The sequence below is a fragment of the Anser cygnoides genome, chromosome 4 (genome assembly GCF_040182565.1).
Source record: "Anser cygnoides isolate HZ-2024a breed goose chromosome 4, Taihu_goose_T2T_genome, whole genome shotgun sequence".
Classification (NCBI taxonomy): Eukaryota; Metazoa; Chordata; class Aves; order Anseriformes; family Anatidae; genus Anser; species Anser cygnoides.
In genome coordinates this window covers 76,450,185-76,714,943 of record NC_089876.1, presented here as the reverse complement: position 1 = coordinate 76,714,943, position 264,759 = coordinate 76,450,185, and the positions used below count along the sequence as shown (strand labels likewise).

At 40.6% G+C, this 264,759-nt stretch overlaps 9 protein-coding genes and 2 long non-coding RNA genes across 25 annotated transcripts; 3 read left to right on the top strand and 8 right to left on the bottom strand.

Moving 5' to 3' along the window:
• Positions 1–8,226: 8,226 nt before the first annotated feature.
• Positions 8,227–14,482, bottom strand: LOC136790761 (uncharacterized). The gene is made up of 3 exons (XR_010831295.1): positions 14,023–14,482; positions 10,915–10,999; positions 8,227–8,544 (listed from the first exon to the last, which is right to left on the bottom strand). It is a non-coding gene; the product is annotated as an uncharacterized lncRNA (long non-coding RNA).
• A 9,757-nt stretch (positions 14,483–24,239) lies between these two features.
• EGF (epidermal growth factor) lies at positions 24,240–89,661 on the bottom strand. Of its 3 annotated transcripts, none has more exons than XM_013185388.3 (25): positions 89,023–89,661; positions 80,460–80,591; positions 76,807–77,006; positions 75,659–75,840; positions 72,395–72,625; positions 71,214–71,416; positions 66,397–66,522; positions 65,492–65,614; positions 62,629–62,751; positions 61,288–61,413; positions 59,503–59,639; positions 57,487–57,635; positions 55,772–55,876; positions 53,968–54,191; positions 50,839–51,006; positions 49,921–50,070; positions 48,711–48,860; positions 48,010–48,126; positions 46,947–47,072; positions 44,592–44,711; positions 42,471–42,621; positions 40,105–40,269; positions 36,475–36,577; positions 32,642–32,744; positions 24,240–31,082 (listed from the first exon to the last, which is right to left on the bottom strand). In XM_013185388.3, the coding sequence occupies exons 1-25, from the start codon at positions 89,147–89,149 to the stop codon at positions 30,859–30,861; spliced, it is 3,765 nt and encodes a 1,254-aa protein (XP_013040842.3). In that variant the 5' UTR covers positions 89,150–89,661; the 3' UTR covers positions 24,240–30,858. The 3 variants fall into 3 exon arrangements, with proteins under 3 accessions (XP_013040842.3, XP_013040843.3, XP_047922329.2); XM_013185389.3 differs by having other exon boundaries at positions 24,240–31,079; XM_048066372.2 differs by lacking the exon at positions 80,460–80,591.
• A 17,585-nt stretch (positions 89,662–107,246) lies between these two features.
• LRIT3 (leucine rich repeat, Ig-like and transmembrane domains 3) lies at positions 107,247–121,141 on the bottom strand. Of its 3 annotated transcripts, XM_013185304.3 has the most exons (5): positions 119,368–121,141; positions 118,651–118,875; positions 117,658–118,136; positions 109,691–109,996; positions 107,247–108,668 (listed from the first exon to the last, which is right to left on the bottom strand). In XM_013185304.3, exons 3-5 carry the CDS (start codon positions 118,109–118,111, stop codon positions 107,566–107,568), a joined length of 1,863 nt encoding a protein of 620 aa, XP_013040758.3. In that variant the 5' UTR covers positions 118,112–118,136; positions 118,651–118,875; positions 119,368–121,141; the 3' UTR covers positions 107,247–107,565. The 3 variants fall into 3 exon arrangements, with proteins under 3 accessions (XP_013040758.3, XP_013040757.3, XP_066852534.1); XM_013185303.3 differs by lacking the exon at positions 118,651–118,875; XM_066996433.1 differs by lacking the exon at positions 119,368–121,141 and having other exon boundaries at positions 118,651–119,319.
• RRH (retinal pigment epithelium-derived rhodopsin homolog) lies at positions 121,136–137,259 on the bottom strand. Of its 2 annotated transcripts, XM_066996436.1 has the most exons (10): positions 137,123–137,259; positions 133,592–133,684; positions 133,381–133,468; positions 131,687–131,860; positions 126,774–126,964; positions 125,508–125,607; positions 125,239–125,392; positions 124,675–124,843; positions 122,322–122,500; positions 121,136–121,400 (listed from the first exon to the last, which is right to left on the bottom strand). In XM_066996436.1, the coding sequence occupies exons 4-10, from the start codon at positions 131,829–131,831 to the stop codon at positions 121,295–121,297; spliced, it is 1,044 nt and encodes a 347-aa protein (XP_066852537.1). In that variant the 5' UTR covers positions 131,832–131,860; positions 133,381–133,468; positions 133,592–133,684; positions 137,123–137,259; the 3' UTR covers positions 121,136–121,294. The 2 variants fall into 2 exon arrangements, with proteins under 2 accessions (XP_066852537.1, XP_013040761.1); XM_013185307.3 differs by lacking the exon at positions 133,592–133,684 and having other exon boundaries at positions 137,123–137,256.
• GAR1 (GAR1 ribonucleoprotein) lies at positions 135,139–141,395 on the bottom strand. 4 transcript variants are annotated; one of them, XM_066996437.1, is made up of 7 exons: positions 141,286–141,395; positions 140,786–141,002; positions 140,551–140,705; positions 139,555–139,614; positions 139,036–139,171; positions 138,107–138,205; positions 135,139–137,772 (listed from the first exon to the last, which is right to left on the bottom strand). In XM_066996437.1, the coding sequence occupies exons 2-7, from the start codon at positions 140,982–140,984 to the stop codon at positions 137,759–137,761; spliced, it is 663 nt and encodes a 220-aa protein (XP_066852538.1). In that variant the 5' UTR covers positions 140,985–141,002; positions 141,286–141,395; the 3' UTR covers positions 135,139–137,758. The 4 variants fall into 4 exon arrangements, with proteins under 4 accessions (XP_066852538.1, XP_013040765.1, XP_013040764.1 ...); XM_013185311.3 differs by having other exon boundaries at positions 140,786–141,022; positions 141,286–141,368; XM_013185310.3 differs by lacking the exon at positions 141,286–141,395 and adding an exon at positions 141,110–141,248 and having other exon boundaries at positions 140,786–141,022.
• Positions 141,396–155,001, top strand: CFI (complement factor I). Its single transcript, XM_013185305.3, has 12 exons — positions 141,396–141,739; positions 143,347–143,665; positions 144,910–145,048; positions 145,347–145,525; positions 146,500–146,610; positions 147,918–148,034; positions 149,207–149,245; positions 149,741–149,841; positions 150,478–150,593; positions 151,070–151,344; positions 152,618–152,719; positions 154,538–155,001. Exons 1-12 carry the CDS (start codon positions 141,686–141,688, stop codon positions 154,753–154,755), a joined length of 1,770 nt encoding a protein of 589 aa, XP_013040759.2. The 5' UTR covers positions 141,396–141,685; the 3' UTR covers positions 154,756–155,001.
• LOC106038646 (uncharacterized) lies at positions 148,675–164,111 on the bottom strand. The gene is made up of 3 exons (XR_010831293.1): positions 163,981–164,111; positions 156,617–156,736; positions 148,675–148,933 (listed from the first exon to the last, which is right to left on the bottom strand). It is a non-coding gene; the product is annotated as an uncharacterized lncRNA (long non-coding RNA).
• Positions 157,087–162,045, top strand: PLA2G12A (phospholipase A2 group XIIA). The gene is made up of 4 exons (XM_013185235.3): positions 157,087–157,368; positions 158,064–158,140; positions 159,278–159,443; positions 160,492–162,045. Exons 1-4 carry the CDS (start codon positions 157,161–157,163, stop codon positions 160,608–160,610), a joined length of 570 nt encoding a protein of 189 aa, XP_013040689.2. The 5' UTR covers positions 157,087–157,160; the 3' UTR covers positions 160,611–162,045.
• A 54-nt stretch (positions 164,112–164,165) lies between the features above and the next one.
• CASP6 (caspase 6) lies at positions 164,166–173,667 on the top strand. 2 transcript variants are annotated; one of them, XM_048066383.2, is made up of 8 exons: positions 164,166–164,300; positions 166,097–166,138; positions 166,887–166,929; positions 168,331–168,477; positions 168,882–168,958; positions 169,402–169,577; positions 171,329–171,485; positions 172,125–173,667. In XM_048066383.2, exons 1-8 carry the CDS (start codon positions 164,270–164,272, stop codon positions 172,361–172,363), a joined length of 912 nt encoding a protein of 303 aa, XP_047922340.2. In that variant the 5' UTR covers positions 164,166–164,269; the 3' UTR covers positions 172,364–173,667. The 2 variants fall into 2 exon arrangements, with proteins under 2 accessions (XP_047922340.2, XP_047922341.2); XM_048066384.2 differs by lacking the exon at positions 168,331–168,477.
• Positions 173,668–174,059: 392 nt separating this feature from the next.
• On the bottom strand, positions 174,060–213,449 carry MCUB (mitochondrial calcium uniporter dominant negative subunit beta). 4 transcript variants are annotated; one of them, XM_066996435.1, is made up of 8 exons: positions 212,950–213,449; positions 182,423–182,502; positions 181,950–182,120; positions 177,796–177,900; positions 177,426–177,586; positions 176,413–176,616; positions 175,144–175,260; positions 174,060–174,262 (listed from the first exon to the last, which is right to left on the bottom strand). In XM_066996435.1, the coding sequence occupies exons 1-8, from the start codon at positions 213,297–213,299 to the stop codon at positions 174,185–174,187; spliced, it is 1,266 nt and encodes a 421-aa protein (XP_066852536.1). In that variant the 5' UTR covers positions 213,300–213,449; the 3' UTR covers positions 174,060–174,184. The 4 variants fall into 4 exon arrangements, with proteins under 4 accessions (XP_066852536.1, XP_047922338.2, XP_013040813.2 ...); XM_048066381.2 differs by having other exon boundaries at positions 182,423–182,498; positions 212,949–213,442; XM_013185359.3 differs by lacking the exon at positions 212,950–213,449 and adding an exon at positions 198,250–198,273 and having other exon boundaries at positions 182,423–182,498.
• A 6,400-nt stretch (positions 213,450–219,849) lies between these two features.
• On the bottom strand, positions 219,850–264,288 carry SEC24B (SEC24 homolog B, COPII coat complex component). Of its 3 annotated transcripts, none has more exons than XM_066996431.1 (24): positions 264,051–264,288; positions 258,167–258,871; positions 251,036–251,221; positions 245,974–246,078; positions 242,012–242,092; positions 239,816–240,000; positions 238,105–238,289; positions 236,857–236,959; positions 235,851–235,977; positions 235,168–235,277; positions 234,090–234,202; positions 232,827–232,945; positions 232,411–232,466; positions 231,888–232,094; positions 231,154–231,277; positions 230,363–230,521; positions 229,794–229,967; positions 229,022–229,132; positions 228,114–228,289; positions 226,386–226,523; positions 225,332–225,436; positions 224,169–224,261; positions 222,388–222,491; positions 219,850–221,782 (listed from the first exon to the last, which is right to left on the bottom strand). In XM_066996431.1, exons 1-24 carry the CDS (start codon positions 264,163–264,165, stop codon positions 221,668–221,670), a joined length of 3,696 nt encoding a protein of 1,231 aa, XP_066852532.1. In that variant the 5' UTR covers positions 264,166–264,288; the 3' UTR covers positions 219,850–221,667. The 3 variants fall into 3 exon arrangements, with proteins under 3 accessions (XP_066852532.1, XP_047922332.2, XP_066852533.1); XM_048066375.2 differs by lacking the exon at positions 264,051–264,288 and adding an exon at positions 259,440–259,498; XM_066996432.1 differs by lacking the exon at positions 245,974–246,078.
• Positions 264,289–264,759: the final 471 nt, after the last annotated feature.

The following is a 264,759-nucleotide window of genomic DNA, read 5'->3' as shown; positions in this document are numbered from 1 at the left end:
GTATATAATTCACCATTCACAGAGATACTGCATTTCCCTAAAAAAAAAAAAAAAAAAAAAAGATGATGAAACACCAATGCTTTACTGCATGAGCTCCAGTGTCAAATGATACAGAAATTTAGCTGATTTAGCTGCACCTGTTAAAAACAAGCCACGTGGATTCTTCTGTATTTTACATCTAACTCATCTAGCCTTCAAAATGGTAGTGGGTAAAGGAAATAAAGGAAACTAATAGAAAATATTGATTTTGGAGTATGTCATATAGAGTAATTTATTACTGCTAAAAACGCTTCGAAGGTCCCAGATAAAGGATTTGCGGGGTGGGGGGCAGAAATTGGTATTTTTCTCCTCTGGGATTTTACAAAAAGTACCGGGAATCCTAGGTTTGGTTCAGCCCTGTGTTTGGGGTGGCTGGGGAGATGTACAATGCTGTTGTACAATTGCTGTACAATGCAATTTACACCCTGATGGTGGCACAGAAACTGCTGAAGGCATTTAAACCCTTTCTCCCAAGTGCTCCTTAGACAGATAGCTAAATACAGCTTAACAAAGGCTTTGCTGTTCACCTCTTCTGCTGTCTCACTTGAGTTTTTCTTTCAACGTGGCTTTATCTACATAAGATAAACAGCACATGTCGGCTGATGAACATTCAGAGCATCTGTCTGTAAGATGCATAAGGTCACAGATTTTGGGGGGAGCACTGTTTACTTGGGATCACTTTTTCTATTTTGCAATCAAGGCCAGGTCTAGGGAGATAAAAGCACTTCAGGCCTGTTATCTCTTATGGGGATGAACGTAACCCTGTGCTGCGTCTGACTTGATCCCACAGCTCCTCCTGCCCACTGAGACTTAGGCTGGAAGGACTTAACATCGCTGAAGGCCCAGGTAAACATCCCCTCATTTACCCCGCATCTGGCAATGATGCAAGCTGGAGCCAGAGAGCGCAGGTGCAGGAGATGTGCTGGTCCCAGCATCGTGCAGGCATAAGGAAAACCCATCCAGGAGGTGTGTGACACATCTGGTGGGGCAGGGCAGAAATCTGTGCAAGCTAAACGTTTGTAATTATGACTGTACTCACAGAACAAACTTCCAGGATGTCTGCTCCCGTTGCGGTATCTCTCTCTCCAAGTGGACACCTTCGAGCCGATATATTCTCTGCTTGATCTTGGGCTTGTCTGACTTAAATCAGGCAGAACCTGTTCCTTCAAGCAGAAGAAGAATACCTAAAATGAGAGGTGGCAGCGTGCCAGGATCATTGCAGTCAGCATATAATTGTGGTGGGATGTGTGGATTTGCATACAGAGGCTGGGAACACCTGCCCTGCTCCAAGTGCCCAGATCAGAGAGCAATCCCTGGCATACAGAAAGTTACGGGTAACAGAGCTTTGAAGAGAAAATAACAATGACAACAACAAGAAAAAAGAAAAAAAAAATCCGACCCAAAGTCTCTGTCACACCCTGGAAAATCCAACCCATGCAGTGCCTCATGCAAGGTTTGGCACTAGCTAACTTTACTGTTCAGATTCTGTAGAGATCAATAAAACCTATCAAAAGTATGTGTGCATTTATGCACAGAAACACCAAAATATATTAATTACAAAGTTTCCAGGTGAATATTTGGTGTCCAAAAGTTTTTGGAGTTATTTTTCTAAAAGGTAGCACCTGAGTTTGCTCCTAAAATCAGAAGGCTTTTAAGGGAACATATAACGGGCATTTAGAGTTACTGTTCACTGCTTGCAAGTATCTATTGCAGACTTTGAATCTGTGTTGCAAGCAGAGCTGTGAAATTGCAACCAAAGTATAAAGTAAGTTTACAAAACATGACTTTTTTCAGGATGCTACCTTCAAAAGGCCTTGTACAAGCCAGCATGCAGCATGCACTTGCCACTGCTCTGTGAATGTGCTGAAAATAACTCAGCAGTGAAAAACCCACAGCCTGCAGCATGATGGGTGCTCACCAGACATGAACAACTTGCTTTTACGCAGGTGTCACTTACTTTTTGAATGAGTGAAACAATAACATCGGTTGAAAAGAAAAAGTCCAGACCATTGTTTTAAGTAAACTGCCCTTCAGCCCTACTGATAAGCTTAATGCTACAGGATGGCAGACTCTGCAGTTTTAAGAGCTGCACTGCACTTATGTAGACCTTCCTTTGCAAATACATCAATGAAATGAAAGTGCTCAGGATAACTAGCAAAGACTTAGCACGTGCAGAAGCCAACAGAGCCGAGAGTGTAGCATTGCAATGTATCAGACCAGCTCATTTCCCAACCTCTGGACGTGGGATATAAATAGCCCATCTTCGTGGTGAGATGTGTGTTAGTGCTTGCAGCTGGTCAGTTGTGATCCTGCTGTTAGCCACAGTATGTTTGTAGATAGATTTTAGGTTTTTTTTTCCCCCTTCTGGTAACACCGGGCTGAAGTGCAGTTACTGATGAGCTCTCAACACCGATGGCCCCATTTACATCAGAACCAAACCCAGTTATCTCTGTCCTCACCATCTGTCTGAAGTAAACACATTGAAATTTTCAGACTTTCTTGGTTTTACCGAAATTGCCTACATAAGACAGCCACCTTCTAGGCAAGGCAGTGGTGGTAGTTTTATGGGCCTCCAGAGCTTGAAGTATGCATTTAACATTCATCTATTTAACATTTCCTGCAAAGTTCTGCTCAAATATCTGCTAGCTATCCCTTTAATTCATCATCTGTTACTCTTTTTGTTGGCATTCTCCATTTAGATGCAGAACAAGCCTTCACTTGTTCAAAACTGTACAGTGGTATTATTCACTGACTTCCATAACTCTTTACAAGGGCTTCGAGTGTGAAACTTCCAGTCCCGTTGCTGCTTGGCTGAGCTATTGCAAGTCGCACTCGCCTGTACCTATTCATGTCCGTGGCAGTACTCATAAATTGCACAAGAGTGGTACAAATAGTCTTCCTTGAATTCATGCAGACTATTTACACTGTTAAGCAATGTATACCTTACAACGATTACAGCTCTGTAAAGAGAGGAATAATTAAAATGATGAAGTCAAGTTAAATTATAAAACTTTAAGGAGTAGCATTCATTAACGAGTGACTCATCAGTTCTTTCTTTAAGCATCTTCCTCAGTTGCAGCGTGAGTCAGATATTGTTACAGTTATTACCAACAAGGAAAACTTCTAAAGCCAGTACATAGAAAGACCCAAATGAAAATGTTTTGGTATTTTAACTAAAGCTGGTCTCTTCATCGGTCATGTAAATGGTTAAATGAGAGACAAACTGTTCCATATATATACATATATATTTCACCAGCAGGGCCACTTTATGAATCCTAAACTTTGGAGTAACTACTACTTTAGCACTTCTTAAACTTGTTTTCAAAGCCACAAAATGCACATCTTGATGTCCTAATTAGAGGGTAGTACATAATTACTGGGCTTGTGTGATCTCATCCTCCAAGCACGATTCCTCTTCTAGCAAAGCTCCTGCTGCTCATTACCTCGCTCAGGTTTCACTTGAAGGCGGCTGTCCTCGCTCCATGTGGAGGTCACCCAGCAGACACTCACAAGAGATGCCTCGAAGAATCGCTCCTGGATGGTGGGAGACCGTGCTGGCATTGCCAGCCTCTGCTCTGCAGCACAAAATGGCCATGGATGCTCAGCCCACCTTCGGGCTTTTTGCTGACCTGCCTTTCTCGGTTGCTGCCAATCCTCCCAAAAAGGGGACGTGAGAGGTGAAGGCACTTGGGATGCTGCTGTCTGCACGTTTAGAAGGGGGAGAGGGCTCTGCGGTGTCCTGTGAGCCTACGTCTGGATTGCACCTGGCTGACCTGTGGATGCTGCTCCACACAAGCTCCCTCTCTCCAGACATGGAGCTTCACTGCATGAGGGGTTATTTAGCTTCCTTCTGCCTGCTAGACCTGGAAACCACAAAAAAGATTTTTTTTTTCCCTAAAAACTTTCTGGAATCTGACATTTAAGGAAAAGAAAAAAAGATCACAGCTTTCATCCCAAATCGAGACCCCAAGTTACTGTGTTTTCAGCTTTCTGGGCTTGAACTTTAATGGAAGCTTTGCTTTGTTCTTGTGCTAACTCCTTTTCCCACTCCTCAGGCATCAGGATTTAAAGAAATCAAATTTTAAAAAAGGATATTTGTTTATAAAAGAATGGAAAACAACCACCATTCCAAACCTGCCTAGGGTTTTGCTATCACAACTTGGAAGGCAAGAATGTCAGTGCTGCAGCCACGCTCTCCCAAGGTGGTTATTTTGGAGGAGCCAGGAGGGCTGGGGCTGCTACTGCAGGGGAAAAGAATATCTTGCCCAGGCTGTTCTGCAAGAATAGACCAAGAAAAGCAGGGCACAAACCTCTGAAGCAGGTATCAAAGGATTTGTAATTTGCCTGCCCTGCTGTCATTTCATATTCTGTCTCATCACGGTCGCAGAAGAGAGGAAACACCACTTCCTCGGGCTCTGGAAAGGGATTGCGCATGTTTGCATCTGCAGGAGCTTGCAAGTATGCAAAGGAGTGTTCGTGGAAGGTGAGCACTGATGGAAGGAAGCATGCAGATACTCAGTGGGGAGGAAGCAAAGGATTCCTCTTGTGTTCCTTTTCTTCCTTCCTTTCTGTCTGTGAGGAGATGAGGTGCTGAGATGCCTAAACAGTTTCTGCGAGGCCTAGCTTCTAAAACACAAAGACAATTTAAAAAAAAAAACCTCTAAATTAAATGCTAAATATTTTTTTGGAGAAGCCATGGGAAAGAGACCTTTTCCTGCACAAGATTCTCAGTGATAAGTACTGGTTTTCCTTTCTGAGCCCAGAAATCAAAATAAACAACCCTTGCTGATGCAGGACATGTGACCCATGGGCTCACTGGAGACATTTAGCTTGTATTCTGAGATCAAATGGCACGATCAGATAACCCTAACTGAGGTTTTCTAGACAGAATTTGAAGGAGGAAAAAAAAAAAAAAAAAAGAAGCAAGTTTCCAGCAGGAGCACCATGTTGCAATGAACCTGCAGTGTGGAGGGCATGGATGAGGTGTAATTTGGAGCGTGTTTCCACAGGGCAGCGTGGTACGCTGCAGTCCCTGAGTTGAGTGCTCAACAAGGGAATGGGTAAAATGGGAGAGAAAATGCCTGGGAGAAAGAGGACAAAATACCTGGGAGAGTGCCTGGCTGCCAAAAGCTGCAGAGCTGCCAGAGGAAAAATACCTGCTTGACAACCCTTTCAGACACGCTAATAAGGGGAAAACCCTCCCAGACCCCCAGATTCCTGCTCTCTAGACAAGAGCTAAGATCAGGTGGGAGCTAGGCAGTGACTGCAAATGAGGACGTAAGAGAGATACAGGTACAATCACTAGAAGAAAGTGAATGTCTCTGTGGCTTTCTTTAATCACCCAGGTATGTAGCCCTAAAGAGGAGGACAGCAGGCATTTTGAGAGGGAAGGAATGCTGGTTTTATCTTGCTGCGGAAGCTAAAATGGAAAAGCAATGGATGCCATACGGTGCAATGCTGCACTCCTCCCTTACGCTGCCTGCGGAGCAGCGTGGAGCAGGCGGCCGTGGGAAGAGCACTGTGCTTCAAGTACGCGCTATTGTAAGTAAAAACCTACGTGATGCTTCTGGGAAGAGCACTGTGCTTCAAGTACGCGCTATTGTAAGTAAAAACCTATGTGATGCTTCTGGGAAGAGCACCGTGCTTCAAGTACGCGCTATTGTAAGTAAAAACCTACGTGATGCTTCCCAACTACCCCTGGAGGTAAGTGTGAGGCGCATGGTGGTGCTGCAGCGCTGCTGTAGAAATGTGACCCAAACCCGAGCCAAACCACGAGGGGTCTGCCCAGTGAGGCTGTCCTGTGTAACGTGGTGAAATACCAAAGAAATCTCAGCAGCAGTTTGGGTGCTCTGTAGGACACGCACCTGAGAGCGGACAGCCTGCTGAAAGCAATGTGGGCCTTCGAAGTGAGAGCTGCCCCGTTGCCCTCTTGCAGGAGTGAGAGGAAAACTCCTGAGTTTGCTAACTGGCCTTCTAAGAAATTCTGCTGGAAAAAGTGTTAACTAAACCGATTTTCCTTGTCAAATCCTCACTCAGCAGGACAATGTTACAGGCACTAAACATGACAGATTCAGGGACAGGGAGCTGAGCAAACGCTGGCTGAGCACCGCCTGCCCCACGCCTTCCACCAGCACTTTTCTGTTCCGACCTTTTCTTTAATTGCCTGCTTCCTGATGGATAGGTAAAATCATCACTCTGTGGGGCAGAGAGAGTTTGCAACGGAGCAGCTCCCTCAGTGGCTTGCTGGATCAGCTTTTCCTCTGTAGATGACCACAGCTGGAGTTCCTGCTCCCGTAGATGCACTGGGTGTGTAAAAGGGAAGGTCTGTAGCAGGAAAGAAAGCCTCTTCTGCTCACTTCCTCTTCAGCTGCTAGCCTGGAGGTCTGTCGGATCAATCAGTAACTCCTACTTTACCAAGCCTGACATGAATCAAGCGCAGCAGCGCTTCCCACGTCCCTAGGAAAGCCCTGCCTGCCGGCTGTGACACTTCAGCCCAGCTCCTGTCCTGTCTGCTCACACCCAGCGCTGCTTCTGGCAGGCGGAGCGGGCCGGCAGGAGTGCCAGAGAGTGCTCCTGAGCAGCTGGGCCTCACAGCAGGGCCCTGGCCGTGGCAAGCCCTCCTACAGCCTCCTGCCAGCACCTCTCCCTGTTAGAAAGTGCACAGGAGATACACTTGTACCAGCTCAGAGCCAACAAACGGAATGGAAACGTCCTTGGGTGGTATATGGGTACATCAGGTTTAGGTCTCTCTGCAAGCCCTAACTAAGACTGTGCACCTTGAATGCACATCCGTGCTCCCGCCTGCTGTACCTTTACATCCTCGCTCCCTTCTCACTCCTCCCGTCCGTTGTCCCCAGCAAGCCGACCAGGAGGAGATCGGACGTATGGCAGGTGGGTCAACCCAGGGGTTGTTCTTCCACCTGATGCACAAACCAACACGTCAGGTCCCAAACGTCGCCCGTGCTTGTGGGTTAGTCCTCAACACCTACACAGTGCAAACAACAGTGAGCCAGCCTTGGGAGCTTCTCTGCCTTGGTAGCGTGATTTCCTGCCAGTTGTTCCCTGTGTTGTACACACGATTTGGAGGAGTCTGCAGGAGATCAGGAGGTGCTCACGTAAACTTGTAGATGACCAAGTCAGCACAACCTGCTAGCAGCATCAAAGCAACAGACCCAGTCCCTTACAGCTGGGGCCAGCTGCTAAGCCACGGCTGACAAAATTTTTGCTCATACTGCATAAATAACACAGGTCAGCCAGCGAGTCAGTGGGAACCGCACGTCCAATGCAAATTGGGAAAGATGACAGCACCCCCCTGAGAAGACTCAGAAAGGTACATGAGAGCAGAAAGACTCCTAGGCCAGTTTCTTCCCATCCCCTAGGGATTAAATGCCCAGAGACGCTTTTCCTCTGAAAAGTTTTTAACATTCAAGCAAAACTTCTTGATATTTCATAGATTAACATTGCATACTGCTGTTAATAATGCCTTGTGCAACTTTGTCTTTGAAGAAACTACGCAGCAAGCCAGCAGCCCCGATGGGCAGAGCAGCCCTTAGGAAATGGGGCTAATCCTGAGGGATCCTGGTCCCCTGGGATCAAGAAAGATGCGTGCAGACTGGAGTGAATGGGGGAGAGCTGTGCAAGGAGGCACCGGAGGCCTTGCCCAAAACTGGCCCTCGAGCGAGCATGAGTTCTCTTCCCTCCTCCTTCTGAAGCAGTGGGAAATTGCCAGCAGGGTTCCCAGGAGGTGTGTGTGGGGATTCTTTATTTATTTATTTATTTTTGTAATAAAATAAAAACAAAAACAAATGTAAATGTGTTTGAGAAGGAGAAGCTCTTGGGAGAAATTAGTTTGCAGAAGTGCTATGGGACCTTGACTCTGTGAAATTGTGCTGTTTGCCAATCCTTTTGTACATCACTTGTCTATTCCAGGCTAATGAATTTGTAAGTTTTTCAGTTCTGCCAAAGAGAAAAATGAAACAAGCTGCTGCAATACCTGTGCTGTCTGTGAATGATCTATTTTCTTTTAATTTGAGTTACAGCACAGGAAGACAAAACTCCTGTCGCAAGACTTAGTTAAATTGATTCAGGAGTTAAGGTCACTGAGAAAATAAATGACTACGCTAACATAAAATGTGGTAAACAAGAACAAGAATTAATGTGACTGTAAGTGATCAATAAAAATAAAAATTAAAATTAAAAAAAAAAAAAAGAAGAAGAAGAAAGAGAGCAATTGCCGAGAAAAAGAGACTTACCCAGAGCTAATGCTGAGTCCTGGGACTGACCCAGTGGCTTCACTGAAAGTGATTCCTCTCTTTTTGCAGCATGTTTAAAACGATGATGTAAATGATATAAGGAATTTTAGCAAGATTAAGTAATTCTTTTCTTCTGAATGAGGGAGCAATCCTGGATCCTTCCCTCCCAAGCAAGGACCAGTGCAAGTGTCTGCAGAGGGGCATGAATGGCATGCTTTGCTGTTACCCCTTGTTGAATGCTATTTGACAATATCTGAGGAGGCAGAACAAAGAAATATGCAGGTTGCAAACCAGTTCAAATGAAAAAGCATTTATAGCAAGGAAAAACAAGTAACTCAAACAACAATAAGTACAAAAATATTAGCACAATTAGGATGTTAAGCTGAGTCTGCCTAGAATACTTACAGTTGTATATGCAGCAGTATATAAAAATCATAGAAAATGAATGGTTTGCGAGCAGCAGGAGATTAAAACACACATTGCACAGGGGCATGCAAAGCCAGTGGGAGTCCTATCTGGATTTCAATAACTAGTGTCTCCCTGCCGCAGAACCCATCTTAAATTAGCCATCATTTCCCACTCTGCTTCTAAAATGGCCTGTACGTAACCTTCAATCACGCTAGAAATATCTGAAAATAGATATTTTTGGTCATGATTCAGATCTACCTCTGCATGAAATAAAACAGCTTGGCTTTTATTTATTTATTTTATTATTTTTTAAAAAAATTGGCTATTTTCTAAAGCCTGGTCATGACCAGGGGAGAGCTTGCCCACGGCTCTGCCCAGAGGCAGGCTGAGCAGAGGAGGAGCGAGGAATTGTTCTAGAGTGCGCACTTTAACATTTACAAGTCTGACACGTGTTTTTGGGACGTATAAATGAAACCTGAAAAGGCAACCTGCTTACACAGTGGGACTGGCTGCAAGGAGTGGAGTTTGAGCAGTCAAAAGCATGGTCATAAGCTTCTCTTCATCACCAAGGCCCTGTTTGCACAAGTGACCTGATTTCATTTCATAGAGCTTTAATTTTCTATATGCAGACCACTAGTTTAAAAATCAAACCAGACATTTCAAAGTAATAAATAAAGCTTATTTTGTGTTACAGAGGGTCAGTTCCAGGTGTCTTGTAAATTCAATTCTAAAACCTTTTGAGGTTTTAGATTAATAATTCCTCCAAGATCGTATCCCTGGCGCTATCCTTCAGTGTGAGCATATTTTTTAGCACTTACTGAAACATCCTATGATTGGGAAGATGGAGAGGCAAAGGGGGAACGTTTTGTTATCAGACATAACAATTCTGCATCTGCTGCCTTGAGATGCCTCGTCCAGACACAAACGAGAAATGCCAAAAGCCTCCTGCACCACAAATTTGATCTAATAAACCCATCACCGTGCTTACTTCCTAACTGCTGTAAGTGAATTCTGGTCAGACTGCTGTTTTCTGATGCCGGAGCACTCGCACCTGGGTGCCAGGAACCGCAGGCGTGAGGCCGCTGCTCCTCTGTGTCAAAGCACCCTCTGCTGGACCAGCCGGACATGTGAGTGATTCACAAACCTACAGCATCATCCCTCCCTCCCCTGCCCCAAAATGGACAAGTAGGTGGAGGGGTTGCCTTCCTCCAGCTGCATCCTGGCTCCAAGGAAAGGTTCCCAATAGCCCCTTGTCCATGCAGGGGACCCACACCCCGTGCCAAAGCTGCCCCCAGGGGTGGCGCCGATCCAGGTGCTCCGTACCGCATCAGGACACGAGTTTATACAGCTCTTATCAATAAGCGGCTGCCTGCAGCAGGGTAGCTTCTAACGTGCAAGAAATGGAAGACCCGTGAGTGCCGGCTGGACAAAAATTGATGGCATTACCACCAGACTTCACAGTAAACCGAGTTACGCGGTAGTGTCAGTGTGAGCTTTCCTGGCAGGCACTTAACTAGGGTACAAAACCACGCACTGAGCATCCAGCCTGACCATAGCAGTCACTCACACAGCCTGTGTGAGAGCCTTCCTTATGGCCAGGGAGACGAGTCTCTTTTTTCAGGACTAACCAAACGGATTACCTTCACCGTGCAATGTTTTACAACACGTACTCAAAACGACGTTTTACACAAGCACGTAAGTGAGAAGCAGTAAAGCAGCCACTTGCTCTGACTCGATGGAGACCAAACACAACGGCAACTTAAATAAACACAGGGGCTACGGTTAGTTTGCAACAAATCTCTCCTAAATACGGCTTGCTGGAGCAGTGTGACATCTCACAAAGACAGAAAGTACAGCACACCCAGTGAGCAACGCGACGAACTGGAGATGAAGGGATCCAAGCTTTTTGAAAGCGAGAATAAAAAGTAGGTGAAACATACGCTTGAGGAGGAAGGAGCTCTGTCATTTTGTAAGGGTTTAAGTGAAAAGAACGTGAGGCAAAGGTACTCAAGGAAAGGCTTACTCCTATAAATAGCTTTGCATACGGACTCATTAGCAGAGGAAGGAATTTAATTGACGTTTTTAGTGCAGGTAAAAATGGCAGGGAGGCATCAAGTTGTAATAGAGAGTGATCAGTGTAGAAGAGGTGGCACAGTTTCAGCAAAGAACATTATAGGGTTGGAGACTTAGAAAGAGATGAAGGAAGAAATCATACCCTAAAGGAAGGTAAGAGAAGGAGCAGTCTGTACAGCTGTTCAAACTATTTGCAGTGAACCATCACTCAGCAAACTTCCTTTTTCCTGGAAAGCAATGAAGATTAATAATGTCCCTTTCCTATGAAAAAGACATTGTAAATAAGTATAAAAATCTGAGCCCTGAATCGACTTATTTTCTGGGATGTGTGTTCCACATGGGCAAGAGCAGGTACTGTTTCTTGCTTTACTGCTGCAGATATCATCTCTCCCTGCCAGTCTGATTTCAGGATCCAGGTGGAAAACACACAAGTTAGTAAGATCTTCTTCGAAGTGTACTTTTAAAGCTCACTAACTTCGACAAAAACAAAACAACGACAAAAACTCACAAGCTTTGGTTATAGATGTTAGCTAACGTCCCATTTCCTGACTGCTGTCTTTAAATTCCTGGAAATGGAAAACTAATGAAAAATCAGGCAGAAGAGGCCTTGCCCAAAGCTTCCACCACAACTCAGCTCCCTGAACTCCAAAATATTTGCTCAAGTCTGAAACTGTGCTGCTAACTTTATCCTTTTGTCTCCTCCTTCTTCCCGTGCACTCTGAAAATTTGGCTTTTTCATTCCCTCCAAGCAATTACCTGCTCAGACCAAGGCTGTGTCAAAGTGAACTCATTCTGGGCTGTTATCTCAATTCAGCCATGTGGAAATAACTTTTTTTTTCATTTTCTGAGCTTTCACCTACTTGAATTTTAAACCTCACAGTTATGGCTCTGTGTAATTTTCCATCAGTTTAAATTCAGTCTTTCATCCACACCTGGAGCTGGAACAACTCATTCTCAACGAGTAATGCATCCAGTGATGGATGCATCCAGTCTCTTTTAATTTGCAGGATATCTGAGACCAATTGCAATTTCCTCAAACGTATTTCTTGTTCTACCATTCCAGACAGAATTATTTTGCTCTTTAAACTGTAGTTGTAAGCACCATCCTGCAAACATCCACACAAATGTTTAATTTACCAATTATTTCAAGAAGTACATGTATAATTATCTACCAAGTCTGTTTGTAAACAAATACTTATTTTCCAGACTGAGACTTACTCAGCTATGATGGATCATGCTTGTGACTGGTTCCAGCCCTTGGATGGGAGAGCAAAAATAGTTGTGTAGCAAATATATGTTTCTGTTTTGCTGAGTACTTTTGCGTCAGAGTTTGACTTTAACTCTTAACAAATATTTGTCCCTATAGAGTTTGTTACCAGAGAGCAGACAAACTAGCTGCCTGAACTCACTCAATTTTTAATTCATGGCATACGTATTTTTTGCAATACCCACTTTCAAGGACACGGCTGTACACCCTCAGCCAGCCACAAAGCCTCTCATTGATAGTGCTAAAGCCAAAATCTGTACGATTAAATTATGGTGTTTTTACCAAGCTCCTTCAAAGAGAGTAGGAAGGCTTGTTAACAGGTTCATAAATCCAGGTGAAAAGATTAACCCAGCTGTCCTGACATATATGTTATTACTGAATATATATGCTCTTGGAACATGGCAAATAGATCTGTGTTTACTGTTATGTGCTGATTGATGTCACTGTTTCCCAATATACTTGGGGATACGAGATCCTGAACACCTATCAGCATTATATTCCAATATATCTTTTATTCTACTGGCTCAGGTTAAACATCTCCTGGATTCCTGATAATATCAGGCATTAGGCAAAACTAACACATGAAGAAACCAGCTATCCATGCTAGCACTCTGCTAGACTTGCCTTTGCACTTATCTGAGGTGCCACTGCCCCTGGACATATGCTCGTTGCTCTCCTTTATTTAAATGCTACATTTTTTTTCCTTTAAATGTACTTACTTTTGAATAGAAGTCTGAAGAACAACTGGTATATCCTAATTTAACCTATGTAAAATGAAAACCACCTAGCATCTCTCCAACAGAGTTTAGAGTCCAATCTCCTGGTCTCTCTGCAAGAAACACACGCTGAAGTCTTAAGAGACACCGAATGCCTAGGCGAACTAAACAGCGAGCGTTAGACAGCTTTATCAGAGCTGCAGTTTGCTCCAGACTGCCCTTGGGCAGATGATCCAGGCTGAGGCTCAGCAGGGTCCTGCTTTCGCACCAAAGCCTCTGGCCACCACTCAGGGCAGCGCCACACACAGCCCCAACTGCCACACCACCTCTTGTGGTTTATAGATGCCGTCGATACCTTCCAAAATCTCTTGACAAGGTTTTCAAAGGTGAGTGCATATAGCTCGTGGATAGGCCAGTTTATATAGTCTGTATTATCTGTTTTCACGTTACCCAAATTATTTCCTACTAGTTTGTAAGATTAAGAAATGACTGCGGCAAACACTTTTTACTTTTTTTTGAATATGAATAATCAAATTTTATTGTAAGAAAAATAACTTCTTTCTAAACTAAGCCCCCTAAATCCTCATTTCTTTTCTCAAGTCACATATTTCAGTGTGGAAATTAAATAAGCTCTTTCTCTCCTCACCTTTATATCTGTCACATTCAAACAATTGCTCTATTCCCTATTCCTCTTGTGCACATTTCAAGAAATTCTTTCACAATTGATAGTTTGGGGAGAGTATTTACTACTGGAGATGAAGAAGAACTTGTGCAGATCCTTACTTGGTTTTCACACTTTTCCAGTACCTTCTGGCACACTGGGAATTTTGTACGAAAACAAAACTAAAAAAAATTGCTGTAGATACCTCTTTTTCATAAAAAAAAAAAAAAAAAAAAATCAGCACAAATTCCCAAGCATATCAAAGCTGTTGCTACGCGCATTCTCAAAGATGCATCAAATTGCCAAATTCTCATAGTTCTTCCCAAAAAGTTTAATATGAGCTTTAGGAGAAACACTCTTTTTAAGTTACATGAATTAGTTCACAGATCTTTGTTTAATGACACTGTCTGGCAGCACTTCAGGCTGAGGTTTTTAATAGTACCTTATTATGCAGCTTCACAGAAGTCCATCACCTAGTTTTGCAACCTGAATTTGTGCATTTTGACTTGCTAGGTGTCAATAACAGACATGTTTATCACTTGCAAAAAATGTAGAAGAAAACAAGAGAGGAAACAGTTTGTAGCTTAAAGCCATCAGTAAACTCACCTGAGAGGTCTCCACCTTTGTAGTGATCCTTCTGCTGCCTCTGAGCAGTCTTTCTGGCACTCAGGCTAAGCTTCAGATGCAAAAGTTGCAGTGGTAATCCAGAAACCAGAGACAGGACCTAGAAAAGAAATAGATACTTCCTCAGTAACAGTGATATAAAGATGTATTGCCTTCTGATGCACCACCTCACTGAAAGCCCCTGTTGGAAGAGAACCTGTGCCGCTGCCTTGCTGAACAGTCACTCACTGGCTGTGATCCTGACACATCTCCAGCATCAGACACACGCCCCAGCTCCCTCAGATACCCTTCAAGAAGAAGAAGAAAGGAAAAAAAAAAAAAAAAAAAGGCTTGGAGAGCACACTCGTCTTCAGGACGTTGCCGCTGAACAACTGCCTGACTACACACACGCTCTCTGGCTCACAGGGCCCAGAGTGGTTCAGCCCTGTTGATCCACACAGGGCCTGGGCTGGGGCTGCCACAGCTCCTCTCTCTCCTCTGCACTTTTTTCTGGCAACCAAAGGCTGCCAGCAGTGTGGATGTGTGCCGGTCTTGCTGAGAGATGGCAGCAAACTTGGCCAAGTCAAGCAGGAGGCCTCAGGGGGCTCCCAGTTTAGGCACCACTCCTGGTATCAGGAGTGACTTTTTGTCCACCGTGCCTGTTTGTGGAAGCTGCAGCCCAACCAGAAAGCAACGAAAACGCACCAGGAAATCTGCAGAGAAGCTAGATCACTGAAAGAGCTGTATCATCTGTATTTTAGGTGTGAGAGCACTGTGTACTGGGAGAGAGCAGGGTTAAAGCTGATGGCGACCCAAGAGGGTGCTGCTGCCCCTCGCGGAATCAAATGCTGTCCATGCCGCCACAAAGGCCAGCACACTACGCAGGCCGGAGGCCGGCGTGGCAGGAGAACCAAACCTTGCCACGGGGGAGAGGAAAAGCGTGGGCGAGGTGCTGCATGCGGGGCCCGGCTGCAGCTCCTTCCCTTCACCCACACGAGCTGGCCAGGGAGCCCGTGGGGCCCCACCGCCTAGAGGCTGCAGCCTTGTGTGAGGCCCAGGGAGAGGCGTCGGCGGCGCCGGGTGAGGCCTCCTCGCGGCAGCCTGCTGGCTCCTGTTGGGGGATACGCAACAGACCTAATGCATTAACTCCACAAAACAGCTCACTCTCTCTCTGCCTCAGGTGCCCTATTCATAAATACAAATAATGTTTCTCTCCAGCCAGGATTCATTAACATCAGTAAAGCACTTAAGGGTTCGGATGGAAGCGTTTTCTCTATAAATAAAAATATAGGCCAATAATATTGCACACTGAGCTACCATCCCTTTAAGAAATGTAACTGAAATACACTTAGGGAAGTAGAAAGGTTTCTGGGGGATCTATACACTTCTAGAAATTTCGAAAGGGCTCAGAGAGCAAAGGCTGAGAGCTGGCTCTGCTCCATTAATGTAAGCCCTGCTCCATTAATTTGGTCTCACTTTAATAAGGCAAGTTATCAGATATAATTTTTCCAAGACAGTGCTGGACATGTAACCCAAAATTTTCCTTTCTGAATGTTAACAATAACAGTCCCTTTTGCCAGAAGCTCTTTACAAATGCACACGAAAGAAAACAGCAACAGTAAATTAAAAAGGTCTGTTAGGCACCTCATAACATTAATTGGCATTTTATGGCTCTTTATATGTTCAAAGCAACATGCACAAATTACCCAATTAATCCAAGCTGCTAGGGTTTCTCCTGCCCCATCGCACCAGCCAGCTCTTTGCCTGCTGCATGGCCGGGACCCCATGTGAGGAGAAGATGGGTGGCATGACCTTGCATTGGCCAGCTGCCTTCAGCCCTTGTGTGCTGGGCAAACCTGGACAGCAGCTTGCAGGAACTGCTAAATACCCTCACAGGGCCGATCGGGCCCTGGAGCAGGGAGAAGGCCATGGCACGGCATCACAAGCCCACACAACGTGGCCCCAGAGGGAGGACAAGGCCTTGTTTGAGCCTCAGACTCAGCAAGTAGGGAGGGATGGGGTTGTGATTCGTGCAGCATCCCCCCCACATCTTTATTCCCAGTTACAGGTGCGGAAGCTCTTCTCCAAGAGCTGAAAGAGCAGAGTGTCCACACAAGCTCCAAGCACTGTGGTGGACGACTCCCTGGTTGCCTCCGAACAGTTCTGTGCATCACTGAAGACCACCGAATTATCAGCGAAGCACGACTTGAAATCCAGGCCTCTGAGACCACACACAGCCTCCCCAAAGCTTTGCCACTCTTACCTATCCCTAAACATGAAGTTTCTTTTCCTAATGCAAAATACAATTATAAACAGGTTAAACCAAACAAAGCTCAAGTGTCCCCTCTTCTCCTCTGGGGAGAGGAGAAAGAGTGAGGTTTTCTCCCTTCTCTCAACAAACAGACCTGTTTGGGCAGCTAAATGGGTTAATGCAAGTGGCTGAACCACCGGGACTATCCACATGGGAAAAGTGAAGCAAAAGCTTTTAGCCTAAACCTCAGCAAAGGAGATTTGTCCTGTCAATGAAGACTTTGACTAATGTGCCCTATTATCTCTCCTCACACCCCCATTTCACTGCCGGCTGGGCCTCATTCTGAAGCATTATGCAAAATGTCAGTACATGTTATTGATCTCTGGATGACTCTCTGTGTTGAATACATTCAGAGCTACAAACAATTCTCTTTTTAAAGGTAGAAATTATTTAAATAACTGAAATGATAGCCCATTAAGATCAAATGCCCAATTACCTTTGATTTTAACCACCAATCAGGTTTTCATGTGGTATATATCAATCCACAATAAACTCACGTGTTTTAATGATAGCGATTAGCTAAGGTAGGAAGCACTTGTCTCAGATCTCTAAAGGTTCCTTCAATATGAGTCCTCAGATCTGTCTTTTGTGGGTGTCTCACATTAGATCACTGCCCCATTGCACCCACATCTGCTTTAATCTCATGAGAGTCGGTGGTAGTGCAGAACTGTGGGGTATTGGGCGGGGAAGTAGTGTTTAGGATTTCTAATTAAACCTAAATAAACTTTAACTGTAACGTAATCATTTAGGAATGTCTAGCAAAGACATTGAAATATCCTCAATCATAAACAACTCGGACTGCACTAAATTCAGGCCTTCAGATTAAAGCCTGACAGATTTCAGGGACATTTTGAATTACAGCACCAGCTCAACCTGGGCTGCAGAGTAGATCCCAAACCCAGAGGTACTTTACTTGGAAGCAGCACCCCAAATGCCCCTCACACACCATGCCAGAGGCGAGTCCCAACTCTCAAGCAGGTTCAGTGACATGGTGCCCAAGTTGCACAAGGACTGATAATTTCCCTCAGGCCCTCTCCAAAACTGATGACATCAGTTGAGTTGCACAAACTCCTCTGGAACAGGTAGACTGAAGAAGATGAACATGCACATGATCAAATCATTTTAACCTTTTCTTACACTTATTTAAGAATCAGTGCTTATGCAAACCAGTTTAACATCCCTACTGTGTCTTTCTCCCAAACCAGCAGGACAGAATTTAATATAAAATTTAAAAAAAGAAGCCTCATTTTCTCTAGCTTATGGCAGAGCTACATCATTGTACTCTTGTTCTGGTTCACCCTTTGCATTTATATTTTCTGACAGTGACATTTTCTGAAAGCACAAATGTAGTCTGGCTGCTTAAAAAGCAAAATTAAATACATGATTTTTTTCTTTATCTCTCTTTTCCCCCTTCTGTCTTCCCAACAAACCAACCCAAAGCCCTCAACTCAAGCCTGCAGCACCATCCAAGAAACTTCTGGCAGTGCACTAAATTAAATGCGTACATAAACCTTTCCGAGGCTTGTGGTCTTCTATGCTCAGCATTGTATGGACTGCAGAAGCAGGTGAGAGCAAAGAATGGTGGCCGACACCGTTCGATTTCAGCACAGTGCTCAGCCACTACTATGTGGAGGGCAGGACTGCCATTTCTGCCAGCTCGAGGTGAGCTGCCGAAGGCTCCCTGCTGAGGCAGGTGTGGTTGCTAGCAGGGCCTCACATGTAATACTAGAAAGTGCCTCGCTCAAAGCATTTTTTGCCTAGTGCTTTCCTTCAGGAGGTTTCTTGCTCCTCATCACTGTCGGGAGGTGCAATCCCAGCAGCTCAAAAGACTGTTTACCAGACACCATTGGGCAGTCTAGAGGGAAGTCATAAAAAATGTATTTTTGTAGCTCAAAAGCGGTTCTGTCCAACTAAAGCCTGACGGTGGATTTGCCTACTAAACCATGCAAGAGCTCTTAGTTGCAGGCACACACGCAACGTGACTCCGTACTGACCTGGGATTTCCCTCCAACCTCTCCTTTGCAGTAGCCGCAGACCTTGCAGAGCAGCAGGGAGGCAGGGGCCAGGCCAGCCGGTACCATCCTGGTGCAAAGGGTCTAAATCTGCCCAATCCAACAGGGTGTACCCACTGACAGAAGGTCTAAACCGACATGAGGACACTCAGCCTGTCTCCCTCTGCGCTTCAGTGATCTATAGACACATATTATACGTGGCTAATCCCTAATCATGCTTACAAGAGCTTCATACTCATTATTCAGTGAAATATAAAATATTTCTATTAAAACTTTTCTATCTGCAATTATTCCCCTGGGCACAACAGATAACAAGTCAGCAGGCACAGATTTAATTATCAGTTTTTACTGTAAGATGATGATGTTTATTGATATCGCTATCAGACAGACACTGAAATGAAGCAGATGTTAATCTGAGGTTAAGCTCCAGGAGGCGCCTAGCAGTCTGACCAAAGGGACTGATGTTCATCAGATAATAAAAGAGAGAGGCTCCCTCCCTCCCTCCCGAGGCCTGCACAGAGCTCACAGAAGTACCGATGTGCTTTGCAGATTCCTCCTCGCACCATTTCCAACCCATTCGACAAGCAGCATGCCCGCTAATGCAGAGCTTTCAGTCAGTCCTAGTAGACTGTTTAACCTAACATCCTATTTTGCTTACACAGGAACTTTAGGGTTGGTTTCGGTTTACTTTCCCCAGCACATCCTAAGAGACGATGATGAAGAACTAGAAAACACAAGTAAAGTAATGACACAGAGTTGCTCTCGTGCTGCTGTTGTGATCAGAAAGCCCGTCACCAGTGCCCTTTGTGTCTACATCTGCTTTAAATAAACCCACAGCAAGACAAGAGGCAAAATTCTGCTCTCCAATTCGAAAGGTACCATGTAAAGGGATGGGACCTTCACTGTGAAAGGAGAGGATGATGAAATAACAGCAGCTTTCTATCTTTCTCAGTCTGTTGTCACCTTCTAGTGTTGAGAGCAGTGATGTTACAGCGTATATACTATTAAAAATATGTGGACGGCTGATTCTCGCTGAAATATATTAACGCTTAACATTAGAACATTCAGCAGGACTAATGAGCTGGTGCAAATGGTCATTTAGTTTGGTAATTGTCATAGCTATTTCAGTGATACGATTTTTTCCCCACCAAGGACATGCCTGCCATCATCAGCGGAGGTCAAGTAAACAAAAAATGAAACGCTATTTTCTAGCTAGTTGCTAGTGCTGCATCCTGCAACAACACTGTACATTTTATTTTCATTATTACCACGTGTGGATAATTCTCCGTAACAGCTAGGGCATTTACCACATCGTCCAACATCAAAGAGCAGTTACATGGTGAAATTGGGACCAGAAGAGAAAGTTGCTGGACTGCATTGGTGCATGAAGTCCCTTAGGCCATGTCTGTTACAGTAAAAGTCAGAGAGTTTGCGAGCACATGAGGATGCCCTCCTTGAGGTCTGCTCTTACTACCACCTGCGACTTGACACTTCGTAGCAAGACCTTCAACAAGCTGACATCTGTGTATGTTTGAAATGATTTTAAAGGGTTGCTTTAACCCACTTCGAGGAGAGATTTTTTTTTTCCAATTAAAAAGAGAAAAAGAGAGCAAGACCAACCTTTGGAATTTCAACATGCGGATCATTTGCAAGAGAGCCACACTTAATCTCCATGCCTAGCAGAAGGGAATTTGTGGTTTCATTGCGGGCTCTTTTGGACCGTTTTTCATGTCAAAATTATTTATTTGCTATAATTTGTCTCTCTTCCAAGAATTACCGAAACAAAGGAAACATTTGAATGAGATTTGAGACAACTTCTTTCTCACCCGTCAGGAAGGTAATCCCCAACCTTCAGATAAATGCGGGCATGTGGTTTCCAATATTCTCACTCCATATGTCTTCGCAAACACCAAATAGATCTAATGTAGTAGGACTTTTTTTTTTTTTCCCCCATAGATTAAAAGCTTACAGTGATGGACCTTGCCCAGGATGATGCAGACTTTCATCCCCATAATGCCTTCGTTTTCACTCCCTGCAGAAGGGTGGACCTTCTGGCACAGAAACCAGGAGGCAGGTTGTAGGCACTAACCTGTTCCAGCACTCTCCACTTCAGCCATATCAGCTGTGAAGTGAGACAAAAGCATAACGCCCAGTTTAGGAATTGAGCTTTACAGGTGAAAACCTGCAGAACTGTGACTGCTGTAGCTCTGAAATGAAGACACTTCATAGTGGTGGCCTGTTCTGAAGAAAATTGGTGTCGGATGGTTTGTGTCAGCTCTCTCCATCTCTTGCTTTTGTACCTCTGGGTCAGTTTTGAGTAGCTGTGCCAGAGATGGAGAGCTCAAATATACGATGATCTTAATTTTTATTTTTTTTTTTCCTCCTTAAAATAGGCAGCTAGGGAGAGGAGTGAGGGAGCAAAAACAGTGTTGCTTTATGCGGAAGGTTGTAGCCTGTGCTCAGCTCTGCTACAAGACACCAGAGAGTCCACATGAGTAAACACTGTGTGTGTTAAATTTGCTGCCTACATGGCATCCCACTTATGGGCGTGAAACCTGCCTTCTTACACCTGTGTTCTTACCAGCTTTGGGGAAACATCAATGAAAGCAGAGGGAGCAAAAGGAGAGGTGGGCAGAAAAGGGGAAGGGGTAAGGGAGAAGGGGGTAAAAGTGCTTCATGTGGGATTTTCCCCTTGGAGAAGGACATGGAATGTTTCTTGGAAAGAACTGGACAGGATTTTCTTTGAAATCCCATTGACACACAGAGGCAGCATCCAGTCCATATGACACACTGTGGCATTTCTTTCTGCCTTAAATGGACAGAGGTGATACATAATGCAAAGCCATAAATGCGGACAGACTTTTGCAAGAATGTTTACATTCATTTTTCGTAGTCCTAAGAAATTGATCTGTAAAGATATCCCATAGGAGACTGCGTTTGGCCTTGAAATATTGTCCTGAGAGACCGTGTTTCTCTCCTCCATCTGACACATTTTGCAGAGGGTATCAGCATATGGATTTGTGCCTCAGCTGTGTCATGAGCAAAGAATTGCTATTGTTTTAATATGCTATGCTGGGACATTTAAACATTGATATTGTCAGGTACTACTTTACAATTCCCATTAGATTTGTTGTAAAGCACACATTTATGAAATAAAATATTGCTGTATTCACCCATAAAACTCTGTGCTATAACAGTACCAAGCATCTGGTTTCGATCAGAAGTCAGGAAATTCACAGTTCGAGCTGGAACTCCATCCTTCCCTAAACCCATTGCACTTAATTCTGCAACTCACATGTGAGCAGGTTCTGCAGTCCTCATAAAGACAAAAACCTCATTGCCCTCAGCTGAAGGCTGTACACAACAGGCCTACAGGTTTGGAGTTAGGTGATGCTCTGGGGGCAATCCCACATTTTGAGGCTTCCTGCTGAAGCAGCTTGAGCACTGGTAATAATACAGAACAAGAAACAAAACAACACATCATTGCTAATAGTCTACAAAATGGTGTCAGTTTTGTAAAGCACATTTGTTTTGTAAAGCACCTTGATGTTCAAATGCAAGTTCTACCTGAAAATAGGTTAATACTTTTTAAGATTCAATTTAAATTATCTTACATTTCCTTTCTCTAAAACCACAGTAGAGACTTCTCTGGTAGAATGCAGGCAGGATTGAGCACCAAAATCATTTTTCTAGTGTAAATCTATTTTTAATAATTTCATTCATGAGTGAAGCAAAAATCCAGAGGGAGAAAAAAATAAGTGAATGTAATGCATATAAAAATGGGGTTTCAATTCGTGTTGGACAGGCAGTTTTGAATACCACATTTAGTAATTTTCAATTGATCAACTTTGCTAGTAAATAAATGGATTTCCTTTGTGGGTTTTTGTAAGTGTTCTACTGTAAATCTAGCATTCAGTCATTCATTTCGATCTGGTCTTTTTTTGCTCTGCCCCCAGAGCTGAGGCTTGCCCTTAGCTAGACATTTGATTTTAAAAAAATGGAGTTTGAAAGTACAGGAAAGTTTTAAAACTTTCTGAAAGAACAGAAAGTTTTAAATGAATGCAAATGCTTAAAGCCTAAAAACAGTTGGAGAGTTCTACACAACCATGGGCTGCAGTGGCAATTAAGGGAACCTTAGTGAGCTCCTTTCAGCTAAGATGCTGCACAGACACATGACTCTCTGAAGCTTGGCCAAACCCCCAGGATCTGCACCAGGCCTCTCTGTTTTTGCAGTGCTGATACATCTGGCAAGACAGAGATGCTGCTGCAGATTTACCGTCACTTCTCTATCCAGCAGCCAAGAGGACCAATTATAACAATTTTTATTTACAGAATAATTGGCAAAACATTTAGCCACAAAATAATATTTACCTTTTACATTTAAAGAAAAGTGTGCCGCAGCTATGAGTACCAGTAGGGACACGTTCATCCACAGGCTGAGGAAAGAGTGAGACACTGTACCCTTGGAAAGAGCTTAGCTCCTCTGAACTCCGGATTCAACTTTGTGATATTCCTCTGATGTACCCATTGGCCAGTGGTAGTTTCCTATATGGAAATGATAGAAAGAGAGGTCTATAAAGAAGAGCTTACAAGACTTTATGTCATATGAGAGATGATTTAGATTTGTCTTCAGGAAGTCCTGTTATAATGAACCGATGCCTTTAACCATTGTTTCTTCTTTCCCTCTTCTAGAGCATTTGCAGAATAAATAAACTCCCTATTCCGTTCTTATTTTTATGATGAGGAGATTCGAAACCTACCAGCCATTCTCATTTAAGATGTTTCCTGTCCTTCCAGGCATTTGTTTGGCTTTCATGTTTTTGAAGAAGCAGACTGTGGATGCTTGTTATCTATGCGTAGCATGCAGGATAAATGTGAATGCTTAGTAGTGGACTAAATATGACCCTTTGATTTTGCAGATGGGAAGCAGAGGCCTAGGTCACAAAGCCATCAAATGTAAGGCTGAATGACCTGTAATAGAACAATGGATGGTGAGAGAAGTAGCAGAAAACAAACCAAAAGAAAGAAAAAAAAGCACATTAAACTGGAAAAAGGTGAAACATGAAATCTATCCCTTTTCTATAAACACATGTGGAAAGAATAACACCTAGACTTTTTATTCTTAGCTTCTTTTTTTTTTTTTCCCCCTGTACATTCCAAGGGAAGATCTGCCAACTTTTGGCCGTATCCGTTTCTCCTCTGTTGTTTGCCAGTATTAGTGCACTCTAGCACACATTCTTTCCTAAGACTTCCAAATGTGTCATTTGTTAGATCTAACTGTTTAAAGAACCCAGCCACCCTTGCCTCCTTTGCTCATAGCAAGCTGGGTGGCATACAACATATTCGCATAACCCAGCTCACATGCTACAGGTCTGCTTCAAACCTGTAACTGAACAGACTCTTGAACCAGACTTCACACTGCGTGCTTTGTGTTATTGCAGATCAGAAGACCTTGCACTGATACATTTGAATGCTTCTAATGCTCTCCTTATCCTAAAATATACACTGAGGCAAACATACCTGTGTTTTGCTTGTTGAAGCCTCCTGATGTAGAGCTTCAGTACTTCTGTTCTGTAAAGCATTTCTAAAGTCTTAGATCTGGGTCTGCTTAGCATTACACACATAAACAGAAGGTGAATTCACCTCTGCACAAAAGGTTAGCACAGTTTCACTGGTTTAGTGTTTGAGTTGGAAACTACAGTGAATGGGCTCGAGACAAAGGGCTGTTTTTTACCAAGATTAGTTAATATCATTCAAATAAAACATGGAGTGAGTTAGGATGCACAGTAGCCACCCTGTGTGCATAATAATGTGAGAGTGGGGATAGATTCAGATATAAAATGAGGCAACATTAACAATGTTAAAGCAATGCCCACTCGAGCTAGGTCTTAATCTGGTTCTGAAGCAACGAGAAATGTAAATCTCAATCGGCTTGATTCCAAATCCACTAATTCAATGTTAGATTTGTTTATAAGAATAGCCCTTCTATGGGAACCTCTTCCAGAGATGAAAAACCATGCCACAGTAAGAACTAATAGGATACAGGTAAGAATTTTTATGTTCCTTTCTCTGTCTCTCTTTTGGTCTCTTTTTTTTTTTTTTCCTCCCCCAAGTAGCAATGTGCAAGGACCTGTTGAGTGTTTTTTCTGACGCCCCCCCATGAGCAGTGAAGTGAGGAAGAGAGCCACGTGCTCCTGATTACTCTCTACTGCTCTTTAATGCAGCAGCATCCTCAACCACAAAGCTCTGAATTTACATTTTGAGGAAATGTTACATGGGACACAGAAGAGTAGAGAGCCACTGGCTGGACGAAGACCTTAGTTTTGTTTTATTATTACATCCAGCCACAAGGCAGATCAGATCCAGTTCCAACTTCCTCAGCAGTTGGTAGTGTTCAGTTCTGGGGTCATGGTTCATTCACTATTACAAAAATAAGCTCATAGCTTTTTGATGTACTCACTTCCTACAAGTGATGAACATTATTAAGTTTGAGAAAGGAGAAAAGAGCTATTAGGATTAAAGCACAGAATAAGCAGTAGGGGCTGCCTTGTTACATATCTGAGTCCCCTGGAGGTGGCGTTTAGCACATTTCTGGGTTCGGGCAAGCAAAATTCTCTTAGAGGTCAAAAATGATTGTGTAGCAATTAAGGATACTGACAAAGCCGAAGGATGGACAGTTAATACTATGTTTAGGCTCCCATTTAGGAGATTTTGCAGAGAAGAGTGTTACTTAAAACTAACTGATGTTGACCATTGGAGAAATGAGGAAAGATACTATAATCTTATGCAATCCCAGTTTTGGTCTGTTCCCTTGACCTGGATTAACCTTTTTCCTTTTATCTGTATTTTAATTCCAAACACCTCGCTCGAATGCGACTGTATCCAGGTCTCTGCTAAAACCTTTAATGAGCAACACTAAGGTCAGCGGAAATAAGTTTGAACTCTATTATTATTTCATACAAATACTGTAGGGATCCTTGAATCTCCCATAATTATTAGCGTTTTCAGTCTCCAGTGAGATGTTCAGCATCTGGCTGTATTTAGTTTATCGATTGCTTTCTTAAACGGTTACCTTTCAAGAGCCATTTAAAATACGTTTCTTCTTAACTTTTAATATTTAAAGGCACACAGTGCACAAAGGCTGCACAGAAATGGGCCCAAATTCCTTTTGCAAACAAGAAACAAACAGTAAAATTTTTGTAAAATCTTAGTCTAAATAGTTTTAATTGAGTTGCACTGCAACAAGATTATTTTAGGTTACACTTCCTAAGCAGCATCCCTGATTACCACCTGCAAACATCTATAGAGGATCAGAGCAATAATAATTCATTCACTATTTCTTTCCTGAGTGGTGGAAAAAAAAAACAACAACAATAAATTTATTTCTAGCACACTTTCAGTACTCTTACATAATAACTAACTACTGTTAATAGACTAATGAAATATCAACTGTGCATTCTCTCCCTTTGTTACAGCACTCTCAAACATATTATTTTGTGCAATCAATATTAACAAAGATCATGTCCATTAAAATGCGCACAAAGTTATGGAGGATGAACACAGCACATAAAACTTGTTGGCTTTAATCAATAAAAAGCCCAGAGCTGCACAAAAATTGCTAGGTCATGAAACTACGAAGCTATTAACCTGATTTTTTTTTAAATAACTCTCTTCTCTAAATGGGCACGAGTAGCTAATTCTTTTATAAATTATTAAGTATTCTTTTCATTGTTTGCATCATATTAATACCTAGGGGACTAGTCCAGGACTCCAGCTGCTCTGTTTCCAGTAGCTGCTCACATAAAAGTGAGAAATTCCTTTGCATGGTGTCTTTGACTCTCTTTTTAAAACCATTACAAACTGGTTTGGATAAAGGCCACGTGGGTGAGGCCAATATAGCTACACGGACTGAAAACTGGCTGGTAGACAGGATCCTATAGCCCATACCAGGCGTATGGTGAGGGCCAGACTGACAGCCAGATTAGCGGTAACATGGACAAGACCATCTACAAACCAAAGCTCCTGGAAGGCATGTAATTCGAAGCTGGATGCCTGGAAAGGTATCAGTGGCATGTGGCAGTTGGTGCAAGCACAGACAAGGATCTGAGACTCAGGTGTTCTTAAGATTCACCTCAGACTTATTTCAACTTCTTACCTGGTAGAAAAGCTGCTACCGGACTTCAGGGTCCTGATCTATGAAGCACAGAAATTCCTCCTAGTCTTTGGTTTAGCTCCTGCTTGTATCTAGTAGAACGAAAGAGTCAGAACCATCCCCTCCTAAAAGAGAGTAGGCAGAAGACATTTTGGTTGTAACGTCTAGGCTTGAAGAGAAAATTGTGATAGCAGCCAGAGTCCCAGTACAAAAGGGTTTTTGCGTCTTTTAAGATTATTACTGCAACCGTTGCTTCAAAAGTCAAGGTCCAAAGCCTTGAAATTGCAGGATGTTGAGGGCCCCTAAGGCTGGCCAGAAGGGAGTAAGGCTTTTCACCGGGCTGAATCCAGTCCACCTCAGTACTGAGGAGTGCCTGAAAGTTAATCCCATGATGAATGGTATTCACAAAGTTGGCTGTTCCTGGTCCACATCAAAACTAGCATTAAACAGCAGTCTCAATAAAAGATCAGAGGAACGTGAGCCAACTTAGGCTATCATCCTTCCAGATTGTGTTTGGGGTGCATTCCTGGGGCTCTGGGGGAGGCTTCTAATGCCACTAACCTCTTTTCTTTTCACAAGCACAGAGATAAAGATGGCAAGTTATCAGGCAGCAAAGCAATAACACCAAGTGTGTCCTGAAGACTAACTGAACAGTGTAGGCATCATCCCGAAATAACATGAGATAAAATTACTCCCAATAAGACAAAACCACAAAATATATTAGCAAGGCAGAGGTTTTCCTTAATCCCATTCTGAACTCTTGCGCACTTTTTCATAGAATTTTTCTGAAATACTTCCATCCTGAAATAGACTCCCAGGGTGGAAAAATTTTGCCTGAACAGATAAAATTCTGCAAGTTGCAAGTGACTGCAAATAAGGACTTAAAATGGGATGCGTCATACATTCCTGTGACTGGGAACCATCACATTGCCTTTGCCCGTTATGAATGAACATGAATCATTCCTCATTCATTTATGATGAAAATCTGGCTTTGGAGAATTGAAATGTCAAGTTCAATAAAGTCAGGATTTACTAAACTAAACAAACTCATTTTCTCCCCTGCCCTCCAGAATTGCCTAATGGTTTTCTCACTTTGGGCTTGTCAAGGTTTTTCACACTGTTTCTAAATTCCTCTTTTGCAGCTTATTATGACACACATTAATTTCATTTTTAAAAGTCAGAGTACGCCAACAGAATTTGAGGTCAATACTAAGTTTGCTACATACCCAGAAAGTCTAATAATTTAAAAGTTTTTGAGATGACCTTACAAACAAACAAACAAAAAGTATAACCAAACAAGGTACCTCTAGCATTTTACCATTTGATGTCATCTGACTTCCATGTAAAGCCTGAGAATTACACCTTGGAGGCCAGTTTGAAAACATATTGTGAAACCATCAGTAATATTTCTAGACAAACAAGTAGCAACATTCATAAGAGAGACATTTAAATGCACACAAAAATGAATATATGGCTTCTACTGGTCTATGGGAATAGTATAACTAAAGTCATAAGTAAAAACTTACCATATTCAAGCAGGGATCTAATTGTGAGCTGCAGAAGATAACCCTCATTTGTAAAGATCCTTTAGGTGGTGAAGGAAAAAACCATGATACCTGCATGTGCTGTACCAACACATGACACTGTGGCTGGATGAAACCAATGGAGCTATCGACAAGAATGACATGGTTTAACTGAGGAGTTCTGTACACACTTCTTTTAAAACAAGAGGGACACCAAGCATCTTTCTTTATTATTATTTTTATAAATCAACAGTTTTATAAACATACAAATAAACCAAATATATTATATTTATGTTGAAATATCATCTCAAGGTTTTAACATTAAAGATTATTTTGAGTTTAGTGCTGAAACACTAAATAGGAAACATCTCATTCTCTAAAGAACACTATCGAATTTAAAATTTGATCTTTAGAGTGAAAGAAAGCAAAGTAAACAAAACAAGGGGCAGAATATAAAACTAATTTGTAAGGAGTCTGAAACATCTTTGTTTAGACAAGATTCAAAGTTACAAATCTTTATTTTCTGTGATCAGGGAAACATCCAACTAAATGTTGACTGTCATTCAACACGGCACTTTGATTTTAAGCACAGAAACATATTTCACCAGAGATAATGAAAGTGCAGGGATAAAAATCATTTTACTGTCTAGCTCTCATGAAAATAAACTGATTTACTGAATCAGGGCCTTTATAGCTGGACTCTCTTCCCACCAACATGCACAAGATCCCTGATGGACTGTGGAAGACCAGGGAACCCAGCCTAGATGCTTTTAACAATGTTAACGAAATGAAACTATGCTTAACTCAAAATCCAGTCTACTAAATACTAATGGTCCAGCCCAGTGGTTGCCCTCCTCTGAGCACAATCTAGTAGGTTAACTCTCCTCAATCACTTCACTTTTCATGGACGTTCTCCATTCACACAAGAGCATGTGTCTTCCTTACTGCTAACTCCAACCACCCTTTGGAAATGCCTATTTTAGAAGTTCAATCTGAATTCAGAACTGACTTAGTAAACTACCCACAAAAAGATCATTTTAGAAGGATAAACAACTATCCTTAATTGTTATCCTAGCTACAAATCAAGGCCTTACAATTTCTGTAATTCAGACACCTCAGGCTCAGTGTTTTTATTGCTTTCACCAGCATAAATCAGAATTCATCCCTGGAAGCGGTCAAGGCCAGGCTGGATGGGTCTCTGAGCAACATGGTCTGGTGGAAGGTGCCTCTGCCCACGGCAGGGGGGTTGGAATTAGGTGACCTTTAAGGTCCTTTCCTACCCAAACCATTCTATCATTCTATGATTACAAGATTTAACTCCACAAAGTTACTCAAGCATGCAACTATTTTGGACAAGAGGTAAGAGCCTTTTAATACTCTTTTCCATCACTGGCATACAGAGCTGGTAACCAGCCTACAACACATCACACCTTCCTGGTGGAACTCCAAAAACAAACAGCAGGATGTCAAACACACAAATGAATAACATTAACAACTATTATCCAGCTAATGAATTATGAGGAGTGCTAGTAGTGGGCACTGTAGTGGAGCTTAGAGAAGGTGTCCAATAGTTATAGCAGTAGACTTCACAAACAGAGAAGATCCTCTACAATGAAAACATTATCAGTAACATAGCTGATTTCCAGATATCTTCCAAAACACTCTGAAACCAGCCTCAGAAGTTCAAGAGCGGTGGTGAAAATCACTTGAGATGATAAACAACTAAGTTACAACTCTGTATATGACAGAGCTTTATAAGCAAGTTAGTTTTTCTTAACAAATAACTGGAAGGGAACCGTAGCTGTTAGAAAGTCAGTTTCAAGAAAAATGGGTGGTGTTTTCCAATCGATCCCATGGATTTTGAGGCAGCGCAAATCAGTGACATGGATGTCAGTCCAAACTGAGGGGGCATTTTTTTTTGTTTGTCCCACTTCTCATGTTCTTTTGGAACAGGAACTGGCTGGACTTCTTCTGCCACACTAAGTCCTATATGGTGAGACAGATTTTGCTGCCAGCCACAGTTCTGTGAGGCAAAGAAAGCTCCAGCACATGCTCCCTCGCAGGGCTGAAAGCAGACTGAGGCCTGCTGTCCCCGTCCAGCAACAATCACGTGATCCTCCAAAGAAATGGTGTAGAGTGGAAAATTGAATGGAAGAATCACCTAAATTGCTATAGATGGGACCATCGTTAATACCATGAGCTTACAAACAATCCTCCAACCCACCAAATCCGAGAAACACAGTCCCACATCTGGTGCTCAGTTACAGAAGATCTTAGGTTACAAGAACAGCCCCATTGAAGTCCCAGATGTTACAGTGGCCTGACAGCAGTGCTGGGGAGAGACTTATAGTGCCCATGAACAGTATTTTAACAAAAAGATTCATTTGAACTTGTTTTCCTGCATCATCTTCCATTCCAGTTTCTCTGCAGTTGTCCCTTATGACCCACTTTCTGGGCAGTTTTTCGGACTCCATCTATGTGTAAAGACTATCACTTGCAATAAACTCCTTTAGAAAATGTTTACCTCTAACAAACCACCCACTGGTCTGTTTTCCCTCAGTGTCCTTTTAGCTGCCAGTTAATGAAATTCGCAGTGTTGACCCCTAAAGTGATACTTATAGAGTAGTGGTGGTTAATGCGTTGCTCACAGCAATTCTTCCAAGCAGAGATGGTAGGCAAGGAGTGGCAAGAACTTTTCTGCTCTGTTCGGTGTTTTTGTTTTCTTTTCTTTTTCTAGCGCACAGCTTGAAGAAAAAAATGAGGGTTGCTTCGGTGTTTTGCAAGTTCTCATTCTCCACTGGCTTCATCCTTCCTCCTGTTCCTGCTCAGCCCAAGCTTCTTCTAGTCCGGCTGCATCAGCAGGCTGGCTGGGGCAGGCAGGCAGGGCTCCCTTCCCTGCAGGGGCTTGGGGTGGGCTCCCCAAGGAGCCTGGGGGGGACCCTTCTCTGCTCCCGAGGGCTGAAATGATTTCTCACCACCAGGAACCTCTTGTCGGCAGCCTTGTTCTTTCTCCTCTTCTGCCAAAGTCTCTGCTGCTTTGTCATATGTTATAGGCTGTTCTTCTGCTGAACAAAATGGATATACGTTATTGAAAGCCATCTGGGAAGGTTCACAACAACTAGGCTAAAGGAAAGTTAATGATAGCTTTGAAGGAAAGCTATGAAAGGAAGCAAGGCATCAAACACAGAAAATTACAAAAAGAACTTATGTCAAAAAAAAAAAAAAAAAGAGACAGTCAAGAACTTGTTTCAGATTTTAAGAAGTGACTTGTCCAAGGAAAATGTCATGTTTTTCTATTCTAACACCTAAGAACAAGAAAAAGGCATGCCCAAGACAGGAAGACCACCTGCCTGGTGAAATTAAATTCCCTGCTCCAAAGTCAAAGGTCTTAGAATTATTCACTGACATCTTAGAAAAGACATCAGATTATCTACTAGTCTTGTTCTCTAAGGCAGCTGAACCACTTTTGCTAAAATTTTCAATTAGGGAAAAAAAAAAAAAAGATGCCTGTCACGGGAAATTTCTCTTCCAAAAGCTGCATCTGATAAACCTATAAATGAGAACAGAGTCTCCTAATGGGAAACATCAGGCTTCTTTCACTGGGCAATACAGTTCTACACATGTTCACAGTATTAGTTCAACCAAGTAAACGTGAGGCACGTTTTCTACTGATGAATAAACTGATTTCCCAACGTATATCTAAGGACAGGATGGGCAATTATGAAAATCTTGCAAGATGCCTGCCCATTCAATATCTTCAAACATTTGTCTTTGGGTATTTCTAAATGGCCAATGCAAACCAGGCTGTCTGGTAACTTCTCTGAACAGGCAGTAAATACATTAAAGACAAACTGTTAAAGGATATCAGTCTTTCCCCATCACTTCTCACCACGTGAGCCATTAGGAAATTCAGTTGCCTCTATACAAGGCAGGATTTGCTAAAACTCAGAGTGATCCAGCTGGTAACCTGTGGGCCATGGAAGCCTGTTGTGTGTTCCTGTGCTGCCTGCCGCCTTTGCATCAGCGGTGGGAGGAATATCTCCCTCATTCATCTCATCTTTGTTTAAGCACCAAACACTCCCCAGGCAGTCAAACATCTTGTTTAACACACAAAAAATAAAAAACCAGAATTGCTGTTGCTGCTACAGGGCAAAAGGTCTGGACTCTTCACACCCTGACAGTTTTCCTGCCTGAATGCATAAGGACTGTCAAAGTATATCTTCTCAGGGACACACTTTTCCCATTAGTATGATGCACATAACTCATTGCTATGAAAAAAAAAAAAAAAAAGAAGAAGAAAAGAAAAAAAAAAAGAAAGAAAGAAAAAAAAGAAAAAAACTATGAAGTTTTACAAAAACGCAAAAACATGATATTATTACTATCATGAGAAGCATCTGGCTCCTTATGCTTGTGAAAGCACTGTTGTACTGTAATTTCTCACGAATAATCTGCAAAGTGAAGGATTGTATGGTCTCTTCACAGCAATGCAAACATGGTTTCTGCGGTGCACAGCGCTCTAAACAAGCCAGTGGTATCATTTGGTTTCTCTGTCTCCTGGACTAGCCACCACTGCTGCTGGTGCAAAGGTGAGGAGAGATGTAATAGGGAAGGAAATCCTACTCACCATATTCTGAAGGACAGGCAGGATGAGGGTCTGCTGTCTCACACTCAATTAGATCAACCGCTTTAGTCTCCAGAGGACTGTTACACTCCTTGACAACCGCAAACTGCAAATACGTACAATATGCACAAAACACAGAGAGCCCAAATTAATATAAAATGAACCAGTTTTCTGAAACCCAAGAGGCAGACTGGAAGGGCCACACACTCCAACCACAGGAGGGGGAAAAAGGTCATCCTGGCTTCTGGGATGACCCTTCCCCTGCAGATAATTAAACATTGCAGTTGATGACAGCCCTGGTCTTTCTTTGGAAAGAGTGCAGTCCTAGCCTAGTAAAGAAGTACCCACACTCTAGCATTGCAAATCAACCTTTCCAGATGCAAGAAGAAAAGTACATGAAAACCAACCCTCTCCACAGTATCTGGGCCACTTTTAAAGCATTAAAGAGGCCTGTAACCAGACAGCAGGAAACCCTGCCAGACGCAGGGAAGGAAGCAAGCTTCCCTTTCCCAGCTCCAAGCAGCACCTTAGGGGTGCAATTCCATCGTCCCGTGGTGACAGTGGAAAACAAGCTACACCGTGCCTTGAAGCCAGCACCCTCTGAGGGACTGTGCTGAAAAGAGCAGAGAAGAAAAGAGGAAAGCAATGTGCTGAAATAGGATAGAGGTGAACAGAGAAACCCAGCTAAGGAATAGTTAAAAGGGGGCATTTAAAGAGCAGACACAAGGAAGAAGAGAAAATGTCCGTAAGTAAGATGTTCCAACAGAAGATTGTTGGCAGATTCATGGTCTAGGTGGAGAACTGGGGAATGGTATGAACACGCCACACATGTAACAGGCGTGAATATTTAGGTATCAGTTCATCTGCATAAAATCTGTATGCTTACAGCTGCTAACCTACATGTGGCAGACCCCCAGAGGAGATCCAGCTACACACAGTTCTGCAAAATATCTTTGACTGTGCAAAGCTCAACACTTGCTGAGTGACGAGTCTCAGAATAGCCTCAAAATCCACAGAATCACAGAATCATCTAGGTTGGAAGAGACCTCCAAGATCACCTAGTCCAGCCTCTGACCTAACACTAACAAGTCCTCCACTAAACCATATCACTAAGCTCTAAACCTAAACATCTTTTAAAGACCTCCAGGGATGGTGACTCAGCCACTTCCCAGTGGTTGAGGCATGTGCATCCAGGCATGTGCAAAAGTTTACCAAGGCTTCTGTATTCCTGGGACAAGTCTAGCCTTGCTTACAGATCTCTAACACAAATGTGAGAAAAATACCCAGGCATACTCTCACCCAAATGTAGCTTCCCTTGGCAAAATAGAAATAAATGAAAAAGTGAATGACCTTTGGGCAAACTGTAGGTATTCTTTTGGTATCATGATACCTGGCATTTGGTGTGTGCGATAGGGTAAAATTCATTATCCTCTACATTAGCCTAGATGGGCACTATCAAGAAGTCTTTGCACTTCTTCTCCCTAGCTACACAAATGGGCAAGCATACTACAGGTTACAAAAGGAGAGAATTTAATGAGCTCTTTACAGTTACTTCACACATATCACCCAGTCCCATATGAAATCCTGCATTAGAATTACTAATGCTGGGTACATCAATAGCACCCGAAGACCTACACAAGTACCGTAAGAGTTGAGGAGCTATAGTTTTCTGCCCCAGTGTAGTATGATTTTTTCTTCTTCTTTTTTTTTTTTTTTTTCCATCACAAAGCTCCCCAATAATCTCCACTTAAAGTGAACAGTAGTAGACAACTTCCTGCTGCTTTTTGGCAGCTCTACAGTTTCTAACTTGAGTGCATGCATGAATGAAGCCCCAGTGAACTTAACACTCATGGCTGCATCAGCACAGAGAAAATCACATGCACGAAACCACAGGAATCCATTACTGTGTGAGAAGCAATAATTAGCAAAGGGTCAGTGATTTCCTCTTCCAGTCTGCAACAAGCCATTTGCAATGAATTACTTTATTAATGTATTTGATGTCTCCCAGTAGAAGAATGCGTGGTGAAATTCAACCCGAGTGTGTAATAGATGAGTAGGTAAGATTTGTTTTTGTTGACTCAGTCCATTGCTTAGCTGTCTAATTAGTCCTATATTCAGCAAAAATGTCATTAATGACTAGCATTAACTGTGGGGACAACAGCAGGTGGGGACAGAAGTGATGAGCTGCAGGCCTCCTAGAGCACTGCTCCCAGGCAACAAGCTGTTCTCAGTCCCAACAAATGCTTCTGATTTTGCCAGCCACAGATATTTTGCAAACCATGTTTTTTGCCTCTGCTGTGAACAAATGATGGCGTCGCTAAGATTCAGCACATCTGCTGCTTGCTATTTGGAGGAACAAGTGCTGGCCAGGTCAGCAGCTAGTAATAAAAGGTCCACAAGACCATGCGACAGACCATCAGTGGAACTATTTCATGTTATAACTGGGGTCAAGTCAATTCAGTACTCCCTGCACATGTCTAATAGTGTGTTCCAGCAGCTACCCACTCACAAATCCTGCCAGATACTTAATCTAAATCATCTGAGAGGCATTCTTCTGGTTGATTTAAAAATGCTCAATTTGCACTATGGATATTCCATGATATTCAAACCCCTCAAGCAGCCACCCCCAAGCAGAGCAAATTCATCCCTTTCTGGACACAAAGATCTGGAGCAGAGTTGAACTTTAAGCATAGATGAATAAAATCTAGATTTAAAGCTAAAGTATCCATTATCATTAAAGTAAATGTATAAAGCCAAATTCTTTTGCAACTTTGACTATTCTGCACGGATTTTGTACCCTTCCAGCTATGGTTGGTTGTGAAAGGCTTTAAATCCTTGCAGTAATACCCATGCTAGAAAAACATGCGTGCAGTTACCACAGTAAAAAGGTAGGTGCATCACTGGAGTTTAACTCCAATCCTGTGCAAGTATAGACTTTTCCAGCAGTCCTTTCCACTGACATAACTGTGCCTATTTTGGAGAGCATATGCTGCTTATCTAATGTGATGCTACCTAGACATGTACGGTGACACCTGCATTACAGCAGCTTATTCAGTGCTGCATGATGTGAGCGTGCAGATGATCTCAGGATAAGTCGTGCCATTCTGACAGAGCAGCTTCAGTCTGGGCACAGAAATAGCCACAGATGCTGATTACGTCCTTTTTGCTGACTTCAGGTTCCAACTGCAGTCACCCAACAGCATAATGACATTTTAATGCCAGTGAAAATCAAATCCCTTGATCAGATCTCATGGGGCCAAAATCTCTAATGCACATTCAAAACTGACAATAGAAACAGGCCAGAGCAAGCAGATCATGATGGCACTTCTACCTACACCAGTGCACAATTAGTATTTTAAATTCCCTTCCAAACTTCCTGATAACATCCTGATAGGTTCTCTTTGCAAGGCAGCAGCTTCTAATACCAAGACATTTAATTGCATCCACCCCCAAAATAAAGTTCAGCATCTCGGGTACCACACACAGTACTTGACTTCCAAGAAATCTTTTATACAGAGGGCATACTTTCCTGTGAAAATAACTCTGTGATATGCCATGTCATCACATTGCCATTTCCTTAATTTAGAACACAGCTCCCCAACTGTTGTGTTCAAAGCTAACAATAACACCAGCTAATGGCTGCAATACATCCAGGCGGCTGTGAACTTGGAGGGATAACAATGAGGTAAGATGAACTAGGGTTCACAGCAAAGCACTTGATGACTCTAGCACTTGTTTAATGTATTTAAGATGTGAATTATTTGATGGATAATCTCAAGTGGATCCCTAACGCTCTTTGATCCTTCCTACTTCCCTCTCCACATTAATACAGTTACCTGAGACTTGTTGCAAGTAAGTGTCACGTTCTCATTGTCAGCGTGGCTGCTGGCATCTCTTATCGCTTCTGCACAGAGATTCTTCTTATACAAGTTTTGACTTCTGCAACAGAACAAAAGCTGAAACAAATTATTTCACTTCAGGAGGAACAGATGCTGCTTCTTTTCACACTTCATTCTGTAGGTATTTACAGAGGGGACATACATTTTCTTTTCTTTCATTCTTCTGAAAGGCTGTATTAGTGTTAATTACGGCACAGTGGTTAAAACAAACATCTTGTCAGAAATAGAAGTCAGTAAGAAGTGAATACTTGTTTTAACGTGCCATTTGTAAAGGGTCATTCATTAGGAAAAGAAAATAATTAAATTTAATTTTAAATACCCCCTTCTATTTTCTTATATTATTCAATCTATAGTACATTCCTCTTACAAAGATTTAAGTTTTAGCCAATACAATGAATAGTGTGGGTGAAGCTCAGAAATAAAAATGTGACTGTATTTTTGTACATCATTTGGTAGTTACAATTATAAAATCACTTCTGCATTCAGCTGCATCATTTACGAAAGACAACAACTTTAGAAAATACTATGAAATAAATAAATTGAAGTCCTCAAAAAGCTTGGAACTAAGTTATTTCCTGGAAAAAAAAAAAAAAAAAAAAGCATGACTAACACAATTAGCTCAAACGAGGGGGAAATAAAGCCAGAGTACAATCTTGAATTGGAAAAAGGCTGCGAATAGTTAGCTCCAAGTAGCTGGTTCCATAAATTCAAAATCTGTTATTTCTGAAGTTAAACAGTGATCACTTGTAAGGCAGTATTAAAATCCAATCTAGGCCCCTACACAGAAAACACAGTCATAAGAAAAAGAGCTCATTTACACTTCTTGAGATTCAAATCAGTACAGTTTTACTGACATCACACACACAATTATTCTTCTCCTAGACATCAGATAACAAAAGTAATGTTTCACTCTTCGAATTCCAGAAGTGTCAAGTTATAACTTCCTTTTACTTGATATATTTTAAATGAAATTCAATCGACATCTATCTAAGAAAATAGGAGTTTTCCTTTTATTCCTATGCCACAGTCATACACTAACTGGGAATATATATCATTCCATAATTATCATATGTTATTCCCTTAAAGAAAAGCCAACATAGACAAGATTTGGCTTCTGTTAGAAATAGGAAAGACCTACCTGTCTGCACCATGGATTTTCTCCCCAGATTCTCTATAACACACTCCTCCCTATGCCTTCAACCAGAAAGAAAAACTCTCGTGCTTCCCAACAGAGCATAAGACTGGGACTGATGACACAAAATCAGGTAGGTGTCAGATCTGAGGATAAGTCTACAGCACAGAATGCTGAACAACAAGGTAAGTTACTCCGTTTTGGCCTTCCTGGCACTGCAGCATGGCTGCTGTTTGTGTTTTAACCCTCACCTCGATATGGCCCCTCGGCACTGCAGCTCAGAGCGCTGACAGAACCCAACTCGAGCCCGTTACTCAATGGTTAACATCCCCCACGCAGCACGTAGGCACTGTCCTCAGCAGGATGCCCTGCCCGAGAGGATCCCTCTAATTCCAGGGCTTACTTCAGAGCACGCAGAGCAGCAGATGCCAGGTTGACATGGCGGGCATGAGGGTCTCCGTGAGCACAAGCAGGAGGCCGCGGTGAAATCCGGTTGACTGAACCGCGGGCAGCAGGCCAAGAATTTCCCAATCCTAATCCCAGCTCTACTGCTAATTTTTGCATGACCTCAGCCAATTTGTGGGTGTTAAATCTGTGGTTCAGGGTTGTTGTTTTTTTTGTTGGAAGAGAAATTGCTTCCCTCCATCCCAAGTAAGAAAGGAAACCTGGCATATTGTACGCTCAGACTGTGTAAACCTGACGTGAAGATTAACACAATGCCCTTCAGCAGGCCACAGCCACTGAACAAACACAACACTCTGGTACCCTTGGCCTCCAGTTCATGCAGCTTTCGAATAGGTAGGTGTAGCTCACCAACTTCATTTCCTCCAACTAGAAGGAGATATGAGCCTGCATCTTGCAGGGGAAGGAACAGGATTGTTATAGACTTGATTGGTACATTTCAAAATACAGTAGATCATGGGGGGAAAAAGCAGCAGAGTGATTTCAAGCCAAATATTGGTTTCCAGACTCTGGTTAAACAGGGATTTTAGATCAGCGGTTTCATTTTGATCTAGTTAGGTGAGTAATAGCTGCAGTACAAATGCAGTCGAGCATGTAATTGAAAACTTGTTGTTGAGGTAAATAGTTATATTGATCAAAAGCATTTGGCAAGAAAGAAAAGTAAATCAGGGAGAAATTACAAAAGAGAGAGGAAGGGAAGAGAATGAATATCTTCACACCTTAAAACCCGACATACTGTGGCTATTTTCCATGGCAGTTTAAAAGACAAATATGGGAAACACAAGAGTCTCATGATCTGTCTATTCCACATATATCATTCCAGTGATTAGCTTCTGAATCCCAGGTCATGAGAACAAACCAGCTTGCACTTAGCTTTAACTCTCGAGCTCTACCATTAGCTAGTAGAAAACCAGAAAAGTAACAGCTTATCTACTTTTATGGGCTAAATATGCTAGGACCCATTAAATAAGAGTGGAAAGTATTAGCTTTCATAGCTAACTTCTTTTTCAGCTTAACGTTTTATGCCTAGGAGATTCTAATGTTAAAATTAGCCTAAACCACAACCAAAACCTCTGCATATGGAAGGCAGGTAGGCATGCAGCGGGAAACTGTAAATTTGGCTGCTCTCTGGCTTTTTGTTTGTTTACTTTGTTACTTGCTAAATAAAAATGTACATTTAAACAAGAGCCTCTGAGAACAGTTGTCTGCCAAGGTCATGGCCAAAAGACTAACTTATTAAATGCTGAATACTTTCCAGTCCAAGGGACATCAACAACATTTAATTTCACATCAGGCTGGGTTCTTAAATAGTGACTATGGGGATTCTTTTTGCCATGAGAAGAATCTCAAACCTGCACAATTCATTACAGCCATGGAAAATGCCAGGGAGTACTCTTACAACAGATGTGCCTTACACTCACATCCCTGATTTTACTTTCTGCTACCAGGAAAACTGCTTTCACATTCGCTGCTGCAGACATCACTGTAGAAATGTGCTACTGGAAGGGTAACGCTCTGCTTTTCTCCCTTGCAAGGAAACATTCAGGTACAGTTCTACTCTGAAAGGGTTGTAAAACAAAACTGATGATAATAGCTAGCAGAGAAGAACAAAGCCCTACCACAACAGTTTCAGACATTTGTCTCTCTTAAGGGAAGCTAAGGAAGAAGTAAATAGCATGCTCTTTAACTCTCTCATCAATACAAATTATGGCTCCTCTTCAAACCTAATCAGGTCTATTCTTCTCCTCAGGCACATGTCACTCTAACAACCATGTGAGTACTGCAGGGAAGGGACAAGCCAGAACACTTGTGAATTATTCACAGACCCCATTACAGAAAAGCAAGATAGGAGCAAGGATGTGATGGCGATTTCCACCGGCTGAGGAACAGCACATGTTCTTCTCCATGAGCCACCTGCGATAGCACCTCGGTCCCTCCGCCACGCGTTCCCAGCACATGTCTGGGAGCAGTACCTGGAGCAGTAGGCGGCCAGGGTCCCCAGCAGGAGCAGCAGGACCAGCACCGCTACGCACACTGCGATGGTGATGTTCCGCACCTTCACCCTCTCGGCGTGCTGCTGCTCCCACCACTCCAGGTCGCTGAACTGGCACCGCTCCCCTACGTAGCCCGTCACACAGCTGCCGAAAGGAAGCATGGGCACTTTGTAACTGGCAGCAGAGAAAACAACCCAAATCATCAACTCGGTCACCTGGAGTATTGATTTGTCATTGGCAACCCCCACGGAAATATCTCGTTGAATTTGGCTGGGGGTAAAGACAAAATGGCATTAAAGGAATGTCTGTGAAATCCTGTAAAATTCACTATTAAATGCTTTTTAAATGTAAATCTATTGAAGAACTCTCCAGAGTTATACAGTGAGATTATACTTCCCAGATACCAGTAGATAAAACATTAAAAAAAAAAAAAAATCCACAGACTGTTTCCCTTAGATTTTCTATTTAACCCTTTCCAGCAGCAAGGTTCCCATTTCTTTGAACGAGACAAAATACAATTTATCAACTTTTTGAGAGTGATTTGGTTAAGGGAGCCAAATTTTAATCTGAATCCTTACTAAGAGGAACAAAGGTGTTTTTATAACTTGTATGGGTTAGAAATATCTTCAAAATTTAGTTTTATTATAGTTTACTTCTCTCAGTTATTTTTTTTTTTCTTCACTTAACACTGTAAAAATTCCAACATTGAAATATCATTTCAGGGCATGAAACCCATGTATCAAAATGAATATAAAGTGAAAAAAAAAAACCACAAAACTATTAATTAATTAATACACTTGGCAATGTGTGAAAATTCTGACAAAGTTTTGCCATGACTTCCTTCTGCTATTTTAATATATCACGAATGAATGCTGCCATCTAGTGCACACCGTGAGGAATCAGATAGTTCAACACAAATCTCTCTGGCAGATCACAGCTAAGCAAGGTTAGGCTTTAATTTATTTAACAGCTTCCACTTCCAGTACTGAAAAATGCGGAAATTTGGGTTCTTATTATGGACTAACACTTAACAAAATTTAGAAAACATGGACAGACTCTAATTTAAAAGTTCTGCAGTGGTAGATTCTCCAGTTTCAGTATGAGGAACTCAACGAGGAAAAAAATAACTTTTAATGACTCTACAATTTATTCTAAAAAAGCACAACACATACCAGAAATAAACATAAGTCATACCACCTCCTGCAATGGCTGTGTGGATTTTAGCAAGCCCACAGCACAAAGCATCTACTTTGCATGCACATAGAAACACACTCTCCACCTGTTCCTGTGGGTACAGAGGTCTGTGGGCAGGGGAAACCACTCACATTAATAACTAATAACAATAATAACAATTAAATATAAGCCTCGGATTTGATGATGCTTGCAGAAATGGCCTGGAACAACAAGGGGGATCTGGGGGAATTGTGATGAAGGACTTCTCTGTTCCCCACCAAGCTCACTCTCCTCGCACAAGAGCCGCAAAGGAAGGTTTCCCTACCACAGAAAGTCCCCTGCACAGGTCCTCACATACCCGGTCAGACCCCAGGGAAGGGGGCAGCCACTGGATTTGTCCCACTGTAAACACTGTGCTTATGCTGGATTTTGAAGAAATGCGTAACAAATATTGAGATATAATCAGTTAAATTCCAGCAACAATGGCTTTGAAGAAATGATTACCCCATGGCTTTAGGCTGTGACACTGACCAGCCGAAGGCTGATTTTCGGAAACATAAGATTTTCTTTGCTTTTATCAGTAACTACATTCAAGGATCAGGGAATTAGGCTTCACAAAACATCCTCAGGAGGAAGGAAATGTTTTTCAGATCTCATTGCCGTTCTCCCTGCTTTCAAGAGGACCATCAGTATTTTGCACTTTCTGCCACGGAGCAAGACTCTTCAAACTGTAAGGGAAGATGCTGACACCAGATTTCACCTTCCTGCTCCCAGTCAGAAAAGGCAGGACAGAGGTGTCCTCTTCCACCCCAGTGTGTGCTTCAGTAAATGAGCAGCAAGGCCGACAGGGAGGTGCAAGTCGGCATGATGCATACAGGAGAGAGAGAGAGAGAGAGCAGGAACCTCTAATGCCATGAGCACTAAGTAATTTAACAATTTACCTCCCATTTCCAAAGCAAAGAATCAAGTGCTCAGGAAACAAATCCAATCCTACTATCAATTGCATTGGGTGTGAATGGAGTGATCGCTTACAGAAAAGACCAAAGTCTAATGATAATTACCAGCATGGGTGATGAACGGAAAATTTATGGACAAGCACTTCATTGCCTGCACTCAGCTGTGCCCTAAGGACACCATTCATCAGCACAGACAATATAAAATTCTGTACTTACTTGCAGGCATAGTCTTGTAGGTCAGAAACATAATTGCACACTCCGCCGTGGAGGCAGTATGAATCATAGGAAGGCGGGCATCCCATGGAATCGCCTTGCACAGGGTGGGTAGAATATTCATTGTTGACAACAGTAGGGGACAAAGTAGATTCTGAAACACAGGATTTCACAAGGACATCTCAAACTGTTTGCTGCATTGGCAATGTGATCTTATGAAAGAGGTCCAGCACTCCAAGATAGGAAAGTAGGTAAAAATTTCTAATTTCAACCAAATACTTGTTTTTGTTTTTACCCATTTGCTTATTTTGCTTATGAAATTTCAGCACGCAGGTTTTTAGATCAAAATAGTAAATATGCTTGATTCTAGATTCACAGTGAAAAACACACAGAGGTTAGCTGTGTTCAGTCTATTTAGATGTGTGAGTGCACCTCTGGAAAATGAAACTATATTGACTGTCTAGTTGCTTACAATTGAATTATTTCCGCAACATAAGCAATTTTAGGGTACAGTAAATCTCTACCATTCCCAAGGTGTCAGAGTCAGATGCACAGGTGAAGGGTGACTGCACTTCATGCATCTGGGTCCTGGCCTGAAAAGTTTTCACATGCAAACGGACATTTTTGCACAGATGTTTCTATTCTTCTGCCAGCCAGTTAACTGCATCTGTGCATGACTGCAGATCACATTTTTGAGCTAGCTTGTTTAAAGGTGCAGGTAACAGCTTCATTGGCAGTCAGAGCACTCCACTGACCCAATTCCTCAAAAGCTTCTGTGTAGCATGCTCTGAACTGCACACACCGTCACCTACAAAAACATCCAAACTAGCTAGTTTTACAGGTAGCCCTGATATCTCTGCACAACATGACCTGCATTGCAGAGATGCCTCTATAGAGCAGGAGCACTTTTTTGCCTACCTCAGTGCTACACTGAATCTGCAGGCCAGAACCTAGCATCTACATGGCAAAGAATTTCTAGCAGTGTGGCTTAGCAGCAATAAACCTAATCGCTCCCACACATTTATGGGATCAGTGTTATGACTCACACCAGTTTTATTGCAGCGTGACCTTTAATGACATTTGTTTTTTTAAAATTTCATTTGCAGGAGAACTGTCAGGGCAAAGAGCCCAAACTGGAAAGGACTGAGTGATATCAGTGAACCCCGGGTGTTCTGCATTCTGCAAGGAAAATTTCAGGCTGCTAAAAGAGCTTACTAGGCAAAGAACTAAAACAGTGTGCTAGCACACACACAAAGATGTCTGGGATCATATTTACAGCTGAGGGATCTACAAGGCATTACTTCCAAGTCATACATCATTTAAAATCATCATTTCTTGAGTGACACTTGAAACTACTGAAAGCTTAAATGACTGAGAAGGAGGGTGAGGATCCTGATAGATGTTCTACTTTAAAAAGCCATAATTTCCCTCTGTTTTTCTGCAGAAAAATATCTGTGACAATAATACAGTGTCCTTCTGTCATCAAACAGTCACTTGATCTGGAGTAAAATTCACCCTGATGACGAGGGCTGACACGGAGGAAGATGATGTGTCACAGCTCCAAATTTTCAGAGAACACTGCTGTCACAGTGAGGCACTGAAACAAGGGTCAGATATTATGAGTACTGAAGCTTCAGCTGCTCCCTTCATTGAATTAGCAACCAGATTTTCTGAAGCATTTCAGAGACCCTCTGAAAAATTAGCTACTGGATCTGAGAACTAACTTATTCTGAAGAATGAAATGGGACTTAAATTATGGGCAGTCCAAGTTTGAAGAACGACACAGCCCAAAATCAGCCCCAAAACATCATCTCCAAGGAGCATTTACTTCTGCTCTTGATTTCGAAGACCGTTAGATAGATGTGTCATTACATTTAGGCTGTACAAATTAGCACTGAAACTTAACATAGACATTTCCAAACTAAGCTCAGATCCAGTCTCATCAACCCACCTCAAAACAGCTGCTTGGAAAACAACCTCCTAAAGTAGTGTTGAATTCATTCACAAGCTGCCCAGTATGTCACTACACAGTCTTTCTTTAATTTCCCTGTATATCAATTCAGCTGAGAGCACAGATCTTAGCTAAGATCCACTTTATATTAATTGCTCACTCCATTTACTCACCACAACCCATGGTAGTTCCAGAAGCACCATTAGCACAGGAGCAAGTGAAATTTCCTTCTGTATTTGTGCAGGTTCTGTTCTCTCCACAGGTGTGGGACCCCATCTTGCACTCATCAATATCTGTCACCCAAACAGTCTGCAGTTAGAAGAACGAAACACCTCAGAGCATCGCTTAAAAGGGCAGCAGCAGCAGCAGCAGCAGCATTGCAGCCTCCTGGCAGAGGGGAAAAATGCCGTAGACCTTCCCTCTGCAAATTTGGTAGAAATTGTAACAGAAGAGTAACCAGCATGCTTTCTACACCAAGTGATCACAGCCTACCAAGCCTCTCAGAGCATGCTGCACTGCTGCAGAAGCTGTCTGTAGGGAGAGGGCAAGGAGAAGTCACCCCATAAAATGTAATGGGTACAGAAGAGTTGAAGAGAAGATTCACTTCTACTAGGTGCATTCTCCTGACTTTTCTAGTCCGAGCCTGCACCCTGGATGTGTACTAGAGTATGGTCAGTTGGCATTCTTGCATTAAGAGAGCAGGAGGGTTTGGGAGCGGGGAGCTGTACACCCCTGCACCACCCACCTGGTCCAGCCTAGATGAAAGCTTTAGACAGAAGGAAAAGGTCTAGAAACCTACAGGTTTGTGCCGTTTGTGCCAACACTTAAATGAAGTGAGCACCTGAATTACTATGAAGAGGTTTGTCTAATAATGTCATAAGAAGAGTTTCCAGACTTTGCTCAGAGCCCGCGTTAGGCTCATATATGCCTGTCACCTGCATCCTGCTGCACACTCTCATGTCGTCTCCACAACTTCTTGAGCACAGCCCACAGAGGCAGCTCCTGCACAGACCTGCCATCTCAATTTCTGTGAAATTCTCGCCTAAACTACTGGGACTCTTTCTACAGCAAACTGAATAGCACAGGATCCAGCTCAAAACAGCATGGAAAATTCAAAGCACTTTTAAAAGTAAAACCAGAGGAACAAAACTTTTGAAGTATATTCCAAAAAAAAAAAAAGATGAAACACAAGATGAGTTCATCCTGTGCCATCTCTGGATGTACCAATAAATTTCTAGACACTGTTCATGCAAGCAGGCATCTAAAACTGAAGTACAAAACCCCTCACACATCAGTTTTTTGTTTTTTTATAGTACATTTCAACTCACCAAATGCAAAAGTAGTTTCAGTTTTGTTTACATCACAGCCAAATCTCATCATTCCTAAAATGCTGTTAAAACATATCTGACCATATCCTGGAGTTAAAGAAGATAATGGATTGGTTTTCCGTAATAGTGGTAGGTACCACAATCATTCTAGCTGATCATCTATAAACCACAGTGAGAGCCCACAGCTGCCTGAGGACATGCCTTGTAGGTGGCTGGGACAGCAACAGGAGGTTTGTCACTTCTGTCTGCACTCCCAGACATCCCCAAAGACTTGTCTCTGACCTCTGGAGGCAGAACACTTCGTCAACCCCCCTGTCTTTGACACTTCCAACATTGTGCCCATAATAATATCGGACTTAATTTTTCAGTCATTCTTATCTGCATCGAAGAACCAAAGTCCAGTAAAGACTATGTAAGAATTGGGTCAAATTTAACAGGCTTTGAATTGGGCTATAAAGGAGAAAGAAAAAAGAAAAGGACAAAAGAGAAGTCAAGACTCTCATAAAGTTCTGAACATACTGTGCTACTCAAATATTGGAGGAAAAAAAAAAAAAGATTGCTGTTCCTTCACATTTGCTGCTAAAACGGATTAAAAAATAAGAAACATAGGGAATGAACTGAAGACCTGGCATTAGAGCTGGATGGGAGAATCAGCAGGTCTAATTATTAACAAGACTCTAAATGTACTCAATCTGTAAGTGTCAACACCCTGAACCTCATGCCTATTAAACCAACCTGGAATTATTTGATGAGTATTATGACACACTCAATACCTGCTTTCGTTTATATTCATGGCAACGATTTCCAATAAAACTCTACTGGTTCACGTCCATTTCCCTCCTCCTCTTCACTCATCCTCTCTCTCCTGCTATAGCTACTAAAAAGAGGGCAAACATGGAGAGAAAGTATCCACTGACAAACAGAGGCTTGGAATATTGATCAGTTGCTGAGGTTGCCACACTTCAGACAGGAAGGAGAGGATCAAAAAGAAAGAAATGATAAATGTCAGCTGTCTGGGGGAGCCACTGTTAAGATCCCTGCCCTTACCAATATTTCAAAAAGAGACAGAACAGATCATCATGGACATAAGTCAGCTCCACGGCTTGATGCAGATCTAGCCCAAATCATGAGACGTGTTTCTTGTTCATTCCTCCTGCCCCAGCCTCCCAGAGGCAGCACAGCCCTCACACATTCCCATACCGTAGCAATGGAGCCCGTCTCCTGTGTAGCCCTCCAGGCATTTGCAGAAGTAGCCCCCTTCCGTATTGATACAGCCTGACACGTTTCGATTGCAGCCGTCCGTATTCGCAGCACACTCATCAATATCTGTGAGAAGGGACACATGAAACCATCAGACAAATCACTAAAAAGAAACAAAAGTTATTTTGTTTCTAAAAAAAAAACCACCAACAACAAAAAACACTAGAACTAAAACCAAAAACAAACAAAAAACCCTAGAAGTACCCCCTGTTTGAAGGGAACTATCCTATTCAAAATTAGTCTTATATCCTTCTCATCTTAAGCCCTACTCAGAGACAAACTTCGTATTGAGAAAAAACAGGAGTTAAAAAAGAAAAAGTACCACAGCTCACAGAAAATAAAATTTACACCAATTCCACCTTCCTTTTTTAACCCCCTTTCCATGACAACATAGACTCCTGTGAGTGTTCATGCTTAGCCACCGAAGGGTAAATTGTTCTGTTTCTCATGCGTTTCTTTCTTGGTCATTATGAGAGAACAAAACGTTTCCATTTACACCGTATGTAAATGTTATGTTAACAAAAAGTTATTTTAAAGACCACTCCAAGCAAAGGGCTGTCTGATTGTTAAAGTCTCTTCCAAGTGCTAGTGAAAAAAACAAAGGCAGCTCTTTTATATAATTATTACAGCAGAAGTACTAACTTTTAAAAGATTCCCTAGTACATACTTCTAAATTATATATCAACTATCAGGTCTATGGACTGAGCATTTATAATTAGACAATTTTTACAAATAAATACTTTATGCTTTTATTTCTATTATCCCATTATTGCTCATTAATATTAATAAGATTAATGCTTATGACTCAGGGGAAAATAAGCCATGTGATAATCAGGCATTTCATCTCACATGCTCTGCTCATCATCCCTTTCAAAACATGCAATCCTGTTGACCTTTCTGTGATGGCTCATGAAGCAGAGCTGCCAATGTGAAAAAAGATAGATTTTCTTTCTCTTCCCACTTTTACATTTTTCCTGAAGGTTTTATTTGTGTTTTTCATTACCATAGCATGATTTGCCCTTCCTGGTAAATCCTTTCAAACACTGGCACACAGCACCGTCTTCTAGTAAAACACAGTGTGCATTGACATCACATTCTAGTGCAGTGCAGTCATCTTGATCTATAGCACAAAGAAAAAAAATGTATTTGTACAGATCAAAGAAGGTACTATATTAAAAAAAAAAAATCAATAAGAAAAACAGAGCATAGGGTCTTAGTTTGAAGCATAGCTCTCCAGGGTTAATGATGACAAACCACTACAATCATCAGGGCTGTTGTCTTTGTCTGGATAGACAGAGTTGAAGTGTCATTTAGTAATGGGATTTCTGAATATTGTATGCAAAACCTATTGTACAATTTTATGAGTTAGTGTCATAGAACATATGTAGAATTCAAAGGATTTATTTTTTTGTTGTTGTTGTTTTTTCAGAGGAATTTAGTATACTTGTAAAGGAGAGACTTTCACATGTTTTTATAGAATAGAAATGTTTGATCTTTAGACCTGGATAATAATAACAAGTTTTGTTGACAAAGCAAAGCAACACAGGAACAAACAAACAAAAATCACAGTTCTACCTGGCGCAATTGCATAGACCAAAGTTGTTGTAAGAGGGTTAAAATGAATGCCATCAGTCTTGACATTGAGCCTTTCTTCCTTTAAGACCTATGATTTCTTTTCGAAGGAAGGAAATCATCAGACTCTACCTGATATCATGATTTCAGCCATCAACAAAATGTTGATTTGCTTCTTTTCCCCACTGTCAATATCCTTGAAAACTGCATTGCCTTGTGTGTTCTGGAGCAGGGTCTCTGGTGTTGGCACTGGCCCTGCCTCCTTGTGCACAGAGATACTTCCTGAAAAAGACAAGAAAAAGAAGGCACAGACTATTTAAATCTACTGAACAAACATTTTGATTTTCAATGACTCTGTGATCTACTTTCCATTAATCACAGTGGTTTCATTTTAAAATTAAGAAGTTTCCTCCCAGACTAGCCTGTTTCTGGCTTCAAATTATTCCTGAAAACACTCACGGGTGGGTTTTCTCAAATGCAAAGGAAAAGGAAGGCAACTCATGTCAGCCCTGCAGGCATCTCTCTCGCTGATAGTGTCAAGGGAAAAACGAAATAGTCAGACTACAAGGTATTGCCCCAGAACAACACCCCAGTGCTTCTTACAGGAGATTTGTTCTATTTGCTTCTTGTGAACACACTAAAGCATTCATGAAAAAGCATCTTAGATGCATTAGTCCCTCAGGAAGGAGTGGCATGTTCAGACAACAACCATCGGCTGTTGGCAACAGGAAGGAGAAAGAGGTGGACAGCAGAGGCAGAGCTGCCAGTTGTGAGCCCAGGGTTGTGGTTCAAAACACAGAAGTACAAAGACAGAGTTGGAAGGGGTGGTTCATTCCGACACATCTAAATAGGAACAGTGAAGCATTTTCCGCCCTCACACAAGCTTTATCACTTCATCAAATGCTCTACTCTTCTTCCTGTAGTATGTACATCCAAACAAACTCAAGTGACTATACACCTGAGCCATACCATGTCAATTAGCTTTCTGTTTTACTAGTGGAGCTTGTTAAGTTTCTTGTAAAAGCCAGACATTGTTCTAATTACGACATCCTAATCGAAGATATGGAAGCACTATCTATGCATGGGAAAATTATGTCACAGAGCTTGAACAATTCAGCCTCCTTGGGATGGGGAAAAAAATAAAAGGGGGGGGGGATAATGGGGGGGGGGAAAGAAAAAGAAGGTAAGCAGCAGTGTGAAACTAATGCCTATAAATGAAAATACATAATATTTTAATTCTTCAGAGAAGCTCTCATTCATTTTGTAGAACAAGGTGAATACTTTTTAGTGTTATCTGCCAGGGTCCTTAAAGGGATCTTTGTCTGGAAGTGGAGGATTGTACCTGCTGTTGTGTTGGAAGCATCCAGTGCATGGCAGGTTTTTCCATTTTGAGTTTTCACAAATCCTGGATGGCACATGCAATGGGCAACTCCAAAATTGTTTTCACAGATCTGATCACAGCCTCCATTCTGATAAAGGCAAGGATTTGTCCCTAGCACAGAAAAACAGGAAACTTAACAAGTGGATTCTTCAGTCAACAACTCCTCTTAACTGTGCACAGTCGGAGCATTTGGAAAAACAATAAGGACTGACAAAAACTTGAAGTTTTCTAGTTTATTTGTTTTTTGATTAAAAATAGATGTGTATAGTAAGGTATAAATGTTATAACCTACCCTCTATCAGGAAAGCAGATTTGCATACCCTTCATCTAATAAATGTATCACTTTTTTAAATTTCCTTATTGTCTCTCCTTTAATTTTTAGAGTCCTAGCATTCCCTGAAAGAACATTACAAGGACATAGGGAGCCCATGATTACCTTCTCTCTGTCATGGTCTATTGAATTACTTGATTTTTTTTCTGCTTACAGGGAGATTGTTCCCAACAGAAAATCGAATAGTTTGGCCAAAATTAATGTATCTTACAAAAATCTTTCTCTATGTCATTTGTAATTATCCATGCATGAGAGGCGTGCTAGTAAACTAGGATAAGTAGGAATTACAACGCTGTGGTAGGCCTATGGAAATTGGTCAGCGTATATTCTTGAGCGTGATTATAAATACACAAAATCTTTTTGTATTCCTGGACTTATGTCAAGGTGATGCTTTCAATGAATGCTGGCAGAACTACGTGAAGCCTTTAAAGAACCGCTTTCTAGAAAATTATTGTCTTCCCAAGGACAAAAGTACATCTATTCTATTGACATCAGTTAACAACAAGAGGAGGCTGGAAGGGAATGACTGCTTAATTTTTGCAGTATACCTGGTTTCGCCAAAGGATGAACTACAACCATTGATGAGGGTCTCAGCATGCTGCCTCGAAGACGTACCCTGTTTTGGCCGGTCTTCTTGTCCACTCTCATTAGTGATGGCCTAGCCCAGTCAGAAAACCAAAGGTGATCCTCAAACACTGCTACATCAAAGGGGCGGCCTACAAAGAAATAAGATTCTTCATTTCCACATCTGTAGAACACGCATAAGAAACCATGTAAACAAAATAAGTATCTACTTCTATCACAGTGGCTTCTCTACTTTGATGTCTCATGGGGAGGAATAAGCATCCATGAATCAAGGACCATGGGCATTTGTTACTCATGCTCTTAGCAGAGGAGGCCGCAATACCTGCCTGGCTCAGTCCAGTCTCTAGACTGCTAGTGACCTCCAACCAAACCAAGCCCACAGTATGCTTCTATTTCAGACATAATTTCTTGAAGCAGCATTGGGGCTGTTCTTTCAGAAGTGGAGTTCCTCCCTCTTCTGCCAACAAGTGGCCCAGCTCAGAGCTGCTGAGGCACATGTCTCCACGGGCAGCTTTCAGGCAGCCAGTATGCCACTATGTCTTCTCTGCAAGTGCCAAGAGCACACGCAAGGGCAAGACAGAGGTCCACACGTACACATAAACATGCACGTTCACTAGCCAATTCATCACAGAGCAAAATTCAAGAGGGAAATTCATTTTCCTTACTTCAGCCCACTAGCAGCAGTAGGCTGTGACTTGTTAGCCACTGTCAGCTAGCTAACAGCAGCAGCCGATACAAATTGTAGGATGCAATAGGTCATCCAGGAAGCTTCTTCTCTTTTCATTAATTACTAAGGGAATCTAGACACCAGTTTAGACCCCAAGTTCAGAGTACAGCAGCTTTTCCTCGGTAACCCAACGTTATCTGTGCTAGAAATCTACAGATGTCTTTTAGACATGTGATTTTATGCTTAGTGCTTTTATATTTGGATGTAGGTCTCAACTAGATGTTATTTAACCTCAGTAATGAATGTGAGACCCTAAGAGGTATTGGTTTTTAGAAAAAGAAAAAGAAAAAAAAAAGAAAAACAGAGCTAATAAACAAAACAAATTAATTTGATAAATTAGAACCTTGGAGAAATGATATGTGTTGATATATTTTAAATACACCACAAATGAGCTAAAATACCACAATCCTACATAAGAAAAGTTCTAAGACATTATTTAAATGTTCTTAAGTATTAAGTTTAAGAGCATATTTTTATTCTGCTAGCATTTCACCACCTCCACTGAACTGTGCTTGGTTACTGGTCATGGTTCTTAGCTCTTCATTTCATTAAATTTGAGCAACTAGCCCAAGATCTACACTGTCTCCATCCAAACATTCATTCACATTCAGAGGATCTATAGCTTGCACTACCAACAAAGAACACCCTGCTTTGACCAGGAATTCCTTAACCTCTCCACTTATAAATACATTAAGGATTAAAAATAGAAGTGCAATGCCATTAATGGTATAGCAGGAAGAGGAAAGTTAATAGTCACATGTAAGCAGAAGCCTTTCCAAAACAGTGCAAACCTGAGCCATTACATAAAGAAAAAGAATGGTTTTGTTGTTTAATGCCTTGGATGAGTGCTTACAAGCTGTTTTACTTACAGCTAAAAATAGGGTTAGGACAAGAACAGAACTAATCTTACTTATTTTACATGCAGTTATACTGAATGAATTCTCAGTACAGGGGCACTAGAGGGAGCTGGTGTAATAAGATTCGTGCTACAGCAGTGCGTGTATGAACAGATGCTGCCTTCCCTTCTTCCAGGGTAAAGCTGTCCAAGAACAGGAGCTGAATTCTGGTCTCACTAATAACTTTAGCATAACTTCAGGGTATCAAGTCTCACTCCCCTGCTGGTCTTCACTTCTCTTTCACTCCTTTCCATACAGGCATCGATGTCCTTTTCTCCCACCTCCACTCATCCATATATCACTGTCCAAAACCTACACCTTTCCCATACCCTGTGGTTCTCCAGCGCTCCTAGCTCTCCTTCTCTGTTCTCTCCCCATAAGACACTGTCCTATTCCTTGTGGAGAAACAAAGTGAAACATTCAGCAGGCTTCCACGTCCTCCTTCACAGGTCAGCTGCAAGGCAGAGTGTACACCAGAACATGTGCATCAGCGGAAGAGGAGTGCGTCAAGTCACTGCTCAGGGCTCTTGATGTCTTAGGGACTGCAGAACACTGTTCCCTCCAAAATCTCACCCTGCACACCTCCAAACAAGTGAGGGGGCATCTGGCTCGGGAGATGAACACAGTCCTTCGCAGAGCAGAGCCTAGAACAGCATCAGCTTAACAGGAACTGTGAAGTCTCTACCATGCCAGTCATGGTATTGAGCCAAGAGTCCTCATTCTGCCCATGTTTTGTATGTACACCATAAAACAAGTCTGGTCCCCAGAGAGATGTCAAACACAAAAAGGAATTAACCTCTCCAGAAGTTAATTTACCATGTATGAGATCCTTAAACACGTTTTACTTTAGACATGATACAACATCAGTTCCTCATTGCTAATACTTCTGTTCTCTTGCTCCAAAAAAACACAATTACGTGTCAAACAATAGCAATCTCAGCAATAACAACTACCAGCATATTGCATAAATCACTTTTCCATTCAATGCCTATTGTGTATTTAGAATCGTTCCAGTGTTCAGCACTGTGCAGATGCAGGTTCTTTGCTCAAGGACCTTAACGGCCAAGATTAATTCTCTTCCAGCTTACGTCAATATAACTCACTGGCTTAATAAACACAGCAAAACCTGAATTAAACTAGGCAGTCATGCATGGAACAAGCGAAACACATTTTTAATTTTTTCCTTCTTTTTACTTCTCTGGTGAAGGCAGAGGAGATCTCTGTATAATGCAAAGTGGCTGATTTGTAAAAGCAGAGAGTGTTAGACAGGTGTTCTTTTGCTAAAATGAATATGCAAAAGTCATCTGGGTGACAGAATGGAGAATAAAGTGATGCCATTAACCTTAGCACAGGGTTGCAAGGGACCTACAGCACAGCCAGTGATGGGTAATTCACGTGCAGAGTCATATTAGCACATACACAGGCATACTGACAAGAGCAGTAGGTAATTATCAACCTCAAAGCCTCACCTACATCATTCTGTGCAAGAATTCGACGATCAGAACCATCCAGATTTGCACTCTCAACCACCGACAGCTTAGCATCACACCAGTACAACTTGTTGGCTAAGTAGTCAAGAGTTATTCCACTGGGACTCACTAGCCCAGTGCTGGCTATAACTCGACGATCGCTGCCTTCTAATGAAGAGCTGTCAATCCGGGGATGGACCCCCATTTCAGTCCAGAATAATCTCCTTTAGAAAACAAAACACACACAAGAAGTCACTCATCCACTCCGCCGAGTTCTTTCAAAGCAGGAAGATCAGATCAGCACAATACAGGCCTGAGGCTTGGAAGAAAAAGTATGTGCTTCAAGCAAATATATTAGCTGCTGATCTTTTAAAACTTGCCATAAATTATGCAGAATCCCCACTATGTTCATCGGCACAAAGCCTTTGAAAAACAACTCCCACTTACACTTTCTAACAAGTCCTCATATAGGACTTGCATTAGCCAGCTGTTTGGCTAAATGACAGCAACGCACAAACGCAACCCAAGTTACCCACCACCTGTGGAAAGCAAACAACAGTCCTCAGGTTATTTTGTTTTTAAAAAATAAACCAGTAACAAGTCTCACCTCTTCTTTTAGTAAAATCCCAGTTCTCAGGGTCTCCCTCTAGAGTCCTCAGTGTTACACAAGGAATGCTGAATCCCACTGAATGTTTTTCAAGGAACAGTGCAAGACAGTAGCTCAAATCATAGATAGCCAAAACCACAAATTGCTTTTGAATTTTGGACTCCAGCCTTCCAAGGCATTAGATGCCTTTGTCAGGTTTACAGGGACACCCACAGATTTGCTTAGGTTTATTTACATGAGTAATTTTGCTGTAGCCAATGCGGGGATCAGTATTCTTGATAGTCTTGTGTCTGTCTCAGATTCCTCTTTAGTATGAACTTTACTGTTTTGGACATTGTTGCTCCTTTCGCCATTAACGCTCTAATAGAGGAGGTTTTAGTGATGTTTCCTTTCTCTGTTTCCACTTGTAGACTTTCTTTCAAGCTGTGCAAATTTTCTGCCTCTACTGACACTTTAAATAATCTCCCCGAACATACCCATTCTTAAATATTTCATGCAAAACATCTCTACCATGTTCCACCTCTACAGAAAATTTCCTTCAGATCTTTTATGTCCACAGTATAGCTAACAAAACACTCCTCTCAATTTGGTTTCATTCATCAGTACTTAGTAACACCAGAACATGTGCATCAAAAAAAAAAAAAACAAACCTCACCAGAAGAGTTCTGAATCCCTTCAAAACCATCTTACTACAGTTATATAGATGGAAAGCTGTGGGACTTTGCCACTGATTAAGAATTTCATCAACAGTTCTGAACATTCAGGATTTCTGTGATTATCTCAGCACTAGATAAGAAGGTATAAGGTGCATTTAAATCAGCACACCTCCACAACCATAGATTGTGGAGGAAACTGAAGCATGGCCAAAAAAATGTCTGTATCTTCTTCACACCGGTACATATGGAAACTCAAAGTGATTTTCAATCAGGGTGACTTCAGCAGATTTTGCTTTTCTTTAGCTTAAACTGTATACAATATATTTAATGCTTCTGATATTTTTTTAAATCTATATGGGAAATCAACATGTCCCAGACCACAATAAAAAACTAGCAATAAAGCACTGCAGTTCATTTTACTCCACTGTCCGAACCTGAGGCTTAATGCATTTTTTGTCTGCCAAAAGGGCAAGGCTGGTGTGCTCATTTTGAAAAAACCTCCCTAAGTATTACACAATTAACCATGTTTATCACTCCTTACTTCACAAATGGGTGAATGGCAATCCCTCGGGGCTGGGAGATATCCTCCCAGATGATCATTTTTCTTTGCATTCCATTCAAATTGCTCTTTTCAATGCATGCCTTCCTGCAACACACAGAGCACTGTTAGGTCCTCCCTGCTATCTTTTTAATTACCTTCTCAGGAAGAATGTACTAAGTTTTTGCATTGCTTTAATTTAGCACAAAACTATAATAAATAATTTTGCAAAGACAGTAAGTAATCCTGCTGCTGTGGAGTGTCCAGTTGTTTTATCTACAAGTAATTCATGTTACAGCTTCATTATCTGGTCCAGGGCATGATGATAAAATACCTGCTATTCTACCGAGGACCTGAAGTTCTCCTTTTTTGGGCAAATAATGAGTTGGAAGTATGATCACTAATAGATTAATCTAAGCTTTAAAGGGAGTCAAGAAGAAAACCAGCTCCTAACTAAATAGCATTATCAAATGTGTAAAGAATTTTTGTTTTCAATAGCATTTTTCATTCAGAAATCTCCGGACAATTTACATAGCATATCTATTTTACAGGGAGGAATGAAGCAAAGGTCCTTATGATCACTCAATCTAATCTACAGCAGTCAAATATAGAACCTATGTTGCCTGTTCCCCAATCCAATTTTTTTTTCAGAAAACTGTAGATGCTCATTGCTAGAAAAGCCACCTTGCTGAATAAATATCAGCCTCTACCCTGAAAGCTAGCCTATAGCTTTCCATGTCAAGAAAATCCACATGAGGATGGAAGGAGAAATTTACATATATATATACATGCACACACACATTTTCGATATATGTGTAATATAAACAGGCAAACCCAGTGAGTGAAAAGGAAGCGGCAGATATAGATTCGTGGCTCCCTCCTTGGCTCTTGTCTTATGGAGATGAGCAGCACAATTTCCCATTTCACATTTATACGGGAGTATGACCATGCAGGCAAGTTTGTACCTAACAGCAAGGAAGTGGCTTAGCAGCATCTCTAACAGGGAGAGGGAAGGTGCTCGGGACTTTTAAAATCACGTTTTGTTAACTGATAAAATATGGGTTATACTGAAGCATCATGACTGCTCTTCAAGGAGTCATCATTGCATGTCCTTATCTGACTTTGCCTTTTTATCAAAGGTGAATTTTGTTTCTCTCTCTCCACATGTAAGTTTAGGTACCGACTGAAACATGAAGTCATACCGTCTGTCAGTGATCATTCCCCTTCAGTAAGAGAGAATTGACAAAGACTCTCCCTCAGCTTTAAGGGGCATGAGTTTGGCTGTAAACAATGTTGACTTCTGCCCAAGATGTACTCAGTGCCATAATACTGTAGTATATATATAAATGTACCTATATATATATATATACACACTCAGACACACAGTGTGTATGTCTGAGCGTATACATACATTCACATGCATCTGCACATACATATATGTATATATGCAGTACATGCTTTAGATTCCTTGCAGCTGAGTCTAAACTCTTGCTCCTTGGAAAGATGAAGATAAAAATACAATGGCAGACAAAGTGAACTTCCAGCATTTTAGTTTTAGAGAGCCTTCCAACTGTATACACTGGAGATTACAGTTATCCAGTCAGAATGTGAAGCATTACTGAATTTAGAGTGATATCTCAGCTATTCCTGTATCACCAGTCATTTATTCCAAATATTTTATGGCATGCTTTGACATAAATGCACAGTGGAGCTTGTACCCTCTGTCTGTCCAATACAATTTACGGTTAATCCAGTCAACAGCAAGGCCTTCGGGTATATCTACAGCTTCATGAATAACTTTTTCACGATTTGAGCCATCCAGATTAGCTCGTTCTATCCACTTCAAGGCAGTGTGGGCAAAGTAAATCTGTGAAGAAATAACAGATGAGGTATGATTAGTTCCCAAAGCACTTTCTGCTTTATTTTCCTTGTCTCATATTTCCTCTTCTGAAAGAACTTTTTCATCTTGGAAGTTCCCTGAACAGCTTATTCACGGAAAGCTGCATGGGTAACCTGTGATCCCTGAACAAATAAAGGGCATATATCCTTCAGCCAGGATGACTTCTACAGGCTGCTTGTACTTAGCTGTAAATCCTAGCTGCCCTACATACAGTCCCTTAAATATCTTATGGTTTTGTTGCAGTGAGCAGCTACCTCACATGAAGAACCACTGAGAAAGCAAAAGCAGGAGCAGGCAAAAGGAAGCATGTTATCATTTCACTGCCTGCTCATTTGAAAAAGGGGAGTCAGGGGAGGGAGTAGTACTGTATGTGTGTTAGGGAGATGGAAGGGGAAAGGGAGTCATACAGTGTGCTTCTGTTTTGTCTCTTTCAGGCGGCGTATATCTGCATTTCTTACCAGGTGTTGATTCTGTAAGGCTCCAACAATTCCAGAAGAGACTTCTCAGGTTTGGGTTAAAATAAAAGATTTCTACTGGGGGGGAACTAGTTTCACATTTTCCAATGAGGAAAAAGTAAATTTGTCCTGCATTTGACATCCAGAGGGTTCCAAACACTGTACAGCAAAACCATATACAAAACCATGCTGAGGCTTTCTTTGCAAATAGTAACAAGCAAAGAGAAAACATGAGGCCAAAGGAAGTAGTAGAGAAGTCTCTTGCCTTAAATCAGCTAATTCAACTACCATGGGAGCAACAGAGCTTTGCAGAGCAAGCTTACCTTGCACCTCGACCCTGCACTGCCAGGACAGGACTGCCGGATTCCTGCTGGCTCAGTGTGCACCCCCTCACCTCCGCACTGCAGACCTCACAGGGCAACAAATGTGCACTTCCCCTGCCACCGCAGTGTTTTTTTTCACGTTCGGTACAGTGCAGAACAACTGCGAGCTCCTCAGCAGGGCCCTGTTTCAGAGGCAGGTGGCCGTGTTCCAGCAGAGCCTGAAATGATCCTCCTGTAACGCGGATCTGGTAACGCTCCCGTTTGCTTAGCTGTGTCCACCCAGGCCTTGAGACATTTCCAGCAGCTTAACTGAGCTCCTCATTGCCTTTCACTTTACCATCCGGTACCTTTTTTTATCACTTTTACAGTGTAAATGAACCTCACTATTGGAAAAAATGACTATCTGCCCCAGAAAGTTTAGCAAAGTTTAGCTCAGCTGTTCTTCCAAACTCTGCAGGCAGAGTGCAGGGCACTGGGAGGCGACCACACATCCAAAGAGCTCTTTCTGCAGAGAAGACTCCTCTTTCCAACAGGAATATCTTGTAATACGAGGAATACATATCATAAGAACAATAAACCCAGCAAGTGTTCAGCAGTTTTGTTCAGTAGTGTTGGGACATAAGGATCTAATTCTTGTTATGATTACTTCTAGGTTTAGCAGAGATTGTGGCAAGGAGCTGCACAGAACAAAATGCACTGCTGTTTTTACAGCTACCCCGTGGAAAAACAAACAGTATATTTCCAGGAAACGGTACTGAAATCCTAAGGCAGAAAACAATCAATCACACAAAATTTAAGTCATGCAGGAATTTAGAAATCCTAATTTCCTGTGAATTAGCCATGTCAACGTACAAAGCACATTAAATTAGTAAGCAAAGGATGAAACTCTTCAACTAGTGTTTGATATCCTGTACCAGCAGTGCTCCTGCACAGGCGAAAGAGCAACACGCAGCACGTGTAATCTGGATCACTGACAGCAGAAAGGTTAAGGCATATGAAAGCCCAATCCATTTGTCCTTGCAACACTTCAAAATCCTCTCATTTTTAATACCTTACCTTATTTTCCACTGGGTCAGAATCCAGAGCTAAGACTACTCCCATCTGCCAGTCAAGTAAACTTGTGTAATCCGTTCCATCAAAACTGATCCGGCGGATATCTTGGCCGTTTGCAAACAGCAGGAACGGCCTGGGGCCTGTTGGTGAAAATTTGCACATACATTAGTTTCACCAGGTTCAAAGTCATCTCTGTTCTGCATCGCTACACAGGATGCTCTGAGTGGGAGTGACAGCTACTGCATACAGTCTGTTACTCCACGTTCTTTTTGCCGCTTTAATAATATAATCAGCAATGTCTTAATTACTGAAGAAGGAAAATTCTGGGTGCTACTTTTTTGTTTGTTTCTTTCCTATTTCATGTTTTTTTCCGTTCTTTATAACCATGAACATTTTTTCAGAACAAATTAATTTCATCCTCATTTAACTATAGTAAATACCGGAGGCAAACCCCAAGTGAGCAATGGAAGCTTTGACTCTGTGAAACTGTAAATAACCACGCAAACCAAGATGTTATTTATGTAACAAAGAAACAAAAAGATTTAAAAACCTGAAAGTAAAATTCAGACTTTAAGCCATCTTCCCATCTCCAATGCCAGATAAATGTCTTAAGCATATAACAGAGAAGGACAAAATGAATTTGGTAGTATTTTATATTATTGTATTAGATTTATCACCTTTGGATCCTAGATTTAAATCTCACACAGATCTGAGATAACCTCATGCATCACTTTAATTTGTTAATTTGGCAGTCTAAAACTATTTCCCAAGAGAACATTATTTCTGTTCTTATAACTAAGCTAAAGGCAAGCTTGGGATTAATTGTACCCAGTACAAATATAACGTAAGTGTTCTCGACTCAAAAAGCTAGCATTGTAAGCAGGTAACAGTAGAAGACAAAATGGGGAACAGAAGTAAGAAGAAATGCCCTATACCCTTGCCCTGTATCCTGCTTGCCTCTGACAAAGATAAACATGTGTACAGGCTTTCAGGACAAACGTCTTGCCCAAGATCATCCTCAAAATTTGTGATAAAGGCAGTCTCTGTCTCCGCTGCGTGGCACACTCAGGGAATTAGCATCAAGACAGCCATCCCTTTGCATTTCACAACATCACCATAAATGCAAGAACACTCATCTATTGTCTGTGAGAAGCCTTTTTGCATTAAAAGCAAGAAAATTGCTGTCTCCCAACAAATAAAGTTTTTCTCCTATTGCTAAAACAGATCACAAGCTTCTCTTTCATCCTCTCTCTCCTGCAATTGCATATATCTTGGTGCTCACCAGGGTCTGACCTTATCTCAGAAGGAACTGATGGGTCTGGAATTCAGACATGGATGTTAAATACTGGGGTTTTCTGGGGTCAATGGGAGAGAAATATCCTTGTAGGGAAGGTACTTCAACAGCCTATTCCCTGCCCTGTTCTCCAGATGTAGACACTTCAACCCCAGCTTTTTGTCACTGGGCAGAAATTACACCCACACTTATCCGAACGCACAACCACCTGACTACTGCAGATACACCACTGCTGTACAGGGGCCCAAAGCGAAATGCAGAAGCTGGATAACAGACAGAATCTCTTGTGAGGGGGATTGAGTTGTATACTTATGGTGTTTGTTCTAACACATTTCTAAAACAGGTTATTTTTCCAAACAAAAACACTTCCCAAGTTTCACAAAGTAACCTAGAACTCGTACAAAAATGCATCCTGGTTACGCTACCCACTTTGAAAGCCTCTGAAATGTTTTTGCTTTTATGGCAGTAACATATAGGCATATCAAGATACTGACCTATAGCAGTGCAGTGCTTTCTGTCTCCCTGAAGCTTATATCCAGGAAAGCAAGCACACTCCCAGGAGGACGGGCTTAAAGAAGAACATATCTGACTACAGCCACCATTATCTGGAGATGTGCAACCTTAAACAGAGCATTTGAAAATTTTAACTTTGCCATCCTAAGAAAAAAATACAACAAAATCATAAGTATAAGCAAGAAAATGATTCACTCTGGTTAGGATTTCTACAGTGTAAAGCCTCTCAGTGACCAAGAGATTTCCTGAAAGGCCTCATGTTGAAAGCAGAAGTCTAGTGACATGAAAGCAAATTAATTTCAGCTTCTTCCAGAGCCTTTACAGAAAATTCATAACAAAAGCTGGGAATGCAGGGAGAGTGGAATATATGACCAGGGCTTCCATGTGTTGATTATCCCAGATAACTCTTTGTCCCATGGAAATCTCATCCAAAGTAAAACAAAAATTCTATCAGAGACTACACTCCATGCAAAGCAGCAGCTAGTCAATGCTATTCTTCCCCAGAAGTTAATTAGGATAGGATGTTGAACTGATGAAATACAATGGCTTTCTGATACAACAAGCCAAGATTTCATACGAAATGAAATCATTCTTTCTTCCTGGGGCTGTGCAATGCCAACCTGAGCTTACGCAGTGGAGCGTCCCCAGTGAAACAGCAACACTGACTGAATCCACATACACAGTGCAGTCCAAAGCATCTATGGGTTGTAAAAGGGGAAGAGGATTTGTCAAGGCATAAGGCTGGCATTAATGGAGCTGTCGTGATCCACAGACTGAAGAAATACAACTGAAAATCTACAGCTTCCTGAATTTGGAAAGCTTGCTGGAATGTGGAATGACAGTTAAGTAGGTGGAGCAGCTCCAAATACTCTGGCTGCAAAAATTCGATTTGTGGGTAATTACATGAAATTGGTGCAAGTTAGAGTGAGTCAGATCCTGGGTTTCGTGATGTTGATAAAGTCGTCTTCAGCTTATACCCAAGCCCTAATTTTGTACCATCTGTCCTATGATTCCTCTCAAATATAAATTGCAGATTTTTCCTGCAACAAACATCTGGGAGATGCCTTGGTCTGTGCTGACTACAAAAGAATTTGGCTTGTAAATATTGGATGTTGTTGCTAAGAAACATCTATTAAAAATGAAGATGAATATTGCACATCTCAGCACTTAAAGAGCCTGACATTCCATTGCCTCCTATCTTGTACAATCATTTACAGCTGTGCAAAATGAGTATAAAATGCCACCATTTACTTCTGGCTCTCAGTGTCAAGAACAAACAGAGTTTGGCAATCACTACAGCTAGAAAAATGTTAAATACTTACCCGTGCATGTTTTGCCATCCACTTTGAGTACAGATCCTTCAGGACAAAAGCAAACAGGCCCTTTAGATGTCTGAAGGCAACCATGGCTACATTCAGTGTTGTTACTTATACAGGAAATTAGCTCTGAAGCAATGTAAAGAGGGGGAAAAATCATAAATGAGAGGAAACATTTTTACTACTCCTCACCAAAAAAATTTAAAATATTTCTTAACATTTTCATGTATACAAGAAAAGAGAGAGAGAGAGAGAGAGAGAGAGAGAGAGAGAAAGAGAGAGAGAGAGAGAGAGAAAGAGAAAGAAAGAAAGAAAGAAAAAGAAAAAAGGAGGAAAAGGAAAGTGATAGCAGAGAGAACAACAGTTCTGTTTTGTTTTTTTTTTTTCTTCTGGGTTTTTGTTTCTTTGCTGTTTTTTTTTTGTTTGTTTGTTTTTTTGATGGTATTTTTTTCCTCCTTTTTTTTGTCCACCCTCTCTTAATTACAGCAAAGGAAAAATCTGAAATTGTTGCTGGGTCATGAAGTCATTATAATGGTCAGCTTTAAATTTTCCAAATTTTTAGGAAGGAGTGTTATCAAAATAGAAATAATTTACAAAACTTTTATTTTTTACATTTCATCCAAAATGGATCAAGCTTCAAAAATTATGAGGAAGGTAGACTTAAAGAATAAGTGCTAAATGGAAAGACAATAAGGAAAAACTACTTCCCTACTTCTCCCAAGGTGACTGAATTAAAACCAATGAAAATAGGAAATGAACCTTCCAGAAATACAACCATGTTCCTTAGTGGTAATTTTTGAGGCTATAGGAGCAAAACCATCCAAGCACCTAGCAAGAGTTTCCTTTTACTTTCTATTATAATAGTTGTAGTGCCAACAATTTTTTAAGATTTATTATTATTGTTATTTTATTTCTCTTCTATGCAGTTCTACAGGATATCCTCATTTCACCTTCTGCCCTGCAGTGCTGCATCTCGTTGTGCCCCCTCCAGAACCATATGGCAGCACCCCCTGGTAGACTGGAATTAACACAGGTTTCCCACGGCTCCTTTTTTGAATCAGCTGCATACACCAGCTTAAACGGTTTGTAGCTGTTGCCTTCTCCCAGGCAGCTGCACTCTGGACCTGGTTGCTCTAATGCTTTAAACACAGTGAAGGGGGTGAAGAAACTGATCTCATGGACTGTTTGTTTCTTTCTGACCAGAGCTTGTGGCTTTGGATGAAAAGCTTCGTACAGGACTTGGAGGACTAAGCATCAAAACGTCTGGTCAGCACATGGACTTCTCACTTTGCATCTCTCTCTTTCTCAAGGTATGTTGATGGTGACATACCTGCCTTGTGCTGCAGTAGTTATGGAGTTATACTGCCCATGCTGCATCCCTAGCCTGTGTTAGAAAGACATTATTTTCTATCTAATTTGAGGCACCCAAAATGTAAGCATATGGTTCATCTAGTCGCCCAGAGTAGGACTAAGGTGCACAGTGTCTACGTGTTGTTTTGGACACAGAGGGATATCCCACCACCCGACAGCCTCTGGCTGCAGGTCTCCTATAGGTCCTTGTCACATCTGGCTGCCTTGTGCAGCTGTCTCCCACACCCTGGATACCCATGCTTAGGCCACTAAATCCTGCTCCTGGATCCTCCTTAACAGAGCAAGAGAAGTGCCTGCTTGAGGTTTCAAACAAAAATTGATGAAGGAACAAAACTTTTCACCTCTGACTCTTACTATGACTAAAACATGGTCCCTGAAGCTTGCTCAAACATAGATCTTTGTTATTTCCTTCGAACTGTCTGTGTTCTCTGCATTTTGTTTTTCCACATTTGTCCAGGTTTAGACAGCCTCCTAGTTTATAACCACTTATGTTATATGGATAATTCTCTCAAGTATATTTTCGATACACATTTTAATTGATAAAAAAAAAAAAAAAATACTTTCCCAAAGTACAGCAGCCACCCAGAATAAACAATGTGATGTGTCTTGCTCATTGTAAACTTGCTTATGCATTTAATTTTATTGATTTCATGCACATTAGCAAAGTTATCAACCCTGACCTGACAAGAAAAAAGACGGTGCTGTAAGGTGCTCATTCAGAGACTACGCAAATCATTATGCAGGTTAGACAGTGAGCCAAATTCAGAGACTGCATTTAAAATGATGTAATTGCTTATGCACCTGTACTGTGCCACAGAGCTGAATCTGAGCAGAGAGGTCTCTCTAGTCTGGGGTTTAAGGCCCATAAGATACCACTTACAAGTGCATTCATACCATAATCAGATTTTTCATTACTTGTATGTGACTAATCAAATTATCATCCTTTATCAGCATCTCCAAATGGTCTACTGTCCAGTTATCCCTAATGACTCTCGATGATCAAGAAAATGACAGTCTGTGTTCTTTGCCCCACTTATCGTATTTCAATATTATACCAGCATAAGTTGTGCTGCTCGCTTTTGCTGCTGAAGAAAAGCCAGTGCACAAGCCATGCTACTGTACAGACAAACCTTGACAGAGTGCAAGATCCCCAGAGGTGAGGGTGCTAGCTGGCAAACAACTCCCCAAACACCATTAAACCTAGGCCTGTAATTCAACATGAGGACTGCATGCAGGCATCTAGAACCAGACACACAGATGCATTAAACCTGACTCCTTTTTGCTCCCCAAGAGGCTCATACTTGATTACTTATGGGTGACTTACACTTTCTTAAACTTGCCATCTGTCTTTGGTTCACTTGGTTTAAGCTGATCCTACTTACATAATAAGGGATTGGAAGGGAGCAATGCAACACATAAAACTGGCAGAGGTTTTGGTGTTATATGAGAACCATCTCCAATATCACACTGGAGATGGTTTTGCATCACTGCTACTTACCGTGACATGTTTTCCTATCAGGCAGCAGAACAAAACCTCTTGGGCAGGTGCAGTAATAGGAACCGGGGATGTTCACACAGCCCAAAGTACAGCCATGATTCCAGAAGCCACATTCATTGATATCTGAGAAAAGAAACATGCTGTGTCAGAATAAGGTCATCGACCAGCATCAGGGAATTGGATTAATGAAGCAAACTAGCAGTCTTCCAGACTGTTTTGCCCATTCATTTTATAAAATATATTGGTCCTAGTAAATGCCAAAAAAAAATCAAGTTTGCAGACCTCATTCAAATAAGCTTCAAAAACCTTCTAAGTAACCTATTCACTATGTATGAGTCCAGCATAGGTAGCCAGAAGCAAAGTATGCCATCCCATAGAGAATCTGGTGCCAGTTAAATCCTGTGTGCACACCAAAAATTCACATTAGACACTTTATTCAGACAGTAATTTTTTTTTTATTATTATTATTTTTAAAAAAAGGCTCCAACGTGACTTAAGTAAAATTCTCAAAACACAGAAGTGGATTAGAAGCTTCCTTTCGGAAAACAATACTGGCTAATTTCCTGAGAAAAATCCTGAAGTGGATGGGTGGATGGCTGTTTTAAGTGCTATAAACTCGTAATTTTCATGTCTTTGCATCTTTTCAAATCTGGTTCTGTCGTGAAAAAAGATGCTTCTAAAAGTTGTAACTTAACTATAATAATAATATTAAATTTTGATTAAAGCAATCCAGATTAAAACATTTACACCCATTAAACATTTACACCCATTAAAAATTTACACCAACTGGAATTTTTAAGACCTCTCAGTGTTTCATATTGCTCAATATAAGAATAAATAAAGTAAAAGAACAGAAGAAAATTTTTGTCTGATGGAATAAAGCTGACCGCAGATCCATATATTACCTTCACAATACTGCTTATTTCGACTTAAAACAAAGCCACTAGAACATTTACACCGATGGGTCCTTGAGTCTGGCCTGCAAGTTCTTCTTCTGCACTTTTCTTTTGTTATATCACAGATTCCTCTTTCTGGAAGAACAAACTTAATGTAAATGTAAATGTAAATAAAATGGAGTTCTTACCACGTCTGTCTTCTGCTCAAGGAGGAACTACTTTGATCAAAGATGCAGTGACATGTCCTCTCCTTCTCAACAGCTATTTGCTCAACCTGAGGAACTTATTATTATTAGAAAACAATCTCTATTAATCTTGATTGGTAAAATCAGGCCAAAAAGTCACTATAAAATTAAAGTACTTGTAGGAATAAGAGTAGGTTTTTATGAATGGTCATTTCTAGCTCCACATCAGCACAGGCAGATCTGGAAAGAGCCTTGGAGCAGGGGATGGCTTGGTTTGGGTGAGTAACTCGAGTGGCTACGAAACGGAAAAACCAGTGTAGCAGGCTTCATATGCAGCCAGTTATGAACAATATTGTGTGCTATCAGGCTCTGTAAATCACTCAGAAAAAGGAGAGGACACACAAAAAATGAGGGAAGAAAGAAAAAGTCTGGAAATTAGGACAAAGCAGTGCTTAGGTCTTACATTACTTAAAAAAAAAAAAAAAGCAAACAACAACAAAAAAACAACAAGCAAACAAAAAAAAAGCCTGGATAAATGACAATGACCATATTTTTCTTTTTAAAATTATTAGTACAGCCTAGAGAATCTTTGTACTGAAATGGATCCTGGGTTCCTGACTATTAGAAATGCACACATTATAAATCTTGTAGTCAGATTTAAAACTCAAAATGTTTTTGATGCCCTAAAAGGTATGTACAAAGTTTCTTCAGAGGAAGCAGAAAAGAGCACTCAATAGGTTTTCAGAAGCCTTCCTGCTTTTCTTGCTTCATAGAATAAGGCAAACAGGTACACCTTCCATGGGAAGGACTGGGAGAGCCATGTGTCTCTGCTTGGCTGTCTTTCACAGCTGGTGCTTTCATAGATATGCAACACTCACAGTCTTTATTTTTGTATCACAAACTATTATTTTTGTTTTAATCTTCCTAATCTTCTTCTGGGGTTGCTTGCCCCTTTTCCAAGCTAAGAATAGATGAACTGTTGTTACTGGACGTGGGTATGCAGCCACCCACCCACAACTCTGTATTTGCCCTGTGTTGTTTGTGTAGCAGAGGAAATCATAGGCTCATACAGGCAGGGAAGATATTTGTATGCAAACAAATTTCTTGCACTATTTCCACTTTACCCTCTAAATTCCAAGAGATGGAAAGCAGCATAATATGTGAGTTCAGTGTTTAGTCTTCTGCTAGCCGCAGAGGAGAAAATGCTGGCCATTTGTTGGAATGACAGACCACATCTATAGAAGAGTGAAATAATTTCCTAGATGTAATTTTCAGACAATTTCAGCTTGGCAGAAAGCATCAACATTGGACTTATTTAGATGAAGCCGACTGACTTTTCTCTAAAAAATTGAATGAAAAATAATGAATGGATGATTAGATGGATATTATCTACGTCATTAAGCATGTTAGGCTATCAGAGACTTGAATTTTATGTAGTTTTATCTTCACTTCTCTTTTTGTAGAACCAGTTTTGAATCTATGTTACTGGACCCTTAATCTTTGTCCCTGTTGTAGTCAAATCAAGCATATACCATGGTGGGGTGTCTGACTTTCAAATACAGAACTCATTACAGAGGTAGCAGTGCAAGTACATGCAATTTCAAAACAATACAAATGAGCAACAAGATCATCTTATGCTTATCACCAATATGTTTTCTTGTTCCTTACTTGTACCATTATTGGTCTAATGAGACCTAATAAACCTGGATGTTACAATGGAAATACCATAGCAAACAATTTTGCAGTCTAGGAAATCTCAGAAAGATATTCTTTAACACAATAATTTTAGACCTCAATATTGCCAAAGCAATATGTCAGAAAAAGAAGAAAAAAAAAAAAAAAAAAAAAAGGAAAGGGGAAGGGAAAAAGAAGAAAGAAACTATCACATCTCAAAACTAGAAGTGAATAGTGACTAAGTTATTGATCAAAGCTTTAAGATAATCTTTTCTGGAAGAACAGCCACTATGAAACATATTTTCTCCACCACCACCCACTCCATCACCTTTTTTTAAATGGAAATGGGTGTTTTCAAATGATAGTCTGATACCAGTATCTCACACTGGAAAGAAACACAAGGTAATTCCTTATGTTAAAAAAATTAAATAATATAATTATCCTGAGTGTTCTGAATATCATTTCCTCTTAATTTTAACCTGTCAGAGAAGACTTAAGAAAAAATATCTAGAAGCAGCCTTTTAGATTGTAAGGTAATTTAGGTGTCTTATGAGCCATTAATAAAAGTGAGAAGAGTATTCCAGCAGCCATTTATAAATACACGTGCTGACTTCAAATCTAGGGTTAGTTATTGAAGGGGCTTGAGGTAAATTGGAGGCCATCTTCCAGCTACTGCCATACCAAAGTTGTATGGGGTTATAGAAAACCCGTAGGAGAATTAATGCTCTTCTGTCTATTTATTGGTCCTGATCAATTCAGGAAAGCCTTTTGAGAGAGAAAGGGAAGAGGGAACATAAGGAATTTAAGTAGTAAAGTAAATAATCCAAAACTCCTGTCAAAAATCAAGTCCTGTCAGTTGAGCTCTTCTTGTCAGTTCCCTTTTTATCTGAAGGAACTCACTTTTTATCTGTTTTAAAGAAGGTCTGATAATTCACAGCTGACACTACAGTGAAACATACACTTTCTTAGCTTGTACAGAGCATCCAGTTAGTCGAGGTATGCTTTTATCTTCGAGTTTCTCTGTTGTAAGATCAGCTATAAATCTCATTTGTACTCCAGGCTCATTAGTCCTTCTTTTATCCCAGTTCTTGCACTGGATAAGCCAAGCAATGTACATGCAAAGTCCAAAAGGTTCATCTGGATTCAGCCCGTTAAGCTTCTTTCTACTCCATCACTTCCCAGACATTTTTACAAGAAGGTATTTGGAATAAAAAAGAACTATTGCTGAAAACAATTACTGTCATACTTTGTAAGACATGTTAGAAATATAGGGCTAAATAATGCAAGGCATTTAAAAACACTAGTAATTAAATTATTAAAGGAAAGTGGGGAACACCTCTTTCCAGTGGAAAGAGAAGCACTGGAAAGCAGCACGTTCTGGAGGAAGGAGGGGAGTTAATCTTCTGGGAGAGGAATAAAAGCTAAGTGCCCGTAGTCAAAGTGCAACACGATGCATACTCTTATGGAGAGAACATATGAAACATGACCCTGAGGTTCAGGAGACTGCTGTCATGAACTACCTTTCTTGGTCACTATTCCTCCCTCTCCATCTTCCTGTAATTGTAAATATGGTGACAGACAACACCCAAGGGGGTTTCCTGAGACTACGCAGGGCCTTCCAAATCTCTTTGCAACCACCCTAAGCCTTGTGTGGGCATGTCACCATGCGCGCCCTTTCCTAGTTTCTCTGTGTGAGAGCACCAAGTGTGTAAGCTGAAGAAAGTGCTTTAGTTTGAAAAGATGACTGTTTTCCTCCAAGGAAGCACAGAATAGGTATTGTCTCTGAATGAAGGCTCCCTGCGTTTACACACATAAGTATGATTTCCAAGAGCACTTTTTATTCTTTGTGTCAATAGAACTTTGCACTGCAAACAAAGCATTTGAAAGTGAAAGTTCCCTTAAAGATTTGATTTTCCCACTCAGACCAAAGTTAAGGAAGGAGATACAGCATAGTATCATATAAAGCTGTCAGCTGGCATGAAGAAAGATGAAGCCGAATACAGTAGAAAGGTGAAGATGAATACAGTAGGTATTTAAAAATTGTTCAAGCAAGACATACACAGTTTCATTTTTGCTCATACAAACACACACTGCTTTCTTCTAATGTTTTTATACCACCTCTACCTCTGGCAACCCAAGACTCTTCACTTCGGAGTTCTGCAATCATTGCTTGACACTCCCAGATGCCTGCCTTCTGTTTGCTCAATTCTTCATGTCAAAGCAAAACTGGTGACAAAGGCTGTTCGATTAAATCAATAATACTCTACATCTGCTTTCCAGAGAACAGAGAACAAGACATTATTTTCCCTGGGCACCTCCCGCTTCCTACTGTCTCAGCAGGAATATTCAGGCAGGGTAAGCGATTCATAGCCAGCTACTTTCACCTCCTGATCCCACGGTGAAATGCAGTGACATGGACACCTCACAGTGTAGGCTGCAACCGATAGTAATTAAAGACACCTAAAGCTCTCATTTGATAGTTACTATGGAAACTTCAGGTCTGTCTCAAACAGGATGACTCTTAATCCAGTCTTTTCAAAGTGAAGCTGACACTTTCGCACTATCACTTGCAGGGCACACTACATACTTCTTAAAAAACTTCAGTGCCGTAGTAATCAATTGGAGGTATTTAGATGTGCAGTGCATTAAAACTTCCAGAAGAGAATAGACATTTGATGAAGATAATCTACACAAAGAATTTAAAAAAAAAAAAAAGGCAAAAAAAAAAAAGCTGTACTCTCTGCGCATTTACTAGCAAAGTATAAAAAATATATTTGTGAGGAAAAATGAAGAAAAAAGAAAAGACAAGGAGAAAAACACATTCGTCTACACATATATTCAGATTAATGACATGAGTAGTTCATGCTCAGCACACATTTTGCTGAAAATAAAATATTACTGTAAAAGATCAGAGTGTATTACATTATTACTCTCACAAATATAGCTGTATCATTACAGTTTACTTACCAAAATCCTGGAGATCTGTTCTTGCACCTGGCTGTCGAAATGGATGCACCACTTTTATCTCCACTGGTGGAAAAAATGATGGTTTCAGGCTAATTGTGACTACAACTTTTCCAGTATACTTGTTGGCTCTCCATATCATACCAGATTTCAACTCTGAATAGTACAGGTGGTCAGCAAAGAGAGACATACCAAGCAACTGATGTCTACAACAGAGAGAAAACAACATGAGATGGCACATTACCTGATCCCTGTCTATTTACTCACTATACATTTTCTGACCATTGAGTTCAGTCAATTCACTGTAAATACCTTTTATTTGTGTTCCTCTATATATATCTTATGTCATCTTATAGGTATATATGACAGTCAGATGAAGTGCCAGAGACAGCCCCAGAGCCCAAAATCTGCAGATTTGCAAGAAACACCTGCAAACTGGTGGGCACTTCTCACCAGTTACATGAACTGTTGTTCCAGACTGACCCAACTGACACGGAAAGCCTAGGTATCACCCTGCAGCCTGTTGAACCCAGCAACTAAAATGGGCACCTGCTTTGTTGAAGGATTTAGGCCAGGTAAGTCCCCCTGTCTCTCAGTTTTCAGTGCCCTTTTTGATGGGCATCCCTCCCATCAGGAGCGCGCTCAGCTAGGCAATGGGGAGCAGAGGGGTACACAAAAGTTGTATAGGACATTTTCACCACATCTGCTGACGTTTGCTGGAGAGCCTGAGCACAGGGCGTTCTCCAAGCCTCCCTGACCAACAGCTGAGGAGGACAACAGGCTTAGGGAAGGATAGGAAAGACCTGGTGGAGCTCAAGCTCTTGAGCATAGCTCAGACACCTGAGCTGACCTACCGTGACATTGGACAAATCATTTAATCTCTCTGCTTTTGGCTTCTCTATCTGCAGAAAAAGGCCACTAATAAACATTTAGAGAGGATTTCTGAGGATTAAGTGGTTATCGTTTGCTAGCTTAGAAGATGGAGTACTCAGTGGCAGTGTTATCCCTGCAACAGTGTCTTTTTTCCATTTTCAAATCTGTAGTTTTAGATCTACAGTTACACGTCATTTCTGCTACACTTTGTACTCCTCATGGTGTTATAAAATGATAAAATAAAAGTCTTCCTTTTATTTGGATACCCAGGAAATGAGTGTTTTATTTCTGACAAACTCAGAAAAACTCACCGGCCAGAACTCTGAAGCAAATGAACGGCTCCTCCATCATAGTCACACGATCCAATATGGGAAATCTCCTTCCCATGGTCATGCTGGATCCAGTAGAGCCTTATGTCAACCAAGTCTAGTGAGATGGCCTTTATCTTTTCTGTGGTTCTTAAAATATTTCTCACATCATTTCCATTGAGAGATGCTCGGTATATACTGGAAACTGTGCTGTCAGATGACCAAAATAACAACCTGCAGGCAAGAGAGGCATGTTTTGGAAAAAATATATGTATATGTTTACAAGATCATATCACTGCTACACATTCCTTATTTAGTTGCTCCTGTATACAGAATTTTTCAGTCTTACCACAGTGCTTCCAGAACCAAAACTAATCATAAAGCCAAAGGCTTTCTCAATACACATTGACCTATTTCAGGAAAACCCCATATACCTCTCCCTTAACATAACTCTATTAAGAATGGAAACATTTTTGACAACAAAGCATTGTCTGTTTAATGGAAGTACAGTTACCACTACATTTTTGCTACAGTTGTTTTCTTGTTTTAATAAACAAGTTTCTATCAGGGACTCTATGACACCGTTCAGGAAGCAATGAGGTATTTGAAATTTATCTCATGTAGGTCAAGCAGGAATCAGCCCAGCTTAACCATGAAGTGGTGTTGTCTCTCTCTCTGCTTTGTTCAGCCATGCAGTCAGTGAAGGAAACTGGAATAACCACTCAGATCTGCAGGGGGCTCCTGCAAACTTAGGAAAAGGCACGTCTTTGAGGCAGCTGTGCACTGCCCTCTGCCTCTGGGGAGGAATCCATCTCCAGAAATTCTAGTCCAACATGTCACACAGTGGTACTTAACTTAAAAATACCATGTCTATTATTGTTTTCATTTATTTCTACCTTCTTGCTGGTTATAGCAGCCAGACTATGCTGTCATTGAATTAAGACAGTCAAAATGCAGCTCCAATACCCAAATCAGTTATGCACTGAAGCTACTTATAGCTCAGGTTATTCATGGATCAGAACCCAGATTTACTGATGTGACTAAGGCTAGCAACAGTTCTTCCTTCCAACATGGCAAGTTATCCGTCATTATTGTATATTTTATTTTTTAAGGTTTGAGTTCAGATTATTTGCTTTAGTCTCTTATACTTTTGCACAAAAAACTCCAGGAAGCTTTATGATTTTGCCTTGTCTTCACAAAATTAAAAGATTTATATGTATGAAACAGTGTGCCATAAAGTCAGCTTTTCTATATTTATGTAAACTATTGTTATAAGGCCAAAAACAGGATTAGATCTCACCGGTAAGGGACTGTACTAAACAAGTAGGAAGAATCAGTCCTTGCCCATGGCTTTTCCTCACTTTTACATGGTCTACAATTATCATATATTATTAATGTATAGGCAAAAACAGATGGCCACAAGAACAGTCCAATTTTCTACTGCCATTTTTAAGCACTTCATTAATATCTAGTTACATTTCTATAACACCTGCTATTTAAGAAATTTCAGTGATCAGGAAGGTTGGATAAATGCTAGGATTCACTTTTTATTAATAAGGAAACTAAGAAACGAAGGTGGTTATAGTCTCTGTGCACATCTTTTGCAAGGCAGCATGTGGACATAAAATGGTATAAACAAACAGAAAGACAGAAGAAAAAAGATTAGAGAACAGCTTGAGTAATTGCCAGCATTTATCTTCTTTGCCCTCTCTTTCCCTTTATTTTGAATCCTTACTTTTCATCATTCCTAAACACCATTCTCTCTCTCTCTCTCTCTATATACATATATATATAAATCTTATAGCTATAGTTGCATTATTAGTAGCAAAATAATCTTATCACTGCTAATAATCTTATCCAGACCCTTTCTTTGAGAAAAACTGTTATTAGGATATCATATTGACCTTCATTACTTAAGAGTTGCACATATTTTAGGGAAGACACTGTTGTAATCAGATTTAATGCATGTTTATATCTGCTGGATAAACCTACTGTTTTTTATTTTTTAAATTCACTTCACATTAAAAATAGAGCCCTTAGAGTTTGCATACAAGCAAAATGCACTAGGACATAAAAATGATGTTAGACTCCTTGGAGCCTACTTTCTTTACAGTTCATTACTGGCTTACTGGTCTTTCAGTAAGCACATAAGTACAGCTTCAGTGCTTGGTGAATCACACCTAGGTGAATATACGCACTTGAGTCTCCACAAACTTCTGCATGAGTTCAGCAAATACACTCTTATAATGCTATTTGTAACATGTCTTTCTGTGGCATTTGACAGTGGACTTAAGGACCCGTGAATATTTCCAAAACTGGTAAGTACTATATTAAAAGCAAATCAGCAATATGTATATATATATAAAGGCTGATGTTCAGGTCTTTAAAGCCTACCCAAATGACAAGACTCCAAGGAATACTACTAATATTACTATCATCAGAAAACTATTTTATGTATAAATGCAATATGAAAATACACACAAGTCTTAATATTAAAATATTTTTACACAGTGCAGAGCAAGCTTACTGCAAGCTAAAAGTGGCAACAAAAATGTGATTTTGCTGTACCATAGCATCTCAAAGTCTCCTTATCTTTTATTTTCACAGACTTGAAGAGATTTACATGTCAAGAGAAATTAGCATGGAGAGACCACTGTGAAAATTCATATCAATAACTTCTGAGGATGCCAAAACTCTTATTTAGCCATGGTTCTCACTGCAAATGGCTTGAAGCTGAAAGAAGCATTTTTATGAAGATCAAATTACTGATAACAAAAAGCAGCAACTCTAGAATCAGAATCAATATTCAGAGCTACTGAGGAACAAAGGAAATAGGAACTTTTGTTTGTTTGTTTTTCCTGAAAATGCACTAATTAACATTCTAAGTATGCCACGTTTGGAGCACAAGGGACTCCCAGCATTTGCAGGCATCATAGCCCTTGGTGCTCCAGTTCTAGTTTCTGTTACCCTGAAACTTTCATCGAGAAATGACCAGCACTGCTTCTTTTCCCTCAGCTGTCCTCACTAGCAAAGTTCTCCCTGATGACCAATAGGTATAGATTCTGCATTAGACTTTGATGGGCTTTTCTCACACTTTTCTCTGGTTCTCTCATATACTTGTCAATATTTTAGCCTATTTTGTCAACGGTCAAGGAGGTATTGGGATACAGATAACACACTGCACAGAGTATCCTTAGAAACCACAGTCATATTACTTGACATATTTTGAGACCATTTTCATGAAATTACTAACCTAGTTAAAATTACCTTTGCTCTGCATCAATGGTAATCTTTGTGGGACGACCAACATTTCTTAGAATAACTCTGCGTTTCTTCCCATTCATGTCTGTTGCTTCTATGGTTGATTTCTGCTTGTTGGCCCAGAGGATGTCTTGATTTATCCAGTCAATAGCAAAGCCTGAAATGCCTTTGTCTATGTAACACAGTCTCTGTAAACAAGCAAAAAACAAGTTTGCAAGAAGCATATGTAATAATTTAGGCTTGACTTTCAGTATAGGGACTACTGTGCTAGACTGAGGCTTCCCATCTCATTCCACTGCCTGCTTCATTTTCTCTCAGACCTGTAGTTATTTCTCTTTCTTATTCTTTAATCACTTTCATTTGGTCTTTGCACTTATACATACCCCTTCTGAACTGTGTAACTCCCTAAAAAATGGAAAACTGTTCTCCATCAGCGATACACTGGACTGATCTTTTAGCTACAACTTCTTCCTACATTTCACAAACTAGGAAGTACCCAGACCTGCACTGTTACAGATGGGGGAAAACCTAACACACTTTTGCTGGACCCTGATTCTTAAAAATCAGCATAAAATATATCAGTTAAGACTCCACATGGGTACAACAACACTTGCAAATTCTCTCCAACAAAAGAAGGCTCTCAGCACTAAAGTGCAGCAACAACAGCCTGTCTTCCCTTTTAATCAGCCAGAGGCAATGAACTGCACAGTTTTTTTCTGAACAAAAGATGCAGTGCTAAAAGAAGCATTTATGCAACCATAGAAACCATTAAAAGACTGGAGAAAAAAAAGAGTAGGATTTCAAGCACATTCCACTCATACCATTTGTGCCAGTTTGAGTTACAGTAATCTGGAAGACAAATTTCCATAACAATTAATTTAAAATTGATAGAAGTATTATTGTCTTCAAAGCTTCAGTTTGTCTCAATATCCTCCCCTTCATTTGATCCATGGAAAACACTACGTGTATTGTGAATGTGAGTAAAACAGCATAGACTCAGGACTAGAACTATTACAACACCAAAACCTGTTTAATTAGTCTGAAGTGACAACCAATGAACAGGAACTCCAGAACTGTACCTAAAGAGCAGGTGGTTTTTTTACAGGGTTTTATGCCCAGGAACTCAGAAAATTTCAGAGAACTAATAACTTTACCTCTCGCTTTGCGCCAGTCAGGTGAATTCTTTGCAGAAGTCGCCTTTCTGAGTCTACCCAATACACTTTCTCTTCTGTATAATGAAAGTCCATAAGTGTTGACAGACCAGCATCAGCCACCAATCTTTCGTGATTGGTCCCTTCAGTGTCAATTCTAAAGATGGCACTTCCATGGCTAAAAAGTAGGAATGGTAGAGGGTCTGGTGTGGAGAAAAATAAATAAATGAGAAACTTATTAATAGATAGAAGTTGTGCTTTTGCTACATTACATTAAGTTCTCATCAGTATTGTACTAGGAAAAGTTCAGGATCTAACCATTTCTCTCATATTTAATGAAGACTTTCCAAACACATCACAGAGTGTCAATATGATGTAAACATAATGGTCCCTTCACGTTTATTGCTGAGAATTTTTTAGGTTAAAAAATATGAGTAATGAAACTGAGACTGCAGAAAAAGTTGTTACCACTAATTCCAAACCCTACAGCCTAGTCAGAGGTCAGAAGAACCATCACATGCATGCCAGCAGATGTTGGAAAAATTATGCCATGGATGCATCTCCAAGACGAAAACCAATTCCAACTATTGCTCCGTAGCAGGAACTTTTCACAAAGAGATGGGCTGGGGTCTCACTTTAACTGTCCAAACAGGGAAACTGAAGATCCCAAGGTAGGGCAAAGGAAGAAGCTACAAAATGTGGAGGTTTCTTGTGACATAGAGGGATGGAGGAAAGCAAAGGATCCTTACTTGAAACTCCTACAGCTCAACAGCAGCAACTCATTACAAACAAAAATTGTATTCACACTGACTGAAAGGTATAAGCATATCAGTAAGCTAACATGAAATATTTTAAAATGAAAAACTCAATCCATTTATGACCCAAACTCTATTAATCAAATTAAGGTTGAAGTGATGAGCAACTAGGATGGGCCAAACAGCCTTATCATGGCCTTAAAACCAGGTGGTAACTATGGAAGGAGTTAGTGGGTTATAATGGTTGGTGGGGCTGCAGATTACACTAAACCAATTTTATCAAGTCTTATTTGTTATTTTTTAGGGTATCATCACAGGACAGGGTTAAGATCATCCAGGAAAACTTAACTGCATTTCCAAAACAGAATGTTTTTTGTTTAGGTAATTTGAATATCATGGATATCTATATGGTGTGTAGCAGAGGAAAGGAGTTTTTGGGTAGCCAGCCACATTTTAGTCTTTTCTAATATTATATCTCAGAACACATAGCTCAGTCTTCAATTTACCACTAAAACCACATTCAAAGAAGAAAGTCCCATTATGTTGGTAATTGGGGGGACTTATAACCTGGTTGCCTGAAACAACAGATCATGGCACACAAAAAATGCTCTAGTCAGGCAACTTTGAAGTACAATTATTAATATAGATCCAACAGAATGACAGCTTTAAAACCCATCTAATCACTTGTTGAATTGATTTTCCAGGAATGCAGAAGTAACTCTCTGCTTACCAGGGATGGCTGTCATCAAGGATGCACTGAAATCAATTTCCTTGCACATATGCTTTTGATAACTAAACTCATTTTATTAATCAGTTTTGCAACCTTTTAACTAAGTACCTTCATTATTAACATGAAACATAAGGCTTCAAACTCAGCTGACACCATTTCTACAAATTTTAGCCAGGTGCCATACCTTCACCATGGTTGCAAGGTTGTTTGATGCAACCCCCTTCACAGCAGAGGAAAGGGACCAAGTTTGATTTCTGTGGTGAACAACAAGTTCTGACGAGCACTCAGGATGTAATTTACTGCTATTCACAAGGACGGTGGTCAGCTTTCTGACTTCTATACTAATACACTGGTGTTCATTTGGAGTTTTCAAGGTATTACCCAGTTATAACAGCTACTTCTGGGATGTTAGTGTCTCCCTTTTTCTGCTGCTATTTGTTCGGAGAAACCCCATGTGAGAATATTTAAACTATGAAGACTTATTTTACGTAAATGAACGGTGAAGTGTAGCAAGGTTGATTTATCTCAGGAATTTGACAGCTGTACTGCCAGCATTTTTGCCAATTAGTTGACCAAGAACATTTTTATACTGTGTTTTTTTCATTTCCGCTCTCTGAATTTCCCACCTGGAACCTGTGAATGAGGACTGAACAAATCTGACTGCAGAGGGGCGAGCCAGATCTGGGACTTAATTTTATCAGGGGTTTAATGATCAGATAAACAACACCTGCATAAAAGACCTTCCAGTATTTAAAACACGAGGACATATCACTTTGTGTACCCCCAACAGAAGAATTTATACATAGCATAAGGATAGGGTTCCTTATCCATCACGGTAGCTCCTGATCCATCACTTCTGGTGCTATAAAGGTTAGTAATAACTTTAAAAAAAAAAAAAAAAAAGGGTTGAAAACTTCCAATAATGTATAAAATAGGATTATGCTTTGAAAGATAGCTGAGCAGAAATATTGTTGTAAGTTAACAGGTTTGTTTTTGTATCTCTTCAGTTCAAAAGTGAAGAGTTCAGAAAATATTCTTTAAACAAAAAAATCCATTTAAAGGACTAAACCTATTTAGGCAGGACTGAAAAAAAAAAGTCATACTTTGCTATCACTAAGAGTGATTCTAGGAGCTGACTGAGGTAACTGTGTTGGTGAAAATTTGGGAGCTGCAAAGAATATTTCTGATTGTTGTACATGGTCCCATTGACTACACCCAGAGGGACTGGAGTATATCTCCTACTTCATGGATCAAAAACCTGTCCTGCCATATCCCATCTCCACAATAGGGAGAGTTCCAGGTAAACACTAGACAGAAAAAGAAAACCTGAACTCCTGGACCAGAAAGGAGTTTTAGCATATCCCAGACAGGAACCAAAACCAGACATTCAGGAAACCAAAATGGAGAGGTGAACTTCAGAGCACTCCCACCTCGTATTCTAGATGCAATATAAAGTTAAAACAATTAATAAAATCTAACTAGATCTTTTTTTCTATGAGTAGCATCAGTGCAGGACGAATTAAGGTTATTCAGAGACCATAACTATGGATGTTTTCCCCTCAGAAGGGCTAAAAGCTTACAAAATTTGGATGCAGCTTATGTGTTCAAAAATCAATTTAAACTTTTGGGACAATAGGAAAGGCCTCACAGTAGCACTCATGTTTATTGTGATTATTTCCTATGGACCAAACCTAAAGTAAGGGCTTCCTGCCTAACATTTCACAGCACTGTCCCTAACCTAAATACACTAGACAGACATCAATGCCAACAGCCCAAAAGACTCAACAGTAGCAAGACCTTATGCATTGCCCTCTGTTCCTGGAAGTAGTAAGGAGAGGAAAACAGAGAGAGAGTAGCTTTACTGAATAAGAAGTCTTCATTTGGTTTTATTTGTTTTTGTTTGTTCATTCTTCTTTCCACCACTATATTTTCCATTCTTCACCATCACTCTTCTGTGGCATCCACTTCCACTCTTGCCACCTACCTGCACAGCAGGAGAGGCAGTTTTTCCATCAGCAAACCAGAGCACCCCAGTTGCTGTCCAGAAACTAAGTCAGCATTGTGAGTTGAGACCAGACAGGCATGGCTCACTTCAAAATATAATGCCAACTGCTAAATAAATCTAAGACTCTAAAGCTCTGTTATAATCACCAAACAGAAAATGACCTTACCATTCGCATAGCAAGACCGTTTGTCAATATCCAAGGTGTAGCCAGGCAAACAGGAGCAGATATAGGACCCTGGCACATTGATACAGGTTTGGCCACAGGCTCCCAAACCACCTTCAAGGCATTCATCAATATCTGAAATGTGGTTTTGAACAAATCAGGACAACTTGATGAGCAACAACAGTACAAAGCAAACAGAAAGAATACCATTGGCATAGAAAGCTGATAACAAGCTAGTTAGAAAATGTGAGTTCTCATCATTAAAAGAGGAAAGGAGAATATCTGTATTGCTTTATGCATTGGTCTCAGGATCATTTGCCTTGCTTGTTTTCACATGCACAGTTATTATGTGTAATTTTTTGAGAAATTACCATTCTCCCTTGTGTCTGGACACTCTGCACAAATGGTCTCTGATTGCCCAAACACAGGGAACAGACTTATCTCGTACACAATTTATGTCATTTGCATTATCATTTGCTATGCAAATGCTGCCTGCAGCTGCTTCCTTCTATTGTTATCCCTCTTTCCACAATAACATTTTTGCAAATAAATTACCAAATTTTGCAAAACAGCAAAGCTGCAAACAGACTGCCACAGCACTGAGCTCCACCTTGAGCTCATTTCTGAGTTCTTTTAAGTTTCAAAAACACATACAAAACATTAAAAAAAAAAATACCACTACATTCTGAGAGCAGTAAGCCCAAACCAACAAACCAAGGCAGTAAACAAATAGCAAACAAATTAATTAGAAATTTGACTTTTAACTGATAGATTAAGCTAAAACCTTTGGAAATTAGAAGATATTTGATGTATTTATGGTGTTTTATTAGAGTTTGAGACAATAAATATGGTAAGGAAGGACTTCATTTTCCAAAAAATGTCACCATTGAGGAGCACATTTTACACTAAGGGAGAAAGAAGTTGACTCCTTTGGCAGTACTCAGCACCACAGATGGCTGGCCTGGAAGGCTCAAAGAAACTTCACATCCTACTGAAATCAAATGTATCTGATAGCAGCTTGCTGAGGTTCTTGGCATCTGGAGTACCATACCCTTGTGTATTTCTTGGACAACCACTGTGAAGGATGCTCTGAGGAGCAGCTTCTCCCCTGCCCAGGATCTATTCGATGTCAGTGGCTTTACTTCTGGGTTTTGTCATTAGCATAAATCTGCATTTGTACATACACGAAAAAGGAACCAAAATGAATTCTTTTCAAGAAACACATTTGATTAAATCACTAGAGGACACCAGACCGTTATGAGAACTACTGATATGTATTGTTCTATGTATAGCTTAGAACATTTTTTGTCTTTATTCCTGGTGAAGACTTATATCAAAGTTGTTAAAGATTGTGGATGTTTTACAACCATTTAATGTATCTGTACAGTTTAGGGAATGTTTCTGTGGCGTTTTCAGAGTTTTTCCACAATGTATGTTCCATATAGCAGACAACAATAATAATTTAACAATACATAAATAAAAGCACATAACAATGTGGCAACATACAAGATGTAATCAGACCACGTGCAACTGATTTTTGTTGATCAGAGTACGAAGGTAAAACAGAAGCACTTCCAACAACTTAATTCCATAAAGCACTTTAATTCTAAACCCCAATTTTCTTCACAAAATCAGCTTTCAGGAGCATATTTTCCCACACATACTAGGGCTGCACATGCACATGCCCTCCAGAAAGGTTTGAATAGAAGTTTGAGCTACCCGGAGTTCTGCCAGTTCAGCCACTCCTGGCTATTGCCTGGATGTCTCAAAGAGCTCTTTGATAGCCTATACAGGAGGTGACCTCAGCTCATTGACAGTGTTCAGACATGATGTATCTCACCCTGAAGCACTGGTTTTTGAATAGTAATACTAAGCTGGATGAACAACAAGACTCAGCTGATGAAGGCTATAATATAATTCACGTCAGTCGATATAATAACAATAGTGGCCTGTTAAATAAACCTGATGTTACTCCTTTGAGGAAATCACAATTAGGGGTGCTAAAGGCAACTGTGTAGACGTAAGATTATTAAAGACAGACGTCATTTGAAAAAGCAATGTGAAGCACTAATGAAAGAACTATCATTCAGTCACAATAAAGAGTACATTAAATAAGAATAAAAAGATAGGCCTGACCTGCAGATTGTATCTGGAAGACTGCTTACTCTAAAGAGGATTTGCATTCATTCTAGACAAATATCTGACTGCTTAGCAAGTTACAGGACAAGAAAAGTCAAATCAAAATACATATACACACAGGAGAAATGAATGACAGTGGGGAAACAATTTTACTTCTGTATACGGCAGTGGTCAGACAATATTGGAATGCTCCTTGTATTTCTCAGATATAGTTTGTTAAAGAATCTTGAAAAATTAGAAAGTGGATACAATAAGGTTAAAAAGTATGATTTGAGGGTAAGAAAAATAACTTTTCAGTGAGACACAAATATCTCTGTTTAGTTTATCAAAAAGAAATTTGGGAGAGGACTTGATCACAGTGTACAAGGGTCTTCACAAAGCAAAAGCATCAGCTTTTCTAAAGGACAGTTTAATCTTTTGCAGGAAAGACTTAACAAGGACCGATGGCTGAGCCCTGAAGCCAGGGAAATCAATTTAGAAATTCAATTCACATTTAACACAAAATGTGATTCACTAAGGGGACTAGCTACCAAGAAAAACTGTGAAGTTGTGAAAACCATCAGTGGATGGTCTCCAGGCAAAGCCAGAATGGGGAGACATGCTTTAACCAAGCACAAGTTACTGAGCTATGCACCAAGGTAACTGGGCAATGGCCTGTGATTTACAGGGAGGTCTTTTCCAAAAAAAAAAAAAAAAAAAACCTTAGGAGAATTTGACCATAAAACCATCCATCAGGTGAAAGTAGCAATAGTAGCAATGCCTTCACCTGCATGCACTCTTTGTGCCAAAGCGAAGCACACAGTCGCATCCTGCTGTGGCTGTTTTATGTCTCCTGGCAACCACTTCCCCCAGTGGGAACTTTACCCTGTGAAAGAAATCGGCTTAGGAAACACAAAAGCTGTCTGCAGTGCCCTGACAGCCAGTTCTGAAAGGAAGAATGAGGTTCTGCTCAGCTCTCAAAGGCTTCTTTATGCAGAAAATGCCTTGAGAATCAGCAAAAACGATGAATCATGTCATCATGATGTTGGCAGCCCTCAATGACTTTGCATATAAATATGCCACTTTGTTGAGAGTCCTGAGAAATGCTCTGATTGCAGAAGGTGAAGCATTAGTATGCCTGGCAGGGACACAGAGAAACCACAGGGAGCCAGAGGCCACCTTTCCTTATAGCCCCGAACACATAGATTATGTACATAAAATATACACGTGCAGATACACACACTCAACTTCACTCAAACATGGTTCCTGTGGAGTTGAACTGGGAATGAATTCAATCTGCTATACCCAGCCACCACCATAATCTTTTCAACAAAGTTGAACACGAAATTTCAGCTGGGTTACAAATGCTCCAGCTACCAACAGGTCACAATAAGATAGAAGTAGCACAGCTCAGTATCTCTGCTCCCAAGTTCTTAAATGAGGTTCAAAGTACAACCTAATCACTCTCAGTTTTTGCTAGGGTAGAGGCTGTGGAGTGCTTCTATACCGTGGTAAGAAATATAATGTGAATGCAATAAGGTGTTTATTAGCTCCTGGACTCTTCCAGCCCCAGTTCAGGGCCATTCTGCATAAAGCAGAATCAAATTTAGAATTGAATTCAAATTCAGAAACCATTTGTAAACATTTTGAAGAAAAATGGAAAAAAGATCCCAAAGTCCTATGATATCGTTAGTTTTCTACCTTTCTGAACTCAGATCTCAAGAGTTCGGCCACTAGAATGGGAAAAAAAAAATACACTTTTTGGTTGTTGTTGTTTTACCTTATAAATAAATTGTATGCATAAATAAGTAATTTCTAAATCATATCCAAGGCAAAAATTTGAAAAAAAATGTAGTTCTAGTGAGCCTCTACTTCCCAGATCATGTAGTTCAACTTTCAACATAGTGTTATTGGCTTGCCTTTCAAAGACGAATTTCATGATGCAGTTATCTGTCCCTTTTTGAAAGGCATCAGCAAATATTGTCATCCAGCTCCAGCAGGTTTCAAATTAGATACTAGAAAGTAGATGGGTTTTGCTCAAAACAGAACATAAGATTAATATCTGCTATTTTCCACTGAAAAAGACATTTTTTCATTTCCAATGAGAAAAACATTGATGAGTCTTAGTCACTGGCCCTGGAGTCTACTCCTCAGCCCACTTCACAATTAAACTTCATGTGTAGTATGATGCCATTTCTGTCATTTCTTGTGACATATTTACCCCCTTTCTATTTTGATGCAGTTTCTTACAGCTAAGGATAGTATTCGTCCACATTCAGCTGGATCCAATTTCCAGAGAATTCAGTGGGAATCTTCTCATGAATTGGCCTTTGGGCTCAGACCCATGTTGAAGAATTCCCTTCTGTTATTTGGTAACAATATTTTCAGCCCTCTTTTCCCCAAGGCAATGGAATATGAAGTGAGCTAGATGGAAGACAACTACTGAAAAGAAGCAAGCAGACATGCTTCGACTGCATCTCTTCTGAAAAATAGGGTTACAGTGGGGTTTCAAAAGGATTATCCCTAAAGCTATGTCATGACAGGGGTAGACAACACAGCTCCTCATTTCACTGTCTCTTATTGCTCTTTACGCAATACTTGCAGGGAAAGGGTAGCTGTGAATCAGCAAGGTTTTGACATTTCATATTCTTCAGAGTACAACATAAGAGGTCTTAACAGTGTGTCTTCAGAAGGCTGTATGGAGCAAACTAAAACCAGAACTTAGCTAACTAAGGTGAATTTAAAGACGTAATACAAATAGGAATAATTTAATATTCCATAAAACCACTGTTCTATGACAGGAGAGTCGTGAACAGCAAGAAAGAAAGGAGGAAAGTTTGAGACACAGAAAGAAGCATCTGACTAAAAGAGTAGACCTAGATAGCTGCAGTTGTCACCTTCAATTGCAGCCTTTAGCTTTGTAGGAACGTGTAGCATGCTAGCCCTGAAGAAGTGACAAGGGCTGATCAGATAATGTCAGAAGTTAGCAGAGACCTGCAGAATTTAAGGATCTATGGTTAGGTACAACTTTACTAGTGTGAGTTGTGTTTGTTTTTTACAATTTTGTTTTCTGATTTTTAAATAACTATCTTTCTTCACCTTGAAAGCTTACAAAATGAATACTTAAAGTCAGCCCTGAAGCCAAGGTACAGCGTTTTTATATATTGCCTTTCAGTATTCAGAAAATAAATATATTTACCTTGGGTAGCCCAGGGCTAACAGGCACTAGTGTCTAATCTAAAATCAGCAATGCGAGGGGCTGCTCTATGGGTGTCTTCAGATAAACATTGCCATCTGGGGATTTTTATTTTTGTTTCAAGTAAGGAAAGCATCTGTATACCATGAATGTAGTATATTTATATATATATTGGTATTTATACCATTATAAAACACAGTGTTGTTAAAGCAGTACTTCAGGAAGGGACAATCAACTACTTCCAACAGGCGTAAGACCCATCCCCTGGTGTACCGTTTATGCTTAGATGGTCAAACATTTTAGAAACAGAAGCTGTCCCAGTACCAACTATGTATGCATCTTTACCTTGTAGGAAGAACAACTGTGTGGCCAAGATTATTTTTCTTTTAGAGGTAGAAGGTCCTGTTTTCACTAGAGTCTAAGGAAGATGAGTCATTGAATGGTAACTGAGTCCCCAGTCTTTACATCAGCTTAAAATAAATGATTAAATCAAGATGACAATGTCAAGAATTGCAGAAATGCTTCCAATAGTATCATAAATTTTTGATAAATGGATATGCTCATGCACCAGACTAGCCTTATTTTGACCTCATGATTTGTTCTCCCATACTTTGTCTCTTATAAACTGTGCTGTTCTGGGCTACGTGCCCCTCTCCCCCCCTCAAGGCCTTTCCTCTCTTGGCATACCAAGTCAGGATTCAAATAATCTCTCTTAAAATAACTGTATAAAATTATGTGAAACATTTAGGGTTGGATTTCACTATCCTTCCACAGGATGAGAAGGCCTTTGATCTTTGAATACCCCAAGAAATAAAAGGAACTAATTAAGAAGCAAGATATTTAACAACGTAAGAAGAGCAAAGCCTAGACCTTCATCTGTAGTGGTAGTATGGAAAAACGAATCTAGAAAAGTTAGAAAAACACTTCACAGCAAGTGTTGCTTGTAACAGCTCTCTTACAGAGAGCAGGCACCTTCTCAGCTGAGGGTAGCCCTTAGGGCTGGCAGGATGCCACCACGGTCACGGACGACACAGAACACTTTACAATTGGTATACTTATTACAGCTCACTGAGAACGGTCGCCAAGCCACAGTTCAGCTTGCTGTCATTGTTCACAGTTCAGTAGTATGAGTCATGTCTCCCACTCACCACTTTTATCCCCACTATTACCTTCAAAGCCTGCCCCCAGCTTCCTACCACTTGCTTCCACTGCACACCCTCCATCTCACGTAATTAATGAACTAGAATATCATACATCCGATCTTCTGGTCAGAAGGGAACTTGAGCATCAAGCACAGAGAAGAGGGGAAATCCAGCCATCAAAGTATCCTTCAGTCTGATATTTCACTTCAAACCTTTGCCTTTTCTTAATCCCTTGCAAATCTCTAATAAAAAGATACCTTAGCACACCTCATTTTTCATTTATTATATGTTACACAAAATAGCTCATAGCAATGTCAGCTCTTACTCAAAAGACTACTTCTATTACTACTTCTTACACAGTTTGCTGAGTTACTGTCCCTTCAGTTTTGGTGTTTTACCTAGAATCCCCCCCAAGACTAGTAGAGCAACTGAAACATCTAATTTTCAACAAAAGTTTTCTCCATTAATGGAAGAGTGATGCACATTAATTTGCAAGGTAAATCAACTGAACTTAAAAAATAAAAATAATCCTGTAGCTCTTTGAACTTCAATATTTAGAGTTCATTTTGGCCTACAAAAAAAAGCCAACCAATATACTTCATTTCAGGAGGATTGTCCTGAAATGGAGGTGTCAACTGGGCAACCCAATAATGTAGAAGTCATAACTAATATACATCCTAATTAGTTCATGGAAACCAGGTTCATATCAGCAAATAACATGGACCTATAGAAAGGCTCTGTAAAGTGCAACAATTGTTGAGGATCTGGCATACAGACTGCATACATTTCAGCGTGGGGTTATGGAGAACCAGGTCTAGTCTGGGCCTGTGGACCAAATGGCTATCAACAGCCATGAGAATAGATGCTCTCCTAGGGTACACCTTCTGGTTTATGTTGGCCTAAAGGGAACCCAGTCCATGCACTCTGAGACTACTCCATAATATTAACACAAGCATTAGTAAGAGGCAGCAGTACAGAGATTTGTTTCAGGAGGGTGTTCCTCATTTGTATTCAAGCATCAGCATCGAAGTACCCTAGGTGTGTTTGGCTCTCTGACAAACCTTTGGTCAAGTCTGTCATTTGTACACAAAAAATGCCTAGCTCCTCCTCTCTCAATATGAGGGCATTTAACACGCATACTTCTATTTTCTGCTTACAAGCTGGTATTTCTTGGCAGAGCACACAGAGAAGGCACCTGTTATTAAATCACTGGAATCATGTCAAGAACTGAGTCAGGGCCTCTGAAGCCCAAGCAACTAAGGCAAAAGCATTAACTCCAAGTATTAGGTCTGTTTGCTGGGCTTCCAGGGAATTTCCTCATCTCCTGCCCCAAAAGCCCACAACTTCACTGGCCCTGGCTTTCTAAAGAAATAAATAAATACAGAAAATTGGCCTTCAGGGTAGCAGGGTGAAAAGAAGGGTTCTGTCATGCTTTGTCTTACACTTGGTAAAGAATAAGAATCTGCATTTCACATGTTCTGAGTCACTGGAGGATCATTATACTAATAATAGCATCATACATCTCACTCAGACTTTAGCACTGCTGTATCAAACACATCTGTGTTTCACGTATTGTATGAGACACTCATTATACATTATCACACATCTACACCTACCTGTATGAACACAGAACAAGTAGTTTTTAAAATTATCTAGCCCACATCGAAGTATATCCCAATACATATAAAAATATTTAAAAATACTTTCTTTATAAATATAGAAATATAAAAATACACACATGCACAAATGATACACATATAAAAGCACAAATACATGTGTGGATGTGTCAAAAATAAAGAGACACTAAAGCTATGGAAAGGAATTTTAGTGACTAGCATTCCGTTCAGACCTCTTAATGATCATATAAATCTTTATCCTGCTTTCTGATAGTTAAACCGACACACAAGTGACTGATTTCTGAATAACAAACTAAACAAAATGAGTTCTGTTCATTATGAGAAGCAAGGGATACTGAAAAGTTGCTTTATCAATTCTGCCAGTACAACACAGTCTGGTTAAAAAAGAAAAAAAAAAATCATTAACAATTATGAAGTTCAATTAAGAGAATACAAATGCGGCTTTCTTATTCTGTGAATGGTCAGCTACTTACCTATACAGGCAGAGTTTTCAGTCTTTAATCTGTATCCATTAGGACAGTTCCAGTGCTGCAGAGCTGAGAGGCTGACAAAACCAATTTTAAAAACCACTGGCAAAAAAGCAACAAGGAAGAGAAACATAATCTTGAGGTTTTTTTAAACTGTTACTAGAGAAGAACTAGCTTGTACGCAGTCATATCCAGGACAAAATGAACATGTGTAATCCCAAAAGGTTTCTGCAATCTCCCGCTTTACACTCAGACATCTTATCACAATACCAAGTTTTATCTTTGCCTTGCTTTTCTTGTCACTTTAGTCCTTACTGTGTCTGACTACAACCTTGAAGAAATTCCTGGGAGATTTCTTCCCCACACACGTCGTTTTCTCTCTCTCTCTCGTTTCTTTTTTTTTTTTTTTTTCTTTTTTTGGAAGCCAAGTATGAAATGCCTGACACTCTTGCCACAAATTTAACACAGCTTAAAAGCAACACTCGCAAGGATCGCTGTCATTTTCCTCCCAACAAGCAAAGCTGCTGTTTAAATCTTAAAAGCAAAGAATTTAGAAAACTTCACCGCTGCTCTAAGTGAAGTACAGGGAGTGAGATCTCCAGGTACCGTCCTCCAAAATGCAGTTGCTTTTTACGTACAAGCTCGGACGGACTCCTCTTTGCTTTTTAAAGCTCTACTTGCCCCACCTCTTCTCTTTTTAGTACCACTTGAGTGAACCCTGTGTTTGCAAATAGTAATGTGGTCAGTTCCTTACTACAGGGAACCGAGCCAGAATGCTGATACCCAGCCACCCATAATAAATACAGTCTATTTAGAAAGGCAGCCCCTCATGCTTGAGAAGTACCTACAGCGTGACAGCTAAGTTTTATTTCTCATGGACTGTAGCCTGATTTATACCTTGCCTGTTCAATCGTGATTAGTTGCATTGATTTTAATATCATCTTGTGTTTTACCACCAGAAACAAATGTTGTCTTTAAAACATTCTATGCAAAAAGGAAAAAGAAAATCCTTCCAGTTTCTCCAGTAATGGGAAATACAAATTGTCTTAAGGTCAAATTCAGATCTAGGGTATGCGCCTGTGATTCTGACATCTGACTTCTGACAACAAGAAGTTGCAGCCACCTCTCTCAGGTCTGAATTTGGCCTTTCTGCAGTTCCAGGAAAATACCTGCTGCCAGAGACCAAGGTAACTTGTTATGAGCCTGCAACTCCCACCCACATCCCAGTCATTTGTATGTGCACATCAGTGTTGTAGAAGGCTACTGCTGTGGTGCAATGCATTTTTACACCTGTTTTGCTGATGTATATGCACTAGAGAAATTCCAGGAGCATCAGTCTCCCAAATCAGGCACAAATGCAAGTAATTTGCCCAATTTTGAATGTGCTGAGATTTAAGCAGGTGTTTAAGTATTTGACTCCACTGGGCTTTGTTGCACTAACTACTGTAATGCATTTTGGTTCTCTTGCTTTATTAATTATTATTATTATTATTATTATTAATTATTTCCACAGTATTGCACTAGGATAAATGCTAACACGACAGCTGGGAACAGCAGCATCAGACAGTACAGACAGTAACCTGCAGCTGTGCAGACTCTCTCCCTGAGAATTTCCCTCCTCTATATTGGTCTGAATCGATAAGAGTCCAGACTTGCACTGACAGAAAATAAGAAGCACAAAAACTGATTATAAACTGGACCACTCTCCACTAAAAGCAACTGTTTCTTGATGGTTTGGGTCTGTGTGTAGCCACATTCTCTTTGCTCGATCTTCACTGCTGCAGCTAACGCAACTAATTAAACCCGGACTGACAAATGGGAGCCACGTTTTCATATACTCTGCTCAGAACTGAGTCTCTATTCTGCGTGCTATAAAATCCAATAATAGTAATGTAAATTATGCAGGGCCAGACTCATGCCAAACAGTATTTGCTTCTCCAAATAGTTCCCTGGAATACAAAAGGGCAACCAATGGGAAAGTGCAGCAGTGCCATCCCATCTAGGATTACAGGATCCTGCCCAGGAACCACGGACATGCCACTTGAGTCTATTTTGCTAAATTGGTTCCTCCCAACATGATTTTCTTCAGTGTTCAAGCTGGGAGCATGCAACCTGGACAGCTCAGAAGGAATGTCTCACTTCTTTGTGAGTAACCACCAGGAGAGTGTTTGCTAGTCCCGGCACAGCTCTGACCTCTTCCAGGCACACTCCCTGAAAGAGACAAAATCAACAAGATCTCCCTTTCGTATTAAAACCCAGAAGCAATTTCTGTGTTACTCCAGAAGCTCTCATGTTCTCTTAGTTTCTCATTTACATGCATTGTCCTTTCCAAACATCTCCTAGAGTCTTCCCGCCCCCCGCCATCCATTTCCTCTTTTTTCCTTTACTCAAAACATGGTCAAAAGCATGTCCCAGAACTGCACTTTTTTCTCTAAATAACAGTGAAGAGAGAACTGTCTGACACATTAATACCACAGTGATCTTTTCTGGAAGAAGATATCCCTTCTCTGCAGTCAGATGAAGAGTGGTTTATAAAGTCATTGACTTCACCATCCTAGAAATAAAGGAATGGTTTAAAAACAGGCAGAAAAAACTCCTAAGAGGGGAAGCTGGTTTCTCAACCTTCACGAGCCACATGTGCCTCTGACCAAACCTAACCCCCAGACCCACTGTGTGATATGATCCAGGCCTGAGGATGTGCATAATTTACTTGAAAGTAGATAGAACCGACCACCTCCCCTTAGATAAAATCAGAAACTTCTCTCCAAAGTATGAAATCCATCCGGCTGTACCACAGCTAAACTTTTCAAACATACCATTTCTCACCAAGTGGTTTAGCATGGCACACACAATGATTCCTTCACACCTGAAGTCATTCATCAATGAAGAAGTCGTTTTAAATATGTTATAATAAAGCAAACTATTGTGCCCACCTACAGGCATTAAGCGCAGAAGTTTATTTCAGCTTAGCATTCATACAATAAACTAGACTAAAATAGCAGGGTAGTCTCTCTTGTGGTACTCACCACACAATCAGCCCAAATGATCTTATAATCATCTGTCCCAGTACATCAAATGCAAAGAAGTGACTTAGTTTAATTTGGCCTGCTGACTTGGTAACTGATGAACTAACAATAAGCAAATGCTCTTTTCTTCTTTTCTTTTGGACTTTCCACTATTTCATCCAGCTTTGGTGGGTTTGCTTTGCCAAAGCTGGTAAAGACCAGCTAGTGATCCTACCGGAGAGGGTCTTGTCCCCTACCTTGGCAAAAAGCTGCTGTTCCCGAGTTCAAGGACGGTATGTTCTGGCTGTTCCAAAGCTGTGAACGAAACGGAGCCCTCCCTCAGTTTCCCAGGGCTTTCACTATCTATATTGTCTTAATTAGCACATTGTTTGAATCATATATTGGCTTTTATTCTTGCTTACTAGACGTTATGCTAGCTTGTCAGCACTTCAACTTCTTTTCCTGTCAGCCTCTAGAAGTTTGATCCTGGCCTCAGGCATATTCTGATCTGGTTAAAATTATATTTTATAGACATCACAATACCAATTACTGCCAATACAGGTTAACGATCCTATGCGAGAGTTCACTGAAATCGCGTAGGAAATGTGTAGGGGCTATTCCTTACGCCAAGAGGGCAGAACAGAGAGGGACACTCAGATCCCCACAAAACCAGACCCCAGATCCGTCCCAATGGCCCCAGGGAATCCGCCAGCCCTGGTCACAGTGCCTGCGGACACAGACTTCTTCAGCAGGGGTTTCGCCACCACAGCAGGAGCTGATGGACACAGGCTACTTTTAATGACATTGGGGACTTCTGATAGCCTTCAGGAAAGAAAAAACATACAGGCCCAGAAAAAAAAAATAAAAATAAAATCCCACATTTTTGTCAGCCGTGCCTTGCACTTACCTAAGCCTGACCTCAGTGTCAGTTTGGGGATTGCCCGCTCTGACCACCCTCCTTCCTCTGGCATGGCAGTGCCCGATCCCGTACTGCTGACACCATTTCAGCAGGTTGAGCCTACATGGTGCATAATTCTGACAAAAGGGACATTAAGACACATTAAAGTGCCTGTCAAGCAGAGCAGGAGGGAGGCCCAGTGGGAGAGAGCAGCATATTCTAGTGATCTCTAAAAGCCAGGAATTCTTGAAATCTCCTCCCGAGGTATGACGGCCATTCTTTTTTTGGCCTCAGGCACGTCACTCATTGTTCTCTTCAACAATTTGGAGATGATATTTGGCTGGCAGAACATTTTAATTTAATTTATTAGCAAAATTAATAGAAGAGCAGGGTTTTAACCATGAAAGCATTACGAAAACCAAGTGCTATTGTAGGTAATCTCTTTCCAGTTGTCTCAATTTATTTCACAGCAGAAATTACAACAAATACCCACTGGATTTTTTGGCAGTTTGAATTCCACATCTTTTCTGCTAGGGTTACACATTTTCCAGCTACAATCTGATCTTAAGGAAAAGACAAAAAAAAGACTCACTGAAGCTTTGCTGTTTACTATAACCAATACTATCTTTTTAAAGCCCTTTTACATTTAACATTTTGACAGGCACCTTTCACCAGTTGCTGTGCTGTGAATATTCATTTCACCAGATAGACCACACTGGCATCCAAAGAAGGATCCAGAAAGAAAGTTAAATATGCTCTCTCTCGCATCCAGACAGTAAGAACAACAGCGAAACATTCTGGGGAAGCCACACAGCACATTACTGACTTATGACATTTATCAATGTTAGATGACTACATTAGGCCTCTATGTTAGCAGACACAAAGGAGTGGTTAAAATAGCATGTTGAAAGAGTCATTTGGCTCTCTGAAGTGGAGATAAAACTGAAGATAAAGTAAGTCATTAGTTAACGTGAATAAGGTCTATGCAGCTTTTTGTAAGAACACTTAAAAGATCTTAGCTCTTAGTAACAGGTATGGCATTACTTCACTATCAGGGCCAAAAAAAATGTATCCTCCCCATGTTTTCTGCTTCACAGCTACTTTGCATCCCAGAGAGAGTTCACCCACAGCAAAATGATTTTTCATGCATGCATTAGAGCAGGCACTCCAGCAGAACTCTCAAAACAAAGGCACTCACTGAAATCTGGCGCTGATTTTCAGAGCTGCTGAGCACTTAAGGTTTCCAGTGATACCAGTAAGAGACCAGGATTATACATATCAGTCTGTAGGTTCTTATTCCAAAGCCTATCTATCAGAAATATTGCTACTTTTGCCTTCTCTTTTTATCCCATGAGTTCTTGGCTGTCAAGATGAATAATTAAAATGACTATTTCAGTCAACTTTCGTATCCACATTACAGACTTTTTCAGCTGGTTCATTCCTCTTGTGATCTTGCTGGTTTTTGAGCAAATACACCAGGGAACATTTTATGCATTTGTTTTATAGCTGCCCCGCTGGCCATGTGGAATAAAATCACTGCAATTTACCAATCTAATCCACTTTCTTTGTTAGATTAACTCAACTTCACCTTCACTTCAGTTTGGTGTGCCTGAATAAACACACAACTGCATAAGATCGCATCTGCACACCGCTGACACAAAGGCAGGATCCAACAAGATGGATAATAAACAGAGGTAGAAACAGGCAGTGCTATACCCAGCCTTCCACAGCAAAAGCACCTGCGATGAAGTCAAGAGACTGGAATTACCAGAGGTGCACTCATTGCCTGGCACTGAGCTCCTGTGAGCGGACTGCAGGATGCTCCCCGTGGCTGCCAGACTTGGAAGCTCTTGGCCTCAAGCATAGCTGGCCTGAAGGAGGTAACTTCCTGAGCACACTGCAAATGATGTTCCCTTTATATAAATTTAACATTTTCCTGTGCTTGGCCATTCAGGTGGTGCCAGAGGGGATAGTCCTTGAATTGGTGGGTGTCCAAGAGCAGGTGTAATCAAACGCACTGCTAACTGCTGGGAACGTTCATTTCCCTGCTGTTCATGGAACATCTCGGGAGATCTCCAGAAGCAAATATGCCCTAATTAATACATATTTGAGCAGCAGAATCTCCCAAAGAATTTGCCCAGACCCTGCTGAATGTTAGCTCTTGATACGATGGCATTTACCATGTGGAAAAATTTAAAAGGCACACTGAAGATTTAATGCAAAAAGAAAAAAAATATATATTTATGTCAGACCCTACTCACAGTGGCCATAAGAGCCCCTCACGTGGATTTCTTATACCATATGAGGAAGAAGTTGGTAGAGAAAGAGGCAAGCGATCTGCAAGCGGCTGTGCCGTGGAGGAGGCAGCCTGACCCGACACCACCTCAGAGCGAGCCTCGCAGCTGCAGGGAGCACAGCGCCAGAGCCTATCGCTGACCCAAATGCCGCCGAGCGAATGATATCCCAGAACTTGGCATCCAAATCCTGCAGCTACCAAACACACCCTGCTTGAGGCCACAGCTGTCAATTCTCCACCTAGACAGAGACGCAGAGAGAAGAGCAGTGGGGAAAAAAAAGGCAGGGGCACTAAGCGCAAGCAGTAGCCCACATTATATTTAAGTTTCAGATAGTGGTTCTCCATTCCCCAGAGGCAGATCCTGTCTTGCTGGTGGGAGTGTGAACACAGAGGCTCCAGCTCAGACTTGAGCAAAGAGTTATTTCAGAAAAGGGGGAAAAAATATTTTAGCATTGATTGCTTAGCCTCCTGTGTCCTGCAAAACTCTGCTGCTCCTCAGAAATCCCCTGAAATTACCTGTAGGAGTCAGAGAGAGCATTATTCCCATGGTGTTTTTGAAGAAAAATGGCACAGCCTAGGAGAGGGTTGGTCTCAGGGACTGAGACCATTGAACACTGGGTTAAGCATTAAGGACCGGGGAAAATAATTTTGCAACAGACCGGCGTACCAGTGATTGCAGAACCAGCAAACAGGACTGCAAGCAAAGTGTTCACTAACAATCACATACATTCTTACAAAACGTCTACTCAGCAGCACGGCAACGAGCAATGTCTGCCTAGCTGAAGAGTGAGCAAACAGACTGCTGAAAGATACAGCTACCTCCTTCATAGTTGCCGGCATGTATTGGCTGGGGTAGCCTTTGACTTACGCTAGGCTGTCAGCTAACAAGCCACGAAAAGCAATGGTAAAATCAGGCACAGTTAGACTTTGCAAATTAAAATGTCTGTGCATGTACAGACAAACTGTGTGCCTGCTGTAACCATGTGTGCAGGGTATTGCAAGATTCCTTCATCCCATCAACGTCCCTGCCACTGGCTTCCCGAGCGCTCTTGGCATACTGAGTATGATCTCTGCCCTTCACTAATCCCCTTTTGTAGTAAAAAGGATCTATACTTCTCTTTTGATTGAAGGAGGGATATTTGTAATTTAATAGTGGTTATAAAGTACCCTGAGATCCTGGTATGTAAGGTAGTATTTGAAATTGTAAAATAATTGTTTATTACTGCTAAGATCACAAACAGAACAAATTAGGCCATCAAAAAGAAGAAAAAATAATAATAATTTGGGTTGGTATGTTATTTGCATCAGAAATAAAGAAATAATCATCTTCCCAAGTGGTGTTGCAAAGTACTGAAAACTTTTAAATACCACTTATTTGTTACTCTTAGCACAAATAAAAGTCTATTTCTATATAGAAAAGTACGAAAAAATACTCCTCCTCACAGGAGATAGGTAACTGCTTATACTTCATTTCTACTGAAAACCATCACACTGTTGTAGAAACTTCTATTTCTCAAAGTGCAAAGTTGGTTTATTATAATAAAATTCCTGCTAGTGCTAAGAGATAAAACCAGAGAAGCCCTCTGTGATTTTACTAGAGCTAGCACACCACGTCAGTAGCAATACAATGGCTTGCAGAAAGTAATAAGGGAGTGTTTCTGAGGCTCATTGCCTTATATACTACCCCAAAAAACACTTCACTCTCTGAAATCATTTCATGAGTTACCATACTGAAAACACGATTATAATGAATAGAGTAGTTAATGCAAAATCACCATTTTTAAGATCTACCCCAATTTGTTACAGCATCTTTATTAAAAACTAGAGTGCTTTAGGGCCACTCTCCTGATATTAAAATCCTACTGCAGTTAAGGTCAACTGGGCATTAGGACAAAATTATAAAATGAAGTACCCACCCAAATCCTTCTCAGTAATGCCTGTATGAGAGGGTTTGACGTACCTCTTGGGCAGTGTATTGAAAATTAGCCGTAGGTGCCAGAAACAAGACTCTAGTAAGGAGAGAGGGGCATGGGAATTCTATTCTGAGAGTTTGCATGTGTTTACCAACGCTAAAGAAACCTCTCCATTTGTGCCCTTGCGTTTGGCTGCCTTATTTATAACTGGGCTGATGGGCAAGGCAGAATGCATCACATGAAGAAGCTTAAATACCTAAAATACCTGTGCCAAGCAGTAAAATTGTAATACCATCTACATATCTCTAGACAGACTTATAGAAGGACCTACCTTACGGATGTTGGCATAGAAGTCAGAGAGACTGATTCCTGCATAAATTCTCAGTGTTCCTAGCTGCTCAGTGCTGCAAAACATGCGGACCAAGGGCGGGGACTCTCCTCAAATGTTCTTGGATCGCACGCTCATCTTCACGTTCCAGGATTAAATACACAGGGTGAGAGCATTTTGCTTCCAGACACTGAGGAGAAACTGATCCTGAGCTAACTGAAGTCAATATCAAACTCCCCTAGACTGCATTAAAATCCCATTGGACTAAACGTACTTTACAGAAGGGGCAGTTTCTCATCTAAAACATCCACACAGCTCTAAATAAGCACATTTCCTTTTTCCTCCCACAGAAACCAAAAGAGATCAGGGTCTTGGGTAAGAGAATATCTTAACTGTATGGTCTCCATCAGCCACTGAAGTATTTTTTAGACCTGTATAACGTACCGCAACCCTGATACTCAGAAATGACATAAATATTAATACATATTTCACAAAATATTAGCAAGATTAAAGGTAAAATAAAAGAAACTTTTGATTAAGTCTCTGGATATGATTTTCAGGCTATGTAATTTTACACCTGTCCCAAACACATTGCCATTGTGCGAGCGTATGACATGGACATTTCTTTTCTCAAGCTTGTACCCAAGGGAGGTCCCAGCAACACACGTTAACTAGCAATCAATATCAAAGTTCCTTGTCTTCTGCTACCACTAACAGACACTGTACAGCTACACAACAAAGCAATTACACCTTGAGAAATGATCAGTTATTAAAAACTCTTCATGTCATAGTATCGTGTGAATTAGGTATTCCGCTATTACTAATGCTTTTGTCAGAAGATGAAGATCTCTTAAGTGGAGAAAGATTCAAAAGAGGAAAGCATCATAAATGTTTAAGATTAAAAGCCTGTACTGCGGCATGGCTGTTAAGAGCACTTGTTACTGCCGCACCCGAGAGGGATAAATGGTAACATTAATATTTCACATCATAGTGATTTCACCAGGACCCATCAGATTAAGTGTATGGTTAAATTCAGACAAATGCACAAACAGGAGAAGACTACCACATCTCAGCTTTACATGTTAATATAGATTATTTTAAGATGAAAACTTACCTCCAAATTTGTGGTGACTTCTCCTAACTAACAAGCTGGTCTATTCCTCGAAGTAAGGTGGCCAACTTTTACTAGCTTAGAAAACGAAAACAAGTCTTTTTGATGCAGCAAAGTCCTTGGCTGTCAGTGCTCAGGCAAAGTGGTAAGGGCTTGAAGCAATACTCTTCAGATTTGAATGCTGAACCCCAAGCAATTGCTTTTCTGAGATCCCCTTGAACAGCACTGTTACTGAGAAGCAGAATTTCCACAAAACTAGAAAATGCAGTCAGCCAATTGCGGAGGAGGAAGCGGTATGGTACACTGTAAATGGCAGTCGCTTTACCTTTCTGCAGCCTCATTACTTAGGCAATGGACATGTCAAACTCTGTGAGTAGCAGCTTTGTGGCAGCGCCCCGAGTGTTTCTCACAAGCTGCTGACCTCTGAGGATGGTGGAACTGAAGACAAACAAAGAGCTCCATGCTTTTGTACAAACGCCAGGCAGAACACAGGTTCCTGATAAGTACCTAGACCAGCTCATAAAAATGTGAATAGATTTTATTTGTCTGTGAATATCAGCGATTATTTACACACATCAGATTTTTGCAGCAACGTAAAAAGAGAACATTCAGTTGCATTTGCACAGGCTCCCTTATCACGTGAAAAATCTTGGTCATCTACAGCCTCCTTAATGGATGGTCAGTGATACTTGGAGACTTTCCTGGTATTGTCATTTTTTGAGATAGGTTTGAAACCCATTAGTAAGGAGTATTTTGTCTAACTATTACTATTCCATCAATGCAGCAAGCGGCTTGTGATCTACTTGTCCCAATGTTGAAATTTTCGAGACGTGGAAGCATCCTCTGAATCTCCCATGGCCCAACATCTCGGCAGGCACTCTCCTTATTTGTGTGTATTTATTTTTGGTGTCTGAAAGCTGCCTGAAACAATGTGCAAAGGGATTCATCTCACTGTAACTGGAATACTGCTCCACAAACTACTGGCATCAGCTGAAATGGCTGTGGGCTTACAAATATCATCAAATGCCAGTTCCCAGGATGTGGTCAATAAGTTATTTAGAGCATCTTTTCAGAACCCCTTCCTATGTTTTATCCCCAGCCCACGCAAGGTTGGCATCACACAGTTAAAAAAGAGCATGGCCTTTTGTGGAATTTACTCCAAATATTCATCAGAGGAAGAAACCTCATCATTTCAGATATATTTTTAGGTGGTGGTATTTGACTTCAACTTCCTCCAGGCCTGTCCCCCTGCCCTTTTGATGAATCACAAGTTATCCAAACTGTAACAGGGTTCCTAAAGTTAAAGTTTTGTGAATTCACCCTGACCAGAACTTCCTATCACTGTGAAGGATCAGAATATACAAAAGGATATGCTTTGACTATAAGAGGTCCTATAGAAGTACATCACCTTGATAGTTTATTTCTCTACTCTGTTTCAGTAAGAATGCTGAAACAATTTCAGTCTCAGTAAGACTGAAAATCATTCAGGCAGCGCTGTCCACTTTCACTCCAGCTATCTGTCTAGCTGGCAGTTGCTATTGAATACTGTCCTAGCTGTTCTAACTTAACGTGTGGTCCATCTCATTTGTCATAGTTCTGCTAGGCTCCTTTGATGGCACAGATGTCAATCACACAGCTCTTTGGCTATGTAGCTTCATCAGATTCAAGTAGCCAACTTCCTTCTTCTTTCCTTCAGCCCAAGTCTAGGGTTCTCCCTCCCACAAGTCTTGTTACAAAGCAGTCACCTCACCTACTGATTTAATATTAAATGTACTGCACAGATCTTGTATAAGACAACTGTCTTCTGTCCCCTACACTAAATTTTTCTCAGCTCCATGGAGGATCCTTTTATTGGAACTGGCTCATTCTCAGTATTCGTCCTCCTTGCAGTTGTTGCTTGCAATTTTATAAGCCAAAAGATTGACGTATTAAGTATTTCCACACAGAGAACTGAGTGCTCTTCAGCAGGGTGTTTTTATTTTCTACTTGATTTTACTTCTGTGTTTCCTATCGGAATTTTTTCTTTGCTACTCATGCATTCTCCTTCAGCACAGCTGAATCCTTTTTTTTAGGATCTGTTTGATCAGGTTGCCATTTAATGCTCTCTTCCAGGGCAGACTTGCATGTAAGTAACTATATCATAAATTCTTGTTTCATATCCCAGCCACCAAAAAAGTTGTTTGTGTGTTCTGCTTGTGCTGAGCTCCTTTCCAAAGGTTTATGTACTGATTCTGGGCCTTTCCAGTCATTTATAAAAAAAAAAAAAAAAAGCAATCATTTAACCATTACTCTGTTTTTGTTGGTTTGCTTGCTTTTTTGGCACCACAAGGCTGATCAACCCTTGAAAAAATTTTCATGACCATTCTTTTCATTTCCTTATGAAGGCCAGAAAGCTTTAAAAATCAACTTTTCTTCTCTCATATCATTTGATCCATACACTTCACTTCTATGCAAATCTTAACTAATGTGGTACTGAAAACTTTATCCATTTTGTGACAAGCCAAGCTTTTCTTTGAAACATTTCATATTGAGGCAATCTGTAGAAATAAGTCATTGTTGGATATACAAGAAAATGTCACTTTTTTCTATCAAGAGACAAAGAATTTTATTAGCTGTCCTTCCAAACCTCTCCTCATGAATTCCCTCTTATAAAGAAATAGTTCGTGTAGATTTTGGACAATGTCTATTCAGTCATTGTGCCTGACCAAAACAAAGAACGTTATTTTTCTGGCTTGTGAAAAACGTGGCTTGCATTGTTTCTGCTGCTGATTACCCTATCCAAAGGGAATGTCTGCTCCTCCGTCAAAGAGTAAAGAATGCTCAAGCAAGCTAAGGAATAAAAAAGCAACACTTTTGTGCACAAAAATGTGCCTGTACCCCTCTAGGGAAATTATTTCCTAACGTTGAGAAATAATTCGGGATGATCTTCTACTAAAAAAAAAAAAAGCTCATATTTTAGGCTGAACTCAGAATGATTGGCAGAGACCTCTAGGAATTGAGTGTTTTGTGCATATTGATGCAATGCAGACAGGGCAGCAAGCGCTGCAACTGCAAGGTGCAAGTGATTCTCAGCTATGAAGTTTGAGTTCCAGAACAAGCAGAAGTGTTACGATTCCGGCGTTCACCCTCCTGCTTCAGAAGGAAGGAAATCGCTCCACCACATCACTTTAATGTGAAAGAACAGGAAATGCCAAAGTATTTTCCTTTTCTAAATCAATCAGTGAGAAAACAGAACAGGTTTCTCAAGACCTAAGAGCGTGCTCTGCAAAAACACCCACAATGTCATTCATGTGTAATCTGAAACTAGCAGTACACTGCAGGATTAGTCTAACATGGAATACTCTATAAAAGGTCAAATAAGGATAAAATTTGACAGAATTTCAGGAAAGAGTGATATTATTCTGAATTTAATTTGCCATGCCTTTAGCTGGTCATTTACCATACTCTCATATTGACCTCTTTCTCCCTCCATGATTTAAATTTCCAGATAATCTTAAACACAACAGACTGGGCTATGAAAGAAAAAATATAATTGATATGGGTTATTTTTGGAGGCTCAAATGTTTGGCCAAACTTTAGCAGCATAAAATTCAGGACACATGACTCAGAAGTTGATCCGATCAGCCCAAGGCATTAGACTTGAGCGTCAATAATTAAATCAGGTTCTTACAGAAAAATGTACTTAGGAGTATTGGACTTAATTTCCCTTTTCTTCAACAAAGGTATAATTGTTTCAGAGACTGGAAAATATTACAAAGCAGACTGCACATATTGTTTTGATCCTGTTTACCAAAACGAACGGAGAATAAACGTGAGAGAGTTAAGCAAGAACATGATTTTGAGATTTGTTTATGAATTTACCTATGGAAGGATTAGAGAAACAGCTGTTTGAGGACTCTACAGGATTTCTACAACTGCATGTCTAAATGGAATGGAAAAACTATAAATATACCAATGAAGCACTTGTTTAGTTTACTGAATAAGCAAGCCATTGAATTTACAGTCTAGTTGCACTGAATTTACTAGTAACTGTCAGTTTGGATTGATCTTACTTTCCATCTAGTCCACTAGCACGTCCCAGGTACCAACAGCCCGTACCAGAGGCCTCAGAAGAAACTACTTCAGCTCTGCGTTAGGTAACACTAGAATACTCTATTCCTGCCCTCGATCCACACATGCGTAAAGTCCTTCTCTCCTGTATTAAGAGAGAAGAAAACATTCCATTTTAGTCTTCTCTGGACATGAAATATTTTACTAAGTCCTCTCAGTCACCTTTCCATTAAAAGAAAAACAAAAACCCTATGCCACTAGCAAATTCCTTTCACACCTCCTTAAAAAGATGTGCCAAATCTTTTATTACTCATCACTTCCATAATAAAACACTTTCTTGTCAGAGTGTCTCCTACAAAATGTGGTAATTACCACATTGTGGGTAAACTGGTATTCCACTGTTACGAGAGGTTACAGTTGTTTGTTCAGTCAGCTCCTTCCATAACAGTCTTAAGTCAATCAAGTGTATTTCAAAAATACCAGACTTTAAGTTAGACCATATATATATTAAACATACATACCTGACAAGTGCTACTAAACTTCCTGCAATAGTTGGAACAATTTCACATTCTTTTCTAAACACAAGATTGGGATGTTATTTCATTAAAAAATATATATATTTTTTTTGAGGTCTCGGGCAAGACAATATCTTTTTGTTCATAGTTGCTTTCTGCATTACCGATCGAAAAAAATCTCATACTGAACGTTGATAAGAAATGTACACAGCATTCTAGAGAGGCTTCTCTCCTTGCCATTCACTGTTTCAGTCTAATATTTCAGCTTGGATTTGCCACTGTTTAGCAAGGGAGCCTTTGAGGTGTGTAAAAAATAGTCTATAAAAATGAGACATTAATCATGCCTCCATTCTGACACAAATTCTGATCTTCTGAAATTCAAAGTTTTTTTTTTTTTTTTTTTCCAGTGATTTAAAGAGAAAATTGAAAACATTTATTCTATTGAAAACTTTACTTTTCAGCAAAAGAAAGTGACAGTGCTAGCCTGGAGCTTCTGCAGCTGCCTCGAACACCTACAACAGCGCAATGAATTCTGTGAGAGAAGGTATCCACGCCAGCAGTCCACAACCAATTAGATAACTAAAAAGGGTTTGTTTTGACACTTCTTCTGTGCCCATAAAGGAAATTCAAATTGGTCTACCTTCTACCCACAAGTCTAACAAATGGGATGGATTTTAAAAGAAAATCATAGATCACAACGGACTATTGTGGTGCACTACATCCAGGATTCGTACCCCAGCCAGAGTTGCTACTGATGCATACCCCTCTTTGTTGGGGGGGAGGACGGGGGGCAGGAAAGCATAAATTACTCTCCCCTTTTCTGTTGATAGCCAATGCTCTTCAAAAAGCTCTCACAACTTTCACTGGGACACAGGCTTTAATACCAGCTTCAAGTAAATTCTTTAAATTACCCAGTGCCCTTGTTGCATACTCCAATTTTATAGCTGTCCCCACCTTGTCAAAATTGTGCGTGTATATGGAGCTCCACTCATAATATGCAGGCAGAATCCTCACTGTATTTTTATCGTTACCTGTCTGCAGATACCCCCACACCCTTGTTGTGTACGTAGCAGAACTGCAAGCAAAAGAGTTTGTAATACATGGTACCAGCATTCCTTAGTGTATTACACCTCCAGGTTTCCCAGTCTTCTTTTTGTATTTTCTCTCGTTTCTTCTCTGACTTGCTCTTATCCTCAACAGCTACACTCATAGCGTACAGTCTAAAGCTATAAATGAAGAAGGAAGGGTCAGGCAAGTACACTGTCATATATAAAAGCGTTGCTTTATTTTCACATCAAAACAACTACCTTTTTAATTACTGCTGTGAAAAGGTAATGAGTTTAAAATGTCCTCTGTTTAATCTATTATAAACAGCCCAAGTCTGAACTGTTTTGCTATTACATTTTCAGAGTACACATGAAAGAGTTTTCTTTCCTAATCTCCCACCCAAGAAAAGCATTAGAATCTTACAATAGAGCAAGGAATACAAATACAGAGTCGACTGCAAGCAAATGCGAGGACTAAAAGAGATGCACCTAAAGTTTGGCTTAGTAAGTGTACCTTGAAGACAGGATTGTGGTCAACTCTAAGTGCTGAGACCCACTGAAGTTTTCAGTAAAAATGGGGTCTATTCAGAATTCAGCTCAGTTATTTCATTAACCATCCAATTTTGACACACCCGTTGCGGGTAACATATAAAAAAGAGATCTAGCCTTTTTAGTGAAACACAGAATGAACTGAGCTAATAAAGTGCAAAAATATATGAAAGGCGATACATAAACATTGGTCAATGCCTCTCCAATGATTCCTACCAGCCAAGCATAGATTATGATCCTCAACTGTTCATCATGATGAATCATTCAGTATTGCATTTCAGAAGACATTACACAAATTGATTATGGGTAACAAAAATCTATCTCATAATGGTTCTATGAATCTTAAGAATTTATAATATAAACATTTGCATGTTACCAGAAGTATTTCTTCAGCTCTTCAGTTACACCAATTGTGGGTGATGGAGGGTGCATATCTTTATTAAGTACTCAATTTTTATCAAAATTCCCCAGCTGAAGTGCTGTTTTGACATGAGGTACAGAAGCATGTCCAGGTTATATAAATCCATTGTCTCAAGAACTGTGGAAAAAATAATGTATATGGTGTTCTATTGAAAGAACGTGCCTTTTATGATATATTCCATCTTTGATATACTGCTAGCACACGTGGTCACGGAGATCCACTCCTAACTTTAGGACATATTAATTCCACAAGGATTAGTCAAACCAACAGGTTTCACATTTGCAAATGAGCTCTCAGAAATGAGCTTTGCACTGCCTCAGTCTGATATATTGATACACCATCTAAAAACCAGGTGATGGCATTTTTGAACTCCAGAATTAGATTCAAGTTTCTTGCAGAGTTTTGAAACCTGAAATCAAATATTCTCCAGAAATTTAAAAAGTAAATAGAATCGCTCCTATTTATGACAAACACAGTGTTTTTAATTGGGAACACCTTCAGCAGCAACTACTGACTGTACTATCTACATGGAGAATAGAAGGCAAATAGTGTAACACTTCAGGTTAACACATCAGATCTCCTGTTTAAAATTTGTCTGAAAAACTGTTTGTGATAAACTAAACTATGTTTTTGACACAATAAGAATCTATTTTCCCTTAAAAAAAATCCCAAATTTCAAGAAAAGTGCCAATGTCAAAATACTTCACTCAGAAAACTAAAAATGTTTTCACTGCAATCAAAATTATCCAGGAAAAAAAATAGAAAAAAAGAAGATAGATTACTTTTTAAACACACGTACTAATAACACAGAATGAAACATCTAGGTTAATCCTAAAAGCACACACAAATTAATTTTGTACTCTCAAATACCACACCTGCTTCCTTTGCATAGCTCCCATGGTCTCAGATACTCATTCTATTATCCTTGACTACTGAGCACAAACACGTAGATGTTATGGAGATTTTTGAGTGTGTTTATTTTCTGCCATGGGTTTATGGAAAATTGTTTGCCCTCATGAAAGGAGGCCTTACAAGTCATGCTCTCCAATATTCCAACAGGCAAAATTTAATCCTACATCAATGATACCAACAAATGATATTCAATGATACCAACAAATGATATTTTGAAGTTAACTAACTAAGCTTTGGTTTTCAGCTTTGAAGCAATATTTCTCCTTCTGGAAAGAGGGAATGCCCAATTTCCAAGCAAAATAAACAGTTCTTCTAGGTATAAAAAGATCCAAGAAAAGAGTACAGTTTTCATCTTTAGGAAATACTGTCGTTCCCGGTTCACACATACTTCTAACCATAATACTCAAACCTAAAATAACAAAGCCCTGTTATTTACTTCAGGCATTGAAAAAGCAGCCTCAGAATAGGCAGTTCATTATTGTCAGTAACAGGCAATTCTGTATTCATTATCATCATCAATATTAACACTGGATTTTCTACAGATTAGGAAGCATGCTCATAATTAACTTTCATTATGCTTGTTAAACTTTGCTACACATTCAACATGACCTGAGGACAAGACGTCATCCTACTCTATCTCAAAGTACACTATAATACTACAGTGTAGTATATAATACTGTGTAAATCTACATAACATACAGCCATGTAACAGTCTGCCTTGTATTACACAATGTCACAAAATTTTCTCAACAGAAATTTCTGAAATTGCTTTATACAGCCATTTGCATACAATTAAATTCTAAGGCTGGGATTTTGCAACAAGATCATTTACTGTAATTTCACACAATTAATATCTAGTATCTCTCCTAGAGTCACTCACAGTGATAGCTTACCTGAGCTTCAGAATACTAAAGAAGCTCCTTCACCACAGCATCTCCAAAATGATGATATGATGTATGTATCAAAACTCTCAAGAGTTCATAAACTGCGGCTACCTAGTTTCAGTCTTGATTGGCCCCAAATCACTTCCAATTCAATATACTGCACAGACCTGTATGACATTTTTAAACAAAGCTTCAACCTCAATCAAAGTATTTTGAGCTGTTTTCCTATTATTTCAAAATGCATAGTTTTTATGAAAGTCATGATTAACATTTGATTCAAATGAGCACATCATACAGCGAAATGAGAGAAAACAGAACAATATTTTAATGAAACGATGAAATAGAATATCTTTAACCAAGTAAACATTTCATGCTGTATTCATCTTTCAAAGAATGTCATTCCTCCACGTCCAAAGTCACAAACAAAAAAGAAAAATCATTAGGCAACATTTTCCTTCTGTTCCCCCTCCTACCCACCTCTCTACCCAGCCAGTAGAGTTCGTGATATCAGATGATATGTTCTGACCACCACCTGGCACCAACCTGCTTCCAGATGCAGTATCATCACTTTGGACTAATTTTACCCGTTGCATATTTCATCTCCTCCATCCTCACGCACGTTCAACAGAGGTACTCAGATCTAGAGCCTTCACTTTTGAAAGTCATTTGAGAATCCATGCTTGACCTAGAACAGAGGAGAAGTCTTTCTGATTCATCTGTGTACCTTCGTGCCCAGAGCTCTCCTCCTGCATTCACTGCTCGAGGCTTGAGAGAGAGTGTTTCAAACTTTACATAGGTCTCCTTTGCAAGGTCAGCTTCCTTAGCAGTTTTGGGTTTCACACGGAGTTTTAAAACTTTGTATAGTAAGAAAATTATCAAAGGTAAAACAACCACGCATGCTGCACTGCTGGCCAATATCAGAATAGGAAACTGAGATGTGCTTTCATCATTCAACCTATCAGTAGTGAAAATAATGCACTGCTCTTTTGTAGGTGGCACTCCTTTGGGTGAGACACATGCCATATACTGAGTACTAGGTTGCAAACCTTCAATTGTGACTTTGTTTTTACTAGGATCCGTGCTCAGAGGCAACATGTCTTTATCTCCATACTTCGAATACAACACAGTCACTGCGGAGTTGCTTGAGGCATTGGCAGTTTTCCAAGTTAGGGTCACTCTTTCATCTGTTTCACTGATCACCCTCAGGTTCTTCACAGTAACATTTTGCTCAGCCATAGCTGCTGCCTTCAGTGAAGTCTCTTCACCTTTTTCACTTGCCTCCTCGATCTGCTTTGTCTCCTCACCTTTCTTGCTCATCTCCCCAGACTGCTTTTTGCTTCCATTTGTCACTGCCTTTGAAATTTTCTTTCCATCAACCATGGGCCTGGATTGCTTCTTGTCGGTAACCCTGGCACTTGTTGATCTTTCAGTGGTAACCGGTGCTGTGCTGGTTGACATGGTGCGAAGAGGTATGGTGGTTCTCTCAGGTCCCTTCTTGGATTCCCCCGCTGTGGCATTCTGTCTCTCTGCCTCCTGCTTCCTTCCATACTTCTGTGGCGACACAGTTGTGGTAACTACACCAACCACTGTGACAGTAACGGCAGCTTCTGACATTCCTGCCAAGTTCTTCGCCTTACATCTGTATTCCCCTGCATCCTTGTATGAAATCCCTGTCAAGCTTATTATGGACCATCTGACACCCTCTCCAGGTGTTTCTTGAATTACTGTAGGAAAACAGAGTAAAACATTATAAAAAGGGAGATAAAGAAAAAAGTAAACGTTTTTCGACTAGTTTTTTTTTTTTTCCTATGAATTATTTCTACCAGAAGGAATCCTATATATTAAACATTTAAAAAAAAAAAAATCAACAAATTTACACTAACTATGGAACTCCTTGCCATATTATATTCTTGCAGAAAAGTGCTCAGTTTAGGTCAGAATGGAATAGAATGTCAGGAGGAATTACAAGAGAGTTAGCAGTTTTATTAAATAAAAGAAAAACAAGTAAGGAGAAATCAAAATGACAAAGCCAATTAACTACGAAATACAAGTCTCACTGAGTAAATACAAGTAACACTGAGCACACTAGCTGTTTAAAAAATTTTGGGAAGTTACCTCTGTCATAAGATAATTCAATACTTTGGACTACTACCCTCTTCAGAACTAAGAGTTAAGATAACTGCTAACTACTTTGACCTAACAAGAAACTTTTCTGTTTGTTACTGCATATATATCCCTCACAGTACATCACAGCAAGAACAGTATTAGACAATCACAGCCTCATTAGCATTCCAGGTAGGCACTGCAAATAAGCAATAAATATTTTCAAATAACGTAGAAAACATGTTTATGGGAAATCCCACATTTATAGTGCTGTGTTTTAAGTGGCTCAGTTACAGCCTCACTAACTTCTTTGTTATCATGAAAATTTTGAACCAAAAAGATTTCAGTAATGAATGTTCCTTTCTGCTTTCCAGCTTCTGAATTGGTACCCAGCTATCCCAACCTCTATTTCCTCTTATTCTCCCCCCCCCTTCATCCATTTCTTCCCCACACAAATTGTTCTTATTACAGACCACAACCAGAATCAGAACAGTCTGTCGGACCTAGACAAAGAATAGCCAATATGGTGCAATACCTGGTCCACTGTCACTTAGGATAATGATCTCAAAGCACAAGCAACCCAATAATTTCAGGCTCTCCCATTTCCTATAAAATGGCTATTCCTATAAAAGAGCTATTATACCTGTATAGTTCACTGGTATATTGTCTGACCTAGTCCACGTAAGCTGTGGCGTTGGGTACCCGGTTGCATCACAGCGCAGCAGAACATTGCTTCCCAGCGGGGAGGTGATTTTTGTTGCCGATGTCATCACGGATGGCTTAAGACACTGCTCTAACTCTGCTCTCTGGAACAGGATCCCTGCCAGGTTCTCAGGTCCGCTACACGAAACCAGTGGATCAAGAAGGACAACTGAGGTGTCCACAATTTTGGAAAATTCAATTAGCTTTGAAATGCGACAGTCACAAAACCATGGGTTGTCCTGCAAACCTGAAGGAAGAAAGGGAGTGGAAAAAAAATTGTTGTTAGGCAATATCTGAATATTGTGATTACAGTATGACACATGACTATCACCAAGTATAATCAAGCAGAGACATGGGCCTGTTCTGAGTCAATCTTTTTCAATTTTTCTTTTTTTTTTTTTGTTAGTTAGTGGGGTACTTTCTGCAGATGTGAAAAAGATTATAGACATTTATTAAGTTAAACCTTTTCTTCACATAAATTTACAGGAGCATAGTAATAAGATGGCACTACCTTTGCTTAACTTCCCTATTTTTATAGGAAAAAAAAGCACTTTGAAAAGATGTCTTAAGACTGATGATATATTTTCACCTGCCTGCAGCTTCTGAAGAAAGAGCTTCTCAGGCTGTTGCACCTTGTCACTTCCCTCTGCTCTTAATGCCTCTTTGGGCTCTTACAGTTTGATCTTCTCAGGCCCTTTCTTCCATGCTTGCAGAGAACATGACGATTTAAGGGTTTAGAGCTTACGCAAATATATTTGCCCTTTGAAAAAAAGGATATGGGCTAAGGAGAAAAAGCTTTAGGCCAATAACATCCTTTTCTGACTCTGAAACACACCAATATTCTTAGAAATCTGGTTTTAGTTTAGGACAGTCTCTGAAATACATTCAAAAAAATAGGAGAACAGAGGAAAATGGGAAGGACCCTGGAAAAAGTTGGCAGCTAGAACATTTTCATGATGGCATACAAGAACAATCCCTCTCTTCTGTTATAGGCTATAACATTTGCCTCTTGGTTCCAACATCTTTAAACAGGAGGCTTCCCCTCTTGATGAAGTTATCATGGCAAAACAGGGCAGCTATTTCCGAGAAATATGTCCAAAACCGCAGCTGGTGTCCATTACTTGGCTATGTTGATCTCAAGAGAGCAACACCCACTTTACCAGGTAGAACACCACCTAGCGTATCACTCAGGAGTTCAAATATTTTCTCATTTGATTTCTATTTTTGGGCATAACTTTTTCATTTTATTCTAGCATTAACAATAAGCAGAGCTTACAGACTAAAACGAGGGATGGTATGCAAGAGTCTTTTGCTATTGAATTTACTGATTAGTGCAAGAGACAAGTCACAGTAATTAATTTAAAATTGAAAGAAAAAACTGAAACACTTGCCATTATTGTTCAGAGTATTTCTAGGAATTATCAATTCAGCTAATGGGAAAATTCTGCTTTTTATTTTGGAAGAAACCTACTGATGAAAGAGTACATGAATAATTAACTAGCAGTTCCTTCGATCACCTGACCGAGATTAGTTTATTTTGAGCATCATGGAAGTGATTGGTTAAAACAGTGGTAAACCCCAATTAATCCCCGCTCTTTAAAACAAGACCTGACCTGAAGGGATTCCGTGACTTTGACGTCACAATCCGATTTCACCCCTTCCAGACACAAGAGGTTTTACATCTATTCACCACCTACTGCCTTCAGGAAAGAAGAAGGAGAAATCTAGGAAACTGTATCAGCAGCCACTTTTCTTTAAAGAACAAAAGAATAATCTCCAAAATATACAACTGATTTCCTGTGAATGTCAAACATTCACAAGCAAAAGAGGTATCAACTGAATGTCTTCCATATGTCTAAGCACATCAATTATTTCCAATCAAGCATAAGCATGTCACTATTTGTGCTCATCTTTTAAGTTATGGGAGCTTTAGTTTGTGAGCTAGAGAACATTTTTTTCATTCTCACTTGCTTATAAGGGGCCAGTTTTCGTCACCGTGTTAAGAAGGAGAGACCATAAGTGCATTTGAAAATGAAATTCCCCTTAAGGTATAAGAAGGGAGACAAGGTCCCCCAGAAACAAGGACTCAACTGAGAGTCCACTGTAAGAAATACTGGGGAAAAGCACGGGAACTCTCCTGTACGTCCTCGGTACTGCCTGGAAAGGACAGAAGCACGGGGCTGCTGGGCTACAAGTGGATGGAAGGGCAGGAAACTGTGGGTCCACAGCATTAATCAGGACTGATCTGCAGCACTGGTAGGGATCACATCTCACATGCAAGGCAGCAGGCTTTCCCTTACAGTGAACGATACTAAAAATATTTCTGCTACCTTTCTGTCCCCTGCATGCTTTGCTACAGGAAAGGATTTTATTATTATTATTGCTTCTAATAGTAATGCAGTGCTGAAAGATCTTTCAAAGCTATAAATACATGGCTTTCATGTTCTCCCAGTGTTTAAGAGGAGAACCAAAGCTTCTGCAATCTGAACAGAGTAACAGAAACAGGCAAAATAGAAGGAATGGCAAAGCAAAGCCATTAGAATAGGTGGGCATTTAGTCTAGGACACAGGTTTGATCATCTCAGATCATTCTGAAAGCCTGGTTTCAGTGGACGAAGAAAGCTGTCATCCTAGAAGAGACACTACTTTTGTGTTTCAGTGCAAAGGAAAGAGCTGTCTCAGCTAGTTGTCTCATCTCCCCATCCATCGTGTTGCCCAGTGGAACTGGCTGAAGAAGCAGGACATATATAAAGACGTATAATACATACAGCCACAGGAGTTCCTTCCTTGCCTCCATGGCTCATTCCTTCTATTTATTTGAGTCTTGCCAATACCTGGCAGTATGCACATTATCTGCTGTAAAACATACACAGCCATTGTAGGTCATCGAATTGTGTAAATTCCCAAAATAAAAAGATGAAACGACAATTGACTTGGAAGCAAGGATAAAACACTGATTTTGATTACACTTCAGTTAGCTATTGAAAGGAAAACAAATGGGAATGTAAACTTATGCAATTTCACAGCTTGTGTTTACAAGGTGGTAGAAGTGAGAAAGAACACATGAAAGAATAAAGAAAAGGTTACAAAAAGGTAGAAGTTGAAGAAACTGGAAAAAAAATGCGGAGCTCTAATAAAGCAATGAAATAGGAAATTATTTTCCTGAGGGGATACTAAGAAGAGAATATAAAAATAAATATAAGTCCCCAACAGCATATGTATCTGTTAGAACACCAAGTATTTATAAATTCTGGCTTCTTTTGCAGAAATATTAAGGCAGCTTATTGACCTGAGTAAGAAATATTAACCAAGGCAAAGCAAATGTTGATAAATATTTATGCATTGCGATATACCAACACAATGTATGTTAACATCAAATAAGGATTATAAATTGTTCTATTAAAAAAAAAAAAACAAACAACTTCCTTTGATCTAGGTTTAGCATACTTTAAATTTGCTCACAGATTTATATGTATGCTTGCTTGTACAGGGGCAAATACGTATATATGTATGTGTGACTGCATGCATATTTTTGCAGTCTTCTCAGTAAGCAGGATTTCCCCACGCTGTGTCAATATGGACTTTAGCGTTTGAAATAGCTATGAGCAAAATTTCCTTTGTAAATAAGTAACCAGTCTCAGACCATAGCTCGTACTATATACTGTGTTTCAGTTGCTGCAAAATGGGAGTACATGAAATATCCACGTTTTTGGCCAATGGAAATATTCACCACAGCTTGGGCCAACCTACCCAAGGCTATCCTCTAGCTGAAGCTACAGAACTTTTGATCGATGGTTCTAAACAGTAAATCCCACTTCTGTCACTGTGTCCGACACACTGTAATTGCTAGGGAGTAATTTTGGGGAGAGTGGCATCTACCCCATAGCCCAGCATAACCAGTGGGATCCTGATGGACCTGCTGAGTTTCCAATTTTTGGCACCTCTACACGTAACAGAGGCAAGATTTCATCTGTCACTCTGTCAAATCCTGGACCCCTCCATTCCTCTCAGTGACTCACTGGATGTAATTTTCCATATGGAAAATGTTGCTACCATCATTCACGCCAGAAATATCAATCTCTGTACAGCAGCCAATGCTGAAACTTAGCTGTGATTTGGATCAAAGAATTAGGTCATAGCTCCAGTGCTAACCAAGAGAGGGCCAGATGAACTCACACCCGGGTCCCTTGATCGTTTCCACTGTTTATTGTCAGCTCATTCCACAGCTTTGTTTTGAACTGTTCCAAAGGGCGATCTCCAAGACAAAAGCAGGAACCAAGCGTGCTCTGGGGACCGCTGCCTGAAGGGAGCATGGGTGAGACCGCATCAAGAATGGCTCCCTCCATCCTGCTTGTTCTCCCAGAGCAAGCCCAGCAGGCTTTGAACCTTCAAACTATGCTGTGCGCCTGCCAGTCCGCCAGGCATGTAACACAGGTGCTGTGTCGTAGTACAAGGGCACTGTTCTGTGGTTTGCAATGCCATTCTTGCTTTACTTCAGCCAGTCTGAGTTGAGAAAAATACACTACTGCCACCCGCTTACATTTTAGAGACACTGAAACATCCCATCAGGCCCACAGAAAACCAAGGGGCAATTCCTACAAACCACGGAAGAGCCAACTAGCTTTAAAACCAGAGCTGGCCCTAAGGATGAGAGCCAGAGCGAACCACTCAGCCACGGGGCCAGGAATCATCCCCTGAGCCCCTTCCTTATAGCATGGTGTCACATTGAGGGGCACCACGTAGCATGGTACGATCGAACCACCCTGAAGTGCAGAGTTTATGAACTGGCACAAGGAGGTGCTAATTTGCCAGTCACCTGGCAAAAGCAGCCCATGGCTTCTCCAAGAGGCCTCAAAGCGCACGCGGGGGACCATAAACTTTCTCTTACATGCGACTCTTGATGCTCAGTCAAGACATTACAGATAAAATTGCCTCCTGGTGTTAGGAAATACATAAGCACAAATGAGTTTGGGGGCTTTGCAGTTGTTGATGCTGTTAATTAAATACAAGTGACAATCTTGTTTTGCCAGAAGTAGGAGAGGAGCTAGTTCAAGCCATAATTGCTTGCACTAAGCAGAATCTGACTGTTGTTTTCCTGACTAGACAAAAGCAGCATTTATTTGCTCTGGGTTCCAGCTTCTAGCAGTGCTCTGGCTGCAGTTACCATTCCTTGTAGGTGCACGGGCCAGACCGAATGCTCCCACAGAGCACCACTCTTGAGCACCAAAATGAGCACTGTGTGCGATTGTGGGCATCACATTTTTCAGAGAAACTTTTAAAAAAGAGTCTAGAGGGAATCAGTAAATATGGTAGGAAATGGAAAATCTCATAGTCGTCTATAAGAAACAGCTGATAGAAACAGTGCGACTAGCTGAGAAAGGAAAAGGCAAATGGGAAAGGAAAATAACTGAAAGGTTACTGTAAGAGAAGGCAATTAGTTTTTCTGCATGCCCGTCTCATGTAGGACAAGAGGTAATTAGCTTAGTTTGCAGTAAGGGAGATTGGGGTTGGATATTAAGAGAAACTTTCTCACTGTTGTGCTAGATAAGCACTGGATGAGGTTACCAGAGAAGGCTCTGGAGTGGTCTGCCCGCAGGCTTGGAGAACAGCACCGACTTGGCCAAAGGTTAGGAAGAGCTCAGTTCACCTGGATCTGCATCCCAGCAGGACAGAGGCCTTTTTGAAGTCCTTCCTAATTGCATGCTTCTGTGCTCCTTACCTCCGCTTCAGAGGAGAGAAAGAGCATCTGTGGGGTATGACCCTCCTCCCTCAGCCTCCAGCAGTCCTCGCGGAGACACGAGGGGTGTCGGAGAGGAAGCCACGTCACACCTCGCTCCAGTTGTTCTAAGATAACATCTCCTATGGCTCGAGCATTACAGACACCTCGACTCCTAGGGCAACTTTCTTTTTTTTTTTTTTCCAACCATACATTCCAAAAAACTGACTCCTCTATAACTGTCCATCGACAACAACCTAAGGATGAGCCTCTGGCAATGGGTGTGAGCGGCATAACTACAACGTTGCAAACTGTTATCTATTAATATAAATAAAATTTACACCTAGTCGAGACTAAGTAAACTTGTCAAAATAACCAGCAACATTGAAAGCATTACACTTTCTAATCTCCAGAGGAGGGGAACTTTTTTTTTTTATTCACTACAGAGTTTCTTATACAGCAAGCTCTGTACGTCTGCACTGAGAAGCAGGCATATGAAGGCTATACACCATCAACAAGTGAAAATTCAGCAAGTTGTCCACAGCTCGCCTAAGGCAGACTGACTCAGCACATGGACAATGGAAGTACTACCCACCAAACCATAGTCTCAGATCCAAATCTATAATGACTGCACAGAGCCTCCGAGTGTAATATTAAAAAAGGAGAAGCGAGGCTCAGTTTGTACCCAGCGTGCATTCCTCTCTGCAGAGCTGTGCCCAGTTACAGTTCATAAATGAAAATGATCCAAAGGTTGCACCCTAAGTCTCTGGAAAACTCCGTGCTTGTACCAGAGGGGTTGCCAGGACTAAAGGGAGCTGGCAAAACGTGTGCACAAACAGCCTGCAGATGTGTGGGCAGAGGGGGAGGGCAGGCAGGCAAGGGGAGGAGAGTGTGTGGTTTATTGTTTTTGTTTGTTTGTTTGCTTATATATATATAATTTTTTTATTATTATTATTTATATATATACATATTTTTAGTAGTAGCAGCAGCAGCAAGGGCTACGTAAGGAAAGGAAGCCGAATAACCTCTGGGACTCCCACATGAGGAGACAGATCATCAGGAGGATTAGATCTAGCACAGTCAGCTCCGAAGCTATTGCCTCCTCTAGACTTCAGTGTGGGGACAGGGACACCGAGCTGGACTTACAGCCTTACAGCCTTTTTTTTTTTTTAAACCCTGCATAAACCAAGATCCTTTCAATGCTGCAGATCTACAGTTCCATGTATGTGGGGAACTTGTTCAGCCCACGTGCCTCTATTAAGTTAATTACGTACAATCTCATCTGAAAAAGAGTTTCGCGTTACAGTTTCTGCTGTGAAACAAAGCAGCTGAACAGATGAACGCTGAGTAGTGGCTTTATATCAAGCAGGTGGGACTACTGGGCAGCACAGGGCAGGGCAGATCTCCACCCATGGGTACAGCACTCCTGCAGTTAGTTTATGGGGAGCCAGCTATTACGTGGCGCTGGTTTTCCCCCCTTCTGCCTGCTACACTACACTACAAAAATGCCAAAACATGCACTTACGCATGACAGAAAAGAAAGCTACTGATGGACCTGATCCAGCCATGCTCTGAAACTGAAGAGAAAAGGGTTACCTGAAAGGCTATGAAATGAACAGAAAGTGAGGAAATAGAAATCAAAAACAGAAATAGAGCACAAAGTCACAAAGAAAAGAACTGACATGGTGGTCTACTAGAAACTAGAGATGGAATAAAATTATGAACCATGACAGTCTGGCCGAGCTATTCTTAAACCCTCACCTTAAATACTACAAAAAGTACTGTGAAGTTGTATGCATTAGAGTCCTGTTTTTCCTCTTGTATTCACAAAGTAAATTGGCAAAACTTGAGGATAATCAGTCCAGCTTTAGAGCAAGCAATGCAAAGCCAACACGAGTCATGGGAAGAGCAGAGCTGCCCCCTCTCAAACCACCTCTCTCTGCAGCACTGTATTTCAGGACAGACTTTCATGCATTGACTCTAGCTACTCATTTGGCTTGTGAGCCACTGGAAAAAACAGCTGCAAGTGGACACTGTTTTAAAATTTTCTATCACCAGCAGAAAATAAACTAATTGCAGAGCAAACCAGAAGGATGACCTGGATTAAAACCCTCCTGAATCCCAGATGGGTCCCCTTGCTACGTAACATTTAAGTACACGTTAGGTAGGAACAAGACAGGCTCTTTAACATACCCAAAACGACCCTCTGGGTCGGCACAACGTCTGTGCTCTTGGGGGGGACAGCATCTGAGAAGGGGGGCCAAATGTCCATCAGGTCTGATGGCAAGGTGGTTAGCCTGTTGCTGGATATGTCCAGATAGGTGAGGTTCCTCAGGTACCTGCCAGCATCGGCCGGGATGCTGGTCACTTTGTTGTTGTGTAAGTCAAGAGTCCGCAGATTCGGCATCTCTGCCAGAGATTCCCAGGGGAAAGTCGAGAGCAGATTACCATCCAGCCGTAGCTCGTGCAGCTGTTTCAAGTTGTAGAAGCTGCTGATATCGATGTTGGCTACACAGTTGTAAGTTACCCACAGGTACTTGAGATCTACTAGGTAGTAAAAGGCTTCAGTCGGGATCCTTCGTATGACAGTTTTTTCTATTCGAAGTTTTACAGTGTCCACAGGAACATTCACGGGAATCTCAAACATGTCAGGGTCATTGCAGAGCACAGACCTAGCATCGTACAACAAAAATAAAAAAGAGAGTTCTGCATTTCTTTATCACAAAACTTATTTCTGATTTAAATGCAAGTGCTATTAATTTCTGCAACACTACCAGCAGAATAAAAAGTGACTAATCAAGAACAGTCTGCATTTAAAATTTAGGGTGACAAACATGGATTTTCTAAAGAGAAAAATGAATATAAATAGCAATGATACTTCTATATGAAATCAAGATTTGTTTTATTCTAAAGCGCGTAAGCAACATCTTCTATCATTTTACTGGCAACTGAAAAGTAGAAGAAATTGTATAAGGAATAATAGATGTATGTACCTCAAGTGAGAGCTACTTGACATATTTTACTAAAATTAAGATTATTAGATACTAATTTTTCTGCATGGTGAACACTCAAAGTATTTATGTATCTTCCTTTACCTTTCAGAATAGACCAAAAATTGAGAATGTTTGCATATTTCTCTAAATGAGAGATTTCTAGCCATATTTCTGGTGTCTTAATAGAAACAACCTGCTTTTCAGAGGTTCTAAGGATGTTCTGTTCCCATGATTTCAGTGAAATGAGATTTCTCAGCATCTTCAAGAATCAGGATGTTTCCCTTCCTTTCGGGTATGTTGTGTGCACACAATTAGTTTAAAGATTCTCGTCCCGTCAAGAAACCTGTCTTTAATTCTTTTCTCCACCTTTTCCTCTATATTCTTCTTCCATTTTACTTTCTCCTCCTGCAGCTTTATACTAGATATGTTGTGACAATAAATAGGTGAAACAGTATCTCACAAAATTGACATGACAACATCAATATCATCAAATTAACCTAATTCTTCATTACCCAAAATTATATGATTTTCCTACAAATTAAGAAAAGAAGAATCTACTGTAGTTATTTAAACCAGAATCACTTTACAGTAGACAAACAGTTTTGTAGAAATAGAAAGGACATTACAGGAGTAGGAAAATCAAGGAGCAGCAAAAAAAAATTGCCTTGTGCAAAACCTGAAGATTTAGAGTAGCTAGCTGTTAAGAACAAAGCCATTAAAACAAAGCATAATGACCATCTGCTCCTATTCAGGAACACTGCTAGCCATGTAACACTAAAGCAAATTATGCCATTATTTCTAAGTAACCATGCTAAACTGTAATTTGCAGTGTACAAGAGAATGTTATTTCCAGTGTCCTCAGTCCTTTTGCTTATAAATTGCCTTGCATAACAAATAATAAAATGCATACCTTGTTCCAGTGCCATCACTTCTGCCATGGTAAATGCAAGTGCATTGCGAAGGACAAAAACCACACGCTTCTTCAAGAAAGCTCATTATGAGGTGTAAGTAAAAAAACAGATACATCGCTTCCTCCCAGCAGAACTGACACAAAAAAAAAAAAAAATTGAAAACTTTATTCCTATGCACTCATGTGCAGTGTGCTAGAAATGTGAATGTAGACATCCATTTAGTAACAGCAGATTACATCAGATTAGCTGAGATCTGAAGTTGCTTAACCTTCAAATGTATCCTGAAAGGGATCAGTTAAACCTGCTTGTTCGTTACCATGTCAGAAGAAGGCACTCTGTTTCAAATTATATGCGACATGTTTCAAGGCTATTTTAATATGCAGTTGTGGTTGCAGGGTTAGTACATAAAATACTTCTTTGCTCCTTCTGAAGGAGTTACTGTCCATATGGTGTTACAAGGTTCCAGGAAGAAAGCTAGTACAGCAAGAGGATATCGCATGACATTTACTTTAATACTAAAAAGTACAAATTAAAAGGAAGCTTAGATTCTAGAACTTCCAAAAGATCTTGTAGAGATGGGTTTTAACAATAACACGCATGTATTTTAAATAACGGTTACACACTTCAAAGCCACACTTAAGGTGTATGCATACATAATAATATCAAAATAAAGTGATGGAAATGAATCACCTGTTAGTGCAAATTGTACTCAAAAGTCCTGTGAAGTTAAATCTCACATGGTCGGGTTTAAAATACACTTTCTAAAGTTTGATTTTCCCACCATTTTTGGAGACCTCAAAAAAATAATGTAATTGGATTTTGTTTTTCTATATTTGATGCAAATTAATTAATTGAATATTTAGCTTTCCAAAATGACTGTATCAGTTAACGTGGCACTCCATCAGACAGACACTAGAGCTCTTAGAAGAACAAGAACCTGGGAAATTAATTTTAGCTGCGTAAAGTCACGGTGGCTGAGACTTGTCTGAAGGACCACAGACTTCGGATTGGCCATTGAGAAGATATTTATTCTCAAAACCTGAGAATCATCAAGAATGCATGCAATACCCATCCATAACTAATTCTATACACAGTCATCCTGAATAAATTCATTGCTCTCACTGTGCAAGTTATTTTTAGAAAAATATACAACAGACCTATATAATCATGAGATTGACTTAGAAATTTTAAAAATCACTGTACAGATTTACTCAGTTTTATGTGCCATCTGAGTGTCAAGCTTAAGGATGCATTTTGTCTCATTTTCACGATTTGCTATGCAGTCACAAGCACTACAATTTCATTTTCCATTTTCTATTCCCACAAATTCATTTGATTCTCTGAGACAAAATTTCAAAAATACATGAAATGTCATTAAACTCTTTCAAAATCCTGAAAGCTGACATCAGGTCCTATAGAGTTTAGCTAGATATTCTGATAACATGTTCACAGAAACAAAACTTCGCAAGGCTTGTCAATACAGATACTTGGTATAGAAATAAATACAAGTATGGAGAATCCACAGCAATTCAGATCTGGAAACTTTCAAGGGAAGCTGAGAGAAAGTCATTTACAAGAGGAATTAGAGGTGCAAAATCTATGCTACTGAACCTAAGCATTTCCTGCTTCAGTTTCTCTCTGCCCAATGTCACCTTTTCCAACCCTGTAAGAGTCACACTGAACACTTTACTGACCTTTTTTGTTTGGGCCAGAAATATCAGGCCAATAAGCCTCATTGTTGAAAACTAAAGTCTTTCTTTGTTTTTTTTTTTATTATTATTATTTTTAACCTATCTAAAAACCACTTTAAAATTTGATTAACAGAAAACCAATGGATGAAAGAGGCAAACTGATGTTCCAAAAGATTAATTATAACCCAGACTTGACTCCATTCCACATAATCTATGCAGACAAATGAAATGAGTTTTACGACGTCAGTGCACTTTGCGATATGCTCATGGGCAAGGCATTGTTTATAGTTATCTCTTGTCTTGTTTGACACCGCACCATTGCCAGGATTGCCCTCCGAAACCTGCAAAGGACAAGAAAGGGAAATCGGAAAGGTCATTAGCTGGAGAAACAAGCACAAACAAAAAGTGGATAAGATGGCTTTAAGTATTACAACAGTTTTTGATATTAGTAAAACTTGCTTAGTAAAAGGTTGTGTATTTGGAATTCAAAAGGACCTGAGTCTTTTCATGTTCAAGGATAACTCAGTCAAGTGTTTCTTCCACAACAAGGGTCACAGCAGCTTTTGCTTATCCCAGGACTGGGTATAGCTACAACAAAGGAAAACTTACAAAATGAGGAAAAAAGATGATGTAATTTCTTTGGTTCAGCAGGATCAGACCAGATAACCTAGGAAGAGGTCACAAGCTCTGCTTGTAGGCTGGTAGTACAGAAAGGAAGGACGCCTCCTTGCAAAACCCAGTTCCCACTTGGAGGCAATGGCTTGGTTAGAGCATTTGATATACTTGCTCAAAACAGCAGAATAGGCTTAACTTACTCACTTTAATGGAAAGTGTCAATCCATCCTAATCTATCACTATGTGGCACATCCCAAGCCAAGAAAGGAACTCCTAAGAAGTTGTACATCACCGAGATGTTACAATTTTTGACCTTAGTCCTTAAAATAACTAGTCTACTGCTGATGAACCCACCTTCCACAATGAGTCCCTCTGTGAAACCACAAGGGTTTGTGGTCAAAATGACCATACAAAATCTTCAATAATGTGTTCTCAAAAATCTTCATCAATTTAGTATCTTCTGATGCTGATCCAAACAATTTCTTTTTAGACTTTCCCGTACAAAAGGTCATCTTTGGTAAATCAACAGCAGCTTACCCTTTCACCTCTTCACCAATCAATTTGTTGTATTTTACAGATGATCTTTCTATGGCTACATGGTATGCTAAAATCATGAAATAGACCATTATTAAATTAGGATCACTTACTTTTTGTTTGCAATGACATAAATGCATGGATTGTAGAACGTGGAAGATTTTGCAAATAGAGGAGCTATGATGGCCATTGCAGGAGAAATTTTCTTTGGGTCCCCAAAGGAGGACCATAAACACACAATGGAATAGGGAGACCATGCCACCAAGAACATTACAATCATCACAACAGACATCTGTAAAACAAGAGGAATACACAAATAACCTGAATATTAAGACCTTACAACGTAACTCCAAAAGCATATGCACCTGTGTGAAAATGGAGCTACCCAGAACCAAATAATGACATGTAAATAAGCACATCTGACAAATGTTGACATATTATAATAAAATCTCACTTTGGGGATTTAAGTGCACATTATGCTTTATTTTGCCATGCTGTTGTTTTGTTACATACAATTTTCCTTCATTGTTAGCATTAATGATTATGTAAATTCATCCATCAAAAAATTAAAGGGACACAGAAGACTTCACACATGAATTACAGCCGCCACTTCAGAGGTGGAAATGCACTGCATGATACCAGCAAATCCGCTACTCCAAAATGCATGTTACAGTAACTGTACCACCGCTTCCATTCTCATATATATCTGGAAAGAGGTGCACCCCAATATCCACCAGAGGGTAGGTATCTATGAAAATAAAATGCCACATTTAAAAATGATCAGGTAATCAACATTATCTAAGTCATCGAAGATACCAACTTTCCATAAATTATCCTTGTTTAACCACTTTCCAGCTACTTCCTCTGTTTTCTGTTCAGGTGTAGGCAACCTGAAATTTACTTTCTAACCTTGCTAGAGAGAACATCACAAGCTGTTTCCTGAAGATAAAAGGCTCTGCCAGAATGACAGGTTCTCCTTCAAAATAGACCTGAGATACGCATCAAGAAAAAGAAGTCAGAATGCAACATTTTGCTCATTCTGGAGAGCACAAGTGGACAGGAGTGGAATCAACAGGGACAGGCTTCTCTGGCTTTTGTCAGGGACATAAGTCAGTAACAGAAACTGGAATGGAAATCACAAATTAATCAAGATGACAAAACAAATCACCAGGAAACCAAACAAAACAGCAGGGCTCTTTGTATGCACAGGATGCCCTAGCTTTGTTTACCTACACCCATATTCTGTCCATCAGTGAGGAAGAAAATGAGAAACAAGAAATAAACAACTACTTTGCGCAAGCTGTTCTAGAGTATCACCAACAAGCAAGCTGTGACTCTCTCCACAGAAGATTCCTGTTTAAACACAAACACAATATCTACAGATAATTACAATAGAATAGTGATTTTCACATCAAAGAACACTTTCATTTAGAAGAGTTTGGTGCACAGAAAGCTTAAAAGATGCCAAATTGTGAAAAATTAAGCAATCCAGTTGCAAAGAAGGATAATGCTGAACTCCAAAACTTCAGTCTTTTTCCTTTTTTTTTTTTTTTTAAATGTAACTCATGGTCAACGGTAAAGCATGAAAAATGCATCTTCTTCACAAATGTCAGTGTAAACCTATAACTGAATCCTCAGTTTAATGCATTTTGAAACTTCTTCAGAAATGTGAGACGTTCATAATTATTACTTGTCAATTTTTTTTTCCAGAATTTATCAACGAGAACATTTTCCAAGGAATGTTAAGGTTTTAAACTTAAGGACATTCTTTTCAGTCTACTCCTAATTTCTGGCTTTTTTTTTGTTCTCATGTCCAACCATAAACCATATATTTACACAAAATCAAAGGAGCCAGTGCACTTAAAGATTTCTCAAGGACTCTTAAATGTTAAAAGAATGTTAACTTTCCAGGCAGGATGTATCATTCTATGCCATAATTCACATTTGCTACTCTTTACCTAAGAAAGAGAGAAGCTCAACAGACTGAAAAGAACAAGGGATCAGAAGAACTGCACAGCTTGGGAGCTTAGAAATGTGCTTTCATTTGTAGGCCATAAGTGTGAATCAGAGTTGACCAATCCATTTCTGACCAGTTACACCTGTGAACCTGGCAGAGAGCCTAAGGACTGCGCAGTCAAAAAGAGTAAAACTATCTTAGAGAATCCTCCTAGGACATCCCTGAGGTACATTTTTATGCAATGACAGAGGGCAGCAGCAGGGCAAATTCGCATGGCTCCCAGCCTTCAAAGTAGCTATTTATCCGGAAAGAGTATTAGACCAAGAGTAAGGAATCCAGTGTTGTAAGTCAAACCAGGAGTTTTCACCAAGGCTAAATTTCAGTTAATATTTAGTAAGAAAAAAGGAAAAGAGAGAATGAAGGAAACAGAAATGTTGCGCTGTTCCTTTGCCCTCAGAACTCTGGGGCAAAAAAACATGCTTAAAATGAAACGCCCTCATTTACCATACCTTTGTTACATCTACTTGGTCAGACCAATCCGTGTTGATGCTCTCCAGGCAGTTACTGCTGGTGTATTTTTTCATTGTCCGGGAAACATTGTAATAACAGTAAAACATGACTGTTAAGGGTACAACAAAATTAACAGCAATTACACTCATTGTGTAGGAAACAAAGGACCTGATAAGACAGAAAAACAAAACACAGTAACTTGCAAATATCCATCCGTGAAAAGTTACTGAAGAATATGATATTTTGCTTTCATTATGAAGTTCAAAATAAGCTTTTACAGAACTAGGAAAAATTTCTTTAGCCTTAATTTTTTTATTAGCAGCTACAAGTCTTGCAGTTTTCAAGCATGGCTCATTTTCTTATTTTAACTTATTTTCTGGAGTTGCTCTAGATTATTTCCATTGTTTTTAAATGACTTTTATAAATTAGGCTTCATACTTCAGCAAGAAGTTTGTTTTTTTTGTTTGTTTTTGCGTTTGTTTTTTTTAAATACAGTAGTAAATTAAACAGTCTGAACCATCAATACGAAGGAATTTAAAAGAAAGGGTGAGAAGGAATCTTACGCATCATTTTTCCTCCAATTTACTGTACATGTTGCTCCAGTTGGATCTGGAGCATAGCCAGCCCAGCCTACGATAGGCATGGAAGCCCAAAAGATGGCATTTATCCAAGCAGCAAGGATCAGGGTGGCATAGGTACGGGTAGTCATTCTTCTTCCTGCAAAGGAACACACACAATCACAAACTGTTGTCATGCACAATAAAACAATACAGTTTGAGACTTAGTTCACAGAAGCCTGCGAGTGAATGATTTTTGACTAAAAATACAGTACCTATATCAGGCCTGCAGATTGTCAGGTAACGGTCAACTGCAACAACAGTGAGCAAACCAATACTCGCCATCCCAAAAAAGATATTTAAGGCAGCATAGATCTGAAATTAAAAAAAAAATAAATAAGCAACATATCCTTTCTGAGAAATCTTTCAAAGGTACAAACATAAATTTGTGAACTGAATTTAAAGCACTATGATACATTATATTCAGACAGTGTTCTCTTCTGTAAACAAGAGTACAGAATGAACTAATTCAATGCAACGTAGAGGTAGATCATTTAAAACTAAACGTTTCATAAGCAACCTGCCTATTTGCTCATCAGAATTCCTAAACAAGGTTTTATTTGGTTTATGTTGACATGAGTTGTGCTTCATATGACCTCAAGAACTCCGAAAGCTTTGGAAGTGAGATTTCACATCAACTTCAACCCACTGTGAGTCTTGATCTAAGGATAGTAAAAGTAAGGCTTCTTGTTAAAGAATGACACAAATTTTGAGCTTGAAATAATTGGATACCCAGGCAGGTGATGTCAGATTGCTATAAATACCTATTATATACAGGCCAAAAATATATAGTGCTATTAATTTTTTTCAAATCACATTTTCAGCATATACCTTCATATTACTGCTCATTTTTCTGAGCACTTAAGCCCAACAGCCTGTTTAAAAGCAGACTTAAATCACGATACACGGTGAGCAAATGGCACTCCCTCTCTGCTACAGAAGCACAATTTGTCAGTTAGTCTTAACTTTTAAAAAATAGATAACTATTAAAGCTAAGCCAGATCTTTAATGGAGCCCTTTAATAGCCTTTCAGGCCTACACCTGGGAAATCCTTAGTTCCATCCTGAGGAAGATGTGTTTGTTAAGCAAAACCCATTAAGGTCTGTCATGCTCACCACCAAAACAGCAGCCATATCCAAAGTCTTTTACCAACCAAATCAGTCAAGTAAGTCAAATTACAATCTTTTTCATTTCAGGACTTCATGTCCTAAGATTTTTTTAAAGCTATTTGAAAATATCTAAGGTTGATAAATGTAAGGTTACATGTCAAAGTTTTCAGACTTGAAATTACAAGTTTGGAATGGAATTAAAACCGGATCCTACGTGCAGAAATTGTTGACTTCACAAAACATTAGCTGCAGGTCTAGAGTCAAATTTTGCATCTCCAACTCTTAAAAGAACTATTATCAAGTAGAGCTATTACTCATTTCTCAGTTCGCGTTTAAGTGCTCAAAACTTTCTCCCTGACTGAATTACAATACCTGGCATCCAGTATATCCAAATTTCCAGCTTCCATGAAGGTCTGAGGCAGCTGACATGGGGTAGCCAATGCCACTGACGCCGATGTCAGTAAAAGCCAAGTTGATAATAATTGCATTGGTTGCTGTCCGAAGTTCTTTGTACTTAACAAAGATCCCTAGCACAACAATGTTACTGAAAATGCTTATCACTCCTGTAGAAACAGAAAGAGAAACTTTACAAAAGATGAAGACAAGCCAGCAGCGCACTTACAAAAGAAAACGCAGCCTATTGCAATATTTAAGTCCTAAACAAGTTTTATATTCAGTCAGGCACAGTTTTGCAAAGCAGAAAGATACCTGAAAGAGAGAAAAGCTTTTCTTATTAGATAACTTGCAAGCCAGGCATTTTCTAAGCCTCATCAAGCAACGTGGATGATCCTTGCGGCCTGCCGCAGCGGCCTAGCTGGGCCTGCATCGGAGCTGTTTTCTTCACCTGAGCAGCTCCAAGCTCTAGGGCTGCATCACAACCATGGAACAAGGCCAGTTTGTGAACATCCTCCTGCCTCACTAATCCCTGTAATTGCAAACCTTTCTGGGAGGACTTGGTCTTGTTACCTTGTTTCTTTCCTTTCTGACACAGGTTTGGCCTCTGCTTTCTTTGCAGAACTAGGACTCCAGAACCCAAGCTCCATATGCCCCAGAAAGTTAAAAATAAGCATTCCCCAAACCCCAATGTAAGTACTTTTACAATTAAATTCTTCAGACAGATGCAACACAGGTGGCACTGAGCATAGTTGGACTGTGCCCAAACACTACTATTAGGCAACACAAGAAATTGCCAGTAGACAAAGAGTAGTAATAAAGAAATACAGTACTAAAGCTAGCATCTACACCCTCCAGTCTTCACGTCCAACAACTCTGGAATTTGTTTGGGACTTAGTAATGCTACCCACGGTGTGCAGCTGACGCTGTGCAATCAGCAAGCTTTTTCTGATCCTAGTGACCTATATTAAAAACCCCACATTCTTCTTTTCTCTGTCCCTTCCTCCCTATTCTAGCCAAATCCTACTGCTTGGCCCTTGAAATAAGTTTACATGGCAATCCCACAAAATGGGGTGTTTTTTTGTTCTGATTTCATTCTCTTTAGACTCAGAAATATTCAGAGTAAATGACTATCCTGTAGACTTCTACCAGCCCATCATTAATACCAATAATAAGAGCTAATAAGGTTACAAATCCCATTTTGCACCTCACCAGAGAAAGACTCATAAACCTTATTATCAGAAAAGCAGAATTCCAGAATGTTCAAGAAAACATGGCCGTTAAAACAAAACAAAACAAAAAAAGTAAATAGTAACAGGAATTTGTAAGTTGCTCATAGATTTCCTTGTCTCATACAGCAGTCACAATATCATTGAACCAAATACTAAACTTACAAACACTTGTATAACTTGAGCACCTTACATTACAAGTGCAGAATGGAATGTTACGTTGGTAAAAGTCAAACACCACAGTAACCACGGAAATGCCCCTCAGAAATTTTCTTTTTTTTTTTTTTCTGTTAAAACATTTCACCCCTGAAGCAAAACACTGTACTTTTCAGCATTACAGAACTGGGGGGGTAATTCTGAAAGGAGCTTGAGGGAATAGCTGTCTCCCTGGATGTAGTGCAAGAAAATACAAAATAACAGCATCTGGCTCTACACAGGACTTTAACTTTGCATCCTTATTCCCACAGCTGTACAGCCTAGCAGACACAGAGAAGTACATACAATTGGGCTCGGTGAAATCAGAGCAGCAGGCTACCCGGCAGAGTGAAACCCAACCTTTGCCCTCAGAAGCGAAATAAGGTCTGCACTGCTCTCACAGGTCCCATGACAGGCACAGGGTAACACTTTCACACCCTCACGTCCTCTCCAACTCTGGACTCTGAAGAGCACACCCATCTTCTGTCAGTTGTTGCCCACGCTGCTCCTGGCAATACATCACCCTCTCTGATGAGGTTTCTGCTCCTCTACTGGCTCCACCAAGCACCAACACGGTGTTCAGCTTTTGCCGACATACCTCTGTGGAAAGGGCACTGAGGTTTTTAAGTTTTATACAATGTTCTTCCACCCCTGTCACTGCCGATGCTGCAGAACAGTTAAAAGTCTCTAGCAGCAGCTTGTAGTCAGGCTACAAACACGCTGTGTTCAAATACTAACATCAAATCAAGAGGGTTAGCAAGAAAAAAAAAAAAAAGAAAAAAGAAAAAATCAGTTTCAAGCACTTCAGCTCTACGGTTGAATTTTGAAAACTTCTGCTGGTGTCAATGAACATACCCCATGGATTTATAAATACCAGCACACCCCCCAGTGCACGAAACCGAGGAAGACTTTCCTAGAGTCAAATACACTCACAAAAAGGAGTTCCACTGCAACATTTCATTAATCCATACCTATCTCCTACATTAAAAGAAGCTCATTTAAGAGATTCAGTTGATTTGATTTTAAAATTAAAAGTGGAAAAATGATAATTAATTCTCAGCTATTTCTCTTTTCCATTCTCTTTTTTTAAAACCCCAAGCATGTCTTTTCTCAGGTAGAAGTCTCCTGCATATATAAAACTAACGTTACAGATGATGTTGGAGGTGCATAGCCACACAGATGCCATCACCTATTGTATTTCACACATTTCAGGAACACTGTGATGCCATGAGCCCCTAAAATGAACAAAAGCGGGAAGCTAGGGACCAGATGTGAAATAAGCAGCGCCTTCAATGCCAGCTCTGCCAGCTCTCTGTTTCTCCAGGCAGCAGTTAACGAGAGCTCATTTCTTAGAGGGCAGAAAGTGCAGAGTGAGCCCAAGACTTTTAGTAACCTGATATTGTCAGCCAGGACAAACTCACTGGATTCAGAAGAAGCATGTAGATGCTGCCATTTGGCCTGTGAAATATCTTAGGGCTAGACAACTATTCCCATATTTTTCCCATTAAATCTTGTGTTTTTTTCAATATGCAGATAAAAACCTCATATATGACTTGATCAGGGACAGAAGACTTTCTTATTGTTCCTCTTCCCAGTGAAGCGACGAAAACTAAAGGTAGACTGAATGCAAATACAAGCCCCAACAGCACAGCAGGACACGTGGGTAGTAGCATCAAAATAACGAAGTAGGTTAGGTTAGGTCCACGTATAACATGGAATTTACTTTTCCAGTTAGCATTTAAAAATGATACCAGAGCAGTTCACCATTACGAGGTGGAAGATAACCATAAGGCTTCTTCCCTCAGGCTGAGTATGCCTAAAATTAGTATGCTGACCATCGCAGACTAAAATACCTAGCAATGACTTCTTTCTCAGAAAATAAAGAAATTACTTGTCAAAGAAAGAAGTATTCAAGACTTTTAAAAAGTAACATAATGATGAACACTGTACCTGTCCTTCATTCTTTTTTCTTAGACATCTCCTTATTAACACATTTTCCAGATGTGAGATTTGCCATGGTAAGGCATTTGAAAAGCAAACAATCAGACTTTCAAAGATGCTATAGACTTTACTGTCAAAAACACTCCTCACAAAGAAAGCAAAGTTCAAGTCACAGCCAAAAGACTTCTTAGATTCCCCAGTTATAATAAGAAATAAACCCAAGGTGTGTTTTTTTGGTTTGTCTTTGTTTACTTTTTAAAGACATTTAATTTCCATAACTGTTAACCCCACTGCTAACAGTGCAATAGCTTTTATCCTTAACACCAGATGGTCAATCTATCTGAAAAGACCACCTTGTTACATACAGTGTAATCAATCTTAATTAAAATATAACCAAGTATCATACATATCTGCAGCAGCTAACAGATCCAGTTACCTGCAAATAGTATGGTAGCACTGCAGAGTGTATCGAGTCTTCCAATACTTCACAATCGTCCATCTCCACAGCTTCTCAATAGGTCTAGTTATCTGTGTAACTACCAATTTCTGTAAAAATCTGAAAATACCTATTGCCTTTGCATTCAAAAATATTCCCTTTATGAGAACAGGGATTTGATACTTCCCACTTCAAACAGATATGCTAAATAAGACGTGACCATCATCAATACTATTTCATATAAACCCCAAGTACATTAATATTTTAGAGTAATTCAAAAGGCAATTAAAATGTAGAAAATGTACGATACAGTCTATGATTAAAGTATTTATAAATGTAATTTTACGTAATAAAAGTATAGAATGCCTCTTTTCAAACAGTAGGTTTCAGCATTTGGTCAGGATGATATTTCTTTGCTACAGCAGTCAAGGCTTCAGAAAAACATAGCTGCAGCTATAACAATAAGAATGTTTTAAAAAAAAAAATAAATCCATAATCATTCAAGTTTAGCTAAAGGCCATTGCAGTCATAGACAACACAAAATGTCAAGCCTTCCAGTGTGCTTTTCCCAACATGTCATCAATGAAAAATACAGCTGCAGGTGGAGTCTGCTCTTCTCTGATTAATGACTAGCTCCCTCCCTCCCCGTCACATTCCAACCCTTCCCCTTACATCCCCCCAACAGACACCCCTCACATGCTCAGACTACACGTATATGACCACGAACACCCAAAAGAAATCTCAAGATAGCTTCAAGCACATCACAGAAAAATGCAAGATGTGACAGCTATGTCCTATTTTTATCTCTTTTGCAAGCTGGCATAAGTTAATTCTCACTCTCTTCTATAATTACATATCAACAAAATGTATTTTTCAACGCACAACGCTGGCTTCAAACACAGACCAGAAAACTTATGTTTCTGCACACTTCGTTCAGCCCGATTATTGTCAGAAAACTATGGATAAAAGCTATCAGACATGTGTAACACAAAAATGAAATACCATTGCTGTTACTATACAGAATGAGCATTCAAATCTAGTTCTATTTAAAAAAAAAAAAAAGTTATGCAACAATTTGCCAATGCCCATACCTGCTGTTATTAAGTAAGCTGCAACTATGTTGTGCTCAGTCTGCGTAAAGGCTGAATGAGCTTCATTGTCACTTTGTGAGGAACCGGATGAATCATTCCAATGCATTTTGGACAAAAGAGACTGCCGTCTGTCCTCTGCAATCATTCATCAAGACGAAGAAACGCTACAAAGCCCTGTCAGGCAAATTCTTTCATTATCCAACAGACTCACTGAACAATTAAAAAAAGAGGCGGGGGAGAGCTGCCCCACCATTGACAGCCTCCAAGAATGATTTAATTGGACTAAAGTGCAAAGAAGTTTATGCTCCCAATCTATGCAGGAGAAAAGCTCGTTAATTAAAACAAAGAACAGCACAGAACTGCGTACATTTCCAACAGGATACTTAAACTTTATTCTCACTGCTAAAGAGATTAAGTGTCACATGCCCCCAAACTTTTTGCTTCAAACCTCTTGTGCAATGCTTCAGAAACCTCGGTAAAAATTGACTTGGGTCAGTTGGTCATCAGCCTGGCTTGGAAGTACTTCCAGTCACCAGAGAGCACACAACATAAAAGCACAAATATTGATTTCTTTAAAAAGCGTGGTATGTTTATTCTGAAGTCCATCCCTTCAAATACATAAAGACCTACTTTCTCCTCAAGACTCTTAGTTTGATTTAAACACCCAAACTGACAACACCCACAAGAACAGTCCAGTATTTTCTAAAGCAAAGTGTGACTTTCAGAAAATTCAGTTGTTATATTTTTCAAGCAGCCCGGTCTGCAGAAAACGGGTGTTGAACGTGCCTTACAAGCCTGAACACACTTTCCCTCCCAGACACACACAGGTAGGCTTGGGCAAATTTTCCTAAGCAGAAAATAATTAGACATTTTCCAAAGGCTTCAGCAGTGGGAGATCGTTTTCTTCTCTTCGGTGATGAGGTACCAGCACACCGGCGAGATGCTAAAGGCCTTATGTAAAACCCTGTGTAAATATTAGCTGCAACAAACCCTTGCCCAGAGCTTATATGCAGCATCAGTCTCAGCAATCAAAGCTGTTTACCACCAGCTCCCCTCTTTACAGTTTTGTTCTTATAGTGGGGATAAAAGTCACAAGGACAAACAACCAGTGCTACTCATCTCTAACCTGTGAAACACTCCTAAAGCTTTCCCTCCCGCTCCTCAGCTTTCCAAAGCAGACATCCTCTGTCTTTCGGCTATTTCAATCTAAAGGTATAAGCAAATGTTGATCTAAAACTTATGCAGTCATGACAATTAGTCGTCATTGCTACAGAGGATCACAAGTCACAGTTCTACCAGCAAAGTTGTTTATGGCACAGAACTACCTTCATCCACTCTCAGTTCCCAGGGTAATCGTATTAATACACTATTTTTCCTGCCAGGAGAGAATTAGGCAGGATCAGGGTGGGAGTGGATCAAAAGGGAAAATGATCTGTTCAGCAACAAAGCTACTTCCCTAGTGCCCCATTGTCCTGCCATGAAAGATAAAAGCATAATGAAAATTTAATACCTTCACTTTCCTCCCCTGAAACTTTGGCAAGGTTTACAAAAGCATCTCTAATCTCAAAACTTCCACAGAACTTGGAGCTTGCAATGCTGACCGCCTCAAAAAGCAAAGCATCTCTATTCTTATTCAGACAGAATTCCAGACTTGGGTAGCAGAATTAACGAGACCATGCAGATTTTATACATACCTGTTGCTTAAAATCAGAATTTCTAATATGTGCAGTCCATCCTGTTTCCATCTCTGCTTAAATTTGGCTAATATTAAAGTAACAGGAACTGAGAGGAAAAAAGTCAAAATTAAAGACAGATTACCTAAAAGTAACTTTTTTTCTAGAACACAACAGTTTATAAAACAAAGCCAAAATATAGAGAAATTCACTATTAAAATACACTAATAACCTCAAATGACAGAGCTTTTCCGTTCTACTTGGCCCAGATCAGTAGGAACAAAACACAATTCCTATTTGAGTCGATTCTTCAATTTGTAGATACCTGCATAGATATGGGGCAATGCAAGACTCATTACGGGGCTTAGCAAGTTGCAAACATTTCAGTTACATATAAAGTATTCAAAAGCATATTTCAATCCACAGGTAGTAAGAGTAGAGAAACTTACTGTTTGCATTAAAAAGAAATCATCTCACATTTATTAAGTGCATCAACACTAGAGGGCTGTATAAGGCAGTGCTTCCCTTTAATCTTACTTCTGTAAACATTTAAATGGTTCAAAACTGAAGGCAAACAATTTAATAAATTATATTTTTACTTCCCACACAAAGTCCCTAGATTTAAACTGCTGATTAGAAAAGTTTGAGTCTGTAAGCAAAAGACTTTTAGCTGGCTGAACAATACACCCTGAAAAATGTAAGGGACTCCAAAAACCTTTTTACTTGTCATGCTTGATACATTAACCATCCATTTTTCGGTACACCTTTTCTTGCCAAGACAATACTTTGCACTACTGAACGTAGCTCTGCACCACTATAAAAGTGACTGTCAAGTACTGCCTCAGGAAGATGTCCACGACTTCTTGTCAGTGCTAGAGTGCTAGAACGGTGTATTCCGTTCCACAACAGCCGGTGCTGCAGCCCTGGGATAAAACATCCCAATTATCTTCTGCACTTTGTCAAATTTCTGTCAAAGTAACATAACAAATCTGTGAGCTCTATTAAACGATCCTCCCACAGCAACTACAGAAAAGACAAGGACAGAAACATCCCTCCAGATATGACTTTTAGAGACATTCAGTCTTAATAGCTAGGAAGCTTTACTGTACGCTTTGTGTGTTATTCTGTTTAGCAAAAATTTAGAACCCACATTAAAATTATATATATATAAAACCAGAAGTTGAGCGTGGCACAGACAACAGGTTCAAGATACCTTAAGCAATCTGATCCCAGTGATTTACCAGCTGCCAGTCAGCTGAAAGTTAAGCCTTCTGCCTGGGTCAAATACTGCGGTGGCTAACACATTCACTTGCAACCACGTTCTGAAAACAGGGCTCGGTTATCAGATGTGCTGCCTCAGCCAGCAGCGAGCACGTGCAGGCACTGACGAGCAGGCAAGGACACAGGTAGGGGACGCTGCTACTGCAAGGGTCCTGGGCAGGGAATCCAAGCTTTCGGGGCATGCTGAAGCTGCTTCTGAGCTTCAGAGGAATTCTGCAAGTCCTAGCTCACTGCCAGAGCAAGCAGCACTCAGGAGGCTCTTCAGGTGGCCCAAACATTTGCCCCCGAGGCTGCTGCTGGCAAGGAGAAAGCTAAGGAGCACCAAACTGTAATTGAAAGCCTTCAGCACCATTAAGCCACCCCTCCCCGCACGCACTTTCAGACTGCAGTGTGATTTGCACAAATATAAAACCCAAACACTTTGCATACTGGGCTCAGGAGCACAGTGGCAGAACCACAGAAAGCATTTGAACAAAAGGCTCAGGAGAGGGGGAAAGGTGGCATATAAAATCATGGACCCTGTATTTTATTTCATTCAGCATCACATTGCAGACAAGAAGTGACCTTTTTTAAGACAGTAATATTTCTTTTTTTTTTTTCTATTACAATTAGCAAGTGCTCAGGTTAGGTGGGATCAGGTGCCATAGCACAGAGGTGGCAAGGCAGACTTGGGATTGGAGGGGCCCTACCACAACTAAATACATTCTTACCCAGCACCTCGTAAAAAAGACAGGTACCACCACACAGCAGACACAGCAGAAGTCAACATATGAATCCAGACACTGCTTCCTCATACGGCAGCTCATTTCACACCCGATTGCTAAGAATATGATTCTATCAACATTTGAACGTCCTAAAACCTCCTCAAAGATTTAAGATTACGAATTCTCTGTGGATATGTGTGTTTATCCCATCCAACTTTGCCTACAGGTGTAAGGCAGGTAATCCACTTCCCTGTAATCAGAGCCAGATCTTTCCTCTAGGACTACTATGGCTAACATTGGTCTTTACTCTCTGACATGAAAGTCTTCTTTTGCCTTGCAACACGGCTTCAGACTTGAGCACGACTCACTGCTCCACCTGCTGTGAGATTCAAAGCATATGCTTCGTCTCCTACGCTGCAGTACCGGCACTTCACCAGCTGCCACATCAACGCAACTGAAAGGTGACAGCAGCAGTCAGCTGAGAGCAGGCAGTGAGAACGGCACTACAAAGCGCATATTTGGGTACAAGAGCGAGGACTGCGTTACCCCAGTCTTCCAAATCCAGAAAAATAAGGAAAGAGCTATGGCAACTACCCACAACTAGGCACTGAAGCTTCAGTGAAGGAACATGGCACAGCAGAGGATGCAATCACAGCTGTGAGAGTTATGACAATTCCAGCTGCAACGCAGATCAGTATTGTTTAGTTGCAATGTCGTATCCCAGAGAGAGCTTACAATAGCTACAAGATTTTGTCTGGATGAAGGGCAATTCTAATCCCACCATGCCTCAAGTCAAAGCCCTAAGTTGCTTAGGCCTGGCAACACATAGTAACGGAAGTCTAAATGCCTTTAGAAGTCTGTATTTAATTGACCCAATTAAATTTAAGTCTGTAGTAAGGGATACCGACTATTTTGTTGCTGTTACTTCCCAATTGTGCTGTGGTTGAATAGTAGACTTCAATTCTTATGAAAGCAGACCTAGCAGAAGTTTCAATATATTCTTGCTTTTACCGAAAAGCATTTTTATGTTATCCTACATAGCACGTGTTCAGACTGCATAACTGAATCCTTGAAGCTTTCTTCCTAGCTTGTTTCAAGTTTTGTTTCAGAGATGATTCAAAACTAGGAGTCATGTTTGTTGAAATGACCAGTAAGTGTCCAGTTCTGGCACTGACAGATTACCTTGCTTTGTTTCTGTTAAGCAGAAGGCTACTAGAACTCATTTTCCTGCAACTGTGTTCATTATTAGGAAGTATAACGGTATGATCAATTTCAAAATGTACTCCTTTCCACATGCTCAACATATTTCCCATGTAGATTATTCTACAGACGTCTTTTCAAAAATGCTTGGTATAAGGGTCTGCCAACACTCCCCACTCCAGATGAAATCCAGGGAGGAAGATTCTGCTTCCCTATTCATATTCCATTTCCAAAGTTAAGGATGGAGAAACACAGGGTGCTTCTCCATGCTCTAAGAAGAGACAGTTACTAGCTTTTCAACACCCCCCACAATGCGTCTGATTAAAAAGACCGAATCTGTACTGAAGGCTCGTGCTGCCTTTTTCAAAGACTTTTTAAAGCTCTGCTTAACTGAAAGCACTGCATGCAGAGGAGCCCTGCGAAGGGCTATTTAGTATCAGCCCTCTGCGAGCTCAGAGCACCAGAACATCAAAACCTCAAGAGAAACAGGCTAAGAAGGTGAGGACAGTTAAAAACCCTTAGCAAGTTTAGTATTGGTGTAATTTGATACAATTAGGTGACTTAAGAATAGAATTAACCTTGTTTTGTTCATTAGACGGTATCTTCTGAGAACAGGTCTTAATGCCTTTGGCTTTCATTGAGATCCACACATAAAAACCCATAAAATACTCTTTGCCATCTTCCTTCTTTCATATATGTTATTACGCATTAAAAAAATCTGTAAACAAAGTTTTTAAGTTGGTAAAAAATAGTTCACTACGGTTATTTAAAAGGCATGTCCATTTTAGAGCAACCAAGACTCCACGTAAAAAGGGGATGAGAACAAGGGATCAGTCACACATGGTAACAGGTTCATACTGACAAATGTGCATGTAGTGAACCTGCTGTTTCTTTTTCCTAAAACACATTTCAAATGATTGTTTACTCCAGACTCCAACACGAAGTCAAGCATTGGCTAAGTCATTTGTCAGAAGCAAACAGTTTAAGAATAACATTGAATCTTGGCTTAGTTTAAAATGTTGAAGCATATTCGAAGCAAGCTTCAGTTCTTCCCGTGTTGAAAAATAGTCATTAACTTAACAATAATGGTCATTTCATAGCTTCAAGTTCTTTATAAAAAGAAATTTTCGGGATCCTTTAGGATTTTTTTTTCTTGCTCTTCACCTCTGTAGATGATACGGTAAGACAGCAGGAAGATAATCGTTGTTCCGTTCTTAATATCCTCTCCCTATTTTAAGGAAGAAAAATATACTGAATAATTCACAACCTCAATGCTTTTAAAGCAAATAAGTGAGACACAAAACTATATGAATTGGTAAAATAATTCTTCATTGTTAACTCTTCAACTTATAGTCCTTTTTCATGCAGAAACTAGCATGGTCTTTACAAAGCATCAACAAAACACAGAATACCAAGCTTTGGTTTAAGCTAGCTACTGTGATGCACAGCAACCTTTTTGCCTAAAACTACGAATACCGATATGAGATAAAAATGTTTAATATTTAAAAGTTTCGAAATTGGGAGCTATTCTTATTATGGAAATATAAGAACTGCACACTCACCCCGAAAGCCTCCTCCACCACCTCTTCCTCCTCTGAATCCTCCTCCTCTTCCTCCACCTCCTCTGAATCCTCCTCCTCCTCTTCCTCCACCTCTTCCTCCTGAACAAAGGAAAGAAATTACACATAACAAACAATTTACCTGCTCCTAAGAAGTGTAACAACTTACTTCATTTACAGCTTCTGAAAAGAAAACCAAACCCAACCAGAAATGGTTAACTGTGTCATCCTGGTACCTTCTCTTGTAGGGAGCATCTGCAGCATTTTAGGTGTTGCTGAGTATCCAGCGTCTAAAATTCTAAACACGCTAATGAAACTCCAAGATAATTTTTGGCTGTCATGAAAAAAAAGTTAACCACAACTATGATATGTGAAATCAATAGAACAACGAACTTTGAAGTATTTGTGCCTCCCACCTGCACAAAAGGGGGCAGGGTGGGGAGGAAAAAGAAAAAAATCTAGTAAGAAAAATACTTAATTCCAGCTTTAACTAAGTAGTACATTACAGATCATGATCAACAAGCAGGGACGGATGAGATCTACCCTATCTTCACCTCTTCTCTCAAAACACTGCATTTCAAGTATTTTGTCCAAACGAGATTTTTAGAGTGTATTACAAATACAGCTTTTGCTGGTTTGTGTGGGTATAATCCACTGCCTTTTACCGCAAGTTAATTAGTGCTCATGCTTTCTCTCTTCGTTATATATCAGTATACTCTCTTCCCTGCACTTTGAAGCAATTACTTAGCTAGCTACAAAAAACAAGCTCCTGCCTTTGGAAGGATGTCACTATCTCCTCCACTGAGCTATCAAACAGAAAAATGCATAATGTTTCTCTTTAATAAACACAACTGTTTATTCAACTATTTAACTGTAACTTTACCAACAACAAACAAGCAAATGTTCTGCGGCTTTCATTTTTGGGATCTCACCTCTGCCGCCGCCTCTTCCTCCTCCACGTCCACCACCACGTCCTCCTCTACCACCTCCTCGGGGAGCACCTTTTTCTCCAGGAGGCCTTGGCAAAAACCTCTGAAGCGGGAGCAGCTTTGCTGGATCAATGTAAAACTGCAGGAAGAGAATTACTTTAGGCTTTGAGAATAGGCTTTTTAACTGAGGTTAAAGAGCACTTTAACATCTCTCTTTCTTTTCAAACACTCACAGTCTGATCTTAACCCATTGTTATAATAACAAAATGTTAGGAAATCATTAAAATATGGGTGATATTTGTATTTAATGGCTTTCATTCATTACATCTTTCTTCCTTTTTTGTTTTTTAGGAGAGGAAAGAGCATAAAGTTGCAAAATTGAGAAAGATGAGTAAATGAACACATTTTCAAAGTACACGTAGCTTTAAAAGTCAATAAACACTCAATAAAGTATTATAATCTAACTGATGACATATCTAACTGATAACATACACAAGAATTGTGCTACTGAGATTGGCTAACCTTTTGCATTTTTTTAAATGAAGAAGCTTTCATGTTCTCAGACAATTTCACTGAAAAATACTGTGAGTTTCGTTAAGGAACACACCAGGAATAAAACATTAGAATCGCACTTTTGATTATCACACAAAGGAATTCAGACATTTCAGACAATATCTAAATTAGCATTTTTACAAATGAAGGTAAACATCACCACCACAAATTAAAGTTACAACTGAAAGATCCGTAAAAAACATTTCTAATTTTTCCTCATAGTTACAAACGCTGTATTTTGTGGTAAATTGTTTTTCTTCCCATGTATCAAGGCATAAAAAAGAACATACTGGTGAAAAGAGTATATAAAAATGTAATTGTAAAGAAACAAATCTGCTTGGCCAGTAACTATCTCTATAGCTCCAGAGTGACCACAGGGTGTATCTGGAACAGCAGAGATGCTGCAGGGCCTTTGCTAGTGCTGTGCTGGCTCGTACGACTGCCTGACTGGGGGATGAGATGAGGCAGCAGGGGCTGCTCAACCCAAGCACAAGCTCATCCTTATCCTACAGGGATGTGGTGGCCACTCTGCAGCTCCACAGGCAACCCTCTACTTATCCTGTGACTCTTCAGCATGTAAGGGCATTTGTGTGTAGTTCCCAAAGATCGCGAGCTGCTGCTGGCCAACTCTGCTCAATAAAACTCAAGATTTGGAGTTTGGTTCTTTGGTTCTTGGTTTGGTTCTTTGGAGAACCAAGGAGCTGCAAAATACACTCCAGCCCCCTTTTTATTTCTTGGTACACTGTAAGAGGAAAACAAGTTTCTGAAGCTCAAATAATCCTGATGCAGAAAGCAAACCTGTAAGTTAATACATTCAGACTGTGAGAAGGTTTTAAACCTGTGTGTTTACTCCCCATTTAGAGAGGGACAGGAAAATGAACTGTTTTCAAGTTCTACATCAAACCTTTTGAATGGTCAATCAGCCCTTAAAAAGCAAACACCATGTCACACATTTTTGAAGGATACAAAATCTTGTAGCTGTCCAAAGATTTCATCCACTTTGCCAATCTGTTCCTTATTATCCAGGTACACGGGTGCGTTGAAATAAGGCACCCTGTTTTCTTCTGTTTTACACTTACAGATGAGTTCATCTTCACACGGATGCATGAACTCTCCTAATACTGAAATAAACGACAAACAAGCTGAAGATCTTGAATAGTCCTTTTACGTTAAAGAAACAGAATCTCTTCGTGTAACTTACAAACTACCGTTTCTGGAGGCCCCTGGTCGTATCCGCCTCTGTTGAAGCCTCCTCGGCCGCCTCCCCGTCCGAAGCCTCCTCGTCCACCACGATTAAAGCCACCTCTGTCGCCACCGCCTCCTCCACGATTAAAGCCGCCTCCTCTTCCTCCTCCTCCGCCACCTCTTCCTCCTCCACCTCCTCTCCCACGGAAACTCATCCTCTACCTCCTCCTAGACTGCGAAGGCACAAAACCACCTGGTTAAGAAGCAAAAGACATTTACGAGTTGATGAGGTGCGAACGAAGGTCACCGGCGGCCCTGTGCGATGGCTAGCTGCTTCTACCCTGGCTAAAAACACGCGGGACAGACATGGGGGGGGCAGCGGACACCCCCGGCCCCTCCACCGGGCCCGGCCTCCCTCAGGGCCGTCTCCCCTCCCGGCTCGGAGGCGGTTTGGCCGGTCCCCAAGGGCCCTAACGGTTTTAACGGCCGTAACGGCCGGGCCCCACGCGCGCCTACCCCTGCACACGCGGGCGCCGGCGTTGTCAGGGCGGCCCGCCAAGCGCTCCGCCTGCCGCAAAGGAGAGCGAGGGCCGCGCGGCAGTGTCGCAAAAGGGGGGAGGTTTTGCCAGGGGTTGTGCTGGCGTCGTCTCCCACCCGGCCTTTACATCCTCTTATCTCCCGCTTGTTGCGTTTTCTTATCTCGCGTCCACGCTAAAACGAGTTAAACTGAGCCGCGTGGCCAGGGCAGGTCCGTGGGTTAATGGTTAAGGCTTCCCCTGCGCCGTTTTCACGCCCGCTTTTTAAAAAAAAAAAAAAAATCGGGCTGGTGGTTAAAAATTAGACACAGATCTGCCCAGGGGCGACCAGGGGGACCCCGGCCGCAGGGCTCCGCTGCGGACAGGGAGAAAGCTCGGCCATGAGGGCGGTATTCGTGGCGTGCTTGTCCCTCCTTTGGGTTTGTGGAGCGGAGGTAAGGATTTGTTGCGTTGGGGGATCATTAACTTAATTAAATGATACTCGTAAAGCAGTTAGAAGGTCGTTACTATGAAAACAAAGCCAGCTGATTTTTTAAAAAAGTTTCACAGTTTTTGTATTTCATACGTTTTTCTCCAGCCTGGTTTGCCTATCTGAGTCTTGCTACTTCGCATATCGATTCTGCCAGGGGATTACATGAACAGGCTTCTGGAAAAGGTTTTAATCGTGATCCTATCCCGCAGCCAATTTGCAGGCATGGCTGACCCCACAAAGGTGCAGCAATTTCCCCTCTCCCCCTTTTCTGAGAAATGAGACCACAGCCTTAACTTCTAACGTGGCGACGCCGCGTGTTGAAAGGCCTGAGGTTGTGCTGGGGAACCTCTTCCAGCAGAAGTCTGTCATGAAGTCCAGGCAGGCTCGGTGTTCAGCAAACCCCGAGCCTTTCAGAGAAGCCCCCAGGTAAAAAGCAACGCTTTCTGATGGCTGTTCACTCAGGACTTGGGAGAAACGCCTAGTGCGATACGGGAGTTGTGCCAAGCCAGATCTGGCTCACGCTTTGCCATGTGAATCCAAGAAGAATGCGTTGGATTCTACTGACCTGAGGAGAGCAGGAAGAATTTATTAAGATCATACAGTCATTAAAGGGGGGTGGGCGGTGGGGGGAGGATTAATTTCTGCCCCAGCAACATCCCTGCTGACTTTACTCAGGCCAGGATTTCTTCACGAGAACTTTAAACTTAGGCTCTATTGATTCGGTGGACACAGTGAAAGCTGATAAATCCCATTTGACTACTGGCTTTCTCTCCCGCGTTTATGCAAAGTCCATCCATACATTTTTCAAGCTTCAACATTCTTCCTACTCATAGATCTTAGTAAGCAAAAGCACGCAGCCAGCAATGGCTCACCTAGACAGTCAGATGGAGGATCAGGATCCATACTTGCGGTCCAGTAACAGCCAGCAACCCCACCACAAATCCACTGCTCTGCGAGATAGAGGAAGAGAACTGATAAGGAGGAGCATTTATTTTTCACATTTCTTGAAGATACGTACACTTATTGCTTCAGCAGTCTTGCCTTGAAACAAATAATTAATTTTAGACTTCTTTATTCGCTTCTAAGTAGTTCCTAAATATTTATAAGTGGTAGTTAAACTCAAAGCCAACTGGACCAATGAAAAGGTCTCAAAAAAAAATCAAGTTGCTACTTTTTAAAATTTTATTTTTCTGATGTTTAAGTCCCCTTATGTTTTAAGTTGTTTACAATCCCATTGTTGTGGAGTGTTGTAAACCACTGGCTTAAAATATTTATCATCTGTTGGGTGCTTCAGCCAATGTTTGAAGAGTAAAGAAAATAAAGTGTGTGGGAGATCAGTAAAAGTGAAGGTCACACCAGTGGAACAATCTTAAAAGGAAGAAAAACTGAGAAAGATGAGGTCTCCAAGACATGGAGATAAACACCATAAATATTTAGCATTTCTTTGCTCATAAGGTAGGAAAAGGTTTACAAACAAACGCTTTGTTGAGGTCAGTAGGGGATCTGCAGAAATGTTGGTGCAATTCCTAGTCCTGTTCACTGTTTTTTTATTTACTTTGTGCCTTGCAGAACGCAACACATTATTCTGCAGAAGAACCATTTTCACAGGTTGGGCCTGCTGAGCCAGTTGAGCAGGACACTTACCTCATAGAAGAATGCGTAAGCAACAAATACACGCACAAGTCCTGTGCGAAAGTTTTTTGTCACCCATGGGAACGATGTGTGGATGGAAAATGCCTCTGTAAGCTTCCCTACCAGTGCCCAAAGAATGGCACTTCGGTTTGTTCCACCAACGGAAAGCAATTCAGCACATACTGTCACCTAAAGAGCTATGAGTGCCAACGTCCTGAAGCTAAGTTTCTGAACAAGGGAAACTGCATGTTTACAGGTAGTAGTATCTCCTCTTCCAAAATGTATCAGTCATTCGTTTTTGGCCAAGTGGGTGCTTTACTCTTTTTTACAGCTCAGAAAACTTGTTCATTTCCTTGTACTAGTAAAAATATGAAACGGAAAGTGACAAGTCCTGAAAATTGACAGTACCTGATGATTTTCTTAAAAATAAAGAGATTGAGAGGCCCAGGGTACGCTGCTGCTGGTAGCTTGCTCAAATCATCAGGTAGGAAGGGAAGAAATAGACAAAGGAAAAAGAGCTCAAAGGTTTCCAGTGGGGGTGCTGAGCATGGTGGGAGGCATGGAGGGAGAGGGCCTGCTGAGCACATGAGCAGGGAGGGTATATTTTGGGGAGCAAGAGTCCAAGGAACAGAGTCCTGCCGCTGAGGTCGGGCTGGGGTACGTGGGAAGAAGGTAAGGCACGGTCACCTCAGTCTTCACTCTGCAGATTTCATCAGAACAGAAAGGTGTTCCCCTGCAAACCAGCAGATTTGTACGTTGGCAGGCTGCATCGAGCTGCTTTTCAGTCCCTGACTTTGTCAGCTCAGCCTCTGCCTAAGTACACAGAAAAAGGGCTCTGCAAATGTCAGCAGTAGCAGCCACCGTTCCTACCCATCTTCCAGCCCCACCTCTCCTGCTGGCAGGAAGGGCAGCTCCAGCGCCGTCCAACTCTCTTTCCCCACAGAAGCAGCAGCTCAGCCTGTTGTCCTCGGGGAGGCAAAATTTGCCTTTGCATATTCCACTGAAAAGCCTTGGAGAGACTCCGTGCGCTCCTCCTGTGCTCCCCATACAGCTGCAATAAGTCGAGGCAGGGGGAAGCAGTGGGCCTTGGCTCCACGGCAAGCAGCACAAGCTTTACTCCAAAGGTAACAGAAACAGGATCTGGCCATCTCATTTGAAGTGTTGCTGGTTGATTATCAAAAGTTCTCTGATGAAAGTCTTAGGCTAAGACGCAACCTTTCCTCAGCAGAGCTCCAATACTCCTACGTGGCACAAACCATTATCCTCATTTGTCCTGAAACTGGTATATTGTGAAAAAGTGACAGGCTCGAAGTCATAAAGTCAGTCCTCAGAAAAATCAAGAATCAAGCTCCTGAGTCCCAACCTACTGTTCTTCCCATATGAACTTTGGGTGTCTGCTGGATACTTTATGTCTCATTTATTCCTGTGTGGTCTTCCCACTAAATACACCTACATAATATAATTTTATTTGGGATTTTTTGGATTTTTTTTTTTTTGTAGAAACATTTAAAATCTCGGAGTATAAGAATTCAAGTTTGCTTCAAGTAAAGCCTGTGAATATGGAGAACCTTTTTGTATGTGGCAGTAAGTGGACTATGAATGAAGCAAATGTGGCCTGCAGGCACCTTGGCTTTGAATCGTAAGTTTGGGGAATTTATCTCCCAGTAACTGCAATGGATTTGAGAAAGTAGTGATGCTTATATAAGGGTCAGTCACAGCCAGCTGTTAAGGCAAAAATTTGCCTTAAGGCAAAAAATTTGCCTGTTAAGGCAAAAAACTTTTCTTCCAAAGTATCTCGTACTTACTCTTGCACCACTCCAAGGGAAGTCTGCTTTTTTTCCTTAGCCATTGGGAAAATCAAATAAATTCTAAACAATAAAAGCAGTGGCTAATCCATTGTGAAATTACAGAACTTGTTATTATTTCTGTCTTCACAGAGGTGCTGAATATTACCACACTGTCTTCAACATCACAGAATACACCTTAAATTCGTCATACTGTTTCCGAATAACTTGCAAGGGCCTAGAGACAAGTCTTGCCGAATGTTTTATAAAGAGGAAACTGAGGAATAGTAGTGATGGATTTGTTAGACTCCAGTGCCAGAAAATTCTCCGAGGTTAGTAGGTTTTGGGTTAAAAATTTATTTAAGGTTCTTCATGTTATTTTAAGTATATATATTTAGGATCTATTTTGTTGAACTGTCAGCCACGGCAAACCTGCAATGAAACCTTTTTCTTTTTAAATAATCCTTTGCAACATTTAAGATAACTGAGGCAGTCTTGAGTTCATGACCTTGGAAAATAATTCACTGTTGCTCCTAGAATATTTGGCAGATGATGCCCCGAAGTGGACATATTTCACCCGCGGTTCTGGTTGTTCCCTCATCTTTCCAAAGGCACCGAGGTATATTATACCCTGCAAGTCTTGCCTCTCACAGGATAACTCGTCAGGAGACAGGTGATGACCTCCTCCTCTTTGCTTGGTCTACCAGGGAGATCAATTAGGACGCCAGTCGCAATGTAGCCAGACAAGTGCGACTGTATCTGAACTGCTAGTACCTTCCAGGAACATCTGGGGCTCCTCAGTTTCTCACTGATACAAACAGGAATCGAGTCTTTGTTCTGACTTCTAACAGCTTTCCTGTCCCTGTAGTGTGACTTCTTTGGCATTGATAAGCATCAGTCAGCCCGAGAGCTATGGTTTGTCTCAGTTTTTAATTGTGCCACAGAAGCAGCTTAGAGACACTTGATGAGTTCCTTCAAGAGGGGGAACATGCATCACCTTAATCACATAAATCATTTACAGGGGGTTCGAACCTCTTATTTAATCCCTGTCTACAAGAAATGAAGTTCACTTCTGCCACGCTACTGAAAGATGGAGGTAGAAAATAAGTGGTCACACTGAAAGTTTGAACAGGAGGCAATGGAAAGGATAAAAAAAGACTCCTCTTTACATTACTGGGTCCCACAACGCCAACTGTTGATAGGCCAAACTATTAAATGAATAAAATGTGTAAGCTGAGTATTTCCTTGGGCAGTTGTGAACCTACAGGCATTTCCACGCTAACTTTGTTTTCATCCTGCTGCACAGAATGTTCAGCTGACGAGTTTACTTGTGCAAATGCCAAGTGCATTTCTTTGACCAAAACCTGTGACGGAATCAATGACTGTGGAGACCTAAGCGATGAACTGTGCTGTAAAGGTAATAATTTCCTTTCTTAGCTATTTGAAAATCATTTCAGCAGAAAACCACACCCAAAGAGTACTTACAGTGATGTAACAATAAAATATCTTTTGCAAAGTCATTACGTTAAGGCAACCAAACCATAATTTCTGTATAGGAAAAAATAAAAAAAAAAAAGTACATTATTTTCTGAAGCAGGCAGGTGATCTCTGAGGATCTGGATTTCCTCTGAGGATGAGGAAATACAATGAGATTATTTACAGCGCTGTTGATACAAAAAAAAAAAAAAAAATAGAAGAAATAAAAAAAAGAAGAAAAAAAAAAAAAAGAGCTGTGTTAAATAGAATGAAATGTATTTTTCATAAGTCAAAATCAATAGTAATTAATCAAAAACGTTTGTTTGTTTGTTTCCAATGAGCTACCTCTAATCCAAAGTAAGATCTTTCTTAAATTTCTTACTAATACGAGATTATCCATAGAATGTGTGTGAACAGTTCCCGTTGCATAGGTGTTCATTAACACCTTCATGTTCGTGTCATTCTTTCAGCACCTGCAATTCCAGCTGTAACAACTTTTATTAAAAGCAGATCTAGCATAATCTGAATGCAGGAGAATACGTTCAGAAGTTGGGTTTCAGGCGCCAAACTGTAATGTGGGTTACAAATACCATCACTACCCCTAAATAATCTTGATTTTGTATTTTTATAATTGTCAGTACATTTAATCTGGTAATCATGAAAACGTAGCGACAGGAATTTTGGAAATAATAATAAGTACCTGTGGCTTCATTTATTTAGAGGACATTTATTCAAATTCCATTTGACCAAAATAGTTCCGTTTCAGCTGTATGGATTTTAGAAAAAGAAGGAGAATTTTAGAAGAAATAAGTTACTAAAGCCAGTAATTTCAAAATAGGACTCAATTCCTAGTGCTACATGTATAACATTCAGTCAAAAGCCTAACTCGGACTCTGATTTTGGAGGGAAATTTGACCCAAGCATCATAAATTCCTCATCTGAGATGATCCATAATGCTGGTAAAACTGGAGGTCCTTTGGCTGAGGTTGAGTGTAGGCACATGGGGGTGAAACTGGTAAGGAGTGATACCCATGTCTAAAACTACAGTACTGAACTTGTAGAGAGACTTTTTTTTTTTTTAAGTCTTAAAACAAACATCAAGATAGTAAAATGAAGAGAGCCAAGTATTCATTTCATTTTACACTTACAGAGCCTGCTTTCACGATCTATTTATGAACAGCCAAGTCCCCCATAACATGGATATTATATTGTGTTCACATTTTAAGTTGGAATTCTCCTATATTACAGAATGCAGAAACAACAGTTTCCACTGTCGGTCAAATATATGTATTCCAAATAAGAATGTCTGTAACAAAGAAGTTGACTGCCTCACAGGAGAGGATGAAGCTCAAGCTTTCTGCTCAGGTTTCCATTTGAGACATATTTTTATTTCTTTTCCTTTCATTATGCTAAGTTACACCTAGAGACTACACAATGCATATTATTAACTTATTTAACAGGTTAGCAAAATCGAAATGCGTGCGAGAATTAGTCTTTCTGATGTTATGGTATGCTCTACATACTAGGAGACTAAGAGAAGGTTAGGTACTTTTCCTTGCCTTCCTTCTAGAAAAGAATGGCCAGAAAACTAAATGAAATAAAAAACAGGTGACATTTTAGGAGATATAAAGCAGATTATGTCTTTTGCTTATTTGGCCATCTATCAAACTGATATCTCATATTTCTGAAGAAAATGTAGACAGAGTTGGCAGGAATATCTTCCTCACATGTAATGAACAGTTAATATAATAATTCTTCTGTGCTGTTCTCCTCACCATCGAAAAGATTTTGTTTTGAACTTAGATGTTTTTCCTTGCTCTGCTAAGAGACAAAGTCTAAAGCCAAAAAGTAAACATTTTTGGTACATGGTAATCGGTAAACTGAACTCGAAAGGTAAACACTGTTGTCAGTAATATGAGAACAGACCCAATCCTCAGCCCCTACTTAGGAACTGAATTCAATGGGCATTTTGTTTGAATAAAAGCTGACAAACCAGATTCGGGAAGCATTTAATTTATTCTCGTGTTGAGTAACCTCCTTTACTCTATTAAAGGAGGTACACAGAATACAGAAGCAGCATCTAAATCAGAAAGAAAAAAAATAATCCTTTTATCTAACGCTCCTTTGGGCTTCAGAAAGCTCCAAAAAGTTGGTGGGGCAGGAGGAGGAATTTCTGGTGTTTCCTGGTGGAGGAGAATGGGCTATCGCTGTAGAGATCAAAAAAGAAAGGAGGCCATTTCACAGGGTTCCTTTGCAGAAGAGTTCTGTAGGCAAGAAAATAAGAGTAGATGTCATATAGTTACAAACAAGTGTCTATCTGCTGGATGTAGGTCACTTGTAGGCTGTGGCAGCCAAAGAGTGCCTAGTAAAGGAAACGGTAGGCACCATGCTTAAACGATGTTTTTGTCCGTGTGAAATGGTGCACACCTACACATTTTAAAAGTGTACCATGATTTTGGCACACAAACGTACATTTAAGTAACAGAGCAATTTTAAATATTTGCAAAAATTTTTAGTATTTTATTATTCCACCACAGGCAAAGCAAAGCGTGTTGAATATTACAGTATGGATACAGGTAAGTAACTAACCATCCATGAAACACCCCATACCTGCTTATTAGTGGCTTTCTAGCTACCAGCCAGCTGGCCAGATCCAGAACACTCAGATATGTGGACTTGATGATTTAGGAGTACACACTCAGGGGCTTACCATTTGCCTCACTTTCCACTAATTTCAAGAATGCCATAATAATTTATCCTGGCCGAGGATCCACATCTGCATGTTTTGGCAGCTGACAGAGGTAAACTCCAAGCAAATCTATGGGAACTGCTTTTTTTTTTTTTTTTTCTGAACGCTAGCAACAGTGGAAAATAAAAAGAAATAATGTGATGCTAAGACATAAGCAATTTTCAAAACAAAAACAGATGCTGAAATTTTTGGTCTTTGCTTTCTTGCTGCTTCAGCTACTCGCATACTCCCAGCACTTGTGATTTCAAGATAAAGATAAACCTGTCTCCAAACAGAGAATGAATGCCTGAATTCTGAGACACATTTTTCCTTTTTGTTAAAGAAAGAAAACTGACAAAGACATTTCTTCCCCAAATAAACTGTGGTGTTAATCACACGTTAACTCGACGGAAAAGAATCGTAGGTGGAGAAATTGCAAGCAAGGTAAAAACAACAAGCAAACCTTAACAAATATGTGCTCATCTGCATTCATTCAGTATCAAATTAAATGGGTTTTATCATTCTTCTGTTAAAATATGCAGAAATAACAAAATCAGCAACAACACTGGTTTCATGTTTTGCAGCAGTACTGGCGCTGCACTGAATGAATGTGAAGAGGAGCACAATTTATAAACTAAAACACCAGGTTGCAAAAAGGAGCATTACAGGATCCAGCAGAATATTTAAAAATGTAGCTAGAAATGACAATTCTAACAGAACAGAATACAGACAAATGTAATACTTGATCGTACCAGATCAGATTCTACATCTGTTCCTCTGACTAGGAATTTCATGACAGAAAGCTGGGGGGAGGGAGGCATTGCACAAAGTCAGAAGATTGAGCAAAACTGCTGTAATTTAGAATATGCACCCTTTATGTCCTATACTATATCCTATTTAATTATACCCTATATATTGGGTAGAGCCCAATTTATGGGCAATTTCTCAACATCAGATTTTGAATTTACAGTCAGCTTTAGTCAAGGAGATGAGGTGATACAAAGGATTGTTTTTCCCTTTATGCATGAAAAATAGTACAATTATAATTTCACGTTATTTGGGTTTTTGTTGTTTGAATAGGGTGAATTCCCTTGGCAAGTGGCAATTAAAGAAACTGGCACTGAAGGTGCAACAGTGTACTGTGGAGGGGTTTATATTGGTGGCTGTTGGGTTCTGACTGCTGCACACTGTGTCAGGTAAAAACAACAACCTGGGAAATGATTCCTTTGCAAAGTAGAAAGATTAATTTGGACATTATTGCCCTTCTCAGCTACTTGTTTGCTAATTCCTGTTTGCCTATTGAATAAAACAACTGAAGACAGCGACTCACTCACATTACTGACAGGGGAGATTCAGAGAGAGAGTTTTGGCTGTGAGTAGAAAGATGAAAAAGCACTGATGAGTTTAACGAGACAGCACTAAACACAGAGGATGGCCTTTAGGGGTTTTGTCCTGTGTTAGCTGCAGTACTCAGCAGTAAGTGTCATCAGCCTTGCGTTTGCTACACTTTAGAAAAACCTGGACATCAAGTCCAGAAAGAAGCTATATGTACGCAGTATGAATTTTTATTCTACAGAAACTTTGATAAGATGCAAAAGTTTATGGCTAAGTGAAACACACAGTGCCTGTGCTAGGTTACAAAACATATTTTATTTCATCGTTTCTTTTCCAGAGCAACTCGAGTTCACCTGTACCGTGTCTGGATTGGACTGTTGGATACAATACGGTACGACAGAGAGACAGACACCTACAGGCTAAAGCAACTGATAATCCATGAGAATTATAATGCTGCAACGTATGAAAATGACATTGCTCTGATGGAGCTGAAAGGTCATGGGAAAGGAGAATGCTCCATGAAATACAGCACGCCTGCCTGCATTCCCTGGTCAGAGTATATGTTCAACACTGGTGATAAATGCAAGGTTTCTGGATGGGGACTTGAGAAAGGTATTTGATTTAGTGCTTACTACTAGAATGTATTATTTTTATCACCGTGCTTCAAAGTGTGGTCAGCTTTCATTTTGAAAATGCTCACAGGAGGCTGAGCACAGAGAACATCGGTCGTGCTTTGGCACCGGGCTGCCACTTTGTTCTCTTTTCTGCACTGCTTCCTCTGTTGTCTCAACTATTAAGTAAATTGCTGTGGAGAACACCTCTGTTTGAGAACTGCCCTGACCAAAAGAAACGTTCAGTTCCCTGAGCAGGATGACCCCCTGGCAGCACATGCATTGGTGTCGGTAGCGGAGCAGAGAGCGTGGGAGTGGGAGCGGGGTGGCAGGAGTCAGATGGCAGCATTTGGAGGACATGCACGTAGCAAGGAAACTGCTGTGCTGTTCCCCTACACGCTTCTCAAAGGAGATGAGAGCGTTTCAGTACCTCCTAGGCATCCAGAGGTGGCTGAAATTACGGATCTCAGATTTACCTTAGCTGTGGAGAGCTGGTAATGGCATCGAACACATGGCCCACAGCCACTGCCCCGTCCCCGGACCCGAGCCTCAGCCAGCAGTTACAAAACTTGGCACATCCGAGCACATCTTAGCCGTGTACAAGTTCAACCCCAGGAGGGCTGCACGGGGACGGAGCGGTCCAATGCAGTCGCACTTTCAAAGATTTGTCTCATATCACAGAGTGATTGCAGCCCTGTGTCAGAGCTGCCGCGTGCTGTTTGTGGGGCTTTTTCTGTCCAAACTCGGTAGCAGTCCTTAAAGCAAATACAGAGCTGGGAATTATGAGCAAATGGACAGAGAACAAAACAGAGAACGTCCTTAACCTTGTAATGTATTGTTCACCTGTATCTTCAAAGTCTGGGCCCCTCTTCTCAAAAAGAAGAACTGGGAAAAAAGGTGACAAGGAGGATTGGAGGCATTTCTCCATTTCGTAGAAAACAATATACTGGTTTCCCGGTGTATGGAGACCTTGATATGGAAAACATGGAAAAAAATTGAGGAGGACAAGAAAAGGGAAAGGGTAAAAATACAACAAAATGAAACTACTGTATTTAATGCTGCAATTAAACCACGCTGCTTTTATTTTGATACATATGGCCAAGGTACTGCATTACGTATGGGGTGAGTGTTAGTGGCAGTTTAACATACCTCGTCTATAATAGTTAAGGTTATATTCAATAGATAAGCAAATATGTAACTTTCAATTTATGATATTAAATGTGTCATGCATTTATCATTTTTAACTTAGAAAAGATTATGCTTTTCTTTTCTAGGTTATACCAAACAGTATGTGCTCAAGTGGGGCAATGTTAATTTATTTCCGAATTGTTCTGAATTGTATCCAGGACGATTTTTTAAGAAAATGGCATGTGCAGGCAAGCATGAACTTTCTTACTATAATTTCTTTACTATCAAACCCACAGTTTCCAAGGTCTGACGTTACTGGCTGGGAAATCTTTTAGACTTGGAAAATACGATAAACCAAATGCCACTGTGTCACCACTAGCAAAACGCTAGCCATTGCAGCCTATCTGCACCACTGCTCCATAGCTATATATAAACAGTTATGATGACAGTATGCCAAGTTTTGGTCCTTGTGGGCAAATTTCAGCATGCAGTTGGAGTTGTGTTTTCTAAACACACAAGCACTTTGCAGCCCACTGAACTTCCTCCAACCTTTATTTTATCCTGATCCGGGAACATCTTTAAGCAAGTGCCTTTCTTGGAGGACATTCGTAGTTCTGTTGACTAGGATATGACCATTTATCTGCTTGGACATTTGCTACCAGCAAACTGCACCCCAGGAAAAATACTATAAACTTTTCAAACCAAGATTAGTCTGGCCAGGAAACCGGTTGTCACTCCTAGTACTAAAATAAGCATTTTGAGAACACATTTTTGCTTCTCAAGTAACAAAAGGTATTGCCAAATACACTTCTAAAAGAACAATGAGCATTCAACTTACAGGACAGATAGTTTCAACTGTTGTTTAACTCTGAAAGTAAAGGCAATATTTAAACAAACTACTTACCACGAAAAAAAAATCACAAATGATTTGGCTTTTATATCTAGTTTTTATAAGCATGAGGCTGACGCGGATACAAACTTTGGAATTAGGGACGGGTATCCACTGGAGTTAGTTATACAAGTTATACAAGTTATTAATTCAACTGAGTAAGGGCAACAAAATCTAGCTTTATAGGATTAGTCATTCCAATTCTCAAACGTTCAGAATGCTCTTTCTTGGTAATGTAGAGATTTGAGAAAGATGTTACATTTTTAAAAACACAGGGTCATGCTGAGTGTGGGTTCCCTCGTACTACTAGGTCAAACAACCAAGCAGAAAAGAGGAGTAAGGATGTTAAAAATTAATACACTTTAACTGAGTCTCCAGGACAAAGCATAAATTGTATTCTAGCTTGCTGGCAATGTTTTTGTCAGTATCACACCCTTCAATCTTAATTCATTTTTCTTCAGGAGCACTAAATTTGCTGAAGTGCAAAACAAGCAGCTTTGAGACCTCTGAAGCTTGTAAGGAGCACTGAGCCTACACGCTGTGTCTCAGGGCTGCTGTCTGCTGCTCCAGAAGGTCCGCAATAAGTGTCCTAACTGCAAGGACTCAGTTGAAGACAGTTGCGCTCCCTCCCATCCCATCATTCACGTTTCTCCTTGGCCTGCCCACCTCTTTCCATAAGGCCTGTACAGCAATTAATTTTGAGGCTGCTACCTCTCCGTGTAGTTCAGATGAAACTGGCCAATGAACTACTGGGTGGAGAGGACACCAACGGCAGACACCTCAGCATACACACATCATGGTAGCTTCACTTCCATAGGAATCAGCCTACAAATCTTTTTTGCCATTTTGTTCTAACTTTCCTCCACTTTTTATGAGCTTCTTCTAATGATATAATATGCAATATGGCTGAATTCTTCTCTATTGCACAGGGTAAACCAAGAAACATATCACTGATGTCAAAGCAAATGAGCATTTGGGCCAGTCACAATTATAAAGAGGGGCCCTTCGTGAAAAGAAATAGGAAGTGATAGACCAAAGAGGTTAGGAACCTCCAGTACTGGTGACCATTAGGCAAACATCTGTCAGGCAGTGACACAGACCTAAAAAAACTCCTGTGCGTTCCTTTGTGTGCTCGCTTGTATATGAACTTTTGTTTTTGTTTCCTTTTTTGCTCCAGGTACTTATGATGGCTCCATAGACAGTTGCAAAGGGGATTCAGGAGGACCCTTGGTCTGTTTTGATGCAGAAAACGTGGCGTATGTCTGGGGTGTTGTGAGCTGGGGTGAAAACTGCGGGGAGGCTGGTCACCCTGGTGTCTACACAAAAGTCGCCAGCTATTATGATTGGATTAGCCATCACGTGACAAGGAGTCTCATTTCACGGTATAATATCTGAAGCTCAGGAAACGAAATACTTCCTTGTTATCATCCATGCGATAATGAACACTAGTCCTTTTTTACAATCAGCAGCCATGTGCCTTAGCAACTATGAGTACAAATCTTGAAATAATGTATTTTGAAAATGCTTAATTCTCTGTGAATACCACAATTTTGCAGAAGCCTGTAGAAAAAGAATTTTATGGTGACATGACTTCACAGCAAAATTCTCTAATAAATCCATGCTTACTGCAGGGAACTTGAAGTGTCTGTCTTCTTGTCATTATTTTTTTCCTCTCTCCATACCTCACGTTGTATTTCAGCTGCAGTTGTTGCTTATTTATTTATTTTAAATGGACAACCATAGTGAAAGCAGTGCTTGGGAAATGACTGCAGCAGCAATATGCAAGCATCGCAGAAAGGACAGCAAGCACAGAACTTGAAAAGAATTCCATCATCTCAAGGTCTAGGTCATTAGAAACCCTCAGGATGCTGCTTTGCTTGGCAGTCAATTCTGTAGGCTTACTGAGAAATTAGACTTCAGACCCCCTGTTAACTGACGGATTGAATATGATCGTGATGTTTCTTACTCAAAGATTACTCTGGTGGTAATTCTTTCAACTAAAAACTCAGACAATTTTTAATGTAGTTAGTACACTGTGTCTGATCATCTAGCTTAGGGCAATTTTTGTATTAATTTAACCACAGCTAGTCACAAAGAACAGAGGAATTTCAAGACTTAACATAAACTAAATAAAAAGTGTCTTTACTGTCTTAGGTTGCCTGTGTATGTGTATTTCCAGCATCTGACAAACTCTTGACATCATATAGGGTTTTTTTGTGTACACATTTATAAAACAATATAAATACATAAAAAGTCTGTACGTTACGCATATAGATTTAATTCTACACAAACAAGTTACAGACCTTAACTTAAAATGAATACTCTCAGCCAGAAAAAAGTTTCTCAAATTAGCACAAGCTTCCTACAGCAATATACAGAAGCATGAAAAAATAATGTGAAAAAGAAAAAGACAAACAAAAAAAACACCAAACCACATCCTTACAAGGGCCAGATCCTGTACTATGCAGTCAGGGGGAATTGTGCCACTGCATTAACTGACACGGAAGCTGAGACATTCAGCAAGGGTTATCCACAAAAAGAATTATGCAGTCAACCAGAAGAGACACTAGCACTGTGCTCTTAAAAGGGCCAGAATTCGGTTTTTGGATTGGTACTTTCAACACAGAACTGTTAAATGACTTCAGGACCATCTCAGTCCTGTCAAACCGCTCAAGAGTTTTATAACATACTTCACTGGATTCTAATTTACAAGAGTTTTAATATCTATTTTACTTTATCTCTCTCAATGAATTATCCCATTGAATCAATAGCATTTGTTCACACAAGTTGTTGACAGGGGGAGGGAGGTGCTTTTTGTGTGTTTTGTTGCATTTTTTGCTGCTGGTGGCTATGTTTTTTAATAATTCAACACTGTCTGCTTCAGACAGAAGTTTTATGTTTTCCCTGACTTTTCTTTATCTTCCACTGTCTCGCAGAAAAATCAGCACGAATTTATCAAGTAAGGACCCTGTCAGTCACCAATAGCTGAAGTTAAGGGTATGAATTACTACTCTTACCTGCCCCTAACAAAGCTTCCTATTTAGGAAAGCATTTAAGCATATTTCTTCCTTGGAAATACTTTGCTGAATCAGGGTCTTTATGTAGTAATCATAGGGAAAGGCTGCTTTCAGGACAGGTGTAGGAAGAGCTCCCTCTTTTGTTTGACTTAGCATACGTCAACTTTTGCCACCTATTTCTTCAGTTAACTCTGATTAATACTAAATGCAGAGGGTGCAAAGAAAAAAACCGTATTTACCGTGTATCTTCCCACTCTGACTGTCTATCTGGAGTGTTTTCTCTCCATCTCCCGTTTTTCACCACAGTTACTTTTCTCCTGAGATCCTGATGCTAGCACGCTCGGGGCAATCCCATGCACCTTAAAACAAAGATTTCATTACAAAAACTAAGCCAGCTCCCACACGGCTCCACTTCACCCCCCTCTAAGGAGCATGTAGGATTTAAATATATATAGACAGGCATGGGTATGGACTGGGAGGTTTAGCAAGCGGGCTCATTTCGGTCGGTTTTCTGCAGGCACAGACCCCACATCCCCAGCGCTCAGCACTGAGGCACGGCCACCCCCTACCCCGCCACCCCACTCCTCCAGCGGCCCCCTCATGTTTTGGGGCGTCCCCTCAGATTTAGGGGCGTCCCCTCAGGTTTAGGGGCGTCCCCTCAGCCTTGGGGTCGCCGCCTCAGGCTTGGCGGCGCCTCCCCGGAGGCGGGCTCGGGGCGGCGCCCGGCGGGCCGATGGCGGCGGGCAGGCGGCGGGGGCTCGAGGCGAGCGGCCGGCCCCGGGCATGGCCGGCGCCCCGCTGCTGCCGCTGCTGCTGCCGCTGCTGGCCTGCGCCTGGCTGGGTGCGAGCCAGGAGGCGCCGCGGACCCCCGACTGGCGGCTGACGCTGAAGACGATCCGCAACGGGGTGCACAAGATCGACGTGTACCTCAACGCCGCCCTCGACCTGCTGGGCGGCGAGGACGGGCTGTGCCACTACAAGTGCAGCGACGGTGAGGGGGCCGCCGCGGGGAAGGAGGGAAATGGCCGCCCGGGCCAGGCTCCTTGGCGGTGCCTGGAAGCGCCGGGCCGCGGCCGTGCCCTGGCCTTGTTGTCGCGAGGTAGCGAAAGGAGGTGAAGGGTCGCTTCCCAGATCCGGATTCGGATCCGGATTGGGTCGGGGCGCGAGGTCTGCGCCCTGGCGGGGGGACGGGGCTTCAGCGGGCTGCGGAGGTGTAAACGCCCGGGTGGTGAGGGTTGCTGTCGGATCCGTTTCGTTCCGTGTGTTTTTCGTTTAACCCTTAGGATTGTCAGCATACTGGCTGCGTACAAAGCATGGAGCGCTTTAAAGTTCATTAGTACTTCGAAGAGCCATTCCTTTTAAATATAATCCTGTGTATTGCACACAAGTCATGCATCGATTGTAGTGACTCTCATGCATCGATTGTAGTGACTCAAGACTTCTTTTTTTTTTAATATAGAAACTAAAGTGAATACTTGCTCAGGTGTCTTATCCCCCCTTGTTGACAAAGTGCTTAGTGCTCCTAAGCCGTAATTTGGAAAGACTCGGTGATATTCAGGTGCTTGAATACATGCTTATGCCAAAAATACAGCCGTCTCAAGCCCAGCAAATGGCTGCGGTGAGTTTTGACGGTACTAAAATTCTGCGGAAAAATATATCTGAGGTATTATAAATTGCCTTTTACAGGATCAAAGCCCTTTCCTCGCTACGGGTATAAACCTTCACCACCAAATGGCTGTGGATCCCCTCTATTTGGGGTTCAGGTAAGTCCATTTTGGGGTTTCTTTGTGCGTGTGGATTTTCATACGTGGAATTTCCTCGATGCGGGTGTTTCCTTCCTCCCGTATTCTAAGGATGAGACATCTGAAGCTTGTAAGGAGCACTGAGACCATGTACTAAATCCCTGCCTTTATCAGCTCCAGCACGTGCTTTGGTAACAACACGTGGGAAATACTAGTATTATAAATGAACAAAATGTAAATATTTTCATCAGCATCATAAATATTATAGGGATAAAATAGTGATGATGATTAACTTCTAATCTTTTAACCAAAAATGTTTCGTTCTCACAGTCTTAAAAGCACTGAACAACTGAACAGTAGCCCTGTGAGAGTGGAGGTTTTGGCTCCCACCTTACCAACGCTAATCCATTTTCCTTTAAAGAAAATACGGGTTGTCTTATGTACTGGGTCTGACTGGGATGGAGCTAACTTTCTTCATAGCAGCCTGCATCATGCTGTGTTTGGGATTTGGGGCTAAAACAGTGTCGATAGGTAACACACCTCTGGTTCTGTCTATTGCTGAGCAATGCTTGCACAGCGTTACAGCTTTCTCTTTTTTCCCTCACTCTGCCCAGCAAGCCCGCTGGGGCTGGGCAGGAAGCTGGGAGGGGACACAGCCAGGACAGCTGACTCAGAGAAGGGATATTCCGTACCGTGTAGCATCCTGGTTAGCAGTAAAAGTGGCGTAGTGGAAAAAGAAGGGAGCGAGGGGAAGGAGTTACCTTCCAAGGTGGCTGTTGCTCTGGAACATGCTAGGCATCAGTCTGCTTTGGTTTTTTTTTTTTCCCTCTTTTGGTCACCTATTAAACTTTTACCGAGAACTATGTGTTGTCTTGCCTTTGCGTTTCCTATTCTCTCCCCTGTCCTGTGAGGGGGCAGGGGTTAAGCAGGCAGCTGTGTAAGTGTTTGGCTGCTGGCCGGGGTCAAGTCAGCACAGCTTACTAGCGGTGAACAGCAAACTACAGAGATAACTGAATGACAGCTGGAGTGATTGCATTAGTTCTTAATTTCTAACTTTTGTATTCTATCATATTCATAGACTGTATCTTCCTTATGTAATATCTCAAGATTCCAATCTTAATTGTACCACCAATGGTGTGGGGGGGATTTTCTTCACAGTTTGACATCGGGATCCCTTCGATGACAAAGTGCTGCAATCACCACGACAGATGTTACGATACTTGTGGCAATAAAAAAAATGACTGTGATGAGCAGTTTCAGTCCTGCCTCTCCAAAATTTGCAGAGATGTGCAGAAAACACTTGGAATATCGGAGAGCGTACAGGGTAAGCTTGAAAAATGCCTTTGTTTTTCCAGCTTTAACTGAGCTTGTTTGGCAAAGAATCTTTGTGCAGCACAGTAATGCCACATTTTCTTAAGCTGAAGCTATTGCTGAAAGATGCCTTGTTCGGTCCCTCTGTCACGCAGCCCAGACACTCGTACAGCTGAGCAATGACACAGCATAGGAAAATGATCAGGGCTAAAATGGGGAAAAAATAATGATTCCCTTGTAGGAGTACCTAGACAGGAATACAACCTGATCAAAACATACGTATAACTGTAATTGTTGCATTTGCTGTAGTGTAGCTCAATATTCACTGTTTTGCTGGCTGAGTTCTAAATGTCTACTACGTGTCACTGCTAGTAAACAGTAGGACAATACTGAATTGTCTCCTTTTATGAAATAAGATACTAGAATAATATATTGTGATAGTGGAAGCAGTTAATGCTGTCCCTTAGTGCATACATTTTAGGTTTTTCCTGAACAGCCCATAATCCTATGATTGGATTCCTTCTGATTGTTGGCCTGCATCTGATCAATGCATGACATAACCACACTTAACTTGGACAATGGCACTTTTACAGTAAGTAGTCCCACCGAGAACAGTCAGTTTTTAGAACAAGCCTCTGTTTGAACTTCTCAGATCCACACAACTGCAGAGAAGTCATCATGCTAGTGCTTTGTGTCAAAACTGATGAATGTTTGCTCAATTCTGTTGAGTTGCTGTTAAAGGTAGCAACCTTTGCATAAATCGGGATGCAAAAAGCGAGGGATAAAACAGTTCTTTCATCTTGCCAGAACTAAGTGATGTTTCTAACACTGGTAACATACCATATTCAATGAACTTTCTTGTTTGTTTTCATTGGCGTAAGTAATACCTTCATTCACAACGTTAATGATTCTGTATTGGTTCAGTCTTTGGTTTGACAGTCTGTTCGCTATGCCCAGAGCAGATTGCTTTTTAAAATCCTTCTCAGTTTACCAGAGTCATGTCTAGTAGTTTCATAGTCCATCTAAAGAGTACTTCTCACTTAACTTCTCTTTGCTTGCAGCTTGTGAATCAACTGTCCAGCTGTTGTTCGATGCAGTTATACATTTAGGATGTAAGCCATACCTGGACAGCCAGAGAGCTGCCTGTATGTGTCGGTATGAGGATAAGACAGATCTCTGAAAGATACGGACATCTTACGGTTCAGAATGAAGTAAAAGACTCAGCTGGAATGAAGCGAGACTTTAGCTAAAGCTTTACACTTTCCAGGAAGTAATATGTTAAATGCTGATGTGAATAACTGGTTTGAAAGTTACTGTGATATTCTTCCTCATGTTTAAAAAAAAAAAAAGTATCAAGTCTTCGTTATCTTTCCCTTTACACTAGAAGCGTGGAAACTGAAATTAGATTCCTTTGGTGGACATACACTGAGGGTATGCTATTGTAAAACACCAGTGCTATTTTAAATTAAAACAAAAATGCACAGTGAGGAAATCAGAGGCACAGAAGAGTTGAATTCTCAGGTGATTTTTAATGTAGGTCAAATGTTAGGTTTCCGAGCAGTTGATGCTCCTGATAAGATCTATCAGGAAAGAGTGTTTTGTGTGAGTTAATATGGCATCTTGCATAGCCAATACTTTCATGCTTTTGGTACAACTGCCTTCAGTTCTTTCCGACGTATTCTGTCCTGTGGGTTTGTTTTAAAACAAAACAAAAAAAAGCCCTAAGCAAGGGTATATATCTGCACTATGTATTTCTACCTGATTCTGTATCAAACTTACTTTTGCAGCACTTTTCAGATCAAATAAGTTGATCCTTCTAAGGCTTGACTGCTAAAATGAACAGTTTGCGACCTAAGGATATACTTCTGATTTGAGAAACTGCTGGAATGTATTTGTAATGTTACATAATTTTAAAAACGATTCAAGTGTTTATTTTTCAAATAAAACGTGTTGTGTATTATATGCATAGAAAGGATATATTGTTCGAAGAGGTTGATTTATATTTGTTTTGTGGCACCACTTGGTTACTGTGTTCATATTTGCTTTCATTTAGTCAGTTCTGATTGAAAACTAGAAGAAGGTTCCACGGATAGGGTCAGCATGTCCAACAAACCTTTTTATTTAAAATGCCTGCTGTGACACTGGCAGAAATTTGAGCTTGTATTTCTGTCGTGTATTCCCATGACCTCTGTGAGGCTGACAAACATCTGAGCCTTTATTTCTGTCATCGATTTCTTCTGTGACATCTCTAGCTGAAATCATCAGATATCTGTATTATTTGGGATTTGTCCTCCGTCCTGATCTTTTGTTGCTAATCTCCAGTTGTCAGACCTCAGTTAACTTTTGCATTAGATCCTGTCCTGCTGCTCTGTTTTGCCTTAGAAATCCACTGAAGACGACTGAAAATCAAGATACTGCATCGGTGAACGGGGAGCAGAGACTGTGTAGAAAGCCTAAAATTTACCTGACTCGTGGATTGTGATTTCTCTCCGGAAGTGCTTTTATATGTTTTTGCTTTACCGGTTGTTTGTGTCGTTTTTGTTTTTCACTAGAGCTTACTGTACATGATGCAATATAAGTGCCTCAGAATAAAGTTCCTGCTGAAGTTCTTTGGCCATACTTTTGTGTTTGTGACTACTAAGTAACGCTGCAAGAGACATACTACTGCCAAGTTTTATAAAACTGTGTTTGAAGAACTTGTGGTTCCTCTGAATTCGGTGAAATTTATTTTGTCATAGAATTGAAATGACTCTGAATTACCCTCATTGCTTAAAATTAAAACTATGATGCATTATCACAGGGAGTGCAGAATAATATCACAGTTCGACTAGGTAAGTCGGGTAAAAGTGAACTTCAACTATGTGCTTATATGAATGAACATAGAAGAAAATTTTCACTGTTGGGAAGAGCTGGGCTTTGTTCCCTTCTGTATTAACCTGCAAATACATCATGAAAGTGTTTCATAGTTTCCCTCAAACTATTTATAATACTAAAAAGAGCCTTTACATGGCTAGATAACATGACAGATGACGTGTTAATAGTTCTGATAATAAACCAAAGGAAGCATTTATATTTGAGGGAGCCTTTGCCTAAGTTTTGCCTGTAGCTGAAATCCTTGGTTATAGTTTCCTGCAAGTTATATCAAACATATTACAGGCTACAATGCCAAAGGGAAACCTAGATATCACCCTCAGGATTACTAATGTCATTTAACAACTTTTATATATATATATATTATATTGCAGTTTTGGCATTTGGCTCATTACTGTGTGCTTTCATGTAGGCAATAGCACTATTTTTAAATGTCTCACTGATTTTTTTATGTGTTACAGGTTTTAATACGATTATGTCCCTCAGGCTATTTTGCTTGTCTGGATGACTTGAGCAGCAGTAGCATGTCCAAAATCAAACAACCTTCTTCAATCTGCAGTTTTGATACATCCACAATGCTTTCTGAATAAATAAATAAATAAATAATACCCACTTTGGGTGGAGCTACTGCAACAATCCAAGACTTTCTGAACATGTACGTGCAGGTATAACAAAAACACATTAAAATAAGCTGGAAATGCACACCAGAGTCAAACATTACCTCCGTCTTCCTATGTGTGCTCAAATTACTGGTGACTCAGCTGAACGCAATGGCTGACTGAGTATGCTCTTAGCCACTAGCAAAACAAAGTGAAAAAAAAAATGTTTACTTAAAATGGGCTTCTTGAGATCTAAGCTAACTGCGGGGCTAAGGAATATGGCTGACATGAATGCAAACTGCTGAACAGAGCTGTTTCGGAGCCCAAAATTTAGGCTCTCCGTTTGCTCCTTCATACAGAATTACTGCAGCTGGGGGCTTAGGGGCAGCTCTGGTGGGAGCCAAGAGGTCTGGGGGCTGCAGTTTGAAAAAGAAATGAATCTGCTTGCTAAGAGACTAAATGTTTTACAGCGTAAGAAAGATGCTATTATAAAATAGCATCCTGTTTTGACTGAAGTATACACAAAACCATTTTAAACAATTTTATCTTGATCTAGCTGACTACAGCAGCTTGAGGATGACAGGTCCAAACAAGGGGAAAATAAGCAAAGACAGTTACAAATACCTGTAGCTCCACCAAAAAGGAGACACCTTGTCTAAACCATGTTATTCACGGAATAAACCTGTGTAAAACAAGCCCGACAAGGTAAAAATACCCCAAATCCCCCTTTAAAGCCACCTTCTGTAGCAGCATTGATCTCTAGGAGCTTGTTCACACTTACACATACCTCCTTTGGTGCCTGTAGCAGCACTGATCTGCAGAAGGCTAAGCATACCCAAGGGCCACAGAAATTCAGACCCACAGCATTACAAATCTCCTGAGCTCTGCTACAGAAGGGTGGTTTTGTCCCCAAACCATCCCGGCTCTGTCATCGCCCAGTGATCGGTGCCCATAAGGAAGGGGCTGACAAGGCGGGCGTTTGTGAAGGCACCCAGGCACGCTCTGTCGGCCCCTTGGCTCTCTTCTCAGCCAAGACCAAGGGCGATGTGCTGCACAAACAATCCGAGGTTACAAACCCACCTCCAGCCTGACCCCCCGGGGCTCCCCTCACGCCTGGGCGCCCCGAGGAAGACGCATGTCGGGCGCCTGAAGCCTCAAGGCGAAGGAAGCAGCCTGCGCCTTTAGGGGGACCCCTCGCACGGTCCTGAGCGCCTCCCCAGCGCCGAGGGGGACGCCTCAGCAGACGACAGGCTCCATCCCGAGGAAGCCATTCCTCCCGTTCACCTTCGGGGAGCCGGGGGCAGGCCGAAGGCTTCCCCTTCCTCCTCCCGCCCCGCGTCCTTCGGAGGCACCCAGCGGGCCGGCCGCCATGTCGGGCACCGAGCGGCGGCGGGCGGCAGGTAGGAGGCGGAATGGCGACCGCCCGCCCCGGGGCCCAAAAGCGGCTTCTGGGGGGGGCCGGGGTGAGCCCCGGGCAGACCCCCGGAGACGGGGACGTGGGGGACCGGGAGAGGGGCCCGGGCTGAGGGCAAACGGGACGGCAAACGCCGGGCTGGGGTACTGCTGGGAAGGGGCTTGTGAGCCGCTGCAGCTCGCGTCTTCGGGGGGAGGCGGCTCGGGTCCTGTCACCAAAGCACCACTTCGTTCAAAACACGGGCTACTGGAAGGGTAAAAAATTAAAAGACTTACAGAGGGAAGCTTTCGGTTTCGGTGAGATGAGGCTTGTATTGAAAGGCTCCTGCCCGGACTGCTAGGGCTTGGGTGCTGAGCCCTGTGGCTGAAGCCAGGCGAGTTACAGCAGGATACCTGAGGGGCCGGTGCAGGTGAGAAAGGACAGGCAGCAGCTGATGGGGGTTGCACCCCTCAGGACGAAGGGCCCACGGTTCTCCTCTGGGTTTCCCCTTCTTTGAGAATACTCCACGCTTTCTAGGCGTTAAACAAAGGCACTAACGTTTCGCCACACATAGTAAAACCTTGCATTGGATGTTTTAAAGTTCCAACCCTTGGCATTCTCCTTTTCATAGCAGGAGGCAAAGCTGACCTTGGTAAAACATACCGTTTCTTCCTTAGCATTATTTTCAGTATGTTTTGGGTTCCCCAAGATGCCGTTAGGCGTGCTGTAGAGTCTTTGTGCCATGTGGCTGCCGGTACTTCCCAAGTGTATTTTTGAAATATTATGAGATGAAAATGCATCCAGGAAAACATGCTGTCAGATCCCAGGGTAAATTCAGTGCGTACCTGGTTTTGGATTCCTTTGAAACAGTCCACAAGATTTAAGACGAGTAGTCCCACTGAGAGCAGATAGTTTTTAGAAGAAGCCTGTGTGAGACAAGCAGAAAGCTTTCCATAAACCACTTTTTTTTTCCTTTTTTTTTTTTTTAAGTAGTGTTTACTTGAATGAAGCTGCAATGTGACAGCAGCAATAAAAAGCTCAAGGCTAACCGACTAAACAGAACTAAAAGAACAAGTAAAACATCCTTCTCTAATTTCCTTTGGCCCAGGCAATCTGTGGTCTTTTTATGTCTATATGTCAGCATTTCTGCCTAAAAGTTTGACTGTAACATTTTTAAGGTCTGTTAGGGTTTTTAGGGGTTCCCTCCCCCCTCTCTTTAAGTTGAGGCAAAAGCATCAGACAGATCTCAGGTACACAAGCAAAAATACGGTGTCAATTTAAACATACAGCTCTCTGGGTCATATTATAAACAAAGCCACTGGCACAAGTACTGTTGCTACGTTTTATCTATACTTGTTTTCTGTATTTCTGTCATTAATCTGACCTAGGTGTTGTTTCAAGCAAACTGAAATAGCTCTTTATGCACTGGGTCACTGGTGATATTCATAAAACCCACCACTTGCAAGCATGATCGATATTTACAAATAGGAAATTTACATGTAAATAGTAATGCTTAAAGTAAATAGTAATGCTGACTCGCTTTGAGCTGTCCCCCAGTCTCCTTTGCTATGGAGTTCAACACAGGGGCTTCTAAAGTCAGTTCTAGATTTCTGCAAGTTTTTTCTAACGTCTTTATGAACTTTTCTTCTCTATCAGTGCATATATATGTTAGTTCATTTTGCAAAAGACTTTAGTCAGATGCAAAAAAACAGGGAAAAAAACAACAAGTATCGTGTATACAGAATAGTTTGTAATATATGCATGTGTGTGTGTGACCATGTCTTTTTTCTGTTCTAATTGCAGGCCATGTTCAGTTGGATAGCAGATCTACATTAACCACCACAGGTAAAAGATAGTATATAGCCGTCATAATGGGGTAGTTAGTCTCCAGTGGTATTAGGAGGAGCTGTGATTTTATAGCCCACTGAGATGTTTAAGCAAAAGGATTAAATATTTTGGCCTAAACATCTGCAGGTCTTCAGTTTTACAGCCTCCCAACACGTGCATGTTCCCTGTTGTTTCCGCAGTGTTACCTTTATGTGCATTATTCTACTGGAGATACATATATCTGTATAGCTTAGCAGAAGAAAAGGTACAAATCTTGCATCTTTTCAGCTGTTGTTAGCTATATGTATGGTTATAGTGCCTTCTGTGACTGATATGCTGCATCCCAACCTCAAAGAGAACACTCAGTTCTGTATCAGCAGCACCACTGAAACAAAAAAAAACACAAACACGGGGTATTTTTAGATTATGTAAAATCCTAACTATTGGGCTTAGGAGACTCTGTTTAAATACAGCCAGGTAGCTACTTATATACAATCATAACCTCTGAATACATAGCTATATAGATAGCTAGCTAGATATAAAATATTCACATCTTGACCACCTAGAATTCAGACTGTTGGGGTCAGAATTTTAAGAACAGCCTCCAAAATTTTGGGGTACAAATGCTAATGAAGCTGTTAAACTGCATGCCTACTCAGCTGATGTGGGAATGAGCTTTTGGTTTACGCTAACAGCTAAACTTTATGGCTGGATGCACAGATTAAAATTGTTTCTCTTAATGATTTTTTTTAAATCTCTCTAACAGACAGAAATCAGAACATCACTGAAGTAGATGCTCTTAACAAAAGGTAAAGTTCTGATGGCAACGATAGAGAAATGACCCACTGAAGTCAGTTGAAAGTTGCTTACTTTCTATTAAAAGCGTGAATGGATTATTCATTCAACCCCACCCATTTATAGAATATGTTCTTAGTTTTAACTACATGAGATGTAGAACTGTTCTTGAATTCTGCTGCAGATCTTACAAAAAGTTTTATTAACCAGCTGCTCATAATAAAGTGGAGAGGTAGAAATACTTAATGGAACACTTCAGTCACTCTGCAGTGAAACAAAAGCATTTTGGAATAAACTGTGATCTTTAAGTAACTTCTGCAGGCAAGTGTTCTGAACTTCCTCCACAAATTGCACCAAAACTGAACACAGCAGGAAATAAACAGTAACATGCCAAATATTAAAGCTCTGCCTACAGACATTTCTAGGGCAGCATGACCTGGAGTGTCATTCTGTACACCTATAACACTGGCCTTATCTGTTGCCAGGGCTATTGGCAGAAGTCCTTTAGCTTCTGTTCCCTGCGCCACCGCCTCTTGTCAACAGAAGCAGCAAGATTGTATGCTTTGTCCCTCTAAATATATCCATGCCAAAGCTTGGAAAGGACCTTTTGGGTCCAGGCGTACAGTCCATAGCATGCTGTCACAGACCTCTATGTTATGTGTGCTCATAAAACAACAAAATCACTGAACGCTACTCCAAACTCTTTGTTTGTTGCCTTAATATTTAAAATTCTTCTACTCAGAAGCTGGGTTGATCATTTGTGCTTGTGCCAGCACTGTCTCTCAGCTTTAGTGCTTTGTTGCTTAATTGTTAAACACTTAGATGAACAGTTGTACCATCTGAGCTTTCATTTTGGAAGGGTAAATAATACCAACTCATTCTCCTCTTGCAAACAGTGCGTATACCACCTCATCAGCCACTATACACTACATAGCCTATTGCTTATGATGCAGCACTCGGTTTATTTAGAACTTGAAGCAAACCTCACACAGTTAAAATTCCAAATAAATAAATATGCGCCATTCAACTATGCTAAAATAATGTTTAGCTAAAAATATAGTGTGGAGAACTGGAGCCAAATCTGAAGGTCTTTTATATGCCTCACTGTGTTACTAATGAGACAGCCTCCTGAAAACTGTAAATGCAAATACATGGTAGATAAACTATTCAACACTACCTGATAGAGCCTTGAACCTACACAATGCGTGTTTTTACTGAACAGCTTAATGTGCCCAAGCTTCTCAAAAAGACTCAATGATTTAGTTTTTTTCTATAATATTACACATTTTGCATTTCTGAAATTGGATTCTCGAAGTTTCTAGTCAAGTTCAGAAGCCTCAGCCAGCAGGAATATGGGACAGGAATTTAACTAGCCACTAACACTCATCAAGAAAATTCTCCATCCCTGGCAACAGACAAACATATGACCCTGCAGAGCAATACAAAATGAACCATCAAAGAAGAGGAGTTGCACTGATCTTCAATCATGAGCGCTTTTATTGGCAGTTAATGCTGCCAGAAAGACGTGGGACTTCTGCAGACAGAAACAATCTGAAACGCAGGTAAGAAACTTGTTTTTTCCACCAAAGCTTAAAAAAATAAACTTCAGAAATAAGCAGTTACCTAAATCTTATGTTTAAGAACAGAAGAAAATATCTCACAGACATAAGCACCTATGCAACCTTGGCAAAGAAAGACTTAAAAAAGCTTCAAGGGACATTCCTCTTAGTCACAGAAACTGCTGGCACGTCCTGTGACTTGAGAGGGTCTTCAAAGCAACTTTATGTACTACACCTGCACTGGACACCCGTTTGAGACCAACATCTTCACTTTTGTTGTTTTTTTTTCATAAATAATGCATAAACATGAATATTCATTCTCTCACAGTGAAAGCAATTGAGTTGGTAGGAACTGACATATAATTTGAGAAAAGGTTTTTACTAACGCTTATGTGTTTTAACAACAGCTTGACAGACCTAGGATTTGAAGTCAGAGATTTTGATGACCTGAAAGCAGAAGATGTGCTGCAGAAAGTTCATGAAGGTAGGATACTATATATTGGTTATGTCTATTTGTAGCAGAATTTCTAGATATATTTTTCTTCCAATTACTATGTTCATCTAGCTTAAAATACTTCTTGTGCACCAGTGGAATTGCTTAACATTAAAGGGACTTAAGTGTTAGACTGAAGATACTTTTATTATAATGTAAGCAATCTTCTTTGGGAGAACCAACAAAGTTGCTAGGAGCTGAAAGTAGTTAACTTGCAGCTAGAAGTTAATAATGTACTTTTTACTTTTAGTGGCATTACTCTTCAGCCATGTTTAATTATTTTAACTTCACATCTCTGCAGTATTACGCTATCTGAAAATAGGGTTCGTTTGAAAAATGATTGATCTGAGATTAAATAATAGGATACAAATGTGCCATGTTTTTTACACCTGAAGATCACTTTCTAGTCATCTAAACACCACTTGATATTTCAGCCTCTCTGGATGACCACAGCGATGCCGACTGCTTTGTTTGTGTATACTTGAGTCACGGTGAGAATGATCATGTTTATGCACATGATGGCCAAATCAAAATTGAGACAATCACAAACATGTTCAGGGGAGACAAGTGCCCGAGTCTGGTAGGAAAGCCGAAGATATTTATCATTCAGGTAAGGTTTCTGAATTTGTTGGTGTTGACACTGACCTATGTCATCTTCTTGTAATAGAGAAATCGTTTTTTTCTGAAATAGTCTTCCCATAAGAGAAAGTTTCCTTTTTATTTATTTTTTTTTTCATTCCATGACCAATACTCAGTGTCTCTGTAGAATTTAAAGAATGAATTTAAGGCTTTATTGGCTCAGAAATACTGCTGGTGTTAAGCAGTCAAATAAAACCCGTACGTAATCTCCTGTTTCACTCCTTCATTCAAGGGATAGCGCCAGTTGGAAGGGATGTCAGGAGGTCTGTGGTCCAGCTTCCTGTATGCAGCAGTCAGCTATGGGGTCAAACCAAGTTACTTGGGGCTTCAGCCCGTCTTTATCCAGGTTACAACTAGCAAACGAAAATGAGAACCAGATTGTACTTTAGTTGTTTATAGAGTGATTCTAAGAATTACCTTTTTTCAAATGAAAGCTGACATAAGCACAAGGCTGCTATGAAAATCACCACATCGATAATATTTTTTTTCATTAGGACTCATTTAGCTTTTTTAAAAAAAATAATCTGGTGCCAAAGATGGAAAATATTTGTATATTTCATATTACAAGTAGTACTTGGAAACATTTATAAAATATACTCATCAAAAAGCAAATTAACTTAGTCCAGTTCATAAACTGAGTTCTTTTACAGCAAAAAGAACAATCAGTATAATATTTACCTTCGGAAATTACAGAGAAAACAGCAAGGACAGAACTTCATCACTGTAAAGGAAAGAAAATTTTCACGTTCCTCTTACGTGATATCTCTTAACTAATGCCTGTTACCTGCTTTGTACCTTTTAAGTGTGTTCTTACCTTCTTACTCTCCCTGTGTAGCTTTTCTGCAACACTGGTAATGCCGGGTTAATTTACTGACTTCTTACCAAAAAAAATAATCCTGCAACTAACAACTAGAGAGTGTATAATGATGGCTGTGCTTCAGAGCATTTATTCAATGCTTGTGCAGGCAAAAGGTTAAGTGAGGTGATCCTTTCTCTCTACCCAGCACCTGTGAGGCTGCATTCAGAGTCCTGTGTCCAGTTCTGGGCTCCACAGTACGTGAAAGAAAAGGACTTAGAGGAGCAAGTCTAGCACAGGGTTGTGAGGATGATTCGGGAACTGGAGGGTATCTCTCATACGAGGAGAGGCTGAGATTGTTCAGCCTAAAGAAGAGAAGATTCAAGGGGATCTTATCAATGTATGTAAATACCTGATGGGAGGGAAGGAAGAAAAGGAAGCCAGACTCTTTTCAGCAGTGCACAGTGACAAAACAAGAGGCAGTGGGCACAAAAAATGCATGGAGCCCCATCTCAACACAGGAACTTTTTTTTTAAACTATGTGGGGTGGTCAAACAGCGGAAGATGTCACCCAGAGAGGTTGTAGAGTTTCCCTCCATCCTTGGAGATGCTCAGAAGCCAGCTGGGTATAGTCCTGTCCTGGACAACTTGCTTTAGCTGATCCTGCTTGAGCTAAGAGGCTTGGGTGAGATGAACTCAAGAGGTCCCACGTCCAATCTCAGTGATTCCGTGATCATCTCAGAGCTTTTAGTGGACTTCATCACCGAGATTTTAATTGATAGAGATCGAAATGGGTCATTATGGATCCACATTCACGGTTAATGAGGAACATACTGAATAGGAGTCCCCCCTGCTTAAAAGCATCGTAGAAACAAAGGTGAGCTTCACAGAGGTGAGGGCAGACTTAATCCTTCTCTCTCTAACAGGCATGTCGAGGTGATAAACATGACGATCCAGTTATTGTTCAGGATACAGTAGACGGCACAGAAGAAACCATTGTTAACGAGACTGAAGTGGATGCAGCTGGTGTCTACACCCTGCCTGCTGGTGCAGACTTTCTCATGTGCTATTCTGTGGCACAAGGTAAAGTTCTATTATTTTACATGTGTGTGTCTGATACTTCAATAACAAGTTTGGACACTTCCTCATTCTGCAGTCAAAATGAGTACAGTTCCAGGTCATCTGTTTTGCATGTCTGATAAGTGATGTCTTATCTGAGAAGGAGCCCCATATGTTAAGGAAAAAGTAAAAACAAACCATCAAAATTGCAGTTAATTTGCCAAGCAGAGGCGTTCTCATCATAATCTTGTTGCTGAGCTGTCTTCTGACAGCAAGCGTTTCCCTTTTCTCCAGGACTGTAGTACGCTGGTGCCTTGTAAGTTTCCCTGTACTACATGGCTGTCCTCCCCTGTCCACCACATTATCTTTGTCCTCGGTCCCATCTGCTCTCTTGCAACTTGCAGATACAGTCCTGTGTACAATAAGCCACCTGTCCCTGAACCATACTCCACTTGGCCAAGCACTATAAGTGATCTCAAGGACATTTCCTGTCTACAGTTTCTAGAAAAATTGCATAATTGACACGATAAGATTTACACCCGTTATTAATCTCAATGATTATACTTAATGGGTGAGGCTAGCAAGGAGTAATTCGTGAATGTTTATCGGGTGGCAATGGGTACTTAAAACTGAGTATCATTTTATGTTCCTGTTCTACAATAGGTTACTTTTCTCACCGTGAAACCATAAATGGCTCCTGGTACATTCAAGATTTGTGTGAGGCGCTGAAGAAGCATGGCTCTTCCTTGGAGTTCACAGAACTTCTCACTGTCGTTAACAGAAAAGTATCGCATCGCAAAGTGGATGTGTGCAAGGACATAAATGCTATAGGAAAAAAACAGATTCCTTGTTTTGCCTCAATGTTAACTAAAAAATTGTATTTTCATCCAAAATCTAAGTAGGTTATTATTTAGCAATGACAGTTTTTAATACTGGCTGTAGAAGTGAGAAAAACACTATCTTAGATCAGGAGACAAATATTCTATACGATTATTTGCAAAAACACCGAGATCAAATCTTATAGTTGGTATAGGCAATAGTTTCTAAATTCTTAAAGTGATTTTAAAGATAGTATTACAGCTCTGTTCCTCTCAGGGAAATTGGGAAAAGTCTGCTGGTGCAAGACTAGTAAAAGGTGCTCAGATTTCATTGAAATGGGTACTGTAGATAGCTTTTAAAGAAAAAGTAAGATTTTTGCTTGCTTGCTTTCTAATTATGGCACATTTTTACTATTTCCAAACCTTTTTAAATACTGCATTAGGTTAACTTTTCTTGCTCAAAGAGCACTGTTTACAGGGAATATATTTTTAAGACATCTTTTTAAATCTGTGTGCGGTCATATCTGCCTTCCAATTTTTATTGATTTATCAAGGATGATTTTTTAAGACTTTTTTTGTTTTAATTTTCTCTCAACACTAAAAGGGAACTTTATTCCTTGAGTGCAATTTAGTATTAATGCAAATAAAGTGCTTCTTCTGCTTGCAAATCATTTACATCTGTGCTACAGTTAAAGCTTGCTGGTGCTTTGCAAGGAGTAGAGCGAGCAGTAGTGAAGTGAGACCACGAATAGCTTGCTTACGTACTTTGGGTACAAATACACTCCGTAGTGGTGAAAGCTCATCTTGTATAGATCTCAAAGCAAATCATTTATAGGGTCCAGGGTCGCTTATAACTCTGCTGGATATCTCTAGCAGCTCTGTAAATTACAACATGTACACACCTTTATACTTCAGGCCGTGGTGTTGGATCAGCCTCTGCCTCCCCTCGGCTCCAGAGCTCGGCTGTACACTGTCCTTTTGCATACAAAACTGACAGCACGTTTGTCACCATAGGATGTTTCAGGTTGCTGCAACTGCAGCATCAGTAATTTCAATTCCATCTGTAACAGAAGTACTTCCATATGTAATGGAAGCAAATTATCATTATTTTTTTAATTAGTTTTTACGTTATTGGTACACGTGCTTAACTCGGGGGGATGATGGAGAACTCAAGCTGAGCGAAGTGGCTTAATCCACTTTCCTGGGTATAAAATAATTGACTGACTGGCTCTGCTTTACTTAAGTCCTTCCGCATACTGTGTTCTGAGTCACAGATATTTAGGCTTAATAGGGCTATTTAGAAGCTTTGTATAAATCATGTATGTGTGAATGTTTTGATAAGTCCTGTCAATAAAATGCAACAATAAAACAAATAATTTTACAGTAAATGAGTTTGATGTATGTTAGTTTTCCAGCAATATTGACTAAAACAAACAGCTTACTTTGGATGCAAGTCTAACCTCCACCAGTGGTGTTAAACAAACAAAATCAGAGAACAGAGCTAGTGAAAAGGAAACAGAAAGCAAATCAGTAATACTTAATACAAGAGTTACTTATTTACTAAGCTAGCGCTACTGTGCTATAGTCACAGTCCTAAAAAGACAGCCCTCATTCTAAAAAACATCCCTGTCATTTTTACCAGGAAGCAGAATACCTCCATTTTACTGAAGCGATTTGACAAATATCTGAAGAACGTTGCTACAGCAACTTCCTTAAGGGACTGAAAACATAGAGCAAATAAAAACAACGGCAAACAAAACAAAGCCATCAACTGAGCAAATCATTTTTATAGATATTTATTGTAATTTTCAAAACTATAGTGGTCAAAAATATCCAGTTTCTATAGGCTAACTAAATGTTCACATCAGGTTTGAAAGGACAATTCTAATGTATACCAAAACAACGTCAGTCCTTGTTAGTAATTTCCTGGATCGGAAGTCTCAGGTGCAGAGGTTGGCGTAGACGCCTCAGGGATTCTTCTGCCTGCAGCACGAGAGAGAAGACATTGGTCTTGTGCAAGAAACCAGACGAATCAAATGGAGGACGCTGAACATTTACAGACACTCAGGTCATTCAGCCCATCTCCAGAGAGCAGTGTATGCCCTGTTACACCACCTTTCCCCCACCCTCCCCAAAGGATTATTTTCCTGAAATTACAATTACAAAACCCATACTCGCAGTCTGATGAAAAAGTATTAGACTATCTAACCTTATGCCAGCTTTGACTCATGAAACAATACCCTTAACCACAGGTCTTGAACTAAAATTAGGGGTAGTTTCAATATTCTTTAATGACACACTGAGCACTGGGTCAGCGATGGGATGGGAAAATAAGAACTGAGGAGTAGGATCTGCTACTTTTTTTTTTTCCCTCATGAAGACCACATTGTTTCTCCCAAGCACACACCCCACCTTTTCTACAATACAGGAGACCGGATGGAAATCTTTTACCTAAGGAGTAGGATTAAGCTGTCAAATGCTGAACTCTGCAAGAATGTCTCCTTCCAAGGAAGGGAGAAGATTGTGTTACCTCATCAGCGCCGCAAGCCTCAGAAAGCAACACAGCTATTCTATTAGAACTGCTGGGAATGCAACATAGTCAAGTATGGAAAAAGCAGATGTGCAGGGCTCAAAAACTAACCTGTCTGAAATTTAACTCATGCAGTCTCCCTTACCGATGATGTACTAAAGCAGTCTATATGTCAATGGCAAACACTGGATGGTTAAACAGCTCAAACTGGTTGATAAGCAACGCGCTGCTCTGAATGTAACAAACCCTGAGGTCAATTTCTGTTAGCTGAGAGTTTACTGAAGAAGTCTTAACCCAGAGGCTACTACATTATTTAAGGACTGTATTTAAATACCTCTGCTACGTCTTCTTTTAGTTTGTTGTACTGTTCCACATTGAAATGCTTGGCTTTTGATTTCCGGTAGAAGTAGTGGAGGAACTGCCTGTCCTTAACATCAGGGTAAAGGTAATCCTGGTGAAGAAAGAGGGGCACGGATAAGAGGTTAGCAAGAAAAACAAGTAGAGGTCAGAAAAATTCAGCCTGTTTCAGGAAGGTTTATCTAGTTCAACAGATGTGTGCACAGATGCACACACAATACGTGCGCTGTTAAGAAGCTACATATAGAGGTGTGATCCTAAGGGCCTTTCAGACACATGGTAGAAATCATTTTTATCACGTCTACAGGAATTCTCATAATATCATAATAACGACATAGCTTGATCTTCATGACTGAAGCCACATGAGTAAATGGATATGACTTTCCAAGGAGGCAGAGAAAGTTCAACAGTTATTTCTCCACGACTTTCCATCTCAAGAAAAGGTGCCAACAGCTGTTCTAAAAAGCCAAGTAGTAATCTCTGTATTTAGAAATTTATGTCTATCTATATACGTGAAGTAGGAATACCTCAGCCCTTCTTACAAATCAGTGAGAAGGAGTAAAATTCAGAGCCAGCTGTTCATAAGAATAGACACATCCCCCCTTTTCACTAAAGGAAACTGACATCTCATGAGGTCTATGGATCCATTGGTATTATAGAAGGAAGCAGTGGTTACTCTTCCACATAGCTCTTTAGTAAACAAAAGAGTTTTGTATCACAAAGTCGGACATCCAGATGTCCAGATGTAAAGTACAGAGCTAAAATAGGAAAAAGAAGCTAAGTCTTACAGGATTGCCTGTATTGTGCAGCTCAGTTAAGATCTATTGTGGTTTTTTTGTTTGTTTGCTTTTTGTTCATGAACTGGCACAGCACAACTAGCTGCTCTCCCTTTACAGCAATGAGCCAGGTGCCATTTACTATTGAAAATGGTCTACCAAGATCTAAAATAAAAGGTAGATTTCATTCATCACTTCTCATTCCCTAGGTTATGAAGTCCTACAGGCAGTAGGAGTTCTGCTCAGCACCTGGTCTGCAGTGCACACATAACAGTACCTGGCTTGACTTCAGATAACGTAAGGTGTTGTATCAGTCCCATCAGAAACCAAACAAGCCCTCATCTGATGGCAAGGCTTCATACCAAATTATGTGTTCATCAGAGCCCAAAACATTATGATTTTCAGAATCAGTTCTTCTTTACAATACTCTTCTTTACAATACAATAGACATTTCCAGGAGGAGGACTCACCTGTTTAGTAAGAACAAAGTAGGCATAGAAAGCCATGGCACTCCCATAAGTGATGAAGTACGTGACCGGCTCCATGATGTCCCACGAGTAGACCCACCACGTGAGCCATGCCAATGCTCCACCTTGTGTTGACATCAGAGCTAAGCCAACCCACAGAAGCCTGGAGGTCTTTGCATCTGCACTGTCCATGATTTTGGCTTTCATCTAGGGAGAAGAAATACGGGACCCTGTTCAAACAAACAGTAGTTGAGGAGCTGCTTGTCAGTTGCACCATATTTACTCCTGCTGGGCTGGATTCTTCTTCAGTACTCTCCTTTCACTGACTTAACCTGTCAAGTAAGAAAAGGACTGAAATCCAAGGGCAACCAGACCTCTTGACTGCTGTGCACCAACAGATGCTGCTGTCAAATCTCCCCTCCCCTACTAGAGATTTACATCTGCTGGATTTCCACTTATCATTCAAGGCAGCTCTGGTTGATGCTGAGGCTGTCCCCACGCAGCAGGTCTGAAGCCAAGGAAAAGTTTTTGCCCATCCTGTCAGGCTTTTTCTGGCTTCCTCTGCTCAAGTTTGGTTACCTTAACTTGCCTCAGATCAACATTTATACTTTCTCCTCTTGGATTACAGCAACCATTAGTCCACACAGTCTGCCTTGATGCCTTGTTGACACAGAAAACCCTATCCTAAACCACAGATGATTTTTATCTCACTATTGTTTTTTCTGTAATGAACTCAGAACTCAGCCAGCAAAGTGGATGCTCAATCCCAATGCTAGCCATGTGTCCAGGTGTTGTGGTTTCTACCCAGGGAACACACAAAGCAGGAGGGAAAAAGAACTGAACTGAAAATTATTTGAATTGAATTTGAATTGACTTTGTTTGCGTGACAAACACAGCAGACACACCCTAGCCTTTCATGCTGATCTTCTTCTATCACAGGACTTACTCTTGATAAGAGGAAATGCTTTTGTATTTAAAAAAAATAAATAAACAACCCCCCACCCTCTTCTTCCAACCTGTTCAAGAGGCATCAGCTGTTCTTTCAGGTGGTCCAGTTTCTGTAGCAATTCTCTCTCCTTCCTGATCTGGTGATCTTCTAAATGCAGAGCCACGAACAGTCTGTGAATCAAGGATTTGATATCTTCCATTTCAGTAGCATGCTCACTACTCAGCTTATCTGAAGAGAAAGTGTTTGTCATATGAAACATTTCAAGAATCTACCCCTCTCCATTCTCTCCCCCCACCTCAACCCCAAAAGTAGGATCATCCAATGGTACAAAACCACAGAGAAATTGTTTTCTCCTGAGAGGTTCCACTTGTCTGAGATTTCCCACGACTCTCACTAGATGAAGTGAGATAACCAGAGTTATTAAGCATGGCTCTTACCTTTTACAGGAGGTGACACACTGTATGCTGTGCTGTTGATAAGAAGCTTAAAGTCATTCCTCAGTAAGACCTCCATCAAGGTTGCATCAGAAACCTTGCTACCATCTGCGGATGAAAGATTTAAGCCATAAACTATTCCAACTGAAAATAATCTTAAACCTTAGCTGATTTTCATTAATGTTTGCCATTATTACCCAGTAACTGATACTAAACAGTAAGGAGGAACACATTAATACTGAGTGTGTGCCTAATGCCTTCTCTACAAGTAGCATTCGGACTTTACAGTTCTCTCAGTGTCACTAGGTTTTACTACTACTTTTACTACTATTTCACTAGGTGGTCTTCAGTGCTTTACCCCAATGCGACTGTCCCTCTGTATTACACACATTTCTCACATTTAATTTCACCATGCTCTTCAGTATTAGCATCTCTATTTGCATTGTTTGGATAAAGGAGACAGTATCTGGCTGCAGACCTTCAAAACACAAACACACACACAACCAAGGACCTGAAGCATGCAGGAAATTTTGAAAAAAAAAAAAAAGTTATTTCCCCAAGCAACTCCCACTCAACAAATAATAATAATAAATAATAATAAAAACATATATAGCAGTCATTAATGAAGAAAGTGTCTCTCATAAGAGATTTCATAATGCATATCTGAGCAAGCCTTTAGAAAAGGAGGCTCAGGGCTTACTTTTAAAAGCCTCATTGAATGTAAAAATCAGATCTGCGAATATAAAAATGGATAGAAATATAATGATATTGTCCCTAATATGAGCAGGCATATTGTATTCTCTTGTGTTATGATTATGACTAATACTGGCACTCCCAGCGCAGCCGACCTAGCAAAATTCACACACTGGTAGACTTGTGGTGTCTTGAACAACAAGTTGCATCCATGTGAGAAATGGATCCCTTCCTATCTGACATTCAACAAGAAAGGGCAGAGGGGATTCAAAACCTCTGCTGAAATTTGAAGGATCTGTTCTGTCCAGTTTTTTGTTTCCCTGTTTGAAGGGGCCTGAAGTTTGAAGCAACAAAACCCACCACCTTTCTTTAGAGCATTACCGCTATTCTCACCTGCTCATGTCAGTGCCTATCACAGCTCAGCGCAGCTAAGAGGCACGGGAACACGTCGCACCCCACGAGGAGCTGAAGAGACAGCAAAGGCCCTCCTGGAGTCAGCAGCAGCAAAACGTAGCGCTGGCTCCCTGGAGCTCTCACTGGCCTGAGCCCAGCAGGTCCCAGAGCGACCCAGTGATACCAGCACCACCGGGGGGTCGGGTGGCTAAAGAAGCCTTGGACACATCATCGTGGCATGCGGGGCTCAAAAGCCAGAGCCCAGCTGCTCCCCAATACCTGTTTGACCTGGTCTTCATTTCCTACGTGTGGCATCTTCCCCTGCCCCTGCAGAGGGGTGCGCAGTAGCAGGAAACAGAGGCTTTATTCTTGAGATGAATTATGATCAGGCTACAAAATACGATGAAGATTTTTGTATGCAAAAACTTGTCATGGTTGACTTTTTTTGTTTGTATTTTGTTTGTTTTTTCAATTATTTGTTCACTGTAACTCTGCGCCCTGGCCCCAGCTGCTGAGATGGGGGCTGCTGAACTCCACGAGCTACTGCACCATCTGGCTCCCCGACCCACCTGACGTGGGTAAGAAAGCAAACCCGGAAGGCTATTGCTTTCAGTCCAAAATCTGAAATGTTAATGTGCCCATCCACTTATTCTGCCCCCCCCCCCCTTTTCTTTTAAACGGTGTAATAGAACATGAAACCTCATTTGCATGTAAATTAAGGTGACATTTATAAAGTGACATTTAAGCAAAAAAATCCTTTGGAAAAAAATGCCAGACAGGCTCTTTGTTCTGGATCTGATACAACACACATTTATTAACCTGTCCAACCTTTCATTAGCTGAAAAGCAGGAAAGTTTGGGGAGGAGGGCTTGTTTTGTTTCAGAAAATTCCATACGGGCATTCCTACACCTAAGCACAGGTGTTCAAATGTGGACAAAAGGATATTTTTTGTCTACAGAAATTCTGCAGATCTGCTGACAACAAAAGTGGGCCATCAAGTACAGCACTAATGCTTTCATTTAAGGCTGGGCTTCATTTAATGGCTAAATGACACAGAAAAGTGCCTGCATTAAATCAAAACTTCATAATTTTTCTTTACTAATAAATGTTTTTCAACTCTGAACACTTGACCAATAGTTTCTCTTTACAGTATCAGTTTCCTAATGAATTAAACATCTAAGCTGATCTCCTCCTTTACAATTACCTGTCACTTGAAAATACAGAGTAGAGAACCAAAACAGTTTTAATCAGAGCAGACGGGGTTTTTACTCCAAAGCTGGGGGTTTAAACAGATGAAAACAGCCCGAACTAGGTGAAAACAGCCTGAACTGTGCTTCACAACCAACTGAAGTTTGCACTGAAGCAGAATGAGTAGTTAACGTGGAGCTTTCCTGACATAACACAGAAAGATGGGATTCATCACTGAATCACAGACACTTATTTCATGGATGTTTCTGCAGAGACAGCAGTACTGAGAGGTGACTGTTTACATGTTCTTGGTTAGCCCTGCCTCAACCTCCTGAGGAATCATTTTCAGTGAAAACTTGCATGTTAAGGGGAAGGCCAGCTGCTGACAATGATGATTTGCCACAGTGCCTTCTGAAAATACAGGACAATCTCAGAAAATTAGCTTTTTAAAGAGAATTTTCTACCTTTGCTGTCCAGCAGATAGAACATAAAATCAAAACCATGCACAAGCTCTGGCATACATCAAGCTCACGCACGCGCTGGGATCCACACAGATCACACCTCCATTGATCTAGAGAATGCAAATATATTGTTCTATGTGATATTTTTCTGCTTTACTAAGTCAACTTTCAAAGACAACCAAAACAGCTTCTCCAAGATCCATGGCTTCCTAATCTAGAAGCATCGATCTATTTTCAGTCCCTGCAGCTCCCTGAACTATCAACCAGGAAGAAAGGGCACATTAAGAGTGCACACAGTTATGAACCTTTGGACAACCTGCCCTGACCCCATCCTTTCTTCTGTGTGTTATCTGATGGAAAATAAATCTTTTAATAGGGATATACCATCTTTTTTTGAAGGGTGGTGGGAGTTGGATGTGAGGAAACAACTGCTTTTAGTTAAAGGGCTGCACACCTCCCCAGAAATAACCACTTGCATTCACTGAAAATGAGGGGAAGCCAAATTCAGGCATCTGTTGTGTCAGATTCAGCCAAGAGAGCTGCATTTCAGCTGTATGTTTGAGATCAAGTCCTCTCCTAGGGCAGAAGTCACCCAGCTTTTCAGAATTGCTGTGCAAAAACTGCAGAGTGCCATCAAATTACAAACCAAGTTGTCTCAGAAATAAAGTGGAAAGCCAGTTTAACTAACTGGATGTTACCTTTCAGCAATGAGTAGACCAATGAAGCAAAACACATGAAAAATCTGAGCTTAAGAAAATTACCGGAATGAATGGGACAATGGAATAAACAACATGCTACAAGGAGAAAAACCATATCAATGCTAACATGTAAGTATAGCCTTTTCTTTTCAACCCAAGGGCCCCGAAATACGGTACTCCAGCTGATTAATGAAACCTCTCTGAGTTTCAAAGAGCTGCCCTTTATCATTGCACACATTATCTGGTTGCTTAGCTCCTAATACATTTTACATAGGAGTTCACATTTGCATTAGGGGAAACAGATTCTTCCAGCTCCAGAGAACAGGGAACAACTGGCAGACATCGTATTTAGGAGCCAGACTGGTTGCCTTTCAGAACAGTCACAGAGAACAAGGACAGAAACAGATACCAAGGAAACCAGAAGAGACTCATTTATTCAAAAACAGCAGGACAAAGAGAAGCTACCAGAAAAAAAAAATAATAGAGGAAACTAGGAAACTACTGGGGAAGTTATAATATGTCCAATTCTGCATTTTAAATCAGCCTTTCTAAAAAGACTCAGATACTGAATTTGAAACACCAGCAAACCTCAGAAGTATTCAAGAACTATCCCAAAAGCAATGATGCTAAACGTGATGGAGGACTGAAATCGTTTCAAGTGAGAAGTACAAAATGAATTAATTCCTTTTTAAATCAACTGAAGACAGACAGGAATGTAAGATACCTGTTGCAAAGACTTCTGCTTTCACAATTCCTTTATCTTCTCTCTGTACATCTTTCAGGAATGCCCCCACTGTCGCTACCATTGGTTTAACAGCAAACTGGCAGCGTTCCCTTCTTGTGGGCAACGTCAGAGTTATCACGGGAAGACCATGCCTGTAATTAATAGTCACTTCTGGGAGAAGAACAACAAACGGAGTGAAAAAAAACATATTGTAAGTTGCAGCTTAACTTTAAAAGTTGTTTTTAAAGTACAGGATGAATAAAGAAAACCAAGCATTACATTCTACATTTCCTTAATGCACGCATTATGATGTCTTCTGGAACATACGTATGACAAGCAACTAACTTCATCTCACAGCAGAAGCCACACCACCGAGCCTCGTGAGATACGTGCTTGCATCTCTCTCCTTAGCAGATGGAGACAAGCACCCTTGTCCCGGGGAAGCTGTCCGAAGACCCCACCAGGAGCCTTACCATCAGATGGCACCAGCGTGCTGTAGCGGGCTCCTTCCCGGCGCGCCCAGGTCCCGGTTTGCCTCCAGAGCTGCACCTGCAGCACAAACACAGGGAGCACGTTTCAGAAAGGTTAGGGTGCAAGGGGGGTCTCGGCAAAGGCAGCACCCAGCCCACCTGGTGTTCTGCAGCACCCCGGCATCTGCAACGTGTCCTAAAAGTGGGCACGACGTTTACCTGGAGTCTTACTGCTGAATAACAGACTGGCACTCAATTATATCGGATAAAATAAAAGCCACTACAGCCCAAGATCGCTCCCCTTTGCTTCATGATTACATACTATTTATCAGAAGTTAGCCATTGACATGCACAGCATTAAAAGGCGCCACTGACAACGCAGCTTGCCAAAGCTTGGCAGGCACACACGAAGCATCCCCTCTACACTACACCCCCGGAGTAGTGGGCAGAGATGACCAGGACCACTCATTCCTCTGGGAAGCTTTAGGGATGATATACCACATTTGTCTGAAGGCCAAAGCATTTCAGGATCTGCAGGCCAAACCCCTTTGAGAAGGCAGGAAAGGCAAGCTACAAGTGAAGAAGGTCTCTTCACTGAAACTGCCTGTTGCCTTCACGTGATTTGCTTTTAAAGAATCACAAGCTCGACTGCTTGGACATGAATGTCCCATTAGGACAAAGACAACGTTTATCTGTGATAAATGAATCTGTCATGCATCGTGTATTTCAAAGACACTGACTTTGCCCTGGGTGTCTACCTGGAACAAGCACTTTTCAGGAATAAATAAACTAAACCACACTAAACCACTCTGGGGATGTCCAACACTGAGAAATTTGTGTAATGCAACCTTCAGGCAACAAAGGCAGTCAGAAACCTAGATGAAATAGCAAAATACCTTAGACACGAGTATTATTAAACACACACAAGGGGTAGCAGCCCAAGAAAGCCAAAAAGCTACAATACACACTGTAATTTGGTCATTTCCTCACCCAAGTAGAAGAGTTTCCCTGCAACAGAGCACACACATACTTACCTACCACCAGACTCCATCTGTGGGAGGCAATTACACACACACACAAATTTAGAAACTTAAAGCCTAACAGCAAGGAGAAGACGTTCAGAATTTGATCTGTTTTACGCAGAAGACCCTGAAGCATGCAGGTTATAACAGCCCATGGTAATACTCAGTAGCCTTCCATACAACTGTAAACGTGTGTTACTTGTTTCTTCTAAGGGTTATTTACAGGTTTGGGTTTGTTTTTAAAACACAGACTCTTGACATGCAACTTTGCCATCACAGTCTAGATGCCTGTTGTCCAGCCCTCCCCAGACACTGAACCGCAGCCTGCCTGTATCTGAAGGTTAATTCATTTATTTTGCTGTGAATTTGGGCATCTATTTTGTTTATGGAGGAAACAATGCATTCAACAATGAATATATATTTTAATATATTTAGTAACTAATATAAATGTATTAAATTAAAAATATTTAATATGTTCAATTCAGTTTATCAAAATGAGATCTGTTAAGGTATTTAATCCTATTATTCCCTAGACTTTAACATTTACCACTCATGATCCATTGAAAGCATCTTTATATGCAGAAGACTATCCATTAAAACCACCAGCAAAGAATTTGTGAAGAAAAGCAAAAGCCATGGACCAGTAGAATTGAACTGAGATCCCGGTAATGAACTTTTTCTCTGCAAGCACTAGGTGGATTAACTGGGAAGCACGAGGGGCTGAATTAACCTTCTCCCTAGGCCTCCGGATTTAAATCTCCAGTTTCAGCGAAGTTATTAAATCATGTGCTTGTCCCCTACAGCAGAATTGCCGTGCCCTTTTCACGCTGCTTGGAACAGCAGCTGCTGTGCCACTGACAAGGAAATGAAGGCAGCCATCACCGCAGCTGAAGGGAGGGCTTTGCGCTGCAGGACCAAGGCACGACCGCCTGCACGAGCACTGCTGACAGCTGGAACAGCCGTGCCCTGAGCTGGCTGCATCACAGCCTTGAGATCCCGTAAGAACGATCTTGCTAACTCTCTTACATGTGAGAGCTCACCTAGCCACAGACAGGCTAAAGAGAGATGTTTTTAAGCCTTTCTGCAACAGAAACGCACGCACCTGGCAGGACGTCTGGCTACAAGCAGCCACAGTGCAGTCACAGCCATGTGCTGAAATCTGGCCAGGGGCTTGTGAGCAGCATTCAGGGGTTTGTTCAGGGGTTTTTGTCCTCACCTCACACAGGACGCCTGGCAGCAGTGCTCGGCCACGGCACAATGGCACGGGTTGAGGGTAGGACCCTGCCAGCAGAAGCCACCACGAAATTAACACACGGCATGGTAACCGATTGGAGCAACCCAATGTAGTCAGCGTGAAAACACCAGCTGGTGCACAATGGAAAATACGTACAGAGTTTAAGGAAATACTTCCATTCCTAAGGGTCTCCTTAGGTTCCAAAGGGCTTAGGTTCCTAAGGGTACCTCCTGTCTCTCAGAGCAGGCACGCCGCCTCCCCGACCTCAGCAGTGGCACTTCGGTGACTGGGTCACAGCACAGCTTCAGGCACTAGTGCAGCAGCACGACCGAGCCAAGCAGCCAGAAACAGGGTGGGGGAGAGACGAGAACAGCAATATTGCTTTTATTTTATGAAAACAAACTAACAAACGCGTAATTTCAATCAAACATACCACCAAAATCCACCACTTTTGAGAGTGGCAAACCACCGAACCTACCTACATCGTATTTTCTGAAATTAACTGATCCGGTGAGCAATCTTTTACGAGGCTGGGTGACTGCTGCTGCAAACTTAAGCTCAAATTTCTGCGTGACCAGTTTTATGTAAGGAGCTAATATCACCCTCACTATAGGAGGGAGCATGAAAGCCTCCGATCTCTCTCAGCACTGCATATGCAAATACAAACCATAACTTCTGCTCTGTGGAAAATTGCAACGCAGGCAGGGAAAGCAAGAACAAAAAGAGCACTTTTCTCATGAAAAAGCTACCTTGCATAAGGAATTCTACAAAAAAAAAAAAAAAATCACCTGTGGACTTTCTGAGAACACCATTTGATTTATTCCATTTTGGTTTGCCTTGCCAAAAGATTATGAAAAACTCTGAATCAAAACGCAGCCGACCAACAACTACGTATTTAAATCTGTTTTCTTTGCTTGTATAAACCTGAGAAGATAGGGCACTTTTGTTATTTCAACAGCAAAAATGGGGTACTACTCCCAGAAGGCTCAGGTCCTCTCTCAGCTGCCCGAAGCTGCTCGTTGCAGCCAGGCAATTCCTGTTCTTGTAGCATGAGGGGGGCTCGGCAGTGCCTCAAGGCAAACTCACAAAGCAGCCTTTACAGAAAAATTAGTGCCACAGCCTGCTACTGTCAATGCTATGGTCTCCCATGTTCCCATTTCCTGCTCTCTAAGGCAATGATATGAACGAAAAGCACACTAACACAACACACTGCTCCACTAAGCGTCAGCTTTCCACCCTTTATTTTAATTACGCTGCATTAAAACACACAGTAATTAAAACCTATCTTGCAGCGAGCCTTCCAACAGCAACCCAGCGCTACACTTTTTCCCTGGGCAGGAGAGGAGGTAAAAATCCTGGGGGAAATCACCAGCTGCGATGCCTGAGGATGAGCCCTGGGGCCTCCAAGCGCCACCAGAAGGGGCAAGGTAGGACTCGATGGGGAGCGCAGGGAAGGCACCGCTCCAGATGCTGCCTCCTTGTTTTATCAGGAGGGGAAAAAAGCCATGTTAGCCACTGTTCAGTGGAGAGACATGCTACAGATAGCTGCTTTTATCTTCTGTACTGTCTTGCATATATATTTTTTTCTTCATCTCTAATAAAGACACCCAGAAGGTCTCTGCGTATTGAATGGTGTCGGCTCCAGCCTGACTCTAAGAGAAACGAACTGAGCAATTAATTCATCACGGAGTAACAATCTGCCATTCGAGATCAAGCTATCTCCAGACATTCCAGAAAGGTTAAAAACCAAGTGAAAGGAGGAAAAAAGCAGGTGCTGTCGCAGTCCACTGGGCTGGCAGATCTCGAACAACCGCGATTACCAAACAATGAATCTGTATTCAGCCCGGGTTTGCGATAACTGCACAGAATGTATTTCCCTTTTTAAAATGAGTCACCACGGCCTGTTTTGGAGATATCGACTGTTAGATTTCTGTGCTGTGCTTATAAGCAATCACACAAGCAAGAAAGCAAGGTATCAGGAGCCCTAGCAGCCACCTACCATCATTTTGCAAGTGCTCGTTTGAGCTGCAAAAACACCTTCTCCCTCCCTCTCTTCAACTTTTCAGTAATTTGCCCCCTTGCTTACATTGCTTCTCTACTGGTCATAGCTCATCGTGCAACAACAGCTTCAGCACAAGTGGCAGCTCCGAGGCACGTTGCTGAGATTCAGCTGCGTCCTCTGGAAGGCTTCAGGCCAAACACAACCCCCCGCAGGAGACAGCACAGATTCTGGGCTAACCGTGCTGTGCTAGGCTGCATTTCACCCTGGGATGACACTTCTGACACGTGGGAGTATTCAGGATGTACTTCTCCTTCCTAAATTTAAAAAATAAATAAATAAAAACGATGACAAATATCCTTATTTTCCCCTGACTCAGACTTCCTGCCTTACCAGGGACCTACCACACCTCCTGCCAGATGATCCACGTGGCTCTATGGGGACTGCACTACAACACGTGCATCTCGACCCTGCAGCTCATTCCAAAGCCCCAGAGTATTTTTAAGCCCTTCCTCGGGGCAAATCCAAGTTTGAAAAAGTAACCCAGAGGCCTCTTGCAGCAAAGCAGTAATTTCAGTGTAAATATGTCCCGGTGATCTTGAAGAAGGAATGGCAATGCAGCTGGCCCTCACTTTTCAGAGGGAGATGACTTCCAACAAGCTTAAGGATGGGCCTTGAAGTGAGACAACTATACAAGGAAAACGTATTATTAGGAGGAACACAAAGAACCACCCAGTATTTCCTCTTGCTATTTCATCAAACCTTCTTTCTCTTCCCTTCCTACGCTGGGAAGCAGATCTAAAAGCCTTCCCAAGTCCAAGGCACCAGAAATCTCGCATCTTTATCCAGTTGCGATCGAGCCCGGTTGCCTGAAAGCCGCTGTTCTTCCCAACCTGCTTCACTTTAAGGACGGGAGACAGGATCCAACAGCTAGAAGGAAGTCTGCAGATCCTAAAGGGGTGAGGTTTTGAGAGGGAGGGATTACAGCGTGAAAATGTATTTGCGCTTCACCAAAAGTGAAAGCAAGCCTACATCCGAGAGCTGTGCCATCTGTTCTCCAACACCACTCCAGGTCCGAAGATTAATTTGTCAGCACAGACAGGATTTGTCATTTGTCCCACATAATGCATTTCTGCTCTGCTGCCATGCTTTCAGATATCCTGGCCTGGGAAATGCTGCAATATTTAAGGGTACCAAGAGTGACTTTGCTTTCAAAAATATGCTTATAATAGATCCCGTGAGATAAGAAAGTGGGCTTGCTGCATCTCTTCCTACAAAGATCCTACAAAGAGAGTATCTTAATGCACACAGCTGTTTCCGTATCTCCCTCCAAAAAAGTGCTCCAACTCATCTCTAGGAGAAACAGTAATTCTTCAAATTGCCAGCCAGGAAAAAGCTTGTTTATATTTCAGCTGAAACGAGATAAGAGAAGTAACAGAAGGATGTGGAGTCAGATTTATACACTTAGAGGTTTACCAGAGTTTTAGCCAACTCTCGTTTTTCTCTTAAAGGGCTTTTGGGATTGAAGGCACTGGACAGGTTGTAGCACACAGGAAAAAAAAAAAAAAAAAAGGAAGTAATTCAGAAAAGAGAGCTGCTCTTTAGCACTTCCATTTAGAATGGACTCTTCTATTTAGCATACAACTAACCATACCCATCCCCAAACAATAAAAAGCAGGGGGGTGTTATATATACCTAAAAGATGAACTTCTGAGTTGTTTAAGCACTGTTTTCCCAGGCTCTTTACTTTCGCTGTGCAGACTTCCAATGCCTCACAGCTCAATGCCTTCGGGCACTGCTTGACAACACTGCTGTTCCCCACCTCTCTAGCAGACTTCACCTCTTCCCTGCTGTGGACACGACCTGTTCCCTTCGTGTGTTCCTGTCTTGTAACCTCTTGGACCTCCCCAGGGTTGACCACAAACCACGGGGAATCTTGACACGCCAATAAACCCAAGCGGCAACCATTGCTCACCTTTCCATTCGTAAAAATAATTCATTGCACTCTTCTTACATGTCAGCAGCTACATTTTACTTAGTTACCTTTTGAAGAGCGTTTCCCATCAGTTAAACTTGTGCTCCTGTTAAAATCCCGCGGATGCAGCCACGGCCACGCTGAGCCCAGCAGGCAGCCAAGCAGCACACAGCCTGCGGCAACGTTTCCAGGAATGACCTGTCCATATAGTTATTTAAAAACAACAGACCATAAAAAGATGTCTTTATAACAAACACCCATACCTCTGTTCCTTCATCTACTTTTTTTAAAGGTCTGCAGTTAGATAAGCCCAAAGACTTAGGGCAGGCAGCTGTAAATAGGCAGCTTTCCAATGGGAAACTACAATTTTCTTTTGATTAGTTGATGAAAAATAGGCAGGGACGGAGGAACTGACAGATTAGAGCAAATCAAAAGCCCTTCTCTGTCAGTGGTCGGTATTAATATGCATGTACAAAGATTTACATCCTTCATAACAGACAACTGTAGAGTAATTCCCCAAAGGAACTCAGTGGTTAGTTTATATTCCAGCTTTGTATTCTGTTACTGCACTGTGGATGCTCAAACTACTTGCAGGGAGTGCTTAATATACTTTTTAATCTTGTTAAAAATTAACCAGAGAAAACAATGGCATAATAAGGCAAGTAAGCAGAAGGCTAATCGTTCTCCTTCCCATAGCTTCTGATGGGCAACATCAAAAAAATGTCTAAGGCAGCCACTATAAGAACATCCACAGCCAGAAACCAGAGAACTTAAGAATATAACTTACAAGAAACTTCAACAAGTTTTGTCAGGAACTGTAAAGCTGCCATTTATTAGATCCTGGCAGCAGGAAAAAAAATACAGATATTTAAAAAAAAAAAAGAGAGACAAAAGCCACAATGGTAATAACCTGTAAGCAACAAGATCCAAGGGGCCACTACAAGCACACCAGTGAGCAGTAGGGTCACGAGCTTCCAGCCTTTATTCAGAGAACAGCAGCAACAAGCTGGGTTCAGCACCAGCACCCCAGCTACAGCACCACTTTACCTGGGAGGACAACTCCTCAGAGGTCTACATAAGCATTAGACCAAAACAAAGCAAAGAAGAACCATCAAACTATGAAACTCATCTGAGTAGATGACCTGTTTGTCTTCTCAGAAAAGAGCTCTGCTGGGAGAATGAGCTTCAAAAACATTCCTGCCAGAAGGGCGACCGCCAAATAAAGGTTGCTGCTAGAGCAGAGACACCCAGAAAATCCACTTCCATTTCTGGGATGAAAGAAGCGCAGCCGTGCTTGTTGAGGCCACACTGACCCAAGAGTTCAGCAAAGGTCCCGATGAGCATCTCCTGGCACTTGAGGACTTCTGTCTAAGGACCTACCACTATCAAATACTCGTGGACAGAGGTTTCCAACCTTGCCAGTGCCCCAAGAGACATGCCAAAGTGTTGCCAGATGTCAAGAAAAGACACTTTTGCTTCCTTCTCCATCTTTCTTGTGGAAGTCTCAGCTTCTGGAATGGTGATGGAAGAAGACTTTTCACCTAAACACATCAAAAGGCTGTGGCTTTGCTGATGCTGCCAGCTTCCACGCTGCTGACACCTGTCCACCCTTCAAAGTCTTGACTGGACGAGAAGCCTGCACATTCGCAGCCTTTCTGCAGAGCAGGCAAGGAGAACAAAGAAACATTTGCAGTAGAGATCTCCACAGGCTTTTTCTAAAGCTTATTCTCCTAAGAAAAACAATTAAACCCACTAAGAGAAGATCAAAGCCCCCGTATGCCCTGCATGGTGTGTTCGGATGCACCCGCCGTGCCCTCGGGGGGGTAAGCAAATCTGCATGCTAGCTGCTCGCTTTTCACCCCAGAGCCTTTGAACTCCAGGCAATTAGGAGCTGCTCGGCTTCCTCTTCCTCTATGAATTCACTCAGGACATTTACTTGAAGGGCTGGTGCAAAAGGCAGGGAAAGCAGCAGCCGAAAGCTCCCGCCCTTCTCCCCAGGCCCACCAAAGCATCGGCATCTGTCAGATGTCGTTCTTCCAACGCAAACAGATTATCCCCAGATGCTCTAATGCAACGACGGTAAGGCAGCGTCTCTTACCCAGCTCCATACACCTACACGAAGCTGCCACGGAGGAACTGGGCCGCTGCGGCCAGCAGGCTCCCTGGTGCAACACCAAATAAAGTCTGCTTTATGCAGGCAACTTTCCTCTAAGCCATCTCCGGTAAATCCTCTCACCTGCCTAACTCACCAATTGAAGCTGGCAGTTCAAGCCCAGTTTTGCCTCCAGAGGTGTCCCCATTTGAGTGGAAGCATCGCTAAAACGAGCCCTAAAATAAGGTAAATAAATCCAGCAGAGTGCTCTGCGTCAGCTTGTGATGGTTACAGCCCGTCCTACACAACAAACCACAACTCACGTTGGGCACATTGCATCCACTTTCTCTTGATAAGAGCAAAAAAATTCATCCTTAAAACACTAACACACAAGGACAACCTCTGTTTTAGATACGCTAACTAAACCATTTGCTAATGCTAATGACTAACAAAGCTAATGACTATAAAGTGGAAAAGTATACAAGCTGAATTTAAAGTTATACCTCGTCCCTAAAAGATAGGGACCCCATTTCTCCTTTTTGTCAGCTTTGATCTGAAGGAGTATGTACAGTACAGGTCACCTCAGAAGCTGCAAAAACTCCTTCCTCTGAAGGAACCTAAAGCATCTTCACTGTATTTCAATCTTCCTAAACGAGGCAGTTATGATATATCTAAATTTCTGAATTTCCAAGTGGTGGAATATTTTCCAGGTGAAATTTCTCAGCTCACTGGGGGCAGCTCAAAGCTTTACAAACTCCGCCGACAGGAGGAGAGGGGAAAACCCCATTCCTTAACGCCCTGCTTCAGGCTGGGACTATCACCTGGAGTTACGGACCATCTGGGTTTTCCTTCTGCTGCGGCATTGTGGTTTGTAAAGGAACAAGACATCATCAGGCTGTATGTCTGCCTGCTCTAAGCAAGCCTCTGCTACGACAGGAAATCAGTTAACTGCACGGCCACCAGCCACTCAGTCATCAATATTTAACAAGTGCTCAAAGATCCAACAGTCTACATCCCTCCTACTAGGACGCACGTAACGTTTGCACGTTAGAGCTGTTAATTATAAATTAAATGCGCTTACAAGGAGGTTACTCAAAAGTGACACTTAACATCTGCTTACTGCTGGCAGCAAGCTTGCCGTTCGGTGCTACCAAATAACGGGGAGGAGCAACGCTGCTGAGGAGCAAGCTGAGGAGCTGCTCCACCTTACTGCGTTTACACAGCATCCTTCAAACAGCAATTAATTTGTATTTAGAAGAACTTCAAGGCATTTCTTCCCCCGCTTCCCGCTGGAGGCTCACTGCGGTGGTGTGAAGGCTTCGGCGTGAGGAGGGGGCTCCGTTCGGCAGGCAGGGGACGCACGGCTTCCCAGGCACGTGTGCTGCTGAGGGGAGAGCAAATCCCACCAAGAGACTGCACGGTGCACCAGGCACTTCCCTTTTTGTGCCTTTTTTTTTTCTTTATTTCTAAATTCTTTTCCAAACACCTACCAGCAACAGGTTACCAAAAGCACCAGACCTAATGTGAACTCACAGGTTCCTCCTCCTTCACCCCACGGGCCACGTTTTAATGACGACCTTTCCTTGCTGTTTGTTATTTTCCCAGCTCGTGACAAATCGCCTCCACCTCTTTCCCTTCACAGCACACCAGGTAGCTACGGGTGGGCTCAGGTCCCGTGCTGCATGCCACCAAAGGCCAACTGCTCCAAGACCCATGTTGCTCCTCACCCTTCACGGAACAAGCTCCACAGGGAAAGGTCCGGCTCCTGCTGAGGCTTACAAGCTTTTCCAGCCACCCACAGACATTACAGCAACACAAACCAGCAACTGAAAAGGCACTCGGCCGTGGTGGAGAAGCCCTCTCTCAGAAAACAGCAGCTCACTGAGGTTGTTGTGGAGATCAGGAGAACTGCCGGAGGCTGAAGGAGACAGCTCGTGGATTTCCACCTAGCAGAGTTAGCTGCAGCAATCAGGCCTTGAGATTTCCACATGGACACTTGGAGGGATCTGGGCTACATCCATCACCTAAAGCGTTTGCTTCATTACTGCATGGGACGAGAAATGAAGACAGAAGCATATGTTTGTGCATCAGGCTTTTATATCGGTGTGACTAAGTGTTATGTCCTCCTCCAAGTTGGATTGATGTCCACTTCTAAACCCCCTTCTTTAATCTCAGAAGGTACCTATCTAGAAAAAAATGAATATCCTCAACGTTACTCTAAAGAGTAAGGTATTTTAAGAATTTTCTCTAGAAAAACCAATCTGGTTTTGTGCTACAGGTCATTAATGGAGATGTCAAATCTGGATGACTTATACTGGATACGTATATTCAGCTTCGTAGGAGAGCAGAAATGTTTGCATGTAAGAAAGTGTATGGAAAACATGCAAGACGACAATCCTGTTTCTTCTTTTTTTTTTTTTTTCCCTCCCCTTCTCCTCCGCCAGCCGTCTCCTCTGAGAAGCAATGAGCCACCTTCAGCCTTTTGGTAATAATACTCTTCGAAGATGTTTGAGATTTACGTTTCCAAAAGGATAAAGCAGATAACGTACCCAATGCACTAACGGCTAGCTGAGGAGAACAGGGGGGGTGCCAGACAATGAAAGCTCTGGGCATAAACACCTACGGCAAACACCGCATCGGTGAATTCACATGAGACCCACGGGTACCTCTCGCTGTGGCTGAGTGACAGAGCACCACTAACGTTATCTGAATTAATTCTCCCCCGTTCAAAATGCCACAAGTAAAGCTTACTTTTTCTTGAAGGTTGAAAGCTCAACAGGCAACAAGCAGCCAAATTAATTTGTTGAGCTAGCACCCAAATGTGCTATCTAGGATATACGTGAATTGAAGTTCATGTAAACAACCACACTGAAAGCTTAATTCGAGCCTTTGCAGTAATAAAAACTGAATATAATCAAATGCCTGATTCGATCAGCCAAACAGCAGAGCATTACACACATGAGGATGGCAAAGAGCTCTGTTATGAGCTTTTATTTTCCCAGCTTTTTATTAGAAAGAATTGCATGCGACGCATCGCAACGCATTAGCATCGTTTGCATGCTTCCCAATGCAACCAAGCACATAACCTTATTTAAGCTGCCTCAACACTATTTCAGCTGAGTTACCTCCTGAGCAACCAAAGAAAGCATCAAAAGGCAGGGACCCCTGTTTCCACCAAAATTTACTCGTTTGGGGGAGGCCTGAGTGTGCTCCTTCCCCAGTGCTCCGCATCGCATGCCAGCGGGTCGCGATCCGGTGTCCACGTCTCGCATGCAAAAAACACGCACACCACCAAAACACACACGCACACACCCCTCTGACACTGAAACAACACTAGAGTCCAGGGAGAAGTTTTGTCAGTGCTGGCTATTGTACGAGAAACTCCCTGAATTCTTGCCCTGTTTAGCACTGGACATACTTAGACCAGAGCATCGCCGCCTGTTGGAACTTTACCTTGATAGCTGCATCGTATGGAAAGGAGAAGACAAAAAACTTCAGGCGTTGGTGGTTTTTTTTCCCCCCTCCTATCCTGGCTGTTCAGTTATTAAAAACAAGAGACAATCAAAACAGCATCAGTACAGACCAAAAAACACACCAGAGACACGTGGGATAGAGTGGACCAGTGGGATCGATCCTGCCTGACGTGCTGCATAACGCAGCAAGACACACCAGTGGGCAAGAGCTCTTCACAGCCCCCTGAAACACATGGCAGCACTGAATTCAGTTACTTTTGTATTCTCACTTCACTGACATCTTATTTATGAATACGACAAGTACAATTTAGTAGCTATTACCAATCAGCGTATCAGTAGCTCCATTAGGCTTTATTGGTTCCTACCTCAGGTTTGTCAAATGTCAAGATTTTAAACGGATTATACTATCTTTTGCAGACTCCTTCTACAGAAAGGAGGAAGACAATTTTTCAAGTGAATTTTACAAGGAGAATCGGCTCCAAGAATATAAATCACAGACGAAATGCAATAGAGATAATAGCAGAAGATTTCAAACAGCACAAACATAATCGGTGCTTACGGCTTCCCTGCAATCAGGAGAAAACTGCTTATTTTCTTCTCCTCTTGGTCAAGCCAGCCTGCTATTTCATGCCTCCATTATGGCGTGAATGATTACCTGTTTCCTTACAAAACTGCATACCAGGCGGAACCCAGCCTTTGTCAAACAGTGAGTAACTGACTTCCCTGCCTTTCTGTTTTGAAATCCTAAGCCGACAGCTGCAGGCGGTTCCCCAGCAATCAGTAGAAAGTCTTTAGCATCATTTTAAAACAGAGCCCGCTTTTGTTTCGCAGTTCATCATGTTTCACATGTAGGCGAAGTGGAGTCAGAAGTAAAATTATTACTGACTTTAAGGGACTCAACTTTTTCTTCCATGGAAAGACAGGCTACGTCGAACACTAAGCGTTATCTCTAGAGGATTAAAGCAGCAAATCAAAGAACCCTTTTCAGCCAGAGTTTCATATTAACTGGCAGGTAAATGAAACCCTGAAAACCACGTGGACTGGGCTGAGCCAACTCCCAATTCACTTCGAGATTTTATTCTGATAAGGAATGGTAACATTGTTTTGGGTTTATTCAACATGATCCATCTCTGTTTTGCTGCCAACCAAGCGTGTTCATTGTTTGCAGAACCTTACTGCTTGCCTTCCAGGCTCACCTCCCAGAACAGCATCCAAACAGCAAGGGGAAAAGCTCACACACTGCCTCGGCTCCCCGGGCAGGGAGGCGAGCAGCGGCCCCAGGGGCTGCCAGTCCTCACCCGTCAGAAAGAGATGCTGAAGCCCCACACTTCTTCACCAGCCACCTTCTCCACTGTGCTAGTATTTCTTGCTCCTTCCTCCTGCATTTCCAGTAGCTTTACATGGGAGTTTTGGTACGTGAGAATAATAATAATAGGCATTATCAAGAGATGACTTGTAGCATCAAGAGACAAAGGCAACTCGGTATTCGTACCAGACAGGAACGCAAACATCGAGACCTCCTTCGTGAAGCTCCCAAACAGCCTCAGCAGGCTAAAGATTTTTTTTTTTTCCTTTAAAAGATGTATGTCACACTCCCACCAGCATGCTGAACAGAGGAGAGATCCATCAGGTACCCCAAAACTCACCCAAATCCACCTGACCAAAGCGGCCAAATAGTAACAAACAAGACGGCAACAGGAGAAAACAATCGAAACACAGAATTACAAACATTTCTGTTTGCCATCTGTTCTGTCTCTCTGCACTGAGCAAAACAGATAGTCCTTCTCGCTGCCTACGAGATTAGGAAACAAAAAAACCTCTGGCTAGTAAGGCTTGCTTCACATCATAACATAAACACGACAATTTTACTTCCATATAAACAGACACTAGAAGACAGGCTCTAACCTGTGGTTTCAAATGCCCAGCACACTGCCTGTGCCCGGACAGAAAGATGGCCTAGTGCTTTTGGCTGAAAGGCAATTTCTTAAGCAGCAAATTCATTGCAAAACTATTAATCTTCCAGCTCAAATTCATCTGTTTGGCTTCTGCCTCACGTTCTATACAGCTGGCATCAAAGATGTCAGATATTTATTCTTGCCAGACGCAGTTATGTATTGATGTTGTTTAAGCTGTGGTTGATGTGCTATGTTCGTTCCAGTATCATTATTAAAACACTAAATTCAACGGCATTAATTGCACAGCGCAAATCGCACACGCTTCTGATTTGGACACGTGAATCTGGGAGGGATTCAAGTTCATTTACCTAATTTGTAAGAGCAAACATTGACAAAACCATGAAGTACCTGATTCTTCTTACGAACGTCCACATGATTTTTAATAGTTACTTTGCACACCTTTACACACACGTTTGTGTTTTCCTTACTGTTTAACCCTACAGGAGTGGGGCTCAGCAGGGCAGACGGGACCAGCACCACACTACCACGTGCCTCAATCTCACATCCAACGCCAGTGCCACTGTGCCCGTGGCGACACCCTCCCCTGACTCCCAATTTACCTTTTAATCACCCCTAAGATCTCGTCTGTACTTTACTATTACCATCTCAGTATTACAGCAATTAGGTACAGCCTGCATTTCTCCTGTGTCTGAGACATAAACAAAAATTAACTCCCAATTAAGGCGGCTTTGTTTGTTTGCAGACTCAAGATTTGACTACTGAGAGCAACCCAGAGCGGGCAGACCTTCCATAACAAGGATAAACAACGTTGCTGCAGGAGCTTCGTGGAGCAGAGAGGGACAGATCCAGCAGGAGAAGGACAGAAAGGGTTCGAGGAATCTGTTGGGAGGGCCGCTCTACAGCCCCACTACTCCTGCAGCTTGCCCAGCCAGCCTTAGGTGCTCGAAAGCATTTCCTTGAATCTTGAAGGAGTCACCTACGGGAACCTGTATATTTTAAATCAGATCAGAAAAGAAAAACAGACGCAAAAAATAAGTAGAAGTCAAGTGTCCTCTGAAAGGAAAAAACAGCCTTTTTCCTAAAAGGTGAGTCTCTGACCTAGCTGACTACATACCAGTTTCTAGAAGGCTCAGACCAAATATCCAAAAGGCTCAAATGAAGATTTGCAGACACTGATTTAGAGGGCTGGGACATGCACAGATCCAGAAACTTAAGTAACACCCGAGCACAGCAAAGCCAACCACAACCTGCAAGCCACAGGGAACACCGACAGTGTGCTCCTTTCTCCCAAGATACATCTGATTCCTCAGAACCTGAGCTTTCTCCCCAAACACTCTACCTTTTGCTTCTTTCATTGGTTTTCATTTTATTCTACAAAGAACAGCACAGAACAAGCATTAATAGGACAGAAAGGGAAATTAAAGCTACTGCAATGAGACAAGAAAAGTATTCAGCAGCTTTTTTTGAGATGGACACTGCATAGCGGCAGACAAAGACAAAATCCTTGTCCTTCCTGCACAGAAGGGTGATGTCCTGCTCACAGATGTTTCGTATATTTCTCCAAGCTGTCCTCTTTCCAGTCTGCATTTTCTTTCATAACACAGCTTCACCTGGCTCCCAGCAAGACCGTTTCCACATCCCATTCCTCTTCTCCCAAGAGTTCGAAAGGAAGGGCTTCCACACCGAGCCAAGCAGAAGAGTAAAACGGCACCGTTTCCTCTAACTTCCTCCATCTAAAAAGTTAATTTGTATGTAAGAACTCAGACAGGAAACAACCGACCTCAGCTGCTGGGTTTCTACTTCCACAGCAGCGGTGTGTATTTAACCTACACAACCGTTCCCATGACAGTGCCCTTGGAAAACAAAACCAGTAAGTTTCAACCACCTGCCTGCAGACACTGCGGCCGGGCAGCTACGCTGTACAAACTCCTCCACTGCTGCATGCTTTTACAGCCCGTGTAGTTAGGCAGCGATCTGCTTCCTCCTCCTTACTTTGCGAGGAAAATCAGCCAGGCTTCCACTGAAACAGGAGTCAGATGACAAGCCTGGACGCTTCAAAATCTTTGAAAAACGCAAATGAGAGACAGAATTTTTATTAGAGGCATTTATCTGCACTCACAGTTTGCATCCTCAGGAGGAAACAGGACGCACGCTCGGTGTCTTCGTGCCTCCTGGTGTTTCACCGTCAGCTGCTGGGTGCTCAGGCACAGCTATCAGACAGCTCATCCCCGCACCCAACGGCTGTCGGGCCTCAACCACAAAGCACCGAGTCTGCCAAAAGCCTTTTTTTAAAATGTTTTTGGAAAAGATGAATGGTTAGAGGCAGGAAACATGTTTTTAATCTTTAGAGCACTTAGAGATAATTTGATTAGAAGTCTCTTCTCAGTCTAATTGAGCATCTCTGTCTCTGATCCTCAGACAACCGCTGCAGGCAGGGAAGTACAACTACCTACTTTATCCAGATTAGGAGAAAACAAACAGCACCGCAGCTGGAATGACTTACCAAAGGTAACACACAAAGCTTGTGGTGGAGCAAAGAACAAAACCTGTGTGCCATGTCTGCAGCATCTATGAAACAGCACGCACCATGTGTTTCCTTATTCCAGCACCTAAGCTTCATCCCAACAGAGAAAAATACTAACAACTGACATAAACATTACATTTTGAACCGTCCATCTGTCTTCATTTTAAATCTATTATATATATATATATAAATAAATCTGCATAATTGTGTTGATTCAATTCTGTTTTGATCAAAGCACCTTTTTTGTGTGTGTGTGTGTTTGCTTGTGGTGCTGTCCAATTTGCTGTGTGCGTAGCAGATCACACGTCCAGAAGAATGCACAGCACCGAAACCACAAAAGGCAGCTCCTTTCTATTTTCTGTGCTTCTACCTCTCATGCTTGTGAGATTTATGAACCCCTGTATTCACTGCTTAGGCCAGTTATGTCTATTTAATCCTTACATGATTCCTAACAAATTAATCTCTGCAGCTTCTAACCATTTACACTGCCTGTGAGTTCCCTTCAATCATCATTATCTTTATGGTACTAGGAAGCTTGAAAGCAAATTTACTATTTCAGGTACTGCCGTATGAGTGCTCTTATTCCCCTGTCCCCTGAAACAATTCCTCCTCCACACACAACCCAAAAGGACACTGGTCTTTCCCAGCACCCCAGCACATTCACGTGGTGTCCTCATTATTAAAACCTTTTGTTCAGGGGTGAAAGTGCTGTGACAACACCAAAACAAGCTGGCAAACCCACGGCCATGCCTGCAAAAGCAGTTAATGAAGAGGAGAGAAGCCCTTGCCTGGTCTCTGCACCCACTGATGTAACACTAACACACACCACCATTGGGAGAGTGGGCTTAAAAACTCTTTCTTTTGCAAACAGCAAGCTAAAGAGGACTTGCTGTTTAATTAAAGCAGCAAAATCAGAGCCCATTAAACCACTACACTCGTGTCCACTTTACCAGCCACCCCAATACAGCCAGCTCCCATCCTCACGTTCACAGGAGTGAGCTCCAAGGCAGCAAACTCTCTCACACTGTGCTTCACCAACTGTACAGCTCAAGCAGAAACTTTGTTTTCTGGAGACTCTCAACAAATATTCAATATATTCCGCTTTCTTTCTTTCTTTCTTTTTTTTTTTTTAAAGGAACCAGACATTAATTGTCCTTGCTGAAGAAGCAGGGCCCTTTGCAACCATTTCCCCAGAGAAATGTGATCTCTGCATGGTTTATTACCTTATGATGCTGACGGGTGAAGAAAAATGAGACTAAGAGCAGTCCGCCGCAGGTAAATAATTAACCACCGGAATAATGTCAACCTATTTCTCAGCTTCATTCTCCTTAACTATACTTTGGCATCATGCTTTGATCTTCACCACAGGGCTGAAGCTGGTGGCATATCTTATTCAACAACGCAGGTGTATTCTCCCGACTGGATGCAAACAGATCCTGCCAGAAGACTAAAACAGTGTTTAATCCAACGTGAACTTCAGTCGCTCCTCCTGTCTGTTCAGATAAGGAATCACCTGGATGTTCGTTTGTTCTACTCGTGTTGCTTCAGGAGCTTCGGCTCCCCACGTCAGGAAAAAAACTTGCTCTTTTTGCGAGCTGAGAGGGAGAACAATTCTTATTCTTCAAAATTATTTGGAGGAGACAGAGGGGTGACATTTTGCAGCTACGGATCAGCTGTTCCCCAGACAGATATAGACCAGGGCAGGAAAGGACAGACACGGAAAAAGTCATCCAACTCCAGGCCCCTGGGGCCATGGGCTAAGGTCGGCAGTAAGCACAGAGCAGCCCAGATTTTTGCACCTCCCAGAGGTTGCCAACCGAGTCCTGAGTCCCGGCAATACCCGCAGCTCCGCACAGCAGGGATTACAGCACCTGCCCTTCTCCTCCCTCGGGGCACTCGGAAGAGGGAGAGGCTGGAGTTAAAGCTGTCACTTCGCCCTCTTCATTTTCTCTTCCCTTCTGGCTCGAGTCTCTTAAAATCACACTTGCAGCAGCAAGAGCGGTTGCATCTCCCCAGAAAAACAGATTCCACCGAATCCTCTGAAGCTCTGCTTGTTTGAGGGACAGCACACCTGGCTTCCACCGAGTCTTACTCTCTGCTTACCTCTGCTCAGCAAAGGGAACGGCAGCGTGACAGCACCGCGTGTGGCAAGCCGCTCACCTGGACTTACAGCATCACCGGAGAGACGCGATCGCTGGCCTGCAGGCTCAGCATTTCATTAGGCCTTGCCTCAATGCAATTAAGATCTTAATGATTTTTTTTTTTAATGTTTTCACATTAGGTCTGCTAAGGCATTGTCAGCAGCAGGAAGGGCTTATTGATATAGATATCAACAGGCAACTTCTCAACAGGCAGGGGCTGTACCTGTGCATGGCAGCCATTTAGCTACTACAGCATATATCAGATCAAATTAAGTTTTTTAAAAAGTTAACTGTTTTTGCTCTGATAACTGTCATTCTACAGTTGCAACCAGAACATGAAGCAAAAAATCCTGAGTAAAATCAGTAAATGACAGAGCTCATACCTGGAAAAAGTTTAAAACAAAGCTCGAGACTCCGTTTTCCATTGCAACCTGGGCAAAACAGGTACTTCATCTACTTCATTGGCATCAAAAGAAACCGACTTTCCTTCAGTTTTGAAGAAACTCTGATCTTGTGCCAGAAAAAAGCAGTTGACAAAACTCAAAAGTTTGGTGCTGAAACTTATTCTCTTCTGAGACAACACCTTCTGCATTCAGCCAAGTCAATCTTTAACTCAGGCCCACACATCTCAGGCACAGTCCCAGAACGCAAATCTCAGCTACTCACAGATAGGCACACTTTCCAAAAATATCTCAGATTGCTTATTACAGGACAAGTCAGTTCTCAGAAAACAACGTCGCACACTATGAAAGCCTCAAATGCACCTCAAAGGCTCAAGTCAGCTACACGGACACTGTATTTTGTGTAGAAAATAAGTACCTAATGTTTTTGAAAAGTTGTGACATTATAAAAACACACACAAAATACTCAAGGACTGCTTGCTGTCAAGTGACTGAACATGGACACTGAGAGCACCATGCATTGCTATAAAGAAGGAAAATGTTCTCCATGCCCTATAACCGACTGTGGTTAAGGGAATTATTAATTTTACCTCATGAACTCGATACTCTGACAAAAAGCCACGTGAAAAAGCCATGGAGAAAATGGCATCACCTGCGCTCTCAGATGGTCTGCTGCTTTGCTGTGATGAAGACAGACGCTGAAGTTGAGCAAAGTTCCCCACAAATACACAGTAAAAGGATTCTTGTAAATCTCTCAAGTGAGAAAATCTGCATCTTCTTGAGAATACAGAGCCTTGAGGAAGCTGCAGTAGCTTACACCAAACACCCCTCTGACTTCAGAGAGTTTTCCTGGAGTGCTGAAGAACATCTGAATTTTTCAAGGCTGGCTTACTAACAGTCTAGCAAATGAGGAAAAAAGTATCTAATTAGCAACAAGTGAGTAATACAGACACATAACTGTGTTTACAATGTGCCATCATGGAAGAAAAACACAAGGGAAAGAGCAGTCACAATCTCTTCGACACCAACATATTTTGCTGCAATCTGCTTTTGTAGCATGCCAGCTCCACGAGTGAGCATTTGAAATGGATTCATGAACGTACTGAAAAACCTCTTCTATCACTTGTTCTGCGGGTCTGCAGAGCACAAGAGGCCGATCAGTCTCTGTACTTGTTTTCCCCATATCTGTGTTTTACTTCCACTTAGAATCACACAATTGAAGTTCAGTTCAAAATCTGCCTTCTTCCCTATCTACTTGTTGCAGCTGGAGTCTCTGAAGCAACCTGCCAACTACTCACATTTAAGCAGAGGCATCAAGGCTACAAAACAGTAATTTAAACTCAAAGGGATGGCCTGAACAGCTCTGCGCTTAGGAGGGGATAAAAAGACCACAGAGAACATGTTGTAGGGAGCAGAGCACAGTGCTACAAGCCAGGACCCATGCAGACAAGCTGCTCACTAAATACTGAGTTTGGGCTAAACATAGGGGTCCAGCACTTTTGTTCTTTCACCTTCACCTTTGAATAAGCATTTTTGTTCAACATTTCCCTCCCTCTGAGTAAGTGCTGCTGGGGTTCAACCATATTTTCCCGAACTTGAGTTTTTCCTGCCCATCTGACAGCTGCCACAAAATCCCATGTATTTTTCATAACGCTCAGCTCCTCGAGTCACAGGACTACACAGCAGGCTCGCTCACTGATACTGAGCTTCCTCCAAACCCTAGAAACTATTAGGAAAACCATAAAAGCCAAGAGCAGTACCTACGGGCTTGAATTCTAAGTGTTACACAGCATCCCAAACGATCAGCATATGAATGATCAACATGAACCTTTTCGTTCAGGCTGTTAATAACTTCTGATAGCATCTACCTTATTATGTTGCTTCGTGCAGTTACCTGCTGTACTACAGTTAGGAATAGTCCCAACTTAAAAGAAAACTTTTGTTATACACAAAGAAAACTACTAACTACTGATAGTTAATGCCAAGCAAGACAAACCTTGCTTGTGGTGGAGGGCATGGTTACAAGATCTTACATCCCAACGACCCCAGGCTGTATTTGTACTCGAATGCCAGCACAAATAGACTTAGCACAGGCTGGAACAGGGACTCCCCAAAGGCCATTACATTCCCGTAAAGCAGAAAAATAGCACGGCCACTGCAGAAGGCAAGGCAACCACCACGCAAGAAAGCAAGCTGATGTGCACGCAGCATTAGGAAATGCTGAGGAATGGCTCAGCTGTGAGGGCTTGCCCAGATCAAAGTCCCATCAGGGTGTGAACTATAGCAGAATATTCTCAATTTACACTTTCACTGCCACAACGAACAGCTTGGGGTTAGGACTCAAGGAGCACACGTGGCTTACCAGCTGCAATTCACTCACAGGGCCAGGGCTACCTCACGTCCCTTTACATTACTTTAGCTCGGTCCCATTTCCAGGGTGCTCGCAGTGACAGGGCACTGCAGGACCAAGCCCGAAAGCGCACAGCTCTGGACTGTGATCTTTGGAGCACGCCTGGTTTTACTACACCAACAAGACTGCAGCCACCGAGCGCACACCTTTGGCTGCTGACTAAAGCACGCAGACCTAAATATGAACTGTGCTTTCATACGCTGCAGCGTGTCAGACTTTATGGCTTCGAACACAGGTTGTTCTCATTTAAAGTGACCATAAAAAGGAATAGCAGAGAGCACTCTCACAACTAACAGATTACAACGAGAAAAGAAGCGATGGAACTCTCATTGCAGAAATTTAGCTGTCTGCATACTGAACTGGGCCTAGCTCCAACTTTGGAGGAGGAAAATAAATAAATAGTGTTACCTGTCTCATAAGAAACTACTTTTCCTTGAGAGCAGCCAGCTGAGAAACCGTACCGGTCAGACTGACTGCAGGTAAAGGATACTGCCTGGGTGTATATCCTGGCAGGAATCTTTCCTCGAGATTTTTATCACACTTCTCTCAGCTCACAGGAGTTTTAAGTCATTCTGCAGCGTGTCACCTCCCAGCTCAACCGAGGGCAAAGCCCCAGGAGCCCACCCGTTCTGAACCTTTACAGACTCCTTGTGCTGCACCTTTAGCAGGGCTTCCGCTTTGGATATTAAAGGGGGAACACTACAGCTTCCAAAACTTCTCCAAACCAAGGCGCAAGCTGCCAAAATGTATGCCACGAGCACGGGCACCGTGATGCCTGGACAGCTTGGGATTCATTTAAAAACAGCCTTGGAGAATGCACAAACAAGAATCCAGGATACAACCAGCAGCATAAAAGGCTAAGCAGGAAGGCGTGAACTAAAATAAAGCTCACGCCTAACACAGGTACCACGTGGGGTTTAATCCCGGGGTTCGGTTACCTCGCACAAAAGTTCCTCACGAAGGATCCCTGATGCTTGATTCAGTTCCTCCTGTCAAACACGTGGCCGAGGCAGATGAGATGCACTTACTCTTGGTTCTGGCAGCAGAAGAAAACAGATTGCTCAAGATCACAAGCTGCTGCGCCTCAGTCCCCTCCCAGCCCAGATTTAGCAGACTTCCTGCTTTTAGTTAAAAATATTAGTGGGAGTCGTGCTCTGAAAGGCCAGTATTAGTGACAGAGCTGGTGAAGTCATCTCCCTCAGCTCCAACAGTTGACGAGCCTGGGGTGAACTTTAAAAAATGATACTGTCTTTTAAGAAGCTGGCGAATTGTGAACGATGCCCTGTTGGCTTTATCTGGAGTTTTAACGTTCTGAAAAGCTGCAGGGAGAGGGGCAGAAAGGGGCCAATAAATTGAAGCTGAGCCACTGGGAAGCTAAGACAAACTCATAACCTTGTCATTTCACGGGCAGTCAGCCTACTCAACCACGTCAGCTATACAAACCAGATGCACAGCTCTTACGGTGTAGCGGAGAAAGATGTCTGCTTTGAGTTTCACCTCTTTTATCGATGTTAACAGCGTTAAGCATTTACTTGAGCCACCGGTCAAGACTCTTGACCAGCAGTGCCCAGTTGATTCAGCATTACTATCCTTGGGCACAGCACTTCAGGACAGCCAGATCGTAACTTCAGTTCCTCACGTAGCATTTATTGCACTACTGGTGCAGTAAACTCACACATTCAGGCATTACATTTGTATTACAGGTGTGTTTCATCCACCAGGTTGTTATTTTTGTAACCGTGTTTTCCTTTCACTGTTTGCAATCTCTCCCTTTACCTTCACCTTCTTTCCTTCTTCTGGGCAAGGCAGAAACAGGATCTGCAGAAAAGAAAACTGAGCTACCCTGTGGTTACACAGTGGCTTCGTCATCTTCTACAATTTTTCAGACGGTTTAATCCATCTTCGCTTATTGCAATTAACTTAAAATTTGTCCATTCACAAACACGCCTATTCAACCACGTGCACCAGGCTAAGCCAAAACCTCTGCCCCACTTCTGGGCAAAGAAAACCTTCAGCACCCAGCCTGGCGACTGACCCCACTGCACCGGCAGAACACCACCAACTCTCCCTCTGCCCCGCAGCTGCAGCCTTCAGCCGCAAGCTCGGGTTTGTGCCAGGTTTGCTCTGCGGGCCAGGAAAGCTGCCACGGCCACGCTCCACGGGAGAGGCCAGACGTGGAGCAAAGCACCTCAGGGGCTGGGCACCTTCACACCTGTAACTTAAGCCCTGACATACGGGCGAGGGAAATGTTTTACTCGAAAAGCAAAAAACCAAGCAAACAAAATCTGCCTTCCACAGCTCACACCGCGGGATATGGTGGTGCTCTGCGGGTTCAAGAAGCAAGAGAAGGACATCAAGTAACAGGCTGCATGATAAGGTACCGAGAATGAGACAGGTCTTAGAAACAAAAAAAAAAAACCTTGCAGAAACCATGGCAACATTGTTCTGCGAACACTGTGGCACCGCAGGCCACCCAGAACCGGTAGGTGAGCGTGCCCCCCACGGAGAACAACCCGCAGTAGAGCAGTCTGACCAAACTGATTTCCTGATGACACATAACATTTGATTTGCCAGGGAGAAGAGTAATGTGATTTCTCCCCCACTCAGGCAAATACGTTTAAAGACGCTTTTGTGATCTCCAAATCAACCTCACGGTCTCTCGCTCTACTCTTAAGCGACAACAGGGAGATACTGGGAGGATGAAATCGCTACCTGCATTGCCAACTAACAACACGTTTCATTTACGCAGACAACTTATTCCCTCTCCATCTGACTAGGATGTGAAGACTGAAGCCATTTTTATCTAAACTGACCAGACAGTAAATGTGAAGATAATTGCTTCGAAATTGTTTCTCTGAAGGAAAAAAGAGTAAATTATGATCTTGCCTGCGCATAACGTACTCAATGTTTCTGCCCTTTTGAAGATGCACTGACTGTGCTCATCATGATAAACACCACTCTTAAAAGCCTAAGTTTCCTGTTTTCACAGTGAACAACTTTTTCTGGTTTCAGTCTGGGGGAGGACTAAACGTTTCCTCAGCAGCAGCAGAGGCTGTGCCCTCCGGCCATCGCCACACAAGCCCAAAGCTGTTTATCCACGTTTACCCAGCCTGCTGACATTTGCCACGTCCTCACAGAGCATGAGACTGCTCCTCCCCAAGCCAGCATGGTAAAGAATTGGTTTATGGACCAAAAAAAGTTTAATCTTCAGCAGGCAAGCAGCCAGCCACGTCCACTTTTAACTCCCATTGCTGCCTTCAGCTATGGTGTTACAGCAAATACTGCCACTCTAACGTGAGGGATTTACTTTGCTAGTGATGGATCTGACCTTCCAGAGCCTAAATCCACACTTTCCCAACACTTGGGGATCGTGGAGTTTGGGTCAAGCATTCCCTGTATTCCCATCTATCCTCACAGCGATCGGACTACAAAGGCCTCGTAAAGCGGCTCAGTTACAAGCGGTGCCCGGCGGTACGTTTACAGGGCACGCTGCAGGAATTAAGGAAGAGCTGGTCTGGCAAAGACAAAGTGCATCGGGGACAGCATGCAATACCTGCACTGGATGCAATTTCAGGATGAGCCAGGACACATGGGTCAGCCGAGGACGGAAAAGGTCAAAGCACGTAACTGGCAGGCCTGAAAACCGTCCTCTTCCTCGCCTCCCTGCGCAAGTTCACAGAACAAAGAGCTCAAATTAATCGTTCCCTGGGCTCGTCGCTTCAGCCCGGGACACGGTAAGCAACTGTAAGCACGGCAGAACTGATCTCACCAAAACGCCACCTCTTCCCCTTGAAAACCTCACCACCGAGTTCTTTACCAGCATCCTGGCAGAAGACAAGGCACACACGGAGAACCCGTCTCTCCTTTCACCTTTCTGGAAAAGAGCAAAAGAGAGAAGGAAGCAACCCAGAGCAACAGCTAGTGCTAGATGCCCTTAACAGAGACCTCCCATAATCGACGCCGTATTCCAACGAGGCCCAGAAGTGACAGCGACCCTCCTCCAGACTCAGAAGAGCTTGCTGTCTTCTCACCCGGCTGCAACAACCTTCCTGCCGACGAGCACCTCAAGGAGAAATTCACCTTTGCTGCTGACGTGCAAGCATGCTGCCAGGGTAAAAAGAGATTCTGGAGAAAGTGAGCCCAGCAAAGCCCGGCTGTCCCATTAATTCCCCTTTACCTCATTTCCCTTCATGGGGAAGGGGCACGGGGGTAAATCAAGATTTGAGTGCTTAACTAGATGTCGAGAACAGGTGTACCGTTTGCTTCCACTCCAATGCCAAAAACTTCAGAAATAATTCAGAAGGTCAAGTCCTCAACACAAAGAAACAAAACAAAACCAAAACAGCCAAACAAAAAAACTATCAATCCCTTTCCTTCCTCTCCCACCCTTTCAGAAATTAAGATATTACAAACTCTGGAACAGGCTCTCAATTTTTGACCTTTAAGCTTTAAAACAAGATTAAAGAACCACAAAAGAGCACCAAAAGCAAAACAAGCACTATTACAAGAGACTAATACTCTTAAAACACACACAACTTTTGTAAACAGCTTTAAGTACTCGGTGCTTTAGCAATGATTTGTGGTAAACCTTCAGAGCACCCAAGACATTTGCAGAGCAATTTTCTCAGACATCCTCCAGAGGTCTAGTATCAGGTTTTTTTCCAGGTACAGAAAAACCTGATAGCAAAGCCTTGCTCAGAGCGCTAGAAGGAACAGCACTGGACTCGGATGTTCCTCACCCCGTGAGGGATAAGAATTCACACAAGCTTCCAGCACTGCTGGGATTATCGCAGCACCCACTCCAGAAAAAGTCGCAGCACCCTTTTCTGTCCTCTACCTTACAACCACAGCATGCCCGATACACGTACCATTTTGTGGTATGACCATTCCTCAGCCTTGCAGAAGGTGCTTTTCGTTTTCTCTCCGAGGAACAGCCATAGTCACACAAACGTCAAACACGCATATCTACTGACACTCAGAATAAGCAGAAAACTGGTCTAATATTCCATGCAAAGAGAGCTCATTCGATCTAAACATTCAAATTTGTTGCTTTTCTGCCACCTACCCTGTCGGAAAAAGCCCCCACCAATTTCAGGGAGTCAGACGGTCGATGCCAGTTTCAAACGCTGAGTGAAGCCGGTTATGAGAAATTCCCTAAACCTCAAAGCAAACGGGTGCTTTGCTGGGAATTACACCTACAGACGTTTGATAATTACACCGGCACCTGCGAGTATCTCACAGCCCACTCACTTTCTGCAGACTCTACACTGGAGAGAGAAGCTACACAGAAGAGCTGTATATACATGAGCATACACATACAAAGGATGATGAATTTCCATGATACATACATACCTCCCTACATACCTCCTATATATATATCTCATATTTATCAGTTCACACGTGTGAGCTTTCTTCCATAAACAATTCAGTGGGGTGTGTGTTCTCACAGACGTCCTCCAGCACAAGCACACGGCTTCTGATTAGAAAGCAAGGTTTGGATCACGACGCAAACTTTTGTTGTTGAAAGGGAAGGAAAGACAGGGGAAGATACGCCCAGCGGCCACAAATTATTTCCAGTCTTGGCTTCAACTACACCTCAATTTCCAAAGGGCCTGCGTAGGCTGCAAATACACAGCGGGGACTTCAACCACATTTAAGTGAAATACTCAGCTGCACAGCGCAGTCAAGATAATCCACTCTGGTAGCTGCCTGTGATGTCCCGGGGTGGCTGCCTTGGCAGAGTATCTTACAGATCCCAACTGAGCAAAAGGGAAGGGGTAAAAGGAAAAACACAGGGAAAAGAGGAAAGACACATTTAAATTATCCTGTGGCTGTCTGGACACATCTAGAGCATTACTCCCAATGCTGCCTAAAACCTAAGGACAAACTGGAAATGTTTAATGCTAGAAGTATGACGGTAATTTGGGGGTAAACAAGAACAACTAAAAGTTACTAAAAGGAAGAACAGGAAAATATTAGACCCAGTCTGAAGAATGGGGCAGTCAACAAACTTATCAGCTGAAAGCATTAAAAGAAACATTTTTGACGGATACGGATGGCACTGGGAACTGACAAAACAAGAATAAAAAGCTCCCTGGCCTGCTTTTTGCAGATAATCAAGAACAATGGCTCTCCAACTGTCTGCAGTTTGCCACTAGGAAGAAATTTTTCCTCAGCAACAAGCATAGACGATATCCTAACTCGGGAAGAAAGCAAATGCCCAACATTTCTCACAGAAGCATTTGCGAGTTGATCTTGCCAGCTGACACACAATCCTTCCCCGTGTCTCCACACTGCAGATGCACGATTTTAGAGCTTCACACCTAAAAGCGGAATGCTTTCTGAATTAACCGCGTTAAATATAACTAATGCTTTGAAAACGGAAGTTTTTCTCATTTCACTTCCCTCCTCCTCATGCATACTTGCTCAAAACACGCCTTGCCCTTTGCAGGAGATGCTGTCACCATATTACGCAGTATCTCCATACAGCACAGAAACAGTTTTTGCCAGAGGGGACCGTGCAACTGCAAGTGAACCTGGTTTTAAGCCAAGAGAAACTGCCTAGCACAGGCTGCATCCTCCACAGCTGCAGAACATCCCCGGCGCTGTAGGCAGCCTGCTGCAGACCCCCACGGCACGAACTAAACTGTGAGCCTCATGTATATGAATGGCCATAAAAAGCAACACAATTTTAGTTTCTCTGCAGTGCTGAATCTAACTAGATCATCTTAAAAAGAGAAAATAAATAAATAAATCAGCCCCTGCAACGTTGTCTGGCTCGAACAGTTCATGAAGAGACAAGGAAAAATGGCAATTTTCAGCTCGATCCTGGTTAACACATCCATTCTCCGTCGTGACATGGTGAGAGGAACTTTTCCTTGCCGTGGAGTCAGCACGTTTCTCTGAGCACAGCACGAGCAGCGGGAGTTAAAACCTGCAAGCCAAGTAGGAAGCGAAATAGCTGGCAACCCCTGGGTTTCACCACATACCAAATAACTGCAGCATTACAAATCTGGGATTCTACCAAAACGAATCGCATCCTTCTGGGAATAATATTATGGGTAGTAATAACGAGGTCTGTCCAAAGAACACAACAACACGCCGCATTTAGCTGGAAAAACTACGTGCCTGTATAAATACTGAACACTTCTCAGAAAGATAAAAGAGCCGTGTACACAAATCAAATCACGCAACTGAAAATTCAACTTTATAAAATTAAGTGGAATTTGCATAAACATTGCTCTGAAAGCAGAGCAGCTAATCAAAGGAGGTGTGGATTTTGGTTAAATGCTGAGCTGAGAAGATGACAATGGAGGATCCCGCTCTTTAGGACAGGAACCCCTGCTTTTACAGAAAAATTACAGCAAATCTGGGTCTCTAAAGTGGTTCGTTTGTCCCCAGGGCAGCTTATTTATTAGTCAAAACCAGAGCACACAAATACGCCGTGTACTTACGCACCTGCTTGTTGGCACGGTACCACCTGCGCACCCATCTCTGCAGCACGTGACGGCTAACCCTGTGAGCAGCATCACCTCCAGCTTTGCAAATGGAAACCCCCAGCTGGTGCCGCCAGCAGGTATCTGGGCAGACCGATCCCCATCATGGTGCATGATCCCTGTTATGGATCACGGGGCCACAGACAGCACCGGCACACACTGAGGGCGAAGGCAACAAGCAACCAAGCTCTGCTCTCCCGAGCTGACCACAAGAGCTCCAACCTTTCCTTCCAGAGATGGAGGCAAAACACTTCTTCAACTGAATGATTACGACAAACAGAAGAACTAGCAACGCACACGAGCAAATACAACCCCCCAGAAAATGAAAGAAAAAGCAGATGGGGAAAAATATCAAATAGTCACACCAGCGTTTGCACTGGACAAGATGTACATGATCTGACGTTCTGCTCGACATCAACATCTAAAGAGCTAAACAAGCACAGTAACATTTTTCCATTAGCTTGAAATTACAACTACAGGCCATTAATTTAATTTTTATACTAACAAATATTTTAACTGCCTTAACTGTTCTGCCGAGACGTATTCACAAATTTGAAAGGCACCCAAAGATGAAAACAGGAAGGGGCAAAATCAGTAAACATGCTTCATCATCTGTCGTGCTAACGGCTCTGTAGAAAAGTTGGAACTCTGGACTGCACATATAAAAAGCATTCTATATTAATACTTTCCCAACACTTCTACTTTAGAAATGAACAAGATCTCCTATTTAACATTTTTTCCAAATTAGAGTTTTCCTCGACATTACAACACCCCTCTCCCTAGCCTAGAAAAGCATAAGAATTTAATTCCTGGATCACGTCGCTGTCATGTTCCATCCCAGCAAGCCACAGAGCTGTTCGTTTTTCTGCTCCTTCCTATAATGGCAGGAGTGCCAAATCAAGAGCTTTTCCTCCTCCTCTTCCTCTCCTTTTTGGTGCATCTTCTTGAGCTTTCAGCCTCATTTTGGAGCCTTCGAAAAGCATGAAGCTTGCCTGCAAAGCGGTACCCCGGAGAAGTCAGAGGTGATGAACTGACTACGTAATGCCAGAGTGTGCTGAACGGCAGTGTAAATGCCCTCTCTGAGAACAAAGATGTTTTAGCACTCTGTGTTTGAACCGTAGAAGATGAAGGAGGCTATGCCAGTATTTATTTTAATTTCCTTCCTTAAGTGTCCTCATAACCCACGTGCCAAACCAGAGAGCAGCCATTCAGATTAGCGGAGCAGGGGCAAATTAACACTATGGGATCACGCAGACGGGTTTCTGAGCGGGGTTTGTGCTCGAGCTCTCAGCAAGAAGCCAGCAGCTCGCTCAGGAGCACGATGTGACCCTTTGGCTGGTCCCAGGGCTCGCACAAGCCAGCCCAGTGCACGTCCTTCTGCCACTGGGCCCTGGGGCTTCCTTCTCGTGAACACGACAGGGACAGCGTCGCGCTGCATTTATTTATTATTGAAGCCACATCTTCAAGCGCATTGAGGATGGCTGCTACTAAAAACAGTAACCAAGGGTTAAACCACTCTGGGAACGCAACCACACGGGCCTTCCGCACCTCCTGGACGCTCCGAAGTCGCAGCAAACTTTTATTTTCCTCACCCTCCCCTACCTGCTGGGGCTGTCCAAGCCCAGCGGACCCACAGCCCCGAGCCCTTCGCACAGACAACTTCCACAACAACGCCTCGCCAGGACCGGGCAGCGCCGCTCCAACCAAGCAGCCACCACCGGCTCGACCCTCCCCGGGCCCCCCCCAGCGCCCCAAATCCCCCGTCCGAGCCCCTCAGGGCCGGGGGGAGGCAGGCGAGAGGCGGGGGAAGCCCAGCCCGTGCCCGCCGCCCACCCGCCTCACTCACCTGAGGCGCGGGCAGGGGCGGGAAGCCCCCCGCCAGCAGCCGGCGACGCCGCTCGCCCGGCAGCCAGCCGCTCCGCACCGCCCGCCCCAGCATCGCCCCAGCCTTCCTCCTCCTCCTCTTCCTCCTCCTCCTCTTCTTCTTCTTCTTCCAGCGCCGCCGTGGGCCAGCCCGAGCGCTGGGCGTTGCCGCCGGGGCTGGGCGGCGGTGGGGCTCGGCGTCCTTCCCCTTCCCGCCCGCCGCCGGGGAGGAAGAGGAGGGAGGGTAGCTCCCTGTGGGTAGGGCCGGCTGCCCCTCGCCGTGAAAACGGTGGACAGGGCTGAGGGAGCTCGTACCCCAACCCCCGCACCTCATGGCGGTGGGGTTCTGTACTGTTCAGTCCCCACAGCGCCTGTTTTTGAGGCGCAGGGGGGTCGCTGCCCTCTGTGTTTCGGCGGGATAAACGCGCTCGGCTGTCACAGCACTGAGCGGCCAAACGCAAAAGCGAGCCCTGCCGAAGTTCATTATTTCCAAGAGAGTTCTATTTTACAGGAAATTGTTGGCAGTTACTTGTTCCACATCAGCATCTCTCACATCTCTTATCGCCACAAACGCAGCTGTTCGTGTTCAGTGCAAACCACCGAAGCGGTGAAACCCAGGGAAGCGTTGGATTTGCCTGTTTTCTCTGCTCTTCGTAGCGTCCCTCCACACCAGCCCTGCATGCAACAACACACAGCTTTGCCCTGCGCTGACAGAAGGGTCTTGAAGAAACTGGGCTGCTGCAGCCCTGAAGAGTTTGTCTGTGGAGCGTGGAAAAACTCTGTGACTGCTTGGACACCTGATGGCTCCAGGGGCTAAATAAGCCCCCACTTCGTTCATTTCCCCAGCTCTGGAAGGGAAATGTGAATGTTAGCCTTTTCGGGGCACTAGGAAATAAACCTCGTGTCTTTTCCACTGGCCAAGAGAGCCAACAGAACACTTTACCAGCTGGGGCTTGTGTCACTACCACATTTAAAACGATGACTTTGCCTCTTCAAAAAAACTACCGTCTGTTTACATTTCTCACCTTTCAGATTGCTTTGTGAGGTAACTTCTGCATTGTTCGCCAAGCAAGGCCTGTTTTGCATCTTTCAATTTCCTCCATTAAATATTATCTGTTGGCTGTAACTTCGATTTTCTCATACCTCATAAAGGTATCTGCACAATACTTCACTTCTAAACTACCACATATCATTAATACCTGACAAGGACAGATCTACATAAATATCATCCTTGTATTTCTCTGTTCACACACAAACATTATACGTCTAAAAAAAAAGTGAAACATCACTAGTCACAGATACCACAAAATGGGTATAAAATGGGGTGAATGGCAAAGGTGCTTTAGTACAACCACTAAAACAGGGTCTGGACCTGCAGGCTATTCAAGTGGGGGTCAGCTTTTAGGATGAAAGTAAATATAGCGGAATGGAATAAAGTTAGGTGATGCACCTCCCAAAAAAACAAATCCTAGTGTTTGTCCCCGAGCCATTAGTGAATAGCCTGAATTTTCCACATTGTCACAGGGATGAAACCTGGACTCCTATGTTTTTGTGAAGAGGGGAGCATATAACACCCTTTTGCTCCTTTCTGGGCATGGTAACAAGACCATGGCTATTTGGTGCAAAGACAGTTTTTTTTTTTTCTTCCCCCCCCCCCCACCAGGGAGAATTATGTTCCCTCCCAGTGCACAGAGAGCAAAGATCTCTTCAAAGCACAGAAGAGCAGCTCGTTGCAACATGTCAGCTTACTAATCCTCCTGCTCTAGGAGAGGAGTGAGGTGAGACACCTCCCCAGCTCACCCAGGACAGACTAAAGCTCCGTATTTTTTAGGGAGCGGTGTGTCACGCAGGTAGGATTCCCAAACCAGGCTGCCGGAAGGCATGCTGCCACAGGGGAAGAGACCTGGACTTTTATTACAGAGAGAAATTCTTACTCCAGGAATAGGAAGTGCTTCAACTGGGCGGAGGGAGGATCATAAATTATGCTCTTACTACTGAGTTGCCAGGCTGTCCAAACAGCAGGGGAGCACTTCGCTGAGGCCTGAGTCATGCCTGTGAGGAGCTTGTCTCATCTGGTCATTGCTCTTCCCTCCCTCTACTGAAGCCTTGTACTGTGCCTCGGTGGTTCCTTGGGCTTTTGTGCGTGCTTTCTGTCTTGTAAATTAATTTCTGCTGAACTGGAAGCATGAATTCTTATTAACAATTTCGGTACAATTTCAGTGGCTGAAATTTCAGCCCCTTATGCAGCAGGCACTAACACTGACAATGGTCTTTTTGGGGTAGGAGTTATCCCTCCCTTTGACATTATCCTTCATGGAAGTCCTAACTCTTGCTCCACTGCGTCCCGCAGGCCTGGCCTAGTCCCTTCCCACCACACACACACACTTTCTGCAAGGTTTTACTTTTTATTTTTTGAATAAAGCAAGTCCTAAACTCCAAAAGTATTGCTTTAGGGAGAAGCCAAAACATTGTTCCTGCTACCTAAGAAACCACCATTGAGGAGGGAAGATGGTTCACTTTTTGTTTTTAAACTTCTACCAGAAGCCATATAACAACTTATTTTTTTATAACACACACTGATTAAAAGACCGAGGTAGCACTGTTCAAAGTTCACCGGAACAACACATGAGGATGAAAAAGAATAGAATAGGGGAAAGGGCAGTGATATCCCATCTTTATGTCAATCACTTCATGGATCTGAGGAACACCATCAAAAATTTAAACACGAAAAAGTGAAAGCCCAAGAAAAGCAAATTAACAAGAGGACAAGATACCAGTGCATCAAAGGCAGGCTGGCACAGAGCAGTCGGGCATCTCCAGGTGCCCCCAGCTCACAACACAGGAATCTACACAGAGCAGACGACACAGAGCAGGGAGCACGGTCCTGCTCGTGGCTTCTCCTAAGCTCTGCTCCGGACAACAAAGGCAGCACATTCAGGTGCACAAGAGCCAAGGAGCAGAGAAGAACCCTTAACTATAGACAGTCCGGACACATTTAGTTTTTTGTTTGCTTCAGCTTCAGTTTTTAGTACCATTTTGTATTCATAAAAGCTAGGGTTTACAGTTGGTCAAACTTTTTGAAAGCACAGTATCTAGAAAAGTTAGTAACAAATGACCGTATATTCCTAGATGTTATTTTACCCCTCAGTGATTTTCTAACACAAAAATAAATCTTTTTTTTTTTGTAAAAAAATCTTTTTCAAACGATTGATAAGAATGACATTTTCAATGGCTAGTAGATTACTAAAATGGTAAATCATCACCAACTCTTCCTAATGCTTGAGGATTTTTGTGACAGCAAACTCTCCACTCAAGAAACTCACAAAGTCTGTGTCTCACAAGGGGGGCTTCCTACACATGTGGCAAAGAGATAAAACACAAGAAAAAAATATTACACTACTTTATTGCCCAACAGAGAAAAAAAATCAACTTCTTTCCTACCGGAAACAGTCAAAAAACATATATAATTTTTGATCTGGTGCTTTTCTTTTAATGGTTACACAATTTGAAATCTGTATTTGCTGATGGCTCTGGGGTGGTGTTCTCTTAACAGTTGAAAATCAAATACCCAGTACTTTTAGAAAATATACAACAGATATCAGAAAGGTAAATTGGTACAAGAGAAATAATACTAAAACTCACTTTCCTTCCTTTTTTTTTTTTTTTTTTTTAACAAGTTTTGAAATGTTTCCAGAAGTTTTGCCACCTCCCCTCTCCAATTTATCTCTTACAGAAGCATGCAGCCACTCAATCTTGTGCATGATTGCTATTCCTAATTAGGCATCTCCAATAAAAGTTATCACTTCTGCTAAAGATCTTCAGAAGAAAATTAAAAAAAAATAGGTGAAGTATTTAATGCTTTTTGTTGTTGTTGTTGTTATTAAAATCGTAAAGGAAAGACAAAGGCCCTGCAAGCAGATAACCTGTAATCGGTCAGACTTCAGGATTGGAGTAAAAATTGGAGAATCATCGATAACGTGTTTGTTTGAATTTTCATTGCTCTTGTAACAATCTCTTGTATGCAGCACAACCCATGTGAGAATTCGCTTGCGACACTCAACCCCACAGGATGCCTTTGGAATTTGCTGTGCAAATGAATCATCAGTAATTTGCAAGGTCTCTCCTCTCAAGAGACCTCAAATTCCAGTTACTTGCAGTAGTTGCAGCCAAACTTTCCAGACTCCTGCATTTGACTACAACAATGTCAATCGAATTAAAGGCAAGCAAGGCTGCTCTGTTTTTAATTCTAGGGAACTGGCAGATAAATACATCAATAAATCATCATAGTCTCTCTCTCCACTTGCATTTAAAATTCCCAGTACCAATGTACCAAAAAAAAAAAAAAGGAAGAAAAAGTGTTACACTAAATCTCAGAATTACCTGGGTCCATCAGGCTTTTAGTTGGAACTTAACCTTTGTAATTCTGCAAAAGTGATTATATTCTACCTCATTTATGAAAACCTGAAACATGATACCATATGTAGACCCCACTTTTTTTTTTTTTAAACAATACATCAAAAAACTAACACATTAAAATCTGAAGAACTGCACTTAAAGAAAAAGTCACTCCAGTATTTCTTGACATAGAAACTGATATACTTGAGATATTCAATAAATTCTTTTTTTCTTGAGCAAAATCTACACCATGCATCAGCTGGGAGACTTGAAACAATTGTTTGAGTTCTGGTGTGTTGTTTGAGGTATTTAAAACACTGGAGCCTGCTAATGCCCAATATCTGTACCTTCACTGCTTGCTCCCAGCGTGAGAGAACAGACCTACAAGGTCCTGCGCTCATGAACTCTTTCAGGGACTAGGCAATCTTTTGTGCAACAGCGCAGCTTTTGCACAGGGAATGAAACCACAGGTAAGTCTGTTAGAAATTGAGCATGAGGAAGAAGATGGCTTCTCTAAACTAGGCTGGCTGCTGCCACTCCTCAAAAATTCAGGATAGGCTTCAGCATAAACTCATTTTACTTGAAATCAGCTCTCGGCTCATGCGCTGCTCACACCATGCAAGTACCACCACGGGGAGGTCTCTGGCCTCTATGCCGTACATTTCCAGTTTCTTCTACCCGTATCTGTAAAGAACTTTCTTGGATGAGCAGCAGGAACGCAAATCAATGACTATTTTATCAATGACAAATCAATCAATGACAAATCAAATCAATCAATCAATGACAAATTATGCTATTAATTAAAAAAAAAAAAAAAAGGCCACATCTCCTCCTCCAGAATAAAGAATTTGGTAAAGAGAATTTTCTATGTGAGCAAGACAAAGATTGCCAGTGAGAGCCTCAGGCCTCCAAACCTCCTTCTTGTTTCAGTCACTCACTGAAACTGGCCACCAAGCTTTTGCAGGATTACATCCTGTCCAAGATCAGAAGACAGCACCGAGACAAAATATGGTCAAAAATTTTACTCAAGATCGTGCAAGTCCTTTATACATGAGTTAACACCAGCTACTGAAATCAATGACTGAGGTTATAAGTACACCCTAAAAAATCCAGGTCTGTCCCACTATCTTGGAAAGTTTTTTGTTTTTTTTTTTTTTTTTTTAAAATAGAGTTCTTGAAATGTATTTGGGGTCAAAAAAGTAATACTTCATATTTGAAATTACTAAAGAGCTCTTGACTGTCAGGATGACTAACAGTTGATTTTGGCTTGTTAAAACAAACACCACCACTAATGACTGAAAAACATCTTGTCAGTATCTGACAAAATGTACAGAAAGCCGAAGTCAACTGCGCCCACTCATCTTTTTTTTCCCAGAGATATGAAGCTCTACATCAAAATTAACGAATATGCTTATTTCTGATATGTGTGAAAGTTTAATACAAAATTATGTTTACTACTAATTCTCCAGGAGCTACATTACATGTCTTTACTATTAAGAGCCTCCTGGACTGTAATTTCTCCATCAGTAATTCACATATTCCTTTGATGTTAAAAGATGTAAACGATGCTGCTTTTAGAACTAAGAAATGGAAAGGGATGCCAGCTGTATTTAAAATGTAGAGAATTTGAATCAATTCCCCAAAAGACTTACTTAGCCAGGGCTGGTATATCTTTCCCCTAGCTAATTCTGAACTTCTCATGAAACAGGCGTGATTCATATGACACAGAGTTGAAAGCTTTTTGGGAAAAAAAAAAAAATGAATCCCTAAAACAGTAAGAGATCCTCTTGGGACAGTTCAACACTTGAAAAAGATACAAAAGCTTACCTCTTATCTCCTCACCAAAATATTATCCAGTGGGCAAAAATCTTTCAAGTTTCACAGTGTGTCTTCATGGGGATTCATTTTTTGGCATGCACCTTCAGTACAGTGATTTGATCCAAGCCACTGTAAGTATAGCCATCTTTCAAATGCTACTTCCATACCTACAGATACTTTGTTGTTCAAAACACTAAAATCAATGTGCTAAATCCACAGATGTTTCAATTCAAAATACTTCTATGGGATTGTCGTCTTAAATTTGAAAACAACGATCAGTCAGGAAGCGTATGTGCTCCACTAACTAATTTTAAAAAGTCACAACAACAACAAAAACCCTAGATTCTGTGCTGTGTTAGGATTTTACTGAACAAATAGCTCTTGCTGCACTTGTTATAATTTTTATATACAAAAAATGATAGAAGAATAAAGCCTTAAATAATGGTTTTACAGAACACGTTGCAATTAATCATGGAATAGGATGTTCCTAGGTATTCAATACCAAGCTCACAAGTCATGGGGCACTTAAATTGTAACATGCTCATCTTTGCAATTACAAATAATTTTTGAGATGCCCCAGTCTTCAGCAGTGTGTAGCTTTCACCCACTGTGAAGCCATATGAACAAACATATCAATACCGAAATCCTGGTGGTCTGATTTAGGGACAACATTCAACATCACCTCAGACATTTATTACATGATAATTTACTAAATGGAAAAAAAATTCTCAAGTAATTTCTTCTAGGTAAGTTTCTTTTAGGTAACTTAAAAACATTTAGTTAAGGACAACACACACATAAATTATACTTTCCCCAAACAATGAGTTGATGCTAACATGAAGAATAACATCGCTTGAACAATTTAACTAGGGTAACTTTTTTAAAGCATTTGCAAACCATAGCTAGAACATTTTTTCTCAACTATTCCAAGTTCCGTTTTCAGGGGATACAGCAGTTACGCAACATGTTAACATTCTCAAGACTACTGTAAAATAAAATGTAATCATACTAATTATTATTTACTTTTTCGTATTTAATCATTTTAGTTATATTTCATCAAACGAACAAAAAGTACTATGTATGAGTGACTATACTTTGTGAATTATTTCTAATGTGTCACTAAAAAAAAATTGAAACAAAACCATCCCAATTTCACAACAAAGTTTCAAAATATGAGCTAAATCCATCTGAAACTTCACAATTAAGTTACCAAAACATTAGCAAGAACAAGGTTTTGGAAAGATGTAAGAATGTGACTATGTGACTGCATTTTGAAATTTGGTGTTTTAAAGCCTTTACTTCCCTTGTTGCAAGCTAATTCATTTTTACACCCCTCCTCACCTTTTTTTCCCCCTTTAGATCACAGCAGAAATCATATCGTCAAGTTAGATTGAGTGATTACCCATGCTTACTCTAAACAGCAGACAAAAGTTACAGAAAACCTGGACCAAGACTACAGCAGTTTACAAAACGTAAAACAAGGTTAGCAGATATGTCTTCTTTAGGATAATATATAAGGAGGGTTTTAGGAACTTTAACTATTGTATTGTATCGATAGCTCATTTCAGAGAGTGCACCGTTTTTTCCTCCCTTCCAGAGGTCTGCAAAATAAAGTGGTAAACATGTTCTCTTCAATATATAGTTCAGTTGCAAAAAGATAGTATTTGCATAAATATCAAAACACATGATAAAGCAAAATATTTTTAATTAGTAAGCCAATCATAAATAAATCCACCTAAAAATTAAACAGAACAAGAAGCTGTGTTCCTTCTACATGGATTTTTTTAAAGCATGTTTTAATAGTCAACTTCACTGTCTAGCTTGGGACTGAAACAATTCATCATTGAGCACTCAACAATTCAGCACACTGAGCTAAGTCTTTTTTTTAGTTACATTTTTACATTTTCTTTACAAATGTAATACTTATGTACATTATATATTTTATTTCTACAATTCATTTACTTTAGTGAAATTCTACAACTTTCAAAGGGAATTCGCTGAAGTCTTTACTAAATATGAATCGTTCCTTTTAAGAAGAAATTCATATAAACAGCCAACATACAGCACTGCCCTTTGACATCTCTGTTAAGAATTTGAATCTTGAAGGCCTACCATAATAAACGTAAGAAAAAAAGGCTTTACCTAATTGTACATTTCATTAAGAAATATCATCCCACATAGCTACATAGAATCACCAGCTTGCAATAAACAGAGCACCATACCGCTGCACTACTGGAAACGTGGATAAACCAATTTAAAGTTTACTACTGAAAACAGCTTCATCATTCCTAGCACTTTTAGACTGAAGTAAATCTGCAAAACTCTTCTGGAAATGTATACATCTCCTCCTTTAGCTGTAAAGTTTCCAAACCAGTGCCGACTACTGTATATTGTGAAGAACAAACATCCACTTTTGTAACTTTCCATATACTTCTCTCAGCCAAAGCTTCTATCTGGAGTCAGGATTTTTCTTCTAGTTTACTCCTTGCTCATTTACAAATCTGCTGTTGAATATGAAGTAAGAATTCATAATAAGAGAAAGCTGCTTCTGTCCGATCTTCAATTAAATGCTGAAAAAACTCTGTCTTGGCAGGATTTTCATCTCTGAAAGAATAGATAGAGGAACATATTTTAGTCATTTAGCAAGAGATACACTGTAAATTCAAGCAGAGACATAAATTCTAATGAATTGCTTATCGTGTTTTGAAGTCTAGATTCAGCCCCAAGATAGTATAGTACAAATAACCCAGAGTTAAGAAAAAAAGCCCCTGGAGTCTTTGATCACTATCAAACAGCAGCATCTTTTTAACAAGCATAACATGGGAGAAAGGTAGGTGAAATAGCACTTAAAGTATCTTGTAGAAACACAAGAACAGAAGCATAAAAATGATCTAGTGTTTAGATGTACACAATTATGCTGATGGCAATGAATTCTGAAAGCGTTATATTAATCCCGATAAAGATTAAACCCAGAAAAAATTACATCTGTGTATACAGAATTTGAATGTTTTTTCTTCCTTTTTTCCTCATTTGACAACAGAATTTACAGATCTCCATTGCAAAGGGGTTTTAGATAACAACACTCTATCAAGCGCAGAGGAGATAGTATTTGGTTTCTTCTGAGCTAGACACCCCCACTTTTCAGTGTCAGTTAGAAACTGTAAGTACGACTTGCCAATAATCACTCGGTATCTAACAGAAATACTTACTTTATTACTTGAAGAACTGGGCTTAAAGGTCTATTGTCCCTCAGCCAGGCTATGAAAGACCGCGTCCTTTCTGAAGAAAGTGCAACTACCTCAGGGAGTTGTGTCTGGTTGAAGGTAATTGAAATAAATTATATTTTATTATCAGAACTATTTTAAAGAACAGATCCTCATATTCATGACATGGCCCAATGACAGAATAACCACCATTTCTATTATGAAATTACCATGTACTACATATACACATTTTTTCTTCAGCTTAAAATACAATTCTGTAATATCTGTTTTATAGGAAGTAGTACGCCTTTATCTTAAACTGCCTTTTACATGCAAAAGATTTTGCAAAGTGAAACATGTAAACAGTGATCTTTTTACAATGCTGCTTTCACAGTTTTCCTGCCTTCTTTCCCTATCAACCAAGTTCCTATATGCTGTCTTTTGCACCACTGAAAAGATGAATGAAACACGGAGAAACAAAATTTGAATTGTAAGCAAAGTTCAATGCAAAGATAAGGGATTATCTCGTTGGAGAATGAGCTTAAAAAAAATCCACCACTACAAAAGCGCTTGTTTGAGGCATTCACTGAACTAAATATACCAACTCCAGGGTTGATATAATTTAGCACAAAACTATAACAGGGAGGATTTTTTGTGTTACATCCACTACTGCTTTTGTAGTAAATGAATGGGGAATATAATTTAAAAGCAAAGATGGCAACTTTGTACATTACTTTTTTCTCTAATTTTTCATTACAATAAATGCTAATTAACATCTCAAAAAAAAAGCCATCCTTTGTTTATTAAAGTTTTTCCTGAAAACACTGTCTATTGATAATACCACTGGTAGATCAGAGGGAACAATTCTGTCTTGCTAATACAAGCAAAATACAAAACCTTGAACAAGCAGTCCAGTTTTATAGCAGTGTTAAAGCTCACCACTCTTTCTGACCTGTTCTCAGAAGTACTGCTTTCTTTTGCTTTTTCCCTTTGTATCTTCTTACGTTTCCACAGTGCCTAACACATTTTTGGTACTATCTGAATATAACCATTCAATTCAGAACTTTTCTAGAGTATCTCAACAGGGTTCATCCTTATCCCCCAGTTGTTGATATCTTGGAACCACTCTCCACAGGAGAGGGAGTCCTCTCGAATTGCTGCTTCGTTTCCCATAGAAGATCATAGACACAGGTTACAACATAAAAATTCCTATGCCAAAACACACATTGAAGGGTCTTCGATGTTCTAATAGCTAAAAGCATTTTGTTTGTCCAGACTCATGCCTGGAAGCTGAACAAAACCTAATTTTACTTGACATACAGACCTTTATATATTACCCTTCACATACAGACCTATCCTCTAATATCATAGACCTGGTATATCACATTGCGTTCACGTAAGATTTCAAAAAATCATATCAACAAAAACCCCTTCAATCTGAACAACTAACGTTTGTGAAAGAAATGAATCAAGAAGTGGTCTACACAATTTCAAAAAATATTTTTGTAGGCCCAAATGCGTTTCAAAACAAAACAAAAAAACCAAACCAATTATATTACGGAACTTTTTTTTTTTTTGACATTAAGTGAACACATTTATATTCTTTCCTTAAAACTAAGTGACAACTTATGTTTTCTATAGAGCTGGCAAGAAGTTAGATTGTGTCCATAAAAAAAATAAAACTAATTCACAGTTACATAATTAAAAAATGACGATTCAGAAAAAAATAGATTAAATATAGCTTCCAAATGTAAGCATTATACAGCACAGATCATTAAAACACCTACCATTTTCTGTGGTACTGACGCATAGTTTGGGTATCCAAGGACATCTTTTATGAAGTTGTTATCACAGTTTTTTCCAATCCAAATATAAAAAGCCTGTAAGATGTCAGAATCATTTTTAGTAAAGGCCTTGCATACATTTTAGAGAAAGAGACAAATACTAATGAAATTGGAATATTACCAGGAAACACCAGTCATGCAAATTAATCACCTGAGAGCTCCAGTTGCAATTCACATCTCTATATTCATTATTTGTACACCGACTTAGTAATAATTGGTACCATTTGGAAAAAAGATGATTAAATGTCCAAAATCCAGTTAAAACAAATACTGAAAGGATGCAAGACATGTCTATATTGGTACAATTAATATATGTTACCTCCTAAAATACAAAAACTAGATTTTTATAAAGTCACACAACTCTGTCAGTTACTTCACACTGACTTCCAATCTCAACAAGCTATAATAAAGCACTAATTACCAAAACACATTGAAATAATTATTTTGGACATCTGAAGACAGAAACTAATTTGACATTCACACTCAGCCCCTGAACTTCAATGCACTTTCCTTCTGCAGTGCCATTACAGCAGCCTATTTTATTGCATTATTAGAGTAGCATAATGTTATATCCCATTAAGTGTTTCTAGCGTAATTCCTATGATTAACTTAAACTGTATTTACAGGTTTTATTCACTCTCTACAAATCCCTCAACTCTTGCAACTCTTATGCCATGAGCCACATACCATAAAACTACTTACATTTGTGTGTAACTGAAAAAGTTCCTCCCTCAATGACAAGTGCTTTGTTATAAACAGACTATAGTACATGCAATTTAATAACCATTAAAAGAAAATTTTCAAAATGGAAATCCATTATTTCCAGAAAAAACAAAAACAAAAAACAACTTGATATGAACTCTTGGCATATTTCAATTTGTCTAGCATGAAAAAATGAACCTTTGAAACCTTAATGTGCAATCTCGATTAGAGATTTTCCACAGATCAAAAATATGAAAGCCTTTTACTGGAACACAAAGTATTCCCAGGTTACTTATGATGCTGATTCATTATACTGCTAAGGTTGAGTTGGCTGCTTTCAACAATTAAGCATTATTTTATCTTTTATTTTTTAAAAACAGAAATGTGCAAAACTGGTCACTTACTGAACCACAATCCATAAGAAAAGCTCCTTCTCTTGTCAACTTCTCTGCAGATAACTTCTGAAGAGGAGGCTGAGGAACAACTCTGTCATTTACATGTATTGTACTCTGTAAAGAAAACAACAGTCAATAATACCGTAATAATAATAAATTGTAATTCGGTATTTTTGTCTTAAGCAGGGGTGAGAAAATAGGAAGAAAAACACTGGTAATCTCTACAAATGTTTTGAGAATTCTCATATAACAAAGTGCCATGTTAAATCTAAAACGTTCACTTAGATCAACCAATTTGTTTAAAAACACCTTCAAACTAATTTATGGGAATGGCTACACGGCACTAAAATTGATCAGATCAATCTGGTTAGAGCAATGCTGAAGAAAACAAAACAAAACACCACCAAAGAAATTCCCAGCATAATTTCACATTAAAGCAGACTGTGACAAGACTGCCTCCCCTCTTGGATAACACAAACAGACTAAATAACTATTAAGTCTTACTTCTTGTACCTAGTCTTACTTCTTACTATTAGAAATAAATGCATCCATTTCATAGGCTGCCTCCCTTCACGAAGGGCTTACTAATAAAAACTCGTTTTGTAAAAAAGTACTTCCTCACTCTGATCATGACAATCTAGAAGTATAATTGCTTCGTTCACATCAGTCAGAGGAACCACTGAAACTCTGTTATTTCATGCAAGTTTATCTGGTTTCAATATACAATACCTAGTATTCTCTAACAAATTTTATCCATTTCCCACTGAGAGTTCTAACACACAAAAACACTGGATAACCATCTAAGGCATCCAATCTTCTCCGCTTTCTTTATATAATTGAAATTATCGTGATCACTGAAAGAAGGTGAAAAAAACCACAGATCTCTTCATAACATACTATTGTACCTGCATATAAATATATATATGTGTGTATATATATGTAATAAATTATGAAAAATGCCCAGTTTACATTACAGTAACAAGTTTTAAATAAATTACTACAGCACATTAAGCGACACTCCATTAAAACTAGAAAATATTACAAAACAGGCTTCGTACATTACCTCGTCAGTTAGCTTGTCTATTCTGTACAAGTTGGGATGTATCATTTTCATCAGGTGAATGAGAGGCTGACTCTTTATCTGGCACATCGCATATACACGATCATCCAAGCGTGTACTAGTGCCTGTTCTAAAGGCTTTCTGTAAGAAAATATTGTTAATCATGAAACCTATATTTTTTATGTCACACCTAAACAGTGTATTTCCTATTTTGGGGGATTGTCAATTAAAGATAACAAAGCTTTTGTAAAGACATGCATCTTACCTAGATACATCAGAAAATCCATGTTTATTATAAAAACATACGCTATATTAGAAAATTCCTAATTAAATACAAGTTGAATACCTTTTAAAACTTCATCCATTCTCCCTCCTTACTGATAAAAAAGAAGAAAGATTAAAAAAAATCTCCCACTGTGTAAAATGTTTGTGTGGTAGGACCAGCATTTCACATTTTCATGCTTTGTGAGTGGTTACTGGCCTTTGAAATTCACTGACACAATGACATAGGAAGAAGAGAGCCCAGCAGGGTTCAAAAATGATACTCAAGTGGAGAGTAAGATGGAATCTGATTTTATATTAGCGAAGACGAAATGGTAAGGAAAAGCTCTGGAATGGAAATATACTTCCGTATCTTATAGCAGAAACCAGGCTCTCATAGAATAAAGATTTATTTCTTAACTCTCCATCCTATTGGATTTTTCAGCTCTCCCCTAGAAGCAACCGATAAGACTATTCTCTCGGTAACAACACAACAGAAAAAGCACCATCTTCTGATTGAATGGAGAATATTCCTACAATCAATGTGCAAATTCACCTCTCCACCAAAGCTGTGTATGCAAATCCTCTTTTTCCAGTTTTAGTTTCTTATTATTGCTAATAAAGGTAAAACCTCTAAAAATTACTTATTTTCTCAGCAGCTCTTACTCTAAGCTATCTTTTACCCAGATTCCCCTGATACTACATGGGGCTGTTTTTTTTTCCCCCACTATTACTTGCTTTACTTACGTGAGTGCTAAAAAGTCCTAATCAGTATATTAGACACTAAAATCATCACAAAGCCAAATAAAAATAAATGATTATGATCATATTTCTTACATAATTTATATAAATCTTTGTTTATAATAAGAAAAAATGAACACTCAACTGTCAAGCACTAAATACCTTGAAGCTATGAGATTTATTGAAGATAAAACCCTGCAGTAAACTCTCATTATATTTAAGTACGATTTTTGTTAGCACAAAATATATTAAAAAAATCAAAAAGCAGTAACTACTTTTATGTGAACTTTAAACTGTTCACTTTAGCTTCTTTAATATGTTTCATTTCATTTCCATGGAAATTAAATTTTCCTTCTTAGTACCTGAAAATACAAACACGTGCACTGAAAACTGTATGATTTTCCTTCACAAAATAAAATGAAGTACTAATAAGAGACTTACAACAACCCCCTTGGGCAACTTTAATTAGTTGCAAAAGAATCTAAAATTGCTGCTACAATATATATTATGATTTTCACTGTAAAATCAAGTAACAAACTATATTTTAAAATTCATGTAAAAACAAAAAACTGTTCAGGCACTAATCAGTTAAAATAAGTTTGGTCATTTTTTGTTTCCATCCTGTAAGTTCAAAAAGGAAAACTATTTTGATAATTATAGGAAAGGACATTGCTCAATTCCTCCAATGAAACAATGAATCAAACGTCACTACTACTAGCTTACACATACCTGTTTGAGAAGAGCCAAAACATACAATGGAAACAACTTGAGGGAATTTGGTGCTATCAGCATGGACTGCTGCAGATTTGAGGCAGTTGACATATACGCTGACAAAGAGTCTACCACAGCATTAACTAAGGCATCTCTTGCATCTGCAAGACTAGATGAAACTGAGCGATCCACCGCTGTTGGATTAGAAGAATAAAAAAGGTTAGTAGAGTTTACCTCATTCGTTCCATTTTCCATACAGAAGCTTCCTTTTACAATGCTTAAAAAAATAAAAATAGGAGTTTTAATACTTGATTTAAGCTGTAGTATGAACACGAGACTATGTACACATCATGTTTGAAATATTATGCAAGTAGGTTAGCTATTGATTAAATTATTCGCTATTGTACATCCAAGATGATTTGCAACAATTCTTCTGACAAAAAAAATCAAAAATAACGTTCTCTCATCATTTCCACAGCATAACAGTTTGTGCAACTTAAGTTCCATCTTTCTCTGCTAAGAAAAAGCTGCAAATCTTTTGGTTCGAGGAAGCCACCTGCTGGACTGAATGCACATTTGAGACAAGATACAGAAGTACTGTTCATTTTTTGTAATTCATTTGACTACTAATATACAACATGGCATACACTAAAATCCTGCACGGAGCCATAACATTCACAAGCAGAGATCAATCTATGAAACATCCACTTGTGGCCCATGCGTAGGGAATAAGCAAGGATCCTCAATCTAGCAATGGCAGGTTGAAAGCACGGAAAACTAACACAGAAAGTGGAGATGTCAGAAGTACTCCCCATTCCCGTTTTTTTTTTTTTTAAAGCACAAAAAAAAAAAAAACAGGAAAATGAATAGCCAGGCTTCATTTGCTACTTTAAAAGAGAACACCTGAAAAGACATTTGAAACTCACCCATGTTTGCTAAGAGGCATACAACTGCTTGTACATCTGCTCCTGCATATACATCAGCCAACGAATTTACTACAGGCAAGCAAAGTGTGTGCACTCGAATTCGACGTTCACCTAATAAAAATAAGTAGAAATCATCACACAGTACTGCTTGGTAGGAAGAGGTATCCAAATTCAGTCATTACAGCGCATCTCCTCTCGTCCAAGATGCACTCTTGGTAAAAACACACCAGTCAGGAGTTTGCTGTAATGCCATTTCTCACTCCTGTCTCAAATTCTGAAATGCTCTCAAGTATTCAACTGAATAACCAACACAGGTTCATAACATGAACTACTTTATAATGTCCACACCAAGCATTTTGACTGCACAGATGAAGTATGTAGTTTGTCATTCTAAAATTTGTGGCATCCTCCACAATAGAAAGTAGCTGCTATTCTTTATGCCCACCCGGTACACTAGCATCCACCACTTTCATGGCTCTGTGATTTTGGATAAATTAAGTGCCAAATATGTTACTGCTTATAACAATGATATGCCTTTTAAGGAAAGTTGTTGAACAAGATTACGTAAAATTGAGATAAATTCCATTTTTCCATCAAAATAGAGCTTATGAAGTTTTATGTTATGTGACTAACTGCCAAGTAGGTTCCCTAACTTTGACAAGATTCCCCTAAGTTATAAAGATCAACAAAAGGCTGTGCAAAGAGCTATACAAACATTACCTTAAAAACAAACCAAACAAAAACAGTGGTCAATTCATTTGAATGCCTTTACCTTTGCTGGAAGTATACAAAAGAGCTGTTTGAAAACAAACCAAGGATGTGTCAGCGAGACTTTCCTCAATGGACATTTGTACTGCAAATCCAGCATCAGGATTGACATTGGCAAGGGATAATAAATCAGTTGATCGTACAAAAAAGTTCCCATGAAAAGTGTGTATAGAAAGACCTAGAAGCAGATGAAATAATTCAGACAATGAGGTTGTAACAGCATGAAAAACTTCCTTCAATAATTAAAGCCCACAGTCCTTATGTTTTAAAAATACAGTAAAAAATATTTATGCCAAAACTGAACGAACGATGAACGATGCTCTTACACTACACATTTCAACGTGGTTGAAATGAGATGGTGCAGTCTTAACTAAAAACTGGAACAAAAAAAACAACTAATATCCAAATAGCAAAAGCTAACAGCACATACTGATGGAAAGGTGACAAAAATATGATTCTTCAGTGAAAGAAACACAGATTGAAATTTAATCTTGTTGAAGACTAAGCACATTCAAAATGACAGTTAACATGTTTACATGTGTTTTCCCATATGTAAGAGTATTTACAATATACCTTTTGTGCATCTTATGCGCATAACTGCCTCAAAACCAATCTTCCTCGTAAGGTATCTTTTAAGGTCTTTTTGCAACTTTTCAGCCTGAGCAGGATTATGGATATGATGAAAAGACGGATAATAATAGATGCACCCAGCAGAGTATTTGGACATGCAAGCTGTGAAGGAAGAAAACATGTTAGAAGGTAAACCGTGAGGTCAGGACATGAAGATTGTGTAAAATGTTCTTCAAGTCACATCTATATTGACCTTTTTCCTGATATGAACCACATCTGTAAGACGACAAGAGCTGCCCTTGACTCAGGCCACTGAAGACATTAACAAGTCACTCCAATACACAGTTAGCTCAATATACACTTACTTCAATAACCTGTCTTAGCTGCCAAAGGTAGTACGGAGTGCTTGCAAGAATATTTGATGACGTAGACATAAAACTAAGTGTGTATGCAGAGACAAATCCTAGTTTAATACTGAAAGGTGAGTACTGCGTTCTCCTGCTATGATTAAACTTTATTCGTTTCCTGCCATCTACCTGTTTTCTATTTTTGAGCAGAAGAGTACTTTCTAGTTTAAAACTGAAATCTCAGAATAAATTGTCTTTGATACTACCAATCCAATACTCCTGTTCTTTTCTGATATCAACTTCTAAGTCAATTCCTATGCAGTATTAGCTGCATTTACAAGAGTGCATAAAGACTTACAAGATCAAAGAATTCCTGAGGTAGCCTGTGCTTTTCAAAGACAGACAACACTTTGGGAGGAACAAATACATATATTAGGCACTCCTTACCAAGAGAAGCTAGATCAGAATATTGCGAACTTAAGAGAAATAAATCCACAGCAATCTGTTGGCCTGAACAGTCCAATGCCAACTTCTTATAAAAATCCGTAGCTGGACCAAGATGTTGGACCACCTTTGGTGAAAAAGTTACATGGAAAAGAATTAAAATAGTGATTGTGCTTCCATAAGAATTTAAGGAACAACAGATATACCATTCAATAGCAAAGTATCATAAGTAAGTTTCATTTAAGTAAAATTTTATAGGCATTTCAAAATACCCGCAGAAATTATTTTATGTTGCACATTCTTTTAGATCATCTTTACAAGCAGGTATAATACTCACTTCAAAGAAGTTTACACTCTCATACAAATAAACATGCATGTAACTCTAACATTTACTAGATACTTTATTTACAATGCCAAAAATAATAAGAAATCGTGTTTTAGGGGTAGTTTTATATATATATACATGATATATATATATATATATATTCAAAGCCTTGGTTGATAATAAATTGAGTCAAAACATACTTGCAGCTTCTTCTCGCTGTCAAGAAAAAAAGGTTTTGCTGTCGAGAAACACACGCATGTATAAATTATTGATCATACATGCACAGACACCGAATATTTAAAAGTTAGCGAATTGCTATAAACAAAAAACAAGAGTTGGTCTGTAGACGATGTAAGTCAGAAACGTCCAGTCCCTAGGCTCCTGAGATGAATAATTAATGAAATTTTTATACCTTTGTGCTTGACCTTTGATTGGGATCTTCTCTGGAATGCAAAAGCCCTGCACCCAAGGATGGTAACTGTGTTTGAAAAACAGATATCCGACCTCCTGTTGGAGACATCAGTTTAAATGCAGCCTGAAGAGCAGGGCCCAACGCGCTGTGTGTTTCTCTTGTATTGGTGAACATATTTGGGAATGCATTCAGTAGATCTTTTATCAGCTGCAAAATAGATTGAAAGCGGCTTATGAGATTTACAATCTTAAGATCTTCTGCTATTTCTAAAAAGCTGTAGTGCCACCACCAAAATGATGAACAATCTGTACCAAATATTTCAGCTCAGTTTAAACAAATTGGGAAAAACAGTTAGAACTTTTAAAACTACACTGTGTTGAACAAAGTGTAATATTTTTATAATTAAAAAGTAACACTGGAATTACACATAACATATAGTCTTGAATTAAAAGTTTTTTTAAAAAAACATCTATTTTGAATATTTAAGTGCTTCAATGTAGTGATCTATTTTGAGTAGTCATACCTCTTTGCTTTCATGGAGATTTACAAGTAAACTGTCTGGTGTAGGAAGGAAAATATCTGTAGGGAAAATGGAAAAAACACTTTAGTAAATAAAAAATAACATTAAAATAGAACAAAACAGCTCATTGTCCATAGATACAAGTGCCACTAAATAAAGTCTACTTTTCTGATAACATATTAGAGTGAAAAGTAATCTCAGCAAAGCTTGCTTTGTTCAAAGAAAAAATTAATATTTGAATTTCACTTGTTAAAATACCAACTATTCTGCAAAAAGTATACGACTCTTTTTGAAAAATACATTCCCTCTCATTTTAATAAAATTACCCTAATACCAGAATATGTAAGAGGCAATCTTTCCATTGGAGTTAAAAAAAAAAAAAAAAAAAAAAGGAGCTTCTCAAAAATGTAGTTACTTACCATCAATATCTGAAACAATCAGCATCTGAGGCTGAGATAAACCTTCTTGCAAGTTGTAAAAATGAACAGTGCTGTCAAAAGTTATGAACCCTATTCTTGTTCTTGAGTCTCCAGGCAGCCTGAAACATTAAAACAGAACAAAACAAACCATTAAGCCCTAAATTTCTCTAAACCAAAATCCAGTGTCTCTACAATGCAATATTATTTATCCTGTGGACCATATTTTTATATATAGCATTAAAAACACAGTCAGAAAAACTAAATGGAATTTCTAGAATTTGCAGACTAAATGGGTCTGCAAATATAACTCATCAAGTGCTGAAAACCTTGACTTTCAACAAAAGTAAGAGGCAAAAGTTGGTTCTTGCCATCTGGATATAAATTAATTGGATGTACTGATTTTTGTGTAGGCTTTGCATGAGATTTCATGAATTTTTCTAAAAAATAAATTAGTATACTTCTGAGAATCTGTTAACAAAATACGAGTAATACTCTGAACAAAAAATATAATAAATGTAAGAGAAGAATTATATGTACATGCTGGTGTCGTTATCAAAAAGAAAAATTTCCTAAGACAACTTTGTAGAAAATAATTTTCAGAGTTTCATCCTCTTTTCACCCTCTACAGAATGAAAAATTAGTTTTCAAAAGACACGACCATAGTGAAGTTTATCAATCCTCACATAAAAGCACCAACAAAAATCCCACACATATTGTTCCAGTGCAAAAATGAGGAACATACAGAAAGTGGCACTGGTTGATCTAGGTAACTGTGATTTAAAAAACCCAACTGACAACACAGTTCAACTAGGTAGTCCACACTAGTGGTCACAGCACTCCAGCATGCAGCACCTCAGCTGCTTCAGCACACAAAACCTGACGAATTTAATTGCTGTAATTCAATTATTTTTGTTGTTCTTAAACATAAAAGAGCACTTCAGATGTTTGTAGAATCAACATGTTGTTACAAGTTACAGCTAAATATTCTTTGCAAATAAATATTCTTTAAGCAAATTCTTTGCAGATCCATCTTTAATCACATAAAGGGAAGATGCCTCTCAGATGGGTTGTTGTATTTTTTTTTTTATTATTGTTCTTGGCTTTAAGATACATAAGTTTCATTTCAGGATCTCATGCAACAGAACATCTGTCCTTTAGAGACAGCTCATTTAAACGTTATATGCAAGTTTTCTTCAAAACTGTAGGTTAGTATTGTTCATAATCACCTGTTAGGTAATTTGAAAAGGTTATTTATAATCTTACTTGTCTAGGTTTTCCAGCAATGAATTGCAGAGTATTGTCAAATATCCAGCCTCCACTGCATTATGAGAGACATCTAAAACAAATAAATATACCGCAGGCTGAGGAGGACGAAGCTACAAAGTAAAAAACAAACAAAAAAATAAAATAAAATAATTCAAAAATCATATTAAAAGAAATAGTAAAAGTGTTTAGTTATTAGAAAGGGACGTGGGCAAAGGGAATACTTCGAATAATACAAACTACACATCATGAAATAAAATGAAATTAAACAACTAACAGTCATGTGAATAGATTTGAACACAATTCTCGGTGGTTAATAAACCCTATTTGCAATAAGCACAAGTTACGCTTCTGAGTGGAAATCGGATATTTAAATCTTTCCTTCCAACAGTAAACTCAAACATAAGTGTTTTTTTTTTTTATGCCAGATACAGAATTTGCTCTTCAAAACTATTCTTTCTGAATGTGGACAACGCTATCCATTAATCTGAGTTGCAATATTCTACCTACAACCTTTTTCCAGCCACGTAACAAGCTGTATTTATTCATTTGAAATATCTTGGCTACCCTGTTCCAATTCTAATTCAAGAGAACAATTTATTTTTGCTGTGGTTATAGTGTCTTTATGAACAGGACCTCTTTCCACGCCTTGTTTATCCTTCTAACAAGGATACTGCCGCAGCAATCATAGGTTGATTCCTAGTTAGGATCATGTTTGTGAGATTACTAATTAAAAAATTGAACCTAATTTAATTCTTTCATTATTCACTATCGGTCTTTCAAAACCTCTTCATAATGTGGGAAAGACCCAGAAGCTAGATTGCATCAGACTCAAAACAGACTATACAATGTTAAACTGCACAGGACAGCTACATACATTGTAATTGCCTTTAACTGACAAATCTCTCAATATACATATTTGCCAAAAAAAATATATACTTTTCTTTGGTCTTAGAGGACCTTCATGGGAAAATTAATATGTACCACTGGAGTAATACGCAATGTTAATTTCAAATGTATTTATATTAATGTGCAATTTTGTGGAAAATCGCCATGAAAACATTTTTTTTTTTTTTACCATGTAGTCAGAGGAAGCAATGAATTCCACTGTAGAATTTTGGACCTCTGGACGTTTGTGCGGCTCTCCGTAAGATCGTGTCAGGGGATTATACATAAATTCTTCAGGAACTACAAAAAAAGTTTCCAAAATTTATGTTTGCCACCAAACAAAAACCATTATGGAATCTAAACTAATGCAGACATTGCAATTAATTAAAGAAAAATAATTCAGATTAAGGATATATAACATTTCAAGTATCCCACATAACATCAAAGGTAAATAGCTAGAAACAAAAAAAGCTTTATTTTCAGTAGTAATATAGCTCCAAATTTAAAACAGAAATGCAAAGAGTATTTCACAACAAGCTTCAATCTGTATTGTTTATGATAGTATCTGGCTTAGGTTGCAGACATTAGCTGTCATCATCCTACCATTTGCATATTGCAGCAGCAGTTGATGGAGTAAGTTCATTTTATTACAGAAGTAATCAGGGTAATTTGATTACATCCTCTCTGTCTCCCACAGAATTGCAAAAAGAGCTTTTCCTTCAGGAAATGCACGCTATGTCTGACTTAAAACCTAGAGATTTAAAAAACACATTAAGAACTATACTAGCATCCACTTGGAGTACCCCATGGGTGGATATGATGCAAATACTTGAAAGAGATATTAATGCAAGCATCTTCTGTTACAAAACTTACCATCATTAACTCTGTAGCACAGATTGCATTTCCACCTCCTTTGATCAATGAAAGAAACAAAAGGGTTGATATATGTCCTGCAGGATCTGCATCTCACTATCGTGCTTGATGTTATTACTGGTAATTGCTAAAAAGAAACAACGGAAAACTGTAACAAAAGGCATGTAATACATTTTACGAAGAACATTATTGTACAGTACAGTGCATAAAAGCTTCAAAAGCCTATATACTCTATCATCTTTCATTCTATCTTTTTTTAGGCCATTTTCATGTAGCAGTAACAATGCCTATTAAAAATTCCCTTTAAAATCGTAAGTAATATTTAAAATTATCTTAATCCAATCTCATTCGTTCTCAATGCAATAAAATCTTTAATGAAATCAAATTACACAGGCATGATAACATGCCTACTATGGTAAGAGAAATTATCAAAGACAGGATGACTTTGACTAACAATGCTAGACAGCAAACCTTACATGTCAAAGAACACACAGGATACGAAAAAAAGGTTGCACTAGATAGTTATTCACCTTTTAAATAATTATAAACAAACCAGAGGGAGAAGAGTGGCTTAAGAGTTCTGAACAAGGCTTCAATCATATATTGTGTTCAGATTCTACTGACAGCAATTATCATGCCAGTAATAGTCCCATTAGCACCTCTTTTCAAGAGAGCAAAGTAAACACCTTTTTAAGAGGTATATGACAGTTTTGAGTCCAACAATCAAAACTTCAATTCAGAGCTTCAGAGAACTACTAGTAGCAAGCAAATCTTCGTTAGTCGTTCCAAGAAAAAAAAAAGTAAGGGCAGGCATGTCCAAAGTCTTTACAAAGTTCAGTGAGGTAGCAATTGCAAGCTTTCTTTTGCCTCGTTTTTCATTTGCAAACTTTTTTTTTGAATTGCTAAATTTAGCAATTATACTTCATTACATTTTATTCTGTCTAAACCAAAATGGGACATACACGTGCATCAAATATACATATATTAAAAAAGTAAGCTACTTTACCGTTAAGTCTCTGAAGGGATGTAGCAACAAACCCAATGGAAGCTTAGCTTTGTTTAACAAAGCCTGTGTCTGTGGAATATTTGTCAGCGTACATCGAAATGAACTGAAAAGAAATTAAAACCACTTAGTTGAAAACTTTCAAAAGATGATAAAAACATCATATTAACACCCGATTTTAAAGAACTTTGACATTTAAGAAACCACAGATTTAATGAAACTGATTTAAAGATAAAAGTAATGGAAAGTGATTAAAAATCCTCCTGAAGAATCAAAAAAAATCCCCCCAATTTCAGCAATGCAAATACAGAAAAACAAACTTAAAACAAAGGAAAAAACTGCTTTAGGTACAATGCTCAATTTAAAATGACAGTTTTTATTCATTCTGAAGATTTTTTTTTTGATGAAGTAAAGAACTAAAGGAGGAATACGAAATTTACTAGTTCTTAGAAAGTAAAATTTATCTAAGAATATGGTAGAAAAGAAGCTCAAATACTGGAAGAGTCACAGCCTTTTATTTTTGTTCATGTATGTAAAGAGCAGGATTGACTTCAAGCTAAAAAAAACGCGCTAAAGAAGCCCAAGGCATCGATAGTACTGTCCAAAGTGTTCCATGCCTAAGACTGATTTTGAGACACCCAGCTGTGCCTTCTGTTTTCTGGTGGGACCATGCACTGTCAATATGGCAGTCACCTTAGTTAAAAGGCAGTGGATTTCCACTGCCCTTTTTTAATTAGAATTAAGATCTTTGTGGGAGAGCAATTTTCACTGTACCTAGCTGCACTTGACTTGGGAAAGCAGATTAATGATAATTAGAGGTGAAAGTATTCAACGTAATTGCAGTATGATGGTGATAGAACATACTCACAGTTTATTTAGTATATTAAGGCATGATCATCATAGTTTTCTGGAACAAAATCCTATGCAATATTATAAAAATATTCCATGAAATGTACTGCATAACATGAAAGTGTTTATTAGCAGATTTTTTTTTAGATGGATAAAACAAGACAAAGATTTAGCAGGTTTCTTAATTTTTTAATAAGTAAAATATACTCACACTGCATATGTTCTGACATGGACAACTTCAAGTTTTGCATAAGGATGCAGAGGATACTTATTTTCAAGTGAACAGGATTATATTAACTTTAAGATTTCAAATTAGGGGCCTGTTTACACATTTTTTGATGGTTTAAATAATTAATAGTAACTGAAAAACATAACATGCTGTTCTAGACATACTATACTTACTCTGGACTGCAGTTTAATTTCCTAAGATCAGAATTCAAGTTAGGCACAGGAGCTGGAACTGAAGATACAGGCAAAATATTCCTGTCTTGTGTAAGGTTTACTGGTCTCAAGCCTTCTGGCTGCTGAGAATGCTGTAGACTTAACCCTCCTAAGGAAGAGGACAGCTGGTTCACACCTGGATATTGCTGGAAAAAAGCAAGAGCATTGCAAATCATAAATATACAATCATGTTTATATAACTTATGACATAGACAGCAGGGTCGAGTGCACCCTCAGCAAGTTTGCAGATGACACCAAGCTGAGTGGTGCAGTTGACAGAACAGAAGGAAGGGATGCCATCCAAAGGGATCTGGACAAGCTTGAGAAGTGGGCCCACGTGAACTGCATGAGATTCAACAAATCCAAACGCAAGGTGTTGCATCTGGGTTAGGGCAATCCCAGACATGAGCACAGACTGGGAGAAGAATTCATTGAGAGCAGCTCTGCAGAGAAGGACTTTGGGGTTCTGGTGGATGAAGAGCTTGACATGAGCCGGCAGTGCTCATGAAAGGCTACCTTCAAAGTTAGATCAGGTTGCTCATAGCCTTGACGAGGCGAATTTTGAAAGTCCCCAAGGACAGACGATTTCACAGCACCACTTACTCTAATGCTTCCCAAAAGCAAACTCTGAAGAATTTTCACTTTTTATATCCAACTGGAATTTCACCTGTTGCACCTAGCAGTTTTTTGTCCTTTAACAGTGTGCTCTGGAAAATAACTTAGCTGCATCTTCACTATCATCCACCTGCTACGTGGTTGGAATCTGCAATTAAGATGCCTCCTTCTCATTATGTCTCCTCAATGAAAGAGAGGTCTTGGACTTCATCATAAGCCTTGCTGGTTCTATGAAAGAACATTACAAAGCTGTTGCAAGCTTAGGAGCTCAAAACTAGGTTAAGCTTTGAGTTTTCAATTTAAAACAATTTCAGATTCATTATACATAGTATTTGAATTCAAACAGTGCTATCATAATAAAGATGATTAACACAGCTTTAGAGAGATCACTAAGCTGTAAGTTTTCCAAATTAACACCTGCCAGTACTCAAGTTAGAGCCACTTACCCCTGAAATCACACAAAAAAAGGACAAAAATAGGTAGACAAAGCTATGTTGAAAAGAATTACTTCTTTCAACTGGAAAAAAAAAATACTTTGTCAGATTTTACACTACCTCTCTAACAATGAAAGCCCTCAATTCTGACTATTACATACTTCCTTATTGTATTACGCTCAGATCAATAAGGAATTCTGATCATGAACAGCAGTACTTTTGGTGGATTTGCTTGCTGGGCCTTATTTCAGAAAGAATGGGATATACAAAACAGAAGGTTTGGTTTTCTACACCAGGGGTACTGCTATGAGCAAACGTGTGCTAGGTGATAAGGCACTTCATTACACTTCTTCACAGTTTCCTATCAATAAAGGATAGGCCTTTAAAACAATAAACCTTAAAATTGTGGCTGCCATCAATAACCAGTAAAGTGAACCAACAAAGCCTGATTATTTGGAGATACACTTAAAATCTTACTTCAGAAGCCTTCTAATAAGAAGTTAACACCAGCGCTATGACACAAGCATTATACTCAGAATTTAATGGTCCAGAAGCTGTAAAAATAAGACTTGGAAAGACTTTTCATTACTTCATCAAGTAACTTTCAGAATAAAAATATGAACCTGTGGATAATGCTGAAACCCAGGATGGTGGCCTGGATTACTGGGCTGCTGCACAGGAGTAGGTGGCACTGTATTTTGGTAGCCAGGCTGCAGTGCTGGATATCCATAACCAAAGGGCTTGGAAGTTTTTGATGTTTGGGGGGCTGATGGAGCAGGAACTGGGCTGCTGGTCACAGAACGTGTCTCTGGAAGGACAAAAAAAAAAAATCCCACAGATACTCAATATACTTTCTATTTCTTAGTTTCTATGTAAACTCCTGAATGCTTAACAAGCAACACTTTTTCCACTTATAATTTTTCGCACTATCCATCAAGATTTTTTTAATCTTCATTGACTATATAAAAAATTGTAAGCCATTAGCAAGTCAGAGTACTGGAGCTGATGCTGATAAGGAGGGTACACTTGGGAAGACAACCATAGACCTATGTGTTTATTAAGATAAACTTCAAAATGTTGTTCTACCAAAACAAAACAAACCCACAGCTTTCAAAAAAGACAAGCATTGCAACTAAAAAGTAAATATTTTATATATATATATATATATATATAAAGTCCAACCCCATCCTTGTAACTACATTATATTCCAAGATTTGCCCTTGACATAAATTGCAGAAGAGACTATTCATGCTCAGTCTCTCTAGCTACTTATGAATACTTTTAAAACATAAGGTTGACATGAAAGAACTATTCTCTAAATGTAGAGAGAGTTCTTTTCTTGAAGTAACTCAAGTATATCCCTGCAGCACAGTTTGGTCTCACTGTTGTTAAAGATTAAATTGAAGCAACATATAGTCCTCAAATCATAGAAAATCCAACAGCTGTAAAGAGACAGAACTACTCCTACACCTGGGGCACAACAACCCCAAGCAGCGCTACAGGCTGGGAGATGAGTGGTTGGAAAGCTGCCTGGCAGAGAAGGACCTGGAAGTATTGGTTGATAGTCAGCACTGGAATAGGCTGCCCAGGGAAGTGGTTCAGGCACCATCCCTGGAGGTCTTTAAAAGATGTTTAGATGTAGAGCTTAGTGATATGGTTTAGTGGAGGACTTGTTAGTGTTAGGACAGAGGTTGGACTAGATGGATCTTGGAGCTCTCTTCCAACCTAGATGATTCTGTGATACTCAAGAATTTAATGCCTTCGAATACGAGATAAGTTTCAGAAGGATTCAGGCTTGGTAAAAATCTGCAGGGAAGTGAAGGGTGGATCACTCATGAACCCAACCTCTAAGAAACTAGGTTTGGCTTGAGCAGCTGGGGTGGGGATCACTTAAAGCTGACCCTGTTACTCTTCAAGAAAAACAAAAGGAACAAGCTATTTTTTAATACACCTTCAGCAGGACCAAGAAGCTTATTTATTAGCTAAGAAATTAAAATTCATAATCCTGCAGCCATGCCTTTTCTGCCCTTAACTGCAAGGGCTAGACCCTATATGGACAGCCATATCAAGATTTTGACAGACTTCACTTTAAATAGGAACCCATCACGTAAGCAAACTACTGTGACATTTTCCCAGGTCAGAGCAATGTCAGAGGCAGACACCCCCAAAATTAATCCAATCATTTAGAATATTGACTAACATATCTACAAGGAACAGAATCTTTGCCACCTATTCCCAATATGAGATTTCAAGACTGAGTTAGTCTGGTAGTAAGATCACATAATATAAACCTGACATTCCTGATATTTCTAGAGATAAAAATAAGTGACATAGCATCCATATTTTTCACATTTTCTTTACATGTAGAAAAAACAGAAGAAAATAACCTGATCCAAGCATCTCTGCAAACTGTTACCTTTGGTCTCTCAAAACGTCAGTGGCGTGTGTCAACTATTATCGGCTACTAATGCCAACACAATCAGGCAAACAGCATAACCTAGAGAAAGATACCTGCTTTCACACAGAGCATACTTTCGGCACTAGCCTCAATACTACAACAGAAAGTATGACTTATGATACAGGGAGGTTTTATTAAACTATTTGTCCAACTTTAGCGTTAAAACTGTGAGATTTTTAAAAAGCAAGCTTGGTTTTCTCTGATGATTTGCCCCCTTCCATACATAGGTGAAAGGCAACTCCTCTAAACTGTTTGTTAATTAATAATAATCAACATCAAAATCAGGAAAAAAATCATAGCAAACATTTAAGTCAATTTAAGCAAACAATTTGAAATCAACATGCAACAACAAACGGCTCACCTGGATAGCCACCTCCTTCCAGGGCATCATAATTGTTCAGAACAGGAGAGGCACTGCTAGTAGTAGAAGAACTATCAATTGCTAGGGAGGGAAAAAAATAAAGTTAGGTGACTCAGAAACAGCAAATTTTTGAACAATTTTTAAGAAAGACTAAGATATTTTCAAAAAAACTTATATAAGAAACTGAAGAAAGATTCTGGTGAGAAAAGAAAAAGGGAAGACCACTTCAGCCCTATGACTTGAAAGCAATTATCACTGCAAAAAGGAGAGGGTAAAAAAAAAAAAAAAGAGACAAATAATCAGCATGGTATTAAGCAAACACACACCAAACATCAAAAGAAGGAAAAACAGGAGGGCAAAAACAATGAAAAAAAGTTGTTCCTTGAAACAAAAAATATTTTTCTAATAAATTATCATGTGTTTCTAGACTAGGTGAAATGAAGTAACATATGACATTGTTAAACTAGTCTCTGTCATGACTTCCTCCACGACACAAGATTCCTATTGTCTTCAGAACAATCACATACCATTCCCACTCCAGGCAAAACGGATGCATTTAATTCTTTCTTCCTTTCTCTACTGTTGTTATTCAGAGCTTCTTTTGTTTTTGATGTAAAGCTAATTTCTACTGAAATAGAACGAACAAGTCTGGTACAGCCAAAAGTAACTATGTAAAAAGTACCTGTGCTAAAGTAATGAAAATAAGGAGTCGAAATTAGAAAGAGGAGATGGACAAGCACATGCTGATTGGTTCTGGAGGGACTGCTAATGCTTAATTCGTAGTTCACCCTATGCACATATTCTGAATATCTGACTGTAAAACATTACATGAAAATATATTTTAAAATATTTCTACTGGTGCCATTTTATGTACATTTCCAAAGAAAAAGGGTCAAGGAGATTAAATGTATGTGCTCCTTAACAAAAACAGGCCATGAAATTTAACAGAAATGAAATAGTAAGTCAAAATTTAAAAAAAAAAAGTAAAAAATTTTTGTGGCAAGACAAGCAGAACAGATGCAGAGGAGAGATGCTGATACTGCTCTACTCAGAAGGATCAACCGTGACCACACATCCCTTTGTGAAGCCAAAACTATTTCAAGGGAAACACTTCAGTGGCCAAACACTTGAGATTCAATCCCCCCTCAACTGATGTTTCCAAGTAAAGATGCTCCTGCAGCTGTGCGAATATAACATCGCTGAAATCTGGGAAACATTATTAATACCAAGGCAACATTATGACTGTACAGAATATTTTTGAGCATGTTGTCTTTAAAGCATTCAGGTAAGAAATAGAAAAACAGGTCCAAAAATTAACGATAGATTTTACATTAAAAAAATAATATATATATACACATATATATAAAATAACACTGTTAGACTTATACATCGGTTTCCAGTCCTGTATCCCCCACACCCTCAATTTTCCCTTTGGTTTTGAGCGTTATAAATTAATGTAAGTGCAATATTTATTTATTATTATTATTATTTATTTATTCTATAAAGTGAAAGAAACAGGATTCATTATTTTGTGCTCTACCACGAATAAGAACATGGCTTTTCTAGGTTTGCAAAGTCCTAATACTGAAAAGCCAAAATACACTTTTACTAGGTCAACAAGATCAAGATTTTAGTTTCCAACTAATTGTTTTCATCTGACCAGAAGAATTTTTCTGCATTTCCAAAAAATACCAGAAGGATATATGCACAGCTTGGGACAGCTGAGACTAGTTCAAGCTTTCTGATTTAACTATTAAGTCACTGGTTACAGACAGTTTTCTCCACAGTAAGTTGTATTCATAAAATCTTAACCATCTCTAAAACAGCTCCATGTAAAATTTGTTTATTCTTTTCCCTAACAAGATATTAATGACACAATGACTTGCTAAAAAGGAAATATTATATACTTCAAGTCCTGCTGGAACAGGTAAGAGTTCCAGCATAATCTGGCAAATATGTAAAAGTAGAAAATATTTCAAATGCATGCTATAATTAATCAGCTTAGTCGTATTTCTACTTAAAAAAAATGAACAAAAAAAAGCCTCATTTTAAACATACAGATGAGTTGTGTTCAAAGCAAAATTTCAGATACTTCAAAACATAAAAAGGTCTGCTTAATGAAAGAACATGAATTCTTACTGAGCATCCTATATACTTACTGAAGACCTTATACATAAGCCCTTTCCTTCTCAAGGTCATTCAATTTTTTTAAGGCACTGATGCCCACAAGAATTATGCCCCATTCTGTTTTCTCCTGGTGAATATGTGGTTGTCTACAAAAACAATGAGTTGTGCAGTTTCCTGCACACTAGGCTCAGACTCTAAGCTGGCCACACGTATCTGAAATCTCACTGATTCTTCTTCAACAAAAAACACAGGAACTTCCACAAAATGAAACAGTTGTCCTATGCTTAAATTAAACTACGACAGCTGTCAATTTACTTTAGTACTGTAAGCACCAAGCAAGAGAACACATTAGGAAAAAGGGGAAAGAAAAGGTTTATAAAGGAAAAAAATAGAAAACTGACTAGCCAGAAACAATGCTTATAAAATACTTTTAGGATTATGTAATTATTTACATCAATACGACTTATACTTTTACACAGTTTGTTAAACTGTTTTGCAACATACTCAAAGATGTAACTACCAAAAAAAAAAGCAGCTTTGAGAAGCTGTGTAAACAGAGACAACCAGATGTACAACACATGTTTTTCATAAAACCACTTGCATATCCTGAGCTAGAAATCTGTTAGGATTTACATTCACCCCTGGTGATAGGGCATAAACCAGGAAGTTTATGGGCTGCCTGGTTGCCCTTTCATTCTTTTGCATAAGAGATTTAACTACAACGGTAGCTCAAAGGCTAGGACTTCAGCAGAAGTACAGAACTTGAGAAATACAGGTGGCAGAAAGCATGAAAACTCTCTCTGGTAGGTTTAAGGAACAATGTAAGGAGAAAAAGGTTGCAGCTGACAAAAATTGGACATCTCCTTTGACAAAAGCCTTGGGATGAGATTGGACAAAGATATTTATCTGCAGGACACTCACTAGGGAGCCCTGCAAGAAAAAAAAAGAAAAAGACCAAAAAAACACAACTCTCCCAGTTCTTTTAACTTATTCTGAAGAACTGGTCCAAACAGCAGCCGCATCAAAACTGCCAAAACAAACTTTGTTTTGCATTAGTCAGAAGAAAAAAACAAAAACTCCAACACGACTCAAGAAACTAAGGTAGCAAGAGGTACTAAGCTAGTTTTTAAAACCAGGAAATTTTGACAAATACAGACAGAATCCTTGCAGCCAAGAACATGACATTTCAATCAAGCAGGACAAACTGCTTCTTAAAAACATCAAATGCACTTAATTTCCCCACAAAGCAAGCAGGATAAAACTTAACCTATCTTCCTGAATTGCAGAGATGTGCCATAGGAGGAGGAAGAAAAGCAGCACAAATGATTTCACTGCCTTAAAATAAACACCCTTATCACCTTTCAGTATTTACTACCTTAATTATAAGACTTCTCCACATATAGAATGGGAAGCCAGGTAAACACTGTTTAACATGATGATAAAAATGGTATGTAGTTGATTAATTTGTAAAACAAACAATTATCAGTCTGTACTTCTATGGCTTGGTATCTTTGCTTAAGAGTTTAAAACCCACTGAAAATCGAAATGGTAGAACTCAGGGAGTCTTTTAAGTTGTGAATATTATGTAATGAGATACATAAAACATCTGATATTAATATGACAAAAAAAACACACCAAAACATTTGATGGCCACTGCTGAACCCCTTTTTGCTTACTCTACTATTAACATTTGGAAAATTTCTAGTTAATTCGATTCGTGATGAGTCAGAGCAACTTTCTGCCTTAAAGGAAGAAAAATAATTTCAGAGGATGCAAATATGGAACAAAACTTGAGTAGGAAGAGAACAAGATACTGGTGTAAAGCTAAAGCCAACCTGCTTCCTCATCCTCCTCATCCTCTTCCTCATCATCTGAACTTGATGACAAGGGAGCTGGTGCAGAGCTAGCTTGATTATTAACATATCCACCATACTGCATGCCTGTGAAGTGGAAAGCACAAACATAAGAGTCAGACAGACAGGAAAGATGAAAAACAAAAGTCACAAATCATTGCATTAAAAGTGAGAGAAATCAGCCATTCCAGAGAAAATCCCAACGTGCAGATAGTTAAATCTACAACTCTCGACCATCTACAGCACTAGACCCATAGTTCATATGTGAACTATGTACAGCAGAAGCAGTTTTTAGTGGGCTAGTTAAGTGTTAGTAGCATACAGAAGTTAGCAGAAAGTTGTGTGTGTGTGTAAATTATTAAAAACATACGTAGAAAGTCTATGTGTATGTATCAGTTTGGTCACTGGAATACTTTCATAAAGTGATATGCATATATAAATGTGTTCTTTCCCAGGTAACTTTAAGTTGCATTATTAAAACACTGATATACAACTTTTGCTTGGCACACCTGCCCTTTTAAGGCAGCAGGCACTCACTTTGGAATTCTGAACGCTGCCAGATGTCAATGAAACAAACTGCTGCTGCAGTGTGTTAAGAGTACAAACGTACACTCCAGCAACACATCCAGTGAAATTTAAATCAGGTAAACCTGAAAACTTAAGTGTTATTTTAAAATGGTGCCTAAATTCATGCTCATAGACCATATTTGAGCACCTAAATACACTGTCCACTGGTGACAACTCACAGGCACCTCCAAACCATGTATATATTTTAACACAGTATGTACTTCAAACATACGTAAACAACACACAAAAGCAGCACATACACATACCATTTTTAAACACAGTAAAGCACACAGCAATGGCTTATAATTAATGTGTGACATTACTAATGCAGCCTAAACACTTCCAAGAAATCTCAAGCTTCTCTTGGTGTGGGGCAGTGTTAGAAAAGATTTTAATACATGTTTGCAGTCAGGCAGAGAGATCCTAAGAAGAAATGCAACTTTCTCTCCCAGCAATCCAGTGGGCCATTATTGCAAGAAAATATCTTAAGGCTTCAAAATTGAGGAGTTTGGATTTTTTTTCCCCTGTAGAAACACTGTGTCAGCATCACTGTTACGTATTTTTTTCTAATTTTATTTTAACACTATAATGCACTACAGAAGTGTTGTAGCTACGTTAAACAATCTGAAACCACTGTGGTAATTCATCCTCCCCTGACCCAAAACTTATATCTGCTATACCAATCTTTGTTTTGTTTAACACAAGGCCTACAAATGCTGTTATTTTCCTGTCTTTTTAAAAAAGGTTACGAATGAACCCAAGAGGACAGCTTCAATTTCACTTAAGAAAAACAACATAGTCAAGGCAAAGAGCATCTGTTTACAGATAAAGTAAAAAGAAAATAGAACAAAACCCTATCACAACGTTCTTGGGAAGCTGTAACTTTGATACAGAGTTTAGAGGAAGAAGAGGCTGATAGTATTTCACTTCATCTGGCGCATATCGCTCCCGTGACTCCGGTCAAGTTTCTCCATAATACAAGACACAAGGATGAAGGCAACCAAGGCACAATACTTCAGTTTCTCTGTGCTGTTAACACACAGGACTAACTCGACTGCTTCATTATTCTCATCTTTTACGATGGTACTGGATGCACTCAATACAGAGGATTGGAAAAAAACAAAACAACCCCAAACCAGACCACAGCTGAAGAGAACACGTTTTTTCTCAGGCCTAGGAGAATTCTGTGTTATGGTGAAGGAGAAAAATCAACTTAAAACCATTAATGTGCAAGTAATGGGAAGAAGATTCAGAGCAGAACAGGATAACAAGAAATGCAGTGTAACATAAACGTAGAGCCCAAGCGAAAGATGCTCAGCCCAGCATGAGTGCAAAGACAGAGCTCTGCCATACAGCACATCAGTAGGGCAAGAAGGGAAGTAGGTGTGCCTGGAAAGGGCACAGCAATGCAAACGTGCCAAGCACAGGCCAACGGGAGGAAAGGAGTGAATCAGTCATTCTGCTACGCCCCTTTGGAGGAATGCTTTTTGGAAAAACAAACGAGCAAGCAAAGAAAATCCTATTGCTAACAGTCTCCCTTTTCCAGTTACTGGTCATAGACATGAAGTAGGCAAGTCAGAAAGAATACAGAGAAGCGATAGAAATATGCAAGTGACAGAATTAAGTAATGACAAACTATGCCATTATGAGGTCTGGAGGCAGGACTGGTTTGACTCTCAGCTGCCTAAGCAGTTTGGGTGTATTTCTATTTTTGTTGCCAGCAGCACTCCCAATTTCTGCATGTAGGATACTGTAGCATTCTGCTAGCACAACTGTCCAGAATAACAAACAAATCTGGGAGCTGATTTGTCCAAAAAATAAACTAGTTTAAAATGTCAGGCTGAGATGGGGAAGCCTCCCATCCTGGTCCACAGCCCAAAGACAGCCCCCAGCGGATAGCACGTGGGAGAAAGCAACCAAAGGACACCCATGGGTGGCTGAACACAGCAATTCAAGTGCCAGCGTATCGATCCAATCACATGCTCGGCTGTGCAACCCAGTTCTGCTTAGTATTTTTTTACAGTGGCCAAAACTTGTTAAAATCTTCCACTCTTAAAAGTGTGAAAGCTTACTTTGAGACCATTATTTATTTTGAATGAGATTACTTCACCCATCTGGCTTAAAATGCAACCACAAACGTAAACTGCAACAGCTGTAAACCCTGTTACTAGTGCACCTGTATTACAGTAACAGCACACTAATGCTTTATCCCACCTTATTTTACAGACACCTGTAAACATCTGTGGGAGGAAGCAAAAGGCTAAACTGTGTTAAGGACTCGTTTGTCTATGAAATAAACCAACTATTTAGGTATTTTAAGCAACGACCACTCATCACAAAAGACTCACGTGGGTTACGTTTCATAATAGAAGCCCCACCAAAAATGAAATAACTACATGCAAAAATATACTATATTCTAAAGCTCTTTAACTGCCTCTCTACTCATTAACCCTCATATTTTCCAATGCACATACCATGACATTAAAAACACCCTACTATTCTATTCCCAACAGTAATTTTTACAACATGAACCCTCCTCTTCTCCACTCTTAAACTCTTTGCTTTACATTATTTTCATTTACTCAACAGCTCCTCTCATCATCACAAAACCTAAGGAAGTCTGTAAGGTCCGACAGGAGACACACACTCAGAAGTTCATCTCTACGATGTCATTTTCAAGTGGATAGGTTTATCTGCATAACTCAGTATGGATATTTATATAAGAAACATGAATGAAACAGGTTTAATACAGTTTAAGTGTTTTTTTTTTTTTTTTTTTTTGCCTCTGTTAGAACTCAGCCAACTAAATAATTACAATACTTTAATACTGCATAAGAATGTTCACACCGGGGCTTAAAACAAACAAACCAACAATTCAAATTGTTTTTCCAGAATGCTTCCACGTAGACAACACTACTGCATAACATGACTAAAAAAAAGACAAAATTAAAAAAAAAATCAGTCTATTTCACCACTGCCTGAGAAACACTTGGAATTCTAACAACCCCGAGAAATATTCAGATGAGTTAGATTTTTTCAGGGTGTTAATTTCAGCAAATGAATTTATCACACTTAATTGTTGATAAAGTTTTACAAGAATACATCATATATTTCAGAGTCCTAAAAAGAATCGAACTGCAAAAACTTTAAAGTTTTCTAATGTTTTATAAAAATATCATCTAAGTACAGAGACAAGTGCGATGACAGATATGGACTTACTAATGCTTAATGTAAATACAACCAGATGGATTCAAACTCTTGTTGACTTTGCTATATGCTCCTGACACACATATATATAGGGTCGGTTGTAAAGCATGCTTATTCATCTTCATACATACTGCACATTATGGCAAGCACAATTAAACAGCTGAAATCCATTTTGTCATTTGAAACATTTTCGCTGTTTTTTTGAGCAAACACATTTGCAGAACAACTAAATTCTATCCTGTACCTAAGCAAACTATAAAACTGTGCAAGAAACAAGCACAATTAGAAAAACTGAACTGTTTTCCTTGAAATGGTACACTGTAGAAAGGTCTTGGTAGCAATGAGTAATTATTTTTGTAAGATACACAGAACCAATTCACAAGCAAATTATTTCTTTGCAGTCCCTACCCCACTGGAAAAAAAGAAGAAAAGGAGGAAAAGGAGAAATTAGGACATTTATGTCAGGGGGCTTTGAAAGTTAAGAATAAAAAGCATGCTGTGACTATCAAAAAATGATTTTGAGAATTATTTTGAAGGCTAGCTATACCACCTTGCTCTGGACAAGAATCATTGTCTGCTTGTGCCCTACACACTAAGTTATGTCTCCAAAAGAATTTAAAATCCTGAAATTACCAAGAGAAAACACAGCAAAATGAAATCACTGCAATAAAATAGATTTGGAATACTTGACACAGAAACATTTAACAGTCTAAAAGGCAAGTCAAAACATCAGGGTAAAATTAGCATGGCAAAAGAAGGCCCAAGACCCAACTGATTCTTTGCCAACAGGCCACCAAGGTGAGAATAGGAAGAAGCTCAGTAAGAACCCCCTGTTCTCCAACAAGAAACCCTGCAGCAGCTTTCCAAAGGAGCTTGCAGCTAGGGATTAAGACGACAATTTCATTATTTCTAGTTTAAGTCTGATTTTGCAACAAGCTGATTACAAAAGATCCTTTTAGGACCTTCTTCTAAGAAGTCAAAATAGTGAGAAACTTTTTAGAAAAACAAGTGAGCTAAGAGAAAGGCTTTGTAAGGAAGAGACACAGGCAAGCCGAAGACAGAGTACAGCTAGGAAATCAAACAGAAGAGCTAAAAAGAAAAAGACAGAACGACAGACCTACAAAACAAGAACTCTCAGGAGCCTGACAAAGACACAAGAGCAGTACTCTAGTGAGACAAACATAAAAGAGCAATAAAGCTTCCAGCATTCACATGTGCACGTGGAACAGGGCAGAAGTCTGTATTGTATCCTCCCATTCCCTTTTAGTACCTTCCTGAAGAGCTGACTCAGGTGACTGTGTGACAGAGGGGGACGATCGTGGCTGTGAAGAAAGTCCCGAAGCAGATGTCCTTGCTGAGGAGATCACAGCAGGGGAAGCAGATGTTCCAACCCCAGGCTTGGTAAACTGAATGCTCTGGCTTGCGGAATGCACGGGCTGTAAAGAATCAACGCCACCTGAAAAGGGAAGAAAGCACAAACACCATTTGTATTTGCACAGGCAATTACACAATGCAAGCAATTGTATTTAATATTGATTTCACAGTAACTACAAGAACACAGTACTTTGGAGACATGTCATCATACAAGTAAACAGGAAAGAGGAGGTTATCTTTTTTAACATTAAATGTTTGCAATTTAAAGAACTCCACTAAAATTAACAGAGTGTTCAACAGCAAAAAAGGAAGACACAATGCAGTATTAAAAAATCAAGCAGAAGCTGAATTAATCCATTTTTGTTCCATCCCCAAAACACGATGCTTTCACAGGTTCCTCTTCCTAGGTAAGAGGAACAGAGCCCATGCACGATCCCTCCCCGACAATACTCCTCTCAGCAGCAGGAAACCTGTGAGGCAGCTGTGTAGCACAGCAGCAATCTGCCTCCCCTGCAGGCTAGAAGCTTTGCAATTTCGTTACTCAATTATGAGACCCGTATTCTAAGCAATCTGCTTCAATCAGCCCTGAGTATGCCACAGAACTTCTGATGTGTTTTAAACATCTGGACTAGATATAATCTGCTTAAAAAAAAAGTCAGATTAGTGCTTTGAGAGATTTAACACAGTCCAGTCAAAATTCCTATCAGATAAGGACAATATAACTTCAATTAAGTTAGTTTTAAAGAGAGTCTCTCCTTGTTTATAAGTTGGAAAAAATCATCATACGATGATTCTTTTTAAAAACTACTCCTTTCTATAAACTACTGACGGACCAAACTGTTAAAAACACGAATAGAAAGAAAATAATTTGACCAACCTGACTCAGCAAACACCAACAGAAATTAAGCAACGAGATTCAGATGTTTTTATTTGCCGAGTACCAATTTAGGTTATCGAAATCACTAGAGGATTCGCGTGTAATTGCAACTCGGCTTCCTCCGCACACACAGCTGAGCAGTGCATACAGCCCTAGACTTCCTCCTAAATAATGGAGCTGGCATTTGAAAGGACTTCGTGGGGAAGTTGAGGCTTCCTTTACAGGGGCAAAAAGGGGAGGTTTAAGATGATTCTCCTGCTTTTCTAACTTACCTTCAAAATCGACAGCAAAATTTTCACCATCTTAATGGGCCCTTTATTACAGTGCAATTTTCAAATATAGCATGGAGCTATGCCTACTGCTTTTCTTCAAGTATTATCAAAATCTAAATTAAAATACATACTTCTTCCAAGTAGACACACAGCATTTTCTACTGAAATGTACTTGCTGTAACTTAAGCTTCTATACACGATGTCTTGTGGATACCCCATAGAAGCACACGTGAGCAGAAATGTTGTTAGAGAGCTCCACGGCTTCCTCAAGCAAGATCCAGTAGACGACGAGGGGGGATCTTTCACATTAGTGCATCTACCCGGCTTCTGTAGCAGAAAGAGCTGCATATGGGGTTTGGGTATCTTCCACACCAAGGCGATAGAGTGATAATTGCAGCTTTAGATACCTGTACTGCTGCAGAGCATGATAAACTCCGGTGCCACAACCAAAGCCAAAACCTGTTTACACCTGGATTAGCCGAAGATGAAATACTTCCTTGCCAAGTCCAAGATTTCTATTCTCAAGCATAATCTATCCAAAGTATCCTATAAATGACACAGTTCCTTCAGACTTACTGTGAGAAAATGTTTTTAAACTTTGACCAAAAAGATATTTATTTTTTTCTTCTTACAGAAATCCAACCTACAAAATTACAAATTATTTTGCAACCCTAGAAAGCTTTGGGAAGCCATACATAACTAAATACAAAGGATTCTAATGGAAACTTGAACAAATTTTATCTCTAAAAATGCATTGTTAGTAACTCATCTCATGAGACAATCTACGGTTAAAGGAAACATGCTATCAGTTTTTTGTTTTTTCTCTGTCTAGCCGGTAACAAGATTGCACCCTGTTACACAAGTACTGATCAATTTAGGATGATGCAATTTAGGATTGTAGATCAAGACAAAACTGGGCTGACCATCAGTTTAAAGTTTCCCGTTAGCTTGTCCAGGACAAGCCCAATTAGCCCATGCAACATCCCGACAATCGCTGTCACGAGAAGCACATAAAGCCAAGACCTTTGTCAGACTGCAGTAAACACAAACGCTTTGTGACAGAATTTTCTACATTTCCCCCAATACTCCCTCCCTCCTTCAATGTGCACTGACTTTTCCTTCGTGCCTTTCAACCATGAACAATCTCCTGGACTGAAAAAAAGCAAATGATTTTGTAACCAACCACTTGGTTGCAAAGGCCACCTACCAATAAAGATCTACAGGTAAAAGGTATGTTACAGACACGATCTACAGAGCTCTGTAAATCAGAGGTAAATCCTCATTTTTCCTATGCACTACCCCAGAAGTTTTCATTCCAACTTGAAACCTAAACTAGCAAAGTAAATCATAGTAGTATCTTTGTGTTTAAGAAGAGATAGGAGAACCATCCTGAGTTGCTATATGCATGATCTTGATTTATTTCCCCCCAATATAGCTGTATCCACAATACTGATTTATTTCCCCCCAATATAGCACATAATTTCTACCAAGACATTTACCAGCTCCCCACAGCTTGGTTTTCAGCAGCATCCTATCTGCACAACTTTCTACACCTTGGCTGCAGCCCCTTCCCCTTTTTCCTACCACACCTATGCTGCTAGATTTACAGAATTATACCTTAAACTCCTACAGATGTGGGGCAGTGAGGACTCGAGACCCTGATCTGACATAAAGGGAAGTACAAGTACGTTCATGAGATCGTGAAATTGAAGCGTCTCCAGCTCAAGCTGCCTGCCCACAGCACAGTCGACAAGATCCATAAAGCAGAGAAATCCATACCAGGCACCCTCAGGAGTCCTCTCTCACTTCCCCCCCCCCCCCCCTTCAGGAGTGGGGGGAGACTCAAGTAAAATTTGGGCATCCTTGCTGACAAAACACATGGATCCACACAGACTGGAAAGTACCAAGAAAGTCTGAATGCACCAATTTCAGCTGAAAAATCTGGAAAAAACAATAAGGAAAGCTACTGACCTAGAAAAACAAAAAGCCTAAGTAATACAGCATGTGTTATTTACATAAGACATCATTGTTTCCATATAGATTCATACCAATACTGCTATGCTGAAAAAGAATTTAAAACTAGATGAGGGCATTTTTGTTAGAGGAAACTAGTTTAAACCAGTCAGAAGAAAATCTGAAATATTTGTTTCCTACTTAATTTGCACTCCCTAAAGCAAATAAAATTATTCTTACTGGCTGGTATTCATCAAAACAGGCCAGCTTCCAGAAAAACATTCTTCTGACATTTCTTCTTTTCTTCCGCTGAAATTTCAGTGAGCTCCACGGAAAATACTTTAATGATCTCAGATAGTGGCTGACGAAGTTTTAGAAATACAACATGATCTTCTCCTGTGCCCTCAGCTCAGTGGTTTGATTTTAACAGGCATCAGCAAATTTGGGGCTTTCAAAGGCCGTGCACTTATTCTTTAATTGGTTTATTTAAAAATCCGATTGTAAGTACAACACTTACAACTTTTTAACTCAAGTGTAAAACACAGAAATTACCACATTTCAGAAAGTTATGCCAACCTGAGTTTCTTGGGCAAGTCCCGTGTAAACACAGGGATTTTATTCAATATTTATTTTATTCAAAACACAACATTCTTCTCTATAAAGCATGTCCCATTTTCCTCTCAAAGAGCTCTCAGCGTTCACTAACTGCACAAAACTAGTATTGAAAAAGTACAGTAAGTCGGTAGCATCCTGAGTCCTTCCAAGATGTACTTATCTATAATTTAAGGACTGTGAAGGGTCCTCTTTCATAGCACAGCAGCAATGACAACAAACTGCCTTCTCAGTATTCTAGGAGTAGGAGAGGGTAATAAAAATTGCTTTACGTGAACCGTTTTAGAAAGCATACTTCGGAATTTCAACATATCAAACAACACTCAAACAATTTCACGCAGAACAGACTGCAATCGTTTTCCATCATTTCCCTCCTGGAGAACAAACAGCAGGAAGGATGAAACATTCCTTCTTACAAACCATCATAATTTCCTTAAATTCCTCGTGTGTTATATTCATACTCTTTCCAAAGATGTACAAGAAATGGCAAGTCATTTTCAAGATTACTTTTTTTTTTTTTTCTTTTTTTTTGAAGGGTGCTAATGCTTCAAATTCTATAGGAAGTACTCCACCTGAGAACTGTAAAACTGCATTGGGAAATTCAGAAAGTATATCAGTGCCCCAAAAAGTGACTCAACTACGTCAGGACCAAACATTCATTTGGCATCTTCTACTAGCCTGGTGTTATAGCAATTGAATTATTAATGCATTTTAGCCAAAGATATTGAATCCTACACTTAAAAAGAAAAAAAATAATCACACAACAAAAATGGTCAGGCTTTGTCAAAGGCAGTCTGCCTAGCCTCAGACTTCGTAAGTGATGTCATTCTGTAAAATTAAATAATGACAGGCTGGTATTCTATGAATCCTAATTGTGCAGTTGGAATTAAATCTGTATCTAATCAATTGTATGTGGCAATTCAACCTGTTCAGATGCCTACAGTGACATATAAAGCAGTCAAGTACTAGCATAAGAGTGGGACCACGTCAATCCAGGCTTTAAATTCCTATGAAACTGCACCAAGGCTGCTCTTTGAGCAAGATTTCCAGCCTGCCAAACCAATGCTGCCAGCAAAACAGCCCCACTTTCCCTTCAGTCCACCTACTGGTTGCTACCTCGATTTGCTCTCTCCCAGTCAGCAAATCCAGAGTCATTTGCGTGTTGAGCATGAACCAGGAAACTGGTTCAGGCTGAAAAGAAAGAAGTTAGGCTCCAGATAAATCAGTTCCACAACCCAGTTCACTGGGTTTTAAATAAGCATGCCCCCTACCTTTGAGTAACGTACCTTACTCAAAGGTAGGGGGCATGCTTATCTCAGAGCTTTACCAGCTCAAGAAGAGTTTGAGTAAGAGTAACAAAAACAGTGGATTAGTGTTTATTTTCATAACTACAAAGCATGTACCTATTACACACTACTACCACAATCAGTTCTATCATCAGCTCTTGGAAATTTAAGCATGAAATTATTACTTCTTCTCGAGGCCACATGTTTACTCAATCACTCCCTTAAGAAGTGCACTGAATGGCTCAGGAGTAAGGCATCCGTGACTGTTCTTCAGAGTCTGACCAGCTGTGTTGCCTCACCTTCAATACGGCTGTTCCTTACTATAAAAGATACGAAAAAATAAGATTTCAAACAAAAAGGAGGCAAAATAATAGGCACTTAAATGAAAGACTTCTAAATAAAGCATTTACAGTCTGAACAAACAATAGATGGTTTTCATACGACTACTGCAAATCTATTCTGGAAGGATTCTGAACAAACAAGAAATCTTTTCCATACAACTACTGCAATAGCCTAGATGGATACCTGCATTCTGTAAAGTCCAGCTATACATTCTGTACCCAACAGAGTTCATTTTTCAGACATACTTTTAAACCTTGAGTCCCTGAAATAACTTTTTTTATGCTCAGCCTTGAAATACCATTAATTTCAGAAGCTTTTTAAAACTCTCCTTTTTACTTTTCTTAACAGTATTTTGTTTCATTTTTGAAATACTAAGGAAAACCACATAATTGCAACACCATATAGAGACAGAGTTCAAATCTACTATTTCATCTTCTAAAACTGTGCTAAAGGATGCCACTCTGTATTACAGTTTTGGGAAAAAAAAAGCAATAACAAAAAACAACCAACACTGAAAATGAGTTCAACCTTGACACGTACTGTATGAACTTGATTTAAGCTCTGTTGGTTTCCCCAGTCAAAGCTTTACCATCATCAAAACCATGTTTTTCATAAGTCCTTGGTCTTAGGCTACAAGGACTCTGAAAACAATTCCAATGCTTAACTATAATCTGAAATAACTGGCATTAAAAAAAAAGGAAACATTCTACAATTCTCTAACATCTGTCTCATCAGAAAGGAAAACTGTTAGTCTTGCACAGCTTACAAGTGAGAACTGCACACCACCAGAACATTACCAGCACAGTAAGACAACCAGAATTTGCTTGCATGCACTATTTGGAGAATAGTGCATTCAAATGAAGAGCAAAATGTTTCCCTGTGCGTGCCCTCCCACATCTCTAACCCCTTCCACCTTTCTTACCCTTCAAAGCTGTTGTCAGTTTTCCCACAAAGCAGCAGAAGCTGCAGCTACCCGCAAGGACTCAGTCTGCTTCTCCTCACCACCTCATTCTCTACTGCTGCATCCACGTGAAAATCATCCTGCTGTTGCTTACAAAAATCATCTAAAAACACCTAAATGGCTGTCTCATTCAAATACTTATTAAAACAAACAAACAAAAAAAACCCACACAACTAATTGCCCCCTAACCCATTTAGGATTCCACTTTTTCTGAAATTTCTGAAGAGAAGAGCACACGCATGTTCACTTAGGTAAATGTTACAGAACAAATTTAACTCCTGAATTAACAACAGAACTCTCTAGACAGAGATTGAAAAAAAAATTACATTTTCAATAGACATATCTAAGAATCTACACCTTCCTTCAAAACAGCACAAAAGACTTCCCTTCCAAGCCAACTTAAAAATGCAAAAACAAACAACAAACAAAAACACACAACCAAAAAAAACCAACCACAAACCAACCAGAAAAACCAAAACCCTAAAACCATCTGCCCAGTAGGGTCTTTCGCTACATCGCTCAGTGGAACATGTCAGTGATATGATTAGCCGCTGTTGTCAAGACTGTGATAACCAAATGAGAAATGCCTCAAAAACCAATAAAGAGAATTCAAACTTGTGATAGAGAATTTTACGTACTGAATAAGTACAAAACAACAAAACCGTGATTTCTGATGTTTCCTAGGCACATCTGGAAGTTCACTATCTTTCAACTAATACTGTACCTGTACTTATTTGGTTGTTTACTTTAGCAACTGATCCAGTGAGATTCCTGCTGAGGTTGTCCGGAATGGGCTGAGCAGATGAAACGGTTGGTAACGCTGAATTATATCCCACAGGAACATGCTGTTGAAGCGAATGAGGTACTGATGTACTCGGGCTAGAAAACATATTTGTCTCTTTGAACTGTCCGGCAGCAGGTAGGCTCTGAGAAGTAAACGCCTGCCCGTATATGCTGCCAGTAGCTGCAGGAGGATAGGAAACGTTAGGATACATGGCACTAGAAACCACGGGCATAGCGTAATGATCAGAATTAAGGGGAAATCCCTGAGATGCCACTGAAGAGCTGACAGAAGTGCTGTAATGATTACCAAACGCTGAATATGACTGCTGAGCACTCGTATGCAAGTAGGATGCAGGTGGTGTTGCTCCTTGAACAGGTCCTTCAGCCGGCCCCGCTGCATGGGGAGGTTTGCTGTAGAACTGCTGCGATTCCCGGGTATTCAACACGTTGGTGCCCACAGAAGGGGCCATGACATTTTGTGCTGGTGCTGAATAGTAGGTGGAGTGGTAACTAGCTCTATACTGATCACCCACGTGTGGAGAAACAGCTTTATTGGGCACTTGGGAATAGTGTCCTGAGGGCGCACTGTAGTTTGGAGGATGCGAGCCATAGCCAGAAGGGAACTGCATCGGACTCTGCACAGGACCTGAAATGAAGAGAAAACATCTCGATATATTAAAGGTGCATCTGCTAGTAGTGCCAACGAACTCTGTACCTACTGCAACTAACAAACAACTGCTTTCTTCTTGATTTCCCTCCCTATCTTTGGGGTCAATGTCCATCAACAGAACAAAAAGAACAAACCAAGTACAATGCATGTAGAATACCATGTTTGAAGTAATTTGCAAACACATGAAAGTACCAGAAAAACGGATCCTTTCCATGCCAAGATCCTATGCATCACAGCTCTATTTTGAATATTTTAAGGTTTTAGGAAAATATTTAAGCAAGTAGTGAGCAACGGTAAGCACCAAACTGGTATTTCAGTGTCTGAACATAACAATACACCCTACAGGAACTGAAAATGAAAAGCTGCAGACACATCGGTATGTCAACATTGTCTTGACAGCTCCCCAACATGGTGACCAAGATAAAGTGCTTTAGAGCATTTATTTTCCTTTATGTTATTTTATGCTTTTACAAAAAAAAACCATCATTTTTATGAAACCACGAGGTACCTGACAAGGCACTTATGTTTACAGCCTGATACTTACATCAGGTAGTGGAGATGTTTGTATCAGAGAAACTGACCTCAGCTGTCACTGCAACTGCCTCTGCAACATTAGAGGTTAATTACATACTGGTCCTGCAAGGGTAGAACAAGTACTTGCTTGTTACAGACCAAACATGAAGTATGTCCTTTTTAAAATTATTATTATTTTTATTATTAATTGATCAAGGCTTTAAGATTTACCATTGATCAATTTCTTTTCCTGCACCCTGTTTTTATTTTCTAGTGAACCGTACATGCATTTCCCTGGATCATTTCCTTTAAACTCACCACACCCTACTGCTTACATCCCGCTGTGTGCCCGTGTTATTTCCCAGCTCTCAGGGAATAGAAACACACAGCATGACACCGTGCCACTCACATTAAACAGCAGCTGTGGCAATAATGAACTGTCGATTTGCCCCCCTATATTTACTATGATAACAAAATACAAGCATTACTTCTCTTGTATGTGCTTCTGTTGAAGAATCAAATTCAGAAAAGTCACTGTTCTCAAAGTAACATCCAGGTGGTCTATGATTAACTTGCAAGGCAACTTTAATAATGATTTGTTAACAGAATGTTGTAAGCAAGGAACATACTGTCCAAAATTGTTCTCTGATAAAATTAAAAATGACTTTTCGTAAGTGACAAACCCAGAACACTGAGCAGAAGAGAAAGGTAACAAACAAACAAACAAGAGTGACTTGGACCGCTGGGCCAAGAAACAGAAAGGCCTTTAGGGAATAAGCATAAGGAGCTTAAGAAAATACAGACAAAAAAAAAAAACAGAGACGTACTAACAACTTGGAGCCATACGTAATTTTATGCTTCTGATTCACTGCTTTTCTGAAAAAGTGGGAGCTGCTTCCTAATGCTCTGCAGCTTATTCTCCTTTAAGGGAGAATGATTTTCAAGTTAGTGACTCACCGACAACTAACTACAGCCTGCACTTACGTGACCTTTAGCAGACTTTCAACCTGCTTTTTGGAAGTCTGAAAGAGCAAACTGAAAAATACACAAATAACATATGTCTGTCACGGCTTACCGCTTTAAGCAGCTACAACATAGAAGGCAGCAAGGAAAGTTGTTTTAGCTGAAGAGTCTGCGCATTTGTTCTACTATGGTATGGTATGCTGAATAAACTAACTGAGCAAGTATAATTTAGAAACTGGTTTAGGAGCACCTCACTTTAAATAAAAGGCTGCACATCAAATCATCTCATAAAGTCTTGCAGTATCCAGCTCTGGTTTAAAAACACATACCATAAGGAGAGATTATATTACCAGTACAAGATACCAGTTACCACACTACAGAATGTCCAAGTTGCTTTTATTCCTATTCCTGACATCCATTATGAGTTTAAAACCGCACAAGAGAGTACGAATCCCATCAAGAACTCATTAAGAAAGACACAGTTGACATTTGAAAAGCAGTCTTTCGGATTTCAAAATCCTGGCCTTTCAAAGCAAGTTTTTACAACTACAGAAGAAAGATCATTCCCATTATCTGAACTGAGATTTTTGTCCATTTGATCATGAAGAACGTGAACAGAAAGTAATTTTTCAGTGCAATTAGTAGCTGAAGCTGCTAATGATGACTAGATAATTGGGCCGTTTTTAGCACTGGAAATGTGGGTATGTTTTTGGTGTCATTTTGAGATCTGGTTAACTGCACGATCTGTGCTGGTCTCTCAGGCAGTATACCTTCCTCTCAAAACACTTGACAATTCTCTTCTAGAGAAATGTAAGAGGAGTTGAAAAACTTATCTGCACACAGAAAGCGCACCGCTAAAATGCCATCTCCATAGTGGAAAGCAAGGAAACTCTCCTTCCACAGACAAATTAATACCTTATAATGTGTAAGTACATGTGGATTAGTAGGAGAACCCTGAAAGCCGTATCACTTTTTAAGGAAAAAAAAACACTATAGGAGGGAAAAAAAAAGTGCCATGGCTATACGAACACCTATATAAATTAGCAAAGTTTGGCTTTCTAGTGTCGCGTGTGTTTGTACTCATGCCCAAGCCTTTTCTTACCTGAATAGCTGAGCCTTCTGCCACGCACCCTCCAGGTACGTATCCCTACAATAAAACCGCCCTTTCTAGTCAAGAATACCTGTTAGGTGTCCACAGCTGTTATCATCTCTGTGTCCACTGCAGAGAACACTCACCGCAGCTCCCTGGTCTCTCTCTAACCAGATGGACATGGGGCAGCTTGACCACATCTCATCAAGCTCTGCACGTCCTTAATTGCCAGCAAAGGACCCAGAAAATCAAGTCACTGCTGAGCTCTCACAGCAGCTCAGTGATGGCATCAGTCAGCCTCCCGGTTTCACAAAGCTTTCAGGAATTTCATACCTCTACCCCCAGTATCAAATTTAACTGAAACTATCCAGAAGTTCAAACTTGTGAGGAGGGATGAAAACCAGTCCTAAAGGACTTCATAATTGAAATGATGATCCTGAAATATATCATATATCATCAGTATCCTGATGATACTAACTGTAATCTCACAAAACACTCGTAGATAACACTAGTCAAAAAAACTTCTCTAGAAACATGGAAATTCAAAAGAGTTAACCTCTCAGAGTTACAAATTTCAATACATTATACTGTTAACACTGAAGTCTCCAGTGGCTACTGGAAAAATACATCATTTTTTAGTACTAATTTAACAAGCAACATCTCATTATGCTGGTATTCGGAAACAAGTCATTTTCTGGTTATGTATAAAGCTACCTGTAAAACCGCTACAATAAAATTTCCATGAACCTGCAAAACTTTATTCAGAAGAATTGCTGGTACAAGCCCCTGACTGACGAACAAAATACCAGGCAATGACCCCTTTCTTTTTAAATTACTGAATTTAAAAATGGAATCAAACCAAATACATGGAGAGGAAAAAAAAAAACTTTTTTTTTTTTTTTAAACTTACACTAACACTAAAGTCCCCAAAGGTCTCAAATGAATGCGGTCACTGGACTGGGTAAATCTTATTAAATACAAAGCTGAACATCCTTGTAAATATCACTACACATGCAATGAGTTTCTTTCTTTCTGTAAGAAACAGCCTCTCTTTCATCAGATCCCCATAACTTCAAAGGTTTAATCTGAAAAATCTAGATTTTATGAAACTAACATGTATAGCACTCTGCAAACAACTGAAACAACATGCTATGGTCTGTTTTACAGCCAATATAGAAATAGTTGTATTCACTAAAGTATCTTACATTTAACCTTCCTTATACTGATGTAAAAATAAATTTCAAAAGCAATGACTATCTTCTTTGTGAAATTTCGTTTCTATTTGACAGAAGTTTCCATTACTCTTTTTCTGTCGCTATTCCCCCTTCTATTACAGTTGTTAAAAAAAACATAATAATTAAATCCTGTGTTACAACTTCACAAGATTAGTACTTGAAGAAGACCGATAAACTCATCTAAAAGCTTTGGAATAGCGTTGCTAAAACACACGAAATCACAAATTCGGATTTCTTAGCCTACCGTGGTATATATCGGATGATTTGTAGGCATCTTATGAACACGGAAGGCAAAGGTAAGTTGGGCAGTTAGCAAGTTATATGATAAAAATGCAAGATAATTACTACACGCTATAAAACTTCTCAGAATTAAAAAAAAAATAAGCATATGTTTGATTCACAGTAAACAAATAGTTTACTAGAAGGTTTAAAAGATGGAATATTGACAGCAACATGAAACCAACTGATTAAAATAATAAATCCTAATGACGGCCCTTTAAAATTACTGTTTCATTCAGTTAAAAGTACAAGGGGAATACGCAATGTCAGTTTCTGTTTATTTCTGTGAAACGTAACTCCAGTTCATTGAGGAGGTTGTATCAGAGTCCTGACAGCGTGGCATTTTAACTAAAAGCCACATAAGCTGGAATTTTGTGGGTAATTCAGAGAAATTTCAGCTTTATAACACTAAAGTTTGAAGAGCGCATCCGAGGCATTAGTTTCTCCCTAAACTACGTGCTTACCTCCCTTTTCATTCACCGCACTACCTGTGGGCAAAACCTCCTTCGGAGGCACGTAGGAGCCCACCACCGAGCCACCCTTGGGACACGAGCAATATCCACGAGAGAAGATTTTGTAGGTCATCACCCTCAACAGCAGCCTGCGCAGAACACCGCCAGTGCACAGCGAGCCTGGCTGCGAGATAAAAGGTTTACCAACCGGAGCCAAAATCCCGAGGGAGATACGAGGAGGCCCGATGTCGGTGCCAGACCATCGTTAGGCGGGGATGGAGCAGAGGCAGGCTTTCTAAAAACTTAACAAAGAACTGGTTTCGCGGCCCCCGCGGTTTAAAAGCAAGGAGCTAATACCTCGCAACGCGAAAAGCGAGCCACTGCTTCGGGAGTTGGCAATATTTCATATTCTCCGGCCAGCCACGATTCACAGCTCCCCCCAGCCCCACTCCCCCGCTGCACGGGCACCCTGACCCCGCAGCACCAAGGCCCCGACCCGCCTTCTCCTCCCTCCCCCCCCAGAATCTCCCCCAAACCCATCCCGTTTCCACACCCGAGGCGCAGAAGAGGCGAACCCCCCCCCCCCCGGGAGCCCCGAGCCCCGCAGGCCGGCGGCCCCTCACCGTTGTGGCAGCGAGGAGCGCCGCCCTCGGTCGCCGCGGCCTCCCGGGAAGCTGCGGGCCCGCCCGGGTACATGGCGGCGGGCGGCCGCGGCGGCAGCCCGGCGGGCGCGGACATGGCTCCCCGCAGCGCTCCGCCCCCGCGGCGGCCGGGGGTCGCCCCAAGGGCCCCGGTAGGACCGGGCACGGCCGGGCAGGGCTCGCGGCCGGGCCCGAGCGCCGCTCCCGCCGCTGCCGGCCGTTAACGCCGCCGCCCACAGCGTCCCCTGGCGGAGCCTCCGCGCCCCATTGCCGGCGCCGCCCTCCCCCGGCTGCGGGCGGCCCCACGGGGCATGGCCCCGCCCGCGGGGGGGGGCTGCGGGCAGGGGAAAGGCCTCGGGGAGGCAGGGAGCGCTGTGGCGGGGGGTTTCTTTCTGTGGAGGGAGTGTGGTCTCTGTATGAGGGCTGAGAATCGTAGAATCACAGGATCATTAGGGTTGGGAAAGGCCTCTCAGATCACCTGGTCCAACCATCACCCTGCCACCAATGTCACCCACTAAACCCTGTCCCTAAGCGCCACGGCCAACCTTTCCTTGAACGCTCTCGGGGACAGGGACTCCACCACCTGACCAGGCAACCCGTCCCAATGCCTGACTGCTCTGTCTGAGAAGGAATGTCTCCTAATTTCCAACCTAAACCTCCACTGGCACAACTTGAGGCCATTCCCTCTAGT

What these genes read in the sequence shown, in the direction of transcription:
- EGF (XM_013185388.3), bottom strand. Translation starts at nt 89,149, where the DNA reads ATGTTTCTCTTCCTTGTTGCTTTTTTGCCAGTGGTTTTTAAAATTGGT. An exon ending in AACAGATCTCCAGGATTTTG is followed by an intron (nt 66,523 to 71,213) that starts GTAAGTAAACTG and finishes TTGTTCTTCCAG; the next exon opens with AAAGAGGAATCTGTGATATA. An exon ending in GGCTGAAATCATGATATCAG is followed by an intron (nt 48,127 to 48,710) that starts GTAGAGTCTGAT and finishes TTTGTGCTATAG; the next exon opens with ATCAAGATGACTGCACTGCA.
- LRIT3 (XM_013185303.3), bottom strand. Translation starts at nt 119,483, where the DNA reads ATGTATCTGTTTTTTTACTTACACCTCATAATGAGCTTTCTTGAAGAA. An exon ending in GACCCAGAGGGTCGTTTTGG is followed by an intron (nt 109,997 to 117,657) that starts GTATGTTAAAGA and finishes TTCTTCCTTCAG; the next exon opens with GTTTGCAGGACAACCCATGG. An exon ending in TATACCAGTGAACTATACAG is followed by an intron (nt 108,669 to 109,690) that starts GTATAATAGCTC and finishes GTTTTCCTACAG; the next exon opens with TAATTCAAGAAACACCTGGA.
- RRH (XM_066996436.1), bottom strand. Translation starts at nt 131,831, where the DNA reads ATGATTGCAGAGGACAGACGGCAGTCTCTTTTGTCCAAAATGCATTGG. An exon ending in TTGGATATACTGGATGCCAG is followed by an intron (nt 125,608 to 126,773) that starts GTATTGTAATTC and finishes TTTTAATTTCAG; the next exon opens with ATCTATGCTGCCTTAAATAT. An exon ending in TATGTCATTGCAAACAAAAA is followed by an intron (nt 121,401 to 122,321) that starts GTAAGTGATCCT and finishes TGTCCTTTGCAG; the next exon opens with GTTTCGGAGGGCAATCCTGG.
- GAR1 (XM_066996437.1), bottom strand. Translation starts at nt 140,984, where the DNA reads ATGAGTTTCCGTGGGAGAGGAGGTGGAGGAGGAAGAGGTGGCGGAGGA. An exon ending in GCCTCCAGAAACGGTAGTTT is followed by an intron (nt 140,706 to 140,785) that starts GTAAGTTACACG and finishes CGTTTATTTCAG; the next exon opens with TATTAGGAGAGTTCATGCAT. An exon ending in AGGAAGAGGCGGCGGCAGAG is followed by an intron (nt 138,206 to 139,035) that starts GTGAGATCCCAA and finishes TCCTTTGTTCAG; the next exon opens with GAGGAAGAGGTGGAGGAAGA.
- CFI (XM_013185305.3), top strand. Translation starts at nt 141,686, where the DNA reads ATGAGGGCGGTATTCGTGGCGTGCTTGTCCCTCCTTTGGGTTTGTGGA. An exon ending in ATATTACAGTATGGATACAG is followed by an intron (nt 149,246 to 149,740) that starts GTAAGTAACTAA and finishes TTTTTGTTAAAG; the next exon opens with AAAGAAAACTGACAAAGACA. An exon ending in GTGGAGAAATTGCAAGCAAG is followed by an intron (nt 149,842 to 150,477) that starts GTAAAAACAACA and finishes TTGTTTGAATAG; the next exon opens with GGTGAATTCCCTTGGCAAGT.
- PLA2G12A (XM_013185235.3), top strand. Translation starts at nt 157,161, where the DNA reads ATGGCCGGCGCCCCGCTGCTGCCGCTGCTGCTGCCGCTGCTGGCCTGC. An exon ending in CCACTACAAGTGCAGCGACG is followed by an intron (nt 157,369 to 158,063) that starts GTGAGGGGGCCG and finishes TGCCTTTTACAG; the next exon opens with GATCAAAGCCCTTTCCTCGC. An exon ending in CCCCTCTATTTGGGGTTCAG is followed by an intron (nt 158,141 to 159,277) that starts GTAAGTCCATTT and finishes TTTTCTTCACAG; the next exon opens with TTTGACATCGGGATCCCTTC.
- CASP6 (XM_048066383.2), top strand. Translation starts at nt 164,270, where the DNA reads ATGTCGGGCACCGAGCGGCGGCGGGCGGCAG. An exon ending in GTAGATGCTCTTAACAAAAG is followed by an intron (nt 166,930 to 168,330) that starts GTAAAGTTCTGA and finishes CCCTGGCAACAG; the next exon opens with ACAAACATATGACCCTGCAG. An exon ending in GCTGCAGAAAGTTCATGAAG is followed by an intron (nt 168,959 to 169,401) that starts GTAGGATACTAT and finishes TTGATATTTCAG; the next exon opens with CCTCTCTGGATGACCACAGC.
- MCUB (XM_066996435.1), bottom strand. Translation starts at nt 213,299, where the DNA reads ATGAGGTGCGGGGGTTGGGGTACGAGCTCCCTCAGCCCTGTCCACCGT. An exon ending in CCGCCCCTGCCCGCGCCTCA is followed by an intron (nt 182,503 to 212,949) that starts GGTGAGTGAGGC and finishes TGTGTTTGTGCT; the next exon opens with GCAGGTGCAGCTCTGGAGGC. An exon ending in TGTGTCACCTCCTGTAAAAG is followed by an intron (nt 177,587 to 177,795) that starts GTAAGAGCCATG and finishes CTTTCTCTTCAG; the next exon opens with ATAAGCTGAGTAGTGAGCAT.
- SEC24B (XM_066996431.1), bottom strand. Translation starts at nt 264,165, where the DNA reads ATGTCCGCGCCCGCCGGGCTGCCGCCGCGGCCGCCCGCCGCCATGTAC. An exon ending in TGAGTCAGCTCTTCAGGAAG is followed by an intron (nt 246,079 to 251,035) that starts GTACTAAAAGGG and finishes TCCACTTCACAG; the next exon opens with GCATGCAGTATGGTGGATAT. An exon ending in TTGCTTCCTCTGACTACATG is followed by an intron (nt 234,203 to 235,167) that starts GTAAAAAAAAAA and finishes TTTACTTTGTAG; the next exon opens with CTTCGTCCTCCTCAGCCTGC.